General features: G+C 40.9%; 1 protein-coding gene across 1 annotated transcript; it reads right to left on the reverse strand.

Annotated features, from left to right (window-relative positions):
* Nucleotides 1–56,693: 56,693 nt before the first annotated feature.
* On the reverse strand, nt 56,694–220,486 carry BRINP1 (BMP/retinoic acid inducible neural specific 1). The gene is made up of 8 exons (XM_037492845.2): nt 220,131–220,486; nt 176,515–176,781; nt 118,533–118,723; nt 111,205–111,374; nt 108,249–108,354; nt 85,678–85,914; nt 81,339–81,561; nt 56,694–59,322 (listed from the first exon to the last, which is right to left on the reverse strand). Exons 2-8 carry the CDS (start codon nt 176,730–176,732, stop codon nt 58,182–58,184), a joined length of 2,286 nt encoding a protein of 761 aa, XP_037348742.1. The 5' UTR covers nt 176,733–176,781; nt 220,131–220,486; the 3' UTR covers nt 56,694–58,181.
* Nucleotides 220,487–288,358: the final 67,872 nt, after the last annotated feature.

A 288,358-nucleotide genomic window follows, 5' to 3' on the forward strand; every position in this document is an offset into this window, starting at 1 on the left:
AGTCTCTGACCTCAATTTCATTTCTTATTTTTATTGACCCATTTCATGCTAGTGGAGTGAATTTTCAAGGCCCTTTAGGGACAGATCTCTTCTATTGTCCTTGTTAAGTGGACATACTCCACGTGGTCATGATGGACACAAGCTTATACTTGGGAAGATAATGCCTGCAGTGCAGCACGTCTTTGGTCACCTGGCCAGCACCTGGGTCTCAGAAACCTGGCTTCAGGGACTGCATTTCATGAACAGGTCCAAATTCTGATCCTAATTTGAAATGAAGAGGCCAGACAGAGTGACTCTGCTCCTAAATTCAGTTATACTGAGGTTATCCCCAGGGAACTCCTTCCTTCATAAAGAAGGCTACAGAAAGGAATTGCATAGAAAGACCGAATTGGAGGGAGAGAGAGAAAGAAACAGAGGAAGATAGAGAAGACTTAGGAAATGGAGAATATGAGTAAGCAGGGAAGATTTCCAGGAGGAACAAAACAGGAAAACAATATATAGTAGGATGGCCGCACCCATCAGTGTGGGCTAACAGTTCTAATAACTAACAACTTGGGAATGTTGGTGCCTTGAATCAATGAGTCGGTGGCTCATTGAAGCTGTGTGTCTGCTGTGAATCAGCAACATCTCATCACAGTCACTTGAAAATCCATTCACAGGGCCTCCCCTGGTGGCGCAGTGGTTGAGCACTGGGCTGCGAAGCTGCCCGCAGCCTCTGCAGCGCCAGTTCAATCCTTGGCCACTGGCGAGGGTCCCACATGGCGCGCAGACCTCTCCTGCTGCCCACTGCTCCCCTCAGCAGTGTATTTCATCAGTCTGCCTGTTCTGTTCCCTGCTCTGGCTCTGGTGAATTCTCACACCCTCCCACGCTTCTGACTGTACCCAGTGCTTGTATAAATACATAAATAAAAATCTTTAAAAAAAAAAAAAGAAAATCCATTCACAGCCTTTTCTGGTCATCGTGTCTAAGGGAAGCTGCATTCAGAAGGGTCTCATACTAGCAATGACACGCTGAAAACTGAACAGAAACACATATCTCAACAGACTAGTCCTGTGCCCCAGACCCATGTGCTCAGGAGCAGAGAGCACTGCTCTCTGATACAGGACCTGGGAAAAGAAGGTACCTGTCAATTGATTGTCTTTAGAAGTGGATGACAGTGCTGGTAAGAACATGACCACTCTTCTTCAGGGTTGAAGAGGAAACTGATAACAATGCATGGGAAGGAAATATAAGGTCAGATAAGCTGATGTTTAATGAGGTAATAGCCTACTTTTTACTTCTTTAAGACCTACCCATATGAGCTCATTTTAACTCAATGATCTGTTTAAAAGCCATCTCCAAATACACACCTTCTGAGATAATTGGGGTTAGGACTTCCACATGTGTATTTTTGGGGGAACACAGTTCAGTCCACTACAAGCAGCAGTCCACTACAAGCAGCTTCAGATGAAGCCAGGATTTAAGTTTAGGATTTTCTGGCTCCAAGCCCTCCTTAGGCTTCCTCCTTCAAATGAGAATAATGAAATCCCTACCATACGCTAGATGCTTGCTGGGAATTGTCCCTGTTCTTTGTTTATATATAGTCTTCAGAGACTATATGGCTCCTCCAGATGAGGAAATTGGGGCTTATGGTCAGAGGCATTACCCCCACATTGGTCACTCTGAGATGAGTTCAGATCTTTTCACTTTTTCTTTTGTTTCCTGTTTGAGATCACCGTAGTGTACAACAGTGTGTAAGTTTCAGGTGTGCAGTTCTCAGCTCTGCATCTGTCTCTCACATGCCCACCACCTTGCCACCCACCCTATCAGGTACAATCAGATGCCATTACCACCCACAACCCTCCCTGCTTCCCCTCTGGCAACCTCCATCCTGTTGGAGTCCTATAGGGCTTTTTTTTTTTTCTTTTTTAAATTTATAGGCCACAAATGAGTGAGGTCATCTGGCATTGTCTTTGTCTCCTGATTTCTTTCACTTAGCTTACTCCGTACCAGTTCCATCCATGTCATCACAAGAGGAAGATTCCCGATCTGCTGACTGTTGACTAATAGGAGACATTCTCTTCTTTTTTGCTCCTTGGGAGATGAGACAATCCTTTAGTAAATGATCCATTGCATCACCAGTAGTCAACTCTGTGCAAACATAAATTAACACATCAAAACCTAAGCTGCGATGCTGGATGCTGGTGTTTTGGAAATGCAACCTAGATGGACAGGTGAGTCTCAGGCAGTTAAACATGAGTAGCAGGAGACACTCAGCAGTAAGCACTGCCAGTAAATTGTGTAAAATTCAGGAGAGGATAGAAGTGGTACAGACTACATATTCAAAGCAGACTTTTACCTGAATTTAAAGAATCCATTTTGTGTGTGTGTGGGGGGGGGGCAGAGCAATACAGTTAGAATTTCATCAACTGAGACAGGCTCTCCAAGCCTACTTGGGGGACAATGTCTGGTTGCAACTCTTGTTTAACTGTTAATGGTTCATGGTTAATCTGCAAGGAAAAGCCCAAGATTCTTAGCTTGCATTTTGCTTATACCTCAACCTTATTACCCACCATTTCCACAATGTGCAGCCACAGAATCAACATACAAGTCCTCACCGTGACTTCTCTTTCCTGATCTGCTCCTTTACCCATGGGCTGTGATGCCGAGGAAAGTGCAGAAGCCGAGGGACATTTGAGAAGTTATTTAACTTATTCCTCTTTTCACCCATAAAAATAAGAATAGTATTAACTACATGGAAAGGGATATGTGAAGATGTAATGAAATGAGGTAAATAAAGCACCTGACTTACTGCCTCCTCTATTATCTACACTGAAGAAATGGCAGTAATCATTACACTAATGATGTTTTCCTTGTGCCAAAACCCCACATCTACTGCTCTTAACCTAAGCAATTCTCATAGCACTTTTTCATATTTATACCTTGGTATTATATTACTGTAGCCTTTTACTTATGGAGAGCAGCAATATGGTATTTAGGAGCTCAGTCCTGGAATCAACCTGCTTACTGCTTATTAACTCTACTCTTTGTTAACTGTGTGACTTTGGATTAGTGTTTTTGGTTTCTCTGTCTTATGTATTTAATGAAGATTAGAGCATTAGACTTTTATAGAGACAGTTTGAAGAATGAATGACTTCACATGATAGTGCTGGACTATAGAACCTAGTAAGTGGTACTAGTGTTTTCTTTTTTTTTTAATTTATTTTTTAAATTAAATTCATTTTTAATTTTTTTAATAGAGAAAAGTTATGGGATTTGGCCAAAGTAGTGGGGACAGAACTTGCGGTATGAGAATTTGGAGTGAGACGTCTCCATAATCTGTACCCTAAAATTACCATGCATTTGGATTTCCCCATCAATATCCTAGGGCTAGGGTATTGCTTGTGTTAGGTGAATCACAAGCTTGTTATTGCTTGTGTTAGGTGTTGGTGCGGGAGAATGGGAAATGTGTATATTCCATTACATTAGGGATTTCACCATATTCCTTTCTCAGATATGAGTAGGGGTTCACTGAATATTTGCTGAATGAATGGATTCACCCACCTATCTGTGTCTCTATCTTCCGACTCATCTTTCCATCCATTCATCCATCCAGGCATCCATCCAGCCATCTGTCCATCCAATTATATGTCATCTATTCATCCATCTGCCTAACAAAGCCCCTGCCTTATCTTGTATAATGCACCTCAAATGGAAGAAAAGTGATGAAAGAATCTACTTCTGTAAACTGCATCAAAGGCTGTGATAGGAGTGGGTGCTGTAGACACCAAGAAAAGCTCTCGTGACTAGCAAAAAAAAAATACATTCTGCTCCACCAAGGTGTCTTCCTGCCCACACTTACTTCTTCCACACCAGCACACACACAAAAATGTCACGAATACAGTGAAAGCTTATATAATGCTATGGTTATGCTCCTTGCGAGCAGCAACAATCACGAAAATAACTTAAATTACAAATGGAACAAAGTATGGAAAAAATAAAGTTGCATTTCCCAATATGGAAAAGTAATCTGCTTTGGAATTTTTTTTAAGAAAAATTTTGATTCTACCTGAAGCCCCAAATTTACAGCACAAAGCAAATACTGATCTTCCTTGATCGTCTCAGTCATAGATTTATTCATATTTTTCTCTTGACCAAAAGTCTTACCTGGAAAGTTTAGCAGATCTTTTGTTTTCTCTGATGTTGTTATATTTATTCATTCTTCTCATTTCTTACTTTCTTATTTTTGTTGTGATTTTTTTTGAAGACTAGTTTTGGTTTGCTTTACATTTAAATACACCTCAATGTTTTAAATTAATGTGTGTGTATAGTAAATAGAAATTACATATGAAAAATAAGGCAAAAATGGCTCATTTGTGTACATCATTTGATTAAAATCACATATTCAGGTTCCTTGATGGTTTTCTCACTTCTATTTTCCACATCTTGATAGTAACCATGTCCTGTTAAGTCAAGCTTATCTCAATTTCAGTCATCCCTTATTGCAAATCCTCACAGATGCAAGGCTCATTGCAGTGGCATTGCCAGTAGCTTTGTTCTCCAGATATGCCTTTCATCCTCTACAGTGTTGCCAGAGGAAATTTTCTAAATGGTTCTTCATGTACTAGAGGATTCTCTGGGTTTCTTAGCATGATGTGATGCTCTGAGTTAGCATGATCTGACTTCTAATGTCTTTAACTTCACCTCTAACTCAAACCAACTGTCAGGTAGAGATATAGGAACTCTTAATTGCTATCTGTTGAAAAATGGTTTAACCCTCCTTATCTTTTCAAAGTAGTTTTTCCTGCTTTCAGGAAGAGTCTCCACATTTTCCCCAGGCCTATTATCTTTTTTTTTTTTTAGTGCCAAACCATGGTTTATTTAAAAAAGATAACCTTTACTTTGCAAAGACATTTAATGTTCCCTTCTTTTTACTAGTTGAGCAATGTTTGAGCACTGTTACCTGTACAAGGACTGCATTGACATAGCACGATTCTTTTTTTTTTTTTTTTTTTTTTTTACTGTAAGGTAATATATGTACCTTTAGAACATATAGATAAGCAGAATAAAAAAAAATCATCCATAATTTTGTTTCTCAGATGCAATAGTTGTTAACACTTTGGTGGAATTTGCCTCTAGTCCTTTCTCCAGCTGTATATATTTTCCAAAAATATAGTCAGAGTATCCATATTGTTTTGTAATTGGCTTTTTGAAATGGAAGAGTACATTGTAAGAATTATCTCCTGCCTTGAAAAATATTTCCAAATGTTATTGTCAATGATAAAAAGTGTTTCCTCAGATGAATGAAACAATTTCCTCTTATTTGAACTACAGTTATATCCAAAAGTTTCATAATACAAACAAGAAACCAATTACTTTCTGTGTAGCTAAACCTTTGAGTGTGATCACAGTTACTTCTGTTAGATAAATGTCTACAGGAAGAATATTTGGATCAAAGAAGATGCACAAGTTTAAGCCTTTTGATACACATTTCCAAATTATCTTCCAAAAAGATCTTATTAATTTACATTTCCAAAAGCAAAGTGTGCCCATTTCCTCACCAAGCTAATGTAAACATATGATATGTGATAGTCAATTGACCAAAAATATACTTCATTGTTTTAATATAATCACTCTTGGATGTATAATATATATATTCCTTAGATTATCAAAATTATATAAATATTTTCTCTTGTGATTTTCTTAATTGGGTCCTCTGATTTACTTTCTACTGCAGTGTTTATCTTTTTTGTCTTTGGTTCAGATGAGGTTTTTATATCACTCTTTATCTGTCACAAAAATGTTATCTCTTTTCGCTGTCTGCCTTTGAATCTGAAAATGATTTATGATACAATTCATCTAATCCCTATTGATTTGAAATGCTGCTGGTATTACATATTGATTCATACATCTAAAATCAGTTTATGTACATTTAAAAATAATCTCTCAGCCTGTCCCTCTACCTTACTCTATATTTAAATTAGTTTGGTTCATATCAGGGTTTTTCTTATTGCTGTTACTATTATTATTAGTTCTATTATTATTTTAATAACTACCACTTATTTATCATGGCCAACATATAATATTTTGAAATAACTATAGTGTTAGTTTACAAGTTAATAAAAGTTACATCGTTTACAAGTTCTTTTTGATGTTCTTGAGAACGATCAATGTAACAGAGAAACTGTTTCTTAAATATTAATATTTATTTTTTTTCTATTAAACACTCTGTTCTGCACTATTTCTGCTATTGGATAATTTGCACATTACACCTAGGATCATTGTGCACACAGACTTTCAACACACCCTTATACCAACCTCAAACATTTGTATTTATTGAAAAAATAATTTTCTAAGAAAGACAAATACTGTATGATTTCACAAGTGTGAGAGATTAAAAAAAGAAGCAAAGCAAATAAATAAAGCAAAACAAACCCTTCGATGCTGACAACAAAATGATGGTAATCAGTAGAGTGGGGGATGGAGGGGGAAGGAGCAGGTAGAGGGGAACAATTAGATAGTAGCGGGGGTAACTAAACCTTGGGTACTGGATGTAGTGTGGTTTATATATTAATTGAGGTGTGAAGATGCACTCCTGAAACTTCTTAGTATTGTAAACTCATGTAACCTGAAATAATAAATGAATGAATGAATGAGTAAATAATAAGATCAAATAGGAGTTCTTTCTACATGGTTGTCCAAGGTTTTAAATGAAATATGTAGATAAAACACTGGGTTCATTTCCTGGCACATAGTAGGTGTTCAACACCTGTTAATTCTTCTCACCATCAGCATTTTATTATCTGCCTTGTTGTTTTAAACAACTGCAGACCTTTCAGGGTATGGATGACCCATTATAAACAAATATTCTATAATTGATGGACATGAAGTTTGTTCTGATGTTTATTTACACAAATAATGCTGCAAGGAACATCTATCTTTTAAAAAAGCAAAATTAATTTCTAGACACTTAAAATTCATTAGTAAAGCATTTCACATTACATTCTTTCACCCATTTAAACAATGTCTCTCTATCCTAAGTTATAAGTTCTCTCTGTTTCCTAAGGTGGCTGATTCACATTTTCTTTTTTTTAAATTATATTCATTTAAGTTGATTTTATATATATCAGCTCTGTTCTCTAAGCTCTGAACACCTTGAAGTCAGGGTTGACGTTTTGTTAATCACTACTCCAGCCTTTCACATCACAGATCTTTATTAACTATGTGCCCAAATAAACTGCAGACTCTGAGTAAGTTCTGGAGAAACTACCTATTAAGCTGATCCAAGTGTGTCATTTTACAAACAGTCAAACTGAGAGCAGCACTGGCTTGCCCAAGGTCACCCAACAAGCTGTGGTTTGCTAAACTGGATTGAATTGAAGACCCCCTCCTTTATCAGCTCTTCCACCCACATATTCAAGTTAAATGTGTGCTGAATTCAAAGCAATTGCAAGCTCTAAAATTGTAAAAAAAAAATCCATTAATATTCTGCTTCATACAATCAGTGTTGGTTATTAATGACACCTACGTTTGGGGTCTCTTGTTCTTGGCTCTGTGTTATCCCAGCAACTTGTCAGCATGTGATGGATGTGGCTCATTTAATGATTCTTTGCAACTTTGTAGAGAATCATCTTGCCGATTTTTGGCAGGAAGGTTTGAGTTTTTTAGCTTGGAATCCACCACCCAGCATATAGAATGCTGATTTCTGTGCCATAGGAGGAATGTGTTTGAAGTGAGGGGAGTAAATAGCTTGTCTCTTTCTTGTCAGCCATATCTATTTGTTTTTATGTGATGGTAAACACAGGGCTAGGATGGACGTGAGGAGACCTGTGTTCTTGACTATATTCTGCTATTAACTTGCAGGTGACTTTTTTTCTCTTGAAGGGATCACAGATGCCCTATCTTGCAATGGAGGCAATTAAATAGGTGCAGAGTCTGAACACACCTCAGAGAGCCTTCACAGGTTTCTACTTAATAAGGCCAGAAGAGCTTTCACAAGCTGTATCTTTGTCTAACCCTAGAAAATAAAAGGCAAGCCCAGTTTTTTAGAGAAACATTCCCTCTCAATTCTACTGTTAATCAGGAAGTCAAAAATAGCACCCTAGCTCAATAGAAGCTATCTTCCAAAATTTTCATAGGGAGCTACAAAAACTATGTTCCACACTTTCAGATGACCAAGGCATTACATTCTGCATGCTTCCTTTAAGATTATGTGTGAGGACCCGTAAGACAAGGCTTCGAAGGTGAGGGGGTGTTAGGAATGGTCCTTGAGGCATGAACAGTATTTTCACGATCAGTTATTAATTCTCTCATTCCCACAGCAGTTCATTTATGAGCATGATGGAACATTTAGCCCAGGGAGGAGATGGATGTGAGTACACACACATATATCACTATGGATTTACTGGGACCATCACACCCTAGAAAATCAGTAAGGGTGGTGACAGCATTCAGGGCAGGCCTGACACTGCTTAAGTGACACTGGTGCTAACATCTGCAGCAACTGGGTTAATGGGAGGTGGGGAGTCAGGTAGAGACCAGATCCTGAAGAGGGAGGGATGCGGTAGTCTAATGGATAGAAACCAGGTCAGTGAGGCTGGAGCTGACAGTCAGGAGGACACATAGGAAAATAATATTCTGGGCTAAGAGGATAGCTATGGAAAAAAAAAAAAAAAAGTGCGCCCTGTCCTGAGAATTACAGGTAATTGCCTTTGGTCTGGGCTTTCAATACCTGAGCAAGAAGAGAAATGGAAGTTTTTGAAAAGAAGTAGGTTGAGTTTGTACCGTAGAGAGGTTTAGCCAACAGGGGAAATAATCCTGGCTTAGGTGCCATGTGCTAAAGAGAGAGGGAGAAATTCCTGAGCTTGGATCTTACTTTGACAATCTTGTGTTTGTTTCCCTGTAGGGTAAGGAGATTTTTGAAAAGAAGAGGAGGAAGAGGAAGAGGAAAAAGGAGTAGGATGGGGACGGGAAGAATCGGGAGGAGGAGCAGGAGTCCACGTTGAAGGATGCGATGTGTACAGACTCTAGCATTTGTACCCGCCCTGCTGTTACCGCACGTCTCGTGGGGCCTTTGCGGGGCTCCTTGCGAAGCTGTGTGAGCAATGGAAGCTTAGCCTCCCTCTTCATCACTGATGCCGTTTGTTGTTGCTTTCCGCCTTTTTTTTTCTTCCTTAAGGTGTCACCCAAGCAGTACAAAGTGACATAGGGAAAAATAAAAGCCTCTTTTTTTTCATCGTTGGGTTATAGTAACAGATGGTCTTGTTCACTCGGCAAAGACAAATAGCTCGAGTGATAAACAGAACAGGGTGAGAGGTGTGCGGGGAAGATTTTTGCCAGGATCCCCGTTCATAGCTGGCTCTAGAAGAGAACAATCTGCTTGTACAGTTCTCAGCCCCCATAAGGGCGGGGGGTGGGGGCTGGAATCCTGCACCCGAAGGAATGTGAGCACAAGCTGAGGCTGGCAGTCTGCTAAGCTCTGTTACATCAGCCAAGAGAGGGGGGTCCCACCCAGTCCCCCCGCTTCTGCACCCAATCTCTCACCACATCCTGTGAAGTTTATGACCTAAATTTCTGTCAGTCTCTCCCTGTTCCACCAATTTATTCAGGCCTCTGTAATCTCCTGTCTGTGTTCGTTTTTTTTTTTTTTTTTTTTTTTCATTTTTTGTCATTCTCTCGATCATTATCTCTTGATTTCAATAGTTGCATGTTGAAGACAATAGTCACCAGATTCAAATGAGCACAAGATAAAATGGTAAACCTAAATTATATCTTTCCTTAAGTCTTTTCTGAAGACAATACTTTTTCAGCTTTATTGAGGTATAATTGACAAATAAAATTGTTAGATATTTCAAGTGCACACCGTGATGATTTGATATATGTATACATTGTGGAAGGATTCTCACCCATCTTGTTAATTAACACATCCGTCACCTCACAGATTTATCTTTGTTTTTTTAGTGAGAAAGAACATCCAGCATCTACTCTCTTAGCAAATATCAATTATACAATATAGTCTTATCAACTGTCGTCACCATGGTTTCCATTAGATCCTCAGACTGTATCCATCTTTGAGCTGAAAGTCCATGCCCTTTTACAACCTCTCCCAAACCCCCCACTCCCAGCCCCTGGTAATAATTTTCTACTATCTTCTATATTTCCATGAGTTTGACTATTTCTAAGATTCCCCATGTATAAGTGATACCATACAACATTTGTCTTTTTCTGGCTTATTTCACTTAACAAAATGTCCTCAAGATCCATCCATTTTGTAGCAAGTGCCAGGGTTTCCTTCTTTCTCTTGGCTGAATAATACAAAAGAATAATATAATAAAAATTATATATGCACATGCATTTATTACATCTTCTTTATCCATTCACCGAGTGATAGTACTTAGATCGTTTCTGTATCTTGGCTGTTGGGAACAATGAAAATGCTGAGCACAGAGGCCAGCTCTCTCTTTGACATCCTGTCTGTGTCTCCTTTGGAGCTATATATAGAAGTGGGATTTCCAGATCATTGAGCGCCTTCTAATATTTTTCACTCCTTGGTAACTTCTTCCTTCTTTGTTAGTATTTAAGCTTCTGTCAAGACATTCTAAAATGCAAATGTGACCATGGTACTCTCCCATTTAAAACTCGATGAAGTTTTCCTGTTGCATTCAATCCATGCTCTCAGTTCCTAATCCAGCATGGAATAGTCTTCAGGAATCCATCCTTCCTCGCATGAATCCTCATCTCTTCTCACCACCTCTCCATCATAGATATTCTCTATTCAACACCCTCTGGTCAATGACTGAGGGTCGATGTGTAGTTCATGTAGGCTCTGAGAAATCCAAGTTCCACACAGGCCTTTTCCAGTTTGCTAATTGTTTTTTTAATGAGCACCTTGAAATAATAAAAAAAAAATTACTTTGAGCAAATAGTACCCTGTTAACTCTGTTGGAATTAGCTTTCCTTGCTCCTACTCACCCATCAAACCCTGTTCAACATTTTCTCTCTATGAGGTCTGCTTTGAATTTGCCTTCAACGACATGGATAATAAGTGCTTTTTAGTATCCACATGTCTTTTACAAATCTTTGTGACTTCACCATTAGTAAATTTTATAATGTGTTATATTTCTTATTAATGTGGCAATCTCCCTTCATTTGGGGACTTCATATAGAAAGTGAGGATCCTTCATGAGGCATCATTCATCCCAGAGATTATTATAAGCTCTCAGAGCAGCAAGACTAATAGTAAATGTCTATGGGAAGTTGCTTTAAGGCAGGAATTGTGCTAAGGCATCCTTTCAATGGCACAGCAATATTTTCTCAATGTAATACTTTTTATTCCAAGGTGGTCAGTGAATACAACACAATTCATTTGCTGACTCACAAATATTGTGGACCACAAATTATATTCTTAAAGTAAGGACTCAGCTAAGAACTTGAGATGGGAGGACCATTAAAAGATGAATAGAGGAATCATGGGTCTACTATCTAAGATGTCCAGGCTACTCTAGAAGTTTTGATAAAATACCTATTGCATGTCCAACCTTATGAAGGCATTAACTTAATGCTTGCTTCAATAGAGATGCTCCAACCTATTCATAACCCAATTTTCTGATTAATTATCATTTTGATCATTGGGTTTCAATTCTATGCACATAGAAGATCACAGCAGGGCCTTGATGTTGTGTAAGGTCTGAGTCTAGTGCTAAATGAGAGTATGTAGTGTTCTGTGGCCTGTGGTGAGAAGTTCAACCTCTGCATGACACTCTTTCTGAAATCCAAAAATTGGAACAATGATGATATTTTTTGGCATAAACTTATTTGAGAGTAAATGGAATTCTCTAAATATTATTAGTATGATTATGCATATCATTAATCAAACTGCTACTTAATTTAGCACAGAAGAAAACTAAGACCCACAGAGGCAATATGGCATTTTTATGGCTATACAGCAACCCCATCACTAAATAATAATAATAATAATAATAATAATGTCAAATATAAAAGAAGTCACTGTTACAGCATCTGCTATTTAAATAACATTTTAGGTGTGCAAGTGTCATCAGATAGGAATGCTTATTCCAACTTTACAAGAGAAGAACTGGATACAAGAAGGTTAGGTGACTTACCCAGGGATGCACAAGTAACCCATCACAAGACAAGAATACAAAGCCTGGATAAATATATGCCAAAGCTTCTCCCTATGCCATTAAATTCCCAAGGTTAAAAGTAATATAAGCACCTACTCCCATCCACTGGGTATCCCCAAATTCTTGGCACTAGAGTTCATTCAAAGAAAGGCTTGGGAAATTTTCAGATGTCACTAGAGTAAGGTCAATATCTGTTGAAATGTCTAATCACTGGTCTATGAGTCATTTATCTTCCTGTTGCTCCCACTAGGCAGGGTTGGGGAGAATTTAAGCTCTGATTCGACTTTGCAAAATGTGCTTCTTCACTCTCTCTCTAGCATCCTGCTGGAGTTGGACTTCCCAACTGCTCCTCAGAGCCCACCAGGAAACCACAAAGTTTCCTCAGAAACTCTGAGCCCCACACCCCTAAGCAGATGTGCAAGGGCATTTGCTCACTTAATGACTTGCTCAAGATGTTTGAGGATCCACACTATCTCCCTATCAGCCTTTCTGAAACATGCATTATCCATCCGTCCTTGAAGCTGTTCCCCCAGTGCAGTGATTAAAACAGTCCTGTGTTGGATAAACCTGATGCAATTTTCCAAAAGTCATCATCTTGGCATTTCCCCCGCCACAGCAGAGTACCTTGCCTCCAATTTCTGGGCTCGCTCATTTGTTTTCCTTCAGACAATCTTGGAGACACTCTTTCCAGTGACCTCTGCTAACAGAAGGGAACAGTACACTCTTATCCTGACATTATGCAGACACAGTGACAAATTGGTCTATTTTTTATGCTTGACAGAAATGGTAGGGTGGGAAACAGGAGAGATGTATTAACTCATGATACTTTTGACCACTTGTAGATAGAGTTTGAAAAAACATTTTTTTTTTCCTTAGGTTTCCCAGCTTATGTCCTCGTGTGTTCTTCCTTCAGTTAGTCCTAGAATATGACAAGATTTCCAAAGTAAGTTGCAAGTCTAGTAGATTTTTGAAGGCAATATGACTAAGAACAAATTTGTCATTACTCTCTTAAACCAGCTCCTTCTCACCTCTCTCTCCAGCCCACCCTTCTTAGTGACACCATCCCTCTCCAAGTTATCTGTATTCAAATGCCAGATTCATTTTCATACTACTCTCTTTTTCATCCCCAATGTCATTGAATGCTATTGATTTTTTTCCTAGAACTAAACTATTTATTTTGTTCATCTCTCTTTGTAGTTCTACCCGTTGTCCCCAGTTTGTGTACATGAGGGAGTGACCCTCCCCATATGTGTTTGCATATTTTTTTTTATTTCAATCACATTTTCTCACACTGCATTATCATCAATTGTTTTGCATTAAACTGTAATGAATGTAAAGCATGGTCGGACCGATTGCCCTTCCTCACCCATATGGATATTGGACCCTTATTCTTCCTGGAAAGGTCCATCAGGGTGGCTTGGCCTTCTGTGCCTCTAAAGGAAGGAGATAAGGATGGTTAGAATGAGGGGAATTCATCTTGATCACAGAGGGGTCAAGGTGACTGGGAAATAATACTAAGAAGTAATTGTAAATGGAATTGCCCATTTCAGAAACAGAGGAAAGACAGAAGGATACACGAGAAAGGTGATGGTTAAATGATTCGTTCCTCTGGGCTTCTTCTCTTCCTTATCCTCTCTACACTTATTGGAAGCATCCCTTCATAGTCTCATCAACCCCTTACTCATCTGTCCCCCCACACAGGGCTTTGCGCTCCTTGTGGAAAAGAATTCTGCTATTTCTCATAATCAGTGCACCGATAGCTCACAGCAGAGTTATCAGTGTTTCTTCATAGTTGCTTAATACTTCTTAATTGAGTTGAGTTGTGAAAAACTTTGCAGCAACTTCCATTTGTTCTATCTTGGGATTTTTTTTTAACCCAAACCAGTATAAGCTCTATTAGTGAAAAACTGAAGAAAAGAGAATGTTCTGTCTGCTGGTAGGCCAGGATATTAAATTGGAGGAATATATTGCTTGGAACAATTGTAAATAAACAATAATGATTGTATTAAAAGGTATTTATTGTTTCACATCATGAAATTTCCAGAACTAGAAAGATATGTGGGTGAAAATATGCAACATCATCAAGAACTTGACTTATTTCTACCTCTCTCCTCTGCTGTCTTTCGAAGACATGATTCTTCCTCAGCTTCATTCTTCTACAGCTCACAAGACGGTGTCCTGCAGCACCTGGAATGCTGTGTTTACTTATGCACCTTGAACTGGAACTAAGGTTCCCAGCCTTAAAATATGTTCTTCCCTTTGACCAATTTAAGTGCATACTGATACCAAATGAATAGAAAACACCAACAGAATATGATACAGTCTCTGGCTTGTAGCTGGTTTCCTGAACCCATAAATGGCAAAAATGAAAGAGTTATGACAATTGCATTAGACCAAGGGTCCTCTACTGTTGCACTACTGACATTTTAGGGTCAGATAATTCTTAGTCCTGGAAATGCTACCCTGTGCACCTATGGTTCTCTAGATGTCACCAGCATCCTTTCCCAGGCCCAAATAAATCCACTCATTGGGGATAAAGTCAGCTCCTGGTTGAGAACCACTGGTCTAGATCAACCACCTTGATTATTTGAGAATCAACCTCATTATTCACCATAATCAACTACTATTTACTCCACTGATTTTTTTGGTTGTTGTTGAGAAATAAACCTTTCAAGTTGTATGTTTTAATTTAGATGTATGTTTCACATTCAATTTCAAGGTATGTCTGGGCCTCTGCAGCGCCGGTTCAATTCCCGGCCACCAGCAAGTGTCCCACATGGTGTACAGACCTCTCCTGCCGCCTGCTGCTCCCCTCAGCAGTGTATTTCATCAGTCTGCCTGTTCTGTTCCCCGCTCTGGTTCTGGTTAATTCTCTCACTCTCCCGCGCTTCTGACTGTATCCCAGTGTTTGTACAAATAAATAAAATAAATAAATCTTTAAAAAAATTCAAGGTATGTCTTACAAGATCTATATGATGGCATGTTCAGTCCAACTGGTCTTTCCGGTGTTTGTTTCTTTATGGTCAGAAAGTAGAGTCTCCAGTATCCATGCTACCAATCTTCCTAGTTTTACCTCATATGCACTATGCTGCTCTCTAGGATAGGTCTTCTTCAGTATAGAAAACTGGAAAGGTGCTCTCTCAGGAGGGCAATCTGACTCTGGGAAGTCAATGTCTTCATGAAAAAGAGAATATAAAAGAGAATGTGAATTGTGCCGGTGAACAAGCTTCTCCAGACTCATTAGAACAGCTACCATTGGCTCAGATCCTTTCTGTGAACAGGGTTGTGCTAAAAATTCTACATGCATTATCTTATCTAAAGCACAATCTTACACATAATGTATGTACTTTTAACCATTTTACAAGTGAGGAAACTGAAGCCAAGAGGTGTTTTATTCTCTTCCAAGATCAGAAGCTATTGACTTCATGCTGGAAATGTGGCATAGAAAGACGATTTGAACCCAACCCTCTGCCACTTTAAACTCACTATCTTCTTGTCCAAAGTCTGTCAATATCTATGCTGCTCTTCTCTTATGAGTCCATCCCTTGGAGCTCTATCCTTTCAGGATTCTATCATTCATACTGACAGGGAGAGTGGACACAGGAAGCCAGAGGAGATTGGGGTGGGAGGAAACTCTGAAAGAAAAGAAAGATTATTGAATGGATGTCTCAATCCGCCTTACAGCCTCCTCTCCACAAGGCTGCCTTCTGACTCATGTGATAAATCCTGCTCCCTCAAGTCACTTTCTTCAGCCACAGCTGCATACAACATAGTAATCACCATCAGAGGGGTCATCTCCAAATTGCAAAGGACAGCCCAGCAGAGGAAATTATAACAGATAACACATTCTGCCTGTATATATCCGTCATGCAGACACAGGCTGTGTGCTGAATTCTAACTCTATCCCTGTAGCTCTCCACCACCTTCCATTTCTTATGCAATTACACTGGCTTGAACCACATTTTTCAAAAGTCTCCCAACTGGTTCACCATGTTTTTTCTCTTTCCTCTCCAATTCATTTTACTTAATTGGATTGATTTGTTTTCAAAAATCACTGAACGTTTCACTTCTCTGCTAACATAAATGAACAAATAAACCAGCAGAGGACTACAACCAAAAGGGACCACACCTCGGCTTCTCACCTCTTGCTGCCAAGCCCCTGGCACAGCTTCCCTATACTTCTCTGATCTAGGCCAGCTCAGATCTCACTGCTCTCCTTCCAGAGTCCACCACTCTGAGCTCTGCGGCATGCACATCAGGAACCACCCCCCCATGACTGAACCCATGCTGTTCCTTCCTTTGCTTACAGTCTCTCCCTTAATTCTTCATGTGTCTACGTTATACACTTTCCTCCCTCTCATTACTCTAAGAGGCAAAGTCACAATGTCCATTTTATAGCTGACCAAACAGAGGACCAAAAATCAGAAAGACAAGATCCAAGTCATGAAATTTGTAGGTTATAGACTAGGGTCTGAAATGTGTGTCTTGTGCTCTTTGAATTCTTTGTCTGATGTAATCCTATGCAATGCTATTTTTCAACCACACAATCCAAGCATAAATATGTAAAGTCAAAACCTCACCCAATCCCATTCTCATAGCTACCTTATCTTCAGATTTCCATTGGTGACATTAGCGCAGTACATTATGGAACACTCTCAACAATTCTTCTCTCCTGCGTCCTTTGCCCCATATTCAAAGGAATCCTCTCTGTAATATTAATTCTGAGCTGCTGCTGCATTTGTATAGGCAATGCCATCTCCAGTTATCTTAATTGCATATTTGGAAAGCCCGCCCTGTGGCTATTTCATATGGCATGCCATTTGGTGTTTATGACCATCATACTGGAGTTAACAGCATATGGGGAGCTCACCCACTCTGAATACTAAGCTTCTCCAATCTCTCTCCCAGAACCAACATGAGAAATAACTAATAAAAATTATTGCAATAATAGAGGGTCATATAAATGCCAAATGCAATAGCTATTCTTCATTCTAAAGTTTCTTAATGTCGTTTCTCCACCAACATCATAAAATTGGGGGAAGAGAAAGGCAAGGTATTATACATAAATAGTTAGAAATCTTTCCTTGAACTTTATTTCAAATTCTTCCATGGAGGGTTAAGATTCAGTTTTAAGGTCAACCTGAAGGTGAGGTGAAGTTTCAGGGATAATTGAACTAGAAATTGACCTTCCCAAAGACTTCTTTTTATATTTATGCATGTTTCTCCAGCCAGCAATAATAATAATATAAAAAGATACAAGAACAACAGTTAACTAAATCAGATGCAGATGGCTGTTTTATCAAGCAGAGGCAATTTTTATCATTTTAAAAGCTTTTGTTTTTGTAAAGGAAAGAAAATGGGCCATGTTCCCTTGCTTTTCTTTTAAGAGAGGAAAAAGCATATGTTTTTTAATTTGAAATGGAGTATTAATGGTGTTATCTCTTGAGAATTGCTGTGCTAGAGTGAATTGTAGAAAATGCATTCACTTGCAAGATTTCTGGTAAATTCTTCTCTGGCTTAGAGAGTTAGTAGCATATTATATCAGCCTACCTTTCCAAGAAAATACTGTACACACACCCCTGACACTCAATTTCCTGAGCCTCTTTTACTTAGATCATCTTGTTCTCTTTGTTTATATTATTGATTTAAGAAAAATCATTTGGTGACTATAGAGTTTTCATCTAAATGAGACAGTGGTAATATGTATAGCAAGTAGACAGAGAAGGATATAATGTAACTGGGATAATAAAACCTTGTATCTTCACTGCAGTTTATGGTCTGTATTACTCTATTTGAACCTCACTATACCCCTGAGAGTTATAGGGACAGAGATTATCATGCCAATTTCATGGATTGCAAGTTGAAGCATAACGATTTTAAAGTGCTTTCCTTCTTCCCAGGAGCAGCCAGTAATTGTACCAGAACTAGAACCTTTGCCAGTCAATCTATGTTAGCTCTTAGGCACAAAGATGCCTCTAGACTGAAAATCAACCAATTCATTCAGAAACATTTGTGGAGCACCTACTGTTTAGCAAACATTAGGGTTGAAACTGAGAGAGAGAACAGTGTTTAAGTGTTATCTCAGTACACAAGTGAATCTAAAGGATAACACAGAAATATATGAACTATTTAGTGAGTAAGCTATGAATGTGGACAAGATCTATATAGGGTGGTTGAGTGCTCCCCCTTGAGAGACTCCACCTAGTAAGAGGGTTTGCCACCTTCTTTGACTCCCTCCCTTCTTTTCACCTTTATTTACCAAGTGCTTCTCCTGTGCCAGATAATGAACTAGGTTCTTGATTTTCAAGAAAATATTAGACATTGATGGAGCCCTGAAGGAGACTGCAGTCTTGAAAGAGAAGTAATTCACAATGGAGAGTTGTAATACAGGGATAAAATGCTGAGAGAAAAGTTTGCTGAGATGCCAGGGGGGCATAATTCAGTGGCAGAAAGGTAAGAGAAAGTTATAGAAAGCTTCTCCAGAGATAGAACTATGCAGAATCCTAAAATACAGTTGTGAATGGGTCAAACAAATGAATATTTACTATTTTACTAGTATTGAGTTTTGTTATTTTACTAGGAGGCTGAGATTCAGAGCAACAGCATGTCCCTCAGGGTCCTGCCGTGACCAAATGGCCAAGCAGGTTGCTCTGATTCCAAACTCCGCCTTGTCTAAGTGTTATATTTCCTTGCCACCTTAGAGCTCATTTTCTCTACCTGTAAAATCATAGGATTAGTCTAGATTTTTCTAAGCTGTGTTTTACCTTAAGTATTAAAACCTTTTATAGATGAAATAGTAGTCACATAGAGGTCTTCATGTAGAGTCTCTTCACAATTTGTATTCCTTGGGGACTATATTTTACCCCCAGACCTCAAAAATGACTGAAAATTCCAAATTAGATATTCAGTAACAAAGCCTTTGAAATTTGAGACTTGTCTGTCATACTCTATAAATTTACTGGAATACAGAATAAACATCTCAGTGGGAAAATCTTTAAAATCAAAACTTGATTTTTCCCTTAAAGTTTTATCATCCCTAAGCAATTAGTGGTTTTACCACTGGCCTATTGACTGAGTTTGGAAGTCCTTGCTTCTACTCTCCTCTTCGATCTGGCATCAACTTTATCAGTTCAACAAGACACCTTCTACTCTAATGAAACAGTATGGATAAAGGCAGCACCCATCCATGACTGTTAAAACTATTAGATAACACATTCAAGGGGAACTTAGTAAAGAGTAAAAGAAAAATAATACTAGATATCACTGATCAGCCTCAAAGTCACCTAAAGAGTGGCCACCAGACTATGTTTTCCATCATCATCTATGAACTTGAATCTTATCAGTCCTTGAGATATAATTTCCTGATTTTAGGACTGACAGGATAGATGACATTATAGATGATATAATCAGACCAATAAGGAATGCGGACAAGTCTATGTCACAAAAGACTGAGTTTTTAAAAATATAAAACAATGTTAATTTTATAACAGATGGAAGAGTTTCTTTATAATTAAGTAAAAAGCCAATATGTACTACAATGGACAGTATGGTGGTTCCTTCTGGGGGAGACTGATTGGAAGGTTCTCGTGGCTGGAGATAATTTGCTTTATAATCTGTGAGGTTTTTATATGGTTATATAAAATATATTGAGCTGTGAATTTAGGATTTGTGTAAATTGTACTGAAAACAGTTGTGCCAAACTACAGTGTGATACAGTTCAAAAGACAATGCCAAGGTTGGGGACTGGTCACTGTCTATGTGTTCTCACCCATGCACTCAATTGCAAGACCGCTCAAGCTCAGGGTTCATCTACCTGAGGGTTTATTTACAAAAGAGAGAGAGAAGTTGGAGAAGTTGTGAGAAAGGAAATAGAGGCAAAGCCAGAGGCAGCAGCAATGGTTCAAATGTCATGAAGGTGTCAGGTGGAAAGGTCTTGAAGGTTGAAGGTCATGAAGTCTCAAAATTCTCAGCAGAGGTGGCACCACAACAGTCAGCAATAGCAATCCAGAGGCTGGGCTGGGCAGCTCTAAACAGCAGACTAGACAAGGGTAACAGCACCAGGGGTTGGTGCCAGACATGTCAGAGGCACAGACCAGTGTTACAGCTCTCACAGATGCCAGGCCAATCAGATCTTTTAGGGACACTAGCACAGTTCCAATGGTGTTATAAAGTATGCAATGTCAGAGGCAGACTTGGAGGTCAGGTCTATGAATAGATGGTGCCAGAGAACAGGGTTCAGGGCTACAGCCTCCAGATGAATCTGACAGCTCCTTCAACAGCCCCTTCAAGTCCTCTTCAAGTCTTCTTCCAAGCTCCCCCACCACATGCGTCCATCAAGCTGGTCGGGGTCTAGTTTAACTACACTCCAGGGTACCCGCCTTTTGAACCTGATTGATACTTTTAGTTGATTGGCAACCATGGGAGCTCCAATCAACACAGGAGGTTTACAAACCTATATTTGCATGACTGTCAAAAATGGGGGGTGGAGAAGAGGTCACTCCAATCCCAGCTGTTTGATTGGTGCTGATCAAGCACCACTCACATTGGTCCATACTTAGATATATGGTCCATACTTAAGTATGTCCTGGAGCCTGATATAAAGGGAAAAGCCCAGCCCCTGGCCAGACTGAATCTGCATTGAGGTCAGGGCTGTCTCCTAGGCTGGAGTACTACAAGGAACTCAGGTGGGCTGTCCTCAGCAGGACTGGAGGCAAACTGCACCTGATGTCCCTCAGTGGGATGGGTCTAATAATTTAAGGGGCCCTGCTTTAAGAGTCCTGCTTTAATAACTCAGACAGAAACACTTTAATTCATTAATTTATGTAAAAAGAAGAGAAGACTGTTAGAGATTAAAGTACATTTGAAAGACACATCAACCTTACCCAATTTGCAAATCTTATTTGGATTGTAATTTTGTGGGTGAATCTCATAAAACATGAACAATTTTGACAGATTAGTGAAATAGCAAACATAGATTAGATAATGGAAAAATTAGAACTTCATAATTTTGTTAAGTATGATACTTGTAATACAGTAACAAAAATAATGACTAGGAGAGGAAGCCAAGAAAGAGGTAGTCTGGGTATGTTAGATATACTTGTTGAATTAATTGCTAGTAAATATAATAAGATGTGTGGTATTTGCCTTATAAGGTCAGTGGCTAGCTTTAACCCATGGCTTAAATCCAATAGCCAATTCTTAAAGAAAATTTTTTTTTGGAATTCAGTCTTTCCCATTTATTTACATATTGTCTAAACATGCTTTTGCACCACAATGACAGAACTTAGTAATTGTAGCAGTAATTGTTGCCTTCAGAAATGAAACTATTTATTGAGTGTTCCTTTATAGAAATAGTTTGTTAATCCTTGCAGCAAGAAGGTAGGGAATGGGGGGAAATGAAAGAAAGAAAATGTATGGAGGAAAAAAGATAACTATGGAATGCAGATAAGCTGGGTGATGACTACATAAAATATTTATCTAGTTTCTCTACTTTTATAATTATTTGAAGATTTCCATAGCATTTTTTTTAATATCTTAAATGCCATACCACATTCCCAATCACCCCTAATTCAAACTTCACCATAACCTGGGATTCTTCAATGACTTCTGCCTGGTCTTCCAGCATCTTCTCTTGTCTTCCTATCTCTTCTTCACTATATTTAAACCAGAGTGAACCCTTTAAAGTGTAAATTAAATCTTGTCACTTTCTGCATTAATGTCTCCAGTGGAAACCCTAAAGTCTTTGAGAAATTCCACACTTTAGTCTCTGACATGACTGTGAATGAATTGGCATCCCTCAACCTCACTGGCTTCATTTCCTCTCTCTGTTAGTCTCTTCTTGTGATTCTTGGCAAACTACAAACATATTCCAAATTCAGAACCTGTTCAATGCTGTTCATTTTACCTGGTAACACTCTTGTCTGGCTCTTGAATTGATTTTGTCTGCCATATAGGTCTTGTCAGAGAAACCTCTGCCTTATTAAAATAGCCATCTCCTTCCAATTAATCTATATTCTCTGTTATTGTATAGGTTTGATTCTTTTCAGACTGTGTGTATTTCCTTGTAGCCTTGTATAGTGTTGTCATATTCATTTAAAGGAAATTTACATACAAACAGAAACTATTGTCTTTTATTCATTACTTTGTTTTCAGGCTTAAAACAGAAGCAAAGCAGAGGGAGTGAAAAAAGAAATTAAAAGAATAAACTGAGATCTAGCAGATTCTTACTGAGCAGACAGCTATTCAAAAAACAAAGAAGTCTAAAACATTAAATTCATTGGAAGCCAAAAATAGGATAATGTTGGATATAGGAAGCTCTGCAGAGCAGAAGTCCAAGGGAGATGGAAGAAATAGCATTTCACAATGATTCATTTCACCAGACTCTTAGGAGACACTTACTGGGTCAAAGATGTGATTTGGGAACTGAAGGTTTAGAAATAAGTGATGCAAATTCTTTATACTCAGTTGAGTGTTAATAATAGTGAGGATAATAATTGCTAACCTGCTAACCAGTATTGATCCCTTCCTGTGTTCCAGGCCCTATTTTAAAGACTCTACATGTATTATCCCTTTGGCATTTCATTATCACACCAACACTATGAGATAAGTACTATTAGAATCTCCATTTTAAGAAAAGGAAATTGAGATGCAAAGAAATAAAGTGACTCATCACGAACCAGTAGGCGAACTACTTTTAAACAGCTACCAAAAGACAGTATTAGTGAAGTGTTTGCCAAATCTTCTGTGGGACTGAGGGAGTAGGCATGATCTGTTCGGATATGCAGAGACATCTTTGTGGATGAGGCAGCATTTGTCTGTGCCTGGCAGAATGAGAAAGGCATGGTTACCTGGTGGCTTGGGTGACAGGTGTTCCCGGGTGACAGAACACAGAGTAACAACACAGAGATGTGAAACATAATCAAGCACTTCCCTGCTTGAGTTCCCAAGCCTAATCATACCTAGACTTGGAATCCCATTCTGACATGCACTAGCTCTATGACCTTATGATCAAGGTCATAGCCCTAAATTCCTACTCTGTAAAATCCACATGTCTCATTGGGTGGTGTTGCAAATTAAAGTAAGCTTACATTTGAAGCACAGTACTTAGTGTCCAGCAACCTTCTAATTTAATAATAGTAAGCATAGGATGCACACCTCCAAAGAAATCTGGTGTGATATACATTGTAAAAGCAATAAAATTGGTTCAGTGATAGTCAGATAATGAGATGCTGGGATTTTGCTCCCTTAAAAGATATAACTAGCACCTCAATGACTTCATGAATTAATCATGCTGGTCTGTCCAAACCCCCCACTTCCGAGTCCAGATTTGCCTCAATCCATCCTACTCCAAAGTCTCTAACCACATGTGATATCCTCTCTTGGCTGGCTTAGCTTTCCCTGTATTTCACATTGATTTTTATTGGACTATAAATTCTTGGAAGACAATAATCATAATAGATTTTATGACCTATAAGCGCCTAGTCCAGGGCATCACATATTATTTTCTTCTGAATTTGAGATAATTCAAGAATCCTATAATCTATTATGAAGCCATGATGCTCAGGACCCCAGAAACTCTGATACATAAAAGGTAGATATTTATTCCCTTGCTCCAGTTTTTGTGATATTGTAGCTACTAATGTGAACTGTCAATAGCTTTGGAGAAGGAAAAAAAAAAAAAGATGAAAAATGAGATCCTAAAAATAGGGAAGCTTAGATTTGGAATAGGGACCACCAAAGAAAAGTTAATAAAACTTGTATCTATATATATGACAGTTGAGAGAGAGACAGAGAAAGTATGTGTGAGTGAGCTAACCTGTCATTCATGCTAGGGAAGAACACACAGCACACTTAAGCTTTAGATGCAGTACTCTAATTTTGCTAATTCCTATAACATACAACCTTCAACTTTCAATGACCTAATGAAAGAAATATTTAAAGATATTTTTCCTTCACAATACAATTCAATGCAAAAAGTAAGGAGTTGGTGACATGATCTGCTCTGCATTTAGGGACCCAGAGTCCCTCTATTTTGTGTCTTCTCTCTCTTCCAGGACATAGCAGAATTCTCCATTCAGCTATTGAAAGAATATAGAGATACTTTGAGCTTGATTAATGGACTAGTCCCAGAAATGCCATATGTAACTTCCCCTCACATTTCACTGAACCAAACTGAGTCACATGGCCACATCTGCCTGTATGTAAAGCAAAGCAAGGAAACATGGTCTAAAACCAGCTTGAAGAAGAGGAGATCAAACAGCTGATGAGATGAACCCTGGAGTCTCTAGTGTACTAGAACACCTGGAGGGTAGGACTTTCCATTTTTTGCTCATTCATTCATTATAGGATTTCTCAGTTTTGTTAGTATCAACACTATTGACATTTGAAACTGAAAAATCTGTTATACACACTATCCTGTGCATTTTAGGAAGTTCACCAGCATTTTTAGCCTCTGCAGTCTAGATGTCAGTAGTACTCCCCTATCCACCGCCCCTCCATGCCCTAGTATGTCAGTCAAAATATCTTCATATACTTCCATATTTCCTTGCTGGTGTTTGAGGAGTTAACCCTTGGTTTGACTTAATATTTCTTTATTGAGGATTTTATGAAAGTCATGAAATATCTCCTATTTGTAAGAGTGGTGCATTATACCATAATTAATTTAAAAACATCAGAAGGTTTATTTTTTGTGTATTTTTCTCTGATTCATTATATACAGTTGTCTCTAAACATCACGCCAAGGAGAAACCAACTGCAAATAACAGATCTTGTCTCAATTTTCAGCCAATTTCTATGTTTGCACATAATTTGTGTCTCTAATTTCACTTCCTTGTTCTCTTTCTCTGTAATTAATAATTTGCCTCTGGATCACCTTTTATTTTTAATCCCTATTCCATCATCTTGTTCTGGAATATTGAGTTCACCTTTCCATAACACTTGAATCTACACACTTAATCCAAAATACAGGCTTCCTCTTATTTACAAAGAAGGATCAGGCCCTATAAAAGTACTAAAAGTGCCGCATTCCAGAAATGTCCAAAATTGGCACTCACACTGCCATTACCGTATCCTACACTCTTAGTAGACATCGCTAATCAATCATTCCCACTTTCCCATTGAACATGGAGTTCACCTTGGAATTCAGGCAGTGCCTGAGGCAGCTACTATTCATTTGACAGAACTGTATTAAGAGATTAAAATTATTTGGTCTCCAGTCTCTAGTCCAATTCCTTCATTTGTGAGATAAGGAAACAGAGATCCAGGGATGAAATGGACTGCCAATCCATACAGAGTTTTGGTTTTCTGACCTCTTGTTTCTTTTGCCCTGTGGTAAGAATTTGAGACTTAACTCCATCCTATGAGACTTTTAGGAAGTACAGCCCTGGTATTGCTTGTTAGTTGTGGTTGGGGTGAACTTGAGTTTAACCACATTTAATGTGCTTTTTGAACAACAAAGTACATATTAAGGAGAGATTGAGTGGTGTAATTACCCAGCAAACATGATTTATAAGAGACAGAAGAAAGAGGAATATGCTGAATGTTAACTAAACACACACATTTAAAATTAAAGAAAAATAAGAAATAGTCACAGGAAAGAGGGTTAACTATAGCAGAATACATAGTGGGTGAGTGTGGTATGTATATTTGAGTGAAAAGATTTGAGATTCTATGTTACATAGTCTTTTGAAAAAAAAATCATCAGAGTCTATTGGGAAATCAGAGGCTGTTTATGCTTTATCATTTGTATATAATAAAATACATTGGGAAGAGAAATTGATCCTGCTTTTCATTTTCTCATCTGGATTTTATTTCTCTACCCTCAGCTTTCCTGGCAGAGTCTCGTATGTCCATGTTTATGTGAAATGGGCTGATGCTGCTATCTTACCTTTCAATAATTATAGGTCTCCCCAGGAAAATGGCTTTACAGAGGAATTTTATAAAGGTTTTAAAGATTTTATTATGAAGGATTCAGCCTCTCCACAATTATTAGTTTTAAAAGGTGCTTTGTAGCATTGCTAGAAGAACAACTATTGATCCCTTTACAAAGTGAAGACTGACTCTCTACACCCACGTGAATGCTGTGCCTTGCCATCTTTTAAACTGATATAATAATGTGGCCAAGTAAAATGACCATTTTTCTTGTTGGAGAGCCTCTCATCCTTGCTAATGGTGACAGAATAAACTTCAGGCCTTTGGACTGTTGTAACCACAAATTCCACTTTAGTTTTAACAGTTATATTGGAGGCAATAATGAACTTCACATTGTTGCATGAAGTTTGCTCAAGAGGAAATTGGAGAACTTGTCAAATATACAACCTTCTAAATGCTTCTTGACTCAATTTGTCTCTATCATCTCAGCCTGAACACTTTCTCCTCAGGATGGCACTACTGAAATAGCTCAGAGTGGCATCGCTTATGCTTGTGTACCTCCTGCTATAATTGTGTCTTGCCATCACCTGTGGCTGCGAGTATCAACAGTGCCACATGTGTGTTAAGCCCTGTGATCTGGTTCTTATAACTTTGTCTCCTGACTTGTTCTTGAATGAACATCATGAACCAGCCTCACAGAATAATGATCATGTCATGTCTTATTTGGTACAGTAAAATAGGTTCTGGCATATCGTTCAAGGAAGCTATACAGTCTAATCTGTGACTTAAAAGTTTTTGAGCTCTACATGTGATTTTTAATGCTTGTTTCTTTGCTTGGTGAATGCCCTTGAGAAGATCAGTCAACCTCTGGAATCCTGTGTCCTAAAATGGGCCCATAGACCCATTTTAGAAAAAAAAAAAAAAAAAACAACACTGTAGTGGAGCAGACACAGTCGCTGACTTACTGTATTTAATGAACATTCTTTCAAAACACCACTGTTATCCAACTAGGGTTCCAGGTGAGGAAATTGCAAAGATGAATGTTATTGCTCTTGTCCATGAGGGGCTCCCGATCTACTGGAAGAAAGAAGATTTTTCAAAAAGGTGGATTAATATATATGTGGTGAATACCAAACAGTGTTCTGCAGCTATAAAAAAGAAACCAATTTCATCAAAGAAGGCTTTGTGCAAGAACTGGCAATATGAGCAAGAAGGAAGAACAATAACCCAAAGGGCAGAGGTGAGAGTGAAGATGTTCAGGACAAAGGTAACAATTTAAGCACAGGGACAGGGATAGGAAAGATCTGGAGTATGTTGGCCTTCAGGTTAAATAGGGTAATCAGATGCATCGGGGCTGGAAGAATAAACTGCAGGCGATAGGCACTCAATTTGGGGTGATGGGAACTCATTGAAGAGCAGAGCTACAAATTCAGAGAAATGCTCAAAAAGATGAATTTGAAAAAAGCACAGGAAAAGGGACCAAACAGAGATGCAGAGATCTGTTAGAAGGCAATAAATCAGATATGAGTTAACAAGAGAACCAAGATGTTGATGGTGGAAAGAAACAGAAAAATCCAGATGTGAGAAAGACTGCTGTTATTCTAAGAGAAAAAAAAAATAGATAATTATTATTGTGTGGAGAACACTGGACTTCTTGTTAATTATTGTTGTGTACTGACTTATAAACTGAATAATTATTTTGATGCTTAAACAAGAACGTTTTTTCTCACAAAAGCAAATTTTATTGGCAAATAAGATCATGGGCATTTCCTGGAACCACACTATAATAGGTGTTGGAGTCAAGAATAGAATGTGGGTCCATCAGGATCCAAAGTGTACGTGCTGGCCATGTCTAGTCTTCATTACTGCCTCTGGAAAAGCATGAGTTTGAGTGTTTTATTCTGCTGGGAAAGAGCATAAAGATGCTTTTGAAGAAGAGTTTTATGGAAGACAGATCCTTACAAATAAACAAGCAGTAGATCAGGCAAAGACTGTGTGCACCCTGTGGGTGAAGGGTGATCTCAAACAATCTTGTGAAGTTAAGAACTAGAACATGGCAAAGAGTGGAGACTAGGGAGATAGGGAGTGGGGGTTGTTGCAAAAATTCAGGAAAGAAAATATAGGGGCATTAACCAAGGCATGGCATTGGGCATGGAAGTGTACTCACTGATGCAGGAGGTATTGGCAATCTACTGCTCAGAGGTAAAGGCAGCTTTTCAGATAATATGAATCCCACTTTATTTAGAGCAGAAATAGATGTGTCTGCATCTCTACATGGTGTGTACTCCCCCAACTCCTTATCTCCCCCTCTCCCTCCCTCGCACCCTCCCTCTTCTCCTCCCTCTCTCTCTATTCCCTCTGTCTTTCCAATGTCTCCATAGTTAATCCCAGAGTGAGAGGATAGCTGGTGTTTTTCTTCTGGTCTTTTTGATTATTACTCATAGAGTTTAAGTACTTATGGTGTCAGGAACTACACTAAGAGCTTTATGGTCATTTGCTTATTTAATCCTTAGTTTTATGAGATAGGCATTAATGTAATTTTCATTATTATTATTACTATTATTATACTCTTCATTATTATTATTCATTATTATTATTATTATTATTATTATTACTATCATCCCCATCTGAATGTGATATTGGAGCTTATGGAGAATAAGTCCAGAGCATGGTTCCATTGTAGAATGGATGGCTTTAGTGACAGGGTGAGACCCTCAGCTAGTGCCTGCAGGGCTCCACAAATCAGCCTTTTAATCACCATGTAATATTTTATAATTTCTCTATTAGTTCCTTTTATATAAATATCAGATATATTTAATATAGTTGTAAATCAATTCATATAGGTTTTGAAACATTCTTTACAAATAATATTGTCACCTAGCTCTCTCACTGGTTCATATAATAAACCACTACAATAAAACTTTTATTATAATGAAAAGATGCATATGGTTAAAAAGAAATTAAGTAGTTTAAGTAGTCAACTGAAAAGAACATCTCCCTGAAAAGTCAGCCTCATGTCTACACTGCAAGGAACACTGCTGTGAACTGCTTTGTAATTTTATTTTATTTTTTAGAAATGTTGAGCCACGAGCAAGCAGATATATGTACTTTATTTAATTTATTAGCAACAAGATAGTGTCCTACTATGTACTGCTTTGTGCACTGACTTTATGTTCCCCTAAATGTTGACTGAAGATCCTTCTATACTTGCACATAAGAAAATTCCCAATCTTTTGAGTGACTGTAAAGTAGCCGATTGCATGTATGTACCTTAGTTAATTTGATGAGTCTTTTTTTGACATTCAGAAGAAAGTCTTACACATAGGTGACTAACAGTCTCTATAGGATGAATTTTTAGAGTTTTAATTGTTGCATGAGAGAATCTGTGTATGGTTCATTTCAGTTGAGGTAGGCAAATAGACTTCAGGGAAAAGAACTAAAAATAACATCTGGTAGCAATTATAATTTGCTTTTCCTTTAATTATGAGAATTTTTAAGTCTTTTCCCCCATAATGTTACTGGTGTTGTGTGTGTTTGTTCAACACTGCATTTTTCCATGAACTGATTTTTTTAGGCCCTTTTCAGTTTCATGTCGGGCAATAGTTATTTTATTTCTCATTAATAGCTAAGAATTCCTTCCATAATAAAGGGACATTCATCATTTCCCTTTTGTGCTGCATATCAAAATTGTGCATCTTAAATTTTTACTTGGGGTTTCATTCTAAATATTGCACTGAAGTACTTATGTATAGATGCTTACTAATCTGTATATGTATAGCTGGTGGTTTTAGGTCAAAGTTATATGTTTCTTTATGCTTACCATTTCACACTTTATCTTAAACCTTTGATCAATTATTTATTCTGATATGAAAAGTAAGATGGAATTATATGGGAAATATAACCAAGATGAAAATGCATACATTGTGCAAAAATGAAAAATGTTGTAAAATATATAAAATTAAATTAAATTAAATTAAGTGAGATAGGGATTTAGATTTCACTCCTCTGATCACACCAAATGTCTGGTCTGTTGTCCAAGAATATCTACTTGATAAACCATCTTCCTCCCTCACATTTAAAACTCTGAAATAATCCATTGGTTCTATATACATTTGGGTCCATGGGGAGAATTTTTGTCATGTCCCAATAATGTGATAGTCTATTCTTGCTCTATCACTCACAGTTTTAATTACTTGATCTTTGTAATGAATTTTAATATATCAGGGTGCCAGGTCCCCCACATTTCTATTCTTGTTCAAATTGATTCTGGCAATGTCTTCATGCTTATTTCTCAGATAAATTTTAGAGTCATATTTTTTAGTTCCAATGTAAAATATTAATATACTTGGGGGATTACATTGTATATTTAGAGTAATTTAATTGATTTTTAGAAACCATTTATACATTTTTACACAAGAACAAGTTATGGTTTTTCATTGACTCAAACTTGTTTGTGTGGTCATAGTGGAGTTTTATAGTTTGTGGGTTATTTTTCCATATAAACCTTCCTTATATATATCATGTTAAGTATATTTCTAGGAAATTAGTCTTTACTATTACTTTTATAAATGAGATATGCTTTGACATTAAATTTATATTAATAGCATATAATTATATGTGTTAGTGATTTTTATTAACAATTCAAACCAATTTCCTTATAAATTATCTTCTAATAATTTATTCCTCTGAGTTTTTAATGATACATAGACATTTTTATATGTTGATGATAACTTTCCATCTTCCCATTTTTATACATTATATTTTCTTCTCTAAATGCTGTGTATGGTCAATACAGTGTTTTCCTTGCTTCATTCTTGACTGTAGTGGAAATGTTTCTGTTGTCCCAAAATTAGCCACCAATTTTTCACGACTTATTTGATTGAATAAGGAAGAATTCATCCATTTCTTATGTTGTTAAAATCAGGTATGGATAAATATCATCATTCATCCGTTTGAGTATTTATTGAGATTACTGCATGCTGAGCCATTTTTCCTTTGATTTATTAAGATATTGAATAAAATTAATTAAATATGTAATCTTGAGTAGTCCTTTCCATCCAAAGGGAATAAAATCCATTCGCTTATAACATGTTAATCTATTAATTTATGTGAAGATGGATTCTAAATGCTAAGACTTGAGCTTTAATATCAATATTCAGGATAGGCTATATTTGCATTTTTTTTATTTTGTCCTACTTCACTGTGTTTAATATCAATACTGTCCCTTCGCAATCACTCTCCTCACAAATATACTTGTCTTGTTTTTTTTTACTTTTTTTTTTCCAGAGCAACCTTTCATTTTATTATTACTTTTATGTTTATTTTTTAACAATTAATTTTAGTTTTTACTTATTAATTTTACTTTTTTAGTTGAATGACTAATTCACTTCTTTTCATGCCTTTTCATAGTAATGTGTCTATAGGTATGAATTATTCTGAGTCTTGTTAAAGTTCTATTATATAAGGTCCAATCTATGGCATTTACATTATTGTTATTTCTAGATATTCAAACATCTTTAGTTGTGTTTTTCTTTGGTCTAGGGGTATGATTTTGTTGGGGTCAGAAAACATGATGTCTTTAAATCTCTAGTTTTGATAGATTTTTCCTAGTTTAATAGTAAGCAAATACAGTATTGAGTTATATAAATGTTCCATGGACATGTGTCAAGAAGAGGTATTTGCTGTCTTGCTAGTTATATTACTTAAATAACATCTCATCTGTTTTTTTTTTTTTATTCTACCTGATGTCTTTCTTAAACTGAGAGTTTAATTAAAACTACCTTCCAATGCTGCTTTTATGTACTAATTTTTATATTTTTTACATTTTTTCTTAATGTCAATGTTCTGAAATCAGTGCATAAAAATGCATGGCAATGAGTTCTCCATTGCTGCATCATTAGAAAATAACTTTCTTTGTCTTATTTAATTCTTTATACTCAGATTTTAATTTTATTTATGCTTGCACCTTTATCCTTGGTTTTACTGTTGCTTTAGCAATATGACTTTACCAGTGTTTTACAATCATTCAAAGACATTTGTTTCAACTGCTTCTAACTCTATGTAGTTCTCTGAGTCAATGCAGTAGTCTATTGAATTACTTTTGGGCTTATCTCATGGACATTAAGCAATATGTCTGAACTGTAGTTTAATACTATCCTTTTGTTTTATGTTAATTTTTTTTTATTTTCAGGACCATTAGATTTTCTCTGTTTTGCTTTTGTGCATGTGCTTCTTTGATTCATTTTGTAGTTCTGATTTCCTTCTGACAAATTGCAAGCCTTTTTGACCATAAAAATACATTTTACCTGTTATATTTATAGTTGATAATAATATGTATAAACATGTTTTTCTTAATTCACCAATACAAGTGTTATTTATGTAATCCTCCACCACAGTAAAAAATAAGAAAATAGCATGTGTGTGCACGCACACCCAGACGCAATTTTGCCCAAACCCCCCTCCTCTCTTCTAGTTGTTCTTAGTTTCATTTTCATATATATTCTCATGGTTCATAACAGTTACATTTTGCATAATAACCCAAATTCTCACAATTCTTTAACCTTAGTCTGCATTAAAATAAAGTCAGTGCATAAGAACTTTGCTTCCATATTTCCTCCTTTCTATGCATTTTATTTGGCTTCATTTCTTGGTTGACTGGGTTTTATGACCATGTTTTTTTTTTTTTTTCTTTTTCTTTAAGAAAGGCTCATGGGTGACATTTCCTCTGAGTTCTACCATGTATAAAAATGGCTTTCAAGTCTTTATGCTTGAACACCAATCTGGCATGACATGAAATTTTGGGGTCACGCTTCCAGTTCCTGGACCAGGGTAGACATTTCTTGTATAAATCTTCACTGTCTGTCAGCACTGACTGCTGCCTAGACCAGGATGCATGCCAGTCTGTGTCTCACCCCCTATCTGTAGGGTGTGTGTGTGTATGTGTGTGTATGTGTTAAAATACCTCTAGGAACCATTCTTCACCTTTGAAGTTCATTTCAATCATTCTCAAGACTGTGTCACATGGGCGTGATTTTGTCTGTCAAATCAACTTTCATAGGATTTGTTCCAGGACAACTACCCCCCCTTTTTCAACAATTTATTTTATTTATTTATGCATACAAGAACTGGGGCACAGGTCAGAGGTGCCGGGGGGGGGGGGGGTGGTGAGAGGATTCACCAGAGTCAGAGTAGGGAGCAGAACCGGTGGATCTACTGAAATACACTGCTGAGAGGAGCAGTGGGCGAGACAGAAGAGTTCTGCTGTGCCATGTGTGTCAGCTCCCTGACCAGGCATCCAACTCATGCTTCAGTGCTTGCCAATAGTTTCATAGTGCTGAGACTTAAACCCTTGTGCCACCAGGGGAGCCCACAATTTTCCCTTTGTATATTAGGTAATTCAATATTTTTTCTGTTACATCATAAAAATATTATCTAATTTGTTCATCAAGAATATAAATCATCTATGTGTTTGCTCTCCTCTGTATTTTGTTGCAATATTTTTCTTTCATAAGGTTACCGTTTTGAGAGTCCCTTGGTTCTTGACTGTGTCAAGCAAAGTATTCAAAGCCACATCCAGGCGTAGAAAAAGGGCATTTTTAGCAAAATGGCAGTACACTCACAAGGTCACATAGGCAATAGCGACAGGAAATCAACTGTGCCAAGTGCCCAAGGATTCTTTTTTTCTTAAATGGGGTACAGGGAGCTACTTACTCGTCCTCTTCTGGGCTTATGCAGTTTGATCCAGACCCTGCCCTTTGGTTGGAAGGGGGGTTTTGAATTCTTATTTGGTATTTGGTGGATCAGTCAGGACTTTCATCTCTCCCAAGAGGTGTTGAAACCACGATGCTCCTTAGAGGTTGTTTGCCAGGGTGATTTGAAAGTCATTCACGCCTCTAACATGCAGCTTCTTCCCTGGTGTTTCTTCAGCCCTGCAGGTGCTCCCAGTGTCCTGGATATCACTGGCTGCTATTCATTGGAATCTTAACTCCTTTCCTCTACTTCTCATGATGATTTAATTTCTGTAACAGTTTATTTTCTTCTATTTACCCTGCCCTCTCTCATGGGGTCATTCCTCCCCTTACTGATAGATTTCTCTTCTTCAGCAAGAATCTTGTGATTTTCTGAAAGTCCTACTTTGTCATGGCTTTCTGAGTGATTTGGAGCTATTGATATTTATCTAGCTAATTTATCCACATGAAAAAGATCACAGAGAAGATCCAGCAGCAGATCTGTGTTCCAAAGAGGCATGAAGGTGTGGCAGAGCGTATGACTGCAGGAGTGTAGGAGAGGAATTCCGAGGAGTCAGTGCCAGAAATAGTGACAATACCTAGGTCATGGGTCAGGTCATCTGATCTTTCAGACTTTGTGTGTGCGAGAATTTTACCTAACCTACTTCAGTGTGGTTGTTCATCAGTTGTCATGGGGACCATCATTTCTTCTCATTATAATCTTACCTGCTACCCTCTATGTCCCTGCCTGGAGCTAATAATGTCTAAGCCATGAGGATCTGCAGAGCCACTGTCTGATTATTCCCACTATGATGCCAGAATAGGCAAAGTTGGAAAACAATGCCTGCTTACTGGCACACCTATTAGAAAGGCTGATGCCAAAAACTGGCAAGAAGCTTTACTATTATGTGTCTTGCTGTAGTTTTTCTTTCATTGTGGTAATTCGGCTTCTTGAATGTCTTGGGTGAATTGGTGGTGGAAACTCTGTGAGAACTACACATGAGAAAAGAAAGCAAACATTGTAAGAAAAAAATAAATTTAAAAAATAATAAGGAAATTATAGATCTCAATAAAATTTCAATTTATTCATATTAAAAAACTGGTAAGAAGATGGAGCAATATGAACTTGGTTTTGTTGCTAATATGAGAGCAAATGGTAAACCTGCCATGGGATAAAGTTTGAAAGTTTCTTATAAAATCAAATCTAGGTTTACTGTGAAACACAATATTTGTGCATCTGGGGTCTTTTTTCAACTTATTTAAAAACACATATCCAGGTAAAATCTTCATATAGTGACTGCATCGTAATCACCAAAATGGGGGATGTTTCAGAGGTGTCTCAATAAGTAAATGGATAAACAAATTGTGGTATAATCTTAAAATGGAGCAATGAGGGCCTCCCCAGTGGCGCAGCAGTTGAGTGCTGGTCTTCGAAGGTGCCAGCAGTCTCTGCAGAACCGGTTCAATCCCCGGCCACCTGGCAAGGGTCCTACATGGCACTCAGACCTCCTGCCGCCCGCTGCTCCCCTCAACAGTGTGCTTCGCTCTTTCTGCCTGTTCTGCTCCCTACTGTGGCTCTGGTGAATTCTCTCACCCTCCTGTGCTTCTGACTGTACCCAGTGCTTGTATAAATAAATAAATCTTAAAAAAAAAAATTAAAAAATAAAAAAAAATGGAGCAATGAAAAAAATGAGCTATTAAGCCATCAGAGTTATGGATTAACTTTAAATACATACTGATAAGTGAAAAATTAAATCTCAGAAGGCTCCATACTGTGTGATTTCAAGTAGATGACATTCTGAAAAAGGCAAAAGTATAGAGACAATAAAAAGATTAATAGTTCCTAGAGGGAGAGTGAAGTGAGGGAGTTTTTAGAATGGTGAGTATATTCTGTATAAACTGTAATGGCAAATACATGACATTCCTTAGTCAAACCTATAGAACTTTAGAGTACAAAAAGCAAGCCATAATATATGCAAATAAATAAATGCAAAAAAAATCATTTAGGAGGTTAGTGAATGCCAGAAAGAAATGCACATTGTGAGAAAAGAATCTAACTGTATCACCAATGTGTGAAATAGCTTCAGTGAAGTTGGTGGCGGGCAGGGAAATGCCAACCAAGTTACTGGAAATGAATAGAATCTGCAAGACAAAAGACAAAGAAACTGCACAGCAACATGGAACTCTAGCTGATAAAGTTTTTTTCCCCATGCGTATAAAGGTTAACAATTCTAATACTGCTATACAGTGTGAACAGACTCTGGGCATACTGATGAACTGAAGAAATTCCTTTGCAGCCCTGTTTCCAAAAGAAAACCACATTTTATATAGATTCCATTTCCTCTTCCTGGACCTCAGGAAGATTCGCTGTAGGCTGAACCATGTAACTCAATATAAAGTAGAGCAACATGATTCTCTAGCATATCCAGGACAGCATCCTAAAATCTTCAAAAAGATCTTCCCTCTCTTTTTCCATAGTGACCCCCAGAGGTCCTGTCTTCAAGATAGCAACATTGCAAGACAAAAGGAGTCTGATTTTGGAGTTACTACCTAAAGGGGTAGTAACACCAAGACTGACTCCACCTACTTTGGGTTATACTATGAGAGAAATAGAATGACATGATATTATGACACTGACATTGGGGGCTTATTGCAGTTGATCAATCAGCCTCCCTAAGTGGTTGCTTATCAGGACATTATTCCACTGGCGATAAAATATCTGAGCTTTGTTTTGAGTTTTAGAAAGGTTGAGCAAGAGAAAGAGAAATTCATAACACCTGATTCCAGACTGGACTCAAGTAGGGCTATTTCTTTTTTCAAAGAGCACATTTTTGTTCCAGAAAGACCTGGAAATCCATATGAAATATAACTTTTTCTGCATCATTTAGTGCAGTAAACTCCACATTGCATGCTTAAACCTGTGAGGGGTAGTTGATCACAATGATGCTCTTAATTTGAGGTTATCTTCATAAAAAGAAAACTCCCTGAGATTTTGTGAAACACTTTATCTCATGCGTTGACCTCAGAAAGTGTGTATGTTGACCATTTTACAGAAAATTGAGGTTTAGAGTAATTAAGCACAAAGCTCAAGGTCATTCATTAAATTAGTAGCAGACACAAAGTTTCAGTTAAAGTGTCTGCATTCTAGTCCAGTATTCTTTCTATACACCACACTTTCTCTGAGCCTAAAAATTTATCAGTCTCAAAGGAAGTTATCTGATTAATCCAAACCCCAATTTAAGACTCAAACATTGAAATCCAAGAATCATCAGTGAACACTAAGGGCCCTTTATATAGTTCCTACAGCATCACCTAAAAAGTTCTTGGAGACAATCAGAATGCAGACTGACTTTTAGACTTGTGATCCCCTCCCCTGACCAGAATTTGGGGTTGGGGAAAGAGGGTGGGGGAACTTTATGTCAGCTGACTGGGTTTGAATATTACCTCTTTCACTTACTAGCCATGGGAAGTTGGGCAACTTATTTGACATCCCTGAGCACCCATCTACGCTTATTTGTAGCAAACAAAGTTAAGTTCTGCCTGGAAAATTACCTGGCACAAATGAGATATCCAGACAGCTGCAATAATTGCAATAGTAACCAGCAGCAGTTAGCACAATTTTACTGGAGGTGGTGAGCACGCCTGGTAGCTTCGCAGGCATTGGGCCATCACCTACCTGGTCTGCTATGCTATACCTCTCTTTGACTGTGACATCTATGAGCTCCGGGGGAAATACAGAAAGGAAACACCAGCCATCAGCTTGTCCTGCTCATCTACACAATCCTGTCCACAGAAAAATGGATGGGAGCTGATACAAAGTATGAGGTACTCTTGGCTCACTTCCAATTCTAAACTGATTTCAGGAGCAAGTTGCCTCTCAAGATGGTGTGAAGATAAATATTGTGGTATGCAAGTTTAATTACTTTACCTACCAAATCCTTTAATTCTAAAACCTGTGCTGGTTCAACTTCATTCTGTAGAAACTATTTAGGGTTGGGGGAGGGGTAGAGAAAGATCTGTTAATATTAGAAAATGTTAATGATTTGGGGTTTTATTTTTTTAAATTTTTTTGTTGATAAAAATAAAAGGTCATTACAGAAAATACTTATAAATGTGAAGTGACAAATATAAATTACCTTTAATCCTGCCAACTATCAATACGCTACTTCATTTTAAGATGTTTCTATTGTATAACGTTTAATGCACACACATGTATTTATACCCATAAAGACATTGTATGTCTATGATATATTTAGCATTATGGAGAGGGTACATTTGGTGAATATTTTAAAAGATAGATAGCTTTATTGTTTTCCAACTCTACAGATTAACAAACTAATGGAAACATTTGCCAAATAGGAAATTATTCTTTAAAGAACAAGTCTTTAGTTTAACGAATGAAGACAAAGGAAATTGTTTCTATGTTGATGATCCTTCTAGAATCCCTGAAGTTGTTTGGGAACACTGCCTTTAAAACAGGTGAAATATTCTCTTCCCCTACAGTCTTATTTCTACCCTTAATTTACTTAGAAAATCTTTTTACTTCTAGATAACACAAAGTTATGGTTCAACCCAGCCTGAATTAGTGGAGTCTGAATTAATGAGATTTGACTGTATTTAATTCAGCTTCTTCAAGCATGTGTTCCTCCTGATAAAATCACCTGGGGATGCAAGAACAAAACAGTAACAATTAAAATATGCAACAGCAGAGCTCCCGACTGAACATACCTTAAGAAATCAATGAGACACCATTAAGGTTTTAAATCTTGTCCCACAACCAGGAGGAGTGGATTGTGTTTCAGCTTGGATAAGCAATTCCAGGGTACAGAATGGCCTTAGAAAGTACCCCCACAGACTCTAGGTCTCTGGAAGTACAATTTCATCTCTGTCAGCAAGAACCTTGCAGCAAATGATGCTAAGGCGGTCTGCAAGGCAAACCCAGCCCAAATTTGAATGGCACTTGGATTTAGTACAGATTGAGCACCAGGCGGGTGTTCAGTAGAGCATCTGGTTTGAACCATCAGGGCTGGTGAGGGATGGAGATAATGAGAGTGGGCTAATCACAAGTGGATACTGGGGATAATTGGGGAGTGGAACAAAACTGCAAATGAAGGTTGAGGAGACAAAGGGGAGTTGATGGGGGTGGCTAGAGTAGAGTAGATGCCTTTGCAGTGCATTTAAGAGTTGGATCACTCAGGCCCAGCTGTTTTCTCTATACTTTGGCTTTTTCTTGCATCTGTCATTGTTCTTGGGCCGTATATTTGTTTTATTTGTGAGCTCCTTCCCACTCCACCCCCGCTTTCTAAAACAGAGTAAACCATCTAAAGCACAGACTTAGCTGCTGTTTAATGCTTAATGAGTGTTCATTTAGTGAATAAATAAAAGATAGAAGTGAAGACCCAGAACTCCTATGTCGGAGAACATTTTTTAGTCTGTAAAGGTGAAGAAAGTTTAAGTAGAGCTAGGAAGGGCTTGAGTATCCGGGTCTGGATGTCTTGACTGAATTCTGTTATGATGTGAAACAATTGGAATACTATTTATAAGTTTGTGCTTATCAGGTGTGGCTTTGGAAAATAGTCCTGGGTCTGAACAGAGGGGAGTTGTTTTTCCTTAAATAGGTAGTGTTAATTAAGAGCTGTGAAGGTTACTGAGGGCATCAGCATTTAAACACCTGCAGTGTTTTGGAGACCCTGAGAATTGAAAGTCAGCAGTAGCAGGCAGTGTGTGGCGTGCAGTCACCGTCGATGGTGTCAGCCCTGGGCACCTGCCCTGTGCTCTGAGACCACTGGGAATTATAATCCCAGTAGTGTCACTTTTGCAAGTTACAGCATGCTTTCTTTTCCATGGTACACTGATTCCAAGCTCCTGGCCACTCTGTACCTCGTCACTTATTTCTCACTTGAAAGGGGAGTGAATGTTCTAACTGCTGTTTTTGGGAAGAGGGGGTGTGCTTTATTCTCTGGAATCAGCCTGCTTACAAAGAGGCATACTGGTTTGCCACCCCCCCATACACCACACGCTTAGAATGAAGCTTTATCTTTAAGAAGAGATGTCTGTGGTTGTCTGTGATTGGGCACTGTAGGGCCAGTGAATTGATCACTAGGGCCACTAGCCTTTGTGGCTGTCACCTGCAGCCTTGACTGTGCTAATGCAGGGGGTGTTTGGGCGCGGGGCATGGGTGCCTAATGGTGGACACCTGGAGAATGAGTGGGGGCATGCATAACTGTGCACGCCTGAGTGTAGAGGCTGACCAACGAGGACAGCTACAAGAGGATGGCTACAAGAGGACACGTGACTACAGAAGAGGCGAGACCATGAGAGAAGAGAGTGCCCAGAGAGAGAAATATAAAGATTGGTGGGGGAGGCAGGCTGGAAGGCTCTGTTACCTGCCTTGCTCCCAGCATGCCCCTTGCCTGGTCTGTGCTTGCTCCCCTGCCTTGCCAGCCTGTGGGCTTGCCACATTTGGCATAGACGACAGGATGATCTGATGCAGACGAGTATGGAGCCCTCTGAAGACCTCAGGAGGGACTGAGGTGTGCCAGGCATGAGCATGTGGTGCTGGGCAGCTGGCCTTTTCTCTGTGGGCGCCTCCTGAGACCCCGGTGCATGTCGAGAGGACTCTGCACACGTAGAGAGGGAATTGGAAGGACATAGTGCCTGCTTAGAGGTTGGGGAATGAGTTTCCCTCTGCTCTGTAAATGGAGTCCAGGACAACACTAGAGGTGCCATGGCAGCACAGGTGGTGGCCAGAGTCCAGGAGCTATGAGACAAGCTGTGGCTGCAGGACCCCTGAGACCTCATGCAGTGGAAGAGATGGCCTGCAAGGACCAGCCCACTACCCCTGAAGCAGCAGACTCGTCAGGGAGAAAGCAGACTCCATCTGACATTCAGAGCTCGCCCAAGGGTCACACAAAGATAAAACTGATGGATTTGGATAGACAATCCTGCCAGAAGGCAGGAGAACAGACAATCCCACCAGAAGGCAGGTTGATGTTATGTCTAAGGGATCTGGATGGAATCACTTGTACACCCCAGGAGATGAAAATCAAGCGGTGGCCTAAAGCAGCCTTGTGTGCGAGAGCCACAGTGGGTGGCATAGCTCGACAAGCCAGGGAGTTGCAGTGGACACAGGTATGACAATGGCCCCTGAGGACAGGTTAGAGTGGGGGCTGGGGCAGGCGTAAGATCAGCCCAAGGCTGGTTGAGGGAGGAAGCCCTCACCAGGTTCTCTGCAGCCGTGCAGGAGGTGTATCTGAAAGGCAGCTTAGAGAAGGCAAAAAGCTGGTGCAAGGGGCAGGAAGTCCTGAGTGGTCATTAAGCCACCAAAAGTTTGCTAAAGAAGGCAAGCAAGCCTCTTAAAGTCACCTGCAGGTGATGACCTGTTCACTTTTTAATAAGGGTAAGGTGCTGAGGAACTGTCCATGGAGGGCAGGCAGGGAACGTGACCTGTGGGGGAGACCACAGCCAAAGTGGGAACCAGAACATGGTCGCATGTGGAGCTTGTTAGCAACGGGTCCCCAACCCATGTGCATGTGCAAAGGTCTGACCTTGGTATAGGGGTCTATGTATCACATTGGCAGCTATGAAAACCGAGTGTCAGAATGACAGCAATGAGAGCACCCCTGGGGATTAGGGAATTACCCTCAGAGGAGTATAAAGTGTGTACGTGTCGCCAATCTCAGAGTACATCCTTGGGGTGGGTGTAGTCTATGGCTGTGGCTGAGACACAACTGGAGAAGGCCAACAAGCCTGGTAGGTCCTGCCACAGTTGATTACTGTGAGTGAATAGAGTGGTTTCCTCTCACATGGAGGAGTGCCTTCAGAGCAGACTTGCTGAATCGCTGGTGCCAATAACCTTTGTGCCCCTAGGCTGGAGTGCCCTAACAATCTAGTGGACTGGGCTTAGTTGTATTTTGTAGTATTAATTTGCATTCTTTTTACTTTTTCAGATCCTGGCTACAGTGTTCCATATTCGCCAAGGGAAACTTAGGAGTGACTGGTAGATCATATGGCGAAAAAACCCTGAGGGGTGCACTGAAGGGTAAGTGCATTGATCAGGCTTTTTGCTAATATAGGAGGCGATTGGGTGTGGGGCACGCATGCCTGATGGTGGATATGGAGAATGGGTGTGGGCATGCGTAAGTATGCACACCTGAGCGTAGAGGATGGGCTAAGAGGACGGCTATGGGAGGATGGCTACAACAGGACGTGTGATTACGGAAGAGGCGAGACCATGAGAGAACGCTAGAGACAACCCAGAGAAAGCAAGCAAGAGGATTCCCTGGAGGCTGGGAGTGCTTGCTGCAACCCCCTGCCCGCCCTGAGCTGGTTGCCTCACCAGAGTATGCATATCTGTAATTCTGGTGTATAGCAGCATGTTGCCCTCTGTGGTATTGTATGTGTGCAGGGGAAAATTATCCCACCCTTGGGCTCTTTTCTGGCTAGTAGGAGAAAAAGGCCAAAATGAATTACATACATATAGAGGATTTTCATGGCTATAAATTTTAGAGTGAATGGGACAGACTGAGGTTTTATATTCTGAGCGAAGGAGTGGGGTAGGGGCAGGGTGTCAGGAGACAGCAGGGAATAACTTCACAAGATGTTGTATATATTCGCCCTGCTTTAAGATAGGTTTCTCTGATTAAAGTTTAGATCTGGAGATGACCCTAAATCTGGGTACTCTTCATTCTTTAAGGTAATGCACAGCTTCTCTTGAAGCTCACAGGGCCTCACATGACTTTAGCTCCACATGCCAAGGTGACACGTAATGGAAAACCTCCTAACATTTTTGGGGAGGACTAATCCTACAGTTCACTTGCTCTCACACCCTCTAATCCCTTTCTGGTGGGACAGGGGATTTAGATGTTTAACTGCTTAAACTTTCTCAGTCTTCACTTGTGTAGAATGGGGTAACATCTGGCCCCCTAGAACATCATCAAAAAGGCACTTGACCTCAGGCCACTGGGGTTGCACATCCATGCAATGGATATACTAATGCAGGTGCTCTAAGATGTGGGGTGAGGGATAAAGGAGATGGGGATGAAGAAATGTGTCCCACTCTGAGACTCAGTGTTTCACTAGAAGAAATCATAGGACTCAAATGTTGTTATTCTCAATGTTGCAGTTTATTACAGTAAACATGTACAGATTAAAATCAGCAAAGTGAGGGCCTCCCCTGGTGGCACAGGTGGTTGAGCACCACACTGTGAAGCTGTCCTCAGCCTCTATAGTGCCAGTTTGATCCCGGCTGGCCGGCGAGAATCCCACATGGCACGGCAGACCTCTCCTATCTTGCCCGCTGCTCCCCTCAGCAGTGTATTTCGTCAGTCTGCCTGTTCTGCTCCCCACTCTGTCTCTGGTGAATCCTCTCACCCTCCTGCGCATCTGGCCTGTACCCCAGTTCTTGTATAAAATAAATAAATCTTTAAAAAAATCAGCAAAGTGAAAACAAATGCAAGCTTGCAAGTGTCCTCTCCTTTGGAGTTGCAGGGACAACCTTACATCTCCCAGCAGTATGTGTGAGAACACAGATGAAGTGTTGCCACACAGGGAAATGACCAAGATACCAATGCAGTTTTAGTATCCGGCATCACTGGTGGTCAGTTACATAGACCTGCAGTGTTTACGTAACTGACCTCAGAGCAAAATCAGGCATTCACCCTAAATCGCATAATCCAGAGCAACCAGACAAACTGAAAAAGGATGACTGAGGACCCCAGATGTTCAAAAATGTTCTTATGCAGAATATTTTCAAGGGCTCAGAACTCATCTCTTAGGAGTTGGCCAAGAGCCAGGCCGGAAGACATTTCCTCTATTAGAAATGTGCATGGATTGAGCAAGCTAATCCTTTCCTGCAAGATGGTCAATGTAGAGTGCTGTACTCATCTATAAGGTTAAGTATCTTAATATAATGGGACATTACTAGTAAAAATAAAGTTTGTATTTTAACCAGAAGACAGCTACACTACAGATACTATGAAAATTCTTTGATCGGGGAGGATTTAGCAGTTCCTTTTGCAGCTTCTTTTGCATCAACAAAGCATCTAATACGGTGTCAACTCATAGAGGTAATCAAAATTTCTAGATGAGAGAAGGAATGAATAACTTAAATCATATGCATTTCTAAGTAGACAGAACTGGTGTGGATCCTACTCTTCCCAGACCCCAAAGCTAAAGATATTTTATGGACTCAGTTCTCTCTACTGTAAAATGAGTATGGCTATGGCTATTGTTCAGAGTCTTTTAGAGATTTAGAGATGTTATATAGAGATATAACTCAGAACTAGGCACATGAGTAACAAAATTGTCTTGCTTCATGAGAGATAGTCAGAAGTCCATCCTAGGAAGGCTTACCTACTACTTTACTCCTCAGGTGATGAACTGGCATTTGAAAAACAAAAAAAAAAAAAAAAAAAAAAAAAAAAAACAAAAAAAAAAAAAAAAAAAACAAGGAAAGACTTAAATGAGGATACCATGCCAGACCTCTACTCTGGCAACTGTGAGAATTGTTTTGCAATACAAGTATAAACATCTCCTAATGTAGCAGGATTCCTGCTTTCTTCACTCAGCATGGTATCTCCATTCACTTTGCTTCTTATCAGATGTCTGAAAAGTACACATTGACACTTCAAAAATTTATTTTTTATTCAGCTTATTAGAGAGTTCCACATACAATAAAGCCGTTATACGGCAGCAAATCCCAGCTGTAGTGGGTTCCTTGCAATATGACAGATTTAGGTCAGTGCCATTAATGAACATCCAGATTGATGTTGCCAGTTTACTGATCACAGAATATGGCAAATTCCCTTTGTGCAGGCACAGAGAGAGGATTTGTTATACTAGATCTCTCTGTCAGCCATGGACTTAGTCCAGGCAGATGCCTCTGGAGACTGGATGGAACTATCTACCAAGCTTTGAGCAGAGTACTAGGTCGAAAGTCAAGCACTTCCATTCTTGCCTTGGGCTATGTACTGAATGATTATGTCCTCCTGTATGTCCCCTGGAAACCTTGTAACTCAATGTGATGGTAGTTAGAGAAAAGACTTGAGAGGTAATTAGATTTGGATGAAGTTATGAGGTCAAGATGGGATTAGTGAGTGTTGATCGAAAAGCCTTCCTCAAGTTTTCAGATTCCTCCCCAAGATGTCCAGAACAGGCCTTCCAAACAGTGTCATCTTGGCATGTGTTATTTCAGGCAAACGTCAACAGAAGCTCTGTAGACTTCAAGAAAAACTTTTTCCACTACCTTAAAATTAACTACCAAAAAATGAAAATTGAACACACTACCAGGATTGAGAGTTACTTCCAGAAATAACCCTGAATCAGAAAACCTATCTACAAGATAGGGAAAGAATCTACTTACAGAGCATCTGATTTTTTTTTTTTTTTCATGAGTCACTCTCCTCTCCCCTCAAAGTCATATATCCCTGTCCCATTCCTTAATTTAGAATAAAAACCACTGTTTTGTCCTTTTTACTCTAGACTTTACAGCCATGTAGATTCTCCATACATATACAATTAATTTTTTTAAGATTTATTCATTTATGCATGCAAGAACTGGGGTGTAAGTCAGAGGTGCAGTACATAAGAGGATTCACCAGAGAGTGGGAAGCAGAACAGGACAATCTACTGAAATACACTGCTGAGGGAAGCAGTGGGTGAGACAGGAGAAGTCTGCTGTGCCATGTGGGTAGCTCCCTGACTGGGGATTGAACTCATGCTGCAGTGACTGGCAATAGCTTGATAGTGCTGTCTTTAACCCCTGTGCCACCAGGGAGGCCCCATACTATTAAATCTGTTTTTCTTCTTCTAATCCATCAGGTATATTTGAATTTCTTTGTCAGTCCAAGAAGAACCCAGGGAGGCAGGAGACCATTTTTCTCTCCTCCCCTACATTGTCCTTATAAAAAGAGGAAGGGTCTGATGCTCTCTTACCCCCTCCATGGGAAACTACAATAAGAAAATGGCCATCAGGGCCTCCCTGGTGGCGCAAGGGGTAGAACACAGAGCTGTGAAACTGTCCACAGCCTCTTTGCTCAAGTACGATCCCCTGGCTGGCCAGGGAGCTGCCCACATGGCGCAGCAGACCTCTCCTGCCTCACCCACTGCTCCCTTCAGCAGTATGTTTCAGTCAGTCTGACTGTTCGGTTCCCTGCTCTGTCTCTGGTGAATCCTCTCACCTCCCGCATCTCTGGCCTGTACCTCAGTTCTTCTATACATAAATAAATAAATAAATAAATAAATAAATAAATATATTTTTTTTTTAAAAAAGAAGATGGCCATCTGCTAGCCAAGAGGAATTTCCTCACCAGGAACTGACTTGCTGGCACGTAGATGGTGGACATCTCAGCCTTCAGAACTGTGTTCACTGCTGCACTATTTACCATAGCCAAGACATGGAAACAACCTGAGTGCCCATGAGAAGATGAGTGAATAGATAAGATGTATATGGATATTCAACGGAATACTACTCAGCTATTTAAAGGGATGAAATCCTCTCTCGGGCAACAACAGAGAGGGAACTTAAAGGGATTATAGGAAAGGAAATAAGTTAAAAAGGGGAAAGGCAAATACCAAATGGTTTCCCTAATATCTTGACTACAAAGTAACAAAGCATATAGACTAACAAAACACACCATAAATAAGCTTAAACTCTGGTAAAGATATGGTGGTTCCCAGAGGGGAGGGGAAAGGATGGTGGGAGGAAGGGATGAAGGGATGACTAGGTAGTGGGGAGGGGCACTGACACCAGGAGGGTAGGTGTGGTGTGTGTGTATGCATGTTGAGAGTTGATGCTGTGCTACTAACACATACATAGTATTATAAGCCAATGGTAAATTCATAATTTTATTTAAAAAAGGATATTCATGATGGATGGTAACTTCTTGCTTGTTTATGATTCAAGAAAATAAAACACAGTTAATCTCTCAGTTGGGATATCTGGTTTCATTTATGATAATTAATAATAATTGCTAATATCTATCTTGTGTTTACTATGTACCTGTTTTTTTATACATATAATCTCCTTTAATCCTCCAATTTTAGGAAGTCACTATGAGGATCAAAGCCTGAAATGTAAGCAGATAATGCACTCTTAGAGGAAGAGCTGAAAGAAAGCAGGATTTATTTTTCTCCTACTAGGTCAAACTAGGTAAAAGGTAGGTATATGCCAGGTATTTTCCCTCCATTGCCACTTATTCCTCACCCCAGGAGGAGGGTGTTAATGTCTTCACATAAGGATGGTAAAATTAGGTTAGAGAGATGAGCTAAATGCTCAATCTTCCCTCAGTGGGACTTTGTGGCTTGGGCCACATTCTACAGAGAAGGTGGGCCAGTTGGGTTTCTCGCATCATCACTAGGCCAAACAGTACTTGATAGGAGAAATTCTTGGAAGTGGTTTGGTTCCTGGGCAAGTAGTTGGTTCAATGGAACCTGCTGCAGCCTACGAGGTGACCACCACTCTCTACCTGGTGTAGGCTGAACAAAAAAAAAAAAAAACAAGAGTCAGTGATGCAAGGGCAGTTCATCCAGACTTCCTGATGTATGGGAGGCCAGTGAGGGAAAATCCCTGTGGTTGACTCTTCACATAGACCATGCCAGAGGGGAGGCAGGTAAATGGATGATACATGGGCTCAGGTTCAAGAGTTCTATTAGGGAAGGGTGGTAGTATGGCCAAATTGAGAATGGAGGATTTACTTTCTTTAGGCAACTAGGCAGAAGACCAAGACAGTAGTTCAGGAGACTAGACCAGAACCCCATGACTGAGTTTTTGGAATGTGATAGCAGAGAGCTAACTAGATGTCAGTACATTTTCCCACATTCATGTTTGAAATCCTGCAATGGCTGTCATTTGCCCTTAGGGTAAAAATCCTTACTTGAGTTGCAACACCCTTCATCATATGAGTATGCAATCGCCAGATTCTACTTCTTACCCCCATCCCCATCCCAATTCATATCCCCCTTTCTTCCCTCCCTCCCTCCCTTTCTGCCTCTCTGGAACATTCTTACACTCCTCTCTCTCTCTCTCTCTCTCTCTCTCTCTCTCTCTCTCTGTCTCTCTCTCTCTCTGTCTCTCTCTCTTCCCCCTCCCCCTCTCTCCCTCTCTCCCCTTTTTTTTCCTCCCTCTCGCTCTCCCTGTCTCCTTCCCTCTCCCTCCCTCCCTCCCCCCCACCCCTCATTAAATTGGATCATCCCTTGAACTGCCTGAACTATTTATTGCACGCGGAACAATTTTCCCTTCCTCTCTTTGTTCGTCTCTGATCTATCATTCCACTTTCTTATTAAATATCAGGTCTTCTGCTGTTTTCAATGACCTCCCCCCTTCCTGTTCAACTTAGGATAAGGGTGCATGCTGAATACTCCCTCAGCATCGTATACACCCCTTTCCTTAGCATGTGTCACACTTAGAAATTAATGCCTGTCTTCCTCTCTAAACTGCAAGGTTTGCAAAGTATCTGTTGAATGAAATGAATATAGGTTGAACTCTTAACCCCTTCAATCTCTACTGACAGGACAACATTTTCTCCAGATCTCTACTCTGAGATTGAACTTGTAGATGGTAATCAAGTGGCTGCAGCTGCTGGGTGAGGTGGTCTCCATGAGCTGGGAACTGCGCATTCCTACTGGCCTAAATTGCCACATCAACATTCAGTGATGCCAACTCACCAAGCCTTTGGCTTGGCAATTCATTCTTAGCACATCAAGTGTCCACAGTTTTTGAAGGAAATAAAAAAATAATATCTCCATATTTTTTCACCAATTTAGACAGGATTTTCCCCTTCACCTGCATTCTGCTCAACCCTGCACATGACTGTCCTGTCAGGTGTGTACAATTTGCCAGTTGTTATAGTGGTGCAGGAGGGGTCTTTGGGCAAAAGTTTGGTCCTGTTCAGGGCTGCAGTAGCAACCTGAAGGCACCAGCACAGAGCTCACACCACTGTGAGTGGGTTGCTAAGCAACATCCCTGCTTGCCTGAAAACGAGGTGAGTCTGTACCTTGTGCTGTCAGACAGGACGCTGGGAACAGTCAATAAGAACTCTGTCTCTTCATTACTTCTCTTACAAAGTCCTGCTATCATTCCCAAATTTCACTTTTATCTTTTAAAAAACAGTCTCAATTCTGATTGCACCCTGCCCTTCATTTGGGTTTTAAATATCTTCAGTGCCATTAGTGGCTTGTGAACTTTGGGATTTATCTGCCTTTCCCACTTAGTTCCTGTGCTGGAGACATTTCCAGGGAAGTCACAGATCTTACAGTTCTCACCTGTAGTAACTCATGTAAGGGGAGAAAACCTAGAAAAACAAACATCCCTGTGACAACCCAGTTAAGTGGAAGTTGTTCTTCGCTCCACGTAACAGATGTAGAGGGAACCAAGAATTAGACCTCTTCAGGCCCCGGATCCTTGCTGCTAACCATTTAATTCTGTGCTACATAAGTAAATTGCAAAGCTGGGCTGAAGTTACTTGACCTTTAGTTTGCTCACTTGCATGATGTAAATTGTAACTCTCTTCTAGGGATTTGTGAGGATTACATTAAATTCATGTTAAATACTCGGGGCCTCTTAGAAGTGCAGTAAACATCGTGTGCCTTTCTTTTTTCTTCTGAAATTGTGTGCTGAGTGCCATAACCTAAGACCTGACTGACCTTACCAGGTTTAAAGGTAAAACAGGTATTTACATTGTCCTTTTCCATAGATATTGAGAAAATACATGTAGAAGTGATTGTTTTGTAAAGATTGAAAATCCTTTGATCACTAGTTTTATTGATTCTGCCTTTCTATCCATTAAGTCTCCTTATCCCGTAAGAAAAAGAAAACTGTTTTTCATGTTATGGCCAATGATGGCAATTCCAGAACTCCTGGGATGGTGAGGGGGAGATGCAAATAGTTTAAGAAAGTTGGGTCCCAGCAGGAAGCTGATCTAGGAACAATGAGGTTGTCTTAACAGGGTCCCACTTACTGGCTATGGAAGTCACTCTCCACCTTCCCATTTGGTCCAAAGATACACAACTCGGTGGCTCTTCAGAGGGTGGCCTGGAATGGGTTTTCACAAGCCCTGGCTCAGACAGGTTCCAGTTCCAGCCACTCAATTGACATATGGGAACTGCACAGGTGGAGGTCACAGACCTCCTCTTTGGGTGAAAACTATGGAAACAAACTATGGTTTTCATCCTCTGCTCACCTTCTTCCCATATTGCTTCCTCAGCACAGCCTTTGCCTTGAGAAGGGCAATGCACAAGCTGATTGGGTCTTGCTTAAATGGGTGCAGGTTCTACCTGGAGCCGGTAGGCTCCTGTGAGGTATGTGAGAAGGAGTAAGAAGTTTATCTAGACTTGGAGCTAGATCCCGCTGTCCCAGATGTAAAGTCCACTCTATACAGTCCATTCCTCTTGGATCACAGCTGTCGCACCATGATCCCAGGAGCTAGTACATTTGACAGCACATGGATAAACCTTATGGGACTCACAGCAGAATTTAGTGCTCCAATTAAAAGTACACAGTGGTTTTAAGGTCTGGGTTATTCTTCTAGATGACTTTGTTTGACTGTCTATTTGCACTTACTGGGGAAATTGTGTGTGACAGAGACTTACTTTTGGAGACTAACAAATCATAATTCCATCTCTTGCTGTGTGGTCAAAACTACATCATTTGAGGACTCAGTTTCGTCATGTGTAAACTGAAGTGATAATTAGACCCTTGGGTTGTGGTGAAATTTAATGAGATAACTTGCCTCAAAACTCTTAACTATGGTATTTGACCCATAAAAGGAGCTTAATTAGTTTTTGCTATTATGAGGATTATTGATTGGCCTATCTAAATTGTATTTTTTTTTTATAAACGCCCTTTTTTTTTTTTTTAAAGATTTATTTATTTATTTATACAAGCACTGGGTACAGTCAGAGCACAGGAGGGTGAGAGAATTCACCAGAGCCAGAGCGGGGAACAGAACAGGCAGACTGACAAAATACACTGCTGTGGGAAGCAGCAGTTGTGGCAGGAGAGTTCTGTGTGCCGTGTGGGACCCTCGCCGGTGGCTGAGGATTTAACAGGTGCTGCAGAGGCTGCAGGCAGCTTCACAGCCCAGTGCTCAACCACTGTGTCACTGGGGAGGCCCCTTTAAATTGTATTTTTATTATTTCATCTATTTAACAAAAAGATAGACTTCCTATATTCCAGTAAATGTTCCAGCTTCGTCAAATATACTTAATTCTCATCACAAGCATATCAGAGAAGAACTATTATTGTTATGTAAGAAATGAAAGCACAAAGAGTTTAAATAACAAGTGTGTAGCAGATCTCTAATCACTCTCTCCTGTCTTTGGGTCTTTCCCAGTTATTTTCTCGTGTCAGGAATAAACTTGAGGGTAATGGTTAAATCACTAACCCGGGAACTGGGAAATCTGAGTTCTAATCCTGGCTTTGTTGCTACCAAACTACCTAGAAAACCCCAGTTTTATGGGTCCAAGTTTTAAATTCAGCATCCTTTTGTGCACTAACAAAATATTAGGTGACATAATTATTATGTGTTATACAGCTAATACCATATAATTAACAATCCCTTGGAAGTGTTTATAACCATCCTCTAATTCAAAAGAACATTATCATTTCCTCTCTTGCACAGGCCTGTGCCAAACAGAACAATCTTTGGTCCCTGGTTAAGACTTGCAGGGGTCACTTGACAAGGGGCACAGACATTCTTGGTGACATTGGTGTGCAACATGTAGACCTGGGGTTTGGGCATCCCAAACCTTTTCATAGCTCTAAAGCTTGTATGGCTACAGTTTGAAGTCTGACTGGAACTTTGAAAGTTTGACTGTGGAGAAGCTCCTTGTCTATTCCTAGGAAATTCGCCCTTGGGTGGAGCCAATACCATTTTAGGGGACACCTACCAAGAAAGGAAGTTTGGGAGTGGAGGTCAGATACTCAAAACTCAGCAGCTCCACTGGTGATTCAGGAAGCAAATGTGTTTATTTCAAGCTGTTTGTGGAGGTTTTTCTTGGATTGACTCAACATTGTTATGGACAAAACCTTGTGTCCCCCGCAAATTCTCATGTTGAAATCCTAACCCCAACGTGATGGTATTACAAGGTAGGGAGATGATATGGTGACGAGGGTACACCCTCCATAAAGGGATCACTAGACCTATGAAAAAGAGCCCCAAGAGTTCTCTTTTCAGGACACAGTGGCGGGGGATGCCCTGGAGAAGAGTGGTGTGGACCTCATCAGACACCAGATTTGCCAGTGCCTTGAGGTCCCAGCCTCCAGAACTGTGAAGACTGAGTGCTTATTGTCTAAACCAACCAGTTTATGATAGTTTTTTTCCTAGCAGCCCAAGCTGAGTAAGACAAGTACTCTCCTTCAAACTTCATGTGTCATTGTATCAGGTTTCATGAAAGAGGCAGTCTACTGAGGATGCAGTACTTTCTAATGCACTCCTGTTCACCTTTAACCAAGCTCATGCCTTTCCAATATAGAGAACTTTTAGTCATTACTTATAAAAAGTACATCTAAGTGATACATTTGGGTTTTATTAAAGTGAGCGTAAATGCTATTTCCATCAATACATATAGCTTTATGTGAAAAGCTGCCTTCCTTGAGTACAGGCTCCTGTTGGATAACTGTAGTAACTTCATATGTGATCTAGGCCCAAAATAATTGAAGCAGTGAAGAGGGAACTAAAGTCATGCTAACAGTTATAGAATAACTTTGGGAATAACTCCTCATCTCTCAAGACAGAAGTTTTTATTTTTAAATAAAAGTTTTAGATTAGCTCAGAGGTATTTACTGAAGGTTTGTAGCATTCCAGAATGCTCAAAAAAAAAAAAATTAAAGGATCTGTGAAATATTTAAAAATGTGATGTAAGATGCATTTTCATTGGGAAGGAGCCCACAGATTTTACATTTCTCAATGAGATCTGAAATTCCCCCCAAATTAACTAGGTCACTTCTGAGTTGACTTCCTGATTACAAGTAACTCATTCCATTCTGTGCATCCATCTTGCTGTGTGAATTTATTGAGAGGGAAGGAGGATTTCAACTAATCAGAGGATGCACCATATGCTTAACTCAGAACGTTTATGATTAGATCCAGTGTTGAAAAGTAATGGATGACCTTATACTTGTAACTTTAGATTCTGTTCATGGCTCAGATAGAGGAATGTTGAGAACAGAGAGTTCACTCAGGTAACCTCTAACAGCTTAGCTAAGTTAGCCAAGTTGTTAGGGTTGGCAGGACTGGCGTTATTGATGTTACTGAATAACAGGATGTAAGTGATCTCTGCGTAGTCACATTATAACAATCTAAGGATGAAGTTGTTCCTATATGAAATGCTTAAGTTTTTTGTGACATAAGAATATGTGTGAGTATATTTATGTGTGTGTGATTATATATATATATATATGTATATATATTCTCTCTATATGTATCTCCTCCATATACATGTGTATAAAATACATCTACATATATTTATATGAGAACATGTATGAGTTTCTGTAGCTCCTTAGTTTATAGCTCATTGAGTTGATTCTTGATTCTTGCCTTGTGTTGGTTAGGAGATTGGATTAGAAAATATTTTCCTTTGAGATAGTGAAAAGAGAACTGGAATCATGGTCAGTGTTCAAAAGCTATAGAATAATTGTGGGTAGGACCCTCATCTCTTAAGGTCAAAGTTTTATTGATCTTTAGCTATTCCTTTATCCTAGAGTTTGTGTTTCCATGTGTCCAACTTCTCTCCCAAATTCACCATCTTTACCCCTAAAATATATTCTACCTTAAAATCTGTTTTGAATGCTATTAACACTGCTACATCCATTTCCCTTTAGTTGATATTTGTTTAGTATCTCCTTTAATTGTCAGTATTTCTTTATCTTTTTTTTTTTCTTGACATTTGTGACTTGAGGTTTGACCACCTCAATCTTTTTCCTGGCCAGTTTTATCCAATTATATTTGTTGTGATTATCTATGTGTAAGTTTTGTTATTATATGTCCAGCTATTTTAATTATTCTTTTTTTCTCTTTTTCTGCCTTCATTTAAAATTTTCTAATGTCCTCTATTAAATTGAAAGTTATACAATCTATAGCTGCTATTTTAGGGGTTAATCATACTTTACCCCTTGACTCTATGGCCTCTTCCCCTGATCATTTATCACCATCTAGTGGATCTGTGTTGTTAGTCTTTCTTTCCACAGAACAGAGACTAAGAGAAAATGTGTGTCATTGAGAGAGAATTTCATTAGCAGGGGCAACCCAGCAAAATACTCCATATTTAAAAATATATTCTTGGACTTAGAAAATCCCAAAGCCTCTGTCCTTCCATTGTGTCCATTTGTTTTACTACTAGATCTGTCCTCTACTTTGTTACATGTAATCTCTGTGAAACTATAATTTTGATCACTGAAGGGAGCCTTGCTGTTAGTGTGACCTCTTCCTGCCCTCCTCTCTGAAGAGGGCAGATATGTCAGGGTCCAGTATTTTCCAATGATTTTATTTGATAGCTAATTAATGGTTTTCTGTGGTTTCCATGGCAATGCCACGCTTTGCTGCCAGGCCTTATCCAAATGGGTATTCTGTTCACTCCTTTGCCTTATCACCCGCATATTAATCAGATACCATAGGTCCTTGGTTGCTGCATCAAATTGGTAAGACACTAATTGAATTAAAATCTCACTTGAAGGCTTCACATTTCTCTTCCTCCCAGTTGGTGGGGGGATCCTGGTTATCTCAGAGGATCAGACCCACGCAGGATGCAGGAGACACTTGGAAATTCACAGAAATCTGCACCCTTTTGTAGTAAAGTATGTTTCTTTTACCTTTGAGTAAATATTTTGATGTCTCTCTGTGAAAATTTCTCTGTTTCATGACCTTTCCCATCATTAGCTATTGCTGCATTCTCTCTGTAATGACATGACAGAGTTAGTATTTTCAAGGTGAAGGGAAGAGGCAGTTCCTACACACGCACACACACACACACACACACACACACACAGAGAGAGAGAGAGAGAGAGAGAGAGAGAGTGTTGAAGTGAAGAACTCAAATTCCGTTTGAAGGTCTTAACTGAACTGAGATAAGGATGAGGCAGCACAGTGCAGATCAAGATTGCCTACCAATCTGTAAAGTATTGTGCAAACACAAGGGTTTATCACATTATGAGTGCTTGGAAGTATTTGGAAGATAGAGATGAAGGGAATAAGGAAGAGAAGCAAGTTAGAGGTGATCTGAACTTTAACCTTCAGATCATAAAGATTAGGGATTATTATTTCAACTTCTTATATAGTCAAAATCCTTACACTGCCTTTGGCACGTTCATCATTTTGAAATGAGACCTTTTAGGTTATTTTAACTGTCCAGAAATAATATCCTGCATATTTAGACCTTTTTACTTTTTCATCCTTAGTTCCTTTGCCCTTCTCCTTGCTGTTGCCCACATCCCTACTCAGTTTTGAACACTTAGAACGGATGTGCCCATATAGACTCTACCAGCCTTGTGGACAGATAATAACTTCTTTAGGGACCTCTCTGTGCCCAACCCCACAATAGTGTATTTTTTTAATAGTTCAAATATCTGCCTTTTTCATTGGTTTGTGAGTGGCACAATAGCATGGGCCGTTTCCTTATAAATCTTCATTTTTTTTTAATGTGTTCCCGAGGTGTTGATGACCTGTTTGGTGATTTACTGACCTGCAAAATCTTGGGCTTGATGAATAACTGCTATGTGACCTCTGGCATGAAGAATTTCCAACCTACATGAGCACTGAATCTTCTCGAAATCTGAAGGCCAAAAAATCGTTAGTGTGAAGTTCATATTAAGTGTTAAAATAGGAATCAAAGTATATACTAATTCATATTGGAACATTAACGTGGAACCTTATCACTGTGCATAAAAAATACCACCTCTCAGGCCTCCCTGGTGGTGCAGCGGTTGAGCGCTGGGTTGTGAAGCTGCCAGCAGCCTCGCGCCGGTTCGATCCCCGGGGTTCGATCCCCGGCCGCGGGCGAGGGTCCCACATAGCACGCAGACCTCTCCTGCCGCCCGCTGCTCCCCTCAGCAGTGTACTTTGTCACTCTGCCTGCTCTGCTCTCCCCTCCGGCTCTGGTGCTCTGGTGAATTATCTCACCCTTCTGCACTTCTGACTGTACCCAGTGCTGGTATAAATAAATAAATAAATCTTTAAAAAAAAAAAATACCACCTCTCTCTCCACTTAAGTCAGAAAATTCTTTGCCTTCAATGTACTGAAACTCTCTCCTTTCATCTTAAACTCTCTTGTGGATTGCGTTCTTTTTGCCATATCATCTCAGACTCTGGTCATCTGTAAGATATGTTTTTGTATTTTATCTAGGAGCATATAACCATGGGAGATGAACACACATTCCAGAACTGGAGCCAGCAGGTGGACAGTATGCAACAGTCTGGGAGGATGAGGTAGTAATGAGATTCAGCACATGCTGACATGAGCACTGTTGCTCTCCTGCAGTAAAGCAGCATCCAAGGAAGGGGAAGAAGGAACTTATTAGCTTCCTGTCCCTGCAGTGGTCCAGTCAGCAAAGAGCAGGCATCTCCCTAAGGTGCTGAGGAAGAGACTGGCACTGGGCAGACAGTAAGAGCAGAGTTCTAGGTCCTCTTCCAAACATGAAATTGGTGGCCCTGTTTCTCTGTCAATATAGACATGAGGATGTGATGCTCGCACACTCCTCTAGCAAGTACCACCTTAGTAAAAAGATCAACTCAGAGTTCCTGGAGACTAAGTCATGGTACCTGCATAAATCCTCCACAGGAGAGTTTTAAAATGCGTTTTCTTTCTGACTTTTCAATGTAACCCCAAGTCCCATGCACGGCTTCTTCACTTTCATAGAGTCCAAACACATGGCAGTAGTATGTTTGTGTGTGTGTGTGTTTTCTGAATGAAGAATAATTTTTTAGATAGTTACTTCGGGGCATCTGCCAGGAAGAGCAATTCAATATTTAAACTTACCTTATTTTGTTTTATTTTATTTTGTTTTGTTTTATTGATTTTTATCCAAACTGAAACTTCCATATGCAAAACATTTCTAGGAAGTCTGCTACCACATGTTTTGGGGGAAAGACGAGAAAAAGGGTTCTGAGTGAAAAGGGAGAAAAAAAGCTAAAACTGGAAAATACTTTTTATTTTGGCAGTTTAGTTGGAAGGGAAAACACCAAAGTGGCCATTGTGAGTGCTGCCTGAGTCAGATTTGGTCATGTGAGAGTCTCCTTTTTAGAGAGGGTCAGTCTTGAAACTTTCTGGAAAATGTTTTCTACAAGTTTTCTTCCATGATAGTTCACAGGTGATGGTTTGCAGGTTCAGTTCCAAATGATCCCAAAACTTGTTCCTTCTTTTCCTGTTACTATAATATGCGCATTATTTCACCTTTCCCAACTCGTGTTTTTTGTTTTATATTAAAGAGCTTATAATGTGTAAACAATAAGGCTCTTGTTTCAGTTTCATGGGGATCTCCCCCTCTCCCCCTGCATAAGGAGACGGGGGAGTCTTCCCCCTTGTCTGGCTTTGGCTCCCTGGCCGGGTCTCGAACTTGGGTCTCCTCTCCCCCTCCATGGGGAGACGCGGGGGCCTCCTCCATGTCCGGCTTTGGGCTCCCTGGTCAGGGCTCAAACTCAGGCCATGGCAGTGCTGACACTGAGGGCTTGGCCCCCTACGCTACCCAGGAGCCCCCACCTTGCTGTGGTTCAGCATACCTACTGAATGCCTATTAAGGAGCTACAGAAGAAACCATAGCTATTGAATACCTATTAAGGACCTGCAGAAGAAACAAAACTGCAATGTGAATAACACTGGCAGGCCCTGAAGTCAGGCTTATTAGGACCACCAGGACCCCATCAGCTACATATAGTAATTGCACCATCTCACTACCCCAGCCCCTCTACTTTCAGCTTATTCGGAATAAAGAAAGCTCTGTGGTAAGAAGGCAATATGCCCACATCCCCACCCATGTGTGAGAATAAGACAAACCAACCACAAGAAATTAAGCATAAAGAGGGAAGAAATCATAACCGAAGAAATATCTTCTTTATCTATGTCCATTTCCTCCCACAAGGAAAAATGGCAGTGTCGGTTGTACATTACATATATCTCTCTTTCTTTTTAGTGTTTAATCTTAGCACCTGCACAGCAGAGATCTTTACAATTCATTGCATATGCTCTCCCCCCTACTCCCCCCTCCACACAGCACCTGAGGCCTAAGAAGCAACTCCCCCCAAGCTCCTCAAAAGGCTGAGACCCTTCTTCATGACAGAGTATAGAAATAACAAACATGCCCAACGGTTTTTATACAGTTGCTAGAACATTTTTTGTTTCCAACGAATGAAGATTTTCCTCCTTTGCTTTGAATATTAATTACATTTTACAAATTTATGTTTGTTTTGTGTTGCTTTCTTTTGTTCTGTTATGTTTGTACAACAAAAGGGAAAGTCCGTGGCAAAGAGTCCCAGGCTAACAGAGTTTGGCTGTCATCTGGTCCGACTGTTTGAGGATCTCGGTGTTGTAGAGGTCCAAGGCGTGGTTCACCCGGATGATCTCGCTGTTGGTCAGTTTCAGGCGGTGTTTCAGCATACAGGAGAATAAGTCCAGTTGGGGTTTCCCCGGGGCCACGGGAGGGGCGAGGCGATTGATTCGGTCCCGAATATCTAACAAGAGGAGCATCACCGACGAGGAGGAGTAGAACTGGCCGCCTTGTGTGTAGGACTGGTTGACCTGCTGCACCGCGCTGCGAAGGAGGTCAGCGTTGAACCTCAGGCTGTACCCGAACACCTGCACGTCCGAGATTTTGATGTAGAACTGCCTCTTGGAGGGGTCGGACAGGTCCACGGGGCCCTGGCCAGTCTCATTACGCAGTAGGGTAGGTAGCCGAGTCCGACTACGTAGGTAGATGTGGACCGTCTCGAAAAATGTTTTCCACCGATTGCCCAGCAAGAGAGTCCAGTTGTAGCACTGGCTGTTTTGGAGACGAATCTTCTCCCAACGCGGGTAGCCAAATTCCCCAAAGGGCATGTTCCAGCCCTCTGAGTGACTCCCGCTGAAGGGGTTGACATAGACAAAGAACATGGGGTCCAGGCTGCTGTTGCGCATTTGGCAGATGCGCATGGACATGCCGATCACCATGTGGATGAAGTCCATGCGGTTCTTGTTGCTCTTGAGAGTGAGGGACATGCGCTTGCGCCACCGGGGGTCAAAGAATGTGTCCAGGCGGATCTCGTTGCTGATGAAGGTGGTGTGCACATAGAGGCGCGAGTCCATCTTCTGCAGCAGGTACTTCAGCTCCAGGTCCTGGAAGTCCAGGTCGGTCTCAAAGCTGATGAACTGCTCACTCCGCTCCGAGTCCACATTCTGTGGTTCGCAGCGGCCTCGATACAGCTTGTAGCCCTTGTTGCAGGAGCCGCAGAGTGAGATGTTGGCCAGGCTGCACATGGCACAGCTGTTGTTCCCGCCGATGATGCAGGGGATGGGCCGCTGGCACAGTGTGGTGCTACCGTGGCACACGCAGCTCCGCTGGCTTTCCAGGAAGGTGCCCCAAAAACCATTCTCATTGCAGTAGAGAAGGGACTGGACCCTTGCAAGCCACTGCTGAATCGTTCTGTGAGACACAGGGAAAATGGAGAATGTTAAACACCGTGGGTGAGTTATGGTCAGGCAACTGATAATGCAATTGTAGCTGCGGGAAGAAAGAAAGGGTTAGGTAGAATAGTTATAGTAGGAAGGGTACGGAATATAAATGACATTGCAGTTGCTGCAAAACAGCTACGCCACCTTATACTAATCAACGTCCTCATCTGCAAAACGATGGGGGTGGAGTAAATGTACTTTGGGGGCTCTTCTAGCTCAAATATTTCACTGTACATTTGTCCCAAACAAGTTTCATTCAGGAAATAAGTGTCTCAACCCAAACAGCCCTGCCAAAGGCATAATATTATAAAAAATCTGCAATGGGGGCGGGGGAGGGAACCACCTTAGCGGTTTTGTCTTTCAAACTTCATCCCATAGTTCCACCCCCTTCAGAAATTCTCTTATAAGGGCATATAAAATCCAATGACTTCAACAAAAACAAATTCTATTTTATATTACTCTAGAGATCATGTAGCACTTCCATAAGGGATGATCCTATATGATCTCAGAGAGGCCTTTCAATGTACGAAAGATACTATTCCCCTCATGTTTCTACAGCTCCCCCCCCCAATCCCCTCATTTCAGTGGAATTTCTGTTGCAACACATACCTCTAAGTCCCCCTCCTGCAGCCTTTCACAGTTGTATGAACGATACCCAAGCCTGCCCCTAGATTCCAGCCACTGAGCATTCTGATGAAGACAGATACTCAATCAGATAAGAAGCAACAGAAGAATAGGTAAAAATATGTAAGGCACTCAGCTCAGAGGTCTCTCATCTTTCCTCATTTCTGTACAAGACACCTCTTGGCTATCTTCCCTGCTACCAATAATCTCCTACATGTATCTAGCACTTGTTGTCCTGCACGGGGCATGGGTACTCCCATTTTCTCACTTCAGTCTCACAACACCACTCTGAAAATAGGTTGGGACTTGAGGTCAGCCAGAGGTTACTTAAAATCCTGGCTCCTCCACCTATGAGCTGAGGTTTACTGCACCTTCCTAATCAGCCCTACCACACAGTGCTGTTGTAAGGATTACATGACTTTTTATAGGATGGCTTAGCCCCAAACTTGGTAGGTATTAAGGACTCAATAACAGTTAGTACTTGTATCTCAGCTCCATGTTTTACAGACATGGCTGCAGAAGCCCAGAGGTGAAATGATGGACTAAAGTCATCAGTCAATGAGTAGAGAAGTCCCTGGGCTCATCACTATGCCTTTTTTCCTTCCAGGCCAAGTCAGAGTCAAGACAGGCTTCGATGTCCTGTGGTAACGTTGAAGGCGATGGTGGAGCTGTACTTCGTGGTCCTCATTTCAGGAAGCTGGAAACAGAAGCCCCCTTTGCCTTATGCTGCCTCTGTGGGAAGGGTCAACAGTCCATCTGTCCTATCAGACCCACTGCCTGAGCACAAGGGCCGAGCCACAAGCAGCCCAGGAAAAACTGTGGTCAAAGCTCAGTTCTCTAACCAGGAACAACTCACTTTGAGTCTCTAGAGCCTCAGGACCAATATCTCAAATGACAATAACAAAGCCCATCTTATGTGGCTGGTGAAAGACCTGAGTTAGATAACGGATTTAAAACATGTGGCACAGAGCTTGGCATAGACCGTTATTAAAAAGGTAATGATAGTAAGTACTCTTATCCCAGACAATAAGCTATTCCTTTGAAGGTACTGAGACACACTCAGGGATTTCACTATCTCTCTGGAGTTTGAGGGGAGCCATTTTGTTACACAGGGCATTTGAAAATGGATACTGTTGAAATGGCTTCCCAGAATGCTTTGCTTTAAATATGTTGCTTATCAGCTGAGAGAAAATGGAGGATTAATTAGTGCATTCTTTGAAACTGTTTTCAAATCCATGGAACCATCCTGCCCAGTGGCAAAAGAAAGTCCCTCCCAACATAAAACACTGTATCTTAAGCCCTGGTTTCCTTGTCAGCCTCCCCTCCAGGCCCAAGAGCAGAGGGCCCCCCTTTTCTGAGTATGTTGCCCAGAACCTGGCTTTATCTAAATATTTGCTGAATGAATGAATGCTTGCTGACCGAATGAACAGACAGTATTAATATTTTTCTTCTCCTTTTTCTCATGGGAAAAAAAAAAAAAACAAAACACAACCCACAACTTTTCTTCTCCCCCCCCAGGACTGCAGTATTAGTTTTCGATACAGTCCACCCACACAGCCCCAGCCTCCCCAAGTCTCTGCTTCCTGAGACCAATCCTATTACAGCCTGGAGAACAGCAGCAGGCCCAGCCTCAGGAAACGGTGCTGGAATAACAATGAGCTCTGCGGCTCCCGCCTCCCAAAGCAGAACATCGACTGAATATTGGCTATGAGTCATCTGATATTTCAGCGAGCGGCAGGGGCCCGCCACACGCCTCAGATTGCGTGGTTCCATCTGACGAGAGTGTCATTTCAAAATGCCTCTTTCAAATGGCCCACACTTGCCCCTGTCACTCCCTCTCCAAGTGACAGGACAGTACCCCATTTAGAGCTCCTCTGTCCCCATCTGCAAGGCATTCTATAAGCCCGTAGAGCACCCCCTTTCTCGTGTCTCATCATTGGGACCCTTTGTGGGACCACAGCCCCCACTCCTTGCATCAATGCTTCATTGTGGCCGGACCCTCAGAACCCTCAGTGGGGGGAACACCCAGATGAGCGTTCCTGGTGGTGCTGCCACAGGCAGAGGGGCGAGCGGCCCATTAGGATTCCAGCCCCGTCGGGCAGGAGGGGTTGGGGACAGAGGCCCTCTGAGGAGCGATAGCGAGCTGTGTAGCACCTGCGTCTCCTGACCTCAGAATAATCATGAGGTTGTGGGCTGCATCAAAGAAGGCATTAACGATACAGTGAGAGGGCTTAGGAGAAGGCGGTGTGTGGGGAGCAGGGAGCCAAGGCGCAGGGAGAGAGGGAAAAGAAAAAGGAGGGGAAAGGTGGGGCATGGGGAAGGATGATAGAAGAGAAAAGGACTTGGTGTTAGAGGTGATGGGGGAGATGGTGGAGCTCAACCCACATGGCCACATGGGGAGGGAGTGTGATGGGATGCAACCAGAGTGGGTAGAATAGAAATGGACAAATTCAGTTGAGTCTTCACCTATCAGAACTCAGATTTTCGGAATGTGGATGCTGATGGACCGATTCGAGGTCAAGTTGTCCTGCTCTGAAGAAGTGAATGGAAAGTGGGGAGCAATGGTCCCGTGAGTCCCTGTTCCCAAGGTCAATGAATTAACCTTTACTTTTTCTTACTTCATTTTGAGGAGAAGAGTCAAACCAGCAAAACAAGCTCATTCCAGGTTTCAATGTAGTCATTCTGAACACAGGCCACGCGTGATGAGGTGGAATCCGCCATCAGATCAACCTCCTACACCTTCTCCCTCTCCCGCCACTGCTCTGCTAGTGATCACAGCTCCACAGGGGCCCTGCCATGCTCATTATGGAGAAGCTTCCGTGCTGGCCACGGCATCAGCAACTTACAACTATTGAACCCCTGCCGTATACCAGGAGGCTCTCCCCAACAGCATGTCTAACTACCTGTCTGGGGAAGGGAGACAACCTGTTTCTGAGATCACAGAGCCAGTCCTGAGGCCAGGTCTCTAGCTTCCACGTCATTGACGCAGCTTTGGCTCTGCACCATGATGTAAAGTGATAATGATAAGGCAAGAAAGAAGGAAGCAGGCCACGAGAAGAGAAATACATTGAAATCATGGAAAAATACTGGAAGTCTACGTGTGTGAAGGGCCTATTATCACATTCCTTGCTTCCCTGGACCTGCCAGCATCCCTCTTCTCCATTCACAGATAATTGGAGCTCACCGACGAGTGCACAGGGAGAGACTGGGGACTGGGGTAGGAGGGACTGTGATCTATAAATACCATTTCCCAGGCTGGCCGGTGACAGTCTGCCTCCACCCTGGCAACAGAGGAGGCTCTTAATAGGCTGGTGCCAGAGGGGAGGGTCTCACAAAGGGCTGACACAGCCCCACCACAACGCGGTCCGTGTGAAGCAGTGACGACCAAGTTCCTAAATGCTTTTCTCCATCCCTGGGGATCCCAGACATCTTCCATTTACAGCCAGAGCTGACTTCCAATGTATCTGTCAGCATCTTTCTGTTGGATGGGATTTCAGCTTATTGAGATGGGGGGCTCAGAGGAGGGAAAAAAGGAAGGAGACCGAAAGGGCATTTTTGCTTCTAACGCTGGAGAGTCCTGGAGTCTGACTGGGAGGCGACTTGCACCTTAATGGCAGGAAACCTTCAAGGAGAAAGCATGGGAGTATTTACCCCACCTCCCTCATGTTTAGACCTGAACACTGAAACTGAGTGGCTACGGGGAGGAGCAATGCTGCCTGTGTGCTTTCTGCGTCATGGCAGGTTATCTCGATCCTCATCCTCACGTCGCCTCCATGTGGCAGGACTTCCGTGTGACCTTCATTCTGCAGACAAGGATGTTGAAAACCAGAGAGGGACAGTGATTTTCCCAGGGTCACGCAGCATGGATATAGCAAATCAGACCCAGTGATTTCCCAATCTGAGTCCAGTGGTTCCTCATTGCCCACGCTGATGTTCCCTGTGCTCTGAAACCCAGACCAGAGGCGGTGCCAGGTTCTGGGACACAGAGACACCTCCGTTGCACCCCTGCTGCCTCTGTCTCTGCCTTAGCCAGGGTTTTCTGCCGTCCTGACAGTTCTCTGGGGGACACAGCTGGAGTTGCTCATCATTTGGAGGACAGAGGCTACACCACCCAGGGCTTCCCATCAGTGTTTTCAAAGGCACACATCTCCCTTTCAGGACCACCCGGGTGGGGAGCCCAGGCTGGGATTCCTAATTCAAGCAAACTCCCTGCTGATTTTAATTGGAGGTTTTGCCTAAGACAGGAATGTGGGACTGGGCCAGTGGCATTTTAGGGAAGATCATACAAATTGAGTGCCAGCGAGGTTGGGGGACGGATCTAGTCTAAAATAGAAAACTATAATCCATAACTCCCAATTGCCTACCAGGAGTGATTTTTTTTTCTCATTTCCTCTCTACTTTTAAATAAAGATATTGAAGGTCTGATTATTCTTTTATTTATACCCTGTGCTGCTTCCTTGGCATTTCTTTGACATTGTAATGAGTGTCTGAGTAATTCCATGAACTCCACAAAATGGAGACTTATAGACTAGACTGGGATGACAAACAGTTGTTTTGAGGTTTCTGATGATATGCTGGTGTGTGTGTGTGTGTGTGTGTGTGTGTGTGTGTGTGTGTGTTAAAGGGTGGCACTGATAAAAGATGAATACATCAGTGGTGTCAGAATGGTTGGGTCTCAGCTGAAAGAAGTCTCAGTTTATGGATGTGCTAGTATGTATTATAACTGGCCATCAGACCCACTCTGTGTTCATCTTTCTTGCCCTGAAGAATATTTAGTTTTAATCATTCTCCTCTTTGAGTTTCTATCAATGCTTTAAGAACCAGTTTTCCCATCTCTCAGTTATTCACTCGATGGCAGAGACTCACTGGATAGTAAAAAGTAATAAAAGGAAGGAAAAGATCCAAAGACTTTTGTAGTCCCTTGTCATAATGAGCATGCTTTCTAGTTTGGAGTTGTGGGGTGAAGGTCATTAGGTCTCATTTGCAAGGGCAGAGGTGTGGGGGGAGTAAGTGTGAGGAGAGCAGCAAGGTAAAAATCCAATGGAGTCTTTAAATTTAGATTGTCAGGAGCTTAACTGGGGAGGAATATGAAACAATTTTTGCAATTACAGTTCCGTGTCTGGGAGGAGGTGACAGGCAACCCAGCTCCATATTCACGTTCAGCATTTTGCTTTGGGCGGGAATACGCTAGAAACTAATGAAGGAATGATCTAGAAGCCTCTTTACACCCACAGAGAGGTTAAATGTATCCTGTGACTCCTAGAGGGAGGGCTACAAAAGTGTTTGTTTTCTTCCTGGACAATCATCAGGTAAAAGAAGAGGAAGCCCAAACCACAAGACTAGCTAGTGAGAGGAGGCTAATCGGGTCTAACGGGTTTAACCCTGAAGTGCAATAATGTCCTCTAGATGAATGACTTGGGCAGTGAGGTGGGGTGAGGGCAGGCTTGGGAGATAGCTGAGTATATGCTTGATCCACTCTACCATTATTGGCCTTGGATATTTGACCTTGTTACTTGACTTTAAGCTACTTCTCCTCTTTGGTTCTCAGTTTCCTTGTCTGCCAAATAGGAAAGGTTATCCTCATTTTAATATTTTTCTAAAGCACTGGAATCAGTTATGCAAAGCTTCTGGGAGTTTCCCAATGAAAGGAAATTACGATTGACCATTAACTATTATTGTTAGTGAGGGCAAAGAATGACTGTGCTTTATAAATGTTCCAGGTGAAAATGTTCCTCTCGGTTACTAGAACAGCCCAGTTGATTATAGCTTAATATCCTAGTCTCACTGCTCACTCACCAGCTACAATTCTAATGCTTGCTGACACCACGGTATGGAGGGAGTTAGGTGTGGGCCTCAGAGTTAGAACAGATTGGGTATTGAATCCTAACTCTGCTACATGTTATTTAACCTTGAGCTAATTGTTTTCCCTTACTCAGCTTTAGCTTTTTCAACTACAGAATAGAATAATAGTATGTTAAGTGTAGATGTGTCTTGAAGATTAGATGAGATGATGAATTTAAAGCTTTGGACATATAATGGGTGCATATTGTCTCTTGGGAACACAACCACTGTGCTGTGCCTTAGCTCACGTGGAAAATGGTCCCTTTGAGATACATAATTATAGATTGAAAAATGCAGGGAAGGAATTCAATAAATGTTGCTGTGCCTATTGAATATTGATATTAAAACAACAAAACCTCTTATGACACTTAATCTCTACCCCCAAATTACTAACAGATGAATTACAGATCTGAATGTGAGAAGTTAAATAATAATAACCATAGCCACAAAACAGTTTTCAGAAGAAAACAGAGGAATATCATTATGATATTAGAGTAAGCAGATATTTCTTCAAACAACTCACCATCAAAGACAAAAATTAATAGTGATACATTGCGATTGAAACCAGCAGCAAAAGATACCGTGCAGAGAGTAAAGAGACAGCCCTGAGTGAGGGAACATGTTTGCAAGACCTTTGGCCAACCAAAGAGTATACCTGTAACATAGAACTAATTCCTCCACTAGCTGGATACTGTGCCACTAAAAGGCATTTTATTCTGCCTATGATTTGCCACTCCCTCCTGGGTCTCTTTAAACCAAGTTGCAATTATCACAACTTTTATTTTTTAAAGGTTTTCTGAAATCTATTCAATAAGTGTGATTTGTCCCAGAAAAAAATAACCTAGACGTCTGTAAGAAAAAGTCAGATACTCATGGGCCTCCCCGCTGGTGCAGCGGGTTGGGCATGGAGTTGTGAAGATGTCCACAGCCTTTGCAGTGTGGGTTCGATTCCTTGCCAGCCGGGGAGATACCCACATGGTGAGGCAGACCCGCTGTTCCTCTCAGCAGTGTATTTCGTCACTCTGCCTATTCTGCTCCCCGCTCTGTCTCTGGTGAATCCTTTCACCCTCCCGCATCTCTGGCCTATACCCCAGCTATTGTATATATAAAAAATATTTTTTAATTAAAAAAAAGTCAGATACCGAATAGAGAAAAGGGGCCAATGATATGAACAGACACTTCACAGAAGAGGATGTTTACAAGGCCAATAAGCACAAGAAACTCCATCACATTAGTCAGCAGACAATGCAAATTTAAACCACAATAAGATACTGCTGCAGCAGGATGGCTAAAACAAATAAAAAAAAAAAAAAAAAGAAAAAGAAAAAATGGAAGCCCTCGGTATAGACATGCATGGGGAACAATTTAAACTTTCTGCTCTTGGCAGGAGATAAAATTTGCTCATCAGACTTGTGAAACTGGAAGTAGCTACTGAAGTGTCTATGAGGGTGAACATAGGGACACTCTGCGCCCAAGCAATGCTACTCCAAGTATATACGCAGCAAAAACGCATGGAGAAGCCTGCCCGCAGATGGGTGTACAACTATTCATTCGAATCCTAACCGGACACTATCCGGGGCCCATCAGCCACAAAAGAGACTGGGAGGAGCACAAAACAACACCCTGGCGGATGAGGGAGCCCGAGATCCGCAAAACTCTTATCAAGGACTTGTAGAAAAGAATGAAAAGGAGGAGACGTCAGACACAAGAGTCCAGTCTGCAGAACAAGAGGTAAAACCAAGCTGCAGGGGGGGGTAGCAACAAGAAGAGTCTATGGGGAAGGGCAGGGGGCTGGCAGTGCAGAAAATATACCATTTTTAACAGTCTGGGTGTTCACAACCTCTATGAATTCATTTTGTGAAAATGCATCTTGCTGCAGTTTCACATTCTGTGTCTTCAGTACTTCCATAAAACATTTGCCTTTTTCAAACATTTATCCTTTCCAATGATGAGAATAATACTATTCAGGCAGCACCAACCTTTCTCTATCACTTTGAAACTTCCTAAAGCTCATCTGTTTTGTTCCCTAATTTTGATCTTCACAACTTTTCTGTTATTGGATGGCTTGAGAGAGGGCATCAGGAATTTCATTTTAACAACATAAAAGACGAGCCTCGGGACCAGACGTGACTCCAGAAGGTTGCCCGGGAGAGCCACGTCACTCTGGCGAGGCCTCCCCAACGTGGGAGCCTGCTGGCCAACGTGAGGGTGGAGGTGGGGAGCAGAACTGGAAGTGGCTCTGAAGGAGGATAAGAAAGAGCTATCCACAGAGATTGTAAGAACTTGGTTCTATTTCTGACTCAATCCTTTGAGCCTCTAGATTCAATTCTGAACAGGAAGCCACTTCCGAGCCCCAGGGAAGAAAAACAAAAAAACAAAAAAACTAAAAACAACAACAACAAAAAAGGGTCTAGAGATGCTTATTTTCTTGCCTTACGTCAGCCAACCGAGTGAGTCAATTGCCCTAGTTGCTACAAATGCAGAATGACAAGCAGGTATGGGGATGGACACAACCTGGCCGTGAGGGTTTCAATAAACCCTGAAGGTCACTCAGGATGAAGCTCAGCTGCCAGCAGGCAGCATCCTGAACCACATCCAGACTGTTTACCCTTGGGTTCCACGGAGCTCTTTTCACTCCCATAAACAGGAAAGAAACACCAAAGATATTCTTAGTAAGAGCCTTGTGGCCATCTAGTTTGGGGACCCTGGTGGGTTTCCATGACAGTAAGCTTCCCTGAGCTAGCCTGGGCTCATCCGTGGATCTGTACTTCTGATTTTATAGCTTAGTTTAATACACACTCACAATAGGTGTTTGTCACCAAATCGCCACTCCCTTCACACACATATGCGCACAACAATCAGTAGGTCCAGGAAAATTAAAGTAACCATTTACTCCAGGAGGAGTCTGTGGACTCAGAGTGGCAGATTTTCAGAATCCTGGGGCTGAAAGATGCTTACATGGGTTTGACTCAAGGGAAACAGCCCAGAGAGGTAATATGACAGGCACAGGAGTAGTACCTGGAAGCCCAGAACCAGAATAGTCCTCTTGCACATTACCAAAAATATATACTGGGTATCTCTGGTGTCCTAGGGGTTAAGTCTCAGCGCTATCACCACAGCAGCCTGAGTTCAATTCCTGTTCCAGGGAGCTGACCCACATGGTGCAGCAGACCTCTTCTGTCTCGCCCACTGTTCCCCTCAGCAGTGTATTTCAGTAAGTATGCCTGTTCTGCTCCCCACTCTGTCACTGGTGAATCTTCTACCCCTCAAATCTCTGGCTTACACCCCAGTTCTTGTATGCATAAATAAAAATAAGTCTTAAAAAAAATGTATACTGCTCATCTTTCCCCCAAAAGGACCATATCATGTTATCTGACCTTAGAAATAAAAGGAAATACTCAGACTTTTTGAGGGTTACTGGACATCAGCTCTAATTCCAGGATACAGGAAATGTCCCTGTGGTCCACTAATCAGAACATAGATTCTGGAGCACAAGGAGCCACTGTCTGGAGCTCATATAGGGGCGTCCAGTGGTTATTTCCTGTGTTTATTTCCCTTGTTCCAGAACCCACCCTTGGGAATACTCTGTGATTTGATCACTCATCAATGGCAGAATTTCTGTCCTTCCCATTTCAGGTATCCATACTACACATACATCCACAACAAGTAATAACATACTAGTCACTTATGGAACATTCTCTCCCTTTAACCAGCTTCCAAGAAAGCAAAACAACAAAATCAAGCATGCACATAGGGAGAAGCATGTAGCAAGGGGTGTAAAGCTTTTGATAAGTCCATTAAGCTGCCATGGTGACTGAGCAAGGTGCTAAAGGGCAATTTTGGTATCACAGTTTCCTACAAGGTCTGTGAAAAGCACGCACACCCCTAGGGACTGAAATGAATTACGCAGGCACAATAAACAGATGGGAGTCCCACTCTGGATGGCAGGGTCACACCGTTCCCGGACACTTCTCTCCTGGGCCATGTGATTGTTCCCACATATCCAGGCAGCTTCTCCCAATACTTTGATCAATACAACAAGACATGGACTGAGCAGTTCATAGACTCAGATTTCACTGGACGAGAAGCTTCCACCTCTTGGCTCTTAAAAAACTCCTTCCTGGTGCTCTGTGACCCCTTACCCAAAATATGACTCCCTTGCTGGGGGGATTCTGTGACAAGAGGGAGAGGGAGAGCTGCCCAGTGGAGCCAGCTTCTGACCATCTCTGCTAAGGCACCAGACATGTGAGTAAAGCCAAGCTCAGATTCCACCTGTACACCCATGACTCCAGTTCATTCTCCGGAGAACAGAACTGCCCACATGAACCCAGCACACATTCGTGACCCATCAATCACGAGCATGATACAGTGATCGGTGCATGAAGGCCCTAGAATTCTTGTTTATTTGTTATACAGCAAGAGATACTCAAACCACTGTATATTCTGAGCTCCAAATAAAACTCAGGATAAACTCTCTCTACATTCCATTGCTCTCAAGCCGTCTTTCTGGTACAGACAAATTTCTAAATATGATTCCAGGTTCTAATCTCTAGAGCCTGTGACTAGAAAAAGCAATCACTCCCATAATTATCTGAATTTTGGCACAGTGGATCGAAGATAGGGAGATTATTGCTGTGGACCTAATCTAATCATATGTGCCTTTTTAAAAGCCGAGATTTATCTGGCTATGGGCAAAAAGAAAACCCTGAGACATCTGCCATGTGAGAAGGACTCCTTTCAAGATGGAGAACGGTCTTTAACAGCTAAGAGCAAACATGGCCTTAGCTTTACAATTCAAAGAACTGAATTCTGATGACAACCTGAGTGAACTTGTAAATCGGTTGTTCCCCAGAACCTCAGCATGCTCAGTGTCAATCTGTAAGATATAAGCAGAAGACCCAGCTATACTACACCCAGAACCGGTGAGCTAGGGGGCCTGGGAGATAATAAACGTGTGTTGTTTTAAGTCTATGGATTTGTGGTTATTTGTTATACAGTAACACACACCCCATGCATTACTCTGGCTAACATTTTCGCACTCAGCTTCATTTACTCTTTAATAAAATGACAGGAGCAGAATAGATGATCTTTTAGGTTCCTTGACAGCTATTGACATTTTTTTGATTTCACAACTTTAGGTCTTGTAACCTGCCTGAGCCTCAGATGCAGGAGGTAAAACACGGGTACAATCCACTCTGGAGCCAGCTGTTCCCTATCTGCTAGATTCAAAGCTCTCTGTGAACACATACCTCTTGTCTCTTTCCCCACTCTGCCATGCCATGCTTGTTGCCTAACTCCTGACACCTAGGAAGTACTCATTAAGTAGTTGAACTAAGGAATGAATAAGTGAATGAAGACTCACTATGCATATGAATGTAAATATCCTTTGACAAGAACAAAGAGCTGTGATGGAGGGCAGAGGAAGGAATGTTATTTCATAATGCTGCGCAAGGCATGTCTGTGAACCTTGGTTTTCTCAACTGAAAATGGGGAGCATGATCCTTGCTCTAGCATCCCCATGCAAGATATTAATCACTGGTAAGATTATTGTTGTGAAAGTCCTTTGCAAAATAAAAACCTCCACCTAAGGTATTTGTCTTAGTAATAGTTTGCTTTTTAAGGTTAGGAATGTCCCTAAGCCAAATGGGGTAAATTTATTCCCTAATTAGATCAGGAACAGAGTGCCTTCCTGCTGTTCCTTTGGCTGCTGCTGGTAGCTGTCATGCCACCTCTCAACAGGAGTGGTACCTGCTGGGAAACAAAGTCTTTAGCATCTGCTTAAGCAGAAGGTGTGAGAAACTCAACTCCAAGATGAATAGCTGAGGCAGACTACTGAAGGATTAGGAATAGGTGAAGGATGAGGGTCTCTATCGACAGGGAAGGATCACAGCCTGTGGCATCACACCAAATAATGTGGGTCAGTGCCTCTCAGTCGATTATAAATCACTTTTCGAAGGCTGAATATAGTGAGGAAACTAATCTCCTGAAAAACTTCAAGAAGGGTTCTATTAGTCAAATATTGTTGAAAGATAGACAACTTTCACCCTTTCTGTATCTAGTGTATTTTTTTTTAACTCAACATCTCCCAAACTTGCTCAATTACAGATACCAGTTCACTTTTCTACTTTCATTATACTCTAGAAGATTAAGTTAGGGGAACTCATTTTACTTCATTTCTAGTAATTTCATACATACAGAGTAAGAGTCTTCCAATCTAAGATTATTTTGGTCTCCAGAACTGTACCATCAGCATGACCTAAGACCTAGGATATATCCCAGAGCTATTGAATCAGAAGCCGTGGAGGCAGGGCCCAACCATCTGTGCTCAAAAAGCCATCCAGGGAATTATGATACCGTCTCCAGATTGAGAACCTCTACGATAGTCCATCATTTAGTAATAAAGTTCACATCAACAAAGGGGAGAAATAACTAATACTTCTATACCTTGGAGAGAGATTCCACTGATCTCTAGTTCATTTTCAAATGACTACCAGAAAACAGTTACTAACCCAAAACCCACGGCGTTCCTTCTAATCTCCTCCCACAATGAGTATTCATCACCTAAATAATAATATACAAAACCTCCCTAGCTGGGCATTCAATCCCTCCATAATTTCAACTCAATACACCAGTCCAATCTTTTTTTTTAAATTTTATTTTATATATTTTCACATCATTTTTCATTTTTGCACAATGTATGCATTTTCATCTTGGTTATAGTTCCCATACAATTCCCACCCCCCTTGTTTTGATCTTACTCCCTTCTCCCCCACCTCCCTGTAGTGTGTCTCTGGTTTATAGTTGCTTGTTGATTTTGATTTTTACTGTAGTATAATTAGTCTTTTTCCTGGTCCCTTATTTAGGTTTTCTAAATTCCTGCTATGAGTGAGACCATCACGTATTTTTCTTTTTCTTTCTGGCTTATTTCACTGAGCATGATCCCTTCCAAATCCATTCATGTTGCTGCAAATTGCATGAGTTTATCTTTTTTGATTGCTAAGTAGTATTCCATTCCACTCCTAGGCATTTACCCAAAGGACACCTGCACCCCTATGTTTATAGCAGCACTATTTACAATAGGGAAGCTATGGAAACAACCCAAATGCCCAAAATCAGATGACTGGATCAAGAAGATGTGGTACATATATATACCAGTCCAATCTTAATAACACTAAGGGCCATTACATTAAGAGTTAATATGTATTGACCTCCTAACGCATGCTAAAAATACAATAACTCCATGGAGAAAGCACTGCTATTTTCCTTTCCTCATTTTACAGATGCTGGCCCTCAGGGCTAGAAGTCACCGAGCATACCACTCCCTAGGCATTCACACCAGACTGTCTGGTTCCAAAGTCCACTTTCTCAATCTTGATGTATATGTTCTTTCTGACTTTTGATTCCCCACTTCTGGATGAAATTAATATCCCTATTAATTCTTCCTAAGGATATGCTGTTTATTAGAAAATGATTCTCTCCAATTCAAGTTCAAAACATCATCATCCCTCAACTCTCATCTCCAGTGTTCCCTCACTTGAGTTTGAGCAGACTATGCAGGCACTATACTTGTTATTCAGGGTAAGCAAGAAAAAGCAGAGTCCCTATCCTCCTGGAATCTGGGGCCAAGTAGTAGAAGGCATCTGAGATAAATAGAACATTACAACTATGCCAAATGTTGGGGAAAAAATGCCATGTAGAGTGCAGGGAAGACAATTTCAAGACAGTGAAACTGGGCCAGTATATGAGACAAGCACCCCAAAGAAACAGGGGTTTGATCTAAACTTTAAAGTAGAGTAATTCAGGCAAAGACGGAAAGAGAGTCTCCTGTCTTCCCAGCAGGATGGATCACTTCTCTCCTTACATTACTATTATTCCAATTCCATGCTGATGAAGTAGGAAGCATAGTAGAACCTAATATTTAGGGTGTTTGTATGAATTAATAGCTAAGCCATTTAAAATTGGGCCTGGTTATAACAGTCAGTATATGTTAGCTATTATTATGATCACTTTTTTTTCTTACTATATGACCTTGAACAAGTGCTCCACTAATAATAACATGTTACTAGAAATAAGAGCTTGCTGTCTCCAGGCAAGTTCTCCTAATTGACCTCCTCCTTCAATCCCCCCACCCATGCTTCTGTCCCCAGTAATAGGTATACCAAATAAGAGTCAGTTTTACTGGTTCCCAAATCTATTTATGCTATTTGCACTTGGTATTATTATATCATAGACTATAATGAATATGAATCAGTGAAATACAAATTGTCTTTTTTGTGGAAACTATCAATAATTTGAATTCTGTGGAAAATTCTATGAAGATAAGTTGCTTGAAAGAACTGCCATCAATATAAATAAAGGATACATAAAAATCCAGAAATAGTAATAGTGTCTCTTAACAATCCTTAAACTGTTACTCTACTTGGCATTCACCAAAGTTGGAAATACATGCAATCATGGGTGTGGTTTATGCAAGAAAGCCAGTAGAAATTCAAATAGAAAACATCAACAGCTTTAAAAAAGATGTGGGCCCTCTTGATAAAGCTGGCCAAGGAATATACATTCACATGTTTTAAATGAAAATGTGTTTATCTATATGCAGCTTGTGTGCATTTTAGGATTCCCTACTGGAACTTTTTTCAGTTAACTTAACTGACAAATTATTGTTCCTCTGATAAGAGCCTTGTGCTTTGACCTCTTACTATGTTCTTTGATTGATTTCCAAGTTCACATTGTTACTAAATAGCAATCATACCCCTTCAGAGTCTGAACTCTTTAAGTATCTTAAGTTCCATTACTTCTCTACTGTATTATGAATTGGGGGCTGATACTTTATCTCTCCAATGGAAACATCTATTTCTTGGAAGCCAAAAGGGTGTCTTCATCTAACATCCAAGCTCTACTACTGCTGTGCTCTTGATTATATGAATACTGTATCTGTGCCTTTCTTTACAGGTTATGAAGAGTTTTCAAATGTATCACATAAATTGACTGGGTTATCAGCTCCACAGGGTAGCTATTCTTATCCTGATCATATAGATGAGGAAACAGAGGGCTTAACAGGTTTAGAGATTTTTGGAGGTCACATATCTAATAAGTGACAGAGCTGGGACCGTCAGTCTAATAAACTGAAACTGACTTCAGTTTAATAAAATAGAAGGAGTCACATCCCTCTGCCCCACTGCAGGAGTCTATGGAGATTACATTTGAGGCAGTAACTGTAGGGTTCAGAAAGAAGAATCAAACCCAGCGTGGATATTGAGGGTCATCATAATAGAGATAATGATTATCTTGGTGGGTGGAATCTTTTTGGAGACACCAATTAAGCACTGTATGGAGCAAGAAATATGCTAAAAGCTGGCACAGGTTCAGAAGCTATGGCCCCAGGATTGGAGCATGAGGTGAATGCCCCCAGGAGATTTTCTTCTCAACAATGCATAATTATATTGTGCTTGGCTAAGGCCTGCACTGCTAGGTCAAGGCCATGTGAATATGAGAAGTAAAAATAAACCAAAGACCAAGAGTCATTGGAAAATGCCAATAATTATACCATCTGGCCTCTAGTTAAAGTTCCTGTGATCTTATTTCCACCACAACACTATACACTCTAAAATAATTAGGTGATAGAATCTAAGGAAGCAACATCAAATCATACTGACATTAAGTACCTACTCGGTGCGAGGAATTTTACTTCATCTCACTGAATTTAACAGACTGTGAAAAGTGTCTATTTTTGTCTTTGTCGTCTTCTTTTAATAGGGGACATTTCCCAAAGTGATAGACTGAGCAAGAGACTTTTCAGGACTGGGATCCAGGGGAGTTGACAATCTTCATTTGCACTTGCCGTTTTTCTCAAGCTGCCCGCACTGTCCAAGGCCCAGGGCCTGCCTCTTAGCAACAGGCTGTTCACAGATTCCCTAACTGACTTTGAGCAACTCACTTAACTCCTTTTGGCCTTAGCTCTTTTTTTTTTTTTACAAAAATGGAAGACAATCTAAACATATACAAAAATACGGGGGAAATTCATAGATTATTTCCGTGACAATGGGGTACAAATCTAAAAGATGATGCCAACATGCCTTTGGGACCCCATTCTGAGTAGAAACTCATTTCCATGTTTTCCAACAGCTTCTGGGTGCCAATGACTGTGCTAGGAAGCAGTGATGCTGAAGTTGTGGAGACCAAGGGCACAGGTGGGGTGGTATGGGGAGCAAAGTCTCATTAATGAATAAACATCAGTGAGTCAATGAATAAAGGTATTGGGGTCAGCAGCCATCTGAGCTTCATGTGCAAAGTCACAATGGCAGGAATGCACATAAAACAGGTCTTTCAACGCAGAGAAGTCAGCCCCATGAACTGAGACCTGCAGAAAGGCAGAAGCCACTGCAGAGAATGAAAAGAAAGACAGTTCTAGGTAAAGGGAGAGCAGGTGTGAAGTCTGGGGAGTGGATGGGGGCTGGGCATGCTTAGAAAGCGGAAGGAAGATGAGCAGTCCTGTCACTGACAGAGGCAAGAAAACCAAGAAAAAGTGTGAAAGAGTGTGAGAGGTGGGCAGGGGGCAGATGGTGGTCAACATGCAGGCCCTCTTTAGTCTGCTCCTTCTCTTAAGACCAGCGATGATCAGTCACTTCTCGGTTTTAAGCAGGATGTGACAAGATCGAATTTGCCTCTTCAGTAGTAATTCTGACTGCCTCATGGAACATAGATTGGAAAGTCATTAGAGTAGGTTCTGGGAGACATAGTTAAAATACCATTGTAATTTGGGGCAAAAGAAGCTTAGTTTGAACAAAGGTTACTCATTAAAATGGACTAATTAGCATCATCTGAAAGCAATACTGCGGGAAGATTCAGTGACTGACACTAGCACTACTTTGGAGTTGAACTGTTACTCTCTCATTCTCCGTGAGTGATATTTCTCCTTGAGTTGGGAAGGCTCTCACAGATAATTGAGCCCAGTTGTTTTCAGACCATTTCAGAAAAATACAACAGTCACCTTATTTCCTTATTTTCCCAAATAAGTCTTAATTCAGAATTCCCATCAAGAAAACAATAAAGAGTTGCTCTCTCGAAAGCTGGGCTGTCATTGTTCATCCGGCAACCTTCACCCACCTCTGCAGGGCAGGTTCCTGGCACCTGGACTCTGAAGTATTTGCTACAGACCATCCTGGACTTAGTCCAGGCCACACAAGGGCCTTGAACTCAGGCTCTCTGGCCCAAAACAGTGGCATCTTCAGCAAACCCTGAGGCTGAAGAATGATGTTCTCAGGACAAAGGCCCTGTTGCTTGTTCCCGTAAGTGCCCTCCAGTGTCTGGCATTGGGAGACCAGGTGGCCAGTGAGCATTTATCACACCACAGAGAAGCCAGCTGAATTCAGTATCATTCAAACTGATCCTTCCTTTCTTCTGTCCTTCTCATATTCCCTCCACCCTTTGTTTCCTTTTGCAACGAGAGGTGATTTCCACCACGACACAGTTTGTAGTCTAGGCAGGTCATTGGAACACCTTGGGTCATCGAGTCTCGGGGGAAGAACCTGGAAGTTACAGGAAAGGACCCTGCCTGGCTTTCCACTCCAACTCTTCCCTGCTGGAATAATTTTCAGCAAGTCAGTTAACACCTCTGAAAAGTGGATTATTTAGATAAGATGAGTTCCTGCTACCAGATAAGGTTGTCATGATGATTAGTGAGGCTAAGTGTGTAGCACAGTGCCTGGTACATGGTTGATACCTTAGAAATGTTGCCTAGAAAATGTTACTTTGGAGCCACACTCAGGCCCATTCTCTTGCAGATGAATTTGGTTTCAAGTCCATCGTGTCTACATAGTCCCCTTTTACAGAGCACCTGGAGTTCACAAAGTGCACCAGCTCAGCAGAGTCTAGCAACCTCTGAGTTGTTGGGAAGAAATTATCATGCCAATTTCACAGATGAGAACACCGAGGCTCACAAACTCTGTGTCTATTAATAGCAGAGACCAAACTCAAATTTCACTTCCCAGTACTGCTCCCTTTTTAACTCTGCACCATGTAAGGAGCTCCTGGTGGTGACATACTAAACAGGGACCTCACTTGTGGGTCCCCACCATCCCCCAAGGGTCCAACTACAGTACAATGGTCTGACACTAGGGTGAGCTCCTACACAGGCTAATGGAAATCACCACTTTATCTCTGGATCTCCAGAAGAACCTACTACTCGATGGTCATTCATCAAATATCTGTGTGGCTACTGAAAACATCATTGGCAGGTGTGATCTGGATTAGTCTTTCTGTCCTCACCACAAAAAGCACTGAGTCTTGGGGTGGGATTCTACACTTGAACACTCAGTGAGTTCTAAGGAAAAACTGAGTTTACCTGCATCAAAATGGCACTCTTTTCTCTACTTCTAGAGGATGATATATCTGCCTGGACTGGGTTGATGCCTGGACTCCAGAGTGGATTCAGGGATTCATTACTGGAGTCAAGTCCTGTATCTCAGCACACCAAATTACAGCCTCTAAAATTCTAATCCTGGTCCAACCCCACCCCCACTACCTTAACAAGCTAACCCTGACTTTGTTATCATTCTCAAATCAGGGTGTCAGGATGCCCTGCCAAACAAAGGCACATCTCCTTGCCGCCACATGCTGCTCAGGACAAGGTCCTTTACAAGTCCACCAAAGCCATCAGCAAGGAAATTCCAGGCCTGCCACCTACCTGCAGGTGATATCGGGCGAGTTAAGCACCTCTCTGCCCCTTCACTTCCCTCACCTATAAGAAAAATCCAATACCACTGGCTTTATAAAAATAGTGTGAAGAGGGCCTCCCCAGTGGCGCAGCGGTTGAGTGCTGGGTTGCAAAGCTGCCTGCAGCCTCTGCAACGCCGGTTCAATCCCCAGCCACCGGGTGAGGGTCCCACATGATGCGCAGACCTCTCCCACCGCCCGCTGCTCCCCTCAGCAGTGTACTTCATCAGTCTGCCTGCTCTGCTCTGCTCTCTGCTCTGGCTCTGGTGAATTCTCTCACCCTCCCATGCTTCTGACTGTACCCAGTGCTTGTATAAATAAATAAAATTAAAAAAGTATCTTCTCTCTTATTAAAAAAATAGTGTGAAGATAAGAAGAAAAAATAGATATTATCATCATCATCGATACACACTGATTTTACCAATTTCTATGCAAAATCTCAGTACCTGGTAAAATAACAATAAGAAGAATATATATTGAATTTTTATCATGTGCCAGATACTGTTCTAAGCATTTAGAGTGTGTTAAAGCATTTAATTTTCACAACAACCATATGATATAGGCACAGTTATGACTCCCATTTTACAGATGAGAGAATCAAGGCATGAAGATGGTGGTAAATTGACCACATTATGAAGTGGAGCAGGTGATTTGAACCTGGGATGTCTGACTCCAGACTCTTCACCTTTAGCCAGTTCTATTGTCTGTTATATTAGCCACTCAATAAATGGTTGTTACTTTGTGGGGACCGTTATGACCATCCTTAATCTTATTCACCCTACAAAAGGATAGTCACTTCTAGCTCCAGTTACTCAATTTGTCCTGTGATACTTAGTCTCCAAAAGTGACTCAGACCCCGCCTCCCGATATTCACATACTGGTGTCTGGGCTGGGGTTTCTGGCCAATAGAATATGATGGAAGTGCTGCTCTCTGGATTCCAAGGCTAAGACATGGGACGCCCCACAGCTCCCTCTTTGTCTCTGGATGCTGCCGTGTTGCGCGCAGCCTGGGCCACATGGAGAGGGCACGTGTAGACACTCTGTTGGCAGCTCCCACTGAGCCACTACTAGCTGACCGCCAGCATCCACAGCCAGGCCTGGGAGGCAGGCATCTTGGACATCCTCTGCAGTCAAGCCCCCAGAGGACTCCAAGCCCGCCAAGTGGACAGACCCCCAGCTGTGCCCAGTCAACTGACAGAATCATGAGATAATGACGAAGAATCATTCTGAGTCACTAAGTCTCGCAGTGACTATTGGCATCAACCATAACCAAAACCCTCTCAGCCTCCAGCCTGATAGACACTTCCATCAGGCCTTGAAACCTGACTACATTTTATAGGTAACTGCTCAGAACAGAGAAGTAACTTGCCCAAGGTCACACAGCTGGCTAATGGCAGCACAGGATTACAAACCCTTTAGAAGTAACAATACAATAATTACCATTTATGGGCCATTTACTAAACTCTCTGTGCCTCAGTTCCTCTATTCATATGTAAGATGTAGGAGTTCCTAGTTTATAAAGTTGCAGGGAAGAAGACATGAGTTCACTCACGTAAGATAACTGGAAGGGGGCCTGATCTTTAGCAGGCAGGCACTTACCGAGTATCAGCCACTCCCCGCTTCTCTCTACTCTCTTTTAACTGCATCAGGCACTCCACTAGGCTTTTTAAATTTTTAAATCTTAATCCTCACTGTGAACCTGAAGGCAAGTGTTATGATCATATTGCAAGTGCGGTCTGAGAAGCAGGGACTTACATAAAGCCCTGTGGCTGATAAGTGGTGGCACCAGGATTTGAACCCAGTCCATATGTAGCTGAAGTCCTGTCCACACCACCCCCTTGTGACACAAGCTGAAATCCCAGAGACACACGCAGCAGTGACAGCGCTGGCCAACGGACACCTTGCCCATGGTGACACGTTGTAGCCCAGCAATCTGCTCATTTGCAAACTCCCACTTGCTCAGCTCGGGTGTGCCAGGGTCCTCAGTGTTAGCACCTCTATCTGACAGTGCCCCTTGGCAGGGAGATGCTGCCACCATGGAAACCCTCGAGGTGCCACCACACAAAACTTGCAGAAGCCTCTCCTAAATGTCCTGGTGGAAAAGAACTTGAAAGACCTGGATGTGAACCCCGGCTTCTTCCCTATAGGTCTCCAAGAGAGTAGGGAACCCTAAGTGCTGTGGGGCACAGACCCTGTTTTGTCTGTCTGTTCCCCCTTGAATTCCCTGTCATCCATCAGAAAACTGTATCAGGAACAAGGCTGGAACTAGGGTGACACAAGCAAAGCAGCCAGCATTTATGGGGCATGTGTGCTCATTGAGCCCCTCTCCTGACCCAGTGAGGGGGTCCATCTGAAATTTTTCATGGCAGGTGATTCCTGTGGGTGGCTTCACTCTACTCTAAGCCCTGAGCAAATGCCTGCCATAAATAGTTGACTGATTGATTAGTATCTTCACCACGATGCTGGGATGCTAAAATCTGCTTTGCCAAATAATTAAAAAATCTGATAATCCATTTCAAGCAACCTGAATGCCACATAGCAGTAAGGTCTATTGATAGTTCCCTGCCTCAGGCAGATGGATTAGACAGAACAGAGGCAGAGAGCCAAGGACTATGCAGGAAAGTTCAGGAAGGAGAAATCCAACCAGTACAAACCAGGAAGGGAGTGTCAGAGACCACCAGGGGACTGTTGGTCTGCACCATGCAAGGCCTTCCTTGCTGCCACCTTCCAGTTCATCATCTCTGTTGCATTTCCCTCTGAAACGACCGCAGGTGTGAGCCTGCAGAGGTGGGGGCCAGGTGCGCTTACCTCTCTCTAGGCAGCTGGTGGTTGGGATTGTGGCGGCAGCGGACACTGAGGCCAAAGAGCTTGCGGGCAGTGCGCTGGATCTTTTGCCTCTGGGCCTCGGTGGCACTCTGCAGGAGCTTGTAGCGGTTCTGCAGGTCCCAGTCATTGCCCCAGTGCTGATGGATGCTCCCGATGGTCAGGAAGTGGTTGCTGGGGAGACGCTTCATAAAGGATTTAAACTCATCTAGCAAGAGACAAAGGCCAAGAGAGAAGGGCTGAGCATGTTGGCCCCATCAAGGAGGCCTTCATTGCTGAGCTCCCAAAACACAGGTCTGCAAATGAAAAGAATTTGCTTCAGGCCCAACTACATGCAGGTGCCTGCTGTGCTCCCTGTAGGCTTTCTTGAAGCTTCTTTTACTTTGTGGCTACAAGAGCAGAACTGCATCATGCCCCTCCCTCGAATTCAGGGCCATGCAAACCTCTGTCATTTGACTGCCACCTTTTCATGATATTCACATGACATTTGCATTTAACATTTTCTTTGAAACAGTTAAACCAATTTTTTTTTTTCAATTTTACATCAAAAACAACCATCACATGCCTTCAGCATCAGGTAGCCATAAAAAAAAAAAAACCTGCACAAATATATAATATAAAAACAATATTAATAAGTTCTAGGCAGATACAGTTGCCTGCTAAGTGATCAGACCCCAGTGCCTGCTCTCACTTTGAAATGCAGGAAGGTAGCTAGTGATAGAGAGGTGTGAAAGGCGCATTAGCATCCACTGAAAGGCTCTCTTTGATGTCATCTGCAGGTTTGACAGAGAACTGAAAGGGATCAACCTCCCCACTGTGTGATTAGTCTCATTTGAGCACATGTCCTAAGCTATGGCACTTTTGAGGAAACCCCAGCTTCCAAGATTTTAAATAGATGAGTGGGTGCAGGTTTGGAGGCACCCACAGCTCCCTGTAAGTGGCATGACCCTACAGGATCAGCCCTGCTGATGCTTTCTGTGCCCCAGAGCTGGGAGTGTCCTGGGGGAAGGCTCCTGCTTCAGTTTGTGGTGCTAACTTTCAGAAAGTCAGCACCTGACACAGCCTTAGAAATGATGTAGGTCAGCTTTCTTATTTTACATACAGAAATACTGAAGCCCCATGTAGGAAAATTATCAGCTGAAGGTAGAACCACATGTGAGTGACAAGAGGCAAAAGTAAACCCAAGTTGTTGTTTGTTGTTGTTTTCTATTCTAACTAATTTTCATCCCTTTCTTACCACCCCCACCCCCAATCTGCTCCCCCAGTCCTCAACGATTGGGAAAGTTAAAAAACCAAAACCAAGGGGTTGATTACACACACACACACACACACACACACACACACACACACACACACACACACATATATATATATATATATATATATATTTACACAACTCTCAGTAAGTACCAGGGTCATAGATACATGACTTTATAGCAATCTATGAGAGAGATAGTTTGACTGTCCCCTTCTTATAGAAACTAGGGTATCAAGAAGTTAACGGACTTGCCAAGGTCACACAGCCAATAAATGGTAGAACAGAACTCCAGACTGGCTTCAAATACTATGCTCTTACTTAGCATATTAATTACACTCTCTCTCAACACACAAAGACTATCAGTGTGTGGGGAGAAAAATAAGTAGATAGAAAGGGCTGAGAACAGGAGTCTCTGACCCTAGAGAACTCTGGCATCTGGTGATAGATGGTCAGACATCTGGACCACCAACCAGCTGTGCCACCAGCCTTCTCTCAACACCTCAGTTTCCTTGTCTGTCAAACTGGTGTAACAGCATCTAATGTGAATCTTGAGGAGAGGACAGAGGAGACTGCCTCATATTCCCCATCTATAGTAGGCGTTCCATGTGTGGTAGGTAGGACACCTCCAATTTTGCCTCTCTCACACTTTATGATCTTGGGTGACCACTTTCCTCCCTGAGACTCATTGTTTTTATAAACATGAAAAGTAAGAAATAACTTCACTATCTGAAAGGTGACTTCCAACTTTGACACTCTGAATGGCCATACTGATGGGCTCATTCAGTGAGCCATGGGAGCAGGGGCTGGCCCTGCTGCCGACACTGGGACACTCGGGACAGCCTCAGCCTCACCCCATGGAAGACATGCAGCCCATCTTCTGGAAAACTCTGTTGGCCTCAAAGGGAACAACAATCTTCAATGCACCCAAATTTGGATCAGAAAAGAAAATATAACCTAAAAGTTAAAAGGGTTTACCTTTCTTGAATAAAAGCAGAAGGGTTCTATCCTAACAAAGGAGGTGTCCACCCCCCTGTGTATGTAAGCTAGGTCCTATTTGACTACCAACACTCACTCATTCACCCCAATTCCCTGGTACTGAGTCATTAAGATTCTGCACTGGAAATGGAAAGGACACACACACACACACACACACATGCAAGCCACCTGTTCATGAACGGATGTGTCCGGGGGTAAAGCCATTTCCAATGGACAAGTATGGGATATTTAAAGCAAATGTGTGCTCTCAGGGAGGAAGTGTGACACATAAATCATTTCCATGACCTATCCAGTGTACTCCGCAGCAACCCACCATCCACTCAGCTGCTCACTCAGAGTGATTTCTCTTCCTTGGGAATGAGGAATATAAGCGAAGTGTCCCTACAGCCTGTGCACACAGCCTGCAGCCCCCTCTGCTTTTCAGCAATTAGTGGAATCTCTTTTGCAAAAGCATTTTCTCAAATGCTAGTTTTGTTGGAGGCCTACTGATCACCATCATACATTTCCATCATGAGCCTCTCTCTTCTGTGAATTCCCAGGTTTTCAAATGGACTAATGGGTACAGGTTCAGAGGCATCCATAGCTCCCTTCGAGTGGCGTGACCCTATCTGAGCAGCACTGCTGATTTTTTCTGTGCTCCCAGAGTTGGTTGGGGGCTTAAAGTTCATGGGAACCAGTGGCTTTCAAACACTGCCCCAGAGAACTCAGCTTTTATCTGCAGTATATAGCGACTCCAAGGTACGACTGTGTTTGATCAAAGGGTTTCGTGGCTGAAGAGTTAAATTAATTTGATTATTAAAAACACAAAAATGTCGTCTCACTTATCAGTGGATGGAACTGAGACTTGGGAGGGGTGAGTAAAGTGGAATTAATAGGCTGCAAAAGCTTCTATGAACACTGGATTTGAATCAGGGAATCCATTCCTGCTTCTGCCATTTACTAAGTGTGTCACCCCAGGGAGACACTGATTTTTGGCACCTTCCCTCCCCTGTAATGCAGGAATATCACCACTTTAATGCAGTGGTTGTAATAGGTTTAAAGAACATAAAGTTGTTTTAAAAAACAGGAATGCTCTACAAGTCTCGTCATTTATACAGCAGAGTTGAACTCATATGCTAAGTATCTACTTGGCACCACTTCTTAGAAGTCTCAAAGATCCTCAGGTTTTTCAAATATTCCCAAACTGAGCACATTCTCTCCTATGCTAAACTCCCAGGGTGTTGTAGCTCAATGAATGGAGCCAATGTCCATCAAGTTGTCTGTCAAACATCCCTAAAGAACTTTACTAATCTCATGTCAATATCCTTCTCCTCTTCTCCTGACCACATCAGCTCCCAACTCTACATATCACTTGTTCACAGGACTTTCTCATTCTTCACATACATAAATTAAAATGTCATCACTACTGCATGGTTGTGTAAATAATGTCTGGCATTTCCATGATCTCAAAGCTCCCTTAAGGCAGAGATTCAATTTTACCTCTCACACAATTTATGATCTTGGGTGACCACCTTCCTCCTTGAAACTGTTGTTTTTATAACCAGGGAAAATAAGAAATAACTATACTATCTGAAAGGTGACTTCCACCTTTGACACTCTGAATCATTTGGATATGTAAACATATGTCAATGTCTAGCTATCTACCTATCTCTACATACACATATGCATAATCTACCTACCTATCTCTACCTATACATATGCATATATATGTATGTATGTATTTATTTATTTGGAAAGACACACACTTGTACACATACACACACACAGGCTTTGGAACCAACACAACTACTGTTGAGCCCTCATTCTCAAGAAGCTCCCTATACATCACATGCCATTCCTCTGTCTTCTCGATACAACAGAGACACAGACTCACAGACTTGAGTATGCTAGTCATTATTCCACTCAGGGGACAGTCACTGAGTGTCTATACCATGAAAGCTGCTAGACCTGTCTCTGGACCCTCCAGAGAGAAAAAGTCAGGGTCATGTTCAGCAGTCCCAACACCACTTAGACAGTTTTCTAGATTTGCTTCAGGGCCACTCACACAGTAGTATTGATTTGATTCTCTACCTGAATTCTCCAGGTCCTTATATGCTTCGGCCCAAGACTTGGCCATGTTGGCCAGCGTGTACTCCATGATCTGGATGTCGGTGATGGGGCAGTTGCACTGCGGGAACTCCTCGGCACACTGACACCTGCACTGGCTGTTCTGGCACACGTACTCCCCCTCACCGTTGCACATGATGTAGCTCAAGGCTGACTGGACAAACTTCTCTTGCAGATACTGAGGGAAGATGATCTGAAGACCTGCATGGGAATAGCAAGAACGGGAAACAGAATAGTTAAAAAAGGTGTTTCATTAACAGTTTCAAAAGAAGGAATCTGAAGATGCTATCTTTCTCTCTCTGTTTTGGAACCAAATATCTCTGGGCCTGCCTAGTTCTGCAGGACATAGTTGGCCAGGCCTTTGGTTAAATTACTTCTGCTTCAACATCTCGGGTCATGATCTTGCCCATCTCTGAAATACTTGAACTCTATTCCATTATATTAGGACTGAGACTTGAGTCAGATCTAGTATAGACCTTTTCCATTTGGGGGAAAAAAAAATAAACCTTATTGAAAGCACATGGTTATTGTTTATTTTTCCTTATTTCCTTCATTTTTTTCCTTTTTCTTTCCTCAAATATTTATGAACCTTCTTTATGAAGCTCAAGTCCTGAGCTAGGCTCTAGGTCTATAAAAAGGCAGGATCCTTACCCCCTTGGGGACTTACAATATATTCAGCAGGGATACACATGGACACACAGGATAATAACACAGCTTGACACACCTCGAGCAGTGGGGGCATGGGAGGCTACTAGGCAGCAGACAACTGTGGATAACATTACTTTGAAAGGAGGGGAGCCTTTGTAAAGGAAATGGTATTTGGGCTGATTAAAAAGTGAGTAAGAGATCATCAGGAGAAAAAAAGGGGAAGCACATTCCAAAGAGAAGAACAGCCAGATCAAAGATATAATGTGTCTTGGAGTTAGTTGATTGCTACCGATTGAATCTAACTCCAATTGGTGGAAGGAGAACAGATATTTAGAGAGGGGCAGATTCCAGAGAGCAAAGGGCTTTATTCTATGCTACGGAATTTGGACTTTATCCTGTGGATAATGGGGATAATTTGTAGTTTTCAAGGGTAAGGATGACATAAGTAGAGTGATACAATTGAATAGGACCACTAGATTATAAAAAAAGTAAAATATTAGTGGAGGGTGAAGTCAGAGAGAATTAATTTATTCTGTTTTGTCCTAAGACAAGAAGCCAAGATCCACCAAGAAGTGATTTGCTCATGGTTAGAGGCCATATCTTGTGCCCTTTTCTCTATACTTTGTCCTGAGAGCCAATGATGGAAGAGAATTGATAGGCGTGAGCACTACCCGCATAGTGTTGAAATAGCAGCATAGCAGGCGATTAACTGGGGGATACAGATACAAGGGCAACTTTGGGCCAAACAAATTCCTGAAAGCATGTTCACCTGGGGCATTTCACTTTAGCTCAACTGAAACAGCTTTAGCCATCAATGCATATGGGGGTAATGGTTTTATTACCCATGGTGTCAAAGAGAACAGTGTTCTTATTTGGATTACATTTTTTCTCATTCATGCTTCAAGGACACCCCCAACCCTAACCCTACTTATTGGGGATTTGCTAAATAAGCTCAGCATTATCTCACTCTTTGTTTCACAATTCTGTTTCCACATTTTTCTCTTTTTGTCTCTCCCCTTCAAATTATTTATGTGTATATACACACACACTAATGATGCCCTGCTGCTTCAATCTGTCCTCAGAGGGGCATTGTGGGAAGGAAGACTATGCCTTATTTGGGAAACTATAAGGTAGTTAAGTGCTGGGCATTGCCAATCAGACACCCTTTCTTTTTTTTTTTTTTAAGATTTATTTGTGCATACAAGAACTGGGTATAGGCCAGAGGTGGGGGGGGTACTAGAGGATTCACCAGAGACAGAGTGGGGAACAGAACAGGCAGACTGACTGAAATACACTCCTGAGGGGAGCTGTGGGCAAGTCAGAAGAGGTCTGCTGTGCCATGTGGGTAGCTCCCTGGCCGGGGATTGAACTCATGCTGCAGTGGCTGCGAATAGCTTCATAGGTTGTATCTCAACCCCATGCACCACCAGGGAAGCTCCAGACACCCCTACGTCTTACCCATATCATCTCAAGCAAGATGTTCAACCTTGCCCTAAGGTTCCCCTTTCTCCTCTGTAAATTGGAGATATTTTTAGTACAGAGGGTTGTTGTGAGCTCTAAGTGGAAGAATCTCTGCAAGCTCTCTAGAACAGTTCCTGTCACATAGCAAGCAAACAATGAAACTTTTCTAGTCTCATTTTGATAAAGATGATGATGGCAATGATGATAGTGATGATGTTGCCACTCCTCAATTAAAGGTTTTCAATTTTTCATTGAGCCTTCAGGATAAATGAAGAACAAAAGCAGTGGGCATTTAATCCAAAGATGAACATACTAGCATTCAAGTATTTAGAGACTTTCACAAGAAGTAAGGTTTAGGATGCTGTGCCAGCAGGGGGGAGGTCTGTTCAGAATGGTGGTCTGTTCAGAATGGTGGGCCCTCTGTCACTATGTGTGGAAGGTTCTACCAGTCGGAGCTGTACACCATAGGCAGTGAACTGCTGTCATATGACAATGAGCAAGGGGCCCATAGGAGTTTGAGTGATTGCACTGAGGGGCTGAAATCCAGGGGTATGTCACAAACACTGAAAGGTGGGGAGGAACTAATCAAGCATTAAAGTCCCTTCCAACCAGGTCTACAATTCTTTCAGAGTAGGCACTATTGAGTCATTTTATCTGTATCACCATTTTCACTTTCAAAGCAAAATTTATTTTTAGCTGAATCTCAATCCCCTATAGGCATTTGAGTCTATGGATTGGGGTTAAGTTTCTGTTGCTTAAACGAACTCTATAGACTATACTCTCAGTCCTATTTTTTAGCTTGATCATCATTTTCTTTCTCTCTTTTGTAGGGGATAAAATATTCTATTCTTGGTCCCAGCCCAAAAGGAATTTGGGGAAAGCATTTTTAGAAATTTGCGTCAAATCATTTCTCCATTTGGCAAGGATACAAAAGGCGGTTTTTACCTACCCCCGTTTAATGCATCTGACAACAGATGAAGTTTGGGGTTGGGGGGTTTCTGGGAGCAGCAGAAATATAAAACTGGCTGCTCTTTAAAAATGGAAACTCAGAGCTGTCTCTGAGGCAGAATCTCCTGGGCAATTTTGAAAGGAATAATGAAGACATAGCAATTAAAAAGCACTTTTCTGCAAAATGTCATTACTGTTCAAAGTTATATAACCATTTCCACGGCAGCGGAGGTTCACACAGCAGTCACAGCCACAGTCTTCTCCTGGTGACCTGCATCCGACAAAGAGGCCCATTGCTGACCTCCAAGATGGGCGCCTGAATGCTGCCGGCTTCAATGGAGGTCATAAATAACTTGGAGGGGGATTTGGCCTGTGTCACCACTGTTTGAAAGATATATAGTTGCTGGCTGGGGGGAGTTTTCTGTCTCTACATTTCCCAAGACACACACACACACACACACACACACACACACAGAGAGAAAGGAAAACTGAGAAAACGTGAGGGGGATTGAGAAAGGCCACCATTATTGCTGAGCACATAAATTCTGCCTCACAAAACCTGGGAAGGCAATGGTTGAGAATTTCCTTTGAACATCAAATCACCCACACACAGCATATGGAATATTTCCCCTCAATCTCGTTATACTTTGAAAAAAAAAATTCACAATGACTCTAGTTCTACTTTAAAATGGAATGTTCCAGAGTTTGGCAGGTTGAGTGGGCATGCTGGTGTGGGGACACCACGTCATTGTCTCCATTTCTGAATTTAACCCCATTCCCCTCAGTCTTTCCTCCCATATCACCTTTAACGTACATATCCCACACATCTTTTGTATTTTACGCACAGTCTTTATGTGCCGAGATGTAATGTCTGCCTGTCTGTCATGCCACAAGCTAGCTCTCTTTCCTAACCTCCTCCTTCTCACCCACTAATATTTTCTTCCCTACTCAGGAGACAGTAAGCCTTCTACCCTGTTTCCACTTCCTCCACTAAGCCAGTCTTTTTCTTCCTACTTGTCCTTTTTTGCATCTAGAATATTCTTTCCCAGATCTCTGCCTGGCTCCCTTGTTGTAAAATCCAGACCTCCCCCCACCACACCAAATAAACTGTCCTTTCTCTTGTCTTTATAGAATGAGTTCCTGGTTCGAATTATGTTATTAATTTGTTTGCCTGTTTTTTTTTTTCAATTTCCCCCATTACAGAGCGGGCTTTGGCAGGGGCGGGGGCAGAGCCCTGTCTGTCTGTTTATGAATCCCAGAGTTAAATTAAAGCCAAGTCTAGTGTAGACACTCCGGACACTCACTGGTTGGGCATATGAAGTATCCACTTTTTCATGCTAAGTAAAAAGACCGCTGTCCCTAATAACTCTAAAGTTGTTAAAACTGATAGGGTAGGTAGCTCATAGCTCCACAACTAAAGTAACAGACCTAGGGCTCAGAATGCCAACTGAGTTCTGCAACACCATGGGTCCTTCTGCCTCTCCACTGGAAGGTGTGGAAACTGAGACAAAGTCCTGGACTTGGGTACCTGCGGCGGTTCGGATACAGAGCAGCTTCTGGTAATATCCTATCCTCTCTGAAACTCAGTTTTCCTGTCTATGAATTTAAAATCCCAATAACCACCTTCCATAACTGTCTTGAGGAGTAAATGAAGGAAGAAAAGGCACAAATAGCACTTCAGCCGAACCTCATGAAGTATTAAATGTTTGTGTGTGTCCCTGAAATTCATATATTGAAACCCTAATTCCCAGTGTGAAGATATTAGGATGTGGTTGGGGCCTCTGGGAATAATTACTTTATAAGGGCAGGGCCTCTACAATAGGATCACTGCCCTAGAGACAAGCGCTCTCACCTCCCCATCCCTGCCATAAACACACAGAGGAAAGCTGCTGTCTGTAAGCCTGGTCTCTACCAGAAACTCTTGTCACCTTGATCTCCCGCTTCCAATTCTTCTGAACTGTGAAAAATATTCTCTTGTTGCAATCATCCAGTGAGGGCATTTTATTACAGCAGCCTGAGTAGATTAAGATGTTGCATAATTATGTGTTCAATAAACGTTAGGTTCCCCGAATTCTGCCTCATCAGTTCATAATCCATTATCTGCACCAAACTTGAGTCCTTCTTGGAAAAATCCTCGAGTAGTCCCATTTAAGCCAGTAGGAAACTTGCCAAGAGTGCACTCTCTCTTAGTAACACTACAGGAATTACCGCAGGCCTTCAGTATTTGTCCGGCTGCTGTTTTTACTTCCATGAATTTCCCTTCCTTTCTTATTTCATCCTCCCATCCTTTCCCTTGTTCTCAGTTCCTCTCATCTATATTCCCCTTTACTTCTTTCCACACATAATGCTTAAGTCCTACTATGTGCTGGGGGCATTGTCCCTAGATACCAGGGTGAATAAAACAGACAACTTCCTGCCCCACCCCCAACCCCCAGAACTCATGGCTCAGTGAAGGCACTGAACCAGTGTGTATGCAAGCATCCTGAGGCAGTGAGAGGAGTGCTTGCTTCACCAGAAGTGACAGCTTGCTAAGCAAACACAAAGGGAAAAGAACACCTATTCAGAAGGGAGCAGAGGTGGTCAAAGAAGCTCTTCTACAGGAAGTGGCATTTAAGCTGAGACCTAAGCGAAAAACGGAATTAGGGGCCCACAGGAAGAGCAGTGGAGAAAGCAGAAACAGCACCTACAAAGGTTTCAGACAACAGAACTCCTCTCAGTGAAGAAGCAACCTAACCATGACCTTTTCTAATTGAGGTTCATCTTTGCTTGCTCACTTCCACATTCCCTATAGAAAAGTAAGAGTTCCAGTGCCTCCGAGAAGATCAAAACTCTGAGTGAAAGAATGACACAGAGCAGAGATCTTTCCGCTCATTATCAGAACAGCACTTCTTAGAAATGAGAATTTCCATGACAGGCAGGGAATCGGCCTGAGATTCAGGGAAAGAACTGTGGACTCACTGTGTTGTTGAATTTCAACCATTGGGGTGTGGGGTTGCCAAAATATTAGAAGAACTTTCAAGAGAGACTCACATTGCATCCACGGGGACTTTCAACTACACTGTCGATATTGCTACCTATAACAGGTTCCTGTTCAGATGACTGTCCAGTGAGGCTAGGGAACATTTAGTGCCCCTAAAACCTGAAGATTGTAGTCCAGACTTCAACTCTGACCCTGATCATGACTGATAGAAACTCTTAGCTGCTTCTTCCTCCTGTCAACAAGCAGTACCTGGGAAACTGTTTGATGAGACAGAGGTTTAACACATGATCCCTACCTTCTAGGGACACACAGGGTCTACTTGGAGATTCAAATCTAAAGCACCAAACCCAACAAAGAGAGACAAAGGCCTTCACTGATGATTAAAACACAATAGTGCCATGCTGTCCAGTACACAGTTGGTATTGAATACATGTTTCAAATATCAAATATTTCAGTGACCTCTTTTGAAGATGAAAGGAAATAAGACCGGATACAATAATTATGGAAAACTTTGTGGTGTGTCGGGGTGTGGGTTGAGTCTCAAAGCATAAGCATGGTCTGGATAAAGGACTCCCATAGTGTTCCAAGAATAAGGTCTACGTAAGCAAAGATGGGTCAATGTGTAAAGGCTTGGATCCATCTAAGTCTTGTTCATGATGAAAACTATGTATTTTGTCGAGTGATTTTTCCACAACTAAACAAATTATACAGTGGTATTTCTGATGGACTTGTACTTTATTGACCCATTTCATTAGGTCTTACGTGCAATCTCATATGATGCCAGAGGAAGCAGGGAAAATGCAAGTTCTATTTTGGTTGAGGGTATTTTTCTATCCTGCTCTTGCATCAGAATGTGGTCCCCTGTAGATAGCTCTGAGTCCGAAAGGAATCCCAGCTGTTGTCTTGTAACTGCTAAGTTCTGCTTGTCAAATTCTGTCCATCTTTGAAAAGCATGAGGCAGGGCGAACAACAAAAGGACTGCACCTTTTGCAAAAAGTCAGCCTGATCCCCTTCCTTGTGAAAGCCCAGGGATTTTAGACTGGCAGATAAAGGACTTTATGGCTCCAACAGCCATTCTGAACTCCAGTGTAATGAAGGCATGCAGGTCAATTACCCATCTGTTTGTGTTTCTATTGCTGTGAATTACAGTATCCATCGCTGACAGCTCATTGGAGTGGAATGAAAATAAGACGATAATTCACCGGGTGAAACTGTGCAGAAAGGGCGAAAAGGCTATGATCTCATTCAGAAGTTCAGCCCTGTCTCGGTGATGGGTCATTTGCACTCAGGGAAATGAAGAAAGGCAGCTACCTGGGGGATGAGGGGGTGGTGGGTGGGTTCTGACTCTGTTCATGTAAGAATTAGGAAACTCTCCACTCTCTTCTGAGCTCCCAAGTATAACTGCCTATTCTGTGGGATCTTGAGAGTAGACTGGGAACCCTTGGATGAAAGATACAGGTAGATGAAATTTGATACAACAAAACTAAAATATTTTCTTCAGAAGTTTTGAAGTATGAAAGTCTCACTTGATAGAGGACTGTTTATCACTGGAACTGTATTAGCATTATTTGAAAGTAGACATAGGAGGGAAGCTCCAGAGAATGCAAGGTCCAAATGGTAAGGGTTAGACTGAGCTGTCATTAACTCATATGCATTGTCCTTCCCACACAGTTCTACCTTTGAGAGAATGACACACACTGCCCTTTGAACTCAGATGGGGTCAGGTGACAAAACTGACTCAGATAGGTTATTTTGGCAAAAGAAATGTGAGTGGAAATCATGTTTCCAACTTCCAAACTCAAGCCCCCAAAACCTACACATGAGTTCATCAGTGTTTCTCTTCCTGTCAAGATAAGAATAGTAATGGTCCAGATGGAGGTCATCAAGGGGACAGAATCACAATTGATTTGTGATTGTGGCATCAGAAAGAAATAAACATTTACTGTCTACTGTCGCCAACCACTGAGAGTCAGGGGTTATTAGTTAGTGTAATATAACTTCACCTATACCGAAAGATACAAGAAATTGTCAAATTACAACCCACAGGTCTAATGGACTTGATGCCTAAATTTTGTAAATTAAATTTATTGAAATGCAGCCATATAGATTGTAGTGTTGTCTATCACTGTTTTTACTCTACAATGGAAGACATGTATAGCTGCAGTAGAAATTTTATGTAGCTTACAAAACCTAAATATTCACTATCTGACCCTTTACAGAAAAAGTTTGCCTATCCCTATTAGTTGGGTATTCAGATTCTTTCAATCTTGATTTTCTATTAGTTTCTGCTGTTCAATAATTTATTAAGCAGAGATCAATTAGGCCTTTATTATATGCCAAGCATTCTTTTAGGATCTGGAATAAAGGTGAGGAATTAGAAATAAAAGCCTAGCTTTCATGAAACTTACTTTTATTTAGGGAGATGGACAATCAATGAATAAATAAAAATACAGGAGGATTTATCCTGATAAAAGATTTTGGGAGCAGGAAGATTTCTAAATGACAACTTTAACTTTGAAAAAGAGAATATGTTTTAAATTATGAAATTACCAAAGCTAAGGAGGCCAACCTGCTTTTAAATTCAACTTAAAATTTTTCAACATGAAGATATCCTTGAAGCTCTAAGAAATCAATTCAATTTAAACAAAAATTTCTTTGTATAATTCATGATAAAAACCAAGTCGATACCTGTAAGACTGTGTTACCTGATGCCTAGATCAGCTGATATTTCCAAATTCCTCTCTGACCTATCTCCCTTTCCTTGCTGTATCCTGCAATACAAGTGCCTCTGTCACCCAAATGTGCCAGTATTCTTCCTGTTCAACTTTTGGCACCAGCGCCTACTGGTGCAAAACCTTGAAAAGCTAAGAGTAAGAGGCTCATCTCTGAGTCTCAATAAAGCTTTCATTGTAGGGCAGTGTTAACATAATATAACCTATCTGATATCTTGATTGTGGTGGTATGATAATTACATGATTGGATATGTTTGTAAAACTCACAGAACCATTCACCCCAAAAGGGTGAATTTTTCTGTATACAAATTAGACCTCGATGCCTTGGAAAACAAAGTCAATTATATCATACAACAGTTCTTTCACTAATGTCACTTTCTGCCCTCACCTTGGTTTTCATTGATTTCCCTGGAGGTTTTCAGACATCCCCTGTGTTAGCAACCAAAAAAGTACATTGTACATCGTTCAGATCCAATAGAACTCTGAACTCATTTTATTTGCATGTTTGTACTCATATTCCTCCTGCTCTGTGAACTCCTTGAATACAAGAGCACTGTGTCATTCACCTCCCAGTTCTCTGTCATCTGCACATTAGTGTGTCTCCAGTAAATATATTTGAATAGGGTGATTTCAGAGAGAATGAAGAGAAAAGAACTCTGCTTGGGGCTTAGTTAGTGTGCACTACCTCCCTAGCACTATCCCTCAATTCTAGAGCTATTCAACTTTTCTCACATTGGGGAAAATATGTATTATTTTCACTAACACCTGAAGCTATTTTAACTTCAACTTAGTAAGGAGATAGGTGCTCCAAAATATCTGAAGAAAAAAGTACATAGATCCAAAAATCATCCACAGAGAACAATGATACTAAAGGACTTAGCCACTAATTTCAGCACATATTTTGCTTTGAAAGTATTGCTACAAATTATGATTTTGATCATGTTTGTTACAGAAGCATGCTTCATATATTTCTTTGCATTCTTTCCAAGATATTAAACAGAATGCTAGATCAAAGTAGGTGTGCAAAAATAAAACTGTATGATTCAGCAACTATAGAAAAGTCCTTTCATGCATCAGTTCATCGAGCCAGGTGCTGTACTCGATACTGGAGATCCAGAAAAGAAAACACATTCCAGTTGGGTGGGAAGACAAAACCTAATTGTGCAACTGCAATAAAATATACAAATAAATAGACACAAGTTTTGGTAGAAAGAAAAAAAAAACTCTCTACTTTTGTAGAAGTAGAGGAGTTTTAAAGAGTTATTTTGGATAGCTTTGAACCCAAATGGTATGTACAATTTAGCACTCACCAAGTTGTAAAGCATAAAATCATAAATCTGTAAATATATTCAGATCAAGTATTTAACCCATGACACTGTATTTAATCCATGTCTTCAGATTCATAATACAAATCAGCACAGTCAATGCACTGAGAAGTCCTGCAGTGGACAAGTATGGCTTATATGGTTTATATTGTTTAATCTGTGTTTTACTGTTATTGTATTTTTATCAAGTTACTGTATGGTAACAATAAACACAAAATCCAAGTGGCTTATAACCACAAAGGTTTATTTTTTGCTCAGGGTTCAGCTGACTAGGTTTTGACTCTACCACAGATGTCTTCATTTTAAATCTAGGCTGAAGAAGCAGCCTTCTCAGGCACATGCCATTCTTAGGACAGAGGAAAATGAGCCAATGTAAGCCAGGCAAGGTCTCCTAAGACATCTATAAGATGGGATATACATTATGTTCTCCTACGTCCCATTGGTCAGAGCTGAATTACACGACTAAGTTGAATGTCAACTATATGGGAAGGAGACATCTCCCATGGGATAGCACTGCCAGCCCGGTGGCAATGTGCTGGTATATATAGCCCTCTCAGCAGAAGGGGCCCATGCAATCTACAACATAAACTTATTTTTGTATCAAACCAATTTTTAAAAGTGATTTACCACAGGATTCAGCAACTCCACTCTCACACATCTTAAGCAGACAGGTGTTATACATACACAATCAGACAAAACATTTCAAACAAAAAATGGATAAACATGTTCATCATACACCATAAAACATTCACAGTAGTCAAAAGATGGATGAAAATGTTCATCAACCTATGACTGGCTAACAAAACTGGGTATATTCATACAATGAAATAGCAATTCAGCCAAAAAAATGGCTGATACAAGCTACAACCTGAATGAACCTTGAAAACGTCTTGGTGAATGAGGTGCTCAATGCAGAGGATTGCATTGTATCATTTGGTGTATATGAAATATCCAGAGTAAGCAAATCCTTAGAGACAGAAAGAAGGTCAGCAATTGCTAGGCACTAGAGGGAAGAGAGAACGGGAATATGAGTATGGAATTTCCTTTTGGGGTGGTGGAAATTTCTGGAACTAGTTAGTGATGATAGTTGCATGACACTGAATCTAACTATTGTCATGCTTTTGAAATGATCCAAATGTCTGACTTTATGTTATATATCCTCCTAGCACAATTGAAAAACCTAAGATACCAAACAAAAATGATTTTACAGTTCAAATAAATTCAAATCCATAAATATTTGTTGACTTAAACATTGAACTAAGGAGACACTATTAATGAACAAATAGAAAAGGTATGTGGTTTCCCCTCTCCAGGAGTTTAGTTAAAATTTAGTAGCCAATGGGGTATAATTGTGCATTAAGAGAATGGAGAAGGTGTCTAATATAAAGATATTTAAAGTGCTGTCTGCAGCTCCAAAGGAGATGATGATTCTGAGATGAATGATAAGGGAAAGCATAAGGACTGACTTGAAAATAAACAGGGCTGGTGTTTATATGGAGTTAGTGACATTGGTTCTCAGTGACATATTTAGGTTTTAGCCTTCTTGATGTCTGGTTTCTGTAATCAGTGAGATTGATAAGGCATCGGATGGGACACAGCTGCAGATGGACCAAATCGCGACCTTGACCATTTATCAGTGTGGATATCCATGCTGCTACTCGGACACAAGTTTATTTGGAAGACAGAACACTGTGTGACCACATAGCAAGAGGAAAGGATGCAAATATCCCTTCTCTCAAAATCAGCTTATAGCCCAGGAGAATTGCCACCTCTTTCTGTGAATCTTGAGTCACCAAATGATTCCTGATTGCCCCAGGTGAGAGAAGCTCTTTTTATAGTCATATACTCTGGGAAGGCTGTGGGGCTTAGTCATCATCTGCTCCAGAGGTATTTGATCTTTTCCAAATATGGATCATTTAGAGAGTATGAATTTTGATATCCTTTTGAGAAGTGTGGAAATGGCACAGCTACACACAAACACACACTGGTCAGTCAATTTATGAAAATCACAAACTTTGTAAAGTAAATCGGAGAACCTATATAGAAAAGGCTATATTACTACTTGCTCTAACAAGATCCATGATTGTGATTTATATTGTGGAGAAACAATATGGTGTTTAGTTGATAAGCACTGGCACTGTGTTCAAATTCCTGCTCTGTCACCTCTAAGAGAGATAACTTAACTCTGTGACTCTAATATTTTCAAATCTGTAAAACACATCATGTTAAAGTTTACCTGAGATGTTGATAGAGAGAAGTGAGCTCTATACTGGCACATGAGAATTAGTGAATTCAAGTTACGATGATTACTTAGTATGATGCCTCTTGTTTTTTAGGTCAGGTGCTTTCATATTTCCAATTAAATGCAGAGAAATGCCTTGGAGGAAGAGGTGTTTTCATTCCCATTTTGCAGGTTAGAAGACCTAGCAAAGCTCAGAGACTGAATTAACTAGTCCAAGGTCTTATCACTCTCAAAACTGCTCTCCTGACCTCCCCATTTTATTTGTTTTCCCATTGAGTCTTGAATTGCATCTTCGATGCACCTCTAAGAGGAACTCTACTTTTCCTTCTCACAAGACAAAGAACAGAGTGTTCCTTGGCTATAAAGGAAAACCAATATTTGGATGCAGCCAGCTGGGTGGAAATCAGCAATGCCATTTGTCATGGAGACACTACTCTGTATTCAACAGGCCTTGTAGACAAAACCCCAGGAAGATAGAAGCATAGATTCCCACCAGTTCCTCCAAGGCTCTGCTAATAGCACAGAAAGCACCTTAGTCATGAACCACTGCTTAGGACTCTGGACTAATTCTTAATGAGGACTTCCCAAAGCTTCCCACTACAGCAGGCACTGGCGACCATCAGTCAGCGTCCACCATGGGTCACAAGGCCATATAGGGTGACAGGAGTGTGAAAGGTAAGGGGGCTAGTGAAACGGAGACCTGATCATGTCCTGCCCCCTCTCTTGCTGCCACTACAGATGAGCAGGGAGCAGGGACTCACCCTCATTCTACCCATGGCTAGACTGTGTTGTGCTGCTTCAGCTACCCCGGTTATATCAAGTAACCCGAGGGCCCAGGTGACTAGGAACTAAAACCTGGGAGAAGCTGAGCAAGACATCTGATCTCTTGGAGCCTTCATTTCTTCATCTGTGTGATGGGGAGCACGATCACTAACTTCCAGTGGGGAGGTAAAATGGCCAAAGTATATAAACACAACACAAGAAGGAGTAGCAGCTCCAAATATGTTATTTTTAAATACTTCTGAAAATCTCTCTGTTCTTTTCTATAGATGACTTGTGAGATGGTTTCCAGGCATCCTCACAACATTTGTGGTGCCAGGATTCCAGGAGAGCGACTACTGATACTAAGTCTTTTCCTCAGCCTCTTCCACTTGTTCCCACCTCTACTAACTTCCCATATTCTTGTCTCTCCTCCTCTGCCTCCCTTTTCCTTTCTTATCACTTCCTTTTCCCTTTCTTTCTCTTCTTTCCCCGCTTCTCTTAGTCATCCTGCTTTCGTTGCCACTGTAATACCATTCATATATAAAACTTCAAGTTAGTAAATATGTACTGAGTGCCTATTCCCATGGCACAGGGTTGAAAAGGGACTTCTCACAAGTGGCATGCAGAGGATTGAGGCGCCTAGCCCTTGCCTGAAAGATGTGACACTAATGTAAGAGAGAAGACTCATGGACTCTTGAAGAACATAATCCAGGTGAGGTGGCAGAGCAACTGACACAGCAGCACAGGCCCTCAGCAAGGTGTTATTAGGGGGAAGTGGACTCAGTATGATGTGGAAGGAAGAGTGGGAGAGAAAGTGCAACTCACTGGATGACCCTTTCACTTAATTATTTATTCAGTCATTTATACAATCACTTAACAAATATTTTCTGAGCACTGCTTATATAACAGCTGCTATGAATTGTGCTAGAGGCACAGAGATGCTTCCTACCGTCAGGGAATTTATGCCCCAGCTGGGGAGTCAGATTAGTAATAACATGATTACATGCTTGTATGTCAAGGAACAAGTGGGCAAGGCACCTATTTGGGCAGAAGGGGTAAAAAAGGCTATCCTGGAAAGGCAGAAGCCCAGGAATTGGAGAGAAGATGTACACAGGCACAAAGTAACAGAAGAATAAAAATAAGATGCCCATAGTGAAATGTAAGAAATTCCACAGGCTTGGAGAGCAGGAATGGGCATATGATAGCTGGTGGAAGATGAAGATGAAAAGATAGGCAAGCGTTTGCTATGTTGCCTGGTGCTGAGTTAAGAAGTCTGAACTTTATGCCCAAATCTCTACAGAGGTTGTGAAGGGCTTCAATCATGGAAGTGACAGTATCTGATTTTGATTTTAGGAAGATCACACCGTGATGGGGAGGGATCTGCAGGAGTGGTCCAAGTCAAAGGGGCTGGATTGGCAATTGATGGAATGATCCCAGGAAGGGAGAAGGATGGAGGAACTGACCCAGGGTGGGGAGGGGGAGGACTCCTGTCAAGAAGACAGAGACTTTGTGTGGAGTATTGGGAGATGGACTGCACTCCACACAGGAAGAGGAGAGGCCATTTAAGGTGTGAAGAGATTTTGGATACATGAGTGATAGGAGGTAGAACCTGAGCTGGAAGGAGCAGAGACATAGGAAAATGAAGGAAGGGGGAAGGAAGAGAAGAAATGATCTGACATCAAAAAATGAAATGGGGTCCTTTGTCATTAAGAAAAATTCCATATTGGGGCTTCCCTGGTGGCGCAAGGGTTAAGACACAACCTATGAAGCAATCCATAGCCTCTGCAGCACGAGTTCAATCCCGGCCAGCCAGGGAGCAACCCACATGGCGCAGCAGACCTCTCCTGCCGCACCTGCTGCTCCCCTCAGCAATGTATTTCATCAGTCTGCCTGTTCTGTTCCCCACTCTGTCTCTGGTGAATCCTCTCACCACCCACACCTCTGGCCTGTACCCCAGCTCTTGTAAGCATAAATAAATAAATCTTTAAAAAAAGACCATATTCATAGACTCCAAGAAGTTATTCATTACAAACATACAAAACTTAGTGTTTTAAGTACACTAAGAAAAAAAATATCCTGCTGGTTAAAATATGGCACATCCTCAATTACTACAACATTCTGATTTCAGACACATTAAAATACGAATAATCATGCAACTCAAATTTATGAAAAGTAATTACAAGTTCAGGAAAATGCCCTCATTATTTCCTTGCCCTGTATTCACTATGGATGAACTGGTAGACATTCATCAAAGATAAATAAATAGTTACATTCAAGATTTTCCTATTTTGCCTGATCACCTCTGTTCCTAAAATAATATTAGTAGTAATTTATAATAGTTGTTTGATTTTATTATTTTATTAGTTTATAATTATTTTTCTAATAAATCTTTCACAGAATAAAATTTTGCTCTCTGAATAATTCCCATCAGCATATAAAAATTTCATTGCTTATTAAAAAAAGAAGAAAACCTCACCTTCTGCTAGTGTGTCATTGACTGCAATCTCCCCCTGTACAGTCTGCTAGAGACTGCCTGCACACTTCCTTTCTTGAACTCATTCATTCTACTCAGGCTTCTATCCCCATAATTCCATAGGAACATCTCTTATCAAGGTTACCAAAGATGTCCTTGTAGCTTCTTCCACACGTTAGTTCTGTTTTCACTTTGAAGGTGAGGACTATTTATTCTATCAACAGGATTTGACATAATTATCCAATTTCTTTGTTTTGACAAAATACTCTGTACTTACTTGGGTTCTTGGATACTATACTCTCTTGTCTCCCTGGCTGCCTTTTAGCTTCCCTTTCTTATTCCTCACTATCATAATCATAACATCATCCCAATCTTTCAACATTAAATTCTCCATGGATCAATAACTGGATTCCTTCTTTCTTCTATCCATACCCTCTCCCAAGATAATCTCATATAGTCTCACAACATTAAATACCATCTCTATGTTAATTTATATCTCAGGTTCTCCCTTTGACTTTCCAAATGCCCACTCAATGTATCCATTTTATATATAATAGACTTCTCAAACTGAGGTTCAAACCCAATTAGGTTCCAATTCAATTCCTCAAGTCCCATCAAAATGGATCCTCCCACAGCCTTTGCCATGTCAGTGAGGCAATCCCATCATTGCAATTGCTCAGGCAAATCTTTGTGATCATCCTTCCCTTTTCACTTTTTCTCACAAGCATTTCCAGTTCATTGTCAAATAATGTCAGTGGTGCTTAAAAGTACATTCATGATCAAATGCCTTCTCACAAGCATCATTGCCATCATTATGGCCCATGCCACCATTTTCTTTCACCTTGATAAACAAAATAGCCTCCTCACTGGCCTCGTGGCATGTACTCTTATCCAGTGTAGGCTCTCTTTTGTTGAACAGTTCTAGTGATTCATTAAAAATGTAAGTCAGGTCCATTTACTCCACTGTCCAAATTTGCACTAGCTCCTAATTTCATCCAGAGTAAAATACAAAGTCTTTTCCATGGTCTACAAATTCCCATATGACCTGTTCCCTCACTCTCTGTAAAGAAAATATATTTCTCTGTTTACTTATTTGCTGTCTGCTCCTCTAAAACCCATGCACTGAAACTCTAAAATGACTGAGAATTAGATTATTCACTGCAATATATCCAGCTCTTAAAACAATATCTGACATACCCTTGATATTCAATAAATATCGCTAAATGAATGACCAAATGGATGAATGAATACATTTCTGGATCATCCCTAGATTTCAGCAAAATATTCTCTGTGCATCCCTTTCCACATCAGTAACCTATTGAGGCAGAGCTGTGCTCTCTGTATACCTCTCCAGATGGATACTAGATTACATTACATGACAATGTCAGTAAAACACTCAACGGCCTTCTTGGAGAGAGAAGTATAAAAATAAGAAGTTATCATTATGCCATTAGCATTATTACTACTGGCCTGGCTGTTGCTGCTTCGACTACTAATAGCCTCTGCTCATTGCTACAGGCCTTTCTTATTTCTAGTCTCCTTCTCCTATCATCTTTCTTTTTCGTATTGCCTTCTACCTTTGCCCTGTTTTATCAACATTTTATGAAAAACCACAATGTGAGTGTCATTAGCATGCCATTCATATCCTCTTCCCTCTACCAGAATAAGTCGCAGTAGCAATTCCCCTCTCAGCCTCATTCAGAGGAATTAGCGAGTAGTAGAGAGCAACACCTTTTTAAGAAGGACAGACTTGAAGTCAGGTTGTCTAGATTTAATTCTGTCTCAATCACATATCGAGTAACCTCTCTCAACCCTGGTTACCTCAAGTAAAGAAAAGGATGCCTCTGACGCCTTCCTTACAAGAATGATCTGAGGGTTCAAAGTGCAATAGTACAATTCTTTAATACAAATAAATATTGGTTAAAAGTAAAACAAATGAACAGTTAATAAAAATAAACAAGCATAGTCCCTGGGACATGAGGAAGCACTGACTGAAGAGGGTCTCTTATTTCTGCCTCTGCAACCCTCAGTCCTTGCAGCTTGTCTTCCAGCTGGGCTGGACCAACTCCTGATTTTTTTATATGTCTCTGCTTTATTCATGATTTCTCTTTGCAGAAAAAGATTTCAAGATGGAACACATTACCAAATAATTTTAGTAGCTATACTTTTAGATACAGAACTGTATACATATAAATTGTACATGAAGAACACTGAACTTTCACAAAGTAAAGGCAACTATGTACTGGTGTTTTGATTAAGAAATGGATTCCCTCCAGAAGCTTCTCTCATTCCCTTTCAGCCACTGCCCCTTTCCCCCTCCCAAAAGATGAACTTTGGATTCCCCAGACAATGGATTAGTTTTACTGTTTGGGACCTGTGCAAGAAATGAATCTAACAGCATGCATTCTTTTGTATCTGGCTTCTTTGACTCAATAGTATGTTCAAGAGATTCTTCCCTACTCTTGCATGAAAGGGTAGTTATTCTTTCTCATTTCTGTACTGTAGTCCATCAGGTGACTGTATGACTAGTAATCTATTTTCTCACTGATTGGCATTTTCAATTTGGGACTGTTTAGAATAAAGTTCCTATGAACATTCATATCTTTTGGTGAGTGGCAATTGCTGGGTCATAAAACAAGGGCATATTGAGTTTTTAAAAGAGATTGCGAAAAGGATTTTCCAATGCAGTTGCTCTAATTTAATTCTCCCACAAGCAATGCATGTAAGTACCCACTGCTCCCCACTGTCACTCCTTGAAGTTGTCAGTCTTTTTCATTTGATACAGACGGATGGCTGGGTTATGATGTTGAGCTGTGTCTTTCATCATTTACTTTTCTGTGGACTAGAAAAGTTAAACATAGTTTCAAATGCTTATGTGCTACTTTGATATTCTCGCTTTTGAAGATCCTGTGCATGTCTTTTACCCATTTTATTTTCTTACTGGGTTATTTACCTTTTTCTTATAGGTTTTAATTCTTTATTTTTGCACGAGGATTATTTTTCAGATACATTATATCCCAAAAACTTCCATTCTGTAGCTTGTATTTTTGTTCCATGAATAACAGCTTTTGATAAACAGAAACTATTAACTTTAATTTAGACCACTTTAGCCATCATTTTTTAAAGTTAGTGCTTTTTTGGTGTCCTACCAAATACATATCAGATTACTGAAAAGTCATGAGATATTTTTCTGGCTTATAGTTAAGAAGTTTTTTTTTTTTTTTTCTTTTACCTTCTAGCAAGAGAATATGATTTTTCCTCTGATATAATTTTTCATGATTCCTCTACCTAGACAGATGGAATGAATTTTCTGAGTACTATTATACTCCGTAATAGTACAAATTACTTTTATTATTTCTATTATATGACATATTACCTAGACATATGTATTTACATGCCATCCTTTCTATCTCATCCCCAATCCTCCATTTATCCAATTATCTAATCTTCATGGTCATTCCATTAAAACTTGGTCATAAAGCCTCCTAAGTTACTTTAAAATTGGTCTGTATCTTTCCATTCAACTCTTGTCTCCATTGTCTAAATTTCTAACATCTCATCTTGAAGACTGTAATCACCTCAACTGGTCACCAAACTCTAATCTCTAATTAATGTACCACACAACAGCCAGAGTGATATTTTAGAACATCAATCTTTTCATGCTACTTCCTTTAAAAAACCTCTACATGGTTTCCATTACTCTCAAATTAATGTTCAACTCATTAATGCACTGCAGAGGTCTTTCAGGGTTTGAAACATTGTTTGTCTTTCTCATCATTGATGTCTTTGCTTTAATCTCTCGAGACTTTCTATTTCCTCAAATACCTCTTTATAAAGACTCTACTGTCTGCCTCCATATCCAAGCCCCATCCCCTCCTCTTCATCCTTCAGGTCTTGTTCTAGATTATTTTTAGCCAGAAATTTTCCCTGATACCATATTATTTTTAGCCAGAAATTTTCCCTGATACCATAGTAAGTTAAGTTCCTATGCTATCTGGCACCACAGAATCCCAGTGATTTTTCTCTACTCAGATTCATCACATTTACTATTTTAAGTCCATCATCTTTGAATGTAAAATTTCTTGGGGGCAGAAACTATGTCTGTCTTCTACACCATTGTATCTTTGGGCCTAGCTCAATGTCAACATGGATTCTTAAAAAGATTTCTTTTGATTTGAACTGATTTGTGCTCATATGTTCAAGCATTGGATTTGATACATGGTCAGTTTAAATAAAGATTTGATGATTTGTGGTCTTCATAAGTTCTAGAATCAGAATTGAGGACTTGAAGACCATTGGCTTCAATCACTCAACAAAATGATCATTAAACAATTTCTGTAACACTCTCACTAAATGTCACCTACTTACAAGTCTGAAAATATAGAATCACTACACTATTCAGTTGATCATTCTAAGCTTAGGCATGAATGTGCATAGAGAGATCTGTTTTATATTGAGTTAAAAGCTGAGATCCAGGCCTCCCCTATGGTGCAGTGGTTGAGTGCTGGGCTGCAAAGCTGCCTGCAGCCTCTGCAGTGCCATTTCGATCCCTGGCCACCAGCAAGAGTCCTACATGGTGCAGCAGACCTCTCCTGCCGCACCCGCTGCTCCCCTTACCAGTGTATTTTGTCAGTCTGCCTGTTCTGTTCCCTGCTCTGGCTCTGGTGAATTCTCTCAACCTCCCATACTTCTGACTGTACCCAGTGCTTGTATAAATAAACAAACAAACAAATAAATAAATAAATAAATCTATCTTTTAAAAAAAGAATAAAAGCTGAGATCATTGTAATCTTCCCCCTTCATGGGTCAGGTTGGACTCATTTTATTAATTTAATGAAATTGACTATGTTTTCTGCAACATAGCTTATTAGCTGTCTGCTGACAGATTTTGCTCCAAGTCATTCTTCAGCTATTTATCATAAGACACAAATCTACAGCAGAACAGAGCTATCACCACCTTTTTTTGTAAATAACATACTTCTAGCAATATAATCTATAGCAGATCTGAATTTTGGAGGACTGAGTCTTATTCTATAGTTGCTTTGCTTTCTGAGAAAAGGAATTAAAAATTAAACATGAAAGTGAATATTTAGAATGAGAAAAATTGAGGACATAGAAGGTTAGGGAACTCTGAACCTTAAGTTTTATTAGCTTCATGGTAAATCAGATCCTAAATATCTTTAAAACTTAAATAGCTTCCTAGTACAATTCTATTAATACCTTCTAATTTTACCCCAATTGTAAGTCCACCTCTGACTTGCATTGGAGTGTGATAAAATTCAGACTGGGGCCAGACCTCCTGGTCCAACCCTACTCTCACATCTCAATATAACTGTAAGTATCACAAAAACTGTTCAGTTAAAAATCCTGACACACCCAAGACAGACCTGTCTTTCTTATTGACTTTTTATCTACATTTACCAAACCCACCTGTATAAGGAGGAGATAAGGTTATTCTTCATGTATTTGAGGTTGAGTTGTGTTTTGTTTTAGCACTAAACCACTTTCTTAGCCTGAATTTCCCAGAGGGGTTTGCATTCATTGCTCCCAAGTGACACTACTGAGCCCTTCCTGAACCATTTTCCAGCCATCTTCTCTTACAGGACCATAAATCAAAGAGTTGCCAAGAAACCAGAATATACAAGTCATATTAGGTTCTGCTTAGCTCTACCTGCCAATCCAATGCAACTTTTCACCCACTGACATTCAGAATCACCTTTATCATATACCTTTCTGGAAGGTTACATTTTTAGTCTACTCAAAGTTAAAACATCATTTTTTCTGTCTATAAAGTTAAATACATGATCATTTTAGAAATGTTAGAAAAGGAATTGGAAGCCTAAAATAAATCATCTATAACCTAAGTATCCAGAGGTAACATCTTTTAACATATCGGTCTATTTCCTTGCAATATCATTTTTCCGTATCCTTTTACATTGTTAAGATCATGCTCTATATCCAACCAGAAACCATCCATTTCTTGATTAAAATTATATTAAATATGCCCACATAGTGTTAGAAATTCTTTTAAAAAACATCTTAGTGCCTGCCTAATATTATGTGGTATGGATGCTATATAATTCACTTAGTCTCCTCATGTGCAAAATTGAGGTTTTTATTTTTTTCCGCTATAAATTATGCTTTTTAGACAGCACTATCTGTTCTAAAAGTCTTGTCATTTCCCCCCACAATCTCTTTTCTTTTTGATGATGAATTAATAAGGGTGAAATTATTGTTTTAAAGGGCATATTTTTCTTTATGATCAAAAGTATTATGGAGCACATAATATAGATCTGATATACAGCAGACATTAAGCAAATACAAATATTTATATATATCAGCAAATTAATTCATGTAATTGTTGCATTCTCGCAGCCAGTGTCAAAGAGTCTCTGTCTCTCCACACCCCAGCCAACACTGTGTGTTCTTTGTAAACTCTGCTAAAAGCACACTCACATGCACACACACACACCCGTGTGTGTGTGTGTGTATTGAAGAGCACAAATGATTAACAAATATGGAAAAAGAAGATTACATAGAACCAAAATTCTATAAAATGTCCTATAGTTCTCTGAATTCAAATAACACCTGCCAAATACATTGAAAATCAAACACAATAATGTGGGGAATTCAGATGATATGATATGAAACTTTAATATATATTAGATCTGGAGCATCTATAAATAACACTATTTAGACATTTTCATCAAAAAAATCAGATAAAGCCCACATTTCCATACTTCATATCTGAAAACTAATTAATAACCATGAGTTTAATGTCCTGGGTATGTTAAAATTTTAAAAAAAGACATCGTATCATAACTGTCTTAATTTCCATATTTGTAGTCTTCATGGGTTTCTCTGCCTTTTATCTTCTTTGTTTTCCCCCCACATCATGCCTCCTGGTAATTTTGAGTCCCCTCCCCTCTTCCCCCTGGTCTACCTTCTTCCCCGGGCATCTTACCTTGAAGGTGCAGTTTGCTCTCCGTGCTTTGCAGAAGGACGGAACTCACAGAGTCCAGATTGTCATAGCTATTACAGCCCAGAGGCCCAGTGCGTGTCTCTGTGACCTAGAGTGGACATCAAAGGTGACAGGTGTGAGACAGGTGCGCTTGCTGGGCACAGAACCTGCAGATTTGGCCCCCAGCCAGCAAAGCCAGCAGAGAAAGTCTTCTAGCCTGAGCCAATGGCTGCTTCCTGAGCACTAGTCTGTGCCAAGGACCACGCTTGGTTGTCACCAAGCAGATGTTGGGATAGTGAGACAACTGAGCACTCATGTGTATGTGTATATGTGTGTGTGTGCAAACATGTGTGTGTGTGCACATCCCTGGCCTCACTTCACAAGGTGGTGTTAGGATTATATGAACTTACAGGTTGAAACACTGTAGTGTATTTTGAAACCTTGGCTTTGGAATTAGAAGAATCAGTGCTTAAATCCGGGTTGAACTTTTGATTTGCTGTGTGAGCTGAGGAAGTCACTTAGCTTCTCTAAACTTCTACAACACCCTGAACCTTTCCTTTCCAGAAAGGCTGTGAGATGAGACATGATGGGTGCACGTGCCAGATACATGGAAGATGTTTGACACCATACACCTTAGTACCAGAAGTCTCCATAAAATTGTTATGAATATATATGTGTTACTATTAGGTAAGAACAATAAAATTATCTCCATTTTCCAAGAGACATTCTAACAATGGGCACCATCAGTGCCATCACAGAATGAAACTCCCCAGTCCTGGGGCAATGTCTTTCTAAATCATTCTCTGAGAATATTTGAGGTGGTGGATAATAGGCACATCCAATACATAGCCTTGAAATAAGAATGGTTCGGAATGCAAAGAGGTTGCTTCATTCCCTTAGACATAACTTGCCAGTATTCACACATTTTCATAGGATTGTCTTGAGGTTTGCACCCGACTTTAAAGATACAGCAGCAAGTACTGGAGGGAATGATGATTTGGGAAGTGATCACAGGAATCTCCAATTGCCAGCTCTGAATTTTTCTTGCTCTGTTGTCTCAGATCAGTAACTTTCCCATTCAAGGTCTCAACTTCCTCACCTCCAAAATGCTAATAACACCATTGCCCACTTTACAACATAAAATATTATGTTTTTGAAGTGCGTTTAGGACTTTAGACATGGTATATAAGTGGCTGAATATGATGCTTTGTTTTTAAAATTATTATTTTTTTGTCTAAAACAATAACATATTAATAAATGAGGGTCAAAATTACTAATTCACTTTGCTAAAGACAAATTGGAAAAGGAAAGCCCTGGGTAAAACTCCCCCACCTGGCCCAGCTGCCAGTCTTAAACAAAGCTGACAGAGAGACCAGTCTAGTCAGCTGTGCCTGGAGGTAGTGTCAAAAAATAGCAAGAAAAATCCCAGTCCCAGATTGAGTGTAGACGACAGCATCACTGTAAGATGGGTTCTTGAGTGTCATCTGTGCAATTTCTCTGAGAAATTCCTCATAAGGAGGTTGGCTGCCCTTCCAGGAGCACAAAAGAGGATTATCTTCTGACAGAGCTTCAATATCTCAATTTCACATCCCATGGCAGGGGGGAAGAGGACCAGTGGGTGATAATGAAACCAGGTCTTTGCTTCACTCCGACTGTGATGGCTTCATAAAGGCCCATCTCTCTGGGTCTGGTTCCCTAACAACATAATCCCAATAATGTAGGTGATTCTTCTCGGATAAGCTGGGTCTTTGTTTGTGGATCTGATGCATTTCTCACCTTCTTATCTCCCTCCTCCCTTACATATTTTTCTCTTGACTTGGTTCATTTCTGACTTATCTGCCCAAGTCTCCCCCAGCACTGCTTCTACCCCATCCTTCTGCCCTGAAGACATCTGAAAGTCTTAATAAGAGACTAGGTCTGCATTTTATTCAGAAGAAATTGGACTGAAGCTTAAGAAGTAAAATGCAGGTATAATCTGATTTCAGAAAATTTGAGATGCAAAATATTTGACTTGAAACCCTCAGAAGAACTAATCCTTTATATCAAAAATGCTCCCCTCATTCTCTTTATAAAGGTAATCCCTGAATATATTGCAGCATATAAAGTGGATTCTGGATTGTTGTTTCCCCCCCCCCTAAGTATCTGTGTTCTAAGGCACTGAAGTGAAAAATCTACAGCTACTCTTTCCAATGTGGCTTTGATATAGACATTAAGTAAAATGAAATAAACTTGTAAACTTAACTCCTGAAGAGGAACATCTCAAGTGCCCCACACCCCAAATGACTCTGGCTATGGTGTAGAATTTCTGTCTTCAGGGATGGGCCTCTTGGACCTCGGTGGGAAGAGGAGAATACAGACTTGTTATTGTGAATAACACAGCCAGGCCGCTGTCTTCATATTGTCTGTGGCTGATTGTGTGCTCTAGTAGCAAAGCTGACTTGTGGCATCAGAAACCTTATGACCTGACAAGCCTAACATAAGACTGGCCCTTCACATAAAATATTTGCTGCCCGCTGGTTTGTTAAGTGACTCTCTAGCTGTGTACCCTGAGCAAAGTCTTTAACCTTTGGACCTCAGTTTTCCCATCTGTAAAATGGGAAAGGGGAGGATTCAAAAACAGACATTAAAAAAGGACTGAGCTAAGCATCAGTAATTGGGCTCTGTAAATTTTTGGGAAGCCTGAAAACCATTCACGCAGGTAAACTAAGAGGGAACATGAGGATGTTGACAATAGGGCCATGACCATAGCCAGGACTGTACCAGCAAATCAACACCTCGGGTGGCTTGAATGACAGTAATCATGATATTTCAGACACTTGACAGCTTTGCCCAGGGAGGTGGGGAGAGGGTGCTGTGACCCATGTGAGCCCCAGGCTTGTAACTACCCCTCGACTCTCAGAACACTGAGCGGCAGTGCTGTTATCTGAGGGCCTGGCAGCCACCACCACCCCAAGCCTACCTTGATTGCCCCAGTTGATATCTGGATCTCGTGGAGTCTCCTCATGGTGCCATCGCGGTCGACAAAGTAAGATGACGCGAGCTGGTGCAGAGCTTCGACGCTTTGAGTGGCGTTCCCTGACTTCCTGTCCAGGTGGCTTTTGTCCATGTACATGGTCAAGGCTTCCTCCCCTGCATGGAAGAGGAAGGAAGCTCAGGTAGCTTATCGAGCTTTGTGGTGGAAGAAGGTCTCCAGGGCCTGGATGCTGCAAACAGCCTCAGACCTACTGTCCAAACTCCCTCCTGCCACTGAAAATAGAGTTCAGTGAAGGAGAAACAGCCCAGAGGTGGCTGACAGTGCCGAGTGCATTTTGGACAAGGGTCATGGAAACACCCTTAGACTTCAAGTCCAGCTCCTACTAAACAGTGCTCAGTTTCACCAGCATCAACTCTAATGCCACTCACCTTCTCTCCTTGAGCCCAGGCTCTTCTGCAAAATGGTATTCCAGTCACATTCCTCTTTCTTCTTCCTTTGTTTCCTTATCATCTTCTAGATTCTCCTTGTTCTCCTCTCATCACTCTCCTCCCTCCCTCCCTCCCTGCCTCTCTTTCCCCTTCTGCTAACCCTCCTAGACAGACAGAAGGAGAGATATACATATGTTTGCATGTATGTAAGTACAGAGAATAGGTACATAGATACACAGACAGATAAGAGGCGACAGACAGATAATTAGGCAACAGATAGAGACAGACAGGAAAAGCTATGTGCCTAAATATAAAGGAAACTATACTGTGAGTTCTGCACTGTCTATATTAGTCACTGCTTTATCCTTCCTACAGAGCCCAGTGCTTGGCATACAGTAGGTAGTGAGTAGGTAGTGAATTCACCATTTCTTTTCATGCATTTAAAAAACACTTCTTAAAAACCACTACGTAGCAGGCACTGAGGTCCTGAGAATACAGTGGTGAAGTGACATTTGGGGAAGAAAAAGGATGACAAGAAATTTAGAGGGAGGGGGAGGAGGGAAAGGGAGAGAGGAGAGAGAGGGAGAGAGAGATTGATTTTTACTTCGTAAGATTTCCCGTAGAGATACATGCATGGATTACTAACAATGAGACTAACTAGCTTTGGTACCTTTTATTTTGGATAACAAGATGTTTTTCCAGACCTGCAGAAAGGAAGCTCCAGATATGTCTACTAAACAGGTCTCATTATTATACACCTGGTTTCATCCAGCAATTGTGAACATGGGGTTGTTTCTTGACTTCTCTGATCTGTAGCTTATTTATTAACAAATTGGGGAAGGAATAGCACCAATTCCATAGAGTTATTAAGAAAATAATCAAAACATGTAACGTCCTTGTGTCAGTGTCTGGTTTACTGTGGCAACCACAGATGGTTAGGAGCAGCGGTGAGAGGTCGTCTCTGTGACTAGATGGCCTGCCCTTGAGCCTGCTGTATGGGCAAAGTACTAACCTTCTCCATGTCTCAGTTTCTTCACGTGTAAAACTGGGGATACTAACTATACTTACCTCATCAGGCGGGCATAGGATTAAATGAGTTAATTACATGAAGTACCTGAACCTTGCCTGGCACACAGTAACTACCATTATCCGATCATGTAAAATAGCGTCAGTTGTGTGAGTTTTATTCTTCCACCTAATCAATCCACTGTAAGAGGGTATTCAGAGAACAAACACTATTATGCCTTCTGAGGACAAAAGTCTGATATCTAAGACAAGTGAAATTTCTTTAGAGTGCTGAGGACTTACTGAGTTGAAGGGAAGAACCAATTTTCTTTCCAAGGGACAGGGGTTACCTTAGGAAGTGGGCCCAGTCCTCACCCTCAGGTCAGTTCCTCTGCCTCAGATCCCTCCAGGACTGTTCTGGGACACAGACCATTGCCCCTCCATCTTCTCCTCCAGCCTCCAGTTTGCTGTTTAGCCCTTTCCCCCTCCATGTTTCAACAAACCACTTCTTCGGCCTCCATCTCTCATTTTTGTCAATTGTCCTTCCAGGCTTTCCTCAGACTCCTTTTCCTTCTGCTTGGAATGCCATTCTAGCTCTCCCTCCCAGATGCCTGACTGCTGAAATCCTACCCAGCGTTCTCAATTCAAGTGGTCTCAATTCAAGTGTCACTTTCTCTTACTCTCCCCTCTCTGCCCTTGAGCTGGCATCCTCTGCACGCTCCAGACCCTTGCTAGTGAGCTTGCCCCAAACACACCCTCAACTCAAAGGCATTTCATCACCTTTCCCCTATCATTCTCCCACTCATCCATTCAGCTCAGCACCCACTGAGCATTTTATCTATGCTGAGTACTTGGCAGACACCAGAGTGACATATGGAAGGGACGCTGTCCCCACTGTAGAGTCACAGAGTGGTGACACAGACGCCTTCCTACAGGGAAGCCACTGGCCACGTGTGTGTCTTCTGGGCATTTGAAATGTCGCTTGTCCAAATCGAGATGCGCTGTAGGTATAGACTATATGGCAGGTTTCCTCTATCTGGGAAATGTTAAAAAATGTAAAATAGCTCATGAGTTGCTTATTTTATTGATCACATATCGAAATAATATTTTGGCCATATTATGTTAAATAGAATATAGTTACACTGATTCTCCCATTTTTCTTAATGCTTATGAGAAAATTTGAAGTGACATATCTAACTCATCCTTGTGGCTCATGTTATACTTGTATTGGTCAATGGTGGTCTCTGGAGACACAGACATCAGGGGTCATATACTGGATGAAGAGCCATGGTAGAGAGGGTAGAATGTAGGCAGGAAAATGGTGCCTGCAACCCTGTGATAATGTGGGACACGAGGCCCTGGTGAGATCAAGTCTCACCAGCCACACTCTTGACCTCACTGTAGATATTCTCTATCCCACACAAATATCTCCTATTTTCTCTCATCGTTGGGACTCTGTTTTTCTGTTTTTCTCCTGACTTCTACTTGTCCCTCAGGTCTCACCTAAGACAACACCTCCTCTAGGAAGCCTCCCCTGATTTCCTACTCTTAAACTAGATTAAGAATTTCATGTCTTCCCAGTCCCGTTTATTTCTCCAACGCATTACCTATCACATTTCCTACTGATAGATTATATAGCTGTTTGCTTCACTAGAGGAGAAACTATGTAAAATCAGAGGCTACATAGGGTCTTTCATCATTTCGGTGTTTTTGCTTAGCATAATACAAGCATGTGTCACGTGCTTGGCAAATGACCAAGAGATTTGTGGGTGAAAGAATAAATGTGGAAGTTACCCAACTCTACAGTGTCTATCGATTGACATAGCTGCCTTAACTAAGACTGAATTTCCCCCATAGGAAGTTTCATCATTAAAATTAATCTCTGGGTCCCACATGCCTAGATTTGAGTTGAATTCAGATTAAAACACTCCGGTGTACTTTCCCATGAAACCTTCACTAGTTATGCAGGAGGACATGCTAGTCCATCCTTTGCATTTAACAGTGACCTGAATAAGTCTGAAATAAAAAATGACTATATATACTAGATTTTGGATTCTAGGGATGTAGATGGCCTGGGAAAGCAAGCATCTATCTGATTCTTCTTTGTAATGTTCCTGATGCTTCTCCAAGGTCAGATGAAGAGCAGATGTTCAGTTGTCATTTCATGGATGGAGGATGGATGGATGGACAGAAGGATAGATAGATGATTGAATGGATAGATGAACAGATAAGTGGAGAGGCAGATGAGTAAATAAGTGAAAATGCTAGAAATTAGGATCAAGAGGCAGAGGAAATGGATATTCCAAGTGTCAGCTCAAACTCCACAAGGGCCCTGAGAAAGAGAAGGTGAAATAAGCCCAGCTCCCTATGGATTGAGAACTGGCAGAAGCAAACTTTAGATCAAAAGGGGTTAATGGGCTTCTTGCTGTACTATTAAGACTTAATTTCTTGTTTATTAAGAGAATGTTCTGTTTAGAGTTGCTTTCCCATTTGGGCATTCCTGCAAATTGCCTCTTCACCCCACGTAGACCTTCTCTCAGTCGCTCTGTCCTCCAGGGGACTTTGCCTCACTCTCTGCAGCAGTTTCCTCAGAGAGGACCAAAGTGAGATTCAGACTCGCAGATGAGGTGCGAGCTGACAGGTTCACCTTCGGAGTCAACAGAGGATACTGCCTCCTAATGGGGGTGGGGATGACTGGACTTTAAACCTCTGAAACATCCCTCATCCTTTCCTTTTAAGCCCCTGGGACTTTATTCCTGGACTTCCTCTTAGCCAAAGGGAGATGTCCCATAGTGCAAGGTGGGAATTATGAATACATATACAAATATTTAAATATTTACACAAATACAGCAACATGAGTCCTCATGCATAGGAAGACATTCATGCACCTTGTGAATATCAGCATGAAGTGCAAGCTCACATATACGTATGTGCAGGCTGCATCCCTATCTGTGGGTCCTGTGTATAGGCATGTGTGCACTGCTTTTGTGTGTATGTCCACATATAGGTTAACTTAATTCCAAGCACTAGTAGGCGTCTGTGCACACATGCATGCACTCCCATACACACATGAGAGTTTAACATCACTTAGAATCACAGCCTCCAAGGTGTTTCATTTGATCCAAAGTAAGATCTTCAGAGGACCTAGGGAAAATAGTTGTCCCTCTACTCCCTGTGCCATTCCAGGTCCCAAAATTTTTCCTTCAATATCCTTCAAAGAAAATTCTCATATTAAGAATTTTAAGTTTAACCAATTTCAACAAAAATGTGAGATTTCATGAATATGTCTTGGATGTCAGCCCTATTACTGGTTCCAATTCCTCTTTTGCCATAGACCTCAATCCTTTCCACCTTCTTCTCGCTTAGGAGCCAAACAAATGCTTCTAATTGTACTACATGTGACATTTTAAGGATCATCTTTTGTTGTTTGAGTATGCCCTTAGGAGCTCACCTGACACCTCAAACTGCTTATCAAAGTATGTCTTCTAAATGAACATGGTGTTCTCCTTAGGAAAAATTATAGTGAATAAAATTTTCACCTCCCTATATTTAGACAGGAAAACTAATATCCCGACAAAAGAGTAAATTTCTCAATGCCTCCATCTATTAAGTGGAAGTTATGGGCTTTTATCTCAAGCCCTTCAGTTCCTTAGCCCCACTAAATGAGAGCATGAATAGTAATAATAATAATAATAATAATAATAATAGTAAGAAGAAGAATGACAATAGCAGCAAAATAATTAGATAGATGACAAATGTATTAAGCTGTCTTATGCATCATTTTATTTGATCTTTGCAATATGCATGAGAGAAGAACTATTATTATTTCTATTTCTAAAAGAGGAAACTAAGGCTTAGAGGATTGAGTAACTTGCCAAGGTGACATGAAATTGGTGAGTGTCAGGAGTTTGGATTAGAACTACACCTATCAAACCCCAGTGTGTGCGTCCTTCATTTAATACAAGTTAACACCTCCCTTCTCTCCCATTGCACAAAGATGCTCCTAAGAAATATTTTTCTATGAATGAATGAATGAAATGATGAGGTAAGAAATACCTTGTACAGTGCTGGTGCATTGTGTTTAATCAACAGTAAATCTTATGGCTGGTTCTCGTTAGTATAGTGGTGATTACCTGTGCCTGTCAACAGTAAATCTTTCCCCCTCATCCTCTCCACTCCTCAACAGTGAGGATTGAGGGAACATTTAGGGTTTGCTGTCCAACACTGGAACACAACCCAAAGCTTTGCATATTTTAAAATGTTGTGCTATAAAAACAGGACAGGAACAAGGCTCTGTGAATAATTCACCACCTTGCCTTGGAGAAATTAAAAATATATTTCACTGCAAAAGAGAGGTCTTTGCTATTTGGGATTTCCCAGGACTCAGACAAAATACAGTTTCAAATAGAAGAACTGATTTGGCCACAATGATTTTTTTTTTTTTTCCAATTGAAATGGGAGGTGGAAGAAGTTCAAAGGAAAGGGTAAGGGTTAATGTCACACTCAACACAGAAGTGGTTTCACTTCACTTTACAATAGAATAGAATTTATGCTAATGATTTGCATTCAAAGTCCTATTTAACTTTATATCTGACTAGCAACAAGTGAGAACTGAGAATGGGTTGGTTGTTTGCTCCAGTGGGTGGGTGTGTGAGTTAGTAAGAAGTGACTGATGTATGGTCCAAAAATGCAGACATGGACAGAAAACCCAAAGTTAAAAATAGTTTTGTCACTTACTAGCTATACCTTTTCTGAGTTTAAGCTTTCTGAGCTATAAAATGAGATCCTATCATGTAATTTGCAGTTTTTGAGGACAAAAGACGATGGACAAAGACTGTTATGGGCAAATACTCTTACAGTAATATTATAAGAATAAATGAATTTATCCAACCAATCACTTCACCCATATTCCCCACATTATCAAATGACTAATTTGGCCTTCTTCAGAATGTGTGCAGTGTGAGCAACCTGGAACTCTGGCTACCTTCCTCCTGCCAGGCCACTTCTGCCAAGCTACCGTCCCCATGAAGTCTGCACTAATCATTCCAACACATGGTGCTTACCCTCCTCTTCATGATATTGACCATTATAATTATACACCATCCATTATACATGTCCCAGCTGGCATGGACATACCTAAGTCCAACTGAGCAGCTCTCTGAGCTGGTCACTCAGGGCTCTACCACCAGAGGGGCTTTTGCAAAATTCAGTGGACCCAGTCATTGTGCTAACAAACTGACACCCAGGGGACTGTAGCTCATGATATAAAATGGTCACTGCAGGCAATTAACATCTAAATGCACCCGGCTCTTCCATTTCCCAATTTTTTTGCATTTCTTTCCTCCCTTTATCCTCTTTTCTTATCCTTACTCCCTTTAAGATGTATTGCACTTAATGGGAAGGGATGAACAAGGCTGAACAGCGTGAAACAACTAGTCTGCTTCCTCAATAACCTACCCCAAGCTCAAGTAAGAAACAGATGATGATACTCCATTTGCAAAATAATAACCTCCAGCTAGCTATCAGTCCCTAAAGTAGACTTAAATAAACAAAGGCAATTTGCTAAACCACATCTGAAATTTAATTATCTCCCTAGATTAGACTATATTCTAAATGAACTAATATGTTCATCAGATTAAGGATTCTCAACGAACTGCACTAATTCCAAGGTGAAACCATATTTCCACAAAAATCAGTAAACTCTGGAGTTAGACTGACCCATAGAACAAAATTGCCTGCTCTGATATTTGGCTTAGTGTTTGGCAATCTGTGCTGTGGAATGATGTACAATGGCAGAGATGCAAAAGGTTTTTATCCCACCCTCTCCTCATCCCAGACCCAAAGTCATGACAAGACTTAGGCCCAGCAGTGCTGACCTACCTCCCAAGGTAGCAGAGATGAGGAGGTGGGTGCCGTACTTTTTGATGATGGTATCGATGAACTGCTGAGTGGTGGGTCTCCTGCCAAGCAGACGGATGCTCCTTTGAAACTCTGGCATGAGGGGCACTGGATGACGGACCAAGTCTCTCCTCTCGATGGCTGTGTTCCTCACCTTCCAACGGGCAAACTCCCTGGGCAGGAGATATGAGTGACAGTGCTCAACTTAACACCCGTCCCCAAGACAAAGTTGACGGAACCATCCCATCCAGACATATCTAGGTGAGAGAGTGACTATAGTTATTTTTAATATTTGTCAAGTGATAGTCAGAACTGGGCCTCTCAATGCTGACAGCCAACAGATATTTGTGGAGCACTATTCTCATGCCCCAGATACTGTGGTAAACCAGCTAGACACAGTCATCTTCTCATGTTACTTGCAAAGCATCAGGGATACAAAAATAAGAAATAATATTTAGTAGGTTATGGGTTGAGAGACTGAGGAAAAAGTGTGATAAATTGAGATAATGATGATGATAAAGGTTTTATGTTATGTTCAAGTCTACAAGAACATCATGTCCAATGTAATAGGGATTTATTACTCATTTCTGAGACCTATCACAAGACCTTTTTCCCATTATCATTGCTGTCTGGTTGCTTATCCATTTCTCTTACTAGATTGTGAATAATGCCACAGAGATAGAATTTTCTTAGGTAGATGGTAAATGTTACAGGATTCATAAAATTCTAGCTAGGTAGGCAAATAAACAAATTAATTAAAGGAAGGAAGGAAGGAGGAAGGCTTTGGATAAGACCTAAGACACAAGGCAACTTGAAATCTATTGTAAGAGAATTTAAAAATCAAATAATTAGCCCAGAACTCAGTTTAATTAAAAAAAAATTAACATGTACTGATTGGGAAGCTACTGTTTTGATGAAATTAAACTACGTTCATATGACTGTGGGTGTGTATTGGGGGAGGTGGGATTGCCATTCTTCCCTTTAGGTGTTAGAATAGATCAAGACCAAAGAACACTGAACTTGGGAATGCAACTCAAGATCTCACTCTACCCCTTGCAAAGTATGTGATGCTGCCTTGGCCAGAGCATGTGACTCCACCTACAATCCCTTATCTATAAAATCCAATTAATATCATCTATTTCCTATTCCTGGTGCACAGACTGCATGAAACATGAGGGGTGAAAACACCTTTGGAAATTGCCAGGTATTAATCCAATGTGAAATATAGTTGTATAACTCTATTTCCTCACAAATTCTGGACAAGCAAATCATTAAAGTTTCATGAATGATGAACATGGAACATGCAAAATGGATGCAAGCAAAATTTTAAAGGCTCTTGGTTTGGGTTACTTTTTATTTAATAATGACCTATGTCCCTACCAAAGATTAAGCTCCCCTTAGAACAACCAGCTCTTTGACCTGCCTGAATTATAAGATTCGGGTCCCTGGAGAAAAAACAGACTAGCCAAGAGGACTGTAGGTCTGTCTGGATAAATGTTGGGAATGAGAGTTCAATGAAAAGGTCTCTCTCTCCTGCCAGAAGATGGGAGAGACAAATGAAACAAGGGGCACAGAGCAAGAATAAGCAGAACAGGGTGGGAATCAGGCCGGAATATGCCTAGTAATTCAGTGGTACAGTCTGACCCCTGATGCAGAGACAGCAGAGTCTGAAAAAAAAAAACAACAAAAAAACACTTTTGGAATGGAGGCTGGTTCCAAGCCTCAGAGCTTATTATGGTCTATGTTTTCTTTTTTTTTTTTTTTTTTTTTTAAAGATTTATTTATTTATTTATGCAAGCACTGGGTACAGTCAGAAGCGCGGGAGGGTGAGAGAATTCACCAGAGCCAGAGCGGGGAGCAGAGCAGGCAGAAGGACCGAAGTACACTGCTGAGGGGAGCAGCGGGCGGCAGGAGAGGTCTGCGCGCCATGCGGGACCCTCCTCTGGTGGCCGGGGAGCAGCCGGGGATCGAACCGGTGCCGCAGAGGCTGCAGGCAGCTTCACAACCCAGCGCTCAACCGCTGCGCCACCGGGGAGGCCCTTCTTTGTGTTTTCTTAAGAAATCTCTGTCTATAACTGATAATAGTTGAAATTTTAAGAAAAGTACTATGCACACTGTAGGTCAATCAGTTGTAGTTAATAAACCTTTGCAGGTACCTACTACGTGAAAAGTAAGATGTCTAGAGGAGGGGGACAGATACCTCACAGTCTTATGTATTTAAGAAGCTCACAGTCCGGCAGGAAAGTCAAGACATTTCCAGTCTATTGTAAATAAGAGATTATAGGATGCAAAAGAAGGAGCACAGTCTTCTCAGGCCTCCAAGGAATGCTTCACAAAGGAGGTCATGTCTGGACTATCGTTTTTACATTTGCATGGGATTTAGATGAATGGAAAAGTGGTTCAAATAATAAAAGATATTATGCACATGGAGGAAAAAGCATGAGCAGTGTGAATGAGAGTGGGGAATATATAATACATCATGGGAAAACCTGAAAGGGGGGAGGGGTTCAGAGAAAGGAACGTAAGAGCAGACAAGAAGTGGCAAATGGGGTGACCAGATATGGGGAGAGGGTAGAGCCAGCAAAGGAGGATTTTTATGGGTAGTGTAGCTAACATTGGGCAATATTCTCAATGATCCCACCACCAGGTGTTCACATCTGTATAATTCCTTCCTTTGAGTATGGAACCCAGTGACTTACTTCTAATGAGTAGAATGTGACAGTGGTGAATGTTATTTCCATGATTAGGTTACAAAATGTTGTGACTTTTGTCTCTCTCTCTCTCTCTCTCTCTCTCTCTCTCTCTCTCTCTCTCTCACACACACACACACACACACACACACACACATCTTTTTTTCTTTTGGTCTCCATCTCTTCTCTTGCTGCCATGTTGTAAGATGCTCTCTGGAGAGATTCACATGGTGAGAAACTCAGAGTAGCTTCTGGTCAGTTGTTTCTGAGGAACTGAGGCCTCACAAGGTCCTTAATAGTAAGGGTAACCATGTATATGACTGTTTTCAGCTGAGACTTGAAATGACTATAGCATGAGAAGAACAAGGATATCCAGCTAAGACACATCTAGATTCCTGACCCACAGAAACTGTGAGATAATAAATATCATTGTATTAAACCATTAAATATGTGCCAATGTGTTACTCAGCTTTAAATGACCAATAAAAGGCAATGGTAATCATTAAATACTTCTGAGAAAAAAAGTCTTATCAGTTTATACCTGGAATTTATAAAACTACAAATACCTCCAATTACAAAATTGCATATAGGTATATTAACAATTACTTCAGTATAACCCACATATAGATCTGTATCTCCATATATCTCTATATCTATCAACTATAGGTAGTAAAACCTGAGTTACTATTCACTTGACTATATCTATGTTCCTCAAAACGAATGTGCATTTATAAACAGAGAGGTTAACTAACATACAAAATTGCACACAGCTATGTAGAGAGCTGGGAGTAGAAAACTCATATCCTGGTACTCCAATCACTCTTTCTCTCTCTTTTTTAAGATTTATTTATTTATACGAGCACTGGGTACAGTCAGAAGCACGGGAACGTGAGAGAATTCACCAGAGCCAGAGCTGGGAACAAAACAGACAGACTGATAAACTACACTGCTGAGGGGAGCAGTGGGCGCTGCAGCAGAGGACTGTGCGTCATGTGGAACCCTCTCCCAGCAGCCGGGGATTAAACCGGTGCTGCAGAGGCTGCGGGCAGCTTCGCAGCCCAGTGCTCAACTGCTGTGCCACCAGGGGAGGCCCTCAAATCACTCTTTCAATGCAGATATGGAGAAAAATAATATAAAAGCCATAGTAGAACAATGATTGATACAACAATTAATGCCATCCCACCACCAAATCATGAGCCTACGACTCAATTCCTTTAATTTAATCAATCTACACAGTTTTCCTTTAATTTACTCAATCTGCACACTTACTGTGAATACACCAAGGGTTTATTTGTTACATCCTTGGAAAAAACTCAGGAGGAAGGTGGTGCTGGGTTTGTAGTTCCTCACCCAATCACAGAATGGATGGAAGGCATAAGGCAGAGGAAATATGTGTCCTACTGGGACACTGTCAGGCCCTTGGGTGGAGCTCCACTAATGGGAGATACTCTTGCTAAAATCTGACTCTGCCTGAACTGTCTGTTCAGCACCATGGACAGAGTTCTGAATTCTAGGGAATATTTACATTGTGGGGCGGGGCGAGGGAAAGCGCATGCTTAATTGGTTCAACCACTATGGAAAACTGTGTGAATTTTCCTCAAATTACTAAAAATGTATCTACCATATGACCCAGTGATTCTACTCTTAGGAATCTATCCAAAGGACACAGTGAAAATATTAATTCTAAGGGAAATTTGCACTCCTATGTTTATTGCAGCACTACTTACAATAGATAAGATATGGAAACAACCCAAAAGCCCACAGATGACTGGATCAAGAAGATGTGGTACATATACACAATGGAACGCTATTCAGCAATCAAAAAAGATAAACTTATGCCATTTTCAGCAACATGGATGAAACTAGAAGAGATTGTGCCCAGTGAAATAAGTCAGAAGGAAAAAGAAAAATATCAGATGGTTTCACTTATAGGAAGAATATAGGGAAACCTAACAAAGGGCCAAAAAAAAAGAGACAGAGAAAGAGAGAGGGCCTTCCTAGAGGTGCAAGGGGTTAAACACCGCACTATGAAGCAATCCACAGCCTCTGCAGCACGAGTTTGATCCCTGGCCAGCCAGGGAACAACCCACATGGCTAGGCAGATCTCTCCTGTCTTACCCGCTGCTCCCCTCAGCAGTGTATTTCAGTGCATTTGCCTTTTCTGCTCCCCACTCTGTCTCTGGTGAATCCTCTCACCCCCTGCACCTCTGGCCTGTACCCCAGCTCTTTTATGCATAAATAAATAAATCTTTTAAAAAAGAGAGAGAGAAAACTTGCAGTGAAACTATAGATCTGAGGCATACAGCAGGGATGGGGGTGGGAGATGAGTTAAAATAGGGAAGGGAAGAAAAAAAGGGACTATGGTGATGGTTCACAGGTGATGCGGTGGTGGGAGATTTATGGGCACTACACCTGAGCAACAATGTAAGAAAATTTTAAAAGTTTAATAAAAAAAGTTTAAAAAAGTTTAAACCCGGGCATCCCCTGGTGGTGCAGTGGTTGAACACTGGGCTGAGAAGTTGCCCGCAGCCTCTGCAGTGCCAGTTTGATCCCTGGCTGCCAGCGAAGGTCCCACATGGTGCGACAGACCTCTCCTGCAGCGCCCGCTGCTCCCCTCAGCAGTGTATTTCGTTGGTCTGCCTGTTCTGTTCCTCACTCTGGCTCTGGTGAATTCTCTCACCCTCCTGCACTTTTGACTGTACCCAGTGCTTGTGTAAATAAATAAATAAATCTTAAAAAAAAAAAGTTTAAACCCATGCTTAAAAAAGTTATCAAACTGTGGTATGTTAATTGCAATGATAACTTAAGTCATAGAGGGATTAGACAGGCAGGTCCCTGACCCAGTCTAAAGAAGAGTCTGAGGCCTCTATGAATGGGGATGTTAAAGTATTCTACACATGTTGAATCTTCTTTTTAAAGAATAGTCCTATTTTTTAAGGATTTATTTATTTATACAAGAACTTGGGTACAGGCGAGATATGCGGGAGGGTGAGAGGATTCACCAAAGACAGAGCAGGGAACAGAACAGGCAAACTGATGAAATACACTGCTGAGGGGACCAGTGGGTGAGACAGGAGAGGTCTTCTGCACCATATGGGTATCTTCCCTGCAGGCTGGGATTGAACCCATGCCGCAGAGGCTGCAGGCAGCTTCATAGTGTGGTGCTCAACCACCTGTGCCACCACGGAGGCCCCACATGTTGAATCTTGAAGGAAATATAAGACTTAGCCAGACAAAGATAGGGGAAGGTGTTTCAGGAAGACTGACCTCCCTGTGCATAAATAGAGGTGAATAAGAGAGGATACGGTACTTGGAGACAAAAGTTATATGAACATGTGAATGTGATGCACACATTGATATATAAATGCGAAGAGGTAAAAACAGAGTGGTTGACAAGGACCAGATGATGAAGGGCCTTGTGTCCCAAATTATGTTATTAGAGTTCAGTCTATAAACTGTTCTTATTGGCCAACAATTCAAACTGAAAATGTTCAAAGAGTTTATGGGACTCTGTGACCACTATAAGGATGTTGGAGCAAAGACTCTTAATTGTCACAGGATTCTGCAATTTTAAATCTTTTACCAAAATACACTTAAATGAAAGTACTCCATAGTGCCTAGAACTATTCAGAAATAGATTTAAACAACATTAGAGCTGAAATGGTTGATTTATGTATTCAAACTTGAAGCACCTGCTATTTTTCTAGCTCTGAGGATACAGCAATAAACAAATTAGATAAAAGTCTACTATCAGATAATTTACATTTTGGTGAAAGTGGACATATAATAAAGAGACAAATGTGTGAAGTGTCAGAAAGAGATAAGTGTTATAAAGATAAATGCAACAGGGGAAGGAAGTCTGCAGGTCCAGCAAAGAGGTGAGGTCACAAAGACCTTCCTGATTTGATGACATTTAAGGACAGAGTTGAAAGAAATGTGGAAGAAACCTGGGGGCCACCTGGTAGAAGATGATCCAGGAATAAGGAAGAGCAGGTGAAAAGGTCTAGAGGTAGCATATGCTTGCCACATTTGGGGAATATCAAAAGAGGCAGCTCTGGAGGAGGAACTGAGGACAGGAGATGAGATGACAGAAAGGGTGACAGAAAAAAGTTCATTAAAATATAGGATGGGGTGGGCACAGATAGTGAAAGGAGGTTAGAGGCTCTTCCCCGGTGGCACAGCAGGTTGAGCAAGTGCTGTTAAGCTGTCCACATCCTTTGCAGCATGGGATCGATTCCCAGCCAGCCAGGGAGATACCCACATGGCACGGAGAAATCTCCTGCCTCACCCACTCCTCCCCTCAGCAGTGCTTTTGGTACATCTTCATGTTCTCCTCCCCACTCTGTCTCTGGTGAATTCTCTCACCCTCTGGCGCCTCTGGCCTGTACCCCAGCTCTTGTATAAATAAATAAATCTTAAAAAAAAAGAAAGGAGGTTAGAAAAGATTTTTGTTTTAAAATTCTAAAATAGGAAGTCAAAAGAAAGTTTTGAACAATGATACAATCTAAAAGAGGTGCAGCCCATGTGTATGTATATATATGTGTGCGTGTGTGTGTGTATGTATATATATGTATATATATACATGCACACACATATATACATATATATATACACACACACACATTTTTTCTATAATGGGAAAAATAGTAAATATTCTAGGCTTTATGGCACAGGTATCAGTTAGAGCTACTCTGTAGTGTGAGCAGCGCTAGATGATGCATAAACAAAGGAATGTGACTATATTTCAATAAAAATATATTTACAAAAACAGATAGCAGGCTGGATTTTGCCCTCAAGGAGGAAGACCCTTGTTCCAAAAATATCACAGTGGTTTCTTTCATGGAGTCATCATCTCACTCAATTTAAGAATTTCAAAGACTTTAACTTAGGTGCCCAAGATTCCACAAGTGACTGGCAGGGCAGAAATGAAAATCTAAGGTTCAAGACTGCAAGTACAGTGCTTTCCCTGCAATGTGCCACCTTAAACAACATTAAAGAAAAGAAAGGAGATTGAGAAAGTCTTGCTTGTCATGTTGTCTAATGACTCTGCTGGCTCAGGAACAGTTTCATGTAAGTTCTCAGTGAATTGAACACAACACAAAAATATATATTTCTTCTGAGGCCACAGAGCAAGCAAATTCCCCTTGGAGGAGAAGGCAGAATTCACAATGGCACAGGATCTGTGGAAGATGCTTATGCCCAATTAAGCATCCCAGCAGGGTGGGCAAACCAATTAGACTGAGATTAAAAAAGGATCCTGGATGCAAGGCCTGGGGTGGCAAAGGCAAGGCCCATCCCACTGGGAGAGCAGAAGGTGGGTGACAACAGGGTCAGAGACTGGATGGGGACAGGAGTCAGGGTTGCAGGATTAAAGATGAAGCTAGAGGGAAAATGATAAGGACAAAGCCTTCATTTCAGAGCTAATAACTGTCTTTATAGGAATCCCTCCTCATCCTCTTCACATGCCTTCTACTCTGCTGCACACACACACACACACACACACACACATTCATACTCAATGACATATTGAACACAAGCTTGCACTGAGAGTGAGAAAGGGCAAGAGGGACATAAAGGAGAGCTGGTTCCATGTCCTTGGAAAGAGGTTTGCTCCCCTGGGAAGTAAGTAGATGTTGACCTGCTCTCTCTCTCTCAGGCTGGGCTTGGGAGAAAGCAATCTTAGGTTAACAACTGATTCTACCATCAATTAGCTGTAAAATCAGGTATGAGTTTGCCTACACTATAAAATGTAGATGTAATCTAAGAGAAGCATATCTTCCTTACAGGGAAGAGTTTAGGATTATATTAAATCTTGAAACACAGTACCTGGATACAATTAAGCCCTCAATAAAATGTTATCATTGATTAAGACATGCTGTTCTTAGAGTCACCAGTAGGGGGCCTCCCTGGTGGCCTAGGGGTTAAGTCTCAGTATTATCACCTCCACAGCCTGAGTTTGATCCCAGGCCAGAGCACTAACCTACATGACACAGCAGACCTCTCCTGTCTCACCCCTTGCTCCCTTCAGCAGTGTATTTCAGCAGATCCACCTGCTCTGCTGCCCACTCTGTCTCTGGTGAATCTTCTCACTCTCTGTACCTTTGGCCTACACCCCAGTTCTTCTATGCAAAAAATAAATAAATAAAATCTTAAAAAATAAAATAAAAAATAAAGTCACCAGTAGGTAGAACTTCTGGGACACATGGGATTTGATTTTTGTGACACATGTTAAGAGTAGTCAATTTGAATTTAAGAAGCAGGCCAACATTATTTTATAACCTCTTTCCAAGTCTATTTCTATATGTGATGAAGATGAAAACCATGTATCTCCCCAAACTGTGCTGAGAGTTAAATGAAACAATGTCTGGAAAATGTCTTTTTTATATTGCAATTGGGTATGGACAAAGGTAAGGTGCTGCTGGTTATTTTTAAATTATTTCAATAGGGTGGGTGTATAATGCTGTTTTCATTGTGTAAAACATGTTTTATTTCATATGCAAAATGAAAGATGAAAATTTCTTCTACTCAAGGCTATAAGGGGGGCACCCTCAGCAGACCTAGATCCATAATAAATGCTAGATAAATGTGAGTTTTTATCATTGTTTCCTGAATCATTGGGACTAGTAATAACCTCTGAAGAAGTGAAGAGTTGGTTGACCCTTCTTAGCCATTCATGGTGTGCAGCTTTTTAGACAGGAATCTGAGCTCACGGCAGAAATAGTTGGAAGTGGTTTTCAAAATCACACATATTTCATAGACTTAAAATATAGAAAAGTAGAAAAGTAACTGCAATATGTAAAATGAAGTTTGGATTAAAACTAGATAGGAGGGGGCTATAAATAACACTGAGCTTCCTAGGAGCCAAGGAAAAAAAGGAATCACAGCCAGCAAAGGGATTCTACAGTGAAGAAGATAATAACAATGCAGGCAGTAAATGTTGCTGGAGCAACACATATTTCCTAGAATTTGTCACAAAACACAAACATCTCTGACAGTTTCTCATAAAGAGATGGATGTAGTTGATGCTGATGGGTGATGTCCTCAGTGACACCCCAATGTTTGATTCATTCAAATCATCATTTAGCAATCACCACTCACCTGTGAGAGTGAAACACTATCAACTCTAAATATGTAGCTCTATAGTGTTCCAACTTAATCTAATGATACATTTTAGAATATTGTAGACACTGTATCTCCAATAAATGTTTGCTGAAAGCATAACTAATTATAGCTATGGGATGTTTGCATTGGTTTATTGGGGTGGGGGGCTTGCCTCAGGGGTTGCATTAACTAGTCCTTTGGAAGTATAATAAAAACAAGCATCTGAGTGTCTACATAACTGATGGGGGGGGTTCCTCCAGGACCACTTCCCTTATTGTTACCAGAAAAGAATCCTCAGAGAAAATGAGTGTGAGAAAGAAAGAGCAAGAGTGAGAGCAGGAGAGAAAGGGAACATTTCTCTTGCCTGCTGTTCCCAATCTCTCCCCATGTGAACCTCAGCCAGCTCAAGGGAAAGGTGAAATCAAGGTCATATGTGAAGTGAAAATGATGCATCTTATCCAATAGGTTTTCCACGAGGACAAGTCCCTTGACTGCTTCATGCTCTGCAGTATCCAAGTGGATCTCTGGGGCAGTTTTGCCCTGAAGGGTTGGGAAGAAGAAAATTTTGAAAAAAATAAGGAAAATGAATTGTCTTTGAAAACATGATTATGAATAATTTTATTTTAATTACAACTAACGACATTAACTTAACTTTCGAGGATAAAATAATCCTTGCTTACAATTTGTATAAAAATCCTTCTTTTCCCAAGTGTGTTCACTTAAGTCATGACATTTTTGTTCTAATACCAACTCCAGTAGCAGTTCTGAAGGCTCTTATGCGAATAAAGTTCAGAGAAATGGGGACCACTAATCCAGGGAATACCTCTAAGAATGGAGATATAGGCTTATCACTGAGTACAAACTTGCGAGGAGGGAATAGAAACCCAGCAAGCACATTTGGAATGGCCCAACTCTTGTATAAATAGACCAGGAAAGCAAGTGGGGTTCTTTGTAGAACACTATTACTGAGGACAGGAAGCACCCTGGGGGTTTATGGGACTTCCTCATGGAGAAGTCAGCTTAGAATGCACTGCTTTATTTTCCCTTGAACACTTGAGTTTGCTGGATGTGCTCAATCACCTCAGCTGCCTCGCTGCCTAGTCATACAGAATTCAACATATCAGAATAGAAGGGATTTCAGAGTAACCATCCAGGGACATCACTGTCATTTCACAAAGTAGAAAACTGAGGCTCAGAGAGAGAAAGGGACTTGTCGAAGGCTGCTGCACCATTTGGTGGCAAAGACAGACTTAAAACTGGGGTCCTAATCTCAGATTCAATGTCCTCTAGCCAGATCTATTTTCCCATTTCATTATCTAAAGTGTGTGGGGTGCATAGAACATTTAGTCCTTAGAAAGAACTCTGTGATCAGGAACGTTTTTCTCCTGACAACATGGAAGAGGAAGTGACTGGCATCCTCGGACAAGGTTGGGAAGGAGTGAAATGAAACCTAGGCCAGTTTGACCACACAGCAATAATATCAATGTAGGAGTTGGGGCAGAAACTCAAGATTCCATAATTTTCTGCCTGCGCTTTTCCTTGTTTCTTACTACTCCCTTCTCTGCCCACACAGGTGTCACCACACAGGTGGGGAACAGGCCTTAGCACTCACAAAATGTCTTGCCAGGAGCAGCTGCAACACTCTGCAGAAGAACCTAAATCATAGGCTATCAAGGAAAAGCAAATCCTCATTCCACAAAGCACCTGGAAGAGGGGTATAAACAGTCCCTTCCTGGAAGATTGTGGGAGGAGCTCAGATTCCACATCAGAAAGACCTGGCTTGGAATGAGCTTATAAAGCCTCTCAATAGCTGAGTGATTGTTTGCAGATTTCTCAGCCTCTCTGGGTTCATCATTGTAATAGGAGTCCTAGTCTTTACCTTGCAGGGCTGCTAGAAGGATTTTAAGCATAATGAATGCAATTAATCTGGCAGTAGTAGCTACTCAATAAATGTTAGCTATTTATCCCTTTGGCGAGGCATTCTAAAAGGAGAGTTTGTCGTCTAACACATAACTTTTAATGGATATTTTAAATGATCTTAATATGCCCACGGGCTCCAGGGATTACACAAACTGCATATAAATAAAATATTTAAAATTCTGTTTACTCGATTTGTCTCTCTGCTTATTTCCAAAGCATCTATTGTGAAAGCATGACTCATAACTAAATATAGATTAATAAAAGTTTGGAGCAGCAATTATTTTCCAATTATCATAAATCCCATTAAACATTGCAATTATATGAATTTTCTCTTTCAGATCACAAAATTTGAGAGCTCTGAGGGACCACAGAGACGGTCTTAGTGTTGCCTTCAATCTTTACATGGAAATGCAGCAACTCTTACGTGGGGGAGATACTTTTCCCAGGGACACAAAGGTGTCCATTGCAGAGCTGGTTTTAAAATCCAGATCTCCCACACCCAGACCTCTGCTCATTTCCCTCTGCCATAGTGTATGTTTTTTTTTTTATGAGAAAAATGAACAACTTCTCCAGCAAGTAGTGCTGCATTTTAATTGCCAATTTCTTTCTTGCTAAAATATTTTAGGATTAGCTAGTGTGCTACCATCTCAGAGTTTTCCCCAAATGCACATTCTCAGCGAGGTTCGTTTTTTTTGTTTCTTTATATAGAAAACTTTCCTGTCTCTGCTTTAAACTAGTTAAAAAATAGCATTTTCTCTAACTCATTCAATGCACATTCACATAATAATCAGTAGCTGTGGATCAAAAGTCATCCTTTACTTAAATGCACCTAAATCTTTAAAATTTATTTTTAATTGATATAATCTTGGGGTTCTCCCATCAAGTATTAACACTGCAGTGAACCCACCACCAACTCACCCATACTCCACCACCAAAGTCTACTGTGCTCCTTTCTCTCTTTGTCCTTAACCCTCTCTCATTTCCTCCCCCCTCTGGATGCTTTAATTCTATGTCTTTAACTATAATTTAGCTGAGAGGTGACCGACTATGGCCCACAGAGCAAATTTGTCCCCTTGCCTGTTTTGTAAATAAAGTTTTAATGGAACTTAGTCACATTCATTGATTTATGTACTGTATAGGGTCCTTACTTTTTTTTTCCAACTTGCCCATTTTATTTTATTTTTTTTATTAAAGCACCAGCATTTTACATCCTTGTTAGTGTTTTGACGGTATAGAATTTCCCCCTTCAGGTGCAGTCACCTTTAGGCTGCTTATATTTGGACTACAATTCCAGAGCTGAAGACTTGCATCAGAGACCCATGAGATCCCAGAGTTGGAAATATTTACTACCTGAATTTAGAGAAAAAGCTTGTTGACCCTGAATTCACCCATTGACCTGGCCAGCAAATAACAATTTTAAAGAAATAATCAAGGATGCCAGATCAAAGACTTATAGATTGAGCCAATTAAAATAAACAGATCAGTAAAGTCTGTGCACATTTATTTGACAAAAAAGATTCCCTTGCTGAAAACTACTGGGCCAAAGCAAATGGGAAAAACAAATATGTTTCTCACAGCCGGTGTGGAGCATGTTTATTTCTAAACAACAAAGTCATTATTTAAATACAAATTAAAAGGAATGAATTTAAAAAAAAAGGTCAGATCACACCTGAGTTAAGAAAATAAACATGCTTGAAGTAGAATTTATGATTTGATGATTAAACAAGGTAATTGACTTAATATATTCAATGATGACAGGAAAAAAACCACACCATCAGGGTTGAAAGCATTTTAGAGACATTTGATTACACAAACATCACAAAAAGAAGGAAGACACCATCACTGTTTATAGTTGGTGGGGGAGGAGAGCAGAATCTGTCATCCTGATGTGTGCCCCTCTCACATCATTATTTTGAATGAAAGTTACTTAATAGCTGATACAAGAGGGACACTCTGACCCTTCCTGGTCTACCTGAAAACAGTAGATAATTCTCCCCCTGTGAAATTACCTTCCTGTACCCGGAGACAGAGAAACATCCTCATCACCAGAGATGAATTTAGGGCCAGGGAGGTTATATAAACAAACCCTGCTACTTATTCATTATCTACCATCCCAAGCCTAAGTGTCTTTGTTTTGTCAATTCTTCTTTGTCTGAAAGGTATAAAAGCTTTGTGTTTGAGTCATTTCTTTGAATCCCGTATTTTTGGGCTCTGATGTTTAAAATTAAATGTGCCTTTCTCCTATTAATTTGTTTTACGTCAATTTAATTATCAGACTAGTCAAAGAAGCTAGAAAAAACAGAGGGAATTTTTCCTTTCCTATAGTGGAAGCTAATGAATTAAAACTGGCTTCAACGGTGAAATTGTGAATGACCAGGAAGAAAGGAAAGCAAAGTGAAGCCCCCCTCAATCAAACAAGCTCTTTCTTACCATCAGAAGGAATCAGAACAGAACTGGCAGCCCTGGGAAATAGGGAGGCCCCTGCCTGCAGATACTGAAGCAGCATTCAGGCAACTGACAGAGAGAGGGGTTCAGAACCCATGAGGTGGTTGGAAAGTGCTTCTGTCACTGTCTTACTGACCAGGAGACCCTATGAATTTTGGGAAGAAACATGCATGGAACATCTGGGACTCTCTTCTGAGTGTTCTAGTGAACTGGAAATCCCTTGACTGGGCACTTGTCACTGCTGCAGCCATGCACAGTTATGTTTGTTTGGCACAGGCACCAGGGTGACAGATGATAGTTGTGTAAAAGATCACCTACTGAGCTTTCCAACTCTGAGTTAGTTGATCATGAAACAAGACATGCTGAAAGATGGCAGCCCCTGCTCTCTCCCAAGGCACCCCTGAACTCTCATTTTCATTTTATTCTTTTTTTCTAAAACACACAAAGATGGGTCCTGCCCAACAGATTAGCCTGATGTGTCCCTTTTTTGGGGTCTCCACAGGCGACTAGCAAATGTTACTTTTCTTAGACTTGAAGGCATTTCAAGAACCACATCCTACAGAAGCCACTGCCTAGTGACCATTGTGCTGAAAGCTCACTTGGTACTTTCCAGAAGAGCTCAGTCCACTCCCTCGCTTATGCAGAGGTTTAGCCACCTAAATCCATAAATGCAGTCACGGTATATATCTTCAACAGTGAGTGTATGCTTGATTTTTCAGATCTATATATGTAAGCATAAATATATATTTACCAATAATGGGCCAGGTGCTTTTCACTAATACTTTTAAGCACCTTGGGAGGTGATTACGATCATCTTCAATTTAGAGATGAAGAAACACAGGTTCAAAGACCTCAATCCAGGGTTAAGTCTATTATCTAATCTACACACCAAATCTGACTTATGATCACTTTCGAGAGATTGCATCTAGTAAGCTAACAGCCTAATAGGAACTTGAAGTCCATAAATTTACACGCACTGTTCTTTAAACTACCCTGTACTTCTCACTTACCTTCCACATTATTGGAAAGGTACTGATAATATTTTGACATCCTTAAAGGCTGACATTTCTTCTAGAGGGACAGTTTGGACCATCCTGGATCCTGAGCAAAGGCATTGAAAAAGTACCCTCGATGACTCTACATAATAATCTGGATCACCTGAGACAAGTCATGATTCCACTTTGGATTTCACTTTGCCCATCTGTAAAATGGATAGTTGGATGGATTACTGATCTGTAAACTTTTGTTTAGATATATCTGATTCATTAATTCACTTTTTCAATTTTTTTTTAATTTCTTTTGGAGCATCTACCAGGATTTTGTCTCTATTTTACATGTAAGGGAGCCAGAAGGGAGCAATGCAGACAAAGTTTGCCTCTTGCTGGGAAGACACAAAAGATTAACATTCCAGAAAATATTTTACCAAGTAGGAATGTTAGCTGTAAGTAGAACTTATCCTGGAAAGGGGATTGTCACGAAATTCCATCTCTCTCCTTACCACCTACCTTCAGTGCCAAGGAGCACCATTTGAAAACTATTGGACTCAGATTTCAGCTGTGTTTTGTAAAATGAGGTCCATAGGCCCCTACAGCAGAATTCAATAGGAATCCATGTTAAAATACAGAACAAGAGCTCACTTAAAACTTGACAAATCAGAGTCTCAGCCTTTTTAACAAACTCCCAAGTGATCCTTCTACATTTGAGAACCTCAGGACTGAAGAGCCACTGAGGTCCCTTCTACTTTGCACAATCTACTCCCCTCCCCTTCTAGTAAGATTCTTTCCAATCTATTGGGCCTCAGCCAGTGGGTCTTTACTATGGAAAACTTTCCCTGACACCCCCAGCCAGAACGTTGACCCCACCTGGCAATTATGTATTTGTGTGATGATTTTATTGTCATTTCACTTCCATGGGACAGCAAATGTAGTTATTTTGCTCAGCTCTAACACTTTCCTGGAATGAATGAAACACCCTTGATTAAATACATCGAGACAGTAAGAAAGCGTTTAAGAATAGATCTTCTCGCCAGCATTAAGAAATTCATGTTCCAGGCATTCCCCACAATCAGGCTGTTTTACTGCCAACATGAGCCCTTGGAGTCTGGAAGGTTACCTTGGGATTTTGTTTCCAAATGGGCCAAGTCTTCAGTGATTTCCGGTTTCTATTTATTATTGTACCCCATTCCATGCGTAGGCAAAGGTGGCAATTTAAGCCTCAGAAGTGAGGAATTTTGGAATTAATCCTTAACACCTTAGTGCTTTCATTTTTCCCTTTTCTAATCAGTACCACATTTAATAAGTTCAGAGATCTGTAGGAAAGGATTCTTGTGGGATTAAATAAAACAAGGTTTTAGCCAAGACACATGGAGGAGCAAATGCCGCCCACCTGGCTCCCCTGCTTCCACCTTGCCAAACCTGCAATTCTTCCTCAATATCACAGCCAGAATTATCTTCTCAGAGTGTGGGTTGGCTCATGCCACTTCCTCCACCTTGTTGGGAAGCAGTCAGTGAGTCCCACTGTCTGTCTACAGGATCAGTAGGAAACTCTGGATACCTTATGATACAAGTTAGACTTAACATGGCCAGTTCAGTCCTCTCTTACCTTATCCTCACTCCAGGCCAGTTGAGCACTCAGTTAACCCATTCATATCTAATTTATGCATCTTCACCATTTCATTCAATTTTTAATGGGCATCAGAAGTCCAGACCCCTTAATACTGAGTAGAAACACCTTCCATGATCTGTCTTGCCTACTGGCTTCACCAACTTCTTGATCCCTTATCTCCTCTATTTTCTCACAGGTATATACAGGTTTATTTTTAAGCTCCATCAATTATACAAAACCACTAACTGCTATGCTTTCCTACCTACAAGTGCCATTTTCTGCTGGAAAATTCTTCCACTATCTAGTTCATTCTTGTCAATTGTATTTCCTTAATCAAAGTATTATGACATTGTTCTACAATTGCCTATTTACTTCTCTCTGTTCCTGCTATGTGATGTGTTCTGCATAAAATGGGGAAAAGGTAGTTTATTCAGGGTATTATCAATACCTAGCTCAAGGGTTGGCATAGAGCAGATTTTGAAATAACTGAAGAAAGAAGGAGCACATCACTCGCATGCTCGATCGACTCTAGGATTTTCAATCTGTTCTTTCAATCAATCAATAATTTTTCCGCACCTACTGTGTTCAAGGTAATCTTGTAAATTGTTCTTGTAAATGCAGGAGATGCAGCAATGAAAAAAGGAGGCAAACTGTCACCTGTATCAAGTTAGATTCCAGAAGAGCTAGTCAACAGACAAACCAATGTGTATGTAATGGCATGCCACATAATGGTAAGTCATATGGAAAAAAAAATCTAGGTCAAGGGACAGAAAAGTGATAGGGGTAGGGAGGGCTCAATTTTTATAGGTGGGCAATGGAAACTTCTCTGATGAAGAGAAGTATGACCAAAAACTTAAATGAACTACTGTAAACTTAACTGTGTTCTAAACAAAGGGTAAATCAACTGCCTAAACACCAGTGCTGTGAGCGAACTTAGAGTAATTGAAAAATGACAAGGAGATCAGTTTGGAGAGTTAGAGGCTAACATGCAAGAAGTAGGTCTGGTGGACCATGATGAAGACTTTGTGTTAGGTATCATGAAAAGTTACTGGGCTTCAGTGGACCTCAGCAGCTCCACTATCTAGAGATTGACCAGAGGCAAGCCTAGTGAGCAGGGAAGATCAACGAGAAAGAAGTCAAGAATGGGCTTTAATTAATGCAAAACTGAAACATCACTGTGGCATATATGAATTGTCCTCTGCTTGTATTTCTAACTTCTCCTTGTATTTCTCCTCCCATTAATTGCACCCCAAATACAGTGACCTTTTTCAGTCCCCAAACTAGTCTGGGTGCACTGGATACCAAGGGCTTTGTAGCTTGCAGGGAGCACATTTCCCTTCAATCTCTTCAGCCCTGCCCTTTCACCATTCCAAGTAACCAGCCTATACAGGCAATCTCTGACCATTGAAGCTAAATTAGCCCCAGCCCATTAGGTCATTTCATTTATTTATGGTAACATGTCACTACCTGCAGATATTTTATCCATTTGTTTGTCATATTAGCTTTCCCCATTAACTCTTCAGGCCTTAGCCCTTTGCCCCTCCATAATGCAAACACCAGGAGAAAAAAAGTATTGTCTTGTTCTTAGGATGTTTATTGCATGAGTCTACTAACTGTGCCTGGCACTTAGTATACGCTTAGTATGTGCTCTAGGTGATGTTCCTAGAGGTCTGGCAACATTGAGGTGCTCATTATCCTTCTCTCCTCTGCAATCCCAAAGTAGGTGCTAGACCTCTCACCACCCAGGGACATGGTTATTTCACAGGTGGGATCTGTTCCCACCAAACACTGAGATAATCAATATCAGTTGACTCTGCCTGGATGTACTGACTTGCAATTTCTAGACTCCTTGCTATCACTGTGGAATCATTCACCCTCCCCTTCACAGGGGCACAGGGCATTTTCAGTCTTGTTTCCACTTCTTATCCCCTCCAGTGCAGGCACTGGAATCCTGGGAGTTTGCCATATACTCCACTTGCGTCACACTTTCTTCCTATTATTTTATTCATCCTTGTTTAAGAAAACATTTTATAGTGTCTTCTAGTTTGCAAAGCTCATTTCAAATACTTGAGATTAATTCTCATGGCTGCTGTATGTGTAGAGATTTGTATTTACTGCATTTATTGCATATTTAGCATGTAGAAAACAAACGTGCAGAGGTGGCACCATTCACTCATTCATTCATTCATTCATTCAGTTTTTCATTAATTAACCCACACATACATTCATTCAGCAAATATTTAAGTACTAGACAGTTTGCAAAGCACTTGAGCTCTATCAATGAACAAATCATGGATCCTTTCTTTGTGAAGCATTTTTTTTTTTTTTTCTAGCAAGAGGAGACAGGCAAAATAAATCAATGTTTTAAGCAGGGAAAAAAAAAAAACAAAAAACACCAGAAGGAAAAAGGAAAAGTAGGGCCAGGGAGAGGAGACGGTAGGTACTTGTAGAAAGTGATGTAATTTCAACAGGAGGTTTAGAGTCAGTGTCTCTGAGAAAAGCCCCGGGGAATGAGTTATTTATGTTGACACCTGTGGGAGAACTTTCCAAGCAGAGAGAACACCAGGAGACCTGGTGACTGGGAAATAGTGGGCGGGAGCAGGGAGTACTAGGGGGTGATGCCAGAGAAAAATGATCCTGACCATGGAAAACCTTGCTGACCCTGGTGATAACGTTGGGTCTTATTATGAAATAAATGGGTAGCTACTGCAGGGCATTGAGCTCAGTGAGTGGCAGGACCTAATTTATGTTTTACAAAGGTCACTCCATGGGGGGAGTACAATGTGGAGAAGCATGAGAAGAAACAGGGGTACTTAAGAGGAGGCTACTGCCTATGCAGGAGAGCAAGTGGTCCCCAAGGGGATGGGGATGTCTCTTCTGGGGCCGGTCTAGCAGGTGGACAGCGTGATGTGCCCAGCAAGCACTTCACTGAGACACAATGGTCAACAGTGGTCAAAAAAAGGCCTCCCCGGTGGCGCAGTGGTTGAGCGCTGGGTTGTGAAGCTGCCCGCAGCCTCTGCAGCACTGGTTTGATCCCCAGCTGCTCCCCAGCCACCGGAGGAGGGTCCCACATGGCGCACAGACCTCTCCTGCCGCCCACTGCTCCCCTCAGCAGCGTACTTCGGTCCTTCTGCCTGCTCTGCTCTCCGCTCTCACCCTCCCGTGCTTCTGACTGTACCCAGTGCCTGTATAAATAAATAAATAAATCTTTGGAAAAAAAAAAAAAAAACAGTGGTCAAAAAGATCAGTCCACCCTTTAGGGGAACTCAATTCAGCAGAGAGAACTAAACACTTGCTCTGCGACATGGGCCATCGGGATTGCTGTTTACTGTATCATTCCCAGAGCTTGATCGGTGGCAGACCCCCAACATACATATTTACAGAAAATAGTGCACCTTAAATTGAGGACAAAGGTGAGTGGGAGTCCCTGTTGGTAAATCACATGGTGGCACAAAGTGTCCTGTTGAAAACAGTGGCGATGGCAGCTTGGTGGTCAGCTGGCATAGACAGGGAGCATCGATGGGTGAGTGAAGGGTCTCAGAGAGGCCAAAAATTATTTATAATCTGGAAACTCAAGTGTCACCTCTTCTGGGGCAAGATGCACTAGGTTTACTCTGGGAACTAACTCAGGGACACCCCAACACCTGGAGCATTTGGGTCCAGAGTCCACACACAGAGGGTGGGAGAGGTGATGTCTTCAGAGGAAATGGAGAAACCCTGGTTGTGCAGAACAGGTCATGCACAGTATCGCTTACAAAGTATGTGGACAAGGATATTTATCCTGAATCTAATCAAGGGTCTAGAGCTAAGAGTCAGGACCTAACTTGCAGTTTATAGGAAATGCAAGGGTCAGAGAGAGTAGCTGGTTATACTACAAGTAAATACTCAGACAAATCCAGAATGGGAACACTACAATCATTGCTCTGGATTCTTCACAAAGCCAAAGGCATTAAAAAGATATATAAAGACTGGAGTGGGTTGTTCTATGTTAAAAGTGATTGGAGAAACCAAAAGACAAAGCCGTGTGTGAACTTTGATTGGATCCCATTAAGGAAACAGCAATGAAATTGTCTTGGAGAATATTGAAGATATTTGAATTAATATATACTAGTTATTAGCTTATGGAACTATTGCTAATTTTCTTAGAAGTTTTAATGCCATGATTATTTATTTATTATGAAATTTATATATTTATTATTTATAGTAAGATATATTATTTATATTAATGAATTTATTTATTTATTATTTATGCATGCCCTTATTTCTAGAAGAAGTGAGCCCAAGTATTATAGGGGGAGTGGCGTGGTGTCCGCATTTCATTATTTCAGAGAGCGAGCCAGGATGATGACAGCAAGAGGGAGAGAGAAAGCAGATGTGGTAGCAACTCATCTATAATTCGCAAATCTAGATAGTGTGTGTGTGGGGGGGTGAGTGTGTAAGTGTGTGTGTGAGTGTGTGTGTGGCTATATATATTTTTCTGATTTCCTGGTTTTTTTTTTTTACATTTTTCTTCTTTTTTCACTTTTGGGGAGATAGTTTTTTTTTTTCAAAATAAAAAGTTGAGGGAGGTTTCTGTTTAATGAGAGATTTTTATTGCACTTCAGTGTGACATGAGGCTGAAGGGAGCACTGGGCCATGGTGTTTCAGGCATGTATGGATAACCCATGCTGAATTTCTCAGAGCAGATGAAGTCATTTTCTCCCCAACAGGGGTGGAGAAGGCCTCTGGACACCACCTGCAAGCCAGCCCACCAGAAGGAAAGCCAGCTACCCAAGCATAAGGCAGGTAGTGAGAGAGGTGCAGAGGGGACGCAGTCCCAGTATGTGGGGAGTTGCTTTCTTTCTACACCATTTCCTGCTCCAGCAACAAACAGAAGGGACCAGTTTCCCTAAAGGACAAACTGGGCGGTGCAGCCACATCACCCATGCAGACTCATGGAGGTTTCTCCTGGCTCCACTCTTCTTCATTCCATACCTCAGAGTGGGCTGCATTCATGTGTGAGTTACCCAGGTACATAAGTAAAAGTGAAGACAATTTGAACTAACGTCTGTTCTGTAGTCTTCTCTCCTTAAAGGTCCTGGTTAGGTCAGAGAAGGTTGGCTGGGGGAAGGGTGCATGCAAAATTCCTTGGTCCTCTCCTAGAAGGAAGGTCTGGAATCACATAGCAGCAAGTGCCTCCTATTATCCAGAAACGGATAATCTACACAAGAGTGGATCGAGGATCATTTTTCTGGCTCAATTAATCTCGCTCAATTAATCTTCTCTCTGGCTTGGTTTCCTTATATATAAAAGCAAAGGTTTGAACAGAGTTTCCTGAAGTCCCTGTATACATATACTACATTTCTTTGACCAATTAGAGAATAAGTGGATGTGAATCTTAGGTGTTTTTTTTTTAACATTTATTTATTTATACAAGCACTGTATAAATCAGAAACAAGTCAGAAACGCAGGAGGGTGAGAGAATTCACCAGAGCCAGAGCGGGGAGCAGAACAGGCAGAAGACCGAAGACACTGCTGAGGGGAGCAGCGGGCGGCAGGAGAGGTCTGCGCGCCATGTGGGACTCTCGCTGGTGGCCAGGGATGGAACTGGCTCTGCAGAGGGTGCAGGCAGCTTTGCAGCCCAACGCTCAACAGCTGTGCCACCAGGGAGGCCCACTTAGGTGGTTTTTAATCTGGATATAAAAACAGGCCAGAGGGCCTCCCTGGTGGTGCAGAGGGTTGAGCGCAGAGCAGTGAAGCTGTCCACCGCCTCTGCAGTGCGGCTGGATAGGGAGAAACCCAAATGGCATGGCAGACCTCTCCTGTCTCGCCTGCTGCTCCCCTCAGCAGTGTTTTCAGTCATTCTACCTGTTCTACTCCCCGCTCTGTCTCTGGTGAATTCTCTCGCCCTCCCACACCTCTGGCCTGTACCCCAGTTCTTGTATAAATAAATAAATAAATATTTAAAAAATGAAAAGAGGCCAGAGAAGTTCAGATGGTCAACCAAAAGGGCCCAATATTGCTGGGTTTGGATGGTGGTGAGGATTTAGGTGAGTTAAGAAATGGGGTAAAGGAATTCCAAGGATCGGGTCCCATGTGAGCAAGACATGGAGCATGCAGGCAACAGACATGCACGGATTTACCCACTAAGTCCAGTTCTTCATGGAAAACCCATATGTACCCTTTTCTCCAGGAACCCTTTCAGATTATCACTCTGCCTCTCCAGCCTGAATTCGTTCTTTCTGATGTTCTCCTTCATGCTCATTAGCAAAAACCAATAAGCACCTACGTTGAACCACGTGTTATAAAGTATTATCTCATTCAACTGTTTCAACCAAAAGTTCAAGAAAAAGATGCAAAATATCAGGCTCAGTGAAACCGTTACTTGTCTAAGGTTGCCCAGTTGGGCCAAATCTCTTTGCACCTAACCCATCTTATTTGTCCATTACTTATCCCCTTAGTGGGTGACAAACTTCCCAAGGACAAGTCACCTCTACCTCTGCATGCTCCGAGCTCAGCATAGAGCTAAAGCTGACTATCAAAGTGCAAACTCAAGCAAGATGCTATTGGATGTTGAGGCTTAGGTACAGATTGTAGCAGACTAGGAAGTTAAAATCAGCAAGTGAATGCAATTGGCAATCTAACACTACTGAGTCAATCACATTCTACTTATCCTGACTCACTGCCCAGATTGCCCAGCTAGGGAAACCTCTGTCCTACTCTCTCCTCCCACCCACCGGCTGTGTTCTCTAAGTAGCAGGTGTTACCCAGCTCAGAGAAATAGGAGATCACACCCCAGAGAAGGAGGGTCAGGGAGAAGCCAGTTTCCCTCTTCTGGTCATGAGTGAGCCAGTCCTGGAAAACAGAAAACTGGGTTGTGAGGGACATGAGGCAGAAGCTAACTCTAGTAGGAAAAACAAAATGAAGAGTAAACAGAGTTAAATGGTTCTACCATGGCGACTAAGAGGAGGATTTGGTGGAGATTACAGCAAACCTTTGAAAGCCCATGTGCTGCTGCCAAAGGATATAGCTAGATGGTCTGGACACATTTCACTGGACTGAATCCCAACTGGCCCTCATTTGGGAGAGAACATGCACAGAGCTGGAGGAGCACACATCCTTTTGCGGGGCAACCCTGAGAAAGTCCCTCTAACTCAGTGTCTGCCAGTGTTCTCTGTAAAATGAGAGGGGTAGCTCCAGTCTGGCTGTAAAATGAGAGGGGTAGTCCAATCACAGGTCAGTGTCAGTGCCAAATGAGAAAATGTGCACGGAATCAATTGCCTACCCAGTCTACAAATTAGGAAATTTGGTCTCAGAGATGTGATTTTGTCAGAATCATAAAACATAAAGGGGTGGCTCCAAGTCACAGAAAGTAAACTCAGCACTTACTTGGGAAGATCTTCCCACAAATTACAGATAGATGGATGGATGGATGGATGGATGGATGGATGAATGGATGGATGGACTGACAGATAGATATCCCCTCTTTCTTGAAAATTCTTAATATGCCACATTGCTTTTAGGAAAGACCTGCATTAGATGCTGTTTTCTCTCACCTACAGAAATCCAAAGATTTTCACTTTTACAACAAAAGGCAAAAAGTGAAACTAGCATACACCATTTGTTATGCAGCAGCAAAAGTGACACCACCAGACTCCTTCCCCAGAAGCTATTGTATACTGGTTGTGTATTTAGCACATCATTCCTGCTTTTACTATGTGTTCATGTTATTTTAGGATTTATGTCTTATGTGGTAGGTCACTTTTTTTTTAAGATTTATTTATTTATTTATTTATACAGGCACCTGGTACAGTCAGAAGCATGGGAGAGTGAGAGCATTCACCATAGCCAGAGGGGAGAGCAGAGCAGGCAGACTGATGAAGTACACTGCTGAGGGGAGCAGCAGGCATGACAGGAGAGGTCTGCACGCCATGTGGGACCCTCGCCGGGTGGCCAGGAATCAAACCAGCGCTGCAGAGGCTGCAGGCAGCTTTGCAACCCAGAACTCAACCCGCTGCGCCACCGGGGAGGCCCATGGTAGGTTACTTTTGAGGGTCTGGAATGTTCAAAACTTGTGTTCACATAAATAGTGATTGCATCTTTGCTCTATACCATCCTGGCTTTTGACAAGATTCAAAGGAATACTCTTATTTTTAGACAGTGGGAAATATGGAATATCTGTGTATGCATAGGTGTGTGTGTAGCCACAATACATATAGAAAACAGATATATACTATCTATAAACATGTACACATTTGCATGCATGTATAACTTGCATACATGTATGCAGTATGTATACATAGTATATATGCATATGAACATATATGTACATAAGCATATACATATATAATATAAATTATTTAATGTTCACATGATATGCTTGTAGGTCAATTCACATCTCCATTTATACACAAGAAAATGGAGGAGTAGACAAGAAGGTCACTTGCCTAAGGGCACATAAGTAAAACCAGAGCTGGGGTTTGAACTCAGGTCTTCCGGACTCCAAACCTAATGTGCTTGAACTATTCCATTATTTGATTCCTGATAATAGAGGGTTAGCATTTGTAATGCAGATCTAAAAAGAAAATTAATTGTTTTTCTTTTAGCAAATACGCTGGATTATGAAATGGTCTCTGGGTGCCTATTATCTTAATGAGCTACTCTACCAAAGGGTCTATAAGGTACAGACTCTAAGACCTTTCAAAATCAAGTCTATTAAGTGGGAAGGCTGTGATATCACTCTCAGAAGTGGCTCCCCACACAGAGAACCCTCTGGCCCCTCCCCACTGTTCTCTTCCTCCACACCCCTTCCCTTCCCTCCTGCAGCTTCTCCAGTTCTTTCCACTTTTTCTTTAGTCCTTGTTTCCTTTATTTCCTTGTCAATTATCTTTCCTTCCCTTCCACGTTCCCTGTTCACGGCAGCGCACAAAACATCTTCACTTGAGGACTCCTATCTACACTAGAAATCTTAATTGGGTGCTTTTCTAAACACATCTAAAACAAGGTCCATAAGTTTCCATTCTAATATTTCCTAATGACAGTTCATTTATGCTTAATTATCCAAGCAATATGGGAATGCAGTTTCTTTGTTTTTAAAGAGGTTTTAATTATAGATAACTGTCATGATCATGATAAACCTCCCCGATTTTTCTTTTTATGTTTACATGTATATAAATATACCCTGGGAAAATATAAAATACTGCTTTGTGTGAGTATGTGTGTGATCTATACGGAAAACAATCTGTAAATTGACTTGCTTTCTTCCACAACGAAATCCCCCGTAGAAACTTTGAATATCAATAAAAAAAAAGTTGTATTTTAATCTTTTTAATGACTACAGTGTTCTCCACTATCAATAAATCCCCACTTGTTATGCAATGACCTAAATGGTGGCTATTAGGCCACTTCTAATATTTTCACTATTGTTTTGCAAATCCTCTGGCACTGAACACCCTGGTCCCTACTTGTGAGTATATGGGGGTGTGTTTTCTCTAGGGAAGAGATTAAAACAGGGGATTGAGTGCTCGGTCAGAGGACTTGCCCATTTTGAATGCTGTAGATCCTGCCTAGTTACTCTCCAAACAAAGGGAAACTTGTTTTCTTTCTTAATTTCCTTTATAATTATCGGTACATGCATCAGTTTTTCCATTCATCTGCTGGATATTTGAATTGTTTCCTGGCTTTACCTTGTCCTCCTATTCATATCCTTTTCTCCTTTCCCTGTCTCCTTCTCTTCAAATGCATTAACTAATGTGATAGACTACACCAATGAAACCTCCAGCAAGGAAGCTAGCATGCCATTCCAGGCAATCGTTTGCAGAAATCAGCTCCTACTGGCTCATGAATCTGACAGAGGATTCTTCCTAGTAACTTCAGGTTGGTAGCTTGATGGTGGGAATATTTCCACCATGTAAATTGGTGAACACTAATATCAGAACTTATATAGAGGGAAAAAAGTATGCATTATTGATGGATATTAAACAGCTCATACCACTGATGGTGAGAGAGGATCATACCACCAGAACTAGAGAAGAAACCCATAGTCATTTAAAGACCTGTTGAGCAGTACAGATGAATACGAACGAATATTGAGAGAAAGAGTGCCTGGCGCCTTGCTTCTTGAGCTAGGACAAAAAGATGGTGACTTTGCAGAAAAGAGAAAGTTTCCTAGAAATGTAAGTATACTAGGAATCTTGCTAGCTAGGGATATGGACAATGATCTTGAAGACCTTTGTGAGGCTGACCTACTGCATCTCCAGTCCTCAGTTACTCCCCAATTCCCTGGCTCCATAGATTAGAAAGGGATCATCAAAGTCCCCTTAAAGAACTTTCATAGAGAGAGTAGAAGAGTAGGGGCTAGTGGGGACTGGGCAGGGGAAATGGGCAAATGTTATCCAAAGGTTACAAAGTTCCAGTTCTGCAGAATGAATCAGTTCTGTTGATCTAATGCACAGGCAGGTGACTAGCTCATAATATTGTACCCTACACTTGAATTTTGCTAGGAGGGTAGTTAATTGTTCTCATAAAAGAAAATGTTGACTCTGTAAAGTGATAGATATGTTAATTGGCTTGACTGTGTGATCATTTTATAATATATATTTATCAAAATTTCACTTTATACCCCTTAATTATGGGCAGATTTAGTTGTCAATTTTACCTAAATAAATCATGGGGGCGGGGAATAAAGAACTTCCATTGCCTAGCAACTCATGACCTTGTGAGGCTTGAACCTTATGAGTCAAGCTATATCTGTGTCTGTTCCTCTGCACTCCCTGTGCTTGGGTGAGAGAAACAATCTCAATTCCCCTGTCCTCTCCTTCTCTGGGGGATGCCCTCTGTATTTGTAATTCAGGTTTGTGAACTGGATGAAGTTTCACGTACCTCCCAGGACTCCTGAGTCCTCAGAGTCCTACTTGGGTTCTCCCACAGACCCTCTCTCCTCTCTGCATCTCCCCACAGCCAAATGTACTGGCTAGATTTGAGCCTAATTTTCCTGAGCAATGTACCATCCCCACACAGTCAGAGGCAGTGCTGCCCGCCCCCACCGCCCCCAACTGGCTGTTGGCTGATTTTGTTTGGCACTTTTTTCCTAGCCTCATAGAGAGTTGATTAGGGAATCATATTCACATTCCACAGACTGTATTTGTGACTCGCTCCAAAGGGGCACTTCAAACCAGGAGCTGAATGAAGGATCCCGAAGTGCTGAGGGAGGCTCTGGAGGGACTGAGCAAATATGACAGTCATCCACCTTGTATTTTCCTTAATTGAAAGCATTTTTCTCTCAATCAAATTTCTAATATCATAATATCCCAACTAAGGAAGCAGAGATAATACTTTATTTCCATTTTGTTGATGAGACGCTGATTTGGTTTGTCCCTGATTCAGAGCAAATCAGTAACAGAGCCAGGCTTAGAACTGTGATCTCCTTAGATCCTCCCCAGTGTTTTTTTTTGCAGAGGAGACAAATGAAGCAACATGAATTCTGGCAGTTTGGAGAAAGTTCAGTCTGAATTAATGAAAATGTTGAGTAACTTGGTATTTGAAAACAAACAAACATCCTCTAGTACATATAGTCACTGAAACATATGTCCCCATTTATTCTATATTGGCAGTGCCCCACTCCTTTAGAAGCAACTCAGCTACAAGATTAACTACAGGAACTCAGTCCTGGCCACCTCTGGCTGTGTGAGGTGCCCCATTCAGTGCTGGCAGAGCCCACTGCGTACCACACACCACTTCCCTGAGCTGCTGTGCTGCATTTGTCCACTTGACAGTCTCTCCTGGAGATTTGACTCTTAGAAAGAAGGGCCAGTGTCTTCAGCACCTAAAATAACACCCAGCAAGAAACAGATCCTTAATGCATGTTCATGTATTGGAACAGCAGGAGGGGTCTTCAGAAGTAGCCGATGTCTTATTCACCTCAATTGTGTAGAAAAAGGTGGAAATTAGATAAACAAGTGTTGATCACTGAAGGGCTACACTAATAAACAAATGAGAATAAGTTATCATTAGCATGTACATTCTGTATGCAAGAGAAAGATGACTACAAAGATGCTTAAAATGTTTGCATGCAACATCGTCAATAGGATGCTGAAAATTATGTTTGTATCAACTGATTATTTAGCGATTTACCTTTTAAAGAGAGAAGAGAAGAAAGCTCACTACCTGCCCAAATCAGCACAAATTCTGAATTAGTGGGGTCAAAACTAATGAGGCTTATAAGAATGTTCATATGCTTTGACCTAATAATCCTTCTCCTGGGAATCTATCCTAAGGAAATAATTCAAAGATGAAAAATGCTATGTGCATAAAAAGGATCGTAACAGTCTTGGTTATAATTTTGAAAAGATGACAATAAAATAAAGTTTCCAACGAATGGAAAATGGTAGATGATCTCCAGAGAGACATGTTGGGAACCAGGCAAGTGTTTAGAAAATTAATATAGAAGCTCAGGGTAGATGGTAACATACAAAGAAAGAGAAAGGATGGAACTGCTTTAGAGAATGAGAACAGGAGTAAAATATCTACTCTTCTTAAATCCTGTTGAATTAAGGCCAATTGAGATTTAATAGTAGTTATTTAGTAGGCCTAACAAACCAGGAATCTCACTCCTCAATTTATTACTTACTCTTTTATGCCCTCATTTGTCCTTTATTTCATTCATTGAACAGCTACCATGCAGGAGGCACTCAGGATACAATGAAAAAGACACAGTTCCTGTCTTCAAGAACCAGCTTGTGTGAAGAATTGGTCCCAACTGAGTGGAGTACAATGCAACATTAAATAACTGCTAATAATCGAGCAAATGGGTGGGTTCTGTCTAATTTTAAAAGCAGGAGTTTATGAGAGAATCCTTCCCAGAGGAGGCAACATTCAGGTAGATTTAGGAGACTGTTGAGGACTTGAAGATATGGAGGAGTCACGAGTCTGGTCACAGAATGTATACAGACCCACTCAGAGCCACCAGCATGAGGGTGCAGGAAAGGCAGGTGATGGGGATAACTGCAGTTTGGGGATGGATAGTGGTGGGGTGGGACCTTGAGCACTAAGCCAGGTTGCCCAGCCAGCACTGCCACCAGCCAGTGTAGACTGGTTTCCTGAGTGTAGAAATGAGACAGGATACTGATGGGTCAGGTATTACACACAATTCTCATTGCTCTCTGCCTTCATGCCCAGCCTGGCATAGATATTTCTCCTCATATGGGATATTTTATTCTGTTTTTAAGAACTCTTCATTTGTCACTTGGGACAGAAAGTTGGAGCTGGTTGCAATCTGCAATCAATCAGCCTGCCTTTGCGGAAGAACTACCAAGAAACTAGTGCTCTTCCTTGGTGGGTCTTTTTGCATTGATGCAAGCACTTGAAAATCACTTACACAGCGTGCATGAGGAAGAAGAGGGGGAGGAAGGAGAACAAGAGGGAGGGAGGGAGGCAGTGAGAGAGAAGGAGAGAGATTAAGAGAGTCTGGGAATTTGTATGGGTGAGTGAGAATAAAACAGCTCGTCCGTCCGGGGAATAGGAAGACGAAGGGAGGAGAGTTCTTTTTGGAAAAATATTGAAAATCACCTCTCCTCCTACTTCATTATAGATCCTCATATTTTTACTTCTTGGATTTCTGCTTACATAAATCTAGCACCTTTGTCTATAAATGCATAAACTCATTTTCAGCAAAAATGGGGCCCTGTGTATATGCTCAACTTGCTTTGTTTTCTGCTTGACAATGAATCATGTTTTTTTCCGGATCAGTAAACATAGATTGTCTCCATTCTTTTCAGTCGTTTCATGGGGTTATACAAATGTACTGTATTTTTGAAAAAATTTCAATTCACAGATATTTTTGTTTCCATTTTTGGTCTTTTTTTTTGGTTAATCCAATGCTGCAGTAAACATTTAAGTGTAAGTCTCTGCAAGTGCACCTCTGCATGCCTGGTGTGCGTTTCTGAAAGATGATTCCTAACATTGAAACTGCAGAGTCACAGGTACAGACATCTTAATTCTCAAATATATAAAATGATATCGATATCAACAAGGCCTGAAAGTGTTGGTCAGCCGCTAAAGGTTTGAACAGGCTTGACAAAGTCTCTCACCCTTCACCTCACCCTGCACTCCACCCGATGCCTGAGAATGCATAGAAGAGATGCCACGGTGGAGGTGGAGGGGGTCTCAACTTGAGCAGGTGCTGATAAGGGAAATGGTTGAGCTCCACTGTGGGGAGGGGCCAAGTCCCTTGGGCTGCAGCCCTGCCTGCAGCTAGGCCACATGGAGACCCTGGTATGTCCTTCTGCAAAGCTTGGCCACAGAGGGATGAGGGCTTCCACCCTCGAGACAAGCAAGCTGGCCCTGATGTTGGAGGGTCTCCTGACTCAAGACAATCAGTTGTTCTAGGAAAGGAGGAATGAAGGGCAGGAAAGATGGAGGGAGAGAGAGAGGGAGCGAGGGAGGGAGGGAGGGAGAGAGGGAGGGAGGGGCGAAAGAACGTGAAGAGAAGAAGAGTGGAGAAGCAGCAGCAAAATGGGCAGCAAAATCAAAAAAAAGAGAAATCAAAGAAAGGGAGAGAAGCAGCGGCAGCTCAGCTGCAGTGTTTCTGTTACAGAAACGCCTTTCAAAAATTCAATATGCAGCAAGGCCGGGAGCTATCACCTTTGGAAGAAAGTGAAAGGATTCTGAAAGGGGAGTGAGGAAGCAAAGTGTTGTTCTTTCATTTTCAAAAACCCCTAATTTAATTTTTCCCGAAATCATGTTTTTCATGTTGAACAAAACCGAGGGGGGAGTAATAGCTGGTCCCAGGGGAGAAGGTGAGGTGATAGATTACCTCGGGGTTGTGTGGTTCACGTGTGCCACAAACACAAAAGCTGTACCAACCCAGGGGAGAAGGTGGGTTCATGCCTCTTCAGTGTTATATTGATCATAACTACACAAATCATCCTCCTTACTGGCCATCACTGTTTAGATTCTTCCCACACCTTTCTCAAGACAGCAATGCTGACAGGACCTGTTCCAGGATGCAGAGCCAGGGGGAAGCAGGAGGAGGACTGAACTAGGAGTTAACGGTTTAGGTTCCAGGGGGGCAGTGGCACCGATGCTCCTGTCCCTCCTACTTCCTCCTTAGTTAGGTTTACTCCTCACCACCTCATAGCCTACACTGTAGTTGTTGACCAGCCTCAGTACCACCTGGAGCATCCTAGGGATTCAGAATAACAGGTCCCATTCCAGACCTGATGAATCCCAATCTGCTTTTTTAATAAGGCCTGGAGCTAATTCCAATACACATTAACATCTGAGAAACCTGCCACCAGATCTTTTCTCACTTTTCCTCTCCAGTCTAGATCCTTCTTCTGGCTCATTTTGCTTCACTCTTCTTCCTTATCAGCGTCTTTGTTTTCAGTTACCCTTGCAAATGTGCAAGCTTTTTACACAGCCTTCAGGTTTAACAAGCACACTTGCCAGTGACTTAATACCACATTTCATGTTCAGAGCCAGCAGTATAAAAAGCTGCATTTCCCCCTCCTCCCTGTGGGAGGCAGCATGGTATAGGCAGGGGTCCTGAGCTCCAGCAATCATCAGATCTGAGTTCCAGTCTCCCCTCTGCCCCATCTTGGTGTCTGACATTTAATCATAAGGGTCTCATTTTCAAAATGGAAATAGACCTTTACCTTGGGTTGGTTGTGAAGATCAAATGAGAATATGGGAATAAATGTAAAAGACCCAATTCAAATGCAAGGAATTACACTGACTCATATGAAATCAACTCCTTCCATCGTGGAGAACAGAGCTCAAGCTCTTTCCCCTTTCCCCTCACCACATGCTGCTGAGATTGGGCACCTATTTCCATATCCCCAGGCCTGTCCCTAGGGCTTTTATTAGAGACACAAATACTGGATGGCTCCAACTCCCTCTATCTCAATAAATGTGTTTATCACCCTGTAAATTCCAACATATCAGTAGCTTGTTACAGAGAGAAAAGGTCGCTAGCAAGAAAGATGTGTCATTCCACAGGAAATTTGGATTTAATATATACAAGGGAGCCAGCACATGGAAATCTCTTTGGAAATGATAAAGTCCTATAATGAAAAATACCACTACAATACTGGGCTCATTTCAGCAGATAAATATTTAATATAGATCAGCCAAGATTAATTGCCTACTGAAACACGCCTGTCCTCTGGCTGGTGGGGAAAAAGAGCATCTTTACGTTAATTTATGAGAGTTTTTGAAACACGCGACGCTTAACGTGTCCGGGGTTCATTCTGCCTGCCACTGAGAAACGCATCACACGGGCCCCAGGCCTTCTGCTGTGCGCTGAGCGCCTGCTCCAGTGGGGACTGGACTGGCCACTCCTTTGCATACTAATCAAGTTCTTGCAGCCAGGAAAAAAAAGTTCTAGAGAAATAAGGACATGGAACAAACGAGTGGGAAAGAGGATTGTGGTCCCTGCAGGGCTGGCACAGAATGGATCTGCATGTTTGCAACAGAACAGGCATGACAGTGGTGCTTCAGGAAGTGACAGAAGTGCTTGGTGGGTCAGGGATTCCATGCACTGCTCTGCATTTCACCCTCAACAGTGGGAAAATTCAATTAAAAAGTCCTTATTTTATAGATCATGTGGCCCTAAAGCTCAGGGCAGTTAGTTGATTTACCCAAGATCCACACAGGAAGTAAAAGGTAGAGGTACAATTTCAATTTAGATAGCTCTGACTCCAGAGGACAGTTTCATAAACCTTAATCTAATTACTCATCTGATTGCCAGAATTAGCCCTTATGGGTTAATATCATCATGGGAACTTCATTTTGCCTCCAAGACTCTTTATACTTCCCCAGTTTTACTTTCTATTTATCTATTCTTTCTCTCTATCTCTTTTCCTTTCCTCTGCTGATGGTTCATCAGGTTTTCCTGTCTCTCCAATGCATTGATGTGTCTGGCTTCAAGAGGAAACAACTTTACCAGAGGCTCTGGGAGTGCCCTTCTGGTTTTCAGTCATGGCATGCTGCTAACTTACTTTTTTTCAAAAGAAATTAGGATGGAGCTTATACTGGAAAGGAGAACCCAGTGGGTTTGAACAGAAGCATGAATAGGCCTGAGTGTAAAGTTGAATGCTTTGGAAACAACACTGCTGTGCTTACCATCCTCTTTCAATGAGCAGCACATTCTAAGTCATCCTTGCTAACAACTTCAACATCATTCACTGAAACATCAGCATTGGAACCAGTTGGATACTTGTTATCAATAAAAACATTGTCATCACTGCTTTTTGTCATTGCTGGTATCACCATTATCAGCAGCTTTCCCACCATAAATAAATATCCGATGGGCCTAGGGATTAAGTCTCAGTGCTATTACCTCTATGGCCTAAGTTTGATCTTCGGCCAGGGAGCTGACACACATGGCTCAGCAGACCTCTCCTGTATTGCACACTGCTCCCCTCAGCAGTGTATTTCAGTAGATCTGCCTGTTCTGTTCCCCACTCTGTCTCTGGTGAATCCTCTCACCCCCTGTACTCTGGCTTACACCCCAGTTCTTCTATGTAAAACAACAACAATAATAATAATAACATATCCTTTGCATAGCTTAGGGTTATCACCCAGTAGTGTTGTCACCATCATCATTTTTAATAAAGAGCAACAATTGTAACACGGGCCTAATATATACTGACAGTAGGAATAATGAAGGGCTCAATCTTTCCATATATGCAATTTTGATGCAGCAAGGTAGATCAGATCATTGATAATCTAAGGCTCTACTTTCAAATGCCAAAAAAGTGCTGTCTGGTATTTTGAACGATTAGAGACAGACCTGACATAAGAAGCCACACATAGGAGGAGAAGAGGAACTCCCTGAATGGGGAGTGCAATCCTGTGTCTGTCATTTGTACACACACAATGTTGATCAAGTCATCTAACACTCTTACTAATTTTTATTCTATAGAAAATGGACTGGGGTCAAAATAAGGAGGTTGCAATTGTAGGGGGAATATAAAAACAAAATTAAAAAAAAAAAAGAAAATGAGAAGTGAGTGTTCAATAGACTTTAAAAACCTTTACTAGTTCTAAAGATTCTCCCAGTACTTAAATTGCAGGAACATCTTTTTGGCTGCATTTTTCCCCACAAATAGTCAAATAGTCTGGTTGATTTTACCTTGAGTAAATTAAAGTTAGGGAGAGATTTGAGATAGGAGGGGGAAAAAAGGCCCACCTTGTAAATCTCATCTGTTTTTCTCTCCTCTCTGGAGCCCCAGTCTTGGATTATTCCAAATGTTCAATACAAAGGATAGGGAGCACTTTAGTTTTAAATAATTCACATGTTGCTTTAAGCTCTCCCTTTTGATAATGTTGCATCATAAGAGAGATGTGGTTCCTATGAGCAGATCTTGAATAACATCCTAAATATATTGTGGTGAGATGAAAATTCCTCATTACCTTGGCTCAGAGATAGTTTTTTTTTTTTTTTTTTTTTTTTTTTTACTTTTAAGCCCACATTCTCATAGCAGCAGAAAGCTCTAGCTCTGCTCATCATTGTCTGTGGACATGGGACAAGTTCATTGGCTTCTTGTAACTGCAAACACTCATCTGTACAAATGGTATAGTCACATCTCTGTGGTAGAGGCTATAATATGATTGATGACATATAGCAGAACACTGAGCCTACTAGCTAGACTTGCTCCCCTAAAGAACAGAAAACTGAAGCAATATAAATGTCTTAAGGAATCATGATATCAAAGGTTTCCAGGATCATTCAAGTGATGTTCATGTGCATATGTAGCTACTACATGGTCCTAGTGGTGAAGCCTGACTTTCACCTGCTACTCTTTACATCTGACAGGGCAGCCTGGCCCAGTTCCAGTTCGTTATTGATCTTTCCAGTGAGGCAAATATTTGCTAGACCTCAATTTTTTAAGAAAAATCAAATCTGTTTTTTCTCTCAAACCTAACATCTTTCCCCTAAATCAGAGGCCCATTGTTTCTTTTTCAAAACTCACTATGGTCCTAGCAGAAGCATGTCCTGTTGTTGGGCCAAGGTTTAACTAGTACATTTGCAGGATGAAACAGATGGGTGGATGGTTGTTAAATGCCTGATCTATTCGCATGCAAGGACTTCTTTCCACCATCCTTCTCAGTTCTCAACTCACCTGGAGAGATTCATTTAAGGAGGACAAATAACCTCAAGCTCACAGTTGTTTTCTGTAAATAATTCACTGTGAAAGATGTTGTCAGTTGGTGACATGTGGAGACCAGAGATACGAGGCAACAGTAATCATTTAGCAATTCTCCATCTCCTCCTTCTTTGGGATAACTTATTCATAACTCAGACATAAATTGGTAAGCTGATACATGCAAAATATGTTCTGAAGAAAGACTTGATGACGAGAACATAGGCCTTGACTTTAGCAGCCAGTAGACAACTTGTGGAGTTGAGAAGTGGAAAAAAGTAGCAAAGTACAATATAGAAAGCAAAATAACCCCCCATTAATCGGTCTGAGAAACTTCCTGAAGGATATAACTTCCCTAAGAACCTGAGACAGAGTTCTGATACCACAATGTTTGAAGACTGAAGACCTAGAAGAAGCCAAGCATTCGCCAATAGACCATTGACATAAGTCAGAAGACCATGGTGTCTTGCAACCTTTATAGGCAACATAACTTGGCATAACCTTTCATCATCAACCTCTTAAATTTGATGATTTCTCACTAATTCCATTACTCATTTAATCCAAGCCTATCCCCTGGCAATTTTGAGAGCCTCTGATTGCTTCACTTTACATCCAATTGTACTCATACTGGTCAATTCACCTACATTGATTCTTTACCAACTAAATCAGGAACTTGTCGTAAAGGCAGCATAGGGAAGAAGTCAAGCAAAACCTCCTAGAGGTAATGATTATAAAAGCCATATGTTTAAAAGAATAACAGTGTAAAGATAATGCAAAGGCCCCAAAGCATACTGAGCAATAAGTGAATAGAAATAACTGCAACTGGAAAAGGTAAGAATTGCAGGTTTATGACTTTCTGGCCTGGGGGTACTCTCCAATCCCAAGGCTCTAAACTCCAAAGAGATCTGTAACCTCAGGGCCTCAGAGCAGCAGAGACTAGAAAAAGTGGGAGAAAAATTTTAACAGTGAGTTTGGGTGGCAAAAAGAGATGGAAATCTAAGTGAAAAACTGACCCAAGTCACTAAATTACACATATATGAGAGACACTAGGGAACTCTTGAAGGCAGAGAATAGGAAAAAAAAAAATCTATCAGTTATAAAAATGCTCAGAGAAAGACTTGTGTCTTTGCTACATTTCAACAAAGAGTGCATGCCCTAAATTGTGCACAGCTTGGGTGGTAAAGATTGGATCTTTATGGGTTTGAAGTTTCAGACAAAACCAAAGGTAGGCAGGCAGCTTAAAATAAAAGGGATAGAAAGAATCCTCAGAAACAAGGAAACTGAAGAGAAAAAGAGATCTTCATTTTGGAGAATAATCTCTCCAAATGTTTGACTGACCACAGAATTGCATAGGCACTGCTGAGACCCACAGGGGACCAGGCTGTCAAAGCAGCAAATGGAAGTGATGAAAAGAAAGCGGAACCATTAGTGCCTGCACAGCAGAACTGAGACAAGTTTTATAACAATAAGTTCAGGCAAGTTAATCATATACTAGAATAGCAACGACTACAAATATTTATAAAAATACAACATAATCCAAAGATACCGCATCATCTTCTTTACAATGTCCAGCTCTCATTCAATAATTACTATGCTTCTAAAGATTAGAGAAAATGTATCTATAAAAAGAGGGACAAGGGCAGGTATTAGAAACTAACTCCCAATTAACTGATTTTAAGTTTACCAAAGACTTAGAAGCAGCTATTATAAAATCTCAAAAAATAAATTTGAAAGATTAAAGGAAATAAGGAACAATAAAGGAAATAAGGAACAATAAATGAATATAATATGTATGTGGAAATTATATTTAAAAATTTGGAAATTGTAGAAATGAAAACCACAGCAATATTTTAAGCCCATAGCATAGGCTCAATAGTATTTTAGAGACAGCAAAACAAGAAAAACAGGAAAATGGAAGATGCATCATAAAAATTATTCAATCAAGTGAACAGAGAGCAAAAGATTGAAGAAAATGAGCTGTACCTCAGAGACATGGCTGACAACAACAGATAGTCTGAGATACAGATGATCAGTGTTCTATAAGAAAAGGAAAGAGAATAGGGAGGAAAAGCTCCTAGCAAAATGATAGTTGAAAATTTCCCAAATTTGGATATTAACTTACATGAAGCAGATTAAAAAAAAGCAGGTTAAAAATGAAGCTATCAAAATGGCCAACAGGCATATGAGAAAATGTTCAACATCACTTGTAATCAGGGAAATACAAATCAAAACTACCATGAGATACCATCTTACACCAGTGAGAATGGCACATATTAAAAAAAAACAAACAAAAAAAAAAACAAAAAACTAGCAACAACAAATGTTGGCGAGGTTGTGGAGAAAAAGGAACTCTCCTGCACTGTTGGTGGGAGTTCAAACTGGTCCAACCACTATGGAGAGCTGTGTGGAGATTTCTGGACCTACTAAACAGAGTTCCATATGATCCAGCAATTCCACTCCTAGGTATTTACCCAAAGGACACAGAAACATCAATTCCAAAGAGCACCTGCACCCCTATGTTTCTAGCAGCACTGTTTACAATAGCTAAGCTTTGGAAACAGCCCAAATGCCCAAAAATAGATGACTGGATCAAGAAGATGTGGTACATATACACCATGGAATATTACTCAGCATTCAAAAAAGATGAACACAGGCAATTTGCAGCAACATGGATGGAGCTGGAAGGGATCATGCTCAGCAAAATAAGACAGAAAGAAAAAGAAAAATACCGGATGGTCTCACTCATAGCAGGAATCTAGAAAACTTAAATAAGGGACCAGGAAAAAGAATAACTATAAGAAAGTGAAAATCAAAATCAACAAACAACTATGAACCAGAGACACTTTATGAGGGGTGGGGGGCAGGGAGGGGAGGGATTGGGGTCAAAATAAGGGGGTTGCAATTGTATGGGGAATATAAAAATAAAATTTATTAAAAAAAGAAATATATATATATATATATTAAAAAAGCAAATCAAAATAGAAAAAAAAAAATGAAGCTATCAGGGCCTCCCCCGGTGGTGCAGCCGTTGAGCGCTGGGTTATGAGGCTGCCCTCACCTCTGCAGTGCCAGTTCAATCCCCAGCCACTAGAGAGGGTCCCACCAAAAAAAAAAAAAAAAAAATGAATCTATCAAAAAAGTAACCTATGGTTAATATCATATTTAGGAGTGAAAGAATGAATGAGTGTTTTCCCTGCTTAATCAGTAACAATATAACTACCATTCAACATTTTACTGGAGGTTCTTGCAAGCACAACAAGCAGGAGAAAGAAAGAAGAGGCATAAAAACTGGAAAAGAAGAAGGAAAACTCTTCATAGTTGATAGGATCCTCTCTATAGAAAATGCTAAGGTAGCTACAAAAAAAGCAACAAGAAATAATTAGTGTAGATAGCAAGGTCAGAGAATGTAAGATATAAAATTTAAATATATGTTTGTAGACTATCAAAATATTTTTTAAAAATGGAATTTCATTTACAATATTAGTAAAAACATTAAATACAAAGAGATACAGTTAATAAGGCATGTACAAAAATTATACACTGGAAACCACAAAATATTATTGAATAAATGTCTCGATAATTTAAGCAATATACTATATTCAAGTATCAGAACATAATGTTGTTAAAATGCCAGTTCTCTTAAAATTTGCATATAGATTTATCAAAATCCCAATCCAATTTCTAACCAGTAGTGAAGACCGATGTAGTGCTGGTATAAAATATCTAATGTAAAAGACCAAAAATAACAAGTTTGGTGATGATGTGAAGAAAAGGAAGCCCTCATATACTATGATGGAAATATAACCGGCACAGCCTCTATGGAAAACATTATAGAGATTTCTCAAAATAGTAAAAATAGATATACCATATGATATGATCTAGTAATTCCACTCCTAGGTATCTATCAAAAATATAAAAACACTCATTTGCAAAGATATATACACTATTGTGTTAACTGCAGCACAACTTACAATAGCCAAGATATAGAAACAACTTAAGTGCCCCCAAATGTCTAACTGGATAAAGAAGATGTAGTATGTGTAAACAATGGAATACTACTCAGCTATAAAAAAGATGGAATCATGCCATCTGCAACAACAGTGGTATAGTTGGAGGAGATTATGCTAAGTGCAATAAATCTTAAAGAGAAATACAAATACGATTTCATTCCTATGTGGAATATAAAGAAATAAAACAACAGATAAAACCAAACCAAACCCATGGATTCTGACTCCAAAACTGATTTTAACTGTTCTCATTTATTTATCTTTTAAATGTCTTTTTGAACTTGTGTAATAATGAACATTGCACATTAGTTCATGTTTATAAAGTGTAAATGCACATAAATATAGTACATGTCTATGATATATAATGAACATAAATAGATGGTGATATAGGCATTTATCTTTATTGATAAGGATGTACTATCACCCCAGACCACTGACTTAGGGAGTAGGCAACTGAGAAATACGATAGAGAAAAGGAAGTTGGAATAGGAAAAAGTATATAAATTGGAAGATACATACACAAGTTAGGAGAGAGGGAGACTGGTGATTACTTGGATATGAGAGCAATACATCAAGGAGATTAAGTACACAAATTCTGGCATTTTGAATCATAGCCTCTTCACTACTGGCAGGGTAATCTTGGGCAAACTACCCACTTCCTTCATTTATGACATGGGGCAATAGTCATAGGTTAGTGGAAAGACTGAGGTGCCATCCCTATCACATCCCTATGTGTTTAACATAGAGACTGACACAGTAAACACTCAAAATATTAGTAGTTACTAAGAAATCATTATTTTTAATCATCATGTTATTATTATTGGGTAAGGAAGAGAAATGATTGGAGAATACTGCCCAACTTTCTGGCTTGAATTCTTGACTAATGATGGTACCATTATTTGAGACAGAAAATATACTAAGAGAAGTAGACTGGGAGAGAAAGGAGAAATGAGGATTCTGAGATTTCATGGAAAAGTCCAGTGGGAATATCCAAATGATAGCTGGGTATAAGGAATTTGGAGTTTGGAGGAGAGGTGAAAGGGAAACATATATATTTGGGAGTTGCTGAAAAGTAGGTGATGATCGAAGAACGGGGAGTGAATGAAATTACCCAGGGATACTACAAGGAAGGGAAACATTTGATTGGTATCTGGAAGAGGAAAGGTCCAAAGCAAACATTCAGATAGAAGGTCAACCACACAAGGACTAGCTCCTAGATTGTTATCTGGAATCTCAACACCTCCACTCACACAACATACTCCACTGAAAAGCAGAATGCTGGCTCATCAGTCAGACAAAATGACAAGAAGTAGCCCTTTTTGCTATAATTGTACAACCTTGGGTTATCAAAGGTATTGGAAGCCAATTTCCCATGTGCTCACATTCTCTTTCTGTTGGATTATGCTAATCAGAATCACTTTGGTGGTAAGAGCGTAACAGCCCCTTCTAACCTAAAAGATCCTCTTCTAGTAATTGCTACCAACTCTCTCTTTAGACTGAGCCTGCGGGGGACTCTCTCATCTCTAGTACAGGTTCACAACCTTCCTGCACATAGTAAGTATTGGTGCACAGCCAGGGCTGCTTTCCTGGGTCTTATGAACAGACAAGCTTCCAAGTTAGTACTGAATCCAGCATCCAGTGGCAGGTGGATAAGGAAGCAGTTGAGAGGATGTCTTTCACTTGGCCTTGTCTCCCTGAAGTGGGTGGGTGGTACTCAGCAGAAGAATATGATCCCAAAAAAGGAAAAGAATTATAAAGATTGAAATAGAACATTATAATAGGTAGAGCCATGCACCTTCCCTCTACCATCCTCCAGCAGCAAGAGACAAAAGGATCTCTAGCCAGAAGTGTGAGGAATTGGTAGTTTTAAAAGATACCACATCAATCTACTAATTTTAAGAAAACAATCTTAGAAAAAATACTTTGTTCCCAGAGTCAGGGGGTGACAACTGATGAGAGATGTTCTCTGAAATCTGAGAGAAGTTAAGGGAGCTGTACAACCTAACCATGTAAGAATGCTGTGCACCCAGTCCTCTTTTTTTCAATTATCACCTTGGAAACCCTCATCCAAGCACGAGATGAAGTTCTGCGTGTTTGCAAATCTCTTCTCTATTCTCCCTTAATATGTGGTGCAATCAGCATGAACAATGCACCTAAACTGAACACCAATGATAAGAAGAGGATCATCAAATAAAAAGGCAGCTGTGGGTGGGACAGTCAAACAAATATTGACAGATGTGTCAGAAGACTTGGATCAAGTTATTGCCCCATCACTTACCAGCTGCGTTTCACTGGATACATCATTTAGTGACTCAGAGACTTGCCTACCACATCTGTAAAATGGGATATTATCACCTACCACTTACGGAAGAATGTCTTATGGATTTTATATCATTACAGGTGAAAGCTCTAATTGATTAGACAGAAGAGGAACAGAACAGGAAAAAAGAGGAATTGGAAAGAAAACAGGAGGAGAACTCAAGGAAGGAGAATAAATGAGAAGAGGGAGCATTAGAAAAGGAAAATTTTCTCTGGCCACAAGATGATTCAGTGTCAAGAACTGAGTGGGACACAAACTCCTTGATCCCCCAGGCTACTGTTCCTTCACCTCCCAGCACTGTGTCGATCCAGTGGTTACAAGCACAGAGGTGGGAACCAGATAACCTGGGTTGAATCACAGTTTTATGATCTCCCAGCTGTGGGACCTCAGGTGAAATACTTCTATGAGCCTTCATTTCCTTATCTATAAAATGGGTTAAAGCAAGTAGTTGTCCTACAGGACTGCAGTAAGGATCAAATCATTCAATATGAGGCTATTAGGTTATTTAGCCACAATATAGTCAGTATAATATAAAATTAGTTATTAGTCCCATTGTGTTTGTGCTTTGTTTTATTTTTCATCTTTTTTCTTGGTCCTGAAGTGAATTCCAGATGGATTTTGTTTTGGAATTCCTCCCACTATCTCATTCATTTCGACTTGTACCATTAAGAGCAGGAGGGTTACAGAATAAGGAGATTCTACTCCCTCAACACTTTCCCTTTGGCAACCCCTGCTCTCTACAGTCCCTTCCTTTGCCCTTCTTCATAAAACTAATAGCAATTACAAGGTTGAGGTGAAGCTGTTAGAGAGGAAGGACTCTGCCGTCTACAGGAAATGCAATCAGAGCTACATTTTCCTTCAACTGAAGATCATCTCAGGCCTGGGTGTCCCAGTGCCTTTTCTTAAATCACAAGAAATGAACTCATAATGTTGAGGCACAAGTCATTCTTTCATCGGTCAACCTGTCTGCATCAACTGTTCTCACACATTTATCCTGGACATCTAAAAGATAGGACATCTAAAGGTGTGTCTCTAATATTACAGCCGCCATTCATTTTGTTATCCTAAAATGATATTCTGAAATCAGGCCATTCAAATGCATTACTGGGTACCAAAGCACTATCTTTCAATAGAGCAGGAGAAAGAATCCAAAATAACTCCCGGTGCCGGTAAACATGAATAATAGGCCCCATATTTACATGGAGATTGGGGTTTACCAAGCACATTGGCTTCTGCTTTCTCCTTTGAGCATCATACTCTACAGCTCTACAGGGGAGGAAGAGGAGGAGGAAATTGAGTCTAAGAGAGGAAAAATATCTATTGGAGGAGCTAATGGAGAAGACAACAAGACTGGAATGCAAATCTATGCAGACAGCGTTCTCCCCCAATTCAATATCTTCCTGCATTTCTTCCTATTTGTGATCAATAACCAGCTTCTTAGGTGCTTGGGCATGTTAATTGAATACTTTAGCACCTAATTTTCAGATTGTCTTTATCCAGAGTCCTGCCTTCATTGCCTGTGTTTGACATTCAATATCCTTGGTCTCCAACCCCCTGACCTTCTCCATCTCAATGACCTTCACCCATACCCTCTTCCAGTCTCCTACTTCCTCCCTAATTACTCCTAGAATGTGTCACCTCCCAGAGTCCCCCTAACTCTGATATATTACATTAAAATTTTCCAGGTTCTGACTTGTCTGTCACACCTGCTCTTTACCACTTCTAGACATATGGGTCCATAGTGATCTCCTTTCACTTGATCTGTGACATACCATCTTCACTTCTTATTGGATCAAATTAGAAGTCCATACATCCATACCTTTGCTCTTGGCTGATGCTCTTAACTCCTTTATCCAACTGCCCTTCTATCCCATGTATTTGCAAGCCTCCACCCTATTGGAAAGTTGAATATTTTATGTTCTTACGTCAAGTTTTCATTTCTTTTATATAAAAGTATCCCAGCTGCAGACTATAGATGTTGTCAACTGGTGGTCACCAATATTGCCAGAGTCCCAATTACGTTCTGGTGATCTTTTTATATTTTCTTCTCAGGTCTTCCTACCACTCTGCAAATTAACTATTTAAAAATCTCTCCAAATACAACAAGCATTCTCTACAAGTATTCACTATCAGTCCCCCCTTCCTCAGCACCTAGCATGAGATTTTACTTAACAAAGAGAAGTCCTTTCAAATTCCCATGAGTAAAATCAATAGATTTATCTGCACCCACCCCTCTTTCCATTTTTTCTTCCTGTTTCAACAGAAAGATGTCCCTCCTTTTGCCTTCACCTACGCTCATCCTTTCTCTCCCTGCTTCTTGCAGAATTGCTCCATCAAACATAACCCCACTCTGTCCCAAGGCATCGGTCTTTCCCTGTCTTAATGACCCCCTCCCTTTTAAAAACTGACAAACAATAAAACACCGAGAAATTTCTCCTTACGTAACCTTTCTGCTCACTTTCCCAGCAATGTTTCTTTTTAAAAAGTCTATTATTTTTGCTTCTCACTTGCCTTTTAACTCACTGCAATATGTTTTCTGTCTCCAACATTCGATGTTAGCAGCTCTTGCCAAGGTCAAGATTTTAAGTATAAAAGATTATTTTCAGTTTTTGCCTTATGTAATATATCAGAAACTATGGCTTCTGATTACTCACATCCTCCTCCTTAAAACATGCCTCTATCATAGCTTCCATGATAACAAATGTCCCTGATTTTCCTCTATACTTCTGGCAATTTCTCCACTTCTCAGTGCTTTTCTCTGCACAAAGAGAATAGTCTCCTCCATGAGTGAGAACATCCCCATTGGAAGTCATCAATTATCATCAGTAACTGGATGTCTCTGAATATCACATTTTTTTTCTTTTTTCTTTTCTCTTTTTTTAATATATTTCTTACATCATTTTTCATTTTTTCACAATATATGCATTTTCATCTTGGTTATATTCTCCATAAAATTGCACCCCCCTTATTTTGACCCCAATCCCTCCTCTCCCCATCCCCCGCCCCCATAGTTTGTCTCTGGTTTATAGCTGCTTGTTGATTTTGATTTTTTTTTAATAGTTATTCTTATTCCTGGTCCCTTATTTAGGTTTTCTAAACTGCTGCTATGAGTGAGACTGTCCGTTTTTTTTTTTTTTTTTTTTTTTTCTTTTTGGCTTATTTCACTGAGCACGATCCCTTCCAGCTCCATCCATGTTGCTGCAAATTGCATGAGTTTATCTTTTTTGATTGCTGAGTAATAGTCCATTGTGTATATGTACCACATCTTGATCCAGCGATCTATTTTTGGGCATTTGGGTTGTTTCCAAAGCTTAGCTATTGCAAATAACGCTGCTATAAACATAGGGGTGCAGGTGCTCTTTTGAATTAATATTTCTGTGTCTTTTGTTTATCCAAGCTCTGTCTTTTGAGGGTCAGAAACAATTATTCAACTGCCAACCCAGTCTTCACTTGGATGTTTCAGGTCATGTAAATTCTACACTTCCAAAGCTGACTCATCATCTTCAAACATACACAGCCCCGAAAATGTACCCATACCGTCCAGTGCTTCCTATCTCAATGAAAAGCTCCACTACTACTCACACATCGACCAAGTCAAAAATGTTTCCACTCTATTTTTTCCACCAATTTAATCTAGATCCAGTGATTCTATCCTGGTCGATTCTCTTGCCTCTTGAGTTTTCCTTCCTTTCTGAGCCACATTGGCAAATATTGAGTTTTCCATCTCCTTGATGTATCTGAAGATATATTTCATTTATATGACATTTTTAAAAGAATGAAGTCATAGAGATGGAGAACAACTTTGTGACTATCAGAGGTTAGGGATGGGAGAGGAGACTACAAAGGGACAGCACAAGGGAGGCCTTTGTGGTGATGGTCTGCATTATTGACTATGATGATTATATTTCATCTCTACCTGTGTGTGACTCAATGGTGGAGAATTGTACACACAGTGTCCTAATGTCAATCTGTTAGGTTTAATATTGTACTATAGTTATGTAAGGTATAATCATTGGGAAAACTGGGTGAAGGTTACATGGGGCATCTCTGTACTATTTTGAAACTTCTTGCTAATCTATGATTATGTCAAAATAAAAATTAAAAAATGTATCTCAAATCCCCATCGATGCTACTTTAGTTCAAGACGCTTGTCTCTCTCACCTGGGTCACTGCCTCAACATTCTAGTTCCCTGTCCTACATTTTGCACTCTCTCCTAAATTTGCCCATCAATACATTCTCTCCATTTTAGCGGGAGGGATCTTTCTGACACTTGAACACGCTCTGCCTCTAAAGAGCCCACCCCACTGTCCTTAGGACCTGGTTCCTAAATTGTGTGCTGAGATGCTGCAGAGCACCACAGCAAATGCACAGGTGCACAGCAGGGTATTTTAAACATTCAAGGGAAATGAGGGATACTTGACATTAATTGGGCATCACAAAAACTACTAACCTGAGGCAGTTCACAGTTTCAACATTAAAACTCACTACATTCTTTTCAGTGATGGCCTATCTTTGTGAAGGTGGATTTGGGGCAGTTCGTACAATTAGAAAGTACTGCAGAAACATTAATAAGGAATAAGAAAGAAGTGAAGAAGGTGCTAGACACTTGCAAGTTTCAAGAAATAGTAGCTGTGTTAATTTAAGAATAAGAAAATATCTTTTTCTTTAGATTTGCACATAGTGTTATTTTTCAAATGGCCACTAAACTTGTCGCAATATAAATAATTCATTAAGTTGTTTGACTGTAACTACTTAATAAACCGAATTATTAGTACTTCTCTGGCCTACAGGAACCATAACAAAATTACTGAGACATTAAGAACAGCTTGAGGCCCTCCCCTGATGGCGCAGGTGGTCGAGTGCCGTGCTGTGTAGCTGTCCTCAGCCTCTGCAGTGCCGGTTCAATTCTGGCCTGCTGGTGAGGGTCCCACATGGCGCAGCAGACCTCTCCTGTCACACCCACTGCTCCTCTCAGCAGTGTATTTCATCAGTCTGCCTGTTCTGTTCCCCGCTCTGTCTCTGGTGAATCCTCTCACCCTCCCACGCATCTGGCCTGTACCCCGGTTCTTGTATAAATAAATAAATAAATCTTAAAAAAAAAAAAAGAACAGCTTGAAATGAGAAACTGTAGAAACCACTCCCTTATGATAAAGTTCCAACAATTTTGGAGAACACACACAGGGCTCCATGATCTGATCCCCTATTGGCTTCTCTGGCCCACAATGCCAATATTTCCTCTGTCCGTCACTCACACTGAACTACTTTCAGATCCCAGAATAAGAAGGACTTCTTCTGCACACACCCCCAACATACATACATTTATGTTTATGCATTTGCATACAATTCTCCCTTCCTCTGCCAAACTCCAACTATCCAGATTTCAACTTCAAACCAAACCAAACAAAAACTTCTTGTCTTGAAGACCTTCTTTAATTTTGCAAGACCAATTTCAATGACCCTCTCTGCATTACTCCTCCAGAATATACTTCTTTCCCAGGCTCTTTATAGCAGGTCACATCTTGGCTGCATGGTGTCTGTCTGTTCAGGAATCCTACTGTACTCCTCGGGGTCACCAGTCATGTTTTGCTGTCATCAGCCCTGCATGTGGCAGAGACTCAACAACTGCTTGTTGAATGAATGCACAGGTGAGGAACTCCACCTATAAAGTCAGACAACCCCAAACCATTCAGCAGTACAGAGACTCTACACTGCTTATATTCACCCCCTTTCACTTGTACTCTGCACTCCCCACACATTTGCTATAAAGCCAGGTGTCATGTTAGAGTCACACAGAGGATGTCACACATGCTCAGGGATTGCCGCTGCACTTTGCTGGCCTTCTATGAACCACAATCTTGCATTCAAGAAAAACAGGTGCGACATATTGAACACCCCATCCTAAATGCATTGGTGTTGGCTGATGGCTATGAAGTGCTTGGCTAAGAAGCCAGCCCTAAGGGAAGAATTCCTCCTGAGCATTACATATCAAGACAACCTGGCAGGCTCCGTGCCGTGGAACTGGAAGATGAGATGTTGCAGACTGTTCCCATCACCTTAGCTGATTAATAAATTAGATGCTTACACATCACAGGATGTGTCTGTTTCCAATTTCAATGCATTCTGAGAGCACCAGGGTGTCTTGCCAGTGCCTGCACCTCTGGAGCCCCACCACATGTGCCTTGGGTAGCAGCTATACTTTTCTCTGCTTCTATATTCCTTCTAAAAATTATCTTTTTAGCTAAGTAAAGGGCAAATGCTGCCTACCTAGGGCACTGAAGTTACAAGAACACCCATCAAGCATCTCTCCAGCTCTGGAGTTCTCCTGCAAGCTTTCTCAGCATCTCTGCTGCTGAATTTCCAGGGATTGGTGTTTCAGATGTTTGTTTTAGCTGCCAGTGCTCAAGCCCTGCCTCTGTGTGCTCTGTGCTAAATGTGATCGTGTGTTATATTCTTACATCCTCACAACAATCTTGGAATGTATCCCCTTTGCACAGGTGGAATAATTGAGGGTCACAAAATTTAAGTAGTAGGTCCAGGATATTCTTGGGTGGGAAGCACTGCCTGAGTCTGAAGATGAGCTATTTGGCACTAAGCTATAGTGACTGTTTTAGTGTTCACAGAAGCTCAGAGACTGCCTTGCAACTGGAAGTTTCCATCACAATTTGCAGGGATAAGTCAGGTGGAGATAAAGGATGGGATGCAAAGCCTTCTTCCAAGCCAGCCTGGGAATTCACTACTAATGAGACCCAGAAATTCTTATGCCCAGAAGGAAGGCCTTGAGAGATAAAGAAACTGCCTAGAGGCAGAAGCTTGGGTATTCTGGTTTCTTTCATAAGGGATACAAAGGTATCCAGCAGCTGTAGAACTCTACATAAAAGAATGCATCCTGCCACGCGGTGCCCGGAGTGGAACTGGGGCAGGTAAGCTTGGATGTAGCCAAGGGAGAGAGTTGCCTGGAAGGTAGGTCTGGAGCAGCTCTGTTGGTAGCATGGAGTGGGGCTTGGGGGTTAATGAACTCCATCTTTATGGCCTTTGTCATGGTTCCTGTGTTCCCTTCCTGTCCTTTGAGTTACCGACCACCAGAGCTTTCCAGCCCTTCTCTGTGACCCCCTTATACACTTCCCCATGCTGCACCCACAGCGATATTACGATATTTCTATATGTCTATCAGCCTTGGTGGTCTCAAGTTCCAAAGCTGTCACTCCTTCCTGTGTCCCATGTCAGGCAATGTTCTAGCCTGCTGAACCTGAGCTCAGGACAAACCCTGTTCCTCCAACAGGGATAGCTGTCCTCCAAGCCCACGTGTGACCATAGTGCTGACTCTCAGTCTGTGTGGCTCATACTGCGAGGCTCATTCCACAAGGGGAGGCTCTGTTTCGTTAGTAAGCATCAGAATTTTAAAAAAGAAAGCAGAAAGATATAGATTATATTTCAGGGCCTCCCTGCTGGTGCAGGGGTTAAAGTCTCAGCACTATCAAGCTATCAGCTGCCACTGCAGTAAAAGTTCCATACCCGGGCCAGGGAGATACCCACCTGGTGCAGCAGACCTCTCCTGATTCACCCACTGCTCCCCTCAGCAGTGTATTTCAGTACATCTGCCTGTTCTGTTCTCCACTCTGTCTCTGGTGAATCTCTCATCCCCTGCGCCTCTGCCTATACCCTAGTTCTTCTATACATAAATAAATAAAAATAAGTCTTTAAAAAAAGAAAGAAATTATATTTCAGAGGAATGAAGTAGAACTATCAAAATGCATGATATATCACTGTTTTTCATAAAATTTCATGTCAAGCATGTTTTTATGCCTATGCTCAATATAAAAGGTACATTTTTTTTTAAAGATGAGGAATGAAAACTCTCTTTTGGAATGCAAAACCAGTCTCACTTAAATGTTGCCTCCTGTAGCAGGAAGTGAAAATTGATCCACCTGCCCTAATGCCTCAGTTTCCATCCTGGTCCAAGACCATGTCTGAAAACATGGAAAATTCTCTTTGATCCTGCAGTCACACCCTGTGGGAACCCAGCCCTTAACCGATGCCTCTATGTCACCTATTCCAACTCAAATGCGTGAAGACTAAAATTACGACCATTTATTTTAATAGCCTTTCCACCACACTTTTTTCCCTTTCTCCAAAGAACACTTGTTCTAGAGTATAATTTCTCAACACTTGCATTGTTGACATCATGAGGTAGATAATTCTTTGCTGCAGAGGACTTTCTCTGCATTGCAGGGAATATAGCAGGATCCCTGATGCCTGACCTTTGCCCACTGGATGCCAGCAGCATTCCCCCTCTTCAGCCAATTGAGACAGCCAAAATTGCTTCCAGATATTTTCAAATATCCCTGCTGCAAGCAAACTGATTGACAAACAGTAGTTTTCATAGCTACCCTGACCACCTATATCCAAATATCTTAGGAAAGACCCAGGCATTTTTTTTTTTAAGTCTGAAAGTGATTTGCATATACAGTGACTCCTTTGCATATGGAATCAAGGTCTCTTCTTATTTTTCAACTGTTACCCCAGCCTTTGGTCAAGTTCTTATTCCTGCAATACACAGCAGGCAAAATGCCAAATTTAGGAATAGTAAATGGCAGTGCAGAAATTTAGGCTATGAAAAAGGAAAATACAAAAAATACAATCATTGCTTGTGACAGGGGAGCTGAAGCTGTTAAATCCATTCCTTTTCATCATGATCCAGGAGGTAGATTTAGTCTGTGGGTCATGGCAAAAGCTCAACAGGTAGAGCGGCATACTGAGCCAGGTGCCCATCCCCAACTGAAATGCTGCCTGTGTAAAAGTGCTGGACACATGCTGCATCCAGAAAAGCAAGGCAAGCTGTCACAGCTAGGTGCAGGCAGCAGCTCCCTAAATCTTCTCATCAGAATACCAATTCCCTTGAGAAAAAAAGGTTGTATGGCCAAAAAGTTTTGGCCAAATATTATTAAGTGGATGAGATTATTAACTAAAGATTTTGCAAATGAGAAAACTATGGCACCAAGAAGTTAAGCAAATTGCCCACATCACACATCAATCATTTGTAATCATCATATGCACTGTGTCCATGCAAGGCATCAACTTGCAGGCCATCAACTTGACATTATTTTGTTGGCATTATTATTATTTTTTATTTGATTATGGAATTGTTTTCCAAAAAAACACTTTTTAGCATTGGACTGGAGTTCCATGAAATAAGCTTCAAGGGATGCTAATTTAATTTTAACCACACTATAGATATGTGTGGTATCAAGATTCTATCTGGAATTCAGACACTGGTGATTTCCTTCCAAGTTCACCAACAAACAAGGTGAGAGGACTTTTCTCTCACTCCCACTTGTCTGTAAGTTTCTTGAAGGCAGGTACCTGCCTAACTAGTGCATCACTGGTGCCCCCATGCACAGATCTGGAACACCACAGAGCCTAGAACATTCTGGCTAAATCGCATCTCACTGATCTCAGCACAACCTTCCACCTATGCTCAGGACAATCCATTTACCCAAGCAAATTTACTACAAAATTTACTATAGATAATTTCTGGAAACACATGAAGGGGTCAACAGTTGGATTAGAACAGATTCATTCAATTCCGAGAAAAACAGGCATGGAAATCAGACTTGGTTTACCAACAAGATTTGATTTACAGTTAACTTTTAGGTACTTATTTAGGGCTCAGAGGGAGGTGTGCCATAACCCACACCCCAATTGCTCTGCAACCTGCAGGGAACACCACTCCATGTGAAAGCACCCTGGTGGCATGTGGCTGCCACACTCTGTCCAGACTCTTTAAAACCAAAGCTCACACGGGGTACCACAGTTCTCCTATTAAATCCACCTTTTCAATAATTGCTAAATTTACTGCAACTTATTGATGATCTCAATGTCTTTAAAAATAAACAGGGCCTCCCAGTGGCGCAGTGGTTGAGCGCTGGGCTGCGAAGCTGCTAGCGCAGCCTCTGCAGCGCCAGTTCTATCCCCGGTTGCTCCCCGGCCAACGGGCGAGGGTCCCACATGGCGCGCAGACCTCTCCTGCCGCCTGCTGCTCCCCTCAGCAGTGTACTTTGGTCCTTCTGCCTGCTCTGCTCCCCGCTCTGGCTCTGGTGAATTCTCTCACCCTCCCATGCTTCTGACTGTACCCAGTGCTTGTATAAACAAACAAACAAACAAATAAATAAATAAATAAAGCATGCCTCTATTAAAAAAAAATAAAAAATAAAAAAATAAACAAAAAAGAAAACACAAAATGCCAGTGGAACGATGGGAAACATTTGGTATTGGGAGAATACCAGCTTTTAAATTATTATAAGAAGAAATCCTTTTGAGTAATGCAGCCAGCAGGTGGAGGAAAGAACTGACATTTATGTAGTTCCTGCAAAATTCCATGTTCTACATGCTTGACGTTTCAGTTAAAGCTTACCACAACCATTCACTATTTACCATTATCATCATTTTATGGATGAGAACACTGAGCCTCAGGGAGGTTCTGCCCATGGTCAAAGGAAGCCTCTTGGTATTTGGTGATAATCTAGGTTGCTAAGAACTGGGCAGATTCATGACAGCACAGGGTTCAGGCTCAGGCTCTGGCATCTCAGAGGGCTGCTCCTGGTTCCTAGCTCTGCTGCTTCCCAGATGTGTGATGTGGGCAATTTGCTTAACTTCTTGGTGCCATAGTTTTCTCATTTGCAGTAGAGACAATAATATTATTTCATTCACAGCATGGTTGTGAGTATTTAATGACTAATATATGCATGGGCTTAACAGAAGGGGGAAATAAATGATTTTATTAGACGTTTTATTTAGAAGCTTAATGACAAAAAATCCAGATATAAGAAAATTGTAATTTTACAAAGCACTCTCACATAAACTCTGTTTCATTTGACCTAGTGGGTAGAACAGACATTATTGTCTCTTTCTATAGAAGAGATGGTTGAGTATGTGAGCAGTGATATGTACATTCCTATTCATGGAATGACAATGGTTTGCTTATTCACTCTTTTTTTTCCTCTTCTGGTTGAGGAAGGAATGGGTGAAAGCTGTGGGGTTTGTGTGTGTGTGTTTTATTGTGTTCTTTGGTCATCTTAATGTCACCAAGCTGTCCTAGCACAGCTTATGGCACATGATTGGTGCTAAGTTCAAAGCCAATGGATGTATGAATAAATGATGCATGACTGAATTTCCCCATGATGAGAAAGCTAGAAAGACTATCCAAAATAATCAAAAGCCAGGTCTTCAGACTTCACATCTGGAGGACTTCGAGGATTCCAGAGTCCTCTCCACCACCTCATGTTTTATTTTCCAATGTCATTTGATGGAATCATGGAATGTCAATGAAGGGAAAGCCTTGGAGACAACCGTAGCTAGCACATCCATTTTACAGATGAGGAAGCAGCATATCAGAAGTTCTACAACTTAACCAAAATCATGCATCTGGAAGGTAGGTGCTCAAAAGTTTTTATTACTTGACCAAAATATACACCTGGGAGGTAGGTGAGCTGGGCCAGCACATAGGTTCCCTTACTACAAGATCAATGTCTATGCATCCTGAGAAATTCAAGAGCAGAAAATTCCCTCAGCCTCTGTATGTGAACTCACGCTTGTGAGTGACAGACCATGTGTCCCATGCACCCAAAGCACTGTTTGTACACATGTTACAGCTAGACTTGTGAAGCAACATGAGAGCAGACTTCTGCTGGGATTTAATTGGAAAGGTTCTCATCATTGCCAAGGGCACCGACTCCCCACCACGACTCTATGAGCTGCAGCTAGCCTCTTATGCATATGCATGAGGAAGGAGATGGCCTCAACCCACTTCAGCAAGGAGAGGAAACTTCCTCCTGCTTGCTTTCTGAAACTTTCAAATCAGCCTGGATTCTGGTCTGGGCTCTAGATGGAGCAAATTGGCCAAAGTTTGAGGTCTAGGACATTTCAGAAAGGCTAGCTATCTAGCATAAGATGATATGGCATTTCATGTGGAAATGCCTTTGTTTCATGATGCAGATGTCGTTTCTAAGGTACTGTGTCCAACTAGCACATAAGTAGACACACTGGAAATCACCTACAGACAGGCTTTAATGTTTCAACAGTACAGAATATGTGAGGATGTGACAACTCCAGTAAGCATGTCCTAGTTGGCTTTTGCTCTGGTCTTCACTTGGCCTGGAAAGGCACACCTGTCTCTTGGTACCTAGTCACATGTGTATCCATATGACAAGAGCCTCACCTAATCATTGCACATAGTAGGCGCAAAATCAATATTTATGCTCTTAGCAACCTCTCAGCTATACTTATCTTGGACTCTTTTCTTTTTTATTTTTGTGTGTATGTGCATGTGTGTGTGTCTATGTGTGTGAATTTAATTAATATCAGTCTCTCCTATGAGAGAACAGACCGTGTTTATTTTACTCATCATTGTATTGTTTGTCCCAAACACCATGCTGGGCCTGTAATTGGTGCTTAATAATTATTTGAGGATTAAATAAAGGAAGGAAGGAATAACTAGAAGACCAGGGGCCTGGCTTCTGTTGAACTCCATCATTTAATTAAAACTGTCCTTAGTTAACTCTGATACTTAATTTTAGAGCTACACAGGAGCTTAGAAATCTGTTTGTTAGGAAACTGCAAAGTATGTTTTGAACAGTAGAATCCAAAAAAAGCATATGTGAAATCTGAGCACAAAGGCCGATACAAACCCTCTCTAATAAAGACCGTGTAAGGCTGGGATCCTGCCTGATCACCCCCTGCCCCACCATACACCTTGTCTGCCTTCCCACACTGCTGTGGCTTCTATGACTACTTTAATTGATCCTTAACATTTCAAAGAGCATAGAATGAAAAGCACTGATCTATGTCCAACCTATCATTTGGCAGATGAGGAGGTAGGGTCCAGGAGAGGAGGGCGCTTGCCTAATGTTGTAAGATCAGTGCACGGAGAGCTGGAATTAATATCCAGATGTTCTGATCCCACCCCCACTTCATTAGAATTTCTTGGCATCTCTAAAACTACCTCCAGGCCCCAAGGTCTACAAAGCAGCTGTGAGCAAAAATACATGGAAGAGCCCCATCGGAGGTTTGAAATTTCCATGTGGATGCCATGTTGGGCAAGAAAGTTGTTGAGAGGGTGAGGTAGATCAGTGTTTGTACACCAGTTTCACTCCTTACCACGTGGATGAACTAGGGCAAAGCATTCAGTTCCCCCGAGTCCTGGTTTTCCTATTTGTCAGATACCAAAGAACTGCTCACAAAACAGGACATTGTAAGAACTGACTGTCCTCCTTCCATGGCCCATCATAGTGTTCAGTAAAAGGCTGAAAAAGTTGAGTACCCTGTATCTGTGGTTCCACTCATCCTATTCACTGTAGTGAAGGTTATCTCAACAGTGATCACAAATGTATTAATCCTGGAACATGTATGATATTTCCCATGTAAAACACTATTATAACTATTCCCGTGTCATGTCAGTATAACATATTTTCATGTCAACTCTTCCCTGAGGTCTATCCAAGAACCATTCCTACAGAATTGCTACGAAACCTTTGTAAATACATGGATGCTTTTCATTCTAACACATTCATTAGTGCGATTATAGACTTAAAATCAGACTTTGGTTCCAGTCCAGGTTCCACCCTTTCTTGGTTATATAATTCATGTGAATCACTCATTTCCTGATCTTCAAAATGAAAACACAAACCTAAGTCATCCCAACTTCAAAGTGTCCTCAGGTGACTCAAAGCCACATATAAAACCAACAGGTTATTATTTCTTGGCAAAGCAGAAACAGAATAATAAATCTGGACTTTTACTGCTACTACTACTTTTTACTACTACTTTTCTTCACCTAAATCTCCAGTGCACATTTTCATCACTACCTGAGATTTAGGGTATTGACATGTTCTAGTGAGTAATCAGCAAGTACTCATATTTGGTGGATATGGGTTCACAAACAGAAATGGCCATATTTAGCAGAACTATTTTAGGGATCCACATTTGAAATTAAGTAGATAACTATTGTTCTTGGGAGACTTAGGGATAGCTCTCCCAAAGAACAGACCTTGGAATCTAGACTATATTTTTGAAATTCTGATATTCTTCCCTTTGGAATTTTTCATCCTTCTGTTTTTCTTTTCTTGCACACATAATATTACTGTTCCCTTATACACCTGCTTTTCATCAGGCCCAAATAACTCTGTATTTATCACTACTTTTCAAGGCCCACAGAAAGTTCATCTGTGACTCTTGCACAGATGGAACCATTAAGGGACCTCGGTCATTGGTGGATTAACATTCAATCCAGGATTTGAATACCCAGCACAGAATCCCAGGTATTTACAACAGTTGGAGTTGATAGGGATATCACATGTCACCCGTCCTTTGCCCATAGCAGCATGAAGTGTGTAAAGGAGACATGACTGTTTTTCATATCAAATCCACAGGACTTGAGTTCATGTCTCCATAGCTACAGGTCAAATTTCTTTCTCTACCAAGCTTCCTCATTCTTCTATTCTAATTGGGCCAGAAGGATTGGGGTTTGTCCCTCCTTCCTTAACATTAGGACAAAAACTACAACTCTAGGGCGATTGCTTCATACTCCAATTCATTTAAATCCACAACATTTATTGCATGCTTACAACACAAGGACCAAAAAAAGCATGCTTGGGAGCCAGAAATGAATTCTTTGTTATATATAAAACCTTCCCTTAAAGAGTTTCCAGTTAGGGGGCCACCCCTGGTGGCACAGTGGTTGAGCCCTGGGCTGCATAGCTGCCCACAGCCTCTGCAGTGCCAGTTCGATCCCTTGCCGCCAGCGAGAGTCCCACATGGGGTGCAGACCTCTCCTGCCATGCCCGCTGCTCCCCTCAACAGTGTATTTCATCAGTCTGCCTGTTCTGTTCCCCGCTCTGGCTCGGGTGAATTTTCTCACCCTCCCATGCTTCTGACTGTACCCAGTGCTTGTATAAATAAATAAATAAATATTCATATATATATATATATATATGAATTTCCAGTTAGGTAGGAAAGAAATATAAGGATACACCCTAATTCCAAATGACTTAAAACCAAAGAGGTGTAAAATATAGACAATTGTGGAAATATCAAAGAAAGGGTGGTTGAGTTGGGGAGCATCTAAGATGATTTTAAGCAGAAAGACCTTGGGCAAAGTCCTTATTGGATGAGTAGGATTCCCATAGGCTAAGAACCAGTTCAAACCTGCTCAAGGAATGTTCATTGACTGTCCCTACTTGTCCCCAAATGTGTGAATATATTTGAGATACATTAATACATTTGCAAAACAACACAATCTACCCTTGACATGGCTGGCTAAGAATGCTGTGACTATGGAAGATAATCAACAGGCTCTGAATCCCTGTCTTACTGTTGACTTATTGTGTGTGTGCCCAAAGACATTATTTCACCTAGATGAGGATCAGTCACCTCATCTGTGAAGTGGAGAAAGCAAATAGAACCGCCTTCTCTGGTTCTTACAAGAATGAACGAAACAGCGTATACAAAGTATTAAGCACTATGCCCCTCACACAGTAAGTATTCAATAACTATTAGCTATTTGCTCATCTCCTTGTTGCTATTAACCTTTTGTGCAAAGTGGAAACAAAATGAAAAAGGTGAAAAATGACACACTGTAGGGGTACCATCCCGTGACCCAAATGCTCCTCCACACACCGAGATCCATGGCAACACCTGACCCCAACGGCACCCTCAAAATGAAAGGCAAAGAAGGCAGGGGCTAACAGCCCAGATCTTACCTGTATATTTTATATCTGGTTGTAAATCCTTGACGGTGTCTTTCCACAAAGGATAGGTAGCTCCTGGAGTGGTGGAAAGGCCCCCTGTCTGAAATAAGCCAATCAAATTCCTTGGAGACATGTTGGTCTGTCCCAGCTGGTTCCTGGTGGGAGGGCTGCACTGAGATACGGCCCCATACAAACAGGAAGTACAGGAGCTCAACAAACCTCCAGTTCATGCTTTTCTGCCGGCCTTTTTCCTCTCATTCTTGCTCCATTCTGTGGAGTCTTGCGGAGAAAAGAATAAAGGGATGTGGGTGGGGATGGAGAGAGAGGAGAAGAAGGAAACAAAAGAGGGAGAGAGGAGAGAGAGGGAAAAGAAAAACAAAATAAAGAGAAGAGAAAGGAGAATGTGATCAATACATCTTCATGATAACGCCTTACATTAGTAGAACAGATTAAGGTACATACAAGTCAGTAGTTCCTGGTTAAGAGCTGGGCACCTAAGGAGACCTGAGCTCTGCTCCTGCTTTGCTGTTTATGTGTTGAGCCAACATGCACAAGTCGCTGAGCCTCCTAGAGATACAATTTCATCCTCTTTAACACAGGATGGCTTAGGCACCTTGATCTCAACTCTTGGCAGATCACAGATGTTCAAGGCATTATGTGTCAAAACAATGAATACACTAGTCAATGAAGAAATAGTCTTTCCATCTGGAAAAGGACATGGAGGCAGAACTCAAGTTCCATTTACTATCTTGACAAATGTCCTGCCTCTCACAATGTGTACTCAGTACACAGGTGGTACATGGTTAGACATCTCACAGATGAAGAGTTGTGGAGCCCTGCACACATCCAGTTCTCAATGCTTTATGAATGCCCCATTTACCCCAGTGAAATGTGACCACAGATTCCACCTGTTATGACTCCAAGTTCCTGGGTATGCAGAAGGGAAACTAAAGGCCAAAGCGCTAGGAGGGTCTTGCCCACCTCATTTTTTAGGTGGTAGCACAGTACAGATGTGCCATGTTGGAGAAATACTTAAGAATAAGGGATCACTTAGGCAGATGTTCCCCATGGGGAGGAGAGAAGAAATAGCACAGGCCAGTCCTGGTCTTTGAAAAATTGACAACTTTTGCCTTTATCATCTCATCATTATTCTATTAAGCAGCTTAACCCTGGGCTGTGTCCCCCGCTGCATTATTCTAGAAGAGCTTATCTTACTCTATATTGAAAGGCAACTTTGATTCCATGAGACATCAATTATAAACATCATTTGAGACAAATTATTGAACTTCTCTGAGTCTCAGTTTTTCATCTGCAATATCTTATTAGCTATAGTCCTTATACCCAAACCTAGTGTGAGAATGAAATAACATAATTTCTATAATGTGTCCTACACAATGTCTGGCATCTAGTAAGTGCTCAAAATGTGGCATCAGTGATGGTGAGAGTAACAATAACGGTGAACGTCAATGCTGATGATGCCTTGTTTTCCCTGCTGAGCATCTTTATTCAGATTGTCCTCAATGCCCAGCCACAACCTGATTATCCTTCACTAGCTACTTCTGGTCAGGTCTTCAATGTCATTTCCTTTTTCTATTCCTCTCAAAAAGTACAACTTGTTCCTTTCTCCCAGCTCTGATTGCTCACTTTAGACAAATGTCTGCTAGCATTCTCCCTCTTATTATACTTGGTTGTTTCTGTGTCTGTCTTGTTCATTGGGCTGTGGGAGCTTTTCACTGACAAGAACCTCTGAAAGACTGTTTCCACACATGGCTAGCTGTGTGACTGCACAGTCTTGTCCTGTCTAGACTTTGGATTTTTATGTCTAAATCAGATTTTCATTAAAAATGTGGCAAGGGCACAAACATTTCACCCCAAGTAAAACCATGTATAAACATGAAGAAACACGATGCCTTATTTGTCTACTCCCCCAGCTGAAAATGGGAAGTGAAGCTAAGAGAGAAGAAATCAGAACGAGAGATGTGAATTTCCTACCCAATTGGATCGCTCCCTTCATTACCCAACTGCACTGTTTTATTCTGAATAGTTACAGAAATCTGCTTGGCACTGCAAGCCCCAGCTGTCAGGGGCAAAGGCGAGAGGCACGTGAGCAGGGGAGGCAGCTGGCAGAGGCTGTGGTCTCAAGTTTTGTTCAGAGTCAAAAACAAAGCCGTCCGTGTTGAGTGCAGCACTGTCACAGCTACTGCTGCCAAAACAATCTGCAGAGCCCACCTGAGTGGCAAGCAGGGGGTGGGGGAGATTGTTCCCAGCTCCGGCAGGGAGCTACAACACACTGGAATCGCAGCGTGTCGCCCATATAGCTCGTGAGTGGGTGCAGGGTGAGAGCCCGCGAGAGAATGCTTGGCTGTTAGACTGTATGCAAGGAAACAAGGTTCTGAACATCACAGCTTTCAAAAGCAGAACAAGGCTAAGCATGGAACAGCAGCGGATGTGTGTGTGAGTGTAAGTGTGTAGGAGAGTGAGGTCTCAGCTGACAGTCCTAAAACTAGCTGAAATCTGAAAGATCTAATCCACTGCATCCCAAGGGACAGTCATAGCCTCCATCCCCACCCCAGGCCATATTTGATTATTACAACTTGGGGGCAGTCCTCCTGGCATCTAGTGGGTGAGGATTCTGTAAACACCCTACAATGTACAGGAAGACTCCCACAAAGAAGATCGCTGGACTCAAATGCCAATGGTGTCAGAGTTAAACCCACTCTAATACAATTCCTTTTAAAGACCAGGACACAAAGTGAGCTATTGTCCAGCTCCTAATTTTCATTCTATCATGGTGTCTAGGTGGGGCAGTGGGTGAGTATGACTGGGTTAGAATGTTCTCTGGTGTTGGCTTCATGCTACAATCTATATTTTTGGCAAGGAGAGATGAAGCCTTCATGGAAGAAGTCTGAATTTATCCATTGACTTAGGAAATCACAATGACTCACAGAATGCCAAAAAGGAAAGTTTCTACAAGTTTATTTTAATAGAAGAAGCTATTTTTGAGGAAAGAATAAGGGCTAGTATACAGGGTTCCTAAATGTTGTCAAATGATGGCAGACACTGTGATTTCTACTCCACAGACAAGTCCATATTAGCACCAGTTCTACTGGAGCTAATGTAAGGGTCACCCTCAGTCCACCTCAGCTGGAATTAGGTTCTGCCCTCTAGCTATTAAAATACAGGGGAGGGGAAGTCACACACACAAGTGAGACATTCCAGTAAGAAATACTCTGTCTTAAATACAATAATGAAGAAAACAAATTCAATGGATGAAGAGAGGGCAGAGGTACTGTTTCCGATGAAGAGATCTAGAAAAGGGTGCAGGTTCTTAAATGCATGTAGAGTTTCATTAAGCAGAGATGGGAAGAGGAAAGTCCAGCTGAACTGGGAGCATAAAACAAGTCCTGGGGCTTGTCAGACTATATGCGGGGAAACGAATTCTGAACATCACAACTTTCAAAGGCAGAGCCAGGCTAAGCAAGGAATAGCAGCTAATGTTGGAGACAGTTTGGGGAGAGCAGAACGTTGGGGTGTGTGCTATTCGCAGCATACAGGGTGGCACTCTTCAGTGAGAACAAGGCATTTGATCTGTCTGTCTCTGTCTCTGTCTCTGTTTCTCTCTCCCCTTCATCAAGTAAGAACTGTGTATTTTATTTCCTTCTACCCACTAAGAGTAAAGCATTGTGGATGTTCAATAAATCCACGATTCATCCATTAACAGATTTGGCAGCTATTCTAAGTCAGAAACTGCGCTACAAGCTGGAGACCCTATAGTGGGCAGCTTACGGCCATGGGAGCTCATTTCCCACTGGGTTGGGAGAAGTCCCCAGTAAGCATTAACTACAGGTGTGGTGGAGCACTCCAAATATAATCAAAGTACTCTGCTGTGGGAGTTTAAGGGTAAGGTTTGTTTTTGTTTTGTTTATTGGTTTGCTTTGTTTCTTTATCTTCCACGTATGAATGAAATCTTATGGTATTTGTTTTTCTCCTTCTTACTTATCTTATTTAGTATCTTCCCCTCAAGTTTTATCTATCTTGCAGGAATGGCAAGATCACATGCTGTTGTTACAGCTGAGGTGAGTAACTATGTGTCTGAAACCTAAACTGTGTTGTAGACCAGTATTGCTCAATAAAAGAATTCTTTAAAAAAATCAAAGCAGGTAAAAGGGGATTGAGAGTTAAGTCATTTATTAACATGGTACTTCAGGAAGAGCTTCACTGAGAATGTGGTTTTGAGCAGAGACCTGAAGAAGGGAGCCCTGTGCGTGCCTCTAAGAAGAGACATCTGTGGAAAAAGAGGAAGAGGTCAGCAACATCTTCTACTTAGCTATAGTCAGAATCCACCTTATACTTCAGTCTCCCATAAGGAACTTAGAATTCAGTTGTGGTGAAAGTCCATTGAAGGAATGTTCCATTTACTGAGCATCTACTTTGTGTAGAAACTATACTAGTTGCTTTACACATGTGACCTCTATCCATACCATGGGAGTTTATGGTTCCTGTTTTACACATGGGGTGGGGAAACCGAAGTTGAGAAAGTAATAGATCTGACATCAAAAAGCTAACAAGTGACAGAGCTTAAATCGCAGGCTCTTGCTTTCTAATTTGGGAGATACTGACCATATGTGACTATGAAGCTCTTGAAACAAGACTAATCCATATTGATGCACTACAAGTAGAAAGCACATACCCACCATATTCAAAGCCTTGATAGGAATGAGTGTGTAAAATCTCACTACAATTTTATATTGGTTACATGTACAACATTAATGTTTTTGATGTATCCAATTAAGTAGAAAATTATGTAAAACTAATTATACCCATTTCTTAATGGCTTTTTTTTAAGTCAACGGATTTTATTTTATTTTTTTTTATTTTTTTTAATTAATAAATTTTATTTTTATATTCCCCATACAATTGCAATCCCCCCATTCTGATCCCAATCCCTCCCCTCCCACCCCCCGCCCCCCAAAAAGTGTCTCTGGTTCATAGTTTTTGTTTGTTAATGTGGCTACAAACTCTTTAAAACTGTCCACACATCTGCATATGTATGATCTTATACCTCCGAATCATATACCTGTGTGATCAGATACAGTGTTGTAAATTAATGTTACCTCAAAAAATTACATTCAGATGGTATCCTATGTTTATGGGATAATTGAGAATGAGCATTTTCTGCTCTATGATACTTGCTGGGAAGGTCGCCCATTCATTTCCGAGTTTTTGTCACTGTCTAGAGAACCCAATTCACTCTCCCATATGACAGGGTTGAATCACTGTCCACTTGCTTCCTCCCTTCAAAGTGAATAAGCAAAAAGATAATAAATACACAACAAATAAAAACTCTCCTGTTCAAAGGCCACATCTGCCAACCCTAGAAACAGCCCGGATATCTGTGGCTAAGTACTTCAGAGCTTATTTTCCACAGATTCATAAAGAGAAATTTTCTGCCACTGGGTTTCGAAGCTGAGAAAAAGGCTAGTTCTATTCCAGGTGCTGTCTTTGACCCCCTGTGACCTTCTGTGAGTCACTGCCGGTGGCTGTGAGGTGGCCTGCGGGATGTGGAGCTGGTGACGTGTGATGGGGCATGGCTGAACCGTGCTATATATAAGCCTGCAGTGTGATTAAGGGAATTGGGTCCGTCCCCCAGCACACACTCTAATTGTGGCTGTTGTAAATTATTTACATCCGAGGCTGCCATACAACGGGGAATGAGAAGGGCCTTCCAGGGCAGTGTCATCAAGCATCGGAGCTTTCTGCATGGATTGCTGGGCCATGACCCACTTTCTGGGCTGGTGGGGGGTGGTGAGTGGAATGCCTCTTCTGATCCCCGTCCTCGGGATCCCTGAGGCTGACTGCCAAATGTGAGGTCACCCACAGAACCTGCCTCCTGAGCCTGGGCCTCCAGATCATTTCATCCGAACCTCAAATTGCAAACTTGGCTCTCCAGCAAAAGCAGCTCACAGAAGCCTGCCAGGCTCGGGAACCTGAGCACATGCTACACCCCTCTATGTCTTAGATCCCTCTTTATAAAATGTAGAAGGATGAACACCTATTAGGGCTTAGATAATTAATGATATAGGATTTTAAATGCAATCATTCTTAGTTATAGTTTCTTGTTTTGACACATGTGAACCACCACAAAGTAAGTGTAAAGCGGTTAACAAAGAGAATAGCTGATAAGTCAACTTGAGGTGTGAAACATCTAAAAATGCTGAATATCGGGAAAATCAAGGTAATCTTAAAGCCAAAGAAATTGTAAAGCAGGAAGAACTATTTTTGTGATTTTGGGGGAAATCCTAAATGCTATTTTTTAATGAAAAATATAAAATGTATATTATTTTTAATTAAATATTTCATTTACAGTCACATTTAGGAATGTGAAAACATAAATTTAGGAAACTGCCTTTTAAGTTTCCCTTCAAAATGATCAGCAGTGTCTACAGATCTTTCCAACTGGAAAGTGAAATTAAGATTTTGGAATGTCTTTTCTGGGCCAGTTTGGTAAAATTCAAAAACATTTGTTGAATCCCTGGTATTTTAACTAGCTCATAGTTCAGAGCAGAAGGCAAACACCATGAGTTCGCTCCCCCAGCCAGGGAGGTGACCCACATGGCCTGTCTCACTGGTCCCTAGCTGTGTATTTCAGTCAGTCTGCCTGTTCTGCTCCCCACTGTCTCTGGTGAATTCTCTCACAACCACCCCCACACCTCTGGCCTAGACTCCAGCTCTTGTATGCATAAATAAATAAATCTTAAAAAAAATATGCCATAACAGGGCAATGACAGGACACACCCTGTATTCTGTGAAGCACAGAGTCCAAGCTAGGAACTTTGAGAATGTCTCCTGGCCGTGATATCCAGAGAGGCCTTATAAGATATTCCAGGCCAAGAGAGAGGTATGTGAAAGGAAAGAAGGACTGTGATGAGCATTTAGAATCTATAAACATTTAAAAGTTACTACAGTTGGAATTTTCAAGTAGGGAGTGGCAAGAAATGAAAAAAAGAGCTAATTGGGGTCACTTTGTTTTATAATCATGTGCTTATACACAACTGATAGTTTCCCAAACATAGATTCTTCCAATTCTCCCCCAATGTGTGCTGAAGATCTGAATCATACAGCAGCCACTAAGTCAGTAGATATTGAATGAATGAACTGAACAAGTCAAGCGCTAGGATTAGCTCTGTGGGATCCCAAGAAACCGTTGAAAGCTTTTAAGCAGAGGAGTTCTATATTACAGTTTAAATTTAGATGGATTACTTCAACTGCAGAGGAAAATGGATAGATTTATGAAGGGGTAAAGGTAAAATTAATAAATTACAATAGGCTAGGTTGATATGGTCTGAGAGACATATTTGATAAGGAGAAAGGAAAAAAAAATAAACAAGGAAAGGAGAGGCGCTGCAATATCTGTTATGGTCTGGGAAAAAGAAAGGTGTCTATGATGACTCCACGGTCTAGTTTGATGATTAGACTGATGATGTTGCCATTCAGGCTGATAAACAATAGTAGAAATAATGATTTGGAGTGTATGGTGACAAGTTCCTTCTTGGATCTATTGAGTTTGAGCTGTCTGTAGATTTGTCAGGTCTGAATTTTCAGTAGGTTACAGTACCAATCAGAAGAGAGACAGGACTAGAGATGAAGACTTCTAAATCAGTATGAAAAAGTTGTGGTGAGAACTCCAGAAGCAGATCAGAATATAAGTGAGAAACAGTCATGGGAACAACATGGAACGATGCTGTATATAGAATAGGTAAAGAGGAAAGAATCCCACGAAGTAGAGAAAGCAGGGGTTGTAATCTGGAGGAGAATAGTGAAAGAGTAATGTCAACTACTAGCTAGAGAAGCAGAGATAATTAAGGAGAGAATGGTCTCAAGCTTCAAAAAGCTACTGCTATCCAAAAAGATAGGGGCTCAAAATGCCTATTGGACTTAAGGATACAGAGCTGGTTGACAGTTGTTGATGACTTGATAGGAAGTGCAGATTTTTGAAAGGGATCAGGCATGGGTGGGGCATGAGTACAAGGAGGCACAGAATGTAGAGCACTTGGCTAAGAAGGAAAGTTTCAAAGGGCACTATCAGCACTTCTCTCTCTCCAGAGAGGGAGATGAACTGTCAATGGAGGATTTTTTTCCTCATAGAAACATGAGGATATTTATATACTCAGAGGAATTAAATAAGAAAAGAGAAATATGGGAGAGATAGGAAATGAATACCGATTGAAAGAACACAGGGTCTGGGGGTAGAATGGAATGTCAATTCTCTACCAGTCAGGAGGGACTCAAAGAAAAATAAGACACTGTCCATGGCTTCAGGGAGCCACAGCTTGGTAAGGGAGATAAACCCATGTGCCCCAAATTCCACAACAATGAGCTGAGTTTTATCAGCGACCTGAACAAAGTGTTAATGGAACAAAGGAGGGGAGAAAACTCAAATAGAGCCAGTTCAAGAAGGGCACTGAGATTGTAAGATTTTTCTTGGCCTCTAATGATTTTCCAGTTATGGGGGGTGGGGTAAAGGGGTGTTGCTGTGACTTAACAGGAGGCATTACAGATAGTGAGACCGATATGAGCAAAATATATTGAGTCATGCAAAATCACCTATTATGTGCCAATCATTCAACTAGATGCTGCCTGGGATGCAGAGATGAGAAAGAAAAGGTCGATCTCCCTACAGATGCACACTGAAGAGCCTGAAGGTAAGAAAAAATGTCAAAGCTGGGAAAGGGAGCTGTGCAAGTGCTCAAAATATGATTGTTCAATAAATAAGCAGTGTTGTTTGGTCCTCCCCGTTGGCGCAGCTGTTGAGCGCTGGGTTGCGAAGCTGCCCGCAGCCTCTGCAGCACCTGTTCGATCCCCAGCCACCAATGAGGGTCTCACTTGGCATGCAGACCTCTCCTGCTGCCTGCTGCTCCCCTCAGCAGTGTATTTTGTCAGTCTGCCTGTTCTGTTCCCTGCTCTGGCTCTGGTGAATTATCTCACCCTCCCACACTTCTGACTGTACCCAGTGCTTGTATAAATAAATAAATAAATAAATAAATCTTTAAAAAAATTAAAAAAAATAAAGCCTCTGAAAAAGTTATGATTACAGTTACAAGTTACAGAAGAGCAGAGGTCAGAAAGATTCAGTTATTTCTCATAGTCTCACAGCTGATGTGAGGCAGCAGTATCCAAATCCACATAGTTCAGGTCCAGACTCCGTACTCCAACCTACCAGCCACTGATGTCTCTACCATGTTACCCCGAAATGAATATACCAAGACCTAAGAGGTCCCCAACTGATCTTTCAGTCTCATAGTTCCCCAACCATTCTAAACACCAACAAAGAACTATTTCCAATACTGAAAGAGTCAAATTCCACCAGTGAGGAAAGTGAGCATATTAAAAAGAATGTCAATTTTTCCCCTCAGATCTCAGGGCCTGAAGATCCCATTGTTATACCAGTGCTATTTCATTCCTCGATTCAAGTTTGTTCTTTACCTTCCTGTCATCTGCAGGAGAGAGTTCAAATTCTTCAACAAGGCATTCTATTTCTAGCTTTCTTACTTTCCAGGCTCATCTCTCTTCCCTCCAAAAACCCTATTCTCTATAATGTAGCACACCAAAATTTTCCAGTTACCTTGATGTTAATGCAAAGTCTCCAAAGTGCCTACATGGCTCAAGTAAAGAATTCACACTCCCTTGAAAATTCATCTCCGGTATCTTCTCCCCTGGAGAGCTTTCTTGATGGGCTTGAACATTGGATGCCATCAGCATTCCCATAGCGGGGACTTCATTAAAACTTATACGCATCTCTAGTTGTTTCTATTTCATCCCATGTTTGAGATTTTTGCTTCTACCACCACACGATGAGTATCCTAAGGGCAGGTCCCAGGGTCCAATTCATTCCTGTATCCTTAGGTTTCATCTGCAGCCTTACATACAGTAAATGTGACAGACCTTTCCTATTCTCCTCTTAAGCATCACCAATTTTATCTAAAGTTCTGTTTCTTTTCCACCTTCAGTTCTTAGAATGTGAGAAATGGTTTTAGCAATGAGTTCATAACTCACTTTGGAATAGTTAGACGTAAAAGGCTCTGACAGACCCTTTGGACCAAGAAAGCTAGACTTTACTGACAGATCTGAACATAAAATAAACAGAAGCTGGAGTACCAGAGACATTCAATAAATAAGAGAAGAAATTGGGGAAAGGCAGAATTATTCTAACATGATGAGAATGGAGCCACCCTTCAGAGCCCACCAAGCTCTTCTCATGACCTGTAGTGACATATGTTGATCCAATACTGCTGTTGCTGTTGTTTGTTTTGGTTGGGCAACATGAATCCAGTGTGAGTTGGGTTCTGTACTGCTAGCTACATACGAAGTCCTAATAGAATACAGGAATTCCTCCACACATATCTGCACACATACATAACATTTGCTTGACTACTGTGAGTCCATCAAACCTCTATGGCTCCAGTTTTTGTGTGTTACTCCTACCATAAGTATTCTTTAGTAAACAGGCATAGTCTATCTTCCCTTATCATTGCTGCCTTTTTCCAGCACAATCCTAGAGCTGCCATTCTATTGCAGATATCCAGTTGTGTTAACATGGAAATCAACCAAAGACAGATGCACAGAATTCAGTATTTCCCTCCTTTTGGTGCCCCCTCCACTATCAAAAAGAGTAGTCCACAGATCACCTAAATCAAAATTCCTAGAGATGCTTAATAACAACTCAGTCTCTTTGCACTCTCCCCTAACCTACTGAATTACAATCTCTTGGAAGAATGCTATAGGATCTATACTAATGCCTGTGATTAAAATAATTTATCAGCATGTGTTATATGACAGGAGCTATATCAAGAACTTCACAGATATAGGGTACTTTCTAAAGAGGTGGAGTCCATTCCCCATAATTTGAACTTAGGCTTATCCTCATTGGTCATTAGAATGAGGGAGAGGTCATGGTGGGCCGCCTCTAGTGTGGACCTTGTATGGTTCTGCTTTACCACAAGAAGGATGTGAATGAGAGCAGTAAAAGGATGAAAGTGGAGCAAAGTATCTGATTCGTGTGCCTCTGTCCAGCCAAGCTTAGAAGAGACTCCTAGAGTTACATCAGCTGACCCCAACGGGACTATCAAGTCATGACCTATAATACTAAATGCAATGCCATTTTTTTTTTAAAGCCACTGAATTGGTGGTGGTGGTGTGGGGGATAGGGGTGGGGGATGTGGGATGCTAACAGACACACTAGATAACATTATTATTCCCATGCTGTAATTATTTTTTTAAAGATTTATTTATTTATTTTTGCAAGCACTGGGTACAGTCAGAAGCGCGGGAGGGTAAGAGGGTTCACCAGAGACACAGTGGAGAGCAGAACGGGCCGACTGAGGAAACACACTGCTGAGGGGAGCAGCAAGCGCCGCAGGAGAGGTCTGCGTGCCATGTGGGACCCTTACCCGGCAGCTGGGCATTGAACCAGCGCTGCAGAGGCTTAGGGCAGCTACGAAACCCAGACCTTAACCACTGTGCCACCGGGGAGGCCCCCATGCTGTAATTAAACAAACTGAGGGTCAATGATGTTAAATAAAGTTTCAAGGTCACACCATAGTTAGTAAACATCAGAGCTGAGATCTGATTCTCAATTAGATTCTCCACCTCCACCCAGCACTGTCAGCTGTTGAGCTGGGGACTCTGGTTCCCCAGTCAGGTGTTTTTAAGTTCCTTGTGAGTCCTGAGCTGCTGTGAGTCTGCTTTTAAAATGCATTTTCCCCTCCAGAGAGCATCGGAAATTCTAGAAGTAAGAACTCAGAATCTGTAGTCTTACAACATGCCCGGAAGATTTCAATGCATGTGTGGGTATAATCAGTCCACATTCAGAGTAGGCGAGGAGGCTGCTCCTGGAGAGGAGGTGCTAAGCATTCATTCTCCTCATTCTCCTCGTAGGTCTTCTCCTTGGCCCCACAGGGGCCCTGCAACATAACCTCCCATCTCTACAAAGAGGAGGTGTGCCAGTTTGAAACCAGAAAGGAACAAGGTGTTTTATTGGGAACTTGAGGAAAGAAGAAAAAAAAAAAACGCCTCTCTTGGATGAAAGGACTCTTAATCTTCAAAACACAAACCATTTTTCCATACTAAAGCCCCTTCAAGCCTAGGAAGTCTGCTGAGACATCAAGTCAGGCAAACAGCTTGCGTTTTGCAGATTAAGGAGCCTTTGACCCAAAAGATCCATTTTTTGAAACTCCAAAGGAAACGCCTGGTCTATTTCTAGCGGCCACACTCCCTGACAGGCGACTTTCAATGCAGTCCAAGGAGATGGCTGCTTCCCTGCTGGGGCCAAGGTCTGGCACACAGAGGGCAGCTACATGAGTGGAGCAGTGCCTAGAAGAGAGGCTTTGCCCCAAAATAGCATACCTGCTTGTCACCAGGGTGCCCCCAAAGTTGGTCGATATAGAAGAGCACTGGTTTTTCCTTTTAGAAAAAGCAACTGAACTATGGGAAGATGCCATTTAAGGGAGAGGGCTGACCAAGCTCCTGGAACAGTCAAATGCCAGCATCCAGAAGCAAGGGGTCACAGCACTTCATTCAACCCCCACAATGATGTGTTGCCTGCCGGGATGGGGAAACAGAGTCCTCACTTCACTGAAAGGAAACTGCTGCAAAGAGGTGAGCCGGTGAACCTAAGATCCAAACATGGTCTCATGCACTTCCCAGGCCTGACTCCAGCTCTGGGGCAACCAGCTAGAGAGGTCTGGAGCAGAGTTATTTATGGAGGATAAACCGGAGGATGCCATCAGGTTTAACTGCCACTGGGCTAGGCTGAGTGAGAATGCCTAAATCCCGGCCCCGATCCTAGTAACACAATAGAGGCAAGATGGGCAGTGGAGATCCCCATCTCTCTGGAACTAATTCACAGGAAAGCTGGCTGTAGGGTAAGTTAAACAGTATCAGGCTTTTCTGCCTTCCCGCCATTAGGATGGATGACGGAACCCTGTGGTCCTGAATGCATGCCTGATGGCGGGCACCTGGAATAGGGTGTGGGCATAGGTAGATGGGATTCACCTGGGCTAAGACTGGGCTTTTAAGGGCGGTGTCACAGGGACACCAGCAGAAGCCGAGAGAAGAAGAAGAGAAGCAGAGAGAAGGCTGGAGAGACCAGATAGACTGAAGACTTGCTGGGGGCTGGGAGGACTGCCAGCCTCCCGGCCCCCCAGCACCCCTGCCTGGCATATGTCTGGTAAATCTAAATAAAAGACCTGCAAAAAGCCTCTGAGGCCTCTGACTCCTCCTTTACCCGGCCCGCTGGACCAGAGAACCTGCCCTGTATCTGTCCTGACCCTATACTGGCTTAGGTGTTTTCTTAGCTTTCTTCCAGATTGAACATTATCTCAGCCTATGCACTTCTACTGGTGAAATAGAGAAGAAATTTGAAAATGGGGGGAAGTAAAAAAAAAGGAGGAGGAGGAGAGAGAAAAGGAAGGGCAAAGAAATGTGGGTGGAAAGGAAGAGAAGGGGAGAGAGAGAGCCATGGTCGATCTTGGCTTACCCTGGATGAGGGGGAGCTCATGCCAGACAAGAGGAATAGAGTCTGAGGAGGTGAGTGAATTTGATTTGTCTAAGCCTTAGGAAAGCAAATCTTACTGACATGTTGGCCGACCGCCACCAACTTCCAAACAGAAAATGGCTTCCAGATAAACTGTGGATGCTCAGCGGGGTCTGTTAGAGTGAGTGATGTGGTGGCCATGCACTGCTGGAGAGCAGGGAGAAAATTAGAATGTTCTCCTGACAGTGACCTGCAGAAGGAGCCAGCCCAGGAGGAGGAGGGAATGTACCAGCTGGGCTTCCCCCTAAAAGGCTCCGATAATTTACACAAAACCTAGAAGGGCTTCTGGAAATGGTTAACCTAAGATTGTTTCAGCCAAGTCACAGTGTTGGATGCAGTGGGAGTTGGTCGGTATAGAAGAGCACTGGTGTGAGACAGGAAGACTGGGCCCCAGTCTCCTCTGGTCTCTAATTTACTGTGTGAAATGGGTCAAAGTTCATCCCACCTGTGGACCTCAGTTTGTCTCCAACAGACTAATTGGAGATTTTAAGTGATCTCTAAGGGCACTTCTAACTCAAGAATTCTATGATATACTATGGTCAAATAGGAGTGAATTTCGTTCATTCAAAGGCAATTAATGAACCCTTTTTGTGTGCCAGGCTTCATGCTGAAGGGTGAGGAAACTGACATCCATAAGCCTAAAATCAGCTTTGTGTGAGTTTCTTCCAAGGAGGAATGGCCCAAAGGTGTCACGTGCTCTGACTTTCAATCTCCAGGAAATGCAGAGCTTGAACATCGTGTGGTTTGATGTTCGTCTTCTTCCTGATGACCCCCAGGGAAGGAACCACTAAGATCTCACTCAGTCAGGAAGTTGTTCTTTTGCATTTCACCTGAGTCTTGCCTGCTCTCCAGGGAGGTAATTCTTACTAAGGCTGCGACACCTGGGTAAGGACCTGCTGGTGTGCACGTTAACAAGTCCTGTTCGTATCAGCATGTACATACCTTGTGTAGATTGAAAAGAAACACCATTAGAATGTCCCCTTTATTCTCTAAACTATTTCAGGCTGAATATCGAGCTTGAAGAGAATCAAGTCTTGTTGCTTCATTTTTATCAAATGGGAAACCAAATCTTGCTCGATGTCCCATTACCCATTAATGACAGAAGCCAAGACTGAAGCCCAGGCTTCCTGTGCCCTCCTGCATATTACTTTTACTACCCAAGCATCTTCCTCTGTTCCTCTAGGCATTGATTATTTTTAGGGGATGGTGGTGGTGGTGGTCAGGGCTTGTTTTAGCATAATGACTCTTTCCAGTAAAGTCAGCTCCCCAAATGCAGCTCTTTGTGACTCTTAGAGCATCATCTTATGATGTGCATGAGGGATGGGAGACTTTTGGGAGACCTTTGGGAAGCACATTGGAGAAGTGATGGCAAGGGTGGGCTGGGAGGGTGGGAGGGAAATTCTGGCCCTGCACCAAGTGCCAGGAGCTGAGGGAACAGGAACACTGCAGTCAAATGCAGAGGTGGAAACAAAGCAGCGATATTGATTTGGAAAAACAGCACTGAGGTTGCTGCTGCCAGTGTGAGGCTGGGCCTCCCTGGTCTGCTCAGCAGGTCTGTGAAGGCACACACCCACCCTCAGTGGCTCACAACTATCTACTCTGTATGCAGGGGGTGAATGCAAGGAGTGGGAACCAGATGGGATGTATTTGTTCACTTGATAAAATGAGAGAGGGAGAGCTCATACAAAAATCAAAAAAGAGGGATCTGTTTGCTCAAATAGTGTACAAGAAACCAGGTGAAAGAGACTAAAAAGACAGGCACCTGATTCTATAGCAATGGGATGAGACAGCCTTCGCTTTAAAAGGAAGATTATGGAGCTCGAGGGAGAAGGGCCCAACCTCTTCCGCATCTAAACAAGATTTCATCCTCTCTCCTCTGAACCACTGAACCAGCCTCCTCATTCATCTCCTGAACTCAACCTTCCCTTTGAAAGGCTTGCTGGAAATAGATGTTCAATAAATGTTTGATAAGTCAATAAGCAGTCTCTAACATCGATGTCATCATGTCAATGATGACAGATGTGTAGTGCGTCACCACATGTCCAGGGAATGCACACACAAAAGCCTACAGAGTCCAGGCCATCAGCACGAGGCAGTGAAGTGGCCAGGTGTCGGGTTTAAAGAGATCACGGCAACAAATGGTCGGCACATGGCCTAGTCCAGGACAGCAGACTGCTTCCATGCAGAAGTGCCACCTCGAAGCTGCCAGGCCACCTGACTTCTCAGAAACCCAAAGGAAATACAGAATTTTGCAAGAAGTAGCTCCATATTTAAGCAGTGAAAAATGTCTCCCCCACCCCTGCTCTGTTAGGGTCAAATAAAAATGCGTCCATATGCTAACAGGTGCATCTGCTTGTAGATCTGGACTTACAAGAGCAAGTCCAAATATCATTTTTTTAAAGATTTATATATTTATTTATACAAGCACTGGGTACAGTCAGAAACGCTGGAGGGTGAGAGAATTCACCAGAGTCAGAGCAGGGAGCAGAACAGGCAGGCTGATGAAGTACACTGCTGAGGGGAGCAGCAGGTGCAGCAGGAGAGGTCTGCCTGCCATGTGGGACCCTTACCCGGTGGCCGGGGATTGAACTGGCACTGCAGAGGCTGCGTGCAGCTTCGCAACCCAGCGCTCAACCACTGCACCACCAGGGAGGCCCTACAAGTCCAAATATCTTAATTAAATACCCAAGCCTCTCCCATAAGCAGAGCTAACCTAACTCCCGAACCTTGCTTTTGCTTTCCATCAAAGAGCATAGGTGCTGAGACCACAGTCAAGGCCAGTTCCCTAGAACTCTGGGAAAAATCCTTCTGTGATGATCAATGTGGAACTTTGAACTTGTAATTCAAGTCTTGCCTCTTTAAGGCTTTTCTGACCTCATCAGTCTCATCTCAAACCCCATAGCTTAGAGAATATCTGCTTGTTCTTGGCCCTGAAAACATGTGCCTCCATTCTGTGATTACTTACCAGAACCCTTCAGTGGAAAGAGTATTTGATTAGGCATCTACGATACCTGGTTCTAATTCTGGCTTCCCACCCACCCACACATACATCTTACTGTGTGGCTTTGGGAAAGTTAATTCCTCCTTCTGACACTAAATTGCCAACACTTTTGAAATAAGGATATGATTTAAGGCAGGAGCTTTTTAATTGGACTCAGAGACAGCTGTGATGGAGATGGGGGACAGGAAAGGCTTTCTAGGCCAACCTGGCTGCTACCTGGAAAAATCCAACCTCTAAGACTCTGACAGTTGCTTTCAATAAGGCTGTAGTTATATGTTTTTTTGCCTTTGCAATTACACTACGGTTTTATTTTATTTTTAACTCAGGTAAGTTTAATTGATCATAGATTACTTAAGTGCCAGGCACTGTGCTAAAGGCTTTTACTATATTTTTATATCTCCTATATCCTTGAAGCTCCTAAAAATGTTCTGGATTCAAAGAAAGAGAAATATAAAGGGAGAAGAAACCTGCATGGCAAGGTATTGCCCTGATGACCCATTCTCTGGCCACCTAATCTTGGCTATCATTTCAAGTCTCTGGGAAAGACAGAGATTTATTTATAAATGGAAAGGATTGGCCTAGAAGGAATCTTTCAGCTCAGAATACGATAACAGGAGGAAAGGGAAGAAAAGGAGAGAGGGAAGGAGGAGAAGAAAGGGAAGGGAAGGAACAAAAATACAGGAGGAAAGGAAAACTGAGGCATTAGAAGGAAGGAGACAAGCCTTGACTTTCCTTTTATATTGGGACAGCATCTCATAATAATCTTGTTTTCCGCTAGACCAGGAATAGAAGCCTTTCTCTGTAAATATTTTAGATTTTATGAGCTACATTGTCCATGCCTTGATTATTCAACTCTGCCAGAATAGCATGAAAGCAGCCATAGACAATAAGTAAATGAACAAACATGGCTGAGTTTCAATAAAACTTTATTTGCTAAAACAAGCAGTGGGCCAGATGCGGGCCATGGGCATCCACTGCAGATGCCTAGAGAATCTGTAAGTTCCTCCATAGAAATTACAACTACCTTATGTTTTATATGTATTTGATAACTTATTACTAGTCTTTTGTATTAGATTATCAGCACCATGAAGACAGAGACTTTATCCTGTATCCTCAACTCCTACCACATAGCATAATGTGAACTTAATGTATCTTTTTGGAATGAATGCATGGGGAAAATGAATGAGCTGATGAATGTATCCCCCAGCAAGTAGCAGACAACATACTTACAGTTATTTTAACTTTCTAGGGAATTATCCAGTCCATTTTACAGATGAGGAGACAAGCCCAAGGAGGTTAAGTGACACAGTCACACAACTCACTTATAGTTAAAGAGGGAGGATTTGAACCCAAGGCAGACACACCACAGCACAGCACACAAACTGCTTTGCAACATCCTCCTTCTGGATTATATCCTGCAGGAAAACAAATCCTCAAGGGTTCTGGCTCCCTCATAAGTTCTTAATAATAGTCTTTCTCTACTTTTAAGCTATTCATGAACCCATGGAGACATGGTTCCTCTGCCTAGATACTCCCACATTTTTCTTTCTACCAGCCCCTCTGAGTTCCCTTTGTACCCCAGTGAGGATTCACCTCCCCAGAGGTGGCTCTCCATTTCAGGAACAACCTGCCTTTCTACCCCAAAGAAGACCCTTGAGCTGTTTCCCTCTCCAGAGATGACACTAACACCATCTTTCATTTATTTTGGACTCAAATAACCCCTACTCCCAGACACAGCTAAAGTGATATTACAAAGTTAAATAAGATATAAATTGGGACAATTAAAAATAAAAACGGAACAAAGAATAGTTAAAATGAGTGAAGGAAGTGATGATAGCAGACACCTGGGAAGAGCTAATTGATCTGGATTTAGTTCTGAGGTTCCTGGCAGCTGAAGTAAAGTGAAGTTAATTGGCCCCCAAGGGGCTAAAATCCATGAGTAGGGTCTCATTAGCATTATACAGCTACCTGTGAACAAAGAAAGGCTGAGCTGAGAGGTGACAGTGTGCCCCACCCCCAGGATGTCGGGACTGGTCCAGGAACTGCCCCACCATGTCAGAACCTCCTCTTCCCCAGCCCAGGCAAAAATCCAGCACATCGCAACAGGAGAAAGAAAGCCCAGGATTTGGAGAAGCTGAAGGGTTTCATTGAGTGTCAGACACACTACATAATCTCATTTTCTGATGTGTAAAATCAGACACTAACGCTTACTTACATCATTGAATGACATATGGCAAATGCCCAACCAAGGAGGGGGACAGAGTAAACATATGATTCTTGTTAATTCCTCCTACAGAATTGTTAAAAGACAAATCCTCATTAGACATAGCTTTTTAAATCACTATCCATCCTTCACACTCTCTGGCAAACAAGGGAAAGACAAGTAGGTGAGAATCATGGGAACTGCCATAGAGAGTAAGGAGCTACTGGGCAAGAAGGTGAAATGATCACACAGTGAACAGGTTGGAGGGGAGGATGTGATTCTGAACACAGTTTCCCAGCATTGGGTATCTGAAACACTGCAGTCCCTGCCCACCCCCAGATCTTTCATCATACCAATGGCTCCATTTCTCAGCCTTGATTCACACTTCCACTTTACTATCCGATAAGGTCTACTGCTTTCAAACTGGGTCTTTGAGTAGGTGAGGACTATGAAAAGATTCTTTAAGAATGAAAGAGCAGGGGAGATGTGATAGATCCTCAGGCCCAGGTCATTCACAGAATGAGGGTGTCTACACTGGCTGAAAGTCACAAGGCTTGAAGTAGAGGCCCGATTTTTCAAAAAGTAATTTTAGTTAATACAGCAGAAAATATCTCTTTTCAATTCTCTTTTAATTTTGAGTGGGTTGAGAAGACTCATTTTGGTGCCACTATGCCTTCAGCTTCTTTCTAACATTTAAAAATTTTCCTTTGTAACACAAAAGAGCAAACCTAAAGATTAGAGCCTTGGACAGGCAAGAATATAGCTGGATATATATAGGCAAGACCATAAAATTGCATGTTTTTGCCCTCATTGTGTTATTTGTACATGTATTTATTGCAAAGAACACTTTTTCAAAAAAAAAAAAAATCAGTGGCAGTGATGGGAAGTTTCCTTTGTGGGTATACAGTCATAGAAAAAGTGGATTAATTCAAAGAAAAATATTAATTAGTACAGATGGAATGAAAAGAGAGCAGAAATTGAGGTGAGACCCGAAAGAATGATATTCACAAGCACTGATCTGACCCAGTTCCTTTGAGTTACGGACAAAAAAACAGAGGAAGAAGAAAGGGGGGCCTCAAATCTCATGCAATACCAAGAAGCTTGGCACTAGATCAGCCTCATTGCCCCAATCACCTCAGGGACATATCACCTGTCTAAGCCTCCAGGTATGTCTCCACAAAATGGAGACGTGCCTTTACAACATGGCCTGGAGCTACACCTGGAGTGGACAACTTCAGTACCAAGGAGAGCTCTAGACCTGCAAACCATGAGAACTACTCTCCAGGTGACCTGACCCGTGAGCATAATTAACTCAGTGGTATCTCTGAATGCCCGATAATACTTTCCTTTCTGCAAGACATGGTTATCAGCATAGCAATGCTTCAAACTGCCCCCATGCACACGATGGCACATCTACACACAACATCCAACAAGCTGTGCACAACAGAGGTTCAGCGCCAGGTTCTAGAAGTGAGACCTCCTTCAGTTCCAATCCTAGGTTTGCCATTAATTAACTATGTGAACTTGTCAAGCCGCTTTTTTTTTTGCCTTTTATCGCTTAAATATCCATGAAATAAAGACCGATATAAAATATCAGGCTGGTGCCTGGCTTCAATTATAACACCTGACAAAGTGACCAGTGTGGCTGGAGCCTGGGAAGGATGCACTAAGTTATTATTATTAAGGGGCATGTCATGCTGAGCTCCTGGAAGGTCATTCAGAATCATGATACCTGAGCTGTTGTGCTGTATCAAGGCGTGAGCTGCAAGTGTGATGGGAGAAGGGCCCACAGCTGTATAAAGTGCAAATGCAAACAGATTGCTCCACACTGCCTCCAGGGAATGAGATATGGACTCAGTGAAGGGTGAATTTGAGAAGAACATCCGATTAAAAACACATCAGTAAGAGAAAGCTGGCTAGATAGGTCATGTTCTTCAAGTCATAAACGCTGAACTTAACAACTGCTCCCTTCCCGTCTGGCATCAGACAGCGCCCCTCCGCTGCGCATCCGCTAGCATTTACTACCTTCACTGCATTTGCATTTAACTTTATGGATCTGGCTTTTGCAAAATGTTCCTTCCTCCTCAATGGCGCCTGTTTTGAAAGCTGTCCCTATCCCTCAAAGGAGCTCTTAAACCAGGAAGCTCATCTTTCTACATTTAAGACCAGCTTCCTCATTCTCTGTCTCCATCTCTGTAGGGCGGTTCCAAATCAGGTCAATGAATCCTTCCTCCCTCACTCAGTGCCTGAAAAGTAAGTGATCCTTGACTGATATGGAAACCTGAGATAGTTACCTTGTGGAGGGACCGGATGGGCTCTCCTGCCTGAACTTCCTCACTGCCCCCAGCCCATCTGCCCAGAGCTAATTGCTCTTTCTCAACAGTGGGTAATGGTTCAGACCTCCATGTGTTTACACGTGTTTTCCTAAAGTCTGAAAGGCTCCAGACATGACCTCCCGATGAACTCTGAGGAGACCTATGGTACCAGCTTAAACACTTTTTCCTTTCTTCAGGGTCTCTATGGCAGATTGGTGGAGACAGAAGTGATAGAGACAACCTCATGGGAAGCAGGCTGGAGTCAGAAGCCCTCAGCTGGTTTCTGCTGTTATTCTTTTGTTTCCTTGGGCAAACTTATTTAACATCCTGAATTCATTTTCTTATTTGCAAAATTTGCATAATGGCTGTATTCTCCCTATTTCAGAGAGTGCCAAGGAGAACTGAGACACTTATATAAAATGTTTAAGTACTATGCCTAACATATAGTAAGTGTTCAATAAATACACACTTTATTATTAGGAATACACACAGACCCACATTCTAGTACCCATAATATGTTATGTTTGCTAAAGATTAATTTTTCTCCTGAATTGTAAGTTCCTTACAAGTAAAGGCTGCACCACCTTGTCCAATTTTATATATCCAGCACTGAGCACACAGTAGGCACATAAAATCTATCAATTGATTAAACTCCTGAAGAGTAGGGACATGGCTACTTTGTCATTTTAACCACAGTGTCTAGTACAAAGAGGAGACTCATGCCCGTATCCACACATGCCCGTTGCATGAATAGATGAATTTGTCAATGGATGCATGGATTTGCAGGATTTGTTAAGAAACTTAATGATGCCCAGTACTGAAGTATGAAGCTACTACCTCTACCTCCCAGTTTCTGGCCAAGCATTCAACCTTAGAAGCCACCTCCCAGTTGTGCAAAAGTCTTTGTTTTTCTAAGAGGGACAATCAGGTTATCTAATCAGTCATCTCTGTTCATGCCTGATTTTTGTTTTTAACTCAGCCCCTATTGTGGCTTACCAAGATCCCCCAAGCACATAAAAAACAGAGCCACAGGCTTCCTGCTCCCACCCCACATGATGAGCTAGCTCTTCTTATAACCTTAATGTTCCAGTATTATTTTTTCTCTGCACAAAAGTAAACAAAAGGCATTGTTGACAAACTTGCGAAAATCAGCATGGATCCATGCAACATCTCAGATGCAGGTATTATCCATATGGCAGCCTAATCTCTGGCAAGAAGCAAAATCCAGAGAGCTGGAAGCACCCACAACCTTTGCCTCAGTGAGTATTCGCATGTGCATGTGTGCTCACACACACAGACACATATACACACGCATATAAACAGAATCTGATTCCTCTCACGTCCTGCAGAAACCCATTCCAGATGGATCCCATCTCAAGTATACTTGAATAACTATCCCAAACCCTGAACAACACTATGTTAACAACTTGAGTTCCATTAATTTCATTTTAAACTTTAGTTACATCTTTTCATCAACTCCCTGAGGATAAGAAGGGTCTTCACAGTAGTGAATTCCTGGGGAGAATGGAAATTCTATTTCTGGGTGTCTCTTTGAAAAGAATGTCCCACAGCTACAACACTTCCAATACCTCCCACCTTAAAAGAAAAGAATCATCTTAGCAATTCTTCCAAGAATTTTGTAGAAAGAAAAAACAGGATGGCTCCAATTCTTTTCCATAGACTACTTCACTTTGTTCAGTCACCCATCTCACTCTCTTCTTTGTAGACACACCCTGCTCTTCTTTTAAAGGACTTTCTTCAAAAAGCCTTTTCAACTTTTGCATCCTACCCATGTTATTTTTCTTTAGACTGTTAATATTGTATACAAAGAAGTGAAGTCATGTACCAAGTTTTCTTCTAACAAATAGGTAGAAGAGCAGGAACTTCCACCCTGGTCTTCTGATCCAAGTCCCTACTTCATCATTACTGTTACATAAACACTAATGATGAGATTTAACATCTACAGACTCCTTCCTGTATATCAGGCTCTCTTCTTGGATAAACTCATATAGTCTAGAAAATAACCCTATGAGGCTTTTATTATAGCCACTTCACAGAAACAATAAGCTAGGCAACACACTGTCAGTAAACTTATAGAGATTATATAGCTAGTTATGGGGCAGTCACAAAGCATTCCAGTCCCAGATGCTGAGCCCTTACCCATGAAGCTTACTCAGATAAGTACAATTTATTTATGCTCTTGCATATACTTCACCACACCAAGCATCTCTGAACATAGAAAAAGCCCTTAATTACCTAGAATTTGGTGTCTTACTTACCACACATTTATTGATGACCTCCTATTGGCAAGAAAACATGAAGGTATTACAGGAAATACAGAAATGTACAAAAAGTCAGAGGGCCTGACTTCCTCCAGATGCCTGTCTCCTCCCCAGGTGCACCAGGAATTAGCCCACATACACTCTTCCCCCTGGCTCAAAATGTGTTCCTGCAATGGTTAGGAATTATGTCTGGAATTCCAGCACCTCAGTGATTTCTTTCTATCATTCTAAGGGATTTTATTACCCTTTATTTCTGAGTCATGACAATTTGTTACCTGCTCGGCCTCTCCCTTTTGGCAGTTCTTTCCTTGAGCCAACCAGATAGTCCATAATGCCATCCTGGATAGTGAGGGGATAAAAAGTAGAGGCTACAAGAAAACAGACCTAGCTTTGGCTCAGCTGCAGGCCCTACCAGTCAGGAAGTCATGTCAACACTCTTGTTCCCATGTCAAATTGTACCTCTTCAATAGTGTATTATTTCTTGACTGTTCTTTGAAATGATGGATGTAAACCAAATACAGCATATGTTCAGCAAAAGGCAGTCATAGCTTCTATTGGACAACTTCCTTGACTATACCCTCCCACCTCTAGATGTCAACTCTCAACCAGGACCACTTTGCCCTATTATTCCCCATGTCTCACTCTTAATCCCTCCTCCCAGCATATCTGGCCCTGCTTCTAGATTCCCTGAAGATGCCTACAGCACTCCCCAATCTGTTTTACCCCGCTGTTAACTCTTCCCCAAGATGGTCCATCTGTCAATGAATGTTCACCTCAAATCTAGTAAAATCCTGAATCTCTTTAAGATTCAGTTCAAGATCAACCCCTCTTTGAAGACTCCTCTGAACCCCCATGAAGGGGAAGCCACAACCTAGTCACGTCTCTGTGCCAACACATATGATGTTGCCACATGTGCAGGCGTCTCGAGGGTGTGGACTTGGCTTACTTATGTCATTATCACCACATCCAAGCAGGCCCCAGGGTACAGCACTCATCCAGTCAGTGTCCTGTAAGTAAGGAAATGAAAGCATGAACAAACCAAATGGAGGTGTGGGACTGGAAGGCTTCATTTCATAGCTTGCCAACCATTTGATGTCCACAGCCTCCTGGGGTTTGCCCAGAAGCTCCAGGCTCAGAGAGGGTGAGTTCTGACCAGATGAACCATGGCAAAGCCTGAGCCTGAGCTCAACTCTTGCAAGGCTAAGCCCAACGCCACAACAGATATGCCCATACTACGAAAAACTGATAATGATTATCAGAGAAGCCCCAACCTAGGAGCTAGTTTATTGGGAACAGACCAAAAATGGACACAGAATTAAGGGTCCATTATAAGGAGGAGTGGGAAAACAAAGGTGGCTGCCCAGCCACTCCCAGATGCCCATGTGGGCTACAGTGACAGCGACTGGGCACATAGCAGAGTCTGCAGGTGGAGAAATGATCGTTGAAAGATACTGGAGGGCCTCCCTGATGGCACAGCGGTTGAGCGCTGGGTTGCGAAGCTGCCCACAGCCTCTGCAGCACTGGTTCGATCCCCTGCCCCTGGGCGAGGGTCCCGCATGGCGTGCAGACCTCTCCTGCCGCCCACTGCTCCCCTCAACAGTGTACTTCGGTCCTTCTGCCTGCTCTGCTCCCTGCTCTGGCTCTGGTGAATTCACTCACCCTCCTGCACTTCTGACTGTACCCCAGTGCTTGTATAAATAAATAAATAAATAAATCTTTAAAAAAATTATATAAAAAAAGAAAGATACTGGAAACAGATCTTGCCTATTTACCGATTTCATTGATGGGCAACCCCATTTCCTGCACTACGTTCTTTGTTACAACTGAAGTTTCAGCCCTTGGAGAGAAGCCGAGAGATTTCTGCAAATGTTTTCTCTTCAACAGATGGAGCAGAAACCGAGGAGCGTTACGAGGAAGATGGATCGGTGCGTCACATTTGCAACAATAAAAAAAAAAAAAAAAAAAAAAAGCAACGGTTAAAAGTTGTTGCAGTTAAATAGAACTGGGGGCCCAAGGTTGGCCTAAATCTTTTTTTTATTAAAAGTGAAGGAGAATTTCAAAGCTCTATTTCAGCCCCTTGGAGCCACACAGCAGTGAATTCAGAATGTTTAGTGGCTTGGCTGGGTATCAGACTGCTTAAGATTTATGTGGGTTCAGGTCGTAGCATAAAAAAAAAAAAAAAAAAAAAAAAAACACCCAGCCTAGGAAACGGGGAGGGAAAAGGCAGAGGAGGAAAAGCATGGGGCAGGAAAGCCAGGTTCAAATCCAGTTCTTCCCACATGACTTGAAGAAAATAACTTAATCCTGAGTGTCAATCAGTCATCTGCAAAACAGAAAAGCTGGGCCAGCCTCAGAGATCCACAGGCTCTGGGTGAAATCATATGTGGGGAACACGGGGAAATATCCCAGGCTACTTTTCATTTATCCTGCACCTCCCAAGGTGACCGCACAAGAGCATCCTGTTACTTTTCTATTTTTCTACATTCCTTTAATCCCAATTCTTTCTCCCTGTAGTTTCTGCATCACAATGTCCTCTGGCATTTGCTTCCTTTTTCTCCCCCTCTTTCCCATCTTTCAAGCCTACCTGAATATCTAGATGAGTATATCACAAACTGTGCTCTCAGGATCACCTGAAATGGACACCCCTTGAAGCTCTTCAGAAGATCTTGAGTTCTGACTACAGACTTCCTAAGGCTCCAGGACCATGGAGGCTGGGATATTCCCTGTCTGTCAATGTCCCAGAGATGCAGGCACACAACAGCATAGCAAAGCTTTTGTTCTCAATGAAGTCTGCCAGAGCAGAGGTTTTTCATTGGGAACACTCTCCAGACTTGTTGGATACCTCTTTTGAAACCCGCAAATCAAATCCCTCTCAAAGAAAATATAATTCAATAGGCATGGGTTGGGCCTGGATATACTTATATTGAATAAAGTTCTCAGGGGTTAATAACTGGTGGTAGAATGTCTGCAAAACACATAGCCATGTCAGCACATAGATGAATTTATACTAAGTTGTCCCTTAAATGCTCTCCCACTACACCTCATAAAATCCAGTCTCCTGGCCCCCAAGAACAACCACACAGATTTGCTTTGCTAATGATTACAGCTTCAATTGCTGCACACATCTTCACTACATGCACATTCATATATTTACATATTCATACATGTTAAGAGACACATGTGAGAAGGAACACATGTAGACCCATGCCATGCATGTCCATGAAAACATGTGTGCCCTGGCACACACACACAACATTCACTCAACCACAAAACTATGTAGACAAGAATGCCTTTAATACCCAATCTATTTCAAACACCAGGTTTGATCACTTTGATTATAAGATCCTTAGTTGACAAATCTTCAAAAGAGATACTACAAAACTATTTCATAGTTGTAAAATCAAATAATATTTGCATTTATGAAAGCAGTTACTTCACTGTCAGAAACATAGTGAATGTTCAACCACTGTAAGTCAAGAACCACACAATCATTTACATATCCTAACTATTCATCAACACAAGTTTATCCACATATGAATGTACAGAGGAATCCATGAATACATCCCAATACAACTGCAAATTTGTGAAAAATATCCAAACTCACATTTTATGAGCAGCAAGTGCAGGCATACACACACATGCACACACACATGGCTTCCATGGTATAAAGCAAAGAGTTCTAGATACCTTACATACATCTTTAAGCCAGGTTCTTCCTTTAAGTGTCCAAATACGCCATTGGATCTAACATCCTGTGAGGAAATATGGGAGAAACAAATACCACACGCAAAATGGATGACAAGTTCTTAAAAAAAAAGCCTTGGCTCTTCAAGTCAATACCTCAGAGGAAACAGGAGCAAGGCCACAGACAACAACAGCCGACCAAGAGTAAACAAGAGGAAACTTTGAGGGAAGACAGTAAGACTGGCTTAAGCAGTCCAGCTAGCCACAGTACTTTTCTCAAATCCTGATAGAAATCATACAGAACCATATATCGCTCCTACACTCCTGGAAGTTTCTGTTCATAGAAAGAAAACCAAAATCTGGGGTACTATTTTCTAGAATAACAATATGGCTAAGTTTACCAATATAAATAATTATGGTCATTAATTCCAACTTTTCTCCAAACTTTCTATTGCTTCAGGTGTTTTTTTCTTAGGTTTCAGCCAACAATCAGAATGCCAATAATGTTTAAATATGCAGAAACTCTACCTTCCACCCCCATTACTGTCCTCCAGCCAATATATTTATCATTCCTGTTATCATGCACTGTATTTCCCTCACAGCCATTTTGTGTTTTTCCTGTATAAAAGACTCTCAAGAACGATTGTATTTTTAATGCTACGTTAGTATTTTCTCTGAATAGGGAAAGAGGGTGGACCAGATAACCATAAAGTGCCATTCTCTTCTAAAAGACTCTAATTTCATGATTCTGTGATATTTAAGATTTGGTGGTTACTAAGAATTGGTTTTTATATTACTGAAATATTATACTCTATGAGTCTATGAAATTCTGCTTTTGAGTTTTTATTATTCTAAGATTCTCTGAATCTGAGTTTGGATACATCCTAAAATTCTACAACTATGATGGTAAGATGCTAGGACTAGAAGAATATGACACTTAGAGCTTATGATTCTAAGCCCCATTCCATGATGAGAAGTAGTTATCAGTCTGTCCCTAGGAGGTGGGGGAAACCAATTGCATCAGAGGCCCTATACTTGAACAGGGGAGGTGGTGGTTGTGAAAAGAAAGGAGTGCAGAGAGCTAGAGGTACCAGCTCCAGGCTTTCCATACACCTCTTTTAGCTCAGTCTTCAAACTTGACTCCACTGTGTGCCTAGAGATTTGTCACTAGAACAAAGATGCCACGGAGGGGAGCTCAGTGTCTGTCACAAGGCCTGGGCGGGAAGGCTCTCAATAAATTCTGTATGGCTAATCAAGTCATTGCACTCATTGTCATATTCTTCCTCCTCTTCTTTCCCATCATCTCCTTTTAACATCCTCCACACCTTCTTCTTCCTCCCCTTCCCCATATCATCTCTTAACAGTCCTCTGGAGCCTCCCTGCTGGCCTAGGGGTTAAGTCTCAGCTCTGTCATAGCTCTGGCCTGAGTTGGATGCTCAGCCAGGGAGCTACCCACATGGTGCAGCAGACCTCTCCTGTCCTGCCTGCTGCTCCCCTCAGCAGCGTATTTCAGTAGATCTGTCTGTTCTGCTCCCCACTCTGTCTCTGGTGAATCCTCTCACCCCCCCACCCCTCTAGCCTACACCCCAGTTCTTATATGTGAAAAAAAAAAAAAACAGTCCCTTAGATCTTGGTGTATGCTAATTATATAATACTCACAGGAATTCAGTGATGTATACATTATTGCTCCTATTTAGCCATTGAGGGGCCTGAGCCTGAGAAACACAACAATACCAAATGCCAAATATCACACAATTAAAGTGATAGGAAAAGGATCAACCCCATATTGTCTCCAAATTGACTCTACATTTGCCACTCCGGCCTTTATACCTGTCTGCTAATTTCTTAATAATAATAAAACCAACAACTTCAGAAGACCTTGCATAAAGCAACACCTAGAGAGGAAACCAGTACTTCCCATTCCTGAATGGAACTGAATTCCTTTTCTCAATCAATACCAATTCTCATTTCAGGATTTCCAATAATTAAGGGCCTACCACATCCAACTGTTCATTTCATTTTCCAGCTTTTTCTCTTCCTCTTGAGAGCGTTGTACATGGCATGTGTTTATTTTTCAATTAAAGCAAATTAAACTTAATTTTGTTTTGAGAACTTTTTTTTTTAGAATTTCACAGCCCACGGTGAGATAATTGAGACCCTGCTGTTTCTAGAAGTACTATTTAGAGAGAGCAGGCCTAGATCTGGCATAACCTTGGAGGATGCTGTCCTCTACCCTTCCTCTCCCACTTCCCAACAACATGGTGTTTCTCCAATCTGCCCACTCTCCTACCACCTCCTTAGCCTAGAAGGACATTGTCTCCCTGTCACTCAGCTGTTCTCATAAGCTGCTAAAGAGAACACAGAGGCCCTCACTTTCCTCCTTCCCCTCTCTCCCTTGTCTTCTTTCTTTATCCCAAATCTCATCAAGTCAACCTTTTCCTTAACAGTTATCAACAATTTCCTAAACACAAATTACTTATTGTATATTTCAAGGCTTTATACATCCTAGATTATTTCTCTACCTTCACCGTTCAGTATTCTCTCCAGGCACACTGACCTGCAACACAGTAGTTCCTCCAAAAAAAAATTTTTTTTGAGAAAAGAATGGAAAGGAAGTGGGAATAAACAGAAAGGCAGACAGTGAGGAATAATCATCAGGGGAAGAAAAAAACAAACAGGAAATTGAAAAAACAGGAAATTGAATTATAAGGCAACTTTCTTTATGAAACTATAAAATCTGGGACGCATGTCTTTTTATTATTTTTTTTATAATAATCTTCTTAATCTGACTATCATCTCTGGAGGATCCAAATAAGGGGTCAGGAAAAAAAAAGTAATTATAATTAAGTAAAAATCAAAACCAACAGGCCACTATAAACCAAGATTCTGTGGGGAGCAGGGCAGAGAAGGAAGTAGGATCAAAACAGGGGTGGGAAGAGCACAAGGGACTATGGTGATGGGACACAGGTGAATTGGTGATGGGAGTTTCATGGGGACTACAAACAAGATGAGAAAGCATACTGTACAAAAATGAAGAACGATGTAAAAAATATATATATATATATAAATGAATATTTTTTAAATGCTGGGAAAAAATAAATTGTATTAAACTGCATGATCTGAAAAAAAAAAAAAAAGTTTCCATGCTGTTGTGTTTTTCTATGAAGGACAGATTTGTCTAATGTGGAGTTTCTTAAAATAAGCTACATGGGATAGTAGTAGTAATTAAATAAAAAAAATAGGGAGAGCTGGAGTTCTACAGTCAAGTAATATTGAGAAAGGTCATATTAGACTTTAAAATCTCCCTCTGCTCCATGACTCTGTGATGAGAAGCAGATACAGGCTTGGAGTCATGTCTTTTCACCACCATCTCCTCTATCTGGATGTCTCAGGTCCTCCCCTCCAGTGCCACCTCCTGTCCCAAGCCTTTCCTGGGCAACTTGAAATAGCATGATTTCTTCACTCCTGAGGCCTCCTATGAAAACATTTCATTTCTATGAGAGGTTGTCTCGAATATAGATCTTACTTGGTGGAATTTAATCAGTTGCTGGCAATTACATGTCATGCACTGAACACTGTGATGACAAAGGTGACTATGACACAGTCTTAAGTGTGCTCTCCCTTCCCACTAAACCCTTGGGATTATGTCATAGTCACACATGGTCTCAAAGAGCTCAGTACAATGGTTTCATTTAGGAAACTATGTCATTTGTAGGTCCACTTTAGAGACCATTTAAAGTTTAAGTTAGCTAACTTCAAGTCATTTGTTTAAAGCCCTAAACCCTTATTCAAATTGTATACAAAAGAACAACAAAGCAATGCATATCAAGGAGGGCTGCTCCAACATAGAAAACAAGGTGAGGAGGTGAGGTGGGAATGCTGTGTCTCTCACCTGCCCACCCATTCCCTGCTCCCCTGGCAGGAACCCCAGGTTCATAGAACCTCCCTAAAATCTCGTCTTCATTTTACAAATGAGGAATTGCTTCTCGGCCTTTAGGCTAAGATCAAGTGTAGTACAAATGAGGAAATGCAGTTCCAGAGAAGGGATGTGATTTACCCAAAACCCAAAGTGAAGATGGTATAAGAGCTAATGTTTCCTGATTCTATGGAGGTTTCCACCATCCCTGTGCTTTCCATAGTCTGATACACAAAGTCCCATGTGCAATGATTCTAGGCTTTTGTTAAGACTGAGGAAGCTATTCTAATGTATATTGGAAAGTATAAATCACTCCTGAACTCTTCATTTTTTATCAGCATTATTGCCCAAACCAAAGTCAAGTAAAAAACATTTAAAATGATTTCAGATGAGACAGAAATTTTGCAAGTTTTTCTGCTTTAACACATGCACCTTTTCTGTGGGTCTTATTTTTAAATCAAAAATTTGCTCACTGATTCCTCACATCCTGCTACTTAAAGTTCTCATTAACCAAGTAACACACATTCATTAGAGAAATATTAGAAAATAGAGGTGAGTATAAAAGAGAATGAAATCCACTCATAACCTATCACCCAAAGAGAACCACTCAACTATTAGCATCTTATCAAAAAGCCATGCTATACGTAATATTTTGTATCATATGCTTTTTAACTGAATGGTTCACTGAAAGCATGTTCATGCCAATCAATAGTATAAGAAGTTCCATTTATAAAGAATTTACTATAGGGCCTCCCCTAGTGGCACAGCGGTTGAGCGCTGGGCTGAGAAGCTGCCCACAGCCTCTGCAGCGCCGGTTCGATCCCCGGCCGCCGGGTAGGGTCCCACATGGCTTGCAGATCTCTCCTGCCGCCCGCTGCTTCCCTCAGCAGTGTACTTCTTTGTCAGTCTGCCTGTTCTGCTCCCTGTCCTGGTTCTGGTGAACTCTCTCACTCTCCCGTGCTTCTGACTGTACCCAGTGCTTGTATAAATAAAGAAATAAATCTTTAAAAAAAAAAAGAATTTACTATATATGAGAATATTGCTAAACGCTTTATCCACTCTCACAGCAAAACAATCAGGAAGCCCAGTTTTTACAAGTCATTTTCTCTATCTGCATCCCACTTTCTGAGGTATAAATGCTCTCCTCTATCACTCTCTGCAGAAATATCACGACTGCAGATATTTCATTATGAGTTTTGTTTTGGTTTTCTTCATATTCTATTTTCCCCAAAAACCCTGATAAAATCCCCTCTTCACATACCTGTGCACCTGTAATGAATTTACATTTCAGAATGGGGAAATTCTTAAAATAGAAGGATTTGCAGCTTCTTTTACAGACAGAGATAGAGATGATGATAATGTTAGAGAGTCCATCCCTTCTCTCCCCTGGCTTCCCCTGGTTCACCGCACTGTAGTCACCTGGGGACAGAGGGGTCCCACCAAGCCCAGCTCCACCTCAGCAGCTCTACGCTTTCTGCTCTGTTCCTGCTAGCCTGTTCTCCGGAGGTTCACCTACCGTTTCCACAATATCAACATCCGAATGAGGATTCGCCTCCCTATCCTGAACAGTACGCCCTCCCCAGCCACACCACCCTATACTCTCAGCTCCATCAGACAAATGTATTTATCCATTTACTTCTTCCTCACTAGGAAGTCAGCTCCAAGAAGGCAGGCCTTCTTTAGTTTTTTTCACTGCTGTTTTTAGAATGCCTAGAACAGGGCCTTCCTGGTGGCGCAGAGGTTGAGCGCTGGGTTGCAAAGCTGCTCACAGCCTCTGCAGTGCTGGTTTGATCCCTGGCCGCCGGGCGAGGGTCCCACATGGTGCGCAGACCTCTCCTGCCGCCCGCTGCTCCCCTCAGCAGTGTACTTCGTCAGTCTGTCTGCTCTGCTCCCCGCTCTGGCTCTGTGAATTCTCTCACCTTCCTGTGCTTCTGACTGTACCCAGTGCTTGTATAAATAAATAAATAAAACTTAAAAAAAATACTAACGTTTAAAAAAAATAAAATAAAAAATAAAAAAAAAAATGCCTAGAACAGTATTGGGCACTGATTCAGGGTTCAATGACAGATGTTTGTTCAATGAAAGACTAGAAGTCCCATTTCATAAAAGGCTGTACTCAACATAAATATCCACCTGTGCCATGGGCAAGCAGGTGCCCACATTCTTGCCATTTAATGAAGATGCATGGCACCACACTTTCACTTATTTGATTAGTAGGGGCCCCAAATGTGTTGGCTTTTATAAATTTATTGGCTACACTTTTTAGCTGGAAGTTAAAGTTATCTATGTTACCCCTAGATAACATTTGGATAGTGGATGATTTTGTGGCTACATTGGGGCTCATGTTCCATTAATAGAGAACTCTGTCTCGGATATGCTCCCCACCACATATTGTTCTTCCTATTTATCCTGAAATGCATTCAATATTTCTTTCTTTATACATGTGATGTGTGTGTGTAGAGAAAGAGAGATCAGATATATATATATCTGCAACATCTGGCTGTCACAATCCATGCCACCTCCACCCTGCTATTTCCTGAGCTGTTTTTAAAAGTGTTACTGTTATCAGAAATGGTTCTGGTGAATCTGTTCCCAAGAGAAGTAAGATCTTGGCTCTTAGCTCTGGCCCAGAATCAGAAAGTAGCTTATTCAATGATGACTGGCCCCGGTCTCAGCAGCATTTGAACTTCCACAACTTAAGGATGAAATAAACAAACTAAGCTAAGGTTTCCTGCCGAGACATTGTGAAGTTAAATTACTATTTTAAGAGGTTATGAAGTTGGCAGCCAGAAAGAACTGGAAGAGTGGGGTATATGCATGATGCTGACAGATAAAAAAGGAGAGAAAGCAAAATGCAGGTTATTAAGGAGATTTAAGAAGGCCCCCTCCAGGGCACCATCCAAGCATCTCCAGAACATGCAAGATGAATGTCCCTCTCATTACACATGTATGAGACTGGGATTGAGGGCAGGGCCTTGGTGACAGAATGGCTGAAGTTTTGCCACAATGGACCTGACCTAAGACGATAGAGACCAAGTAGCAATAATCAAGCTTGATTTGGGGAGGCCACCGAGCTGCCACGGGCTGCACAGTGCCTTGACAGATGGGTGGAGAGAGCTCAGTGGGAGATTATATTAATGTCTTATGGAATGGATCTGAGGCCTGATGTGTCACTAATTGTTAATCTTGGGGAAAATTCTTTTACCTCTAGCCACAAGGTCATCATCTGGAAAATGGGGAGAATGACTCCAATTTCCAAGTGTAACTGTAAATATCAGTTGAGATTAAAATAAGTTTAGACATGCAAGCACTTTGGAAAAATAAATATTAAAAATGAGTGAGAGGTTAATCACAATGAGGAGGTGAGCCCCCTGGTTCACCCAGAGCCTGCATTCTGCAGTGCATCAGCCCCTCTCTAGTAGGCACCTGCTGAATACCCTGGTCTTATAGATTAGAAAACCAAGTCAAGAGGTACATTGACATGGCTGAGCAGTGTGGGGTATGAGAACCTGCTCGGATACAGCTTGATACTAAAGAGAAAAGGGCTTTATATTTTAAAAAACGAGAGATTATGTCAATTATGTCGATGCTGTCTTTCTACTCTAATAGTGGGTGAGCTTGTCTTGATCTGGTTTCTGACTCACGATAATACAGAGTATAAAAAAAATCTGCCTTAGCCATTTTGCATTTTTTCTGTCTCTCTTCCTCTTCTTTCATTCTTTTTCCTAACCGGTGATTTTCACTTTGCCAGATCAGGAGAATGAAGACTGGTAAACGTGAGTGTGCAAGCTCATTTGCGAGGTAGTGCCTCAAGCTAGCCAAGAGTGGCTTTCATGCAGGACATCCCGAGTAGGGGACATGCTTGGGATCACAAACAATGGTAAGTATAATATCACAGGGTGTAACAACAGTAAAAAGCAATAATAATGTTTATATAGTATTGATGATCAAAACACCTAGCATAAGGGGTCAGCATCACCACCTTCATGCTACAGCTCAAGAAAATGACCCTGGAGCAGTGGGTGATCTGGTCAAGGTCACAGAGCCAGCAAGCGGCAGCTCCGACCTTCAACCTCTAGCATCCAAGCTTTCAACCACTACACTTTTAAGTCAGACAGAAATAGTCCAAATTCGGCACAGACCATCCACTCAGTGTTTGACCTTGAACAAGGGCATAAGTCTTGATTTCCTCATGTCTAGAATGGGGGATGAAACCACTGACATACGACTTTGTTTAGAGAATATTACATCAGAGGCGTATCCAACCCACCAGGAGTATGTGACATGCTTGGTACCTACACGGCTCCATTCCAAGGCTGGCTTCATAATGTGACATGTCACACATCTCTAAACACCATGGGTGTGAAGATTCTTCTAGAACCCCCACAAATGTTGTCCTCTACTCTGCCTTAAATGTATCGTTCCCACTGCCAGGAATGAGAGGAGAGGGCAGGTAAACTATGGCCAATCAGGCTATATTTTCAGGAGTTATTCGCAAGGCTTCACTGGAATGTGAATGATGCTGTTCCGTTGGTATGTATTTGGAATACAATTCTTCATGACCCCTCGCCGTCCTCCCTCGCCTCGGCTATCTCTGACAATGGCGTTTGACAAGGACCCCTTCATCTCGAAGAGATGAGCCTACAAAATTTGTCCCAGCAGAAAAACACAATTACCAACCCCTGCCTGAAATGTTTTTTTAATCTTTCCCCTACACTCCTAAACATACCAGAGTACTGATTTTCTTTTTTTTTAATGGCCCCTGTGCTCTCTGCAGATGCTTTTATAGTGCCAGCCAAGGCTCCTTGTGGGCCCCTCCTCTACAGTGGGCCTATAACGCAGAAAATTTTAGCTTATCCACTGCCATATCCACGGAAACATACTTACTTAAGGGAGATGTCTCAGTCACCAAGCTTAGAGTGTTCCTGCAGGTTTCTGTAGTCCCAGGAGGCCCACTGCTCACCAAAGCTTCATCAGCTTTTGCTAGCTGCTAGTTCTTAGAATGGATACCTGAGAATTGACCACTTGGATGCGTGGGTCCTGCAAAAGGCAAGCAGGCCCTAGATGGTTGCCCTTCCTCCATCTGAACCTGTTTGTAATCTGTAACTCGGCTGCTCCCCATTATCCCCAGGCTCCATTATTTCTCATCGAGGTTCCCACTGGCTCATTTGCAGGACCTCTGAAAGGTTAGATAAATTATATCTCAGAAACCCCTCTGGGCTAGTATTGGGTTAACCCTTACAAAGGTTTCTTGCTGTTCAGATGGACCATTTACTTGAACCCCCGCTGCTCCGACCTTTGCAGTTTACACAAAAAAGATTGCATCTTGCTTTTGTTAATTGCCTTATGAATCTACCTCCTCACGCTCGGGGGGATACAGTCTCTTAGCTGTTCCCAAGATGGCCCAGCAAGGTTGTATACAACTTTGCGCCCTGTGAGAAAATCTTCGCAAACTGAGAACAGGATTTGTTTAGAATGATCTATTCTGTGTCCTCACCAGGCTTTCTGTTCCTGTGTGTGTCCTCTGCTGAATGGCAGGCACCCCTGGCAATTTACCACTCTTAACTTTCTCACACCCGGTCTTATTCAGTTTATTCTCCTTCAAGCCCTACACAAACTCCAACAGATAGTTCCTTTGAGAGACAAAGATCCCCATCACCCTCATATTAAAAAAAAAGAAATTAATTTCACTTTTCCTCAGCCTCATTATCTTCTTAATTGTCTTCTTTGCCCCCTCAGTAGCAAGGACTATCTACTGATTTCTAGGCAGCTTTTTTAGCTACTGTGCTCCAGGAGGACAGGGGTTTCATGCGACCACTTAATCACTTTGATATTAAGAGTTAGAGTAGGGGGCACATCTACCCCACTCAGCCACCTTGCCCTGAGTTGCCATCTGTGCCTGAGGTTTGGCTTCTTTAAGATGTGCTCACTTTAAGAAGACAGACAAGCCTTATGATGAAGCATGGCCTTGTCGTATGTGCCTCTCTCTGCTTCATCATGCAACAGGCTAAAAAAACTGGGCAATTCCTGAGGCAGGCCACAGTGAGTTCCTTTCTGATCGAGAGAAGGCATCACTAGAAAGAACCAGACTCTTAAGGCAGTGCAGATACACAATGGGAGGGGCCAAGGCTAGAATCTGGTGCCCAGACCCTGTGCTCTTACTACATAAAATTTGGAATCAATGGCAATCTAAAATAAAAAGAGAGTGTCTGTTCCCCCTAAGAATGTAGAGTCATTGTCGTCACCCTCCTCAACCCCACTGCCACCTCTGTGTCTTCCTCTAATTTTCACCCAAACACTCCTAGAAATGACAATTCTTCATCCACCATGAATAATTGTATGTGAATTTGCAGAGTCCCTCTATTAGCTTGCCAGCACCTAGCAGGGCTCATCACCACACCCCTGAGTCACTTTTTTCAAGGCCTTTCCCAGACAAGATATGCAATAAATATCTGCTGATGCAAACTGATTCCAGCTTTCATCCCTTTTCACCAGACTTCATTTCAATTACCTTCTCCCCAGGTATTCATTCCCTTCCTCCTTTTCGATCTATCTCCCCTTCTCCAGTGTCTCCCCCTCCTTTAGATTTGGGTATTTCCAGAGTCTGCAGCACTGAGAGCAGGACTAGAAAGTAAGATGAGAAGAATTCATTGAAACGACTGATTAAAAATGGACAAGATGAAAACCCATTAAGAGGACTTGATGATGAGCTTCTGTCAATCTCCAAACTCTCCTCAGCTCAGCCCTCAGGCGACCTGCTTCCCAAACAGAGATTTCAAGAGGGCTATGTCTAGACTTCCATTCCCTCATCTTAAACAAGGTCTTACTGGTCTGGCCCTGACCTACCTTTTATATTTTCATCTCCTGACATTCCCCCCATTCCAATCATCAGCACACTGACCTTTATATTTCTTAAGTTTGCCCCTATTTAGCAACTTTGTCCTTGTTCCCCTCTCTGCCTATAATAATCTCCCCAATAATCACAAAGCTGGTTCCTGCTCAATTAAATCTCAGTTCCAACATGACCTCTTGGTGAGTCTTTTCCTGATGACCCTATCTAGAGTTATACCATGCATGTTCCTCCCTAGCCTATTACCTTAAACTATTATTTGCATGATATTGGCTAGCATGTGAAATTAATTTGCTTATCCATTTATTCATCTATGATCCATATCTCCACACTACACTATGAGCACCATGAAAATAGGATCATGCTCATCGTTAATGTCTAGATCTGTGCTGATCAATATAGTGACTGCAAGCCTTGCATAGTTATTTCAATTAAAATATAAATTAGATAAGATTAAAAACTACGTTCATCAGTCACACCAGTCACATTTCAAGTGTTCAGCAATAACATGTGGCTAGTGGCACCACATTTGGACAGCACAGAGAACATACTCCTCATCACAGAAAGTTCTATTTGATAACAATGACCTAGAACGATGTTTGGAAAACAGTAGGTACCTAATGAATATTTAATGAATGGATGAATGAATGCACATTTTTAATATGCACTGATTTTCATGTGAACCCCCCAAACTCTGGGTTTTCTAAACTCTATGGGTGAGATAAACTAGGCAATGCCATGGAGAACACCCAGCATGGGGCCCAAATGACTGTACAGGACACAGGACTATGGAAATAGATCAATCTAGTCTGAAAAAGAATATGTGGTATGATTATGCTTCCATAACATTCATTTGTAATGTCTAGTTCTGTGGTTTGTGTGTGTGTGTATGTACAATGTATGAGGAACTGACAACTGGAAGAGAATTGTACTTATATTGTGGGATAGCAGAGACTTATGGATAGAAGGCAAGTTAGGGTCAAAGTAAGGGACCATTCCAATGAAGCTTTCCATATATAACACAGACTAATTTGTACGGCAATGAGTTCTCCATGCTAAAAGTACTAAAAATGAGACTGAGTAGCTATGTGCCATGGATATTGCAAAAAGGACTCTTGATTCTTGAATAAGGAGGAGGGTTGTTTGGTTATTGAAAATCTTGAAACACTGAGATTCTTTAATCCTATGACTCCATGACTCCTTCATAACATCATTTTATTTTTTTTTAAATATATTTTTTTTAATTTATACAAGTGCTGGGTTACAGGCCAGATGTGCGGGAGGGTGAGAGGATTCACGAGAGACAGAGTGGGGAACAGAACAGGCAGACTGACAAAACACACTGCTGAGGGGAGCAGCAGGCGAGACAGGAGAGGTCTGCCGCATCATGTGGGATTCTCGCGGCCGGCTGGGACGGAACCTGTGTTGCAGAGGCTGCGAACAGCTTCACAGTGCGGCACTCAATCGCCTGCTCCACTAGCGAGGCCCTAACATCATTTTAAAGGAGTGAAAATTTTGCCTCAGCTATTCACAGACTCTACTAAACAACCCAGTCCTTTTGACCATCCACCAAGGTTACCCTTAACTCAGTGGTACACTGGAAAGAGTAGAGATGCTGCAGGATTCCAGCTCAGTAATGTGACCTTGGGCAAGGGACTTAACTAGCATGAGTTTAATTTTCCTCTTCTGTAAATTCTGCACAAGGGGCTATATTTTCCTTACTGTGCAGGAAGGACAATTAAGTGAGAGAAGAAAAAGAAAGGCCTTGGAACATGGTCATGTTCACTTCCAAGTAGGACACAGTTTTCCCTGTCTAACTATCACTAGTATCTCTAAATTGCTGGTGTAGGTGGCAGAACTTTTGAAGCCATGATTGTATTGCTTTCAGTAAATATGAAAAATAATTAGAGAGAGACAGAGACAGAGAAACAGAGAGAAAACAACAAATATTTATAGTGCGACTATTATGTGTCGATCCCTGGGGATAAAAAGTTGCTCCTACAAAGGCCATATTGAAGAAGGCAACTAAACTCACACCTGCAGAGTTATAAAATGAGAACCACAAGCCACAATGGTGTTTCAGAGAAAATAAATGAAAGAATAGAGGAGAAAGCTATTCATTCCAAAATGAGATTAAGGGACAATTTCTTGGAAGGGTCATTCAAACTTGACATCTAAATATGTGTAAGATTTTAAAAAGGAGAGTCAGAAGTTGGGAGATGGAGGGAAAAATAAAACAACGTTCATGGCAGAGGGGAAAATAAGATAAAATTCCTTGAGGAAGGGTTAGAATGGAAAACATGGAGGGTAATTATTTGGAGAATGACACTGGAAAATGTATCCTCTCCACATGTCCCTAACTCTCTTTAATACGACTACCAGGAGTTCAGTGGCTAATTTCTCAATCTTTTTAAATTAGCAAGGGATGCAGGGAGAACAAAAGAGCAGGCTGTGTCCATCCGAGTGACCTGCATAGGCCATGTGTACTGATGGCTTCATCAGTAATCTAAGGTACTGAGAAGGGGCAAGCGAGAGGATGCAAATCAGAAAATGTCTCCTCACACAGCTGAAGGTCCCTTGGGCAAAGACCTTTCTAGAGAAGCAAAGGACTTTGTGGTCAATAACATAAACTCTCTAAGATGTTTTATTTGGACTGACCAGGGGAGAATGATTTTAAGGTCCCGCTTGCACCGTTTCAAATGTATTCATTTCAGACGGAGCTGGGCCTTCTAAACTCAACGGGGGCCCAACAGCTGATTTGGAATGTCGGAGCTGTTTTTCCTCGGTTGGAGTGGAGTCACAGCTCCCCCTTCTGGGAGCTGAAGTGCCATCCAGCCTGGGAAAAGCCTGAGTGGAAAGGCTCTATTGCAGATGGCCCTGAAAACCCATGTTGTTGTTTTTTTTTTATCAGTGTCTGCCTGCACCCCAAAACCAGCATCTAGAAGTGTGGGAGCACAGTTTTGCATGTCCCTGATTTCTGTCTTATTCGGGGCCTATTTTTCAAGGGGTTTATATTTCCCTTCCCTAGTGATGTTTTTATATAAGGGAACACTATTTAGTCCAGAGATTGCAATTTTCTCTTGGGGAATAGAAGAAGGAAATGTTTGTGGATCTCTGTGTGCACTGTGTCTAAGGTACGGGTGCTTGCGTGTCTGAGCCTAATGTCATGACAGCAATATATGTAATTGTACAGGGGAAAGATTCTCACAAATATAAATAAATTAATTTGTCTGAAGTATGGTGGCTGGGCGTACACTTGGCTCTCTGGAAAGCAAAGCATTCCTTAACACAAAGTTCAGGTACAGTCCAGATGCCCTGCTGGATTCAGTCTACTGGTCATTGTTTTTACTTGCTTATGTGTAATTCTCTAAAATCACTAGAAAATGAATATATGTCCACTGAGTGTGTGTGTGTGTGTGTGTGTGCACGCGCGCATGTTTGTAGAGTGATTGAGGCATTGAACTCTTTCTCTCCAGGGTCATGTTTCCAGATGGAAGAGCTTTGAAATGCATCCCTGAAATAAGAAGTGTGATGAGGGATGACAAGTGATGGTCTTAAAGGGGAACATGGTGGCAGGGTAGGGGTGGACGGCAATACAGAGGCCCTGGGCAGTGTGGTGGAGTGAAAAGAACATTGTTCTGGGTGTCAGGCCACAGAGGTTCTAGTCCTGGGCATACGACCAACTCTCTGGACAATGCTGGGGAACTCTCGTCCCTCTATGGGCCACCAGGTCCTGCCTGTCTGCTCTTTAATATTCATCAGCTTCAATTGTTTATGAATTGAAAAAGAAAAAAAAAAACTGAGAGTAGTTCCTAACGTGGGGTCTCCTCCTCTACTTTCCCACCGCCACCCAAAATGAACCAGGGAGCTCTAGGCCGACATGCATTTCCTGAAGCATATTCCTTGTGGCGAGTGCAGGCTTCAGCTCGAGGTGTCAGTCTCCAGCCAGAATGGTGCCTCTGCGTGCCTGCAGGTAGCATCACCCACCTGCCAGGGCAGCTTCCTACAAACACATGTTTGCTGTTATCTCCCCCCAGAAAGTAAATATACAGATATATTTTTAACACAAATATATGTTCACTCGTTTGCCCCTCAATGCCTTTTCAGCGGGCCCTTCCAGTGGGGGCGGACAGGCTCTGTCCCAGCTCTCAGCCCTTGTCCTCCCCGAGACTCGCCGCCTGAGAGCAGAACGGCTGCCTCTTACCTTGGGAAAGTAACAGCTGCCGAGCCTGGAAGCCATGCTAACAGCAGTAAAACTCAGCATTTTTGCTGAGTGTGGCAAGCCTTTAAGAGGCAGCCGGGAATGAAATCAATGGCTGGCCCTAGAATCCAAACCCAGCAAGACCTAGCCAGAGTGGCCAAGGGACTCACCTAGAAAGACCCTTAGGAGGTGAAGGAAAAAGGAAAGAGGGACTTGACCAGAGCTGTCTTCCTCACTGAGATGCTTTCCACTGCCCCCATGCCCTTGGCAGTATGTTGGAGCCACACAAGAGATGTGAGGTGCAAACCGACAGCAGTTTAAGTCAATTCCTGCCACATTCTGTCATGAATCCCCCACCCACAATCCATTCCCAAATTGTAGGTCTCCCTGAGTATTGAAACACACACACACCCCCACCTCTGTCCCTTCTCCCACTATTCTCTTAACTCCAATAGAGACCAGGAAGGCACAGTCCAGGAAGAGAATCTCTTGGGAATCTCCCAAGACAGTCTGAAATGGGGAAGGGAAGGAGGCTCTGTCTTAGGGAAGTGCCCCATCCATCTCTTGCCTTACTACCCAATGAAATCTTGCCCCCATACGAAATTTTCTCAGTGATCCTCTGTAACTATGATGGATGAGCAAGTCTCTAAGGACTCTTTTTCCTTTCCCTTGAGGGGGGTCCAAGCAAACTTGCCCAGATTCTCCCCCAAAGCACCAGAAGCAAGAGGTGCTGCTATGTTATTCTGATTACAATCAGAGAGGAAGGTTCCACTCTATTCCAGACTTGCCAAGCCCCAGATAAGGAGGCCACTGTTGTCACCCACTACCCAGTGACTCCAAATTCCCATCAGAATCCTGGAGTCTGCCCAGTGTGGAATTTAAAGTGACAGTGCCTCCTCGCCTCTGGGCTTGGCCGCTTCTCCCTCATATTAAACTGTGAGTCCAAGTGTAGGAGGTCTCCATCATTTGGAGGAATTTTCCTTCAAGGGTACTAATATTGGGCTAAATAAGGGACCATCCTGATCCCCATAATCTTCCCCAAACCCCAAGTCTGGAGCCCCAAGAGGAAGTCCACAGAGGGCTTCCCGATGGCTACGTGATCCTACAGGCACGATTCCATTCTCTGTAAGCTGGAGAGACCTAATTAAAAAGGCACATAAGCACACACATACAAACACATACGCATAAACATGCACACAGACATCGTGCCTTAAGTAGGTTATAGGACCTCTCTTCACCCCCCTCCCCTGCACACACTCACATGCATCACAAACACACACATCAAACGCAACGACGCCGCACACGCAAACACACACTAGCACCACATCAAGTTCCCAACATGGTACACACGTCGGGAGCGCGCGGGGAGCACACACGCCACTTACTAAAACCCGCATTTAACCCTTCGCGCACCAAGATAAGGGACCCCCTCGCCGGAACCTGAGAGCACTCGGAGATGGCGGGGTGGGCGAGGGAAGAGCAGAAAGGTGCGGGGAGGGGCGCGCAGGCAGAGGCGCCCCGAATGCGGTCCCGGCCGCCTCCAAGGGCAGCGGGGCTGCGGGTGCTGCGCCCGGCGCCGCCTTACCTGGAGTCAATGTCCGTCTTTGGCGGAGAGCTGCGGGCGGACGCTTTTTATTCGGCTCGGTGGGAACTTGGGAGAGCCCTGCGTCCAGCTCGCATACCGGGAACGGCGCGGGGACTGCAGGCGTGGGGGTACCTGGCTTCTAGCAGCCTGGCTCATACTCAGCCCTCAAGTCCCCTTCGCTGGTCCCGAGGACAGGCATGAATCCCGGCTCCGGAAGGCGGTCACTACTCCCTCTGCCTCCCGGCGCTCTCGCTCGCCCTCTCGCTCGTTCGCTCGCCTGCGCGTTCCTGCTCCCCCCGCACCAGATCACTTCGCAGCCGTGGGGACCTGGAGCACGGCGGCTAGCGAATGGAGAGGGAAGTCCAAGTGCGCCGCGGTCTCCAGGCGGGGAGAAGCGGAGGCCGGGCTACGCGGGAGGAGGGACTTACCCAGCGACGGGCGAAAATGAATGGGGGAGAGACGGCCGGGGGGCGGGGAGGGAGGAGCCGAAAGCTGGGTTTTATTCTGAGGAGTGTTTTGTACATCTTTAGGCAGAGGAGGAGAAGGAACAGGAGGAGAGAAAGGAGGCCTCTGGAGAGGGACGGGCGGCCTGGGTGGGCTGAGGCTGAGCCATTGGGGGTTCTCGCGGGCCTGGGGATGCGGTGGCACGTCTGGAAGGATGTGCACCTAAAGGGACTGTGTGTGGTGTGTCCGCAAACCCCGCATCCTGCTGTTCCAAAGCTTGTCTGTAGCTGTGTGCGTAGCGAGTATCTGAGTGTTTCTGGGTATGCGGGTGCTGCGTGTCTGAGTCTTCTTATCCGAGTGTGGCTTTCTGTCGGGGGAGGTGCCTGTGTGGGTCCATTTGTATCTCCGAGTCTCTCTATGAGTATTGAAGACTGTTTCTCTGTATGTGTAGGCTTGAGCCCACGTAATCTCCCAGAATTAAGCAAGTGCTTCTCTACGTGGGCAGGCTGTAGGAGTGAGAGCTGTAGGGACTTAAAGTTCTCTGGATACCACTGGAGGCAGAGAGGGGCGAGGGTACTGGGGCTAAGACGTTAATATAATATAGAGAATCGAAGATGACAAATTTAGTCTGCCAGGCACACTGGGATTGCTGACAGGGGGTTCTCCCAAAAACAGAAAAAGAAGGCCTTACGGGATCTGAAGTCTCACGCAGGGCACATTCTGTATGGTTGCTTACTTTGCTGCTTCTTTTTCTTTCTTTCTTTTAATTTAAACCAAATCACTAAAACAAATAAATAAACGGAATCACTAAATGCAGATTCCTATCCCTGGAAGCTTATGGAGGCGCAGGAAGCATCATGAAATTACCAGATGGAGGGGCAGGGAGCATTATGGAAGAAGTGATAAGAAATTTAAAGAACCCAGATTTAGTAAAAGTGTAGTTGAGATGGGTGAGTATCTTTAGGTAGCTAAAGATCCCATAGCTATGTGATCCTGGCCAAATTACCTATCTCTTAAGCGTCTCAATTCCTCATCCGTAGAACATGATAATAAAACTACCTACCTAATAAGGTTGCTGTAAAATTTTAATGAGTTAATGTATGTACAAAACACTTAGAATACTCCCTGGCACCTAGTGAGTGTTCAAGTCATGTTACCTGTAATTATGATTGCTATTGTTATTAATGTTATTATTATCTGAAGGGTGATAGGAGAAAGATGTAACCAGGGAGACCCATAAGGATCTAGGGGGTGGTAGACTAATTGGAGGAAGGGGATTCACAGAACAAAATGGAAAAGAAAGGCTTGAGCAATCAAGAACCTAAGAAAAAAATATTGAATTGAAAAGGAGGTTGGGGAAACAAGAGCAGGAAGAGAACCAGTCAGGATAAGCCTATGTCTCGGGAGGGCAGAACAGAGGTGAGGGAGGCGAGGAGAGATGGAACCGTATTAAAGCTCCCTCTGCTTCTATGTAATCCAAACGAAGGACAGTCAGCACCACGGACAGCTCTCCAGCCACTGACCAACACAGGGATTTTTCTGGTGTAAATTCTCCCTTTCGCTTGGAAAATTTTCTCCTTCCCTGGGCTTCTGCTCTAGGTTCAGATCCTCGGCAGTGGTCCCTGAGCCAGTTCTGACTTTGATTCACACCATAAACAAATACACTCACCATACACACTGCTTCTTCCACTCATTTCAGTATGAAGCCCAAAATTATTGTCTCCAATTTCCCCTCTCCTTCCTTTTTTCTGTCTACTCTTCCCCTTCCTTTACACTCATCTCCCTTTCTCCAGGTTTCTACATCATCCTCCAGCATATGTCTCCTTGACTGATACTAGGCTCTGCTGGAAATGGAGTTCTGGACTCAGTCTCAAACAACCTGGCTAGGCAGCTTCAGAGGTTGGCATAGAATGGCTCCTTCTAGATCTTGCCTCTTTATTCATCTCCCAAGATAGGCAGCATTCCATATGCCTTGGAAAGTGGGGACTTAACTGGGTGGAACATTTTCCTGCCTTTCTATCCATGCTTCAAACCATCTATATTACCTTAGGAAAAACAGAACTTTCCCAATTTCTACTATTGTTAGAAAAAGGAAGGGGAGAGAGAATTCTGAACTTTTACTATGCACCATACTTCATTTGGGGCATCCCTAGGTTGTCTTTTATACTTCCCCAAATGCCGTGAAGCATTAGATAGGTAAGACTATTCCATTACTACAGCAGAGGAAATTGGAGCTTGGAAAACCCGAGTAGCATGCCAGGATATAGTAGGGCAATGGAGTCAGGAATTTCACACCCAACTCTAAGTCCAAAATTTTTATTACGGTCTCTGGAAATAATGGGGAAATGAAAGCATGATTGGAAGAACTTAGAATTTAATGGGCTCACTGCACCCAACCCTAAATATGAATCTAAATGGCTGAGACCATTACATCTTCTGTGCCAATGGAATATTTATCACCCTTATCCCTGGAGGAGGAAGTGAAGGCCTTGCCTGGACAGATTTAAAACTCACGCAAGCCTTGTGGTTACTGAGTTTTGAGTAAAACTCCAACCTTTCCTGGTCTCAGCTAATTTGCATTTGGCTTTATTTAGCTTCCCTATTTCTATGAAGAAAGGCTATGAAGGCCATTTTTAAAAGTCTCCAAAGACTCCTTGGTCATCAGAAAAGTTCTCAGTGCAAAGCATTCCTAATGACTTATGGAGAAAGCAATTGGAACCATATGGATAACATTTCTGCAGAAATACACATGGGTGGGAAAAGGTTTAGAGGCCAAAAATATATTTCTTTTTTTTTCTTCTTTGCCAAAGAAAGAACATTTAAGGCAGCTTGAGATATGTGAGAAATGTCTTGTTCTTTCTTTGGGGTGGGTGTTGGTGAGCAGCTGCTTGCTGCTTCCACTGAATTTACCAAGGGCTTGCATAGGAAGGAGATGCCAAGGGATTAGGGTAGATTTAGGAAAGAACTTCCTGTCTATAGATCTTGGGTGATACTACAACACCACATTCCCCCAGGGATTGGTTCTTTTATAGTCTTCACGACATGATCGTTTGCTAAATATTGGAGCATATTCTTAAAGTTACAGACCTTTTTGAGAACCTGATGATTTCTAAGGATGTTCTCTCTTGTGAAAAACATATTTTTAAAATTCCCAGAAGGGGCCTCCCTGGTGGCGCAGCGGTTGAGCGCTGGGTTGCGAAGCTGCCCGCAGCCTCTGCAGCGCCGGGTCTATCCCAGGCGGGGCTGCCAGAGAGGGTCCCACATGGCTCGCAGACTTCCTGCCACCCGCTGCTCCCCTCAGAAGTGTATTTAGTCACTCTGTCTGTTCTGCTCTCGGCTCTGGCTCTGGTGAATTCTCTCACCCTCCCGTGCCTCGGACTATACACAGTGCTTGTATAAATAAATAAATAAATCTTAAAAAAAAAAAAAAATTCCCAGAAGAATCTTCATGATGTCTCATGGAATCTTTCTTTGACAATATCACTCAGGGATATTTATGAATACATACTCCTCCCTCAGAAACTCTAAAATAGATACTTCTCCGGTTTCCAGTCTGACCTTGGATTTTATAGGTTGTTTCATTTAGATTTGAGGTTAAGAAATTAGAAAGACAAAGCCAATGTGGAAACCAATAAGTGGGTAAACACCTTTTTTTCTAGCAATCAGTAAGAAATACAGAGAAAATTTTAGCAATGAAATGGAGGTTCTCCTTTCTCGTCCTTAAATAAAGATAAGATTTAGCCCTATTTGTGCAGGACTCTCAGCCACCTTCCACTGTCTCAAAAGCTTAAGTTTACTGCTCCTGTCAAATCTCAGTGGACTTAAAATCCCTTAATCTGGTGCCTTGGGTTCAGAACAGACTGAACAACTACAGAAAGAGGCCTGCATTTGTTAAGTGGCTGCTGAATGTGAGCTGGTGTGAAAGATTTGGAAATAAATATCTTTCCCAGTCCCTTCTTCGAGAGTCTGAAGCCCTCTACTGAGTATGCTTATCCCTAAATAATCACAGTGCATCAAAGAATGCAGCTGACACATACTGTAGGGTCTATAAGAGATATTGCAAGAGCTAAGAGGAAGAACATTGCCATTATATGAAGTTTAACATTTAGCAGCTATCAAGGGCTAATTTTATGTTGTTTTGAAAACAGTTTTAATAAGAACTAATATGTGTTGAGTAAATGCAATATATGAACAATATTCAAACTTTCCATGTCTCTCATCTAGGTTTTTATGAACATTTCCCAATTGAATCAAAATAGCATATGACATTGAGTGTCTGTATCTCCCCTGTATCCCCAAACCTGCTGGGGAAATGTATTTAATTCTAACTCTTTATGCTTTATTCTATTTACCCAAAACTTGGAGGATGTTTAATTGCATACCCAACTACCAGAGACAGAATGTTTCTGCCCGGAATTCAATGCCCTCCATCATGTGGTCCCTGTGGTCTATACTACCTGATTTATACCTAGTTATCACATCTATACTCTTTTAGCAAAAGTTAAAGACTCATAAGTCCCTAGTTCCCAGATTGTTCTCACTATGCATTCAGACTGACCCCTCTACTGCCATGTGGTTCTTTCCCCAGCAACATTTACTTCTGCATGACCAGATATGACTCCTCCCTAAACACTTAGTTCCCATACCATATCCTCTACCACTTCTATTGGAATGGAACATATTGTAAATGAAGTACAGGAGGTTGTGCATGATCGTTCTCTTTAATATCATGGCTCCTCCTCCAATTCAGCCAGATTGACCCCCTTTCAATTATCAGTGTTTGCAAAATTCCATTATGCCTCTAAGCCTTGGTGTTAGCTGATTCCTTGGTCAGCAGCCACTTGCTATTATTAGCCAGGTCCCGCTCACCCTCCAGAATCAGGGTATATGTCACTTCTCTTAACTTCAGAGCAAGGCAGACCCCTACTATCAGTTTTTTTCACAACCCTTAATATCTTCTTCATAATATGTGTCACCATAGTAACTAAACTGTTATTGTTTCTACCCTTTGTTTTAATGTTTCCTGGGTAGAGTTAAAATCCAAAGGCATAAATGAGAGCTTCATGATACCATTTGGGTAAATCAAGATACCATGTACATATATTAATCATGCATCCTTGCCTCTATCCCAGGAACTTCTCTGTGTTTTACAAGTATTATTTCATTCAATCCTTCAAATAACCTTGCACATCAGTATTATGATGAGTGTAATCTTCATTTTCAGATGAGGAAAACTGAGACACAGAAAGGTTAAAAAAATTGTTAAATATCACATGCCAGAGCCAGGATTCCGAGCCAGGCCACCCACCTACAGAAACCAAGCCCATAGCCTCTGCATAACCTTGCTCTTCACATAGGAGGAAACTAGTAAATATTTATTAAACCATCATGAGTTCTTCACACGTCCTTCAGTCTTTAAGTATATCAGCATTCTTCACTTGCTGCCTTTTTATGACACTTACTGTGTCAGTGAACCTTGCTCTTAGTATCCAGAGATATGGGGATAATCCAGAGTCATGGCATCAAATGCCTTAACCAGGAATTTCACTCTTGATCTCCCAACAGGTTCCACTAGCCATGAAAAGGAATGTATTTGGACATAGCACATATAGACTTGTTTTGCAGTTGTGTTCAGCTATTTCTTTTCTTCCTTCCATGTTTCCAAAGTTCCACCTTCCTTAGGCCTGAGCTTGCCTGGTGACATGTGATTTCTAAAAAGTGTTTTAGAAGAGGTGTCCAGAAAAATACTACCCTGTTGGCTTAGTATCAAGGGATATCCCTATTTCAAATTTTCATATTCTAGTTCAACTAAATAATTCAGAACATATAAGTCTTTCTGAAACCTCAAATAGTTTCTTCCTTATCTTGCTGGGGTTTTTTGGACCTTATTTTTTGCAATGAATGAAAGATAAGGTAGGCACAGCAGGCAAAATCTTTCCAGAAAAGGAACTGGAGCACCTTGGACATAGTAGGTCTTGAATAAAGAAAATACTTTGTAATGATGGGCATGCAATTTCAATACAGATACTTAAACTCATTAAGGTTGCTGTATGGATTTTCTCTTTTTCTGTTTAACACCATTTTGATGGTTTAATAATCATCCTGTTCATTCTGTTCTCATTGGCATCTCCCTCTTTCTAATATACCCTCTCTACCCCTGTTCTCTACCATATTCTTCTAGGGGAAACTTCCCTTCTAGTTTATCATTCCATTTGGTTCTAGAGGTGATAGATCATTTTACTGGCTCTAGGGCATATGGCCATGACCCAGTCAGGTTGTTCTATCCCTCAGGTCACTGCACTTTGTTTAGAAATGGGTATTAACACAAAATGGTACTGAGAAATCTCCAGGACATTTGCCGCAACTATTATTAAAAATCATTACCCCCAAAATAATAATGGACATATAAAGTGGAAAGAATATCTAACTGGTAGCATTCAAGTCTGGAGTTCCAGAGATTAATCTTGACACCATGATGTGGAGGTTAGATTGGGAATGAAGATGACATGGAGGTACTCTCAATCATGAAATAAATCCAGAGATGTCAGAAGACAGACACATACTTGATTCTAGGAGCCAATAACCTTCCTTTCTATTTAAGACACTTTGATTTAGGTTTTTGTAACTTGCTACTGAATGTATTCGGACTAATACAATATTATAAATCAAGGTGATTGAGCTTTAGATACAAAACCTTGAGACAATTGATCCACAGAGACCAGAAGCAGAGCAGAGAGATGAATGTGGGACTTGTGGGTAGCCATCAATCCAGCTTTGTCTATAGTAGACTGTATGCCCCCAGACAAATTATATATATTTCTTAGCATATATGGAAAGCAGAACTCTGAGTTGACCCCAGAGTCTGAAAACTTCATCTACCTGATTCCACAGTAATATAAACTGTCACAGTAATATAAACGTATCCTTGGATAATCCCCTCTCCTTTGAGTGTGGGTGAGTATGATAGGATACCAATCTGGTAATTGTGTTATATTATATAGAAGGAATAGCAGGTGGTCTCTAGGAGCTAAAAGTAATCCAGGTTGACAGCTAGCAGGGATATGGGAACTTCAGTCCTGAAACCACAAGGAAGTGAAATCTGCCTTCATCCTGGGAGTTCAGAAGAAGATTTCAAGCCCAAAGGGACAACCATAACCCTTGCTGAGCCCTTCATTGCAGTCAAATGAAATCTTGAGTAAAGAATCCAATCACTCCATGCCTGGATTTCTGATCGATAGAACCTCTGGGAAATACTATGCTTTTTAAGTACCTAAAATATAGGAATTGTTTTTCACAGTGATGGAAAATAAATGTAGTTTTATAGACTTTTTTTTCAGATCTAATGTTGCATGATCTGGTGGCAAAACCTAAATATCTGGGATTCCCTATCCTTCAATCCTTGATAACCTACCTCATGTCCATTCACAGATACTTCCCAGGTTAGAGAATAAAGCGTACTTCCCACACAGCTTGTAAAGCTATTGTGTCCAGTGACTTCTCTGTATAAAGAATTTCCCTGTACCATCTGTAACTTTGAAGATAATTCTATCTGGATAACCATACTTATTGGGGGTGAGAGATAAGTTTCCTTTACCCCATGGCTCACTTCCAGTTAAATGGTCTTCCAATCTGGTGACAACAATTTTCTGAAGTATGAATAAGCACTAGATCTTTTTTAAATCAGTGAGAATAGTGGCATGAGAAATAGACATTAGAGTCAAATAAATTAAAGTCCAAAGCTTGTTTCACCACCTCCAAGGAAGATACACAGTAAGCCTTACCAGGAACCTTATAGACACAGTAACATTAACCCCACTAAGCCTCTCATTCCTGTTGAGAACATATAGTTTCGTTAATAAGTGACACTTATCCCAATTACTGCTGCAGTGATTAAATGAGATAACTATTTAAATCATTTAGCAAGATGCCTGACATGCACTAAACCTCAATCAATGGGCGTAGATGTGTCATCCACAAATAAGAAATATATAAGAAATATATAATTAGTATATATAAGAAATATAATAAGAAATATATAATTATTAAGAACAGCAATTGTTGAGTATTTACTTGAGCTGGGCATTTCGCTAACTGCTTTCTTACATATTAGTTTATGCATTAAACACAAAAATCCCAGTGTTATGATTCTCATCCCTAAAGAGAGAATTATTCATAAGTATCCAGCTATGATTTTTTTAAGATTTATTTATTTGTTTATTTATACTAGCACTGGGTACAGTCAGAAGCGCGGGAGGGTGAGAGAATTCACCAGAGCCAGAGCAGAACAGGCAGAAGAACCGAAGTACACTGCTGAGCGGAGCAGCGGGCAGCAGGAAGGTCTGCGAGCCACGTGGGACCCTCGCTGGCGGCCTGGGATGGAACCTGCGCTGCAGAGGCTGAGGGCAGCTTTGCAACCCAGCACTCAACCGCTGAGCCACCGGGGAGGCCCCACCTATGATTTGAATTCAGACAGTTGGGGGCCTCCAAAAGTGGTGCAGGGGGGTGAGCGCCTCGCTGTGAAGCTGTCCTCAGCCTCTGCAGTGCTGGTTTGATTCCCGGCCAGCCAGGGAGATTCATACATGGTGCGGAGGACCTCTCCTGCCTTGCCCACTGTTTTCGATGGGTCTGCCTGTTCTGCTCCCTGCTCTGTCACTGGTGAATTCTCTTACCCTACCGCGCCTCTGACCTGTACCCCAGTTCTTGTACAAATAAATAAATCTTTAAAAAATAAATTAGAATGGCACATATTAAAAAAAAACTAGCAACAACAAATGTTGGCGAGGGTGTGGAGAAAAAGGAACTCTTCTGCACTGTCGGTGGGAGTGCAAACTGGTCCAACCACTATGGAGAGCTTTGTGGAGATTTCAAGACCTACTAAACATAGAGCTTCCATATGATCCAGCAATTGCACTCCTAGGTATTTACCCAAAGGACACAGAAACATCAATTCCAAAGAGCACCTGCACCCCTATGTTTATAGCAGCACTGTTTACAATAGCTCAGCTTTGGAAACAACCCAAATGCCCAAAAATAGATGACTGGATCAAGAAGATGTGGTACATATACACCATGGACTATTACTCAGCATTCAAAAAAGATAAACACATGCAATTTGCAGCAACATGGATGGCGCTGGAAGGGATCATGCTCAGCGAAATAAGCCAAAAAGAAAAAGAAAAATACCGGATGGTCTCACTCATAGCAGGAATCTAGAAAACTTAAATAAGGGACCAGGAAAATGAATAACTATAAGAAAGTGAAAATCAAAATCAGCAAAAAACTATGAACCAGAAACACTTTTGGGGGGTGGGGGGCGGGAGGGGAGGGATTGGGGTCAGAATGGGGGGGTTGCAATTGTATGGGGAATATAAAAATAAAAGTTATTATTTAAAAAAATAAATAAATAAAAAATAAATAAATTCAGACAGATGGGTTCACAATTCAATGCACTAGATTTTGACTCCTTACCACCTCCAATTAGATGTCTTTAAAACAAAAGGGAAGATAAGGGCAGAGAGTTTTTGACTTTTTGTTCTTCGAATAGTGAAATCTTCCCTGCACCCTGACAAACTGATATCACTAGTGTGATTGTTTTTCATTGTTCTTACTTCCTACTAGCATCATGCTAATAAGGTGATAGAAAGTTTGCTAAGAGCTTCAAAAATATTGTTTAATTTTATAAATTAAGGACATTGAAATAAACTTAAAACAAAAACTTTGAGTCACTGGTTATCTGTGCTATCCTAAGTGAAGAAACAGAGGATCTCATCAGCGAAATGATTTGCTTAAGAACACAAGGCTCATATAATAGCTAAAAATTGACTTGAAATCCAACCTGCAAATCTATTTTAGTAATTGCTATGTTCTTCTGTACTCAACCATGCAGGATTGCACTTTTGTAAACTGCAAAACAAATTCTGCAAGCTTCATCTGCTTGAGCCCATAATGATATCAAAATGGCACATTAACACATTTATTTTCTAGCTTCAGAGTCACGTTTTGAAAAGGAATAGTGGTTTGCTATTTTATCACACAAACATATATTTTTTCACTATTTATAATTGATTTATATCACAATTAATTTAAGTTCAGCTGCTTGATCTCTATTTTGTCTCAAAACCACTAGGTTTTCTTAGATTTTCAATCTTTGGTATTCCCTGGATGTTATATCTTGTCCATCTCTTGCCTAAGGCACCCTTTACTAATCAATCATGGAACCTTCTCCCACAAAACCTCAAATCACTTCTTAGCAGAGCCTTCCAGCCAACCACTGCACATCAATTATATTTGTCACAGGAGATGAAACCTAAGTGTCCACCCTGCATAGTCACTCCCTAGAAGGTGAGGGACCCCTGCAGATGCTAAAGATAAGAGCATGCTTCTCTGATGGCAAGATAAAGTGGAAAGAATATCTAAATTGTGAATTAAGGATATCTTTACCTTTCTACCCTGAAAGTCAAACACCACATGACTTTTGTCATTCTCTGTGTTTTATCATAGATGTTAGCATAGGAAATTGTTTATAGAGCTTGGGTTCCTGCTGCTGCTTGTTTGAAATACAATATTTAAGAAACCCAGACATATTTGTAGATATCAAATGCTGGTCAATGATATGTGGGCATTGTAGTCATTGCTAGGAACAGGATTTCCAAGAAATAAAATGATGTCTCTTTTTTCCAAACAATGAAAGGGTAAAACAATGGTATTGTTAATGAATTTAGTCATTCTTCTCAGCTAGGTTATTTGCTCTATTAAAACTTACTGATAGGGCCTCCCCTGGTGGTGCAGGCAGTTGAGCGCAGCACTGTGAAGCTGTCCGCAGCCTGCAGCACCGGTTCGATCCCGGCCAGCCAGCAAGGGTCCCACATGGCACGGCAGACCTCTCCTGTCATGCCCACTGCTCCCCTCAGCAGTGTATTTTGTCAGTCTACCTGTTCTGTTCTCCGCTCTGTCACTGGTGAATCCTCTCACCCTCCGGTACATCTGACCTGTACCCCGGTTCTTGTGAAAAAATAAATAAATAAATAAATATTTAAAAAAATAAATCTTACTGATAATAACATTGTTAAATAATCAGACCATGATATAACCAAGGCATATACTTTTGCATGCTAATCATCTTGTAGCATCGCTACATACCACAGGGGAACACAATACCAGCCAGACTTTGAACAGGAGTAGTTCATCAAACTTGCTGTATCAATTAGCCCTGTCTTGCTTATAAATGACAAGAAACTCATATGAAATTGGCTAAGGCAAAAACAAGAAAACAACACTCTAGATGTAGTACTCACTTTGGGCTTGGTTCCGTGTGATCAGTACCCATCCTGCGCCTTCCAGTTTTTTCTCCCTCTGGGTTGGCTTAGCTCTCAGGTAGACTTTCTCCCTGCACAGATGAAATGCAAATGTTCACTGCCCTTAACAGTCCCAATCAAAGTATTAAGACTGTGTCCAGCTGTTTCATTCCCTTTGCTGAAGCTCCATCATGATCCTTTGATGCTCGAAATTCAGGGAATGATCCAACATCACATCAAACAGATGAGTTAAAAGACAGGACCTCCAGAGAAAATTGGGGTGCTACTACCAGAAATATGGAGGAGATATCAGTAAGACTGATAACATATCACCAGTCCATGTGAAACAAGTAACAGCTGACCATGAGGGTCTCCCAGGAAAACAAACACAAGTTTCAATTTTTTTTTTTTTAATTTTAAGCTGAAAAATCACTAGGCCTCAGGAATTCACTTTCACTAAGACTTGTGTCACTTTCAGCAACCTCTTAGAACCTGTACCTTCATTTTGTCAGAGAAAATATTTTTCTTACATCTTTCTCAGGGTCGTTTCAGAATCACAGAATACTATATCAGAGATTCTCAAATACTGCTGAAACTTACACATTTTATGATTCAGTGATCACAGTTAATTTTGAAATGTTTTAATGATGTTATTACACATTGACAAAGATAGTAAGAATTAATTCTATTTCTTGTTTAACTTTACATGCCCAAACTCATAAGCATCACAAATAATAGAAGACAGTACATATGATTAGAAAGCAGAAATTATTGATGGAGATATTTTTTTAATCATCTCTTTTTCATGGTTCAAGAAGACCACAGAGCATATTTCAGGTATCTGTATATTAAATTTCAATGAAATAACTAGCTATCGCCTGCATGTGGCATAGTCCTACCTCTTGAGCTCTTTCAGTAGCTTTAATATATTGATTTCTTTAAAGTACATGGATGGTCATTTCTAATCGACATGTTGAGAGAATTAGGAAGTCAGCATGGAAAAGGAAAGAAATTAAGAATCCAGAGGCCATGTCCTCCTTCTGGCTTTCCATTCATTTAATAGTATGGCACTCTAACAGTTAATTTTACATGTCAGTTTGGCTGGGTCATGGGGTGCCAACATATTGATCAATCATTACCTTAGATGTTCCTTAAAGTGCTATTTTGTATGAGACTTACATTTAAATCAGTGAACTGGAGAAATCAGATTTTCTGACCTAAAATGGGTGGTTCATTTAATCAGTCGAAGGCTTGAATAGAACTAAAACTTGCCCCATTCTAGCACCTCAGTAAGAGAACTCCTCCTGCCTTCTGCTTTAGTGTCTTTCATTCCAATGGGGACATTGGCTTTTTCCTGTCTTCAGACTCTAATTGAAATATATATAGTTTTGTTATTATATGTTCTATTAAAATGGAGACCCCTAATACTAAAGACCCCATTGATATTATTTAATCCCTGTAAGTCTTATTTTGGAGAATATTGAGTGGAAACATCTCAAAGTACCATCCATGCCTGCCAGCCATGAAGACCATGATTGCTGGTGTATACTTGGGATCTAACTGTAGTATGAAACTCTGCTGCATCATATCTAGGAGCTAGAGACCAGGAACAGGTGCAGCACAAACCATGATGCTCAGGTCTTAGCTCTATAGCAACAGAATCCCATCCAATACGTGGCTCTGATGAACCTGCTTAAGGATAATAATGATCCACTTTCTATCCTATCAGATCATTTTCAACCTTCTAAAAGCTAGTTGGTAATAGTTACAAAGCTCCTAAGACCCCAAGGAGTTATTTAGGGTTAGGTTTAACATATGAAATTAGAGTTGTCATAATACAATGTTATAGGAAAATAGTTCCGAGTAGTGATAAAAGTCTTTGACATAATGATAAAGAATATAATCATTGGGCCTCCCCTGGTGGCACAGCGGTTGAGCGCTGGGCCGCGAGGCTGCCTACAGCCTCTGCAGCGCCAGTTCCATCCCTGGCCACCGGCAAGGGTCCCACATGGCGTGCAGATCTCTCCTGCTGCACCCGCTGCTCCCCTCAGCAGTATCCTCCGTCTGTCTGCCTGTTCTGCTCCCTGCTCTGTCTCTGGTGAATTCTCTCACCCTCCCATGCTTCTGACTATACCCAGTGCTTGTATAAATAAATAAATAAATCTTAAAAAAAAGAATATAATCTTTGCAGGCAGATGAATTTACATCCAAATCCTACTTCTGTGATTAGTTTCATTGGGCCTGCATCTCACTTTCCTCCAATGTAAAATTGGACCAATAATATAAAGAGCACAGAACTGAAAAAAGATTAAAAGTAGTAGTGCTTGGCATAATATCTGGCACACTTTACTCTCAATATACTATATGACCAAATCAGAGGGAGTCATTAGTTGTCAGGGTAAGAAGGCTCAAAGCTGGTCTGTAAATGGCAGATCAGGATTAAAATGCAGAACCCAGAGCACTACCTACCACAGAATGTGCTCTTAGTAAATTCATGCTCTTGACTGTGGGAAAAAAATCAACACACCTATGCTAACTAACACCTAATCCAATCTGTTTTTTTTTTTTTTTTCTTTCTGCGCACAAAGATATTAGAAATTCCTAGACATAATGAATATCTAAATAGTATTTTGGCTTGTACCTTTAACCAAGCAAAACTCCGAGTTGGATTATGACATATAGGCAGACAATAGAAAATATTCCCTGTATATAATACCATTTTTACTACATACAGTGAGGAAGGTCAAGAATACGAGAAAGATAGGGCCTCCCCTGGTGGCACAGCAGTTGAGCACTGGGCTGTGAAGCATCCTGCAGCCTCTGTAGCACCGGTTCAATCCCCGGCCGCCGGCAATTGTCCCACATGGTGCGACAGACCTCTCCTGCTGTGCCCACTGCTCCCCTCAGCAGTGTATTTCGTCAGTCTGCCTGTTCTGTTCCCCACTCTGGTGAATTCTCTCACCCTCCCACACTTCTGACTGCACCCACTGCTTGTATAAATAAATAAATAAATCTTTAAATTAAAAAAAAATATGAGAAAGACACAAGATACTTTTTTTTTTTTTTAATTTATTGTTATCTTGTACACTGAAATGAACCAAGGAGTTTCAGCACTGGCTGGTTTCCCAAATCCAACAGGACACCCAGAGTGGGCCAGGGTATATCCAGTTCTCTCTGCAAATCATTGAAGGCAGCCAAGGGGTTCAATGGGCAAGGGGCCCTCATTTCCCATTGCTATTCTATGGACAAGACTCGCCACAAAGTCCCTCAATCAGTGAGCTAGAATCAGACCTACTTCCTTGCTCCTCTTACTGTTTTCATAAAATGCAGCTGGTGGACTAGGAAAAGGCAGGGAGGACTTTTTCTAGCCCATTTTCAAGCACTTGCAGCATGCATCATTTTCAAGTCAGAATAGTTCATCAGATCTGGTCATCACAAGCTCAAACCAGGTTGAATGTGAGCCTGGGGGGCTGCACTGATTCCATTGCCTTCCAGGACTCTAGTGGAATGTGAACGGCATCTCTGCTCTGCAAACAAATACCCCTCTAAGTGGTGATCCTATTTGTGCCCAGAATTCATTGCACAAACATCTGTCTCCTGGGAAATCGCTATCTACTTGGATAAGATTAGGAGTCTGGACTACCTACTACATTATCATAGATCTGGGCCCTCCCACAGGCCTCCACCTAAACACAGGGAAATCCAGCCCTCTGCCAAGACTTTTGTGCTTTTGGAAATCCAAGGGCATTTTCCAAACCCCTCCATCAAATTAATAGCTATGAATTTTTAGGATTAACAGATTCAGTTGAGATGGTTCTGGTTCTAAGAGATCTTTGGTTTAATCTAAAGGCTGGAGATAAAATGTTATTGAGTTGGTAGATGAGGGAGTCTGTGTTTTACTTTTGGTTCTGATTTTTTGGCTGTTGTTGATGAAATTTTTATCAACCATTACTATTCTCATCCAATTTAAACCACATAATCCTCCATGCCTTAGTGAATCTGCCAAATTTAGGATATGGTAGACTGAGCAAGAGTCTCACACACTTGGGCATATCTACATTCTCACTGCACAAAAAGAATCTCTTGGAATCCAACAGCATGCCAGCTTTTGAACATTATCAGAGAAGAAAAGGACAGCAATGGTGTTTCTAATCTGGTCTGTCCACTCTCTTCTCAGCTTTACTTATCTGAAAGCTTGAAGGTGGCTTTAAAAGTATCCCTGGGTACTTCAATCAGGGCTAAAATGACCTTGAATGGTCCTACACTCCGTCCATGTCAATCTGATGTTTGAATCTCAGTTATCAGGATGATTGTTAGAATGATTAAAATTACAGCACTGAGTTGGTATTATGGAGTCTTCCCCAGACCACAGAGCAGTTGGTTGTCACCATTCAAGAGCATCCTGAGAAAAGCATCCAGTTTGGTGAGAGGAGGAAAATTGTTTTCTTTGGTACCAGTTCTTGGAAGTGGGAGCAACTAGATGTGCTTGAGAAACTGAAACGTGGGTAGTCTGAGCTGCTATGTTCAGTGAGTGCACAATGAACACATATATTAAATAGTTTGTATGGAAAAGGAATGTCAGGTATTTATAATAATACTTATACTGGTTACTTGTTCAGATTCAGTGATGTTATAATGAATTCCATCGGTTTCATGTTGCTCTTTATAATGTGGCTTTTAACTATCCCAAAGAATTTTCAGAGCAGGAAGGGTCACTTTAGTTGAAAGTAATAAAATGATAAGGTCCTGAGAGGGAAGAGTGGCTAAACCATGACTCTGAAGAATGAGTAAAAGGTAAATAATACCTGTTTACTAAACATTCTCATGTTCATTCTCACATTGATAATGTAACATAATCCAGATACAACTCATGGTAACATCAATAATTGCATTCCCAATTGAAATGTCAGCTTACTGAGGCCAAGGAAAGTGGAGGTGCTGTACTAAAAAATAGCTACAGGAAAGGGTAGAACTGGAAGAATAAACGCAGGGCTTTCTATGTCAAACCCATGCTCTTTTTCCTATACCAAATTGTACCTCTCTAAAATGTATTTACTATAGCCAGTGGGCTGACGATTCTCAGTTCTGATTCTTCATCTTCTCTTCTTATCTCCCTTTACCCATCACTCACAGGTCTGTGAACAGGATTTAATATTGTTATTTTATTTACTACAACCATTTCTACCCCCTGCACTCTGCTTGATGCTGTACAAAAATAGTTTGCCCTTTGGGAAGAGAGTGCTGGGGCTGTGCACCTCCATGCCTATATTTGTGTTTATGAACCAGGCAGGGTAAGGGAGATAGCAAGTTGGCTAAGTATGACTCCAGGGGGAGTGGATTTCTGGCCGAGTCGATAATGGAAAATGGAGAATTTCATCTCTAGGTCAGTGACTGAATCTAGTCTAGTCTTTCACTGTCTGCTCTGTATGATTACTTGGTCTTTAGAAGCTGGATTTGGGACTTCCCATGCTCTATTCTCCAAATGCTCTCCCTCCTTCCTTCTAGCTCATGTCCATGTCATTTTCTAAAGCATACTCCTTCTCTTAAACCCCCCCTCATTAACTGAAAATGAAAAGTTAATTCCCACTGACCTTATACCTAATATGAGAGAAAGCATTAAGCCCAAATGATATAGAAACACAGGATTAATTGCCATCTCTGTATATGCAAATGTTGTTACTATTGATATTATCATCATTAAATAGTATTAATTTAATAAAATATCTTATGTGATTTGTTTTGGAAACTAAGATTTTAATCATATTATGAAGGATTTTGAGTTAATGGTATTTTTTAGGCTGATTGGTGATATTGTTTATAGATATCAGATGAAGTATCATTATTCAAAGGATGGGACACAGTGGTGTAAAGCAAAGTTAATTAGATCCAGAATGAGGAGACTTATATTTAGATTGGACTCTTCTATTTACCTTATATGCTAAGTCATTTTGTTCTCTAAACCTCAGCTTCCTTATGTATAAAATGTGAATAATAATTTTATGACTTTTTGAGTTGTCATATATGAACTCAATAAATTAGTTACCTTGCCTGCTTATGTCATACATATACTATTTTATATTTGAGAAGTAGTGATCTTCAAGGTGGGTAAAATTGTGTCTTTGACAAGCAAAGATAACCCACTATGAGTTTTGAGAAGAAAATATTAGTGATGAAAAATATACTATATATGTGTAGCAATGTATAACATTTTTTAAAAGATTTATTTATTTATTTATTTATACAAGCACTGGGTACAGTCAGAAGTGCGGGAGGGTGAGAGAATTCACCAGCGTCAGAATGGAGAGCAGAACAGGCAGACTGAGGAAGTATACTGTTCAACTGCTGCGCCATCGGGGAGGCCCAGCAATGTATAACACTTATGGATACATGTGCTACGTGTATAGAGTGTGTATTTATTCCATATTTAGTCCATGCTTACAGGTAGGGAGGCACTATCAAAAGTGTTACTAAAACCAGTTTTATTTTATTTTTTTAAAAAAGATGTATTTATTTATAAAAGCACTGGGTACAGTCAGAAGCGTGGGAGGGTAGGAGAATTCACCAGAGCCAGAGCGGGGAACAGAACAGACAGACTGATGAAATACACTGCTGAGGGGAGCAGCAGGCACTGCAGGAGAGGTCTGTTGCACCATGTGGGATGCTCGCCTGCGCCAGGGATTAAAACGGTGCTGCAGAGGCTGCTGGCAGCTTCACAGCCCAGCGCTCAACCGCTGAGCCACCAGGGAGGCTAAAACCACTGTTTTAAAAGGGTCACTTGTAGGGTGAAGAATGAAATTAAGTGTTTTGGTGGTGAACATAAGGTGGTATATACAGATGGTGATTTATAATGTTGTACCCATGAAACCCATATAATATTATAAACCATTGTTTCATCAATAGAAAAAAAAGTCCTTTAAAATTGTTCTAAGTTGGAGCCTCCCCGGTGGCACAGCTGGTTTTGTGCCATGCTGTGAAGCTGTCTGCAGCCTCCGCAGCCTCTGCAGCGTGGGTTCGATTCCCAGCCAGCCAGGGAGATACCCAAATGGCGCGGCAGACCTCTGCTGTCTCACCCACTGCTCCCCTCAGCAGTGTCTTCAGTCTGTCTGCCTGTTCTGCTCCCCGATCTGTCTCTGGTGAATTCTCTCAACCTCCCACACCTCTGATCTGTACCCCAGTTCTTGTATAAATAAAATAAGTCTAAAAAAATTGCTCTAAGTTTTGATGAGGAAGACAATGACAGTGAATAAAATAATTATATTGTAAGATCATGCCTTAGAAGGTAACTTTTAAAATTAATAAAGTGGGCCTCCCCTGGTGGCACAGTGGTTGAGCGCTGGGCTGCAAGGCTGCCTGGAGCCTCTGCAGTGCCGGTTCAATCCCCGACCACTAGCGAGTGTCCCACATGGCACTACAGACCTCTCCTGCCATGCACACTTCTCCCCTCAGCAGTGTATTTTGTCACTCTGCCTATTCTGTTCCCCGCTCTGGCTCTGATGAATTCTCTCACCCTCCTGCACTTCTGACTATACCCAGTGCTTGTATAAATAAATAGATAAATCTTTAAAAAAATAAAATAAAATAAAATTAATAAAGCATATAGTTTCCTGTATCTCCCTCCTTTTCTCATAACATGAAAGCCATCTCATGCAATATATGCAGCTATTGCTCAAGATTCTTCCAAAAAGAAGTCGAGTGGATAAGCTTCCCCCACCAAAAATGTTCCCTTTGATGGCATTTCACACTATTTGTTATATTTCTCTGTTTCAGATCTCGAGGTCAAGCCAGCTGAAAAGTCTAATTTCTGGTAATGAATACCCTCGTCAAAGATTCTATGACACTTTTTTCTAGTACTGTATTTTGACTGTACCCAGTGATACTTTCAGTTATTATTTTTTTTTAAAGATGTACAATGGCATTATTTTGGTGATGAAATTACTTATATATCCAACTACAATGTGTTGCCTCAATAGTCATATGCTACTTCAAAGAATCTAAAATTAGATTGTTGAATAACATTTAATGTGCTAGGGAGAATGTGTAATATGTGAGGAAAAAAATCTGAAAGCCAACAGATGTGATTCCTTTCAAAATGCATGGATAATACTTTTACATCTGCCTATGAAGTATTAACCACTACTGCAATTATCTTTTAAAATTAGAAAATAAGACAAAATAAAAAAAAATAAGTTCAAGATAAGACTTTGAACAACAAGAAATGTCAGGTTGCAAGGTGAATGCCAAGATTATGTCCAATCACTGCAAGTGGCATTTCCCAGGTCATACCTCAAGGCATGAATTATGGTTTTGAACTTTCACCAAGTTGAGAAGATGGACATTGTAGTCCAAGTGAGTCAACATAACTATAATTTGCAAGATATAGTACCAGAAAGAAGGGAATTACATAACTAACTCCAGAAATCTGCATAGATTCCTCTCAAGTCTTTGTCTAAGGATGGCCTGCAAATATGTGTGGTGAAATTAACTGAGACCAAAGAAAGAATTCTCAAAAGGCAGTAGGCAGAATAATTTCAGTGGTTCAAAGGGGGGTAATATGTGAGTAGTCAGTCAAATATCTATAAAGGCATTGTCTCAAGAATGTAATTAAATTAGTCTCATAATAAATGATGCTTTGGGTAACTCATAACAACAAATTTTAACAGTCAGTCTTCAAATAATCAAATGGATTCTCAATAATGTTTGCCAGAAAATAGGAATATATGACATAAACCTGATATCAATTATATAAAATATTCAGCATCCAATGATACAAATTTATAGTGCCTAGCATTTAATAAAGCATTACCAGACATATAAACCATCAGGAAACTGATTATAACCAGAATAAAGTCTAATTAATAGAACTGGATCTACAATGTGGATACTTAAATTGCAATGCAAGAAACTCAAAACAATGATTATAAACATATTCAATATGTTTTGGAAATAGAAGTAACATGAACATGATGATAACCAAAATGTAAGATTTTAAAAGACAAAGATCTAAGCTCTAGATCTAAAATCACAATATTTAGAAAGGAAAAAGGACAGTATGACATCAACCAAAAAAAAAAAAAAAAAAAAAAAACAAAAAAAACGAAGACCAGTGAACTTAAAATATAGCAATCAGAGTTATCCAAACTGAAGCAATAAAAAGTTACAAAAAGGAGAGAACAAAGATGAATAAGGTACAATAATCTCTGGGACAATATATCTATAATCAGGAGGGTATATGTGTATAATCAGGATACAAGAAGTGGGGTAGCAAGACAGCAGAAAATCCAAAGCAGAAGAAATGTTGGACATCACATCTGGGCATACTAGAGTCAAATTACTAAAAACCAATAATAAATAGAAAAGTATTAAAAGCAGTCAGAAAACAAAGACATATTACTCTCAAGAAAGATAAGAATTACAGTGCCAGAAGCATGAGGATCAGAAGACAATGGAACCACAGTTTTAAAGAGCCACAGGTAAGCACCATCAAGCTAGAATTTTATCACCAATGAGAATATAATTTAAAAAAATGAAAGAGGAAAAAAAAAGACTTGAGAACTAACAAAATCTGTGCTTGTTTGCTCCAACAAATTTACAGTAAAAATGTTAAAAGTAGTCCTTCAAACACAAGGAACATGAGCCAGCTGGAAAATTGGATCCACACAAGAAGAGTACCCCAAAATTAAACATGTTGGTCATATAAGACATACTCCTAATTTTTAAATATTGTTGAAGGATGACTGTTTCTTTAAAAAAAAAAAATGTTAGCAGGGTTTATGGTAGTTGTAATAATTGCAGAAGTAAAAATATATGAAAACCAGAATACAGGAGTTGAATATAAGCTATTATAAGTTTTCTATATACTATATGATTTGATGTAATAGTACTTGAAGATAGAGCATAGCAAGTTAAGATACATACCATAAAGTAACTGACCGCTAAAAAAATACCAGAGAATTAGCTGACAATCACCCATTAGAAACAAAATAGTACCACAGAAAATACTCAATTAATACAAGATGTTTGGAAAGTAAATAAGAAAAAAAAATAAAAAAGAATAGATTATATAAATTGAAAGCAAACAGCAGAATAATAGCCAGAAATCAATCCATAGCAATAATTAAATTAATCATAAAAAGTATAAATAAAAGACATAATAATCAAACTATATAAAACATAGCAACTCTTACCTATATGATGCTTATAAATATAACTTAAATATAAGGCCAAAGATAAGATAAAAGAATGAAAAAATTGTGTACCACACTAACATTAAAAATAAAAAGAAATCTGTAGATCTATATTAATAATCAATTGAACTAGACTTTAAAAAAGCAATATCAGGAATACAGATAGGTATTTCATAAAAATGAAAGTGATGATTCATCAAAAAAATAAATCAAAATGTATATACAATATAAATTCTCAAAAAGCATGAAGTAAAATCTGATAGAAATGAAACAAAAAGCAGAGAATACCACATTATATTTGGGATTTATCTGTGCTTTTCAATAATTGTTTAAAAATATAGGTAAAAATATTTGGAAGAATTTTGAACACCTGAACAATACTATCAGCAAATTTGACCTAACTGGCATTTTTAGAGCATAAGACAACAGCAAAATATTCTTTCAAGTAAAAATGCAGTGCTAGATAACACTGTAGACATTGCAAAAATCCAAATGAAATTGAAATGATGAAAAAATTTACACAGTACATTCTCTAAACAAAGTGGAATTAAACCAGAAGTCAGAAAGCTGAATGCTTTCTAAAAAAAATCTCAAATTTTCAAAATTAAATGACATACATCTGAATAACCCATGGATCTAAAAAAAAAAAAAACAACAAACAAACATCCACAAAGGAAGTTACAAGACCTTCTGAAATGAGTGAAGATAAAAAAAGCATAACATTACAAAATGATGGGATACAAGTAAACCAATGCTTAGTTTATAACAATATTTATCATCATATACTTATTTAAGAAAAGAATGATGCTCTTTCTACATAATGCCAGCCACAGGAGACTGTGCAGGTGAAGAAAAGCAAATGGAATCTAATGTAAGTAGAAAAAAAAATAAACATTCGTGATAAGAATGGAGCTCAAAGAATTAGAAATCAGGTAAACAATTGAGGAAAATCAGTGGGACAAAAATTTGATTTGGGGAATGAAAAATCTGATGACTCTCTAGCCAGATTTAACCGAATAGAGAAAGACATAAATAACCAATAACAAGAATGAAAAAGGAAACATCATTATAGACCCTATAGACATTAAATGAATAATAAGAGAATATCACACCACAACAATTTGATGACAAAAAATTTGAAAATAAGATGAAATGTATTAAGCACTTGGATACATTCACTTCCAAGGTTCACTGAATGCTGTTCCAGTGATAATTGAAACACTGTATCTATCAATGTTATTCAATGCATACTTAAAAACAGTCTTATGCAAACAATTCCAGCCCCAAGTGACTTTAAGGGTGAAGTCAACCAAATATGTAAGGAAGAGATAATACCAGTTTTACACAAACACTTTATTTTTTTTTTTTTTTTTTTTTTAGAGGCATGCTTTATTTATTTATTTATTTATTTGTTTGTCTGTTTTGTTTATACATGCACTGGGTACAGTCAGAAGTTCGGGAGGGTGAGAGAATTCACCAGAGCCAGAGCGGGGAGCAGAACAGGCAGAAGGACCGAAATACACTGCTGAGGGGAGCAGCGGGCGGCAGGAGAGGTCTGCGCGCCATGTGGGACCCTCCTCTGGTGGCCGGGGAGCAGCCGGGGATCGAACCGGCGCCACAGAGGCCGCGGGCAGCTTCGCAACCCAGCGCTCAACCACTGCTCCACCAGGGAGGCCCTACACAAACACTTTAGATGAATACAAAAAGAGATAATACATCCCAAGCTGTTTTGTGAATACAGCATTGTCCTGACATCAAAACCATTCAAAGAAATCAAACAAAAAATAAAAATGAACTAATATCTCTCATGAATGTACATAAGAAATTACTTAATAAATAATAAATACTAGCAAAATGAATCTTGTGATATTTTAAAAGGATAAATTTTTATAAGGAGGTAGAATTAGTTTACCCAGGAATACAACACTTAACATCTGCAATACTGCAATGCAATTCTGACACTAACTACTCTGAGTTAGAACACATTTCACAAGTTAAGAGCATAGTTTCCAATAAAATTTCCATGACTTCAGAAACTTGTCAAAAATCAGTGAGTTCCCAGACCACCCACATTTTTGACCAAGTGGCTATAATTTCTGTAGCTTTTAGTTACTATTCCCTTAGCCTCAATATCTCAATAAAATGACTCACATGACTCAGTAAAGGACTATCCTTATAACTATAGTTTTATTATAAAAGATACAAATCATGAGACCCATACACAGGATTGTTACTGGGCAGTATTGTTACCAGAACTCCCAAACCTGTCTGCTCTAAACAGGTTCTGTTCCACCACATCAAGACAAAATATACTCTAGTGTGTAAGATCTGTAGTGGAAAGGAAGTTTCATACAATTCGTGTGCAATCAAGAGAAAAGAAAGGAAAGAATAGTTTCCAAATCAAGTACCCAAAGTGACCTATCCAATTGTGGGTAAATGCGCAGTCAAACAGGGTTGGCCAAAAGCAGGGCCACTGAGGCCCAAAAGCTTGTGACAAGTCTAAGGCATCTTCTGGTGAGGACCCATAGGAATGGGACAGAAAAAGCCATAAGTAGAAGAGCAAAATCAAAAAAGTGAGATAAAAGCTGTCATGTTTAACCTCCCCATGTGTCTCTCACCTCTGACTATTTCAAGTGTTTCCTTCCATGACCTTCAAGTCCCTGGTACAAGTCCAAGGCCAAGAAGCAAGCACAGCTTCTTCACATGTCTCTGCTCCATGTGCCTCTTGCAAGTCTCCTTCTTACTCTGCCCCTCCTTCTTCCTTTCTAAAGTCTCCTCTCTAGCTTTTCCTCCTGCCAGCTCAGTTCCACCCTTCCTTGGGTAGAGCAGAGAACCTGGAACCTTCCCTTTCCCTGGGGACCATCCTGTTACAGGATGAGGTTTGGAAGGGTTCAGAGTATAGAAATTTCATGTCCTCTCTCCATTGACCCAAGGCATGCCACTCACTCTTTTGGCACATCACTGGCTTAATCAACTGAATGGGGGGTCATCCTTTTACTAGGGTTTCATTATGCAGGCATGGCTGATGGACTCACTTGACAAGTGACTAAATTCAGTCCCCAGACTGATCCCAGAGGTCAGCCTGTCCCCAAATCTTTAATAGCAGGGTTGGTCTTTCCAGCAAGGTGAGTCCCCATCCTGAAACTATGCAGGGTCCTATCACAAATCACTTCATTAGCACAAACTCTCAAAGATTCTTCATGAAGGAGAATTTAAAAAAAATGACACTGAATATTAGAAAGTCTTGATGGAAGTTTCTTAAAGATGTGAATAAGTGGAGATGGTAACATGTTCACAAATGAGAATATTTTAAGTTGTCACTTCTCCCAAACTGCCAGTAGATTTATATAAAATCCAATCAACACCCAAGTAAGCATTCTTTGTAGAAGTCAAAAAGTTGGTCATAAAATGCACATGGAAATGGAAACCACTCGCAGTAACCAAAACAATTTTGAAAAAGAACAAAGTTGAAAGACTTAAACCACATGATTGGAAGACTTATTCCAAAGGTACAGAATTAAGACAGGGTTGTTTTGGCATAAGGATAACATATAAATCAATGTAGCAGAACAAAATATCAGAAATGGATTCAAACATAATTGGTTAATTGATTTTTGACAAAGGAGCCAAGGTAATTCAATGGGAAAAGGCATTATACTTTTAAACAAATGGTGCTGGCATAATTGGATATGCACATATTAAAAAATGAACTTCAACCCTTACCTCATCCCAGTCACAAAAATTAACTCAAAGTGGATCATAAAATTAAATGTAAGAGCTAAAAGATAATTCTGGTAGATAATATAGAAGGAAATCCTGGTAACCTTGGGTTTGGGAAAAATTTTAATCATAGAGTACCTAAGGAGAAACCATAAATAATTTTCAAATACGATTTCATCAAAATTATTTTTTTTTGTTCCTCAAAAACACTATAATGGAAATAAAAAGGCAAATTACACACTGAGAAAAGTATGTGCTAAGTATGTCTGATAAAGGACCTGTTACCAGCCAATATAAGTAATCCATTCAACTCAACAAAGGGATAAACAACTAGATTCAAAAGAAAGAGGGAAAAAAAATAAATCCTCTGAGCTGTCACTTCACCAAAAAATAATACACATACAGCAAAAGAAACACAGGAGAAAGATAGCCAACACTATTATTCATTAGGAAATACAAATTAAAACCACAAAGAGAGATTTTTACACAACCATTAAGGAGGGAGTAGGATCAAAGCAAGGGGGGGTGGGAATTTTATGGGGACTACAACCAAGATGAAAATGCATACATTGTGCAAAAATGAAAAATGATGTAAAAATGTATAAAATAATAAAAAAAAAGAGAATGACAACAGCACGTCTTACTGTCATCATTGCTGGTGGGGATGCAAAGTGATAACACCACTTTGGAAGACAGTCAGCGATTTCTCTTAAAGTTAAAATTTAACTCTCCATTTGCAGAATCGGATATTTACCCAGCAGAGAGGAAAATATTTACCAACACAAAGACTTGCACAGGAATATAAAAACTTCATCACCATGGTCAAAATTGGAAAGCTAAATGGTCCTCCAAAGGAACAGGTAAACAAATGGATGGGGAACAAACTAAGGATACACTACAACATGGATGGATTTCAAAACCCTTATGCTATGTGAAAGAAGCCAGCCACAAAAGACTACACACTCTTTGAATCCTATCAGTGGTTCTAAGGGTCAGGGGTAGGGAGAAGAGACTGACACAATAATGTGTCACAAGGTATTTATGGGGGATGAAGAGCGTGTTTCAACCGTGATTGTGGTAGTGGTTGCATGACCACTTACATTTGTCAAAACTCAGTGAACTGTGCATTTAAAACTGATGACTATTGTTGCCTGTAAACTACACCTCAATAAAGCAGATATTTAAAAAACTGAGAATATCAGTTTGTCAGTGAACAGTCCAGGTGGAGGTACACTTCATGTTAACACTGGTTACCACCATGGCTCAGACATAGGTATGTTTTTTATTTTCCTTTTCACAGACATTCATTTACTTATTAATAGATTCAGAATCTATTAATTAGTCCCAGACATCTTACAATGCATTGGAGATACAATGGTTGATGAGAGAGGCAGTTTCTGCTATCAGGTGCTATGCACCAGGCCAGCTCCTAATCTTCCTACAATGAGCATGTTTTACTTTTGTGATAGCAAGGAGAAAATCTCCCTGTAACTCCAAGAGGTAGGATGTCGTTTAATGCTTTTTTCACATATGTTTGCTTTTCTGATTCTCTACTGACTTCTTTCCTGATCACCAGCATATGTTCGGTACACAGAAAGTCTTGTGTAGGTCAACGGCTGTCATCAAAAAAAAAAAAAAAAAAACAAGAAGAAGAAATGAAAACCTGACTGCTCCCCAGTATGTGTTGGGAAAACACATGACATACTTCAGATTTTACACAAAATGAGTCAATATTGGCATTTTAAATAATTGCATTGTTTATACAAGTAGTACCCTGTTTAGAAAATCTATTTGGAAAAAAGGTGAAAAAACAGGTATATTAGGATGGAATATGTCATTATATAAGTGTGCATGTTCTAATATTACAGTCTATAGAATCGCAGACTCTTTCAGTTGGATGGAACCTTCTCAATCATCTCCCATGTTTGGATTTTAGTGATTCATAATGAATGACCTTGAAAAAGAAAATGACCTTTTGAAGACCACACTGCTTGTTATTGGGAGAGTCAGAAAGAGAATCCAGGTGTCTTGATGACTCAAAATCCAGATCACACAGATGGTTGATATTTTGGAACTTGGGATTTACCAGGGTTTTAAATTATATGGCATCTATTCTGCCTTTTTACCACTACCACCCCCATGTCCCTGACAGACATTATACATCAAACACCACACTTTCTGGCTAAACTCTGTCACAGCCTCTGAATCTTTCATGACAGTTGCTCCCACAGTAATTCCCGACAGATTAAATGATTGATTGAAATCCACATGAAACACACACACACATGCACGTGTGCCCTTTATGTTACAAATAGCAAACCACCGGTCTTCCCAGAAAAATATTTCTTTCCTATCTGTAATCTACAATCTTCATCTGGAAAACACAGATATAAATTTATATTCTAGCTTGATCTGAAGATTATATGAGACCATATATGTGAAAGGACACTGGAAACTCCAACCTTACACAATGGCTCTTATTCTGTTTCCTTGCCTTCATCTCCCTCTCTCCCCAAAATTAATGTGGCTGAAGTGTATTACAAGGTCATTTCTTCTGCTGATAATCGGCTTGCATCTTGATTTAAGAATAATATCTAGTGAAAGGATTTATGTTGATTTATTTTTATTTTAGGTTTCCCTCTCATTATATATATAGTTAAGAGAAATTCACCAAGAACATGGCAGCCGCATAACATGCTCTCAGAGAGGACACCAATGGAAAAAAAAATGCCAAGCAATTGAATGGAGAAGTTGTGATTCAACATCCTCCTGACCATTTGAGCAATGATTTCTCCAGTCATGAGCTGGAACAGATACAGAAATAGCCGCTGTTCTTTAAAGTACTTTTCAGCATGCATCATAGATTTAAACATTACCCTTGGACCCTAAATACAGATATTTGCAGTGAGTAAAGACCAGTGAGTAACCCAAACTCTTGAAGAGTTGCAGGAGAAACAATAACACAGGAAAATGTAATAAAATTGGCAGGTGAACAGAACAGGTCCATTTGAAATGATGCTACTACCGGTGGGACCTCAACGAATTAAAGGTGCCAGCACAGAAGTAGTGGGAGAAGATTGGGATTTCCCCCAAGATGATACGTTTGAGTTGTCATCTTCTAAACTGTTCCATGTAGTCTTTACATAGTTTGGAAGAGGAGCCTCAAGTCCTCAACCCTGGAGAGAAGTAACAGGAGACGTGAACTTTAAAAAAGATGCAAATGCTTGGTTTGTCTGCAAAATTGCAGCAAGACTACAAGCTCCTCTTTCAACATTGCTGGTTTGAACCCACAGATCTGTGTGGGCTCCTAATAATCACATGGAAATGTAGACACATAAATAAACATCTTTCCTTTTCTCTTAACAAGGTCTGTGCTACCTTTAGCAAAAGGCTTGGCTTCGTTCGGAGACGATTAATTGTAGCTGCTGAGAGGACGGTGCATGTTGTGAGTGAATTAATGTGCTTCAAGGGCCCCGCATGTCTGACTTTTCATGTTGTCTAAATTTGTAACCTGGAAGACTGTATTTCCATAAGTTTTGAAATGCAATGTGTTCTGTGGCACTTGGAACTCGGCTCAGGATGAAAAGAGCTTCAGAAAGTAAGATGTTATTGTTGTATTTGCCTTCACAAGAGAAAATAGTCAAAAGAAGACAAACAGAGGAGAAAAAAAAGATCCTATATAGATTAGCACTCCCACACTCCCTGCAACCTGGGGGAAAGGAAGAAAAGAAAGAAAACCCGGTGTAAGAATAAACCTTATCAAAGACTGAACACTACAGTCAAGTTTCTGTATGGGGGAAGTTTTACCTTTTTGAACCCCAGAGAAGAAAATTATACCCAGTAGAGGAAGAAAAAAGAGTTATTAACAAATCAGTTCTCTGATGCTTAAATAATACACCTGCTAAAAAGAGCCTTCTAAGTAAATGTACAGTGGAGCTAATTAGTTCAACATTTGGCAATACCCTCATCTCCCTTCCCTTTACCTTAGAAAATGCTGGGTTCAAACTATTAACACATAACACCATCAATGTGATGAAACAGGTATTTTTAAAGTAATAAGTTTAGTAGGCTGGTCTTTAAATCTGACCACTTTTCAATTTGTAGGTGAACTTGGGATTTTATTAAAGATACTAAGCAGAGTCCTCTTTGGGAAATCAGCAAGTCTGAGTTTCAGACACAGCTTTGCCATTCACTGCTGTGTGACATTGTCTTGGTCACTTAACCTCTTTGAACATTAGTTTGGCCATCTCCATAATGGAGGTATTAATATCTCTCTAACTTGTCTCATCAGTGGTTGTGATGATCCATCACAGGTGCAACTATTTTGAAGATATCCAAGTTTAACATATATGTATGTATATATATAATGACTAGTTAACAAGGAAATCAATATAAAACCAGGTAGATCCCTAGACCTGTGCTGTGCAATATGGTAGCCACAAGCCAGATTTCAAGCCAGTGTGAAGTACAGCCAGTATGAGCAGGAGCTTTTAAATTTGTTAAACTTTATGTAAGTTAAATTTAAACATAAAATCCAATATACCATTGAGTTAATAAAACACATTTAAGTGTATGTGGAAAACTCGGGTACATTAATCTACTTTTTCAATTCTATAAATTTTATGAAATCTAGACTCACATCAAGTTTTTGGTGAAAATCTAGAGTTTGTACTGAGATATGCTTTAAGTACAAAATACACACAATTTGGAACATTAAATATGAAAAAGGAAACTACTTCATTAATATTTCCATATTGATGACATGCTAAAATAATAGTTTGGATATAATGGATTAAATAAAATATACTCTTAAGATTAATTTCACCAGTTTCTTTTCACTTTTTTTATATGGCAATGATAAAATTTAGTTGAACTGTGTGACCTCCTTGATTTCCTATTGGACATCCCCAAGCTAATGTGCAACAGGCTCTTTGATAACCAGGTAAAATAAGCTAATTTTCACAACTTCAAGATGGGCATCACCAACTTTCCTGAGAGGAAATGAATTTGGGGGTGGGGGTAGGGGGCCATTGAGGACCTGGCATAAACTCACATAGCACAAATGTGCAGCTAGGATTCGAACCTCAACTGTAAAGTCCTGTTTCCTCATAACATCCAACCGAGGAATGGAGTTCACCACCAGAACATGTTGATAGTTTGTGTTAGAACAAGGAGGTCTGAGGACTAAGTCAGCTATGCCACCAAATCTCTTTAAGACCTTCCCAGGGATAGAGGCTGTTTCTCTCGCTGAACCTCAATTTCTCTGTCTAGTAAGGGAGATGTCCTAGGGAAAAAATGTTTTAAAAGTGAGAGATGTAGGTGACTGGTCAATCTCAGTTAGTTTTAGGAGATGCATGGTGACTATATCTATCTATCTATCTATCTATCTATCTATCTATCTATCTATCTATCTATCTATCTATCTATCATCTCTCTATCATCTTTCTAGCCAGGTAGCGATACACTGAGTACAGTAAAAGACCTACCTATTTGTATATGGAAAAAATAGGTAGCATATATCATTACTCATGATTTCAACAATATTATTTTCTTTCAAAAACAAATGTTTAACCTTAGAAAGAAGAAAGATGGAAAGAAAATGGATCACAGTGAATGCAACAATAAGGAAAACAAAGATGAGGTGATATGGAATAGCAAAAGTTTGGGAAACTGTGTTAGAAGACATTCAAGATAAAATGCTATGAATTATCTGATTCTGAAAGACAACTCATCCCTGGGAGATGGGCAGGAGAGCAGCAAGTGCATGTGGAGAGATGGAAGCCCTGCCCTGGCTGGGCAGAGGAGAAGGCCAGTGTCCCCAGATGTACAGGCTGACCTGGGATGGGGTCACAGGTTTTACCCCTGGCTGGGTCCTGAGGATGGGGAGAATGAAGATTAAAACTGACAAAGGAACAGGAATTTCACAGGAGTATTTCCCAGCTCTGACACCCTGTGGCTTAAGAGTGAAGGTTTGGAGTCCGTTGAGCCCCAGGCATATCCCAAGCCATATGTTTGTTTAAAAGGAACCTGGATAGCACGCTCCTGTCTTCTGCTATGTAAATGGCCTCCAGCATCCCTACTGCCTGCAAACTCAGATCTTGACACAATGAGTTCCCACTGTGCCCATTGGACACCTATTCAAAACGAAATTTCAACAGTAATCAGTGTCTCAGCATCCACACCCCACTAGTATGTCTTGGTGCAGTTGTTATGTACTCTTCCAGGACTGAACATAAATCAATTTTCATAACAGCAGGGTATAGAGAAAGGAGCCCTGGGCTGGAGGCAGGAGACCTCCCCGCCCCCTTGTTCTCTGTCATGCTTTCTTGTCAATTAATAAGGTGAAATTTCCTTCCACAAGCATTTAGGGGATGCCTATTTTGTACCAGGGTTGAGTTAAGCAGCTGGGTAACCGTCAGATAGTTGGTTGGTCCAGCTCTCTGGCGAGACACTGTATTAACTTCACTGCCAATCTCTGCCCTTCCTCTGTCTCCTTCCTTAATGTTAAAGGACCTTATTAGGGGTCTCTCTGGAGGCACAGGGTTGTTAAAGTCTCAGTGCTGTCAAGCTATCACAGCCACTGCATCCTGAGTTCGATCCCCAGCCAGGGAGCTGACCCATATGGTAGAGCAGACCTCTCCTGTCTCACCCGCTGCTCCCCTCAGCAGTGTATTTCAGCAGTAGAGATGCCTGTTCTGCTCCCCTCTCTGTCTCTGGTGAATCCTCTCCAGTTCTTGTATGCATAAATAAATAAAGATAAATATTTTAAAAAATAAATAAAAAATAAGGGACTTTATCTGATCTATGAGGCTTACCCTTCATTTCATTCATTCATTCATAAATACATTTTTGAGTTCCTTCTATGTGCCAGGCTCCTTTCTGAGTCCTAGAAATGAACTGTCCATTTGGGTAGCCCCAAAACACAGATGGCCTTGACACCCTCTGAAATGGAGCTACACTGAATTGTAACAGAAATGTAAAACACACACTGGATTTCAAAAACGATGAAAAAGAGATGCAAAACTTCTCATCAGGGCCTCCCTGGTGGTGCAAGGGGTAAAGCACCACACTATGAAACAATCCGCAGCCTCTGCAGCATGAGTTCGATCCCTGGCCAGCCAGGGAGAAACATGGCAAAGCAGACCTCTCCTGTCTCGCCTGTTGCTCCCCTCAGCAGTGTACTTTGGGTCAGTCTGCCTGTTCTGTTCCCCACTCTGTCTCTGGTGAATCCTCTCACCCCCCCACACCTCTGGCCTGTACCCCAGCTCTTGTATATGTAAATAAATAAATCTTTAAACAAAAAATCTCATTAATACTATTTTCTATTGATCACCTGTTAGAATTAAAACATTTGGGACATATCTGTTCAAATAGGGGATATTATTAAAATTACATTCATTGGTTCTTGCTTTTTTGGATTTTTTATTTTTTTTTTACTTTTTTATTTTACTTTTTAGTGTGGTTAATTGAAAGTCATTTAACATTACTTATGTGGCAAGCATTTGTTGTACAGACAAATCTGTACAACAGATTTGTACAGATTTTACAGATTTGTACAGATTTGTACAGATTTTACAAATTTGTACAGATTTATTTTAAAAAAATAAATAAATAAATAAGGGACTTTATCTTATCTATAAGCCTTGCTCTTCACTTCATTCATTCATTCATAAATACATTTTTGAGTTCCTTCTATGTGCCAATTTTAACATGTCAAAATGGCAGTAAACTAGAAAGACTGAAATCCTTCAAGGAGGAGTCCACATAACAGAAGGATTAAAAAAAAAAAAAAATACTGGGAATGAGAGCCCTGAGTGCACTTGTGACTTTACACTGAATTCCTTTAACCAGTTGAGGGCAGGATGTGCTTTGCTCATTTGGTTTCTCCATTAAGTTGAGAAATGCTCAGCTATCTTTGGATGGCCTATGTTATCCTTTGAATTTGGGGGTTCAAAAGTTATGAAGAGAGCAGGGAGCCACTAACTGACTTTGGAGGTTTGCCTGGTCACCTTCCCCTGCTTGGACAATGGCTCATCCATGAAATAAGACTAGATAGTGTGAGTTGGGCAACGCTTCTTAGGTCTGGAATTAATGAAACCAGAAGGATGAAGCTCAGGCCCAAACTGTCCCATCTAATGTCAGTCTTGGTCCCCCTTCTGAGATATTAGGAGTCATGATGCAACATTTCTATAGACCCTTTCTCCTGCCTGAAAGGGTATCACAGAAAAATTAGAATAAAAATGTTCTGAATGTATTGTGTCAAACTTCAAAATATGAACCCATGGAGAAGGGGGCAGGTACATCCTTCAGGGGAAAGCAAGGGCTCTGTTCTCCACTAGAGCTGCCTGGGGGTCTACAGAAATTCCTTAGGAGATTATAGAAGAATCATGCCCCAGAGATTACAGAGGGAAGAAGAGAGGAATTCTTGTTCCGTCCTCAATAGACCAGCTTTAGGGATAAACTGTTATCCATGGCCATTAAACCAGCAGCCGCCTGTTCAGGAAGGGCCCCAGGTTTTCACATCATCTACAAATGAAGTTATGCAGAAAAGTCAGCTGTGTATGCATGCATGCGTAAAGCTTTAACTTTGCATGTGCACTAAATCAGTATTAAAATAGGCCACCATTTTGTTTTAACACTGTTTGGATGTCTGTCTGCTAGGAATATGTCCTTGGCCCCTAGAACTTCTCAAAGATGGTGGCCCTGGAAGGAGGTATTTTTCCACCTTTCCAGGAACACACATTTATGATTTCCTTTCAGGTGTGATAAAGGATTTAAATATGCTACTACTGGAGAAGGAGCACATGGCTGGTCTGTGGGAATCCATTTTCAATAGGCAACTAAAGAAACATTGATTAGTGAAGAAACTCAAGAAACAAAATCTCTGAGCCTTGGTTTTACTATTTTCAAGGTAAGGATAACAATGTCTAAATTCCCTTTTGTTAATAGTTCTTTAGTAGATATCATGTTGGAAGCACATTAGAATCACGTGAGGGGAAGTACTTAAATCACAACCAACGTGTGTTAGGTCATCAGTTCTTCTGGTGATTCCAACACCAGCAACCTCTGCTGGGCATGAATGGGCTAATGGCTAATTCTATTAGCTAGCTGGTCACTGGGTCCTAGCAGCAGATACAGGTCTCAGGTAGGTCGGTGTCTTGAGTTTTAAGGGAATCTGAACAAATGAATGAGGACAGAGAAACAGTACAGAGTAGTACAGTCCAATAGATAAATGATGGGAACCACCTATGTGACCTAAAATTTCCTAGTACCCACATTTAGGAAAGTAAAAGGAAACAGAATCAATTTTAATAATCATTTCACCTAAACCAACCTATCAGAAATAGGTCAACATGTAATTAATATATGTAACTTAAAAAATTTTTAGCCAGGGCCTCCCCGGTGGTGCAGCAGTTGAGCGCTGGGATGCATGGCTGCCCACAGCCTCTACAGCACTGGTTCGATCCCCGGCTGCCAGGCGAGGGTCCCACATGGCGTGTAGACCTCCCCTGCCGCCCGCTGCTCCCCTCAGCAGTGTACTTCATCAGTCTGCCTGTTCTGCTCTCTGCTCTGGCTCTGGTGAATTCTCTCACCCTCTCGTGCTTCTGACTGTACCTGGTGCTTGTATAGGTGAATAAATATATCTTTAAAAAATAAATTTAGCCAAAAAGTCAGAAACAAACATTATCTTTGTGATGCATTTTGTTCAACACGATATATCAAAAATATCATTTCAACATGCAAAAACCAAAAATTACTAATAGGACATTTGTTCTATTCCTTTTTCTCCCAAAGTCATTGGAAATAGTGTGTACTTTAACTCAGCTTACATCTCAATTTGAATCAGTCATATTTCAGTTGCTCCATAGCCACAAGTGACTAATGGCCACCATAACAGACACTACAATTTGAGGCCTTCTACCCCTGTGTGGCCCATACCTTGGGCTTCCCCAGAGATCTTGTTAGAAGCACAGAATCAGGTTCCATCTAGAACATACTGAATCAGAATCTGCATCCTGGGGTGACGTGTCTATACATTAAGGCTCAAGAAAGACCTCTCCCAAAGCCACCACCAACAGTCACTGGTACTAGTATTAGATCCTCTTAACTCAGTCCCTTAAACCCCTGAAGATCTAGCCATTGCCTACCCCACTGGCCAGTTTACTACCCACATCCCCTCCCTGTCTTAATGAACGCTGTCAATGTCCAAAGCCAGCATGTCCTCTGATGCTTCTGAGTTTAAACCTGTTGTTGATCTCCAGTAATCACTCTCTTCCCTAACCTTATCTTGGCTGATTCCTGCTAGAATTTCAGTTTTAATGGCATTTTCTTGGTAGGAGGTTCATAATGCATCCCCCCATGCCCTTCAAGTCCTCTAGGTGCATATATCTCTGTCCCTCTATGTAATGTTACAATTTAGAGAAGCCACCCTGTCCTACTACACAGGAAACTCCATGATGATGGCCACATCACTGATCTTGGTCACTGCTTGATCTCCAGCATTCCACACAGCACAAACACAGAATAGGCAGTGAGTGTTTGGGATATTTTTGTTGGAAAAGATAGAGAGAATTGGAAGAACAGGAAGGGAGGGAGGCCAGAAGGAAGGGAGGGAGGCCAGAAGGAAGGGAGGGCCCTTCTTATAGAAACCCCAAAATCATATTTTCTATGTAGAAACATTTTCAATTGACACAGAGTTTGAACCAGAGGATGGTGGAGGAAAGGGCACCAACATGTATTAAAGGTGACTGTAGCTAGTACTTTGCAGCATACAACTGCCTGGTGTCAGGGTATCCAGGGTCTGGACAAGGCCCTTCACCTCTCCATGCCTCAGTTCCCACATGACGCACAAAAGATGTAATGCCTCATGGGGGAAGCACTGAAAATTCAGCGGGACATCTGCAACACACTGTAGATAGAAGAGAGAAGAACTCTGGTTGGGTTCCCAGCACTGCAACCCATTACCCAGTCCTCTCCAGGCACTGAGTTTCATTTTCCACTTGAGTTTAGAAGTCAAATATTTAGCTGTGTTAATGGGGTATTGGATCTTTTTATTATGGCCCCACCACTCAGTGTGTGCAGCTTTGCTGAGATAATAAAAGATGTTAGGCCTGGTCTCACAGCTGCTTAATGCAGAAATGCTATGGGAACACACCTGGGGAGCGCCTTCGAATGGAATCAATGGTGAAGTGAGCCATGTCCCCAGCAGAGATAAAAGCATTAATATCCTATTTCACCCTCAGCCCACACTGGTAGGACGTTGATTAAAATTATTTTCTGCAGTTTGACTTGTTTTTTTTTTTAAAGAAAATTTGTAAAGGGGGGCATGTGTGTGTGTGTGTGTGTGTGTGTGTGTGTGTGTGTGAGAGAGAGAGAGAGAGAGAGAGAGAAACTTTAATAAGAGTTGGATTTGATATCTCTGCTTGAAATCTCATTTCAGATCTCATTTTAATGGTATATATTTCACAGTCCCATGACTTGGATGGGGCCGCTGGGAGGTTTTGTTAAGTGTACAGTCCCATACCCTGTTTGTATGGTCTTTTGAATGAAAGGAAGAAAGAGAGAGAGAGAGAGAGAGAGAGAGAGAGAGAGAGAGAGAGAGAGTGTGTTCACACGTGTTCTGTGCATGCCTTTTGGTTTGAATCTGTCTGTAACTCAGAGAGAAGGGGCAGGTGAAGCTGAGCACACCAGATGTCTCTGCAGGTATGGACACATATACAGATGTGTGGATGTAGGTGTTAAAACAGTGCGGGCAGAGGGAGGAGCTGCTAAGAGGACTTATCTGATAAGAAGAGGTCGAAGGAGATATTTCAGGTGGAATATTAGAATCATAATCTAAGGGTGTGGATTCCTGTATATAAAAGACTAGGAATAACTGTTGGAATGTAGGTATGTGTGTGTACAAGCTGTTTACAAGATTGATCCAAGGGTGTGTGTGTGTGTGTGTGTGTGTGTGTGTTTCATTAGTCTACAGATGCAGTCCACACTTGAACTATAAGTCAGTGAGTGAGCTTGTGATCCAAGGTAGAATACAAAGCTCTGGATAAAATGGTCAAGGTCTCTGCCCATACTGACACACAGTCCATGGAAGTTTATTTTGGGCTGGAAATGGTTGGAAGAGAGCTACCCTGTGCATTGCAGGGCAGGGAGCAATCCTGGTCTCTGCCTAGCAACAGCACCTACCATTGTGGTACCAAAAGATGTCACCAGATATTGCCTATATGTTTCTTGGCAGTAAAGTCACCGTTCATTGCCCATCACTTGTAAATGGGAAAATACAGACATTTTTTTAACAATTACAAAATTGGTTACATAATTAACCACAGGATGCAAAGGAAAGGGCTGAGAGCTGTGGGAGCTTACAACTGGGAGAGTGGTCAGAGTGTCAGGGTGAAGGTCAGCAGAGTCCTCTGGGAGGATGGGGTGGATATGCAGGGCATGAAAGATGAGTGACACATATGCGCACACACACACACCATTCCTTACTCTACCCTAATCCATACCCTGGGCCATTTTCTCCCTAATGATTTCAACAGATGACTAAAAGATTTTATTGTTCACTCTTCCAAAGACAGTGGAGGAATTTTAAGAGGGCCATGTAGGAGTAGGATAACAAAATCCTCCTGAGCATCTACCATGAGCAAAGGATACAGAAGTAAGGCATTGTCCTGGAGGACCTTCCAGACTGCACAGTAAACAGGCAATTAGTCTAGGCTGCTGTGAGTTTGGTGGAGGGAGCACACGGTGTGGAGAAGGCAGAAAGAGTTGACTCACTTGGTCTGGGAGGAAGGCTACCAGTTTGAATTCTCAAAGAAGTTCTCTGATGGATCCAGCTTACCTTTGTAGGATCAACCATTTCATGCTTTCCTACTAGCCAACAGATTAACTCTTCTTATGTCAGGTAACAATACTGGTTCCAATTAGTAGTATCTACACTTAAACTGCAGGGTGTGGAGTGGGGCAGTTCTACCTAGAAGGGGAGGTTTTGGGTAGCAGATATAATGACTGACATGTTTCTTACCAACTTGGTTAACTATACTAGGAAAAGGCAGGCTCAGTGGGCTGGAGCCTGCAACAGTCTCAACCACTGGAATAAAATAGATACTGAAGACCCAAACCCAAATTACGAAGGGCAATTCTTCTAAAGAATAAAGCAAAAGAGCCAGAGGCTGGGGTAATATGCAACAGGCTCAATACCATGGACTTTGGGTTAGTTTTTCCAGAAAGTAATTAATGTTGAATGAGCATGTAACACTTGACATCTTAAAAGCCTGGATCATGTCCTACTCATTTTACTTTCCAGGGCTGGGCATAGTATCTATCACAGAATCAATGATAATAGAGTTGATTAAATGGAATCAAATTCCTGAATACCTATGTGAGTTTACATGTTCTCTCACCAGCTTGTAAATTCCTTAAAAGCAGAGCTACGCCATCCAATTAATTTTGGATCATCCTATGGACCCGGCACAGAGTCTGATAAACAGTAGTTGCTCATTTGTTGCATATGTTCCTAAAAGTCACACTGCACACACATACTTCTTAGTTTTTTTTTTTTTTTTTGTACACACAAATCCTTTCCATATACATGGAGAACAGTAGGTCTGGGTCTGGGGTCAGAAGTTCAGGTACAAATCCTGGTGTACCATTAAATAGCCATCTGACATTTAGCAAGTTACTCATATTTAAAATGGGACCATTGATACTTACCTTTTAGAGTTGAATATATGAAATGAGTTAGTACATGTACAGTGTTTAGATCCATTTCAGACATATAATAAATTCATACTAAATTGCATTATGCTTATTTTCCCTCACATACAAACACATTGCACAAATAATTCCAAATAGACATGCACCAATCCAATAACTATTTTTACCTCCTGTTTTGCTTATCTGGAATGGTTCCAAAGTTTTTCTTTGCTCCAAAACTCTCAATCAATGAGTATTTCCTGAACCAAAACAGTCCACAATATTGTGCTCACAAGCTTGCAGATCCTCTTGCATGTGAATGCTCATCCAGGTGAAGGACTTTTTGTTATCTTTTCACACCTCTCCTGGATATTGATTTTCTGTGACCACATGCACAGTCTGCATTTATTTGTGTGGTTTGGACTCTCAAACCAGCCACTAGACTGCCCCTGTTTCTGCCATATCCTTCCTCCATCCTGACCCTGATGAAATCCCAAGTGTCGGCCACCCTGGAAAGAGTGATAATGGAGAGCAAGAGGATGATGATGGAGAAGCACAGACTGAGCTCTTGCCCTGCCCCAGGGCCATGCTAATGACTTGACAGGGATAAATAAGGCATAGATATCCCATGTGGCACCCACACCATGTCCACGGCATGGCACCAGTGTTGGCAATGATACATAATCACATAAATGCAGTTTTTGTTCTATTGATAGTGTCAGAGAAGACTCCCCAGCAAAGATGGCTCTTGGTCTTGGGCTTGCAGAGTTAACCCTGCTTATGACCATTCATCTATCTGACCATTCACTGATTCAGTCAACATGCATTAAGTTTTCTTGCACTGGGCATTTGGTTAGGCACTGGGCATCTGCAGAGATGGCCAAACGTGATCCATGAACACTCATGTGGGAAGACACACATAATTATGAAGCCAATGATGGCAGGAATTGATGCCAGTCCAGGCACAATTGGACAATTCATGGAATGAGGAAAACAGTTCCTTAGTCTGCATGTGGGACCCACCCAAAGAAAGTAGAGAAAATAATATTTAAGATAATAATGAAAATAAGTAATTTACTATTTCCTGTGCACCAGACATTATGTTCCGTACTTTATATATATATATTAATCAACTGAACCCCATAATGAACAGAAAGTGGGGAGCTTTCCCTCTTTCAGTCAGAGGAGGCAACTGGAAGCCAATGGAGAAGCTGACTTGTCAAGGTCATGCAGGTAGGACTAGGTGGAAGCAGCCAGTATCCAGTAATTCAGGTAACTGGCATCAGGTATGCTTGATGCCATACTCTTAGCTCTTAGTATTCCCTGCATTGCCTGAGATTCCCTGAAATCCATGAAAGATCCAAAGATCCAAAGAATTCCAAGGAACCTGCATATACACAGAGAGAGATGTTGGCAGAAGTGGGTATGCATCGGTCAGTGTTGCTGGGGGAACAGTCTTTGGGTGGGGATGAGAGCCGAAGGGGAGCTCTGATCACGTGGGCCTTTTGTGCTACAATTAGGAATTTGAGTTTCATGCTGGAGTCTACAGGGAGATAAGAAAGTTCACAAGCAAGACTGAAATAAGACCAGATCTGCCCACGGGAAGATGGATCAGGACAAGGGCTTAGGGCTTTGAATGCCAAGTTAAGGAATGTTTGCAGTTATGTGAAACGTATTGGCAAGAGTTAAAAGAAACCCTTTTTTGCCTTTTTCTCTCTGCCTGTCAGTCTAACCCATTGAGATGGAAGGTTGTTGAGTTTATTTGATTTCAGGAAATGATATATTCTTTATGATTTTTTTTTCTCTCACTATCTTCATTTCCCCCCTGGACTGCATAACATTGCATGCAGTGGCCTGCAGGTTCTCAGTTTTCACTTAGAAATGTACTTTTGGGGTTGTTGGGCCTGTAAAACATGAAATTAACCAGTGTCATATCTTTCACGCCCTCCTCCCTGCTCACCCAGGAGCCCAAATTAAATTTCACACTGAACAATTGGAGCAGCTGACATGCTGCACACACACCCGGCACACAGCTTTGATGGCCACAAGGTGGACATCTCTGTCACCAGGCTCCATGTCAACTCTGCCACCTCTGTTTTGATGGCAAAATTTAACTGATTTTGGACGTGGTCTCAGGCTGTTGTAAATTCTCCTGGGACCAAAAGGATCTGTCCCTGATCACATCAGTGTTTGCACAGAGGTTTACAGCTTACAAGGCAACATCTGTGCAAGCCTGCAGGGCAGGGAATATTATATATGACTTGCAGGTTGGGAAACCGAGGCTCTGAGAGGAAAGTAAGACCACACAGTGAGCTCAGCACACTCTCCTCCAGGTCTTGGGTGACATGGAAACTCCCCAGTATGGGTAGTAAGGAAATAGCTAATAAAATCTTGTCCCTTGATCATTTACTGGAAGTGGAATTTGTCACTTTCTGTTTCAACATCCTCCTTTGTTTTAGATCTCATCTTCTCTTCCAGTTCTGCAAGAATGACATCATTCTTACTCCCACAGCCCTGCACTATTCTCACAGTCTCCAGGCCAAACTCAGCACCCTAGTCTCCCTGATGCTACCAACCTGAATCTCCATCCACACTGCTTTTCTCTAGAGCATCCATCTGCCCAAGTCACTTCCCTCTCCAACCTCAGACTAAATGTCCCAACCACAACAAAGTAGCTCCTTGTGCTCATCATAACTAAATTGTCCCTGTGCCACGGCCCCATCCAATGGCGAGAACATAGTTCCTGCTCTGGCCGCCGAGGACTCCCCTCTGAAACCATGCAGCTTGAGCCCAGGGGCCATTCCTCGCTCATGTCAAATCTTTGTGAAAGCAATGTCTTATGTGTAAGTGTCTTCAATATTTGAAACCAAGATTAAAGGGTTAAATTATTGTCAGACCCTAGAATATATGTGTGTGTCTACACACACACACACACACACACACACAAATAGCTAAAATTTTATTTGAGATTTGCTTCTACAAACAGGAGGTTCAGAAAGCCTATCAGCAAAGGATCCAGCACAGATGCAACAAACCTTGAACTGAATGCCAGCCATAGCGACACAGAGGAGGGGAGCTACTCAGAGACAAGGGACTCATCAACAGAAATGTAATGCCATTTATCAGGAAAAAAGCCTCTTCACAGTTCTCTCTATATGGACCACCCTATAACTAACCACAGCACTTCAACCAAGTCCATATTTCTTTGCCCTGAATCCAATCCTAAACCAATAACATTTAACTCCTTTGTTTGCAACCCTACTGCCTGAAACCAACATAAACGCCTTCCTCTGCCTGGGCGAAGGGGAGGGCAGAATTGAGGTTTTACTTCTGCTTCCTTGCTCACCAACCTGCAATAAACTTGTTTCATCTCTCAAAACTCAGTGTCATCACTGGCTTCTGGGCACTGGCACCAAGTCCACTGCTCAGTAACATGTACACTTTATTAAATCTAATTTCATCCATCAAGTCAAAAAAATGTTACTGAGCTTCAATATTCAGTGCCTTGCTGGTTTAGACTAAGTTTGCTTAATAAATGACTCTAATGAGAGTTAATCTCATGAACAAATCTAGGGAATGCATCTGATGGACGTTAATGAGTAATATTTCTTGAGGAATTTGTTGTATTTTATGTTACCTAACACAGTCAGATGAACTTTGGGGGCAAAGGAGGATTCAGCGGAAGAAAAGGAAAAAAGGCAAGTCTTATTAGCTGCAAAGAATAATCACATTGAAAGGCATTGCTGAGTAAATCTAATCTAAATTTTAATGCTTCTTCATCATTCTTCCCAAAATAATTGCTCCTTCAATTGTTGCTTAAACTTCTTCTGGAGCAAGGAGGTCACTATCTTATGTGGCAGTCCCTCAGGTGGCCATTGTGAGGCCAACCCTCCTTATCAGGTTTAAAGTGGCATATCTCGGGCCTCCCCTGGTGGCGCAGCGGTTGAGCACTGGGCTACGAGCAGCCTCTGCAGCGCAGGTTCATTCCCTGGCTGCTGGCGAGTGTCCCACAAAATAAAAAAAAATTAAAAAATAAAGTGGCATATCTCCTTCTATACAATGGCACTGGCCCTATTCTCTGGCACTCCACAGAGCAAGCTCTGAAGAGAATACAAGGGACTTGTCCAAGATAAAAGAAAGTTAGAATTGTAGCCACTATCCTTATGAGGTTTCCATGATATCACCAGGAAGACAAAGGTTAGCTTGGCTAGACTAAAGAATACACATTACTGGATTTTGAACTATTACCAACTTGTGCAACTAAACTATGATATAGGTGTTTCTGAAGGTATTTGTAGATGTGCTAAAAATCTATAACCAGCTGACTAGAAGGGATATTATCCTCCACATTCTCGGTGTCCTTCTCCCAATTATTTGGAATGCTTAAGAGCCAGACTGAGATTTTCTTGAGAAGGAAAAATCCTACCAATGGGCCGTATGTACCTCCTGCTCTAGAATTTCTGCTGGGTGCCCCCGCACATACACAGATGCACACACACACATGCTCTGCTTTTATTTCTCTGCTTTAACCCTGATTGACACAAGGAACTTTCCCCCAAGGCTTAATTATATGGGGGGGGTGATTTCTGACCCCAAGATAGGACTGGAGGTGGAGACAGAACGGGATACTTGAACTCTTACCGACTGCCTTGGAAATCTACAACTGAACACAGCGGCCTCACTGGACAAGTGGCTGCTTTGAATACTAAGAAAGCCCATGCATGCATGGGGGTGTTTGGGCAGGGGAGTTGTGTCCTTCCTCTGCTCTCAGAAGAGGAGCACACTCTGGCTCCTGGGGAAGCTGGCACTTGGCTCTCCTGCTGCTGCACCAGGCTGCATCTGGGAGAAGCAGATCAGACTGTTTCTCCCTGAGGCTAATGAGATATATCAGATGCAGGTGACACAGGTTAGGCAAGCACCTGCTCTTCTGAGGCCTGAGGCTTTCCACGAACCTGGGAAGGAATTTGATGCTGCAGCTTATCCTGGAAAGGTTAGCTGAGCATTCCTTGCAGTGGTTAAGACCTGGTATGCTTTTAAAACTGCCCCAGGACACCACTGAGTGCAGAATTAGCTGAGGATTGAGATGGAGAATGGTGGGTTCACTCCATAGGGAATCTGCTTCCCTGTAGCAGAGAGGTGGTTAAGTAGAGAAACAAGAGCATACTTTGGTTTGGGCTGCCCAAGACGTAATTTTGGATTTCTTAGTAATCTGTGCCTTTTCTGAGACTTGGTATCCTCATTTATGAAACAAGGATAAAAACAGCATTTCCTCACAGAGCTATTATTTTTAATTAGCACATGTACACACATGTAATATACAAATTTCCTGGCACATTAGTGCTCAATTGTTGTTATTGCAGGCTTTTCATCCTTCAACAGTTGATAGACATTTCATCTTTTGTTAGTTAAGTAGAAACTACGGTCCTTAGCTGACAGGACAGTGATGAAGAGCACACACCATATCGTCATGTAAAACCAGGGTCCCTCTCTTCTTGTCTGTGACTTTGAACAAAGGACTTGACTTCTGTCATATGAATAGAGGGCATAATAAGACCAAGATAGTGAAATTACGTAGTGAGTGTGAGAATGGGCTGCAGGATTCGAATCCCAGCTCTGTAACTTGAGAGTACTATGATCATAGATATTTAATCTTGCTTTGCTACCTATCTTCCAGGACTCTTATGAGGATTAAATGCATTAATATGTGCAAAAGTCTTGGAACCGTGCCTAGCACTTAGTAAGTACCTGATAAATGACGATGATTCTCATTGTGCTCTGAGCAAGGATTAAATGAGATAATGCTTTTACAATATGATACCTAGCAGGAAGGTACACCCTAAAATAAAAGTATCCCAGTAGTTGTTATTGCTTATAGTATTAATAATAATAACAAGAATAACCTCATCATATTATGACTTCTGGAAACCTAATATATTTTCTATAAGGTGGAGGCTCCTCTCTAGGCCTTCTCTGCTTTAATCCCTTTTCATTTTCCAGAAGATTAATCTGGCTGAGACTCAGCACCATGCAACTCCCTAGTTAATATAATGTCTTCAGCAACTTCTACTTGTAAAATAAAATCCAACCTCTGGACATCTTTAACCTGCATCATCTCTGCCTTAATGCTCTTCTCTAACTCTCTGATTCTATTCTGCACGTCTTGCCTGCTTTCATGGCAGAGTCTGAGTGCCCACTGAGGACACAGTGAGCATTTTCCTCCTGATGGACCTGAGACCATGATTAACTTCAGACCGTGCAGCCCCAAGTGGTGTCAGCCTGGAAGATGGAAGGATCATAGAGCAACCAGACACCAGCTGTCTGCAGTGTACCAGACCCTGTGCTCAGTATGTCCATGAAGTCTTTCCTTCAAATTAATATTCACAAGACTTTGGAAGGCAGGAACCATTAACACTTAGAAATTTGGCATCTGAGGCTCAGCCAGTTAAAATGACTTGCCCCGGGGTGATACCATCAGGTCCTGAGTCACTCATGAACTTGATTACCTTACAACCCTGGCTCCTTATTCATTTTTAAATTTTTTCTCATTTTCAAAAACCTTTAATGTACATATAACATGCATAGAAAATTAGAAATATCATAAATGCATGACTTGATGCATTTTTATAAAAGGAATATATCTATGCACTAAAATTAAGAAGAACATGAACAGCACCCCCTTAAGCTCTCTAACACTCCCTTCTAGTCAACACTTCTCTGAGGTGACCACCATCGTGATATCCAGTGACTTAGGTTCTTTTGTTATTTTTGTACTTTATGAAAATGGAATCATTTGTGCCTATACTTTACCCCACCACCTGACCTTAAATCTCTCCTTGGATCTTTTTGTTTTTTCCCCTCCCTGCTTAACCTCAGAAACTTCATTTATTAATTAATTTTCATAGTTTTTATAAGAGTATCTTAATATGTTGAATCCTTTCTTATGTAAATATCCAGTCTGTGTCTTTGTCATTCTGATTTGCTGTACGACACATAATTCTTTTGAGCTCCATCCATTTTTCTGTAAATGGCAGTATTTTGTCTTTCCTTTGACTGAGTAATCTTTCATAGTGTGGATATAACAATTCTTCTTGATCCAATCTTCTATCAATGGGCACTTAGATTGTTTCCATGTCCCAGCTACTATAAAAAGTGCTGCAATAAACATTGTTTTTGAGCATGGAACATATAGTTTTTTCAGTTGATAGTTTCACATCCTTTGGATAGATGCCAAAGAATGGGATTGCCAAATCATGTGGCATTTGTATTTTTAGTTTTTTAAGGTAAATCCAGATTGCTTTCCAAAATTGGTTGACCAGTATACATTTCCACCAATGGTGTAAAATGATTCCTTTTTCTCTGCAACCTTTCCAGCACTTGATTTTTTAAAAACATGGGCCACTCTCATGATGTGAGGTGACAAGTCATTGTGGTTTTGACCTGCATCACCTTATTAAAAGTGATGATGAAGAACTTTATACATACATATATATATATAAATTTATTTATATTTATTTTCTTACATTGTTGTTAATTTTAGGAGAGTATTTGATTCCCCCCTCAGGTGTTGCCCTGTAGTTCTCCCACTACCATAGCAGCTATGAGCCATCTCCACAGTCTCTGTGCTCTTCCCTCCCCTGTTATATGCCTCAGATCTACTGGCAGCAGGCAAGTTTTGTCCTTTGCCTGACCCCTTATTTGGTTTCTCTAGATTCTGCATATATATATGAGGCCATATGATACTTATCTTTTTCCTTCTGACTTATTTCTCTTAGCCTAAACACTTCCAGCCTCACCCATGTTGCTGAAAATGTTATCAATTTGTCTTTTTTGATCGCTGAATATTATTTTATTGTGTATTACACCACATCTTCTTGATTCAATCATCTATTTTGGGGCATTTTGGTTGTTTCCATATCTTAGTTATTGTAAATAATACTGCAATAAACATAGGTGTGCAATAAACACAGGAAACAGGCTTCCTTTTGGATAGGTACTTTTGTGTCTTCTGGGTATATTCCTAGAAATGGAATCACTGGGTCATCAGACAGATACATTTTCAGTGTTTTGAGAGTCCTCCACACAGCTTTCCATAGTGGCTGGGCCATGCATTCCCATCAGCAGTGTAAGAGTGTTCCTTTTTCTCTACATCCTTGCAAAGTATTAGTTGTTTCCTTTTTTTAAAAAATATGGGTCATTCTCATCAGTGCAAGGTGGTATCTCCTTGTAGTTTTGATTGGCATTTCCTGGATAATAAGTGGTGATGAACATTTTTTCATGTCTAGTTTTTCAATTTATCTATTTTCCTGTGGATAGCCTCCATGAAGAGTTCTCCATTCATACTGCTGCTGATATTTGATTGGTTTGTTTGTTTTCTTGTTGAACTGTGTAAGATTTTTAAGTATCTTGGATATTAACCCCTCATGATAGCTATTTTCTCCCATCCAGTGGAATGTCTTTTTATCTACTCTTATTTTCTTTTGCTGTACAACAAGTTTGTAATTTGAAGTAATCCCAATTGTTTAGTTTAGCTTTATTTTGCTTGCCATAGGGGGTCTAGTCTCCATAAATGTCTTTATCATTGATGTCATAGGACATATCACCAATGATTTCTTCATTAGTTTTATTGTTGTAGATCTCCGTCTAAGTCTTTCATCCATCTGGAATTTAATTTTGCACATGGAGTTACAGAGTGATCTGATTTCAATATTTTACATGCGGCCTTCCAGTTTTCCCAGAACAATTTGTTAAAAACAATCTCCTTTCCCTCTTGTATGACTGTGGCTACTTATGTGCCCATATTATTTAGATCAAGATAGATGTGTGAAATTCACTGATAGTGTTGTCTCTGGTTGTAGACCATTTATTCTCATTGCTTAAGTATTCTATACAGAATGACCTGCACATTCAGTGTTGGAGAGGGCTAGCCATGTGCAAAACATCCATGTAGAAAAATTTGTGAATCTGTAGAGATGTCAGTTAACAACTGGACAAGCAGAATTGCTGCTATGAATACAGTCTGGCTATGTGTTAAGAAGTTAAAAGGTTTGCATTTCCCTGATTGCAAGTGATGTTGAACATTTTTTCATATGCCTGTTGGCCATTTGCATTTCCTCTTTGGAGAAATTTCTTTTTAGATCTTCTGTCCATTTTTGACTGGATTATTTTCTTGGTTTTTGTTGAGTCTCATCATCTCCTTGTAGATTTTTGTGATCAGTCCTTTATCATTAGTGTTGTGTGCAAAAATTTTCTCCCAGTCAGTGGGGTTTCTCTTTGTTTTTGTTATTGTCTCTTTTGTTGTGAAGTAGTGATTTAATTTGATGTAGTCCCAGCTGTTTATCTTTGCCTTCACTATAACTGCTTTGGGTGATGTGTCTGTAAAGATGTCTTTGAGGTGCATGTCATGTGTTTCGCCTATAATTCCTTCTATTTATTTTATGGTTTCAGGTCTTATGTCTAGTTCTTTAATCCATTTTGAGTTGGTTTTTGTGCATGGTATGAGGTAGTAGTCAAGCTTCATTCTTTTGCATGTGGCAACCCAGTTTTCCCAGCACCATTTATTGAACTAACTTTCTTTGCTCCATTGCATATTCTTTGCTCCTTTGTCAAATACTAGTTGACAATGAATCTGTGGGTTTATTTCTGGATTTTCTATTTGGTTCCATTGGTCCATGTGTCTGTTCTTGTTCCAATACCATGCAGTTTTGATGGTTATGGCTTTGTAGTATAGTTTGAAATCTGGGAGTGTGATGCCTCCATTCCCTTTTTTTTTTCAGGAGAGCTTTGGCTATTTGGGTTTTTTGATGATTCCATATGAATTTCATCAATAATTTTTCCATTTCTTTGAAGAATGTCATTGAAATTTTTATTGGAATAGCACTGAATCTGTATATTGCTTTTGGTAGGATGGCCATTTTGATAATGTTAATTCTTCCAATCCATGAGCAGGGGATGTCTTTCCATTTCTTTGTGTCTTCTTCTAGTTCTTTTAACAGTGTTTTATAGTTTTCTTTGTATAGGTCCTTTACCTCTTTTGTTAGGTTTATTCCCAAGTATTTGATTTTTTTTGTTTCAATAATAAAAGGATTTTTTTTATTTCTTCTTCTTCAGATTTATTGTTTGTGTATAGGAAGGCTACTGATTTTTCCATGTTGATTTTGTATCCTGCCACTTGGAAATGCAAATCAAACAACAATGAGATATCATCTTACACCAGTGAGAATGGCACATATTAAAGAAAAAAAAAAAACTAGCAACAACAAATGTTGGTGAGGTTGTGGAGAAAAAATAACTCTCCTGCACTGCTGGTGGGAGTGCAAACTGGTCAACCACTATGGAGAGCTGTGTGGAGATTCCTCAACCTACTAAAGATAGAGCTTCCACATGATCCAGCAATTCCACTCCTAGATATTTACCCAAATGACACAGAAACAGTAATTCCAAAGGGCACCTGCACCCCTATGTTTATAGCAGAACTATTTACAGTAGCTAAGCTACAGAAACAACTGTGATGCCCAAAAATAGATGACTGGATCAAGAAGATGTGGTACATATACAAAATGGAATATTACTCAAGCAATCAAAAAAGATAAACACATGAAGTTTGTAGCAACATGGATAGAGCTAGAAGGGATCATGCTCAGCAAAATAAGTCAGAAAGAAAAAGAAAAATACCAGATGGTCTCACTCATAGCAGGAATTTAGAAAACCAAAACAAGGGACCAGGAAAAAGACTAATTAATACAAAGTAAAAATCAAAATCAACAAGCAACTATAAACTAGAGATACACTATGGCAGGGAGGGGGCATGGGAAGAGGAAGGATTAGGGTCAAAATAAGGGGAGGGTGCAATTGTATGGGGAATATAAGCAAAATGAAAATGCATACATTGTGCAAAATGAAAAAAAGATGTAAGAATTATATAAAATAAATTATTAAAAATAACTAAATAAATTAATCTTAAAAAAAAGAAGTAAAGAGGTTCAGAGTCATTTCAAAACCTGATTCATGCATTGTCTTAAAGACATTTTCTAATCAGAAGCAAACAAACTTACACATCAGAGAGTTTGGGAAGATTTCAGAGAATTTCTTTAGAAAGATTTGGAGACTGGAGAGAAAAGCATGAATTGTCTCTAAGGTTCAAAAATACCCAACCCTGTTCATTCTTGTCTTACTCTCTGCCCTCCATGATCTGGATGCTGCCCATTTTCCTCTAGCTGAGCTTATCTCCTTGAGCACAATCCCAGCCCCTGCAAACTGCTAAGTGGCCCTATAACTTATTTATACTTTCAACTATTGTTGAGAATTTGTGTAGTTTACAGTTTTTCAGGTAATGCTACAGTTTTCCAGGTAATGCTACTGGTGCTACACACCAGTCCTGATGTGTGCCTTTAAGGTCATCTACAGTTCTACATCTCTGTATTAAACTGGACTGTACATTGGAGTTCTTCGGGGAACAAGCTGCCTGCCTGCTTTTCTTCTAGCAAGCAGAAAAACAGGGATGCACTTCCACACAGATATTATTGCTTTATTCTCTCTGACAAGAAGTTGTCTTTGGTAGAGGTTGATACTGGTGGTTAGTTATGTCACTACGATCTCCTCAGTGTTGATTACAAAAAGCATTGAATCTGTTTTGTCAGGTATATCGCAACATCTTTTTTTAAAGTTTATTTGTTTATGCATACAAGAACTGGAGTATAGACCAGAGGTGTGGTGGGGTGAAAGGATTCACCAGAGACAGAGTAGGGAACAGAACAGGCAGATCTACTGAAATACACTGCTGAGGGGAGCAACAGGCAAGACAGGAGAGGTCTGCTGTGCCATGTGGGTAGCTCCCTGGTCAGGGATAGAACTCATGCTGCAGAGGCCACAAATAGCTTCATAGGTTGCATCATAACCTCTTTCGCCACCTGGGAGGCCCATACTGCAACATCTTAAAGGGAGTCATGAAGTCTCCCTATTCAGCAAGTTCACTTAGAAGCTATTTTAGGACATCTTTCATGACCACTCACTCAGCAGGCCTACCACGATGTACTCTCATTCAAGAATAACAGTGACAGCTCACATTTGCCCAGCATTTTATAATTCAGAAAGTGCTTTTTCACACATGGCTCTGAATGTTATGTACACACTCACATATATTTTTATCAGGACCCCCTCTGGTGCATTTTACAGACAATAACACATACTCAGAGGGAGAGCTGTATCCTGAGGTTGCACAGCTGAGCCAGGCCTCAGATGTGGCTCTGCTGATCTTCATTATCCTTTGAATGGCATCCTGTCTTTTTGGCCTAAAACAAGATATTTATTCAAGTGCCTACAGAATCCTTCTGTAAATAAGGAGGTTTTCTGGTGATACATATCTTCAAGGTAAAGATGGGGCTCAAGTAGTTTTCTCCTACTATAGAGAAGTGTGGATCCTCCATCAGCTTTTCAATTTTCAGTGGCATTTGTATATCTTTGAAAGCCTTGTAAGAGCAAGTTAGAAGGCAACTCCAAACCATCAGAGTTAACTGAACTACCTGGCCCTCCATTCCTGATTCCCCCAATCTATTACTTTTGCTCTCTGATTGTAGAGCCATACTGCTCAGCTCAAGCTATCAACCTCTTCTGAATCTCAGTAGTTGGCCCAGCTGCCCAACTGAGTGTTCATGTCTCCTAGGACTCTTGACAGTTCTCTGGTTTCCATCCAGGTTTCAGTCTCATTGTTCTCTACCTTGTGCCTGTCAGACTGGGGAAGCTGCTGGGTTCTCTCATGTGAATAAACACTGGTTCTCCTCACAGATGCTTCTCTCAGCCATGTTACATTCATTGTAGACAAGAAATAGGTTGCTCTTGTATTTAGTTGAGAATGAAAGTCTGATGCTTACAGTCTTCCAGTGGTATGACTGTGTGATCCCTCTCCATCTGGCATCTAAACCACAAGGTTTTCTTATTGACCAGTGGCTAGATGATCTACATCATCAGTCGACAAATGTTTTCTGAAAATGGCTGGGTGGTGACTAATTTAGATTTTTTTTATATTTGGTATCTCTGGCAACTACTCAGCTCTTCCACTGTAGCATAAAAGAAGCCACATGCAATATGTAAATCAATGAGTGAGGCTGTATGCCAATAAACATTAACTTACAAAAACAGGTAGAAGGCTTGATTGACCTATAGGCCATTGCTTGCTGAACTCTGATTATAGAACCAATTTTGGTTAGAAGATCTTATCATCAATTTACTGTAACCTAGAACCTGCCAAATATTAGCTGACATCAGATGTTTGATAGCCAAGTCAAATGACTATGTCTCTTGTTCTAACTGATCCCATGGAATCAGTAGCATGCTAGGTTGATAAAACCTCAAAATAATTTTCTAAATAAATTTTGGAAGAAAGAAATGCTAAAGGGCAAGACAGGGTAAGCCAAAAGTTACAGTTTTGGCTACAGTAAGGGATCTTCATTAACAATGGCTTAACCCAAATGATATTTATTATTTAATTAGATGAGTCAGATGATTTCAGAATTGATTGAGGAGTTCTAAGTTTGTCTTCAAGAGCATATAACCTTTTCATTTTTCTTCCCTGCTACCTGCTACATGTGGGCTTCTCATTCTTGTGTTATTCAGCTCATGGAGCAAAATAGATACAGTACCCCCAAATGTCACATCCTCACTCTCTATGTCCAAAGTAGGGAGGGAATTGAGCAAGCCCATGCCTCTTATATAGATTTTATGAGAAATAAAATGTTTTCCAGGAGTCCTCCAAAAAGTCTTTGCTTTACATTAGTTAGAATTAGACTACATCCTCTTCCATAGCCAATCACAAGCAAATAATGATGGCAATGACTTCAATAAATCATAATCATCCTCGAGGGCTGGAAACATTCTCCTCCATGAAACTGGGTGTTACATGCAAGGAAGCAAGAGTTGTAGGGATGACTGATGGGTGGATAACCAAGAGTTCTGATGACAAGGAATGGAAAGCTGGCCGCATGCAGGGTCTACTGGGGAAAGTGTAGGGGATGTGCTTTCTTAGTTTCTAGCTCTGACTGAACCACAGTTTGCAGTCACAGTGGTTTTCAAACATTAGCATACCCAAGAATCACCAGGGACACTTGTTAAAAAGCTGCATCCTGTATCCTTGCCCTAGGACTTCTGATAAAATGGTGCTGGAGGGGGACTAGGAATGTTTTTGAACAAGTCTCCCAGGAGATGCTGACGCCTGTAGGCTGCAGCTTACACCATGAGAATCAATCACTACATGACTTCCAAGCCTTGACGAGAGTGATAAACAAGGCAGACATACCTGACATACCCTCCTTCCCTTTTGTCTTAAATAGCATAGATGCCAACATGTATGTACTGGGGCATAAAGCTGCCCTTTGTACCAGAAGCAACTAGAATCGGTACAATTCTAAATCACATGAATATCAAGATGCATGTACCTCCCACTCCAAACACATAGAGTGACAAGACTGAACATGGCTTGTAAGCTGCCTGGTGTTTTAAAGAGACAACATTGCATAAAAACTTGTGTTTGATGCCTAACATAATAAATTTGGACTATATCCAAACTTATGTAAATTTGATTATACAAATAGAGGGATATAAAATACATAAAAATAAAGGAAAATGTTTTCCCTATATCACACGATAGGGTGTTTTTTTTTTAAATAACTATTAAGGAAGGAGTAACTATGTACAGTGTTTATCAGGGTATTTAGCACTTCAAATGCTCAATAAATTTCAGCACTCATCACCATCTTCGTTCTCATCATCTTTGTAGTAGTGGCGACAGTTTTATTTTTATTTATGTATGTTTATAGTTATTAAGGTTGTCTTACTGATTTTCTCATTTATAGATGTGAAACTGAGTCCCAGCTATGAGAAATAACTTGACAAGTTTACAAAATTAGTTGGCTGAGTTAGGGCTAAAACTCGACTCGATTGTTGATTCTCTAATCAAATTTTCTAATAAGCCACATACTAGATTCACAATGAACAAATGTGACCCAGTTTCCTGGCAAACATCAAGAAATCAACATACTCTGGGGACAGCTGTTTATATTCTCTCTCTCTCTCTCTCTCTCTCTCTCTCTCTCTCTCTCTCTCTCTCTCTCTTTCTCTCTCTCTCTCTCTCTCTTTCACCAACCTATGCCCTAGAAAATTTGCAGAAGGCCACCAACTGGAGTAATTAAAAAGGGGAGACAAGGTGCTCATGGGTGGGACAGGGAGACAAGTCGATGTATCTCAATCTGCAGGGAATTGACTGCAATCAATTCTCCGGAGGCCTGTCCAAGGCTGCAGCTGTAAAGCGCTCAGCAGCTGATCAATGGTGGCCTTGAGCACAGCAAGGGAGAGAAAAAGTGGTGGCGGCAGCCTGGAGCAGTCTGCAGCCAGCAGGCCAGTTCAAGTCCAAGGTCAACCTCCAGAGACTGTGCCCCACTCCCCTCTCCACACAGCACCCTGGCAGAAGTGTCAAAACATGATGGGACGGCGGGAAACACATAAGAAACCTTCCTGGAAGCTCTGGGGGAAAGAAAGCAAACTCATTTGCTAAAGATAATAAAAATAATAATAATCTTATATTCATCATCATAACTGTAATGGCAGTGGTGGTAATAATGACAGGGCACCTGATTTTATCTTCTGTTCCCTCAACAAGAAAGTACATCTTTATATCCAGATGAAAGTCATTGAAAGGGCCATTGTTTTGTGGCAAATGAAATTCATCACACTTAATAAATTGTTAATTGATGTGGAGAAAGGAAGCCTAGTCTTTCTGGTTTTGTATAAATGTTTCTGCATTAAAAAAATAGTTAAGCACTATGTTATAGCACCTAGCATGCTTTGCATCCTGCACATAATAGGTGTTCATTTCATTTTTTTCTTTAATGTGCAAGGCATTGTGCTATATGTTGTGAATAAAAAAATAATGAATAAGATATGCCTCTTGCTTTCAAGGAATTCATTTTAAAAGCAGCATGTAAATGGAATGCCTTAGTTCATTAGGACTGCTCTATCAAAACAGCAGAGGCTGGGTGGCTTATAAACAACACAAATTTACCTGCTTCTCACAGTTGCAGAGGCTGGAAGTATGGTATAAGAGTGCCAGCATGGTGGGGTGAGGGCCCTCTTCTTGGCCAGACTTCCCCCTGTATCCTCACATGGGAGCAGGGGCTAGCGTCCTGTTTTAGCAGTGCTAATCTCATTTTAGGATCTCTTTTATAAGAGGCCTCTTTCCTAAGAGCACTAATCCCTTTCATGAGTGTGCCCTATGACCTAATCACCTCCAAAGGTCCCACCTTCTAACACCATCACATTGGGTGTTGGGAGTCCATAAGATGAATTTAGGGGGGTAAGGGGTGCACATTTAGACCACAGGGAGTTAGAGTAATGAACATATGAGCAAAATGTTGAAGAGTCAGAGGAAGAATGAAATGGTTCTGGTAGAGTCTGGGAGTAAAACGGATGGGAAAATTAAAAACACTTTCTCCAGGTAGAAACCATTCAAAGCAGTAAGAAAAGCACAAAGTTAAGAGAGTGGACAGCAAGTGTGCTGGGTCTAGACTATTAAATGCTTGAAAAGAGAGTGACAAACAAGGTTGCAGAGGTGGGCAGCAGCTTAGAGAAGAAGGGTGCTTATTTCATGCAAAGGGATTTACACACTTTCCTTTTCTATCCTTCACCCAATGGGAACCACAAAAGGTTCTTAATAGGAGAATGTTTGGTTTTTACCTGGAAATTGTTTCACTCTAAATAGGAGAGAGAAATGAGAGAATTGAGACCTGGGCCTCCCTGGTGGCGTAAAGGATTAAGACGTAGCATTATGAAACCTTAGGCAGTTACTGCAGCACTAGTTTGATCCCTGGCCAGGTTGCTGATCCACATGGCACAGCAGACTCTCCCGTAGCAGTGTATTTCAATCAATCCATCTGTTCTGTTCCCCATTCTGTCTCTGGTGAATCCTTTCATCCCCCACATCGCTGGCCTAAACCCCAGCCAGCATAAATAAATAAATAAATAAATAAATAAATAAATAAATAAATAAATAAAACCTTAAAAAAAAAAAGAATTATGCAGACCACATGAAAAGACAGAGGCTTGAAATGGTGAAGGATATAACTCAGATCAGCAGGATCCAAGTGTTTTGACTCAAATTCCTATATGCTTTCCAATACTTTCTACCAGGAAGGCAGGCAAGAGCATAGTTTATAATTATATGGATATGTTTTAAATCCTGGCTCTGCCACTTTGGACTAGGTGATACTACACAGGTTGATGGACCTCCTTGAGACTCAATTTCTTCATCTCCAAAATGGAGGCAAAATGCCTATCTATTGGGATAACAGTGAGAATTGAATACAATAATATATATAAGGATCTCAGCAGAGTTCACAGCACGTTATAAGATTTTGATAAATGTTAGATGTCATTATTATTAATATTAACATCAAATACCCTCCCCATGTTTCCTTTCTGAACCTTTCTTCCACTTCTTTTGACATCTCTTTGAATTCTTTAGTACCTTGGATTAATTTTAGGCATGATGATGGACTATCAGAAGAGCTATTTTGGTTTGGAGGGACTTTCCCTCACTCTTTGAACACACCACCCAGCTAAATATCATATATCATATGAAGAATGGCTAAGGGAGATGAGAAAGTTTGAAAGAGCATGTAAGCCATCAGGTATTTCAAAAACTGTCAGTTTTAACAGGGGGAAGATTCATCTGCACTTGGCTCTAAAGTTAAAAGTTTGCCAGTACATGAAAGTTACAAAGAAGTTTGTTCTGTTTTGATAAAGAGAGTTCTAATGATGAGGTTGTCTGCCATTCAGATTTGCTAAGTGAATTCCCATCACTGAAAGTATCTGAGTTCAGATTGATGGTTGCAAAGGTTATTTTCACTGGAGACAGAGATGAATGATCTCCATGGCCCTTTCATTAAAACCATGAAGTCATCCATCCAATGTGAGGAAAATAAACCAGCTACAAATGTATTGGAGTTTCTAAAGAGTGAGTTAATATAGCATACTATGCATGTTGAGAGTCAGGAGCCAAATTCATTCTGCAGATGTGTGTATGTATGTGTTTTCAAGCCCACTGGCAGACTGTTATCACAGTCCACACCATTCCCTGTTGTATTACTCTAGTGAATCTTACCCATTTACTTTGATCTGTCTGACCCTGTATGGAAACAGACCTAGAAAAAAGTCAAAAGACTCAGTTTGCTCTCTGACTCTGCCAGTGATTTGCTCTGTGACTTTCTGTCAAAACTTCTCCTACCTCAGTCCCAAGGTCTTATTTGTAAAATAAGGGGACTGGGACCAGGAAAAAGACTAATTATAATAAAGTAAAAATCAAAATCAACAAGCAACTATAAACCAGAGACACACTACCGAGGTAGTGGGGAGAGAAGAGGGGAATTAGGGTCAAAATAAGGGAGGTGGGAATTGTATGGGGACTATAACCAAGAGGAAAATGCTTACATTGTGCAAAAATGAAAAATGATGTAAAGAATACATAAAATAAAAAAAAATAAGGGGACTGGATTCAACATCTAAGGGCCTCTTCTCTTCTAGCATTCTAAGACTTATTGTCATAAACAGAAAAACTCACTTTAATGACCTCCTTCAGAAAAGTAAATGTCTTTTTCTAAATTCCTTGGAGAGAAGATGACACGTATGTTGCTATCTTTTCTAAGAAACATAATTTGTAATCATTAATAAAAACTGATGAATCTGCTATCAATTGTCCTGGCTTTTCCTGGATCCCCAAGCTATTCCAAATAATTGAAATGAGATGAAACTATCTAAAGATTGCTAATGGCCTCTGCTGACATAAATGCTTTGTAGGGTTTAGACTCAAAATACAGTTCCCTTTCCTTTTTTTTTTCTTTTAACTGAATCAATTTAACCAACCAAGGCTGATTTGTTGGTTGTTTGCTGCTGGTTCCTCTACAGACACTGACAGTTAAAAATATGAAGGAAATTGCGAGGGAAAGAAGCATCTCAATGACTAATAAGATGAAGTGAAAAAGGCAGCCTGCACACAAGTGGAATGGTCACTAGGCTGATGTGTAAGGATCTTTCACTCCAAAGAGCAATTCAACTGTGAGACTGGATCCACTTACTAATTGTCTGACACTGGGTGCTCCTTCTACTCCCATTACAGTCAAGTTCCTCTTATCGGTTGAGATCAGGAACTGTAATTGTAGGTTAATGGAAAGTCAGGGAAAGCAGAAATGTGCTGGAGTATTTAAGAGCAGCCTACTAGCTAGAAGGGTCTAACTTGCAGTGGGCATTAGTCATATTTTCAAAGAAATTGGAAAACATTGATTAATTTAGAGACTGGGTTAGTTAAAAAGTTGAGCCTAATAATAAAACAATTAGAAAATACAGAAAAGCAAAGAGATGGTTTTCTAAATCCACTCAGAGATAATTAGCATATTGTTATAAATACTTCTACATCTGTCTCTTCACATATAACTTCAATATGAAATGTACATTCATAATATATGTAAATATATATGTAAAGGTTCCTATGATCCAATTGATTTATAGCCTATATTTCACTTAATATGTCAGAAGCATCTATTAATAGTGACAAGTACAAATCCATGTCCTAATTTTATTACCCATTTCAAACTCCTAGATGTAAAGTGAGGTTAATCCCAATACCACCTATGACACATATTTATGTTTTTTTTTTTAATGTTTTCTTCAATGAGCATGTGTTACATAGTTTACATTGTGTGAAACAGAATGACAAACAAAAAATACACATAGATCAGTTATGAGGGAGCATAATTAGAAGTCAGTGTGGATTTGGGAACTTTTCAAAGTTCAGATCTGGCTACATGAGCTGTGTGACTCTGGGCAAGTTACCTAACCTATCTGAGCTTCTAATCCTCCATCTGAAAATGGGGGAAATAAAACCAACCACAGGGTTATTACAAGGATTAAAGAAACCAGTGCTTATGTAGTGCTTTCAAGAGATTTGGCACCATAATAGTTAAATGACAGCTGTCATCATCATCACTACCGTCATCATCAATACTTTATTGATTTTGAAGAGTTATATATCCAAGTGGAAAAAAAAGACAAAAAAAAATTGCTTTATATTTGGAAGTTCCTAGTATCATTACCTCAAAATTTTCATTCTTGGCTCATAGGTGTAGGGATGTCCCATTCCACTTATAGACTATTCCCTTCTCCATTGATAAATAGCTATGGCACTAAAATATGAGAACACACACACAATCATACATACACATATAAATGGAGTAAATGCATTTATATGTGTATAGAAGTATTTTCTCATACATCAAAAATCAATCACTACATGATTTTAAAGGTTTGGTGAGAGTGTTGTAGAACGCAGACACACCTTGTCATATCATTAATTCCTGTTTCATACATGTATATGTATGTATATGTGTGTATGTACATACACAAACACATAGAGAGACAGAGACAGAAAGAGACAGAACTTCCAGTGCAACATTGAAAAGAAATGGTGAGAACATAGATTCTCATCTTGTCCCTGATTTTAGAGGGCTAGTTTCTAGTTTTGACCATTAAATATACTATTAGCTGTGGATTTCTTATAGACACCTATGTCAGGTTGAGAATTATTTCTAGTCTGTTGAGAGATTTTATCCATATAAGGATGTTGGATTTTTGTCAAATGTTTTCTGCATCTATTGAATTTATTATGTGTTTTTCTCTTTTATTCTAATAATATGACATATTACATTGGTAAATTTTCATATGTTAAGCCAATCAAACATTCCTGGGGAAAAAAATTCCCACTTGCTCATGGTAAATAAATATTTTCTGCCTGATTTTGGTACCAGAATAATTCTGACCATATAGAGTAGGTCAGGGAGTAAGTCTTCCCCTTATATTTGGCAGGGAGGAGGGGGGCGCGGGCAGAGGGGGATTTGTAGATTAGTGTTAAAAATTCTTTAAAAATTTGGCAAGGGCTGCTCCCCTCAGCAGTGTATTTTGTCCCGCTGCCTGTTCTGTTCCCTGCTCTGTCTCTGGTGAATCCTCTCACCCTCCCAGGCATCTGACCTGTATCCTGGTTCTTGTATAAATAAATAAATAAATCTTTAAAAATAAACAAACAAATAAATAAATAAATAAAGCAAAAATTTGGCAAAAGTTGGGGTCTCCCCAGTGGCACAAGGGGTTAAACTCTCAACTCTTTGGAGCTATCACCAGCCACGGTGGCATGAGTTCAATCCCCAGCCAGAGAGCTAACCCACATGGTACAGTAGACCTCTCCTGTCTCACCAGCTGCTCCCCTCAGCAGTCAATCCACCTCTTCTGTTCCACACTCTGTCTCTAGTGAATCCTCTCACCAACCCACCCCTCCCCATCCCAGCACCTCTGGCCTATGCTCCAGTTCTTGCATGCATGCATCAATAAAAATAAATCTTAAAAAAAAAATTGGCAAAATTCACCAGTGAAGTCCCATGATGGAATTTTCTTTGTGGACTTTGATTACTATTATTTATTTATTATTATTTAGCAATAGTAGTTGTAGAATAATAGTAAATTGACCTCTTGTTATTCTGATTTTCTATTTCCTCTTGAGTCAGCTTTGGTGGCTTGTATCTTTCTAGGAATTTGTTCATTAATTCTAGACTATTTAATATGTGACCTTAGAGTCCCTTAAAATCCTTTTTTTTTTTTTTATTTTATAAGGTTAGTAGTGATGTCCTCCTTTCATTCCTGGTTTTAGTGATTTGATTTGTCTCGCCATTTCTTGACCAGTCTAACTCAAGGTTTGACAATTTTATTGATCTTTTCAAAGAACAAAATTTTTACTTTATTTTCTCTACTTTCTATTCCTTATTGTCATATTTCTCTCTCTAATCTTTATTATTCCTTCCTTATTTTCACTTTGGACCTAGTTTTCCTTATTTTTTCTGTGTCTTAAAGTATAAAATTAAATTATTTCTTGTCCTTTCCTTTAATGGAAAAGGACAAGCCCAGAGATAATATTAATCATAATAGTTATAGCCAGTGTTTATTGTCTGGTGGGTCATATATATTTGCTATAATTCATAACAAATCTGCATATCCAACATCCTTATTCCTATTTTACAATGAGAAAACCAGTTTCAAAGGAACAAATTGAGTTACCCAAGACTATACAGTAGAGCTAATAATTAAATCTTTTTCTATAAGACTCAAACTTGGTGCTATTTTTGCCCCACACAGAGACAGAACATGAGTTCAGAGTTATTACAAGCAACTTCATTTCCACTCAATATTTCAACACAGATCCTCTTAGAAACTCAGTTTTCCCAATTCTTGGTGGGGTCAATATTGTCTCAGTTTTTGGGTCTTAGCTTCTCTACTATTTCTAAGAGTATCACTTTTCTCAAAAGAGGCCCATCTCATTGTACGGTATCTCAAAATTCTATTTTTTTTTTAAATTTTCATTTACTATATTACAGTGCTACTATTTATTTGCTTATTTATCAATGAATTTTCTTTTCTGCTTTGCCTCTAGCTTTTGGTCTTTGTTGGTCCCCATTAAAATGCAAGCTTTACGCTCCATGAGGTCACACAACATGCCTGTTTTGTTCATTGGTTTTTCCTCAGCTTCCATCATAGATCCTAGTTCATAAAACATGCTTAATAAATAATTATTAATTGAATGAACTGATGAGACAAGAGGTATCTAAGTCTGCTCAGATACAAAGCTAGGAAATTCTCTTCAATTGTTTTCCAGTAATAAGAAATCACTCAAAGAAACTCAAGAAAAAGAAAGAGAGAAACTAATGGAACTCAACTCACAAGAACTAGATTATTATCTCCCCCTCTCTCTTTTTCTCTCTATCTGTCCCTCTACCTTTCCCTCTCCCCTACATGGGTGCCCACCTTTACTTCTATCTACCCATATGTTAAGTCTCCTAAGAGATACTTTCTCCAGATTAATCATAGTCCATTCTGGCTACTCTAAAATTGTTGTTTTTTAGCCCTTGTACTAATTGACTTTTATAAGCCAGTGCCCATAGTTAACTGAATCAATTAGCTTTTGAGGTAGTGATTTTAAATTCCAGAGAGATAGAGTGTTGGTCTAGTGGGTCAATGGTTCTTCCCTGGAGCCCAATGCGGTGGGGCTACACAATACATAGAAAAGGTCTTTCTCTGCTTTTGGGCTCTAAATGGCTGGGCTTCAACAGATGATTAGCAAGACTTTTACAAATTTATTTTTTTTTTGTTTAAAATTACATTTTGTATATAAATTATTCATCTGAATGGCCAAGATCACATGGATGATGAGACTGAAAAACAGATCTTGCTCCCCCAAAACATAGATATTTTGGGAAGAGCTGGCATTCAGGATGTCCTGTCCTGGGCCCACTGGTAGAATAGTTTTTGTGAAGTTCCTTCTGATCCATGGACTGGGAGTCAGGCTAGCGAAGGTCTCTTACCTCCTGCTGCTGAGGAAATTGCAGTATTGAATTTTTAAATAAACCATTGGCCAGGATATCTGAAAGCCTTTCTTGCAGACCTTGACAGGTTTATTTTTTTTAAATTAAAAATCCTGGCCTGGGGCAAAATGAAAATGTCTTCAGATTTGCAATCAGTGCTTGTGTTTCATATTTGAAATGTAAGTTAGAAACCTGAGTTTAATGTGACCTGATCCGGGAACTCCATTCAGCAGATTGCTGACCTCTTTGAATGTTGATGGACATGCCCTTGATAAATACCAAGGGACAAGAAGGATACCCAGCTTCTTGGAGTGGGAAGGTGTTATCGTCCTCCTTCTTTCCCATAGTCCAATTGTAATCAATCAAACACCCTCTCAATCAAGAAACAAAGAGCACCTGAAAGATCTATAACTGAGTATCAGAACTTCTTGCCACTTTCTGGTCTAAATCAGAAAAGATTATGGATGTGCACACACAGCCCTGCTATCAATATGGGCCAAGAACACTAAGAAATGTCAGCTCCAAGTCAGCATCTCCAGAAAATGCTGGTTTATATTTTTAAACACAGTAAATTATTAGAAAAAGATTTTCAGTCCCTATTAAAATAGCAGGCACATACAATGACACTATGTTGGAATTTTTCACAAAAATGTTTGGATTTCACACACGTAACACATATGCTGTCAGGAAGGCAATGCCCCAGGGGCTTGAACTAACAAATGATTATCTTCCACTGTAAGAGGGTAAATAAAATATAATTTCATGTATTTACTTTATTTACTTGTTTATTAATACTCCCCTGGTTCCACAAGGGTGAATATAGGATTCTAAGTTGTATTTTTGTTCATTTTTCTGGAAGAAATTCAGTTTTTACATCCATCTATGCTTAATTCAAAATATTAAAGCATGGGTCTCCCTGGTGACACAAGGAGTTAAGATGCAACCTATCAAGCTATCTGGAGCCACTGCAGCACGAGTTCGATCCCCGGCCAGCTAGTTACTCACATGGCACAGGAGACCTCTCCTGACTCACACACTGCTCCACTCAGCAGTGTATTTCAGTCAATCTGCCTATTCTGTTCCTCACTCTCTCTCTGATGAATCCTCTCACCCCTGCACCTCTGGCCTGTACCACAATTCATGTGTGCATAAATAAATAAATCTTTAAAAAAAAAAAGAATATTAAAGCAGGGTAGAGTGGACCCTCTCCACACCCCACCCAGAATTGGCCTCTGTAGACATTGGAGAATTGAGACTCAGAGTGAAGACACTGATCTTTTCCTCCTAATTAGAAAAAAAAAATAGAATTAACACTAAAAACTCACCTCCTCTGACTCTGTATCTAGACTTCCTTTCATAATCAATGCCAACTCTGGTTCAAATTAACACAAATCAAGGGGCTGCTCAGAGCCAGCCCTGGGCAGGAACTGGGCTCAAAGAGACAGTGAAACAAAGTTCTGGCTGAGCAGGTGTCTTGGTCCAGTGGAGAAACAAACAGAAAGCTTTGTGACCTTACCAGAGCAAGTCATAGGAGAAATCGAAAAGTTATCCAAGAATTACTTCCCTGAAAGCTTCTGATTCCAAAAAGTTTTTGTCCAAGTAATGCCTTTCAAATTTCCAAAAAGCAGATAATTCTCATGCGTTAGTAACTGCTCCAAGAGTAGAGAAAAGCAAACAGCTATGTCATTCATGGTATGGAATCAGCAAAAATTACCAAGACCAGGATTCACAGACCTGGGGAGAAACAGGTGAGAAGCATTGTTTCTGCCAGATGAGCCTGTGAGAGAGCCAGTCCCAATCTAGACAGTGCTGCATGGACCCGGTGTGGAACCCTGAAGTAGGATCGGCTAACCCACAAGCTGGCAAGTAACCTATCAGTCTCTCTTTTTAGCGGTTGCACCTAGAGTTGGGGAGAAGATGGCAGGGTCATGGTGGATGCTGGGACTAAGAGGACAGGTACATATTGAGCTGCCTGCGCTAGCAGAAAAAGTTTTCTAAGAAAGAGAGGATGTAGACAAGGTGAGATTACATGTGGAGGGAAACAAAATACCGTGTAAGTCTGAAGGATCAGAGAGAGTATCTTTGGTTTCTAGTGAGCACCCTTGATCTCAGGAGACCAGACTGTCAGGTCCCTATTACCATGGGGTTGTCGGGTTGTGTCCTTTAATTACAGGGCAGGGCAGGGTGAGGGCATCCTAGGACCTCTCAAGCCTGCCCACTCTAAATAGGTTCTGCCATCCACTGCATCAAGTGAAAGCATACTATAGTGTAGAAGACCTCCAATGGAAAGGAACTTCAGTACAATTAGTGTGCAATCAAGAGAAGGGAGAGGATAAAGTAGTTTTCATGCAAAACACCCAAAATTACCCACCTTGTGGGGTAAATGCCCAGCCAAACAGTGTTGTCCCAAAGTGAGGCCAATGAAGCACCAAAGCTTGCCACAAGTCTAAGGTACCTTCTGGTGGGAGCCCATGGGAAAGGAGCAGAAGGGACCAGACAAGTCTGGAAGGAAAAGAGCAAAATCAAATTCAAGATAAAAGCTGCTATTGGTAACCTCCCTGAAGGTCTTGCACCCATTTCTGCTCATGTCCCCCAAGTCCCTGGCACAAGTCCAAGGCCAAGAATCAAGTGCAGCTTCTTCTATGTCTCTCTGCTTCATGTGCCTCCTCCAGGTCTCCTTCTTACTTGTCATCTCTTTCTGCTTCTCCTCCTCCCTGCTCAGCTCCACGCTTCCTTGGGTGGGGCAGGGAACTTGGAACCTCCCCTTGCCCTGGGGACCACCCTGTTACACTTTTAGCAAGAACCCCTTCTCCACCCTCACAGGACACATTCACTCCTCCCATGTTGTATGGGATAGGTTTCTATCCTTTGCAATAAAGATAGTCTTGCTAAAATAATAATGTCTTACAATGAAGAGACAAAAGTATTATCATTTGCAAAGGATATATTTTGATAGCTAGTCTCAAGAGAATTAGCTGAAAAATGATTAAAATTAATATGAAAGCTCAGCAAAGAGACTGGTTACTGCAGAAGTACACTAAAAAATAGTGTTCTTTACTGGCAATTACTAGTTGGGAAATATTAAGATCTCTTATCCACAATAACAAAAGAAAACATAAAATGACTATGAATAGCTTTATCAAGAAATATGTAAGATGCTTATGAAAAAAGCCACTAAACTTAAATGTGAAATGTAAAAAATACTTGACTAAATAGGGAGATAAACACTGTTCCTGGGCAGAAGGCTTAATAGTGCAAAGAGATTAGTTTTTCCTAAATTTTAACATACAAGTTAGTCATATTTTCCAATCAAAATCTGACAAGATTTTTGGAAACTTAACAAGATGATTCTGAATTTCATCTGCAATAATGATAGTTAACAGTATCTAAGTCATTTTTGAAAAATAAGATTTGAAAGATTTACTCTCCTTTATTTTAGAACAAAAATCATAAAAATGTATTTCTGGTGTAATAACAGAGCAAATAGGTATTAGGACAAATAGGTATTGGAAAATGGGATTTGGTTTACACACACACACACAGTTAATGTATCATTAAAATGGTATCACAAATCTATGGGGGAAATACTTAAACACAAGATAATGGGTCCTTTTTACAAAGGTTAAAAGTCTTGGGGTGCAAGGAAGCATTTATCAAGACAATCTTATAATAAATCATAGATTTATAAGAAAATTAAATGCTTTTAAATTTTTAGAAGCAAAAAGTAATTGGGATAATTGATTAAATTGAGGAACAAAGGAAGAAATAATGCACAAAAAGAAAAATTAGATGCTATTATAAAAAGCATAACATAATCCTTACTTAAACATCAAAGACAAAGTTGAAATACTAGGGAGAAAAGGAAAACTGGAAAAAAATTAAATGTAACAGAGTAAGAATAATCCTTAAGAGTGAAAGAAAATCAGTAGAAAACATTCAAATTCTAATTGATACTGAATATAAAATGTCATGAAGAGGCAATTCATAAAAGAAAAAATGTAAATGCTAAACAAACACATGTTTTTAAAAGGTAACCTCACCAGCAATTAAATAAATGCAAATTAGCACAATGAGCTATTATCCTCACCTCTCAAATTAGCAAAACTGGGAAACAAAATTCTCCTCCAAATGGGAACCTGTGAGATAAGCACTCTTGTCTGCTTCTGGGAATATAAATTTGTGTATCATTTGAGAAAGCAATTTAACTATTGTATCTGGAGCCAAGTATATTCATTTATTTTTAAAGCAGTATTCCCACCTATAAGACCCAAATAAACTAATTTTCAACAGAGACAAAACTCACAAAGATACACATTGCAGAGATCTGTGTGTGCATATGTGTGCACATTTTATTAATAACATAATTAGAAACAAAAAATATACTCAAAAACAGAGAATTGGTTAATTAAAGTTGTGGTGCATCCATGTGATGGAAATTGATGTACTTGTTGCAAATGAGGCTGGGGAAGGATTTTTAATTAAAAATGTCTTTATCAATACTACATTTTTAAAAACAGAAATCTGCCTCTCTGTAAATTATGATCTCAACTAAGTTAACACACACACCAGAAATATTCAAATACTGAACCACGGTCAATGATTTTTGTCTGGGAGACAGAATTACAAACGATATTCAGAATTTTAAAAGTCCTTCCTATAATATTTAATCTTTGTGTAAAAAATATCTATTGTTTTTTTATAATCAGGAGCAAGATAGGGAGACAAAGATGGGAAAAATCATCTTACTATAATGAAATAAGTGTTTTCATAAAAATCCTTGTTTTGAGAGCACCGAACCTGTCTTGGGAGTCAAGGAGAAAACTTTTTTTTTTTTTTTTTGGTGTATTGGGTCTTTCTTTTATTTATGTAACCAACACTGTATATATTTAGGGTATAAGTTCTCACCCCTTTGGATGTATATGACCACACCCAACATCAAATCCTCCATAATCCTCCACCACAGCTCACTGGGTCCTCTTCCCCTTCTTGCTCCCCACACCCATACCCTCCTCTAGCAGTTCAGCAGTTAGATTTCTAGGATTTATTTTGTTTAATTTTGTTTATTCCTTTTGTGACAGGTATCTACATAAAAGGGGGGAGGTACCATGTTCCCCACCCCTATTTAAACGCAGCCGCCTGGGACTAGCTCCTGTGATCTAGGGGGAAGAGCTCAGCAGCCAGCTGAAGGCAGGTGGGCTCTGGAGACACAAGGAAGACAAGGGTGTTCGCTTACTTCTGGGTTTTGGACTTGCACCTGGGACTTGGGGAACACAAGTGGAGGAGAGACATGCAGAGACACTTGGAAGAGACAAGTGAGTGAGAGACACAGGGGGAGTCTGACAATGGCTGCCATGACCTTGATTTTGCTCCTTTGATCTCAGACTTACCTGGTACCTTTCACTCTCTTCCTAAGGTTCCCTGACCAATGGTTCCTTAAATTTGGGGCATGTTTTTGG

The sequence above is a fragment of the Talpa occidentalis genome, unplaced genomic scaffold (assembly GCF_014898055.3).
Source record: "Talpa occidentalis isolate TD23 unplaced genomic scaffold, MPIMG_talOcc4v2.1 talOcc4.7, whole genome shotgun sequence".
NCBI classification, from domain to species: domain Eukaryota; kingdom Metazoa; phylum Chordata; class Mammalia; order Eulipotyphla; family Talpidae; genus Talpa; species Talpa occidentalis.

Bases quoted from the DNA above. Each gene is read 5' to 3' on its own strand.
- BRINP1 (XM_037492845.2), bottom strand. From the start codon at position 176,732: ATGAACTGGAGGTTTGTTGAGCTCCTGTACTTCCTGTTTGTATGGGGC. The intron at 118,724-176,514 runs GTAAGATCTGGG...TCTCCTGCCCAG, and splicing joins ACCAGATATAAAATATACAG to GGAGTTTGCCCGTTGGAAGG. The intron at 108,355-111,204 runs GTAGGCTTGGGG...TGTCCACTCTAG, and splicing joins TATCAACTGGGGCAATCAAG to GTCACAGAGACACGCACTGG.